Source organism: Trematomus bernacchii, unplaced genomic scaffold (genome assembly GCF_902827165.1).
Source record: "Trematomus bernacchii unplaced genomic scaffold, fTreBer1.1, whole genome shotgun sequence".
Classification (NCBI taxonomy): domain Eukaryota; kingdom Metazoa; phylum Chordata; class Actinopteri; order Perciformes; family Nototheniidae; genus Trematomus; species Trematomus bernacchii.
The window spans coordinates 13,442,994-13,731,351 of NW_022987973.1; the positions used below are offsets into that span (position 1 = coordinate 13,442,994).

General features: G+C 38.6%; 1 protein-coding gene across 3 annotated transcripts; it reads right to left on the reverse strand.

The window, feature by feature from the left end:
- Positions 1–7,514: 7,514 nt before the first annotated feature.
- On the reverse strand, positions 7,515–192,020 carry LOC117471237 (protocadherin-9). Of its 3 annotated transcripts, none has more exons than XM_034116095.1 (5): positions 191,840–192,020; positions 188,227–191,372; positions 137,811–137,912; positions 63,078–63,153; positions 7,515–9,610 (listed from the first exon to the last, which is right to left on the reverse strand). In XM_034116095.1, the coding sequence occupies exons 2-5, from the start codon at positions 191,260–191,262 to the stop codon at positions 9,240–9,242; spliced, it is 3,585 nt and encodes a 1,194-aa protein (XP_033971986.1). In that variant the 5' UTR covers positions 191,263–191,372; positions 191,840–192,020; the 3' UTR covers positions 7,515–9,239. The 3 variants fall into 3 exon arrangements, with proteins under 3 accessions (XP_033971986.1, XP_033971984.1, XP_033971985.1); XM_034116093.1 differs by having other exon boundaries at positions 63,078–63,279; XM_034116094.1 differs by lacking the exon at positions 137,811–137,912 and having other exon boundaries at positions 63,078–63,279.
- Positions 192,021–288,358: the final 96,338 nt, after the last annotated feature.

The following is a 288,358-nucleotide window of genomic DNA, read 5'->3' on the forward strand; positions in this document are numbered from 1 at the left end:
TTAGATTTAGATTTGTCCTCCAACACTGATCAAGCCAACACGCAACAGAAAGACATTGTTGTTTACTGCTTCAAAGTACTGAGAGTGGAAGTCTTGGTCATTACAAGGTACCACGAGAAAGCAATCACAGGTGAGAAACAAACTGGTCTACAACCTCTTCCAACTGACTGTATTTAGAGACAGCTGGTGTTGACAAGAATTCTTTAGAGATTGCCTTGGTGGACAGGTATGAGTCTTGTGCTGGCGCCTTGGTTTCTCTGTGCTTGTGTACAGATTTACAACCAACTACTGAGGTTAATCAACAATCCCTCTCTGCTCTCTGTCTTTCATCTCTCCAGATGGGACCCGGCCTCATCTGGAGGGAATATTGGTGGAGTGTTTGTTCCTTGATTGGCTTTCGGGGAGCAATCCATACAGATGTGTCTGTTGCGCTCATGTGGATCAGATTTCAGGATTGGCAAAGGCAGTGTGAAGCCATCAGATCTTTCTCTAAATGGCTTTTGGGTCCAGGGAGTGGCTGCTGGTCATCCAGTCCCACCAAAGCATTGACTCATAATGAAACAGTCAGGCTTTCTATCGACTGTTTCATGAACTGGCTTTCTACACTGTTAAAAGTCTTAACAGCAATTCATTCTGGAACAGATAATTAATTACATACTGTAATGTATACTGTTGATACAAATAAATAAATATATAAATAAATGACATTGCATTTCACAATCTCATAAAATACACAATGATTATTAATCATTTCAAATAAAACAAGTGTTTGTAATATAAATGTACTAATGCTCCTTCAAAAGCAGTGAGACATAGTCAAATATATAATATATTAACCATAGAAATCAGAAAAAATAATAACTCACACGGTCTAAGGCTACAAAGAAATATGTTGACATAAAGAAGGGCTTTCAGTATTTCAGTAATAATGAAATGAAAGCACAGTTCACCATTAGTCTCAGTCTGTATAAAGAGCAAAAAAATAGCTTTCTGGTGTTTGTGACTCAAGGCTCTTAACAGTATTCAATGGACACAATTTTGCCGACTCACAGTATAACCGGGATCATGACAAGTGAGTGTTAAATAACTCCAAAGGTGATGAATGACTTCACCAGTACTCAGTGAAAAGAGGCCAATGTCAAAAGTTGGAAGATACGTGTGGTGTTAAAAGATGAACAGCAGTGTGGATGAGCAGAACATTAGCCATTGAAACTTGGCTGTTGCCTTCAAACAAACAGTAGTCCAGGCATGATGATACAACAGCATGAATACTTTTCTCTGTATCTTTATTTATAGGCCACATTTATTTGCCAATAATTCTCACAAGAACAATCAAAACCATTATTTACAAGCATTTAGTGTTTTCAGAGTGACTCCTTTTAATAGGTGGACTGTATTATTGTAATGGTTTTTACCCGGGGAAAAAATGTATGAAGCCAAATCCAATCTAAAATCCAATGTACACAATACATGTTAACTAGTGGGCTAATGAGTAATCTTTTGACCAAAATAATAAGTCCAAATGGCCTGATGTTAAAATAAAAGTAATATATATGATATCAATATTTGAAAACCATTCTTGCTTTGGGAATCAATGATCTTAGAGCTAGGGAGATCCTAGCAGAGCCCCATCCTTCTACACTTTAGGCCAGGGGTCTCCAACCTTTGTTCATCTGAGAGCTACTTTGAAAAAATGAAAGTGGCCAAGAGCTACTTGCATCACATCGCTTACATTTATTCACATAACCCTCATCAGTTGAATTAAGCTATACTTTTGTAGAAGTGTGAAATTGCAATACCTACAGCTTATCAAACATCTTAACTTCACATCAAGGTCCGAGAAAACTAAAATGTCTCACATATTATTATGGCCCACATAGTAAGTACATCACTGAAAATTCACATAAATGTCCTTAATCACCACCTGACAAGCATCTCACTCTTTTGTACAGTTAGTGAGATGAATGGCGCTGCATGGAGTCCACCATGCAGTATGCTGGAGTGTACCCACTTAGGTTCACTCTAATAGAGTCATTTACATGTTCATCAGTCAGTCTTGTTCTGTATTTAGATTTCATGACATTCATGTCAGAAAAAGCCGCTTCACAAAGGTATGTAGAACAGAACCAAATAAAGCAGACATTTTCAGTGCTGCTTGGTGAATGTTCTTATAGTTTTCTGGGTCTACAAGGCTCCAGAAATGTTGTGAGTTTTGCTGAGACTTAAGCTGAACATTATTTTGGAGATCTCCACAGGATTGACACTGAACAGTTGTTCAGCCATCTTTTTCTTCTTCTTCTTCGTCTTGACATTAAATTATAAACCATAATAAATAAATTGTATAGGTCTAGCCTCCCTATATCTGTGTGTGAAATTGTTCCATCCTCAACAACTAAAAACTAATACTTCTGCAGTCTAGCTGCAGCTTCTAGCTACGGTCTACTGTTAAAAAAAAGACACTGAATGTCTTGAATGTGGCATCACACACATGACTTGAGTCTGAACACAGCAGGCAACAGGAGTATTTACAACAGCATTATAAAAACAAAAATAGTGCATGTGGGTGCACACTTACATTCTCTGTCTTACTGTTACATAAATCCCATGAATGTATGAGATTAAGTTAGCTTCATCATATCTCAATCAGTGATTAAGTGAATAATAAAGTTTCTATCGGGTCACTATCAGCCATTATTTTCAGGGAGGGGGCGGGGTTTGGAGGAACGGAGAGGAGACGGTGATCGCGGAAGCTTTCCTCCTGCCTTCACAAACTTTACACAAGTATTTATCAACTGAAAATAGCAAGAGGACATTCATACTCTGCAATCCAAGACTTGATTAAATCCACCAAAAACCTGACATGACGATAACGAGTGTTTTTCAAAAGACACAAATCCCTCCCTGTGTGTCTCTGAGCCGCAGCGACAGGGCCTGATTCAGAGCGGGTCATTCTGCTGTTGGTTCTGGACTGGTGTTGGTGGAGAAAGCAGACTGCTCCGTGTGTGGTGTCGCTGTGCCGCTGTCACGTCTGTTCCTTGATCTCTGCGTCACCGACCAATTTGATATTCGTTTGTCAGAAAAAATTATAAAATAAAAAAACGTTATTGTCCAGCCGCGGCCGAAAAATCAATTAGCAACCTTACTACGCTATAATCGATAATCGAGCGGCGAGCCACTGAAAAGCTGCCCGCGAGCTACCGGTAGCTCGCGATCGACGTGTTGGAGAGCCCTGCTTTAGGCTATCAATCTTCCATTTCTGGCGCAGAAGCCTTCTCTCCCAACCATGCCATTGGCCCATCACCACCTTCAGTGGGGCAGAGATTGGTTATGAAAAAACTGTTAAGGCTCATGTCCCACATGCAAATGGCAATATACAGTATAATCCATGTGAAAAATATACAAAAGAGGCCAAATTCAAGCACATATTAACATAGAGCAAGCAGCGAGCAGGTATACTTAGAGCAGATGAAAGAGTAGCTTTACGATCCATGACTGTTGTCAGTCAAAAGCAAAGGAGAAAGTATTATGATGCCATTACAGGGCTTCAATTTCCAAAGGCAAGGCATGTTTATATAGCACATTTCAACAGAAAGCATTTCAATGTTCAAAAGTTTAAAAAAGAGCATGCATCCAAATACAAAGAGGGTAAGAGAGGTAGGAGCGGGTAAAGAAAACCTTTGACTTTAAAAAGACATATGTAAATCTGCCTTTTTTCCTACTGGGCCATTTTGGATTTGAGTTCCTTAACCAAATATGTGTTTTAACCTAAACCAGAATCCTTTCATAAACTCAATTGTCATTGGGTGCCTTTACCAAACCAAATCTTTGCCATAGTAGTGTCAGATCTATTTGTTTTTGTAACAGTGATTATTTTGAAGGCACAGACAAATAAAGCTGTCCTACCACTGTGCACATCAGATCACAAAAATGCTCCTGCAATATGTATTATTGTCGTGAGGATTACAACAACATAGTATGACATTTCCTCTTGAGGATGTGAACACAGGCCCAACATGAACACTGGTGTTGGCAATTTTGTTTGACGCTTGTTTGTGTTTTTATTTTTCATTGAAGTAAAAATGTTTTAAATTGAATGAATGTCTTGTACAATCTGAAAGCTAATGTCAACATGCTAACATAATCAAACTGAAAACATGCTGTTATGTTTACCAGGGTCACTTAGTTGAGCCCATGTCATTGATCTATTTCACATATACAAATACAAGCCTTACAAAGCCACTTGAATTATAGAAGCCTCTAATTTGTGTTTTCTGATACAAACACTAGTTTCTTTGAGGCTTCTCAGTAAGAAGCTCTCAGTATTCACTCAACTGTTTTGACCTACAGTATTTCACAGTGACCTCTGGGAATGTAATAACTCAAATGATTCAAATTCATAGTATAAGGTCATAGTAAGAGGAGCTGGGCAAGGTACAATTTCTCCTGACAGACTCTTAATCTGTCATAGTTATTGCTGTGGGTATTGCATGACAGTTCATGTTCTCTCATCATCTTCTCTGCTGACCTTCATGTTTCATTTGGTCAGCCTCCTCTTCCTCAAGGCGTGTAATATTAATATATTGTGCTGCTGTTTATTTAAATAGAGAGCATTGAGTTCAGAGTTTTGGAGGAAGACACATAGTCCTAGGCTTCGTCTCTGACGGTGTCTTGGAGGCTCACTTTGTATGCACTCAGACATCTGTAAAGGTTGTGCTGTCAGATCTGTACAAGACAATGTACCCATATCTAAAGATAATCACTGAAACTATCATGTTCCATTTTTTAAACTGATTTCGATGGCACTGCACATTCATCTGGAGTTAAAGGCCAGAACAAACTATTCCTCTTTTGTGGACTTTGCGTGACAGCTGAAAATGCTCATTTGGTTCATCAAGATTATGTTTTCGGAAACTGTTCTGCGTGTTCTGTATGTGCTCTCCGTATTTAACGGAACAAAGCTGTTGGTTATATTTGATGTGGTCCAAATGTGTTAATAATATATTAAACTCTCTTTTCTCTCTTCTTACGGCGTTTGTGTTTTAGTATAGATGGCTCTTGATGTGTGGTACACTTTTGTACAATTCATTTCAAGACAGTTTGGTGTACTGTATATGGCTGTAAAATACTACATCTAAAACTAGAATGTTTCTATAAAAGTATATACATTTCTCAAGGTTTGATTCAACAATGATAATTTAGCTATTCTTGTGAAAATCAGCTTCTGCTTATATTTTGCAAACTGATAAATGTTTTTATCCTTGCCTTGGATCATTGCAATGTCCTCTGAATTTAGCTCAGTTGAGTCATAGTGTTAACAGTGCTGATATCTACTATGAGAGTAAAGCAGATAACTATCTGGTCAAGGAAGACAACTTGGATTATAAAGCTAGGCTGCACAACACTTACCTTCTGTTGACAGTGTTCTACAGAGAAACATTGTTGTTTAAAGCTCCACTGTAACCAGTGTTAGATCCGGGCCTCCCACCGAATTCCTTTTCCAGTGAAGTAAACAGGAATCCCTAATGGCTGAAGATACTTAGATTCACAAGGCCACAGGGTCTATAAGATTAGTTGAGATCCAGATGGAATTCTCCCAAAATCATGAGATGAAATGAAACTAACTGAAGTCTTGGAGCAGACAACATTCATTTGTGCTCTTATTATCTTCAAATATGGCCTTCAAAATATGTAGATGGTGCTGCTTCTGTCGACTGTATCTTTGTGGAGAGTTGGCTCTCCTTCTGTCTGAAGTGCATGCCTTCTCTGTGACTGATTCCCCGCTGAACATTCACTCTGTTCCACTTTGTGCAAGGAGGCTTCCTTGAGAAAAATATTCTCAAAGCCATATAAAAAGGAAATGCGATTGGGAACCTTTTTTCTTGGTTGTGGCGTGACACTAATTTACTTCCTCTCACACTTCCAAGGCAATTAGCTTTGAAGCTTCTCAGAAACTATTCTTGCCCAAGTCGATAGCTAGCATGGCAAATAAGAATTTAAGCAGGTCCATTGGGCGACAGCTGATAAATATATCAAATGAGGTTACAGCAAGTAAGAGAAACCGTAAAGAATAAGGAAAATATAATTACTTCACAAGTTCTGCTGGGTGCCTGGCCCTTCATTACTGGCCAGTGGTTTCAAGCAAATGTATTTCTGAGTCGTTGAGCACAACGCTGCAGTATTATTCTTACATCTGTGGAAAAAGTATGTTTAACTCTTGGCAGATGAAGTCATGTGATGATTGTTAACTTATCATCATCACTGGCACTTTGCCGTCTGAAGTATATATGTATTAGTGTCGGTGGGTTTGGAGTTACAGTACCAGACATGTTTTTGTTGCAGGAGAGATAATAAAACACATATATTTATACACACAGTATATCGTTGTTTCTCCTCAATCAGCCGCCTACTATAAGTAATGTGATGCGATATTGACAAAAAATATAAGTCACAAAATCTCCCTGTGCTTTCTCAGTCTTTTCTCAAGGAGTTTTGAATCATAACCTGATTACTGATAATGTGTTGTCTGGTCGCTGTCAATCAAATCTGAACAAACCCACACACACACAGTCCTGATATAGCTGGAGTAAAGCTGATTTTTTTTGAGAGCTACACTCAACCTTACATTGTTTTTAAAGTTGCTAGTCTGTGTCCAAAATTGCTATCACACTATAGTTACTGCAATTGTATTTGACCAGTCAATTCAAATGTATACATTATATAGTGCCATCGAAAATCCCTGATATCACCACCACAACATTATATTGAGAGATCCCTCCATGATTTATTGGGTATGGCAGTTCCTGTTACTCTAGCCTGGTTAAGGCACAGCGGGCATTGCTTTGCCATATCCAGGTTAGAGTGACAGTCTTGGCTCACCCTCATTGTCCCGATCTCTGACCTCTTCACCCTCCATTTGAAATCATATTGTATCAGCGACTAATCAAAGCTCATAACCTTATGATTAAACATGCAGTAAATTGAGAGATTTAATGGAAATTGCCCAAAACTGTGCTTTTCCATGGCAACCCCCATTCAGATATTGTACCTTCCCAAAATTGCTTCTTTCAGGCTTTGCAGCATTTCTAATGGAGGGCTTTCATGCCACAGTGACCCTGGAAGTAATGATTTAGGGGAGGTTTATACTTTTGGATAGGATACAATAAGTAAACTGAAGTAATGGTCAGAGCAAATATTTTTTCAAGCTGACACACTCTTATAAAATAGGTTTTTCGGACATTGTCTCATTTTGTCTCATTTATAAGAGCCCAATGCTTATTTTCAAAGAAAAACGATGTTATTAAAAGTAAATGCTGTGTCCATGGCTGTTATAAAATAAATACATTTACTCCAAACATTGGGAAAACTAAATTGCCCCTCATGAGCTTACTGTGGTTTAGAAATAAATTACTGGCTCATTTTACAACAACATTTTGTACCAGGTGATTTTGAAAACGTGTGCCGAAAACCGACACAAAACTCTTAAGGTGAACATCTTGAACACAAATAAGCATACAAATAGTTAAAACATTTATTGCAGTAGCTGTATACCTTTAGAGTAGCAACAAGGATTAACTGTTCCAGTATCTGTGATGTCAAACACCCTTACAACTGACGAACAAACTGCGATAAGCAAATCACTCCAACCCATTTAACTTCTTTATATTGTGACATAAATATGAAAGTGCTTTACAAACTGAATGTCTCCTTAATGCACAAATCAACTCTATTCCAGCAAAATAAAATGACACAAAAATGATCAAGTAAATGTTTAAAAGCTATATCTTTTAGCATGCTTTTCCATTGTGTAAGTTGCCTTCCATGCTGTGGAATAAAACAAACTTCTTCAGACAGTGGAATGACAGATGATCTTTCATGGTTGACCCATTATCTGCACATGTCTTTGTGTTTTTCTTAAGTGCCAAGGACTTAATTTCGTTCTTTAACACCTGTGTGAATGTGTCTCTAAATTTGGCAAACATTCAATGCATAAGGCATTTGATTTTAAGACAGGATAGTCTTTGAAGCCAACATGTTCTCATCATTTAAATAAGCACAATTCAGTGTTTGAAGAAACATCATGAAGGCACAGTGATTAAAGTGATTCATTCAATATTCAAGATTCAAAGGTTCAATGTCATAATTTTAGTTTAAGTGTTATCTAAACCTGTGTTTTCTTATGGATGGAAACAATAGTCCATGTGCAAATAATATATATACATATGTCAATAAATTGCAGGTACTACTGAGGGATTGCACCCAGTTAAATCACAATTTGAATAAAATCTATACAGTAATAAGATCAACGTTAGATAAAACATTTAGCCATTTACAAATATATTGCTATTTAATTGTACTGAACACTTTCAAAATCAGTTTATAGAGGAGCGCTTTCAAAGCTTTTCATCTTTATAATGCACATATTGAGCACTGACATCCTTTATACAAAATGTTTTTTTTAAAAAAGGTTTGCCTGTGGTTTTGCAGTACTTGAAGAAAATTATTATGAAATATGTTGGAACATTGAGTATATCACGGGATGGAAATTTGTTTCAAAATCAGCCATTGGATTTTTTAAAGAATTGGGTAAATGTTTTCTCGTTGTACATTATGACACATTATAGATATTTGTCCAGTTGAAATCCCAAATCCTCATGACAAGCCATTATGATGACAAGAGCCAAGAACTGTCCTAATCACTGTGGTTATTACGGGTATATGATAGTGGTTAATAAGTCTTATTTACAAACACACAGACAATGACAGAATAAACGAGTGTCCACTAACAGTGTTATTAGAACAACACTTTCTGAAATGTAATTCCATTTTCTTTGATTGTGTTGATTAATATAGTCCCGAACAACTCAATAACAACCACACCACAAATATTTGTATATACTTCAGCCATGGTAGTTTTTTTTTTTCTTGCAATTTGTTTTAATTTTCTCCATTTAACGCATGTCCTTCCCCCACTTGTCCAAATCACACATGAAGTGGACAGAAAATGTTACGTTGAAGAAATCCATGGATGTTCATAAAAAAAGAGGTTCCTCTAGAGCCATAGTAAAGTTGAATTGTAGAGAACACAGCATAAGCACTATAGTTGTGTGGCCTTCATAGTACATGTGGCTATCACACTGCAGAAGCATCAACTTAAGTGGGAAGAGATGAAACTAGAAAGAATACAATAAAAGAGAGAGGAGTCCATGTGGACATCTCACAGCACAGAAACAAAGTCTGTCTTATAGCTGCTGGTCCTTGGGGCTGTCGGGGCAGGACGCTGGCTGGCAGGACTTCAGACTCACCAGTGGAATATCAGCCATGCCACCGCTGGTGAAGTGTCCCTCTCCACTCCCAAACGGCTTCCTATCACCAAAAGGATCTGACCGCCCACTATCATTTTTCCAGGTTCTGGTCAGAGTATGTCCATTGAGAAGTTTTTCCTTGGGACCCCACTCCCTCTGAGACCCAAAGCTAGACACGGGTGATTTTGGCTGCTGGTATGTTCCCAACGTCGGAGGCATCCAGCAGTTGTCTGAATGTCCCAGGACGAGGCATTCTTGTGTGCACATCTCTGTAGCTTCCACTAGACCACGAGGTCCCAGGGGGCCATCTAAAGGAGAAGAAACAACAAACAACAATATGTTAAAATAAATTAAGACCAGGTACATAAAAGGATAATAATAATATAAAGATGGTGGTCTTGTTTCCACAAGCAGGATGTGTATACAACATGTTAATCATTGTATTAGATACACCTGTACACATGCTTGTTAATGCAAACACCATATCAGCCAATAATGTGACAGTTACTCAATGCATACAACATGCAGCATAGTCAGTTGTTGTTCAGAGCAAACACCTGAATGGGGAAGAAATGGGATCTAAGTGACTTTGACTGTGAAAAGATAGTTTGGGCCCAACGGGTGTTTTGAGTATCTTAGAAACTGCTGAGCCACAGGGAATTTCACAAACAACAATCTCTAGAGTTTACAAAGCATGGTGTGAAAAACAACATCCTGTGCACGGCAGTTATGTGGGGGAAAGCCTTGTTAATGAGCGAGTTCAGAGGAAAATGTTTAGACTGGTTTAGGCTGACAGAAGAAGTAACCTTAATAACCACGCTTTATAACTATGACTAGAGCTAGGTAGAGAAGCATCTCTGAACACAAACATGTTGAACCTTGAAGTAGATGGGCAACAGCACCAAAGGACCACAGGGGGTTCCATTCTTGATGGCCGAGAACAAGAAGATGAGGCTATGATTGGCACAGGCTCAACAGAAATATTTGAAAGGCTCGGGCTGATGAATATGATTTCTGCTGGGACATGCAGATGGTAGGGTCAGAATTTGTCCAAAAGAACATGGATCTAGGGATCTATCCTGCCTTGTGTCAGAGCATAATGTTCCTGGTGCTGAGACATATTTTCTTGGAACACATTAGGCCACTTCACACCAATTGAGCATCAAGATGCACCGTGTCAAAAAGCACATGTCATCGAAGCTGTTTCCACCAACATGACAATGAGTTCAGTGAACTCTGTAGGCTTCCACAGTCCGCAGATCACAGTTCAATACAGCACCTTTGGGATGTGGTGGAATGGGAAATTTCCACATTAATGTGCAGCCGATAAATCTTTAGCAACTGCGTGATGCTCTTGTCAACATGGCACAGTAACTCTAAGTGATATTTCTGGCATGAATAGTTGAGTCCGTTCTGAGTGCAAAGAAATCTTTGCGGTTGATGATAATTAAAGCAGAAATTATTCTACCTTAAAGGTTAAAATAAGAGTACTAAGGAGAGGTTGAAATAAGAGTACTCCCCGTCACATCAACATAAAACTATAGACTGTTGTGTTTGGTTATGGCAATGTTTCAAACACTATTAGAGATTTCATTTCAATAAAGAACAAAGCAACAATCTGAACTGGATTCAGCTGGTTTCCTCTACTAATTGAGTCTCTCAAGCTATGAGGAACATAGGTCATGTGAGTTCAGAGAGATGGATTCTGTGGACCCACCAGCAATCTGAAAAAAGAGTTCGCTGTGCTTTCGGGAGCTGGAGAGCGTGGAGGGGTATAGATCTTGAGGAGGATGAAAGGAAGCATGAGTTCTCTTTGAGCATTGTCATTTTAAATCCATAGAGACATTCAAATGGCTTATATACAATGCACTGTAAATAGATTTACAGCCTGAGAGATGGTACTGTACAGTAGTGATGTTGTCTGATATTCAATCAGTAATTAGGCTACACATACAAGCAAACTTTCTTATATCTCTTTGCTTTAATCTCACACTTTTAACTAAGTAAAGAGATAGTTTGAACTACATCCTGCATAGTTGTTCTTAAGTGTAAAAAAACACACAGTGAAAGCCCTTTCAGTATCAATAGATATTCAGACACTGTTTGGAAATCTATGATTTTGACCAACGTTATTGTCAATGGTAAAGCTGCACAACGGCACACTCTGTAACTATGTCTTGAGAAAACATGATTGATGTTACTCTCTTAAAAATAATCTTTTTCTCAGGAGAAATTATCCTCCACCTGTTCCCTAGAACCAGAGAAAAAATGAGAAAATGTTGAAGGTCATTTTGCAAAACAACAAATCATCAGTGGGACATTCCTCTCAAACGCATCGCTACCATCTGGCTCGTCTGATGAACATGCATCACCATTCAAACATAACAAATCAAACAAGTCAGTGTTTCAGGTGGTATTTGCTTGAATCTCATTTGATAGAAAAGCATGCATAATGCATTGAAAATAATGCAGCTCTGCCATTTGAGGGTTTGTTCTTCTTTGAGTTGGTTTCATCATCTGTTTTAAAGAATCAACCAATTCTGCTAGTGTTTGTAAATCAAACTTCAAAGGGTAATGAATCTGCTTTCGTCCTAAAAGATAAAATGATAACTATTTGTCCTAATTTGTCCCCTTGCTTTGCGTAAAAAGCGAATTGTTGGCAGCAAAGTCCTTGAATTTATCAGGGAGCTTTTTTTAAACACCTGCCTGGACCTGTTTTTCTCCTTGATGGTTCAAAAATACGCACTTGAGAGTCTGTTTTATGAACATCACTGATAATCAATTACTACTTTTGAAGAGTTACTGCATCTACACTGACCTAAATAGTTTTGGTGTTCAGATATTTATGGTCCAAAAGTTCAACCTGCTTCCTTCAAAAATGTGAAAAACGTACTTTGTTGCTCTACAAATAGAAAGATGTATGAAAAAAGCAACGTCAGTTCCAAATTGATTTGTAAGGCTAATCTACCTATACTACTCTGATGGAATCTAGACAAAATGCGAAATATATATTTGTAGTTTCTACTACAGTGTACAATTTATTTTTTTTTAAATTATTCTGTGGCAAATCCTTGCATATTTAATATCTTGGCCACAAAGTTCATGCAACTCAATTTGTGCTACAGATGCAATTAAAAGTTGTTTCTTTTTATGAGGAGAGGAAAACTTAACTGCTCTCATGATTCTGTATGTCTTCTGAAGCAAATGAAAAGACAATTATAAATGTGGGGGGGAGACCAACATTTTTTATTATACCTTTGGCTCAAATTCGTATGTATGACAAGGTCTTTGTGGGTTATTCCTCTGTAAGACAATGAAGACCATGTCCTCAATTTCCACTAAGTGGTGCAGCCTGTACACTGGGCTCTGGTTTTAACAGCACATTCAGTTATACAGTGTGAGGAAAGCTGGGACGAGAAAGTCAGTCACTCTTCTGCATGAATGTGGAGTCCATCACAATAACAGCCACTCGTAATTGGCGTTAGGAGTCTAACCAAGACACACATTATCATAGTTGCATGAAGAACCACGGAGAGCCATAATACATGGTACCCGGGAGACAGTAAGATGAATTCCTTAAATGTGATTGTAGACGAGTGAGTAAACATCTAGGGAGCTGTTACTGAAGAGAGATGGAAGAAAGGGAATGGACTGTGGATGGTAAGCAGAGGAACGATGTACAGACCTGCCATGTATAATAAGTGTTGATGTGTTTGTTTTGTAAGGAAAATCTTTTTAATGAAGGCATGATAAATCCACTTTATGTTAATTCTTAAAATGTTTTAAATAATGAAGTGCTTGAAAAATCATTATATTATAAAAAGGAAAACCCTAAGTATTTTGTGAATTATAGTATATATTTATTTTATGTATTGTCAATAATTAGTATTAGCAGTGTGTGTATGACTTACAGCAGAATCAGGTGACTGTATGTCTACATTTTGTTTTTTGAAACAAAAGCAGAGCCAGTTATTAATCAAGGGCACTTTGTGTTTTGCTATTCCCCTGGTGTAATAAACATGACCATTTGCATGTAGATTGGCACAATCAGTGGCCCAAGTGGGCAGCAGAGGATCATTTAAATCAGCAATTTTCTACTCTAATTTGCGCATACCTGCTGTTTCAGACAATGCAGAGACAAACCCCGATGGAGAGAACACTTGAGGCGTAGAGCTGATGGTTGAGAAAGAAAACCTATATATACTGTTAACCCCTGATATCTAACCATGGATACCTCAGGGTCTACTAAAGACAGTATCTAATTAAAATAAAGTAAGGGGTATTGTCAAGAAAACATTGTCCATGTACAATCTAAATCAATCAAAATGTAGTTCTTTCCTTGAATTTTTCTCAACTGAGTACAGAAAAGCACATTTACAATTCAACAATATCTCCAGGATAAGGACATATCTCCATTTTACCAACCAAGTGAAAACAGAAGACAATTATTTTGTTCCCAACGTTTTAGATTACTTTACTTTATCATTCTCCAGGCCTCCACGTTTTCCTATTCAAAACTACAACTCAGCAGTCAAAATATTTCAAACAAAACCAAACCACAGCACAACACATTACTTTTGCCTGAATGTCTCTTCACTGGCTCCCTGTTGAAGCACATGTAGATGTAGCCCTACCCTTAACAGCGTGCAGGAATATGATGGTCCTCTTAATTGAAAGGACACTTTCAACCAACTTCCCTCTGGAAGCGACTTTCTGACATTCTAAAAGGATGAGTTTCAGATTCAGTATTTGTTTATCAAGCACAGTCTGTGACCTTCCTAAACTCCCACCTTATTATCCATTGTCTTCTCTTTGTTTACTTCTATTGCAGTGTGTCATTGACTTAATTATCTTGTGGCCCAACCTACCATTGTCCAGCATTTTCATATGTATGTAATCAATACACGGATACTCACAAAGACAAATCCCTATTTTCATGGATACATGCCTGGATACGGTTCCAGGTTCCTGCTGTGTGGACTGAGGCTGGAAAAAGGAGTCTTTTTTATTATGGTCCTTGGTCTTGGAATGACCTTCAATCAAGCCGAAAACTGAGGGCACTTGTCTCAATAGTATGTTTTAAATTGAAGTTGTCTGAAGTCCGTGCACCAGCTGCTCTTGCAGTAATAAGTAGTGTACCTTTCTTACTGTCCTAATGTGCACAATGTAGTGACTGCTTTTTCGTCTTTTGTTTTCTTAGTTATGTTCTCTGTATTTTATATGTTTGTGTTATGTGTAACGTTGCTGCCTTCTTGGCCAGGTCAGCATTGAAAATTAGATTTTATCTCAATGCTTTTATCTGGTTAAATAAAGGTTAAATAAAAAATCATTCTTTCCCTGCATAGCTATTTCTGATGATCTTCACTGTGAACAGACCTCAGATTTCCTCTGACTTAACTTGACAGACATTGACCATCAAAACTTATTAGCAGCTAGCGTCTTCTGATTATCTGCAGTGCCAGAGCGTAAGCTAGTTTGCCCCATTGCATTCAACCCCCAACTCTGTAATCAGAGTGACATCTTGTGTCATGTATCAGCATTGTGAATGGGTTGGAGACTGAGCCAATTGTTAGTGACAAGAAATGTGTACTTTGATTACATACTGTATTCATACGCTTTTTCGTGCACAGTAACAAAGCTGTACATGCAAATACGTTAATCACAAATCTGTCACTGCTGAGAACCATGTGACTTGGAAAAGCCCAGAGGGTGTCAAGTGACACCCTGCTACTCCTGCTGAAACCTTGAAGAGCTGTGGACAGATGATAAGCTCCAGCACACCACGACACTACAGCAGCAGATAAGAAGCTACTGGGCATATAATCCATTGTGATGCAGCTCACCAAACAAGCTTGTAAATCTGAAATAGATTCCGTCCGGCCTAATGAAATATATAAATTGAATTATTTCATTACTAATGCATGTTGCCTATAATTATATATGCTAACAAAAAACGTTTTAAAAGGAAATATATCTGACTTTGAGCCAAGTCAGTAGCGCTACTGAACCTAAGATGTTATGTGAAAATCAATTTGAAAGTTAAAGTGATAAGCACCAAAGCAAAGTTAGCATTGTATTGATATTTTCAAACCTTAAACTTAATGAACATAAGTGTTTCGTTGCTATGTTAATCACTTATTTCTTATATTTCAAAATGTTGTACTGCTAAAAAACACATTTCAATTATTTTAGTGGAGGTGCCACAAAACATATTTGTTGTTGATATCTACTGATAATAAATAAACATTCCTGAGATACATTCCTCAGTATGCATATTCAAAGTCACATCTTTTCAACATAAAGCAGTTCTCTTCATCCACACAAAATGGCTTCTGCATAGTTTAGTCCTTCTTTGTCTGTACATAACTCGTGGTTCATGGTTTCTGTGCTCAAGAAGTCAAGCTTCTCCTTGCACATACACCACCACACAAACATACACACACACATACACACACAAGCAAATAGCCAATGGCTGATGTTTGTTGCAGAGCCCCTGAGTGCTTTAAATAACATTGAGGCACAGGTGTTAAGGAATGCAAGGGATTCAGAGCGGTGTCAGATGGTGCTTACTTTTGCTTACAGCTCTGTGCAAATGTTGCAGATGTCCACAAAGACAGATAACTTAGAGACAAAGAAACCATTAGATTGCCTCCTGATACGGAGTCATTAGGATGTGCTGGGGGCTGGTCTGTTTAATTCTGCAGAAGCTGTTGGATAAATGTGAGCCATGAGCAATTGCTGTTTAACGATGGACACTTTGACCAAACAGTATTCACATGCCTCTCTTTCAGTCCTCCTACTCAGCATCAACAGATCACAGAGGTTACGGAGCACGAGAGAATCATCCTCATGTTTGGCCAGCGGGTGTTTGGAACTATAAGGGAGTATACTTGTTTTTGTCTGCGGGCAATTTCTAATGAGATAACGTTTGGCTAATTAATTGGATGCACACTATCAGTGCTGATGTGCCATTCCCACACCGACAACCTACAGCCTTCAGAATGGCAAGGGGGAACGGGTGGAGAGGGAGTGAGAGTGATTGAGTGCGGGGGATTTAGTGTCCATAGGGCTTGTTTATTTATCCATGCTGTTAAACATGCCCAGATGTTGTTATTTGGGGATGAATGAGGCTTTGTTTTGGTCCAGCATTGAGGCTCAAAGTGCCATGGCGCTGCTTCCAGCTGCTGCCTGAAAACCCACAAGATGCATATGGCAAATTCATTCTCTATGCTTTAAAGCTGCTGTGACCCTTTCATCCTCCAATACCAAGCCCACATACATATACCACCAATCAATGTTTAGACCCAGGCATATGATGATATGGAGCATTGTAACCATAGCCTGTATTCATAAAGATGTCCCTCAACAAAAGTAAATATATGTTAAATTGCTGTGGAAAACATGTGAGGGGTATGGTGATTGGTATCCGACAAGCACAGAATAACTGCTGCAAATTTGAAAACAGTTCCTGTGATCTACAGTAAAGGCTATCTGGGGTTGGATATATACGAAAGTGCGCAGAGCAGAGCAACACGCTGGATGCATCCTCAAGAGAATACTAGTCTGGCTGATGGATCCTTTCTAACGCTTCCTTTGAGGCCAGGCAGCAGCTTCTCATGAGAGGAGATGAAGGGCACGAGACAGGCAAAATAGAGAAAGCAGATAAAGCTTTAGAATAGAAGAGAAGGATGGTCAGAAAGATAGAAGAGAGGATAGAGCATGATGGAAGAGAAAACAAGTTAAGTAAAAATGAATAATAGTTAAACAACAAAAACACAAAGCCTGTCAAAAAAGTGCAGTTATTTACATAATCTCCATGATTTCTGGTAAATATTTTTGGTTTAGACTTCACTTAAAACTATTCTCAGATTAATTTGTAATTCAAATATTCAACCCAAAGTACTATGTATCAGATCAACACATTTCTCCTGATAAAAATAGTCTATTGTTTCTTGCATGGTGCTTGTGTGCTGGAAATGAGGGTTGAGAAAAGTGATCAGGATTGTTTTCTCTTATAATTTGTCGTAAAGTAAGTACATAGCATTATTTAAGAAATGTACACTAGGCAATGCATTCTGTACCACAATACTGCATTTGTCAACTGATAATCCCTAAAAAGTTCCAGAATTGTACATGTTACACTTCTCAGTTTTTTTATACTTCGGGAAAAACCTTGTTAGCAGTTTAAAGTAAACATTTTTGGAAGTGCCTTTATCACCTTGTCATTTATTTAGGTTATTTTCTAATATTTTCCCTGCACTAATGGGCTTCATGGTTGGCATCATATTGTATTATTTGAAAATGGTAATTTAACAGCAGTGGTCTGTTCTCAAATACCCTAGGCTACAGCGCTTTAATATTGCCCTCTGACAGCACAGACTGCCAATTGACCATCACAGTTTTTCTTTTGATCAAAATATATCAGATCATTTGGTGAATAGTATTCACATGATACACAATGAATCCCTGTCCTTATTCTCTTCAACCATACGTCTTGATTCTAATTTGGAAATTAATATATATAGCCACTTTGTCACAAAAAGGAGTCATTCTGATAGGTATTTACATTTGTTGGGGATGGGAAAGCTTAAAAAATCCAAGAAGTAATCCAAGACATTTTTGCACTGTGTTCTTTCCCTTTACTCCCAATGCTCTCTTCACTCAGTGTTTCCCTCTAAACCCAATTGCACCACTCGAGGGTTTAACTTCACATCCACTATAAGCGGAATATTCTATCAAAGTTGTTGAATTTTAGCTAAGTACCATTAAAAATTAAACAGTTGTTTTATGGGTCAATATATTTAGCTCCAACCTTATTCAAAAGATACATTGATGTAGCCTCTAAAGGGACTATAGATGTTGTTTTGTATTTTGTAACTCCAATATACAGTATATAAGTCAATGACAACAAAGTAAAGATGCAAGTTAATATGAAATGAATCATATACTTTCTTACTACTACTCTCTACATTCTACAGAGTATTAAGAGCTTGCCTTTCATGCGTCGGGAAGAAGCTTAAGGTTGTCCTAAATCGGGTATTGTAGACAGGCCACAGAATCTGCAGAGAACAGCATCAGGCATGCTGCAGATTAACAGCACAGACAGTGACCTTTCCTGCTCATCTTCTACTGTACACCGCAAATTTCATTTGCAGTTCTGGGTCATGCCACCTCCAGAAGTTCTGAGGTGACTCTTGCCTTTTACGCTGCAGCAGCGCGTTGGAGTGGATAAGACTGATAGGGAGCTTTGTGAGTTGGAGCAAGTAGAACTATCAGTTTAACAGCCTAAAAATGAATCTATAGGTGCATTACCCATCACGTTTCTTTGGGCTCACATCTAGACCAAAGTCCCTGTAATATTGCATATTTGCCCAGATGGAACCTATTTGTATTTTTGTTAGATTTGTATGTTTTGTCGCATGATGTTTTGTTAAATCTTTCTGTAGAGATGAGTGTCAATCTGTATCAGAATGGTTTTGGACAGACTCTGACATGAACAAGGTAAATACTTTAATTCAAAAGCAGATTAAACAACAGCGGCACTTAAGAAGTGTGCTGCACCTAACAAAGGCTGCTAAATTGGAGCACTAACACACACTGACATACCACACTTACTCACAATGCTATGAATTATGAAATGGTCAAGTGTTTTAAATGGGCTCGATGAGTAGATTCTGACAGCTGGAGTAAACAAACAAAGGATCCACAATGTATTGGCTTTACTCGGCCCATACCAATCCAGAAGAAACTATTGAATCAATCCCAGGTACCCGCTACCGACATGCCTACTTTTTTATTAAAATGTTTTATGAGAGAACAATAAGCAACTTACACTGTGTGAATAATCACAATAAAATGTGGCAATGCTTCTGTTTTAATTATAACTACATGTTCATGAGAGAACAAACTGTACTGCACTGATAAGGCCGATAAGGTTAGATTAGATTGTTCCCATGTGGCTCTGGTGTAACAGACCAGATATTCACAACCAATTTAAGGAGCCCAGAACACTGTTCTTGGGGGTGGTGTGAAAAAAGGTGCCAAAAGTAAGCTTGATTAACACACTGGTGAAACAGTGCTGTCTGGCCTGGAGGCACAAGCAAAGGGGATGATGAGGACTAAATTAAACCCTATTGGAGAAAACACCTTCCGCCCCCTCTGTAATGAGAAGAAACTACATCTTCACACTTCTCAGCATCCAAACTTGGGCCTACAGCTATAAGATTCTGCAATGCTTACCAAGCAACTCAAGACAACTACGAAGAGAGTGAGGCAGGGCATATTCAACAGAATCCAAAGCATTTATATTGTACATATGTCTGAAACTATGCTATGCATACATTTGGATTAAACAGCACTATTGTGAACATAAAGCAAATGCATTTTAGCAAACTTCAATTTGTTGTAGGTTTATACATTTTATACACTGTATTTTTGTTACCCATCATATAGTACATAGGGTACCTTTTTGAGAGCTACACTGTACATGGCTGTCTGCCCACTTACTATACAAAAACCCTGGTTATTTAATTGAACTTAAGAATAAAAGAAGAATGAAGAGAATATTTTTAGTAGAGTTGTTTGAAAGACTGTTTTGACAGCGCTGCCATCCCTAATACAAGTACATACAGTATATGAAATTCAGAACTTCAGTTTGAAAAATAATCTATGCTGCCATGATCATGTCTATTCATCCATCCGTCCATACATTGTTATTGTCCATGCATTTAACCATCTGTGAATGACACAAATTCAATAACTATTTCTCTCCAACTCATAGAACAACTCAAGTGTGGATACCCAAGCAGTTTGCATTTTCCTTGTGCATTAAATGTACAAGGATGGTGATACCAAATATGTTGCGATCATTGCAGCTGTATAGGATCTAATATACCGTAGTTATTCTAAAAAAATTCTGAGACCTTTCTTTGAAAATCCAAATCCATCACATGAGGAGATAAATAAAGTCAGCACGATAACATGTTTTGTTTTTGAGAAGGGTAAATGTTTAAATGCAACTTATTGACAGAAGCATAATTCTGAAACAGCATTATTTCTATAACGAGTTGGATCAATAGCACAATTATACCAAACTGTATTTAAACACAACGCAAAACAAAGATATTATAATCAAATCGTTTTTATCTGTAAAAATAGATACTTGAAAAAAAGAAATAGTAATTTTCTTTCCTTTAAATGTAAGATTAGATGTTACTACCTAGCAACACAGCTTTTCAAATCACAATTTGAATTGAGGTTTTGCACAGCTCAGTGCAAGTGCTCAGTCCCCATGACAACAATAGCCATGTAAAAATGATTTCTTCTCCCTCTCTAATCTTCCACTGCATTAGACCCAGCCACCGACCTTGTAATCTAATTTCTGTTCTAAGTCAGTGAGTATGCCTGCTCATCTCAACAGTGGATCAAATACATTTCTGGTCAAAGACCTTCAGTAATACTGATGATAACAACCGGACAGATACTGCATGTGACAACTGATTCAGTTTATAAACTTGCCCCTTATTTATGGACATTTAGAGTGTACACTTTAATCTACATTTCGCCTTAATTCATCCTCTCGGAACAATGAACATCTATGCCAAGTTTCATGTTAAGCATGTTTCTGTTTTTATTTTAGAAAAAAAAAAGTCTACAACCCCTTTCCCAGAACACACATATATTTCCAGACGGCAATCACTAACAGCTGACATTTTAAATATGGGAATAGATTTAAAATTCAATACAAGGGTATAATCTTTTAATCATTGTGAGCATGCAGTGGCTGTGACGGTGAAAGTAATTTAACAGATACAGATAATCATCATGTTGACCTCATAATACAGTAACGTTGCACCATGACAACAATTCACTTTGCCTCATATGCACGAGACACTAGAAAAATCCAAACGTCTAGCTGCAAGAAAATAATGACTGCAAGCTTCAATGATGCTCAGTGGCTTGGTTAAATCCAATTGCTTTAGGTTTACCATATAACACTGTGCATGTATGCCATTTTTTTACATTACAGTACATTCTTTGTGGTATGCAGTGAGTATTGTATAATTATCTCAATGATAGAGGTGTATCAGTACTACATATATTATCCAAAGAAAATACATACAGTACATTTATTTCTGTTCAGCATCTGGTAAACTTATTTTATCATGTCCTTATTCAAAATAATCAATGTTTAAAATGACATGCGTTAAAACAATATATCAGTATGTTTATTACTTAACTAGCAGTCAGATTTAAGGATGAGTTGAGTTTTACATTTCAATATTTAGAGATACTCTGAAATGTAGAGCATGTGACACCTAATTAGGCATAATGAATAAATCCCTTGATTAAAGCCACGCAGTTGTCTCAAACTATTATAAAACCCTTTCAAGTAAAACTATTTGATAAGACACGAGCATTGTAGTGTGCTTTGCTTCATGTAAGGCTGATGAACATGAGCTTGGAAATGTGTTCAAAGCATCTTTTCTTTCTTCATTAACAAAGTACTTATGGGGATAATTAAATGGCAGCTATATTAAGATTTGTATAATTGAATATGGAGAAACGTATTATACTTTACATTACTAATGTATCCCTCGTGTCTCTGTCCAAAAGTTAAGGTCTAGGCAGCTTGATTGTTAGGGTGAAAGTTTGGATTAGAGATTAGAGAATATTGGGTTAAGTTTCCCTTACAGTAAGTAAAGCATGGTTAAGGAACTATAACCATAACAGTTGACTCATTATAAGACCATGAATCTGAGTTTGCAATGTCAGTCATCTGCCTCAACAGCCTTTACAGAATATGCCCTGGGTTATAGATACAAAAATGTATTTAAAAATGACATATGCCTTTTTGTTTTACTATACATTTATTTTTTCACAATTCGTTTCCTCCATTAGAAGTTAGCACTATCATTACAGAGGGTGTTATTAGCAGCTTGTGGCAAAAAAAGTGCAATATGAGATCATTTTATAATTTGTTGTATAACTTGTGGTGATGTGGATTCGTTTGAACTTTAAATAAACAGTCCTGCTGTCTTTACAGCCTTCTTCTGTAGTCACTTGACACAGATCAACAAAGACTTGCACAGTCAGAATGAGCATCAAGTACAGGTTAATGGCCTTCAGCACAAAGCACCAACAGTGGAATAGATATTGTGCAAGGTATTCAGAAATGTATTTAGAGTACGTTTAGGCATGTGCTCTTCTAGTAAAGCCAACGCACACAGTCACAGGCATGATAAATTAGTACAAACAGGTAAGGGATGCAGCTGGTATCGTACTGCTTACTTACAAAAGTACAGCAAAAGGTAAAAGAAAAAAAGGACAATGAGAGAGAAAAAGAGAGGAATAACAAAGAGGCCGATAAGTTGTACAGTGAAGTAGTGACAGAGAGACATGTTATGCTCCCTGTTGATCCTTACCTTGAGCCTGAAGGAATTTGATAATAAAACAGAACCTTGTTAATCCCCAGAGAGCTCTGTAATTGCAATGTTGAGGTACATCTCCTCTCTGTTAATAATTGTAATTTCAGAGCATGCTCTGCACACATATACATTTATTCGTAATTACCTGAGGGAAAGGATAGTGCCGTACTGTCTATTACAACTGCACTAAATTAAATGGATATGAGGTATGCTCATACAATTAAGGTCAGTAACTATTGATTTGGAACACAAATTGAGGTTTCTTTTCCTTCCTGTGTTCCAAGGTCATTGACATTATGTATAGATTTTCCATAAAATCCTATGCCATACTCTTTACTTAAGGTTCAATGAAAGTGTAAATTCTCTGTGAATTAATTGGACTTAGAAACTTACTGTAGGCGTATCATTTTGTCTCTAGCCGCTAAACATGAGCTCATAGCACAGCTTTATTGTATCATGTGCTTCAAAATCATACCCGTTAAGTAAATGTGTCAAAATGTGCAAGTGCAGTGAAGGGAAAAGTTAGCGCCTCCTCTTCAACACCGAGAACCGTCTGCCTCGGTTGCAGTGTTGTTAAGGTGTTGACAGAAAATGGCAATTACAAACATAAGGCCACAGGATCACATGGATTGGTGAGAAAACTGTGATTTCAGTATAGTACAGAGTGTTTACAGATTTGCAGAGTATAAAAAGGAAGACAAATCAATGTTAAATTAAAGCCATAGTTTTTTCTACTATTTATTGTCTTCAATAAATACATAAAAATGCCATTTACTCATTTTACCTACAGATAAGGGGATATCACTATTAATTCGATTGATGTATATTTAATGTCAGAAATCAGTGAGTAATAATGTATTTTACAGATTGACCACGTCCCTCAAAAATGTGTCAGTCACATAATCTGCTTTAAGTGTATCGGTTGGCTTTGAAAAAAAGAAAATAAACAGGAGCATAAAGGAAATGAAAAACCTGGTAATAATAACATGAAATATGAGTGATAGCCATATGCATAAATCTGCTCTGTGAGATGGTGGGTGCATTGGGAGGAAGCAGGGGTCAGGGCCTGGCAGAGACCCCTGTTGGGTGCAGGTGGCGAATAACTTCTGTCAGCCAAGTAATTAAGTGTCCATCACATCCTTGCAGGAGGCCTGTGCAACCCAGAAGCCCCTTCCAATCTCCATCTGTGAGGAGGACTGGAGCTACAATATGGCCCGACATATGACCAGCGTATCTAAACCAACACGTAGAAAATATGTTGGTAAAAACACACACGGAAAATATTTTATAATTTGCGAATATGTATATAAAAAAATGAATATGCGCTTCAATGTTACATATTTAAAACATTTAGCATTTTCAAGTAAATTACTGAAGGAATAAAGAGAGACAATTAGCAGTTATGTAAAAAAAACAATACATACGATTTGTTTTCATATTAGAAAACAGTTCTCTAATTAACAAAGCTTCAATTAATGACCCTAGGCCTCAAACTGTAAATAATTATTAATGAAAAACTAGTGAGCAGACACCTACCATCTGCTTTATTTTTCACAGACAATCATCCAACCGTCCACACAGCGGCGTGCGTTGAAGCTTGCCGGCGGGGGGGCTGAAACTCGACCAACAACCAATCACATGAATCTCCCGCCCCGGACACACAGGCCTCTTTCACAAGGGAACGTTTGCGTTTATGCACAGTATGCGTATTCAAAAAAGTCTTCCGTTCACATGCATTCGTTTCATTTAACGTGTCTGTTCAAACGAGACCGCTGGAAACGCTGGAGTACATATGCCGGGACTGTAAGTGGCGCTGTAACTTCCGCCAAAATACACCAAAAGCAGCGAAGAAGAGCAGCCCAGAGCAGCCCCGCAGCAATGTTGCCATGGCTACCCTTCTGTTTATGCCCCGCGGTGTATTTAGCAACATGTAGTTCATGTAATTCTCCATGTCCACTTGTTGCTGATGGTTGTGGTAGAGGAGCTGTAGATTTTGCACTAATATCTGTAGCATGGTCAGTAGCAGTAGCACTAGCAGTAGCTACTGACAGGAGGAAGTGTGTGTGGCGATTGCTGGTATTCAGCGGGATATAGTAATTTCCTCAGCATATGGATAAATGCAACGGGGAAGTTAACTGAAAGAAACCGAATCTGTGGATATTGCATCGACCGACCAAGAAGCACGTCTCCGTGGAGAGGACGCGCTCAGAAAGAGAGATATTCTCTACAAACACCGGGTGAGATCGCTCCTCTGGGACACGCCGGTCCTCGTGTTTCCTTTTTTTGTGTGGATTATAAACATTTCTCTTTTTGCCGCCGACGAACGCAGGAGCAATGAACAATAATGGCCTGGATTAGGCAGTAAAGACAAGTTTGGTGTATCGCAGAGCGGACTGTTTAATTTTGTTTGTGTTGTTTGGCTGGAAAATTGTCAATATAATGGATCAATGCATGAAATCTGACTCTGTTTATTTTGTTTAAGGAGTATATTGGGCGTTAACAATTCTGGTTTGCCTTTTATAATATTATTTCATTCAAGAACCCCTTGTGCGTTTAATTAACACAGCTATTTTTGATAGTTGCTACAGCAGTGAGCAGGAGAGGTGGGGCTATCGTTATTTTTTCAGGAAATATTCGTATAGAGGTGATTACACGGACTCGGTTGACCCCCCAGAGCGTTTCGTTTGCAAATCTATCCACCTTGGGACCCGTTATCGTTTGTGTGGTCAGTTTCTATCGGCCTCGTGTAAATAATATGGCTATACGCACGCGAAACTATGCAGATACAAGCAGTTTTCTCCTCGTGTAAACGGCGCCACAAGCACGCGGTTTGATTGGCTAGAGCTTGTACTGGCATATGATTCGATTGGCTGACGCTTCCGCCGAAGCTTCAAAAGTTGAACATTGCTCAACTTTTGCAGCGAGCAACGCGAGCAACGCGAGCAACGCGAGCAACGCGAGCAACGCGAGCAAAGCTACGCTTCGCTCCCACAATGCAGTTCGGCGAAGCGTGAATGGGCAGAAGCGTTGAAGCTTCAACGCACGCCGCTGTGTGGACGGGCTGTAAGTGTGAAAATTAGAAACATAGATTTAATTGCGATGGTTTTTTACCTTTGATTTCAAAAGGAAAATAAAACATATTACCACGTGAAGGTGATTTATTACAATTCAAACACTGGCTCGAGCCAAAACTGGGTGCAGGCGGCAAATTGTAATTTCTAATTCATGGAAAGCAAATGTGATTCTTGACTTGAACCACGTTCATCATGATTGCTTTGTAACAGTGACAAACTCATGTGCCATCCAGCTGTAATGTAATACAAGTTTATTTTTGACTGGCTAGGTGTTGATATGTGTGGTTACTCCCTCCGTCTTAATGTCGACACGTGTGAAACTAATTTGTTGTTTTTGAAGATGGCAGCAATTAATCTCTCAAATGACCTGGCTAGATTAAATGAGAAGAAAGAGTGGATGCTAGGAAAATAAATGCCAGCATTAGGGAAGAAATTACAAGATGACCTTACTGAACAATGATTTATGGATTCCCTCGTCAAGCAATTACAGCAGGTGATACCTTTGAAATTTCAAACCATGGAAATTAAATTTGCTCCTTTGCAAACTGTGCACTTGTCAAGGACATTTAAACTGTTACCTACATTGGAAGGCTCCTCTGCAGTCATCCCTCTTCCCTTGGCAAATCACTCAGCTTTCAGAGTGATAGAGCACATACGGGGATGGACAAAATAATAAAAACCTCTGACAATACATGAATATCAAATATCTAAAAAGCAGTAGCGCACAAGGACGTTGATTTCAGTGCTGCAAGCTTGTAATCATTTATATAATTTAAAGAGGTAAATGTATCTACCTTTACAGTAATACATTTTCTGGACAATTATTTGCGTTCAGCAAGCACAGCCAGCATAATACAAATTGTTCGTATTGTAGTTATGATGATCAACAAAAGAGTAATGGAAACTACGGGTTGCAGCCACTGTTTGCATAAAATAAAACCATCTGGATAAAGTTAAAAAAGGAGGAAATATTCATCAGAACTCCCACAAAGCCTTTTGTTTTTATTTCTCACCAGTCTGAGTTTCATGGTTATACCACATTATGTGTATTACGTTTCAGCCAAAAATAATACTGTCACTGATTCCAAAAGAAAGGTTTTAATGCAATGTCAGTGTTGTTTAGCCTTTGATGTTAAACTGTGCTGAATTACAGCACTACTTTTTCCATTGTCACAATCCACCATTTTATGAACTCATATTTGTGTACCTGCTTCAGTAAATAAGAAAAATGTAGGCCCATTATTATTATGCTTTTTTAAATGTCTGTTATTGAGACAGTTGCACAATAACAGAACTATTCATTTTGATTTCAGTGTATGCTCCCTTTTACATTTCACTTGATAAAAAAGAAAGATCATAACAACGTTGATATTTTGAATCATCCTGTTTGGAGGAAACAAATCAATCAAACTAATCTCAAGTATTATGTTCTCTCATTGGTTCTCTGAGGGAGGGATGATAAGAAGATTTGTTATTATTTTGCCTGGCGTAAATGCTTAGCATCGATGTGCTAGTAAATCCTTACATCTACGCTTGACACTCCCCTGCCAGTGCTGTTGTAATGACTCTTCCTAGCATGGGACTGAAGAACATGGAACATGGGGATGAAAGCAGAGTTGCAAACCACTCGGGTGCATTTGGAGCACATGCCTCTGCCCCTCGATATCTCCTCAGAACATGAAAGTACAAGGCAGATGAACATGGATTTCATTAGAAATGGGAGACACTAATATCGAGCTGAGAGGGGTCAAATAATCAGCATACTGGCATGATGGAAAGTAATTAGCATTTCACTTTTTTGTTATTGTATACTGGCATACATTTGCAATGCTGCCTACAATTATCTAAGACAGATGGTTGGCCGTTTCTTAAAATGGTTAGCTACCTAACATGTAATAAACACAAATTAAAGCACATATTATAATTGGAGCTTTTTTGGGTTAGGTGGGTAATTATATCAATGCTACTGTATAAAATGTCAACATCTGCCTCACATTTAATGCCTGGGTATATGTTTAGATAATGAGATACAAATGGTAGGAGGTAGTGTTTGCACTGGTCTTAGTTTCAAGGTTATGTACATCGCTATCCTTACAACACCATAGTATTGACATTAAAACATGTATATATATATATATTTGTGTATATATGTACAGAGATTAAATGGTTAAACTAGGTTCATGATATTTGATTGACTTTCCTGCATGTTTGCAATCAATAAAATAAAATGGATTAAGAGGAAAACCAATTAGTTTAAGGTGTACTTTGTAAAACTATAGAAAGATGTTGCCAACATTGTTATGTTAGCACAAATAAATAAAAAGCAGGAAAGCCTTTAGCAATTGAAGTAGCAAGGAATAGCTGGTAAATTGTAAATGGCACTCTGTCAAAACCCATTCCTCCTGCAGTCCTCTCAGTCATTGGACATTTGATGAGTAGCTTTGTCTGTTCCCCTCTCAATGTCAAAAAATCAGCAGGCACTCTGACTCTCTGATGGGGTCAGAGACCTCTGCCGCAGTGAGAGGGTGACCATGTTGAGTGGAGGACACGCTCTGTCATCACACAGAGACATACAGACACATTTCCAAAGACACAAGTGAAACAGTACAAGCCAGTGTCTAGCTTATTTAAAAATAAAATAAATGAAATGAAATGTACACAAGATGGTATTATAAAGCTAGAAGCTAGACATGAGGTGTCATAGCCATAGTGTTTGTCTGTCGTCGTTATTTTTATCCTACATGTGAATCTTGTGACAAATTATAAAAGCAAATCAGAGTTTACAGACAAAGGAGTGGATATGAAAGGAAATACATGTATGGGGCACGAAGAGAAACGGTGCCAGCGGCCTCATCATTTCATTTCCTTTAGCCCGTCTATAAATGGCATGCATTTTAATCCTTTTAATTATGGATCCTCGCTACAATTACCTCAAATTAAATTACTTTGCAAACCTCTGAAGGATACATACAGTAGCTAACTGAGAAGAAGAGGATCATTCTGCCAGGGATTTAACCTCAGTTCTCTGTGACACACTGAGCTATCACCCCCACCTCCTAAACCCAACTCCATATGGAACTGAAATATTGAGAATGCTTAAAAGCCCATACTGTACCAATTCTAGAACCCAATCAGCCCTCAAACTCCTCCAAATCCCCTCTTTCCCAGGCCTACTCTATTCATAGGGCTATGGAGATTACAGAGAAGAACCCTGCCTGGCAGGCATGCCACACTTAAATAATCTCTGGGTGAAATCCCAGTGTTAATGTGAGGTTTCTGGATCATGGCACTGCAGTGTGTTGCGGCGCTCTGTGGCAGGCTGGTCGCAGATGACGGGCATGCACCAGGAGGCAGAGGATGTACATAGCGAGGGGTGGAAGATTAGGATGAAAGCAAGGAGAGTAAGAAGAGTGATGAGAAGTGAAAGAAGGAAATGTAGAACAGGAAGAGAGTGAAGAAAGAGAATACAACAATATGGCGAGCAGCAATTGAGCAGATGAAAAGAGGAGGCAATAGGGAACGGAGAGGAAGAGAGAGAGATACCACTGTGGAGGCGAGCTACTCCCCTGAGTGGGCCACAAGAAGCTTGCCAAGGTCTAAATGACATTACTCTGCATTTTATATACTTCATGGCCTTGGGTGGGTGTCCCATGTGCCAAGAGATGCATAAAATCCTGACTGCTATTCTTACCCTTCACTACAGCTGACCCATAAACACACTCATCTCACACTTGAAGCATGGCATCAAACCAAGTATGCTCAACATGGAAAATGAATTAATTACTTGATGTTTCAATTGCAGCGCAATAATTGCTTTAGTCCACAGGATAACCAAGAAAGTGAGAAGATAACATATGCCAGTGAAGACGACAGCATAATTACAGGATTAGTGTAGGTCTTAAAGACTTCATCTTTCACAGATGGGGGGGGGGGGGGGGGGGGGGGGGGGTCAGGGAAGACAGAAAGAGAGAAAATCCGTCTAAAGGAAGACGATACTCATTTTTAGGGATTTTAATTATTTAACAACAACACACTTGCAAATGACTGAAGGTGAAGAGGTGCCCTTTTTGCATGCATGCCTTGAAAGATATCTGTGCATGGTCTTGAATCTGGCACATTAAAATAATAATCAAAGGAATAAAACACAAAAGCCCTTAAGCTCTTTTCTCTTCCTCCACAAACCACTCTCCATTCTTGGTACCCTTGTCATTACTTCATCAACTGGCCTTGATTCTATCCTCTTCTGCCTCTTACGTGGAATGAACTTCCCACTCAAGTCAGGACAGCAGGGTTACTCAACAAAAGCAAAAACTTCTCTTTTCAAAAGATACTTCACACCCCCTGGTTATCCCTGAATGACACATGACTAAATGATATCCACCTCCTCAACCTGCCTACAGGTGCTCTCAAAACCTTAAAGCAAAAATAAAAAAGCCATTTTCTTCAAACCTATAAGCACTGTAGTGGCACAGTGATAGTTCAATTCAAGTGTTGTCAGAGAATAAGGCCATGACATATGAACTGCTTGATGGTGCTTGATGGTTTGATCTGGGAGAAAAAATCTGTTTCACCACCCTAACAGCTTTCTGCATACAATAAAAAAAAGAAGAAACATATTTGTCCTGCCTATTGATTAAGTGGGGAAGTATTGAATTCAGTCCTAAATGCCTTTTATTATAGTGGGAGATGGGTCAAAGGAAGAACAGCTTAAGTCAGGATTAAGCATGTCACAGGAATAATGTCCTGACCAGTTAAAAGCAGAGGGTAATTAAGGGTAAATACTATAACATGAGGTTGTGCCAAGGCCTTTGACACTTCTAATTGCATTTATTTAAAGACTTGACCTCTCGCTCCCAAAACAATTCTTTGTAAGGTGAAGCAGCTTGAATATCCAACAATGAATGTCAAGAGTTTTAAAGAACACAAGGTTTTGTGTGTAAGAGGGTGGAGGGGTTGTTGTGGACTGTTGTGTGTGAGGAGGCAGTGGGGTGAGAGGAACAATCTGTAGCAGTTAATTAGCACACACAAGGGGGCATCAGGAGAGCCCTGTCTAAATCCTCCCCTTCATCTAATGGCACCACAACAAGGCCTGCTAGATTAACCTGCTCGCAGCATCATTTCAGCCATTCCATTCATCAATACACAACCGTGCTGGACAGATTCTATTAAAGCAGGATAACACACATTGTAAGCAGTATTAATAGCCCCTAACAACATCAGGGAATTCCATATCCTATTCCCATAATTCTATCGACATAACAAGATATACATGCCATGGTTTTGACACAGTTAAAACCCGCAGGTCCAGCGGTCAAAAGCGCAGAGCTTTATTGTGCCAGTGAATGTATATTGTTTGAAAATGATGTAGTAAACTGAAGAAGATGTAATAATATCAAACTCTTAAATATAGTGAAGAAAATGTTAAGTAGGATTAGGGGCTGACATTAGATCAAGCCATCTTGCGTCTATGTATTGTAGATCATGTGAGGGGTCTTAAAGAACATCAATTATTTTCGATTTCCCCCAATGCTTGATACATTCTTTCCACCAATTTCTTTTCCCCAGTTTTATCATGAGGGTATAACAATCTTAAAAGGTCCAGTCCTAATCCTCATGACTCGTGAACTCACAGCAGAATAAGGTCTTATGGTTTCCTTTCATAAGCTTGGCCGCATTTTCTTAATTACATTTTTACAAAGGGATTTGACTAATTATTCACAATATAATATCTACGCATGAGCGGAAAGTATTAATTTTTTATCCACCTTCATCTTTTCCCTCTGATCTATTGTCAAGATGGTCCTTATTTCAAGATTAAATATTTTCAGTTGATCCCAATATGTGCATGTTTTATTATTTATTTTAGTTTAAATTAACAAATATATTACATTCTGGGTTTTTTAGCCATTTAAAAATTTGTATTTGATCACGTTTTATTGTTTAGCTTTAAACCTTGTTCAGTTTAATAGGGCTTTTTTGTATTTCTTCAATTGAGATATTGTAATAAATCACTCCTTTAACAGTGGACATTGTTGTTCCTCGAACGAACGAAAAACATGAGTTTGCTTAAACTGTTTCCTTTCTTAGTGGGCACAGAAAGCAAATGCTTTATACAGCTTCTTTTTTATTTGAACCACATTCATGGTAGTCTACTCGATTGGGTTTACTCATGTTTGTTTTAGCAGAATACGAAATAGGTTATACAATTTAATCAGTAGCAGTTACCTAAAGTGAGTAGTTATCAATTTAATATAATCTAACTCAGAGTTTCTATCGTATATTATGCATCATATAATAATAGTGTCTAACATGTAATGTAATGTAAAGCGTCTTTGATCACCTGGAAAAGCGCTATAAAAATACCATGTAGTATTATTATTATTATTATTATTATTATTATACAAAGCACGTTTCTATCAAGACTTTCAGCTTTTACTGTCTTTGACTGATGTTTAACTTTCCAGTACATGCTGACAGAATTCCATTGGGTCCCATGACATGTCCAAACTGTGAGATACATTTAATTAACTTTTCCATAATTTTGGCAGCATGACAAATCATTCTAATGTGATAATTATCATAATTTCTTCCAATTAAAATTGGCAATGTTACCACATTAGCTCTGAGGGAGAAATTGTATCTTGCTGTTTTCATTTTAATCTGATTGCATGAAATGTCTTAAAATGAAGTAGGAGTTGATTACTTATCTTAAGCTGGTGATCCCCCTAACTCCCTTTGTGTTACCTTGCATTAAGTTTGGCTTTCTCTTGAAATATTCTTTGTATACACCCAATCCATATGTTTAGTGTGTTGGTCCAGCATGGTTTAACAGTAATACATTGCCAGTGTAGGAAGAGGCTCTGCAGATACATCAAAAGGGAGGGATGGAGACACTTTACATTATGCATTTATAGCTCATTACTCCTTTCAAAAGGCAGAGCTCTGACAGTGTAGAGCCACTGGCTGTGAGAACAGCTGCTGCTCTGCCTGGCTGTGGTTCTGAATCTCATCTACGATGCTATGGATATGGCTTCGGTAGCTGAACAGTGACTGCTCTTTACTGCCCCTCTTAACATTAGCCAAAAAAGCATTGTTAAGCTACTTCGAATTTGAACCCAAGATAATTATTCTGTGAGAGATGACAGTTGTGTGACTAAAACACCACAGGCGCTACAGTGGCTTTAATACAATGCTCAGGCAGCACAGCTACCGAAACTCATTGCACACACATAAAACATTGGCATGTTATCATTGTTTACAAACTATCTTAATAGCCAAAGTTTAGCCATGGCCAGGGGCGCCGGAAGCAGGGGGGCCAAGTGGCCATTGGTCCCCCCACTTTAGAGCCCTGCCCCACATTTTCGCAGTGGCGGATGCCGCGGAATACTGTACATCCCGTTTCAAGAATTCCCCTCTACTCTAAAGTTGCATCTAAAAAGAACGCGATCTGATCTAGCTGTGTATATTTTGTTATTTTTGCAAATTGAGGAGATGATAAGACAATCTCATTAGCTACAGGCAGCGACAGAGGCTACATATATTGCATTAGGTAAAATAAAGCAGGCACACATAACAGGAAGAATATGTACATTTTAATCCAATCAAAGAGGACATTGTCACACCATTAAAATGTATCCATGTACATTACAACCAATAAAAAAGCTTAGATTTGTTTATTTGTTACGTTGTGTGTCAGCCTTGATATCGCAAACATGTCAGAAGAACCAGCGCATAATTAAATAAAATACAGTCAAACAAAACTGAACTTCAACAACTTCAATGTCACATCCTTGACATCCACAACTCTGGAGCCTGGCCCTTCAACCCTCGATCCAGCGCAGCCAGATGAACCCCAAAGCAGCAGCTCTGCGACCACTGAGACTGTCAAAACCGCCGGCATCGTTGAACCGAAACAGGTTCCGACTGCGTGGAGGTTTGTTGTCGGGAAATTGAGACGGCTAAAGCTGCACAGCTAATTGTAGAAAAAAGGGAGACCGCAAAGAGAAAGGTACTTCAATGCAGAATGGTACAAAAACAGAGAGTGGTTAATTCTTTGAACCACTAAAACAAGCCTTCTGTGAAATATGCAGATTTGCTGCTGTCAAACGGCTTGTAACTTTCTCCAAATGTGGAGATAACAGCTTTGTAAATTCCGAAGTTAATAACTGGAAAAAGTGCCCAAGCCTCCTGGACAGCCAGGAAAAAGTCTCATTTTCACAGTGTGTTAAAAAAAAGTGCGTAAGTGCATAAATGAATGTCGTCTTCTTCTGTTTGCTTTAATACAGGCTACGTAGTTATACAGCACCCCCACTGCCAGTAAATGGAACTACTACAAGGAACCCTGTTAATTATGTGCAGTTATTTCACGACTTTTATTATATACACCTTGACAAAATTACCGAGGTCCGGACCTCGGTGACCTCAATGGTGGATACGGCCCTGCCTCTAGACAGAGGCGGAGTGATTACCACTACGCTAGTGCCTGTAGATTTAGCATTTCTTTGACCATCACATACACACACGCTTTTTGCCCCCCCCACACTTCTGAAATGAATCCGGCGCCGCTGGCCATGACCACAGCCACAATCACATCAATGGCAAAAGCTATGTCATGCCATGTCTATAGTCGTAATCACAGCGTATCTCAATACGCCTTTGAAGCAGTCGGTTAGCAAGTTAGTTAGCTATCTCGCTGCAATGACATAGACCTGCATCTGAGCCAGGCCCAGCTCACACTCTGTTCTCACAACCAGCAGCCTTTTACATGATAATACATAATACAACATAGTAATATAGCTCAGCCTTTCACTAAGAATCACAGGGAATGCAAGACATGCAAGGCAACGTAAAATAAAATAAATACAACTTTTGGGGTTCTGTATTAAGAAGGCACGTTTATTGGATGAGAATTAACTTGACGTAATAACTATTTTCTTTAGCTTTTGGGCTCGACCTGCATGAGAGAATACGTCTTTCTTTGATAATGTCATTTATGGTTCTCTCTACAGCCTCTTATGCTCCAACCCTGGAGGCAACCACAGTTCGGAATTAGTCATACATCATACACTTAACGCATGATCAAAAGTCACTTCCTTTCATGATATCTGTAGCTCTCCTCTCAGCTCCTTAGCCCAAAGTACTTCTCTTTAAAGCATACATCGTGCTGTGAAACGACTCCACTTTTTTCAATAGATGATAAAGACCATCTTATTACCTTCCCATTAAGAACATAACATTTTGTTAAATGGACTCCTATTTAAAACACTCCTTTGAGCTTGGAGCCAGATTCAATGAATCTCAGCTTCACTTTAATCAACTCAACTGGCTTCGCTGTTTCCACATAGCCTTTGCATGATTAAGAAGAATAAAAATTCATCGTATTTGATTATTCCGAGTCCTAACTCAAAGGAGCGCAAAAGTCCCCAAAGGGTAATCTTACATATATCTACATCCATAGTATGAAGTATCAATATAACTTCCATTCTAGGGCAAGTGGAAGTGACAAAGGTTTCACATTTAAAGAGATCTCTTTTTCTCCTTTTCTCTCTTTTTCCCTACTCTCTCTCTCTTTCTCTTTTGCTCTCTCTCTCTCTTTCTCTCTCTATCTCACCCTCTCTTTCTCTCTTTCGCTCATTCACTAACTCACACACACAAAATTGTAGCGAGGATGCAGAGAACCAATCGTATGCATAAAGTATAACACTCACACTGAGTAGTGTGGAAAGAATTCACTACACGTACAGTCACATAGCACATAGGGGTGTAAGGGAGGCCTTTGAAGAGTGTGAATAATTGAAAAGCCACCGTAAGATGCTGCATCAGTTTAACATCATCTAGATCCCATTTGTGTAAATGAATAACCGATTTGTGAAGTTTGATATCCAAGACAACAACACAAATGTCCTTGAAGTATAAAACTTGATTTGGCCCGAATTCTGGGAACACTAAAAATAAGGGATATTTTGGTTATTTGCACCTAAATGTCTGCTATGCTTAGCCTTTCAGCTCTGATCAAAAAAGACTGTGAATAACAGAGCTTTTGGCAGTAAAGGTTATGAATGTTGAAGACGTTGTGCAAATGGCAAAAGTGCTAAAGTACAAACAGCTGCATCAGCTGTTCTATTCCAGACAGCTTTTGTACCCAAGGGAAAGGTCACAGCGGCCCATTTTTAAGGGCCTCAGCTCCAAGTGAGTCATATCAGTGCCCATCATCACTGATCATGTGACACCCCAGGCAGTAACTGGCAGTTGTCAACATTAGTGGATGCCTGTCATTTATTCTGTCAATTTCAAGTCTGTCCTATCTCTGTCCTCTTAGCCTGTATCAACAACATATCTGTATGTGATACCAGGGATTCTAATGTTAAAATAACTTTAAATATTTAAAACCCTGTGACATCAGTACAGTTATGAAAAAAATAAAGCACAGTAATTTATAATAAAGGTGATAAAGAATACATCTGAAGTGCTAATTAAATGTGTTCCTTCTTATAGCTCTCAAACTGATCTGCAGATAAAATGGGAAGATGGCATCCTTTTGTTTCAATCATTCAGCTTTTAATTTTTGAAGGAATACAAATTACTTTTACGATTAGAATATGCTATCTGCTTTGCACCATACTGTATAACTTCTTCCACTTTATGGTTTATGTTGCTGTTTTTAAAGTGTGGCAATCTTAAGCAAACATCTGCAACATTTACGCACCAAGAGTTGGGATGCTATCCAAGGCACATATGGGCCCCCTGATAGGGTAGGTTTACTCTTTGTCTCTTCTTTAAACCCATCTGCTGCTGTTGTTGTTACATCATGTCTTTCTGTACACTTAGACTTCATTTCCTTTCAGCAGTCATTTTGTTGGAGCAAAGAGTCAGTATTTTAGATAATAAAAACAGGACATTTTTTAGCAAACAATTTCACATTTGAGCCAAAAAGCAGGACAGCTTCATTGATTATTAAAGAGAGGTCTTACAGTTTGGGATTTAATTCTAAATACAATTATGCAGTTTACTTAAAAACATAAAATTAAAACATAGCAGTTCTTTACATATTTGGGAATATTTGTTTATGATTTAAATACATTGCAGTGCTAGAGCATAACAAGCTTTCAAACTGTACAAGATCATATTTTTGTGAGGAAAATAGAGACGGAATCATTATTTAAGCTACCTTCTATGTCAAATTACCTAGCAAATGTTTAGCCTAAATCTGAACCACATATTGTTTAGCATGCATAACATAAACCATCCGATGCAGCAAATAATGGCAGGCATCTAACGGGAGAGATCATGTGCTTCAATTCATTATGTGATATTAGCATACTGTGTGACACTACATTACTTCCAAATTAGTTTCAAAATTAAAATATGCAAATTAGTAACCACATCATGTCTGACGACATCCCAACTATATGGTCATTAGTGCTATCAACTCTCCTAGCTTCATGGTTTCTGTTGTTACCAGTGCTGCTTGCTTTAGAGTAAAATTAACATTTAGATCTGAAACCCAAAAGTGTAAAAGACTAAAAAGTGAGGTTATAGTATCAGCTTGCATCTTCAATTCAGGTTTGTTATTAAAAACTTCAAGCATACTAATTTAGTTGAAACACCTTTAATAATTCCCTATTTATGAAGATATGTAGTCTTCACCTGGTCCAAATGAAAGTTGCAAAATAAATGAAATATATTTTACAAATTATTAGCTAAAGAAATACCCTCCATCATATACTGTATCATGCATATTTTATATTTTAGGACGGAAAAGAGTGTAGTGCAATGTGGATTGTTTTAGCAAGATTTAGATGCTTTTATCGACCATCAAAATGAAATGCAATTGTCGTCCAACAGTGACACTTTAGAGACATTAAATAGAGGAAAGCTTTCCAGCTTTGGTTTTCATTTGCATTGCATGAAAACAAACCATTAACTGAAACTGCTGTATGCCGTGTGCTCTGCAGGGTTTTGACAGCTGGAGGACCCCAGAGCAAACAAACAAAGGATTGGAAATGGATCTGGATGTTATAGTCGATGCAATCCATGAAGAAAAATCTAAAACCAAGTGGAGGTAAATATTTACATCCAATATGCTTACACCTCTGTGAGTTCTGTGGAAGCGTAGTATGAGGGGGACAGTGTACCTTACTCTAGGACCTAACATTCACACACATTCACACACCGTTGGCCATCGGGAGCAACTCAGGGTTAAGTATCTTGCCCAAGGATACATCGACATGTTGACTGCATGGGCTGGAATCGAACCCACAACCTTCTGGTTGAAAGACGACCACACTCCCTCGCAGCCACAGTCGCTCAAGGGCTCCCATTCTGTTTATTTTTAATTGTGTTATTAATATTTTATTTTTAACCTGTTGAGCCCGATTGTGTTGCATTAATTGTTTTTATAATGGAAGCACTATGGAGCCTTTTGAGCCCAGATGTTTGTGTAGCCCTCAGCTGTGATTAAGGACTTTCCAAATAAACCCTTTACTTTGTATGGGTCTGTGGACGTACGCCAGTGAGTGAGTGACATAGGAAGTTGTTTCGAGTAAACACAGAGTGCTTGGCTGTTGTCAAGGGGCTTTGCTGTTGCCTACTCTCTCTGAATCCTGCATTTGCTTTATGTGTGCACCCTAGGTTGGAAAAAGGAGTTGAACCAAAATAGAGTTTATTGTGTAAATACATTTCATACAGAAGATTTTTCGCTTCCCTTCTAAAGGTGAGGTCAAACTTAAACACACTAACTATTCATTCCAGTGAGGAAGGAGACGAGACGATCTGCCTCCTGGTCATTCATTGATCAAAATCAAATTCAGTTTGATTGAACTTCGACCTGCGTGATCCAGAGGCTCGTCTTTGTCCAGCTAATTTAAGAGAGGTATGGATTGACTCTTGCCGGGCCAATTCCGATTGCACCATTGGCATCCGGTGTTTTTTTTTTTTTTTGTGTTTTGCTTTTGTTACATCGTTTTTCTTTAAGATTCCCAGAGCTCATAGTTAAATTGTCATATTTTTTGGTAACGTCTGCCTCTCTAATTTGGAGCAAACAATCCTCTGTGTATAATATATAAGGCTATTTTGTCAGAAGACTAAGATCATCATAATAATCTAAATAAAAAAAGGATCTGGGACTCACTTCATTAAACAGTTTTGACTGCAAACGAAAGCAACTTTCTTCACCAGTCCAGACCCTGCAATTAAATGATGGCCTCTTTCATGCCTATAGTGACGCGTCCTAAAACCCGGAAGTAAACTCCTCCCGGTTCCTTCGTCAAAAACGCGATGCAATTTCTCCATAGGATTTTGGAAAATAGCTCGAAATAAGGTCTGTGGTTGACACACATTTAAGAGACGGATCACGTTTTGTTCAGCCGGATAATATCCACATGTCTACCCTACTTTTATAATTTTCTAATCATAAATCTAGTCGCCAGAAGCAAAATGCTAACGTTAGGCTATAAACGAACTACAGCAGGGTCGCTGCTTCAACGTCACGCGAACTTAAGGTCCATATTCAAACATATAGATTCTAAATGGTACAAGTTGAAGCGTTTGTTTGAACAGTTTGCAGGAGGCAGGTACTTGCTTTCAAGCAGAACAGGCCAAACAAACTTAGCGGGAGTGTTTTACGTGTTCGGTGTAATGACGTAAAACGGCCTGGACAACTTCTGTAGTCCTAGTCGTTTTTCAGACACGTAAACTCTTCAAAAATCCCCAGTGGGGTCACTGCTGATGTATTTAATGTCGTAGAACAAAGCGTGATCCGTCTCTTCAATTTGTGTCAAACACAGACCTTATTTCCAGCTATTTTCCAAAATTCTATGGAGAAATTGCATTGCTTTTTGTCGAAGGAACCGGACGTGGTAAAAATGCTAACTCACTTCTGGGTTTTAGGACGCGTCACTGCGGTTCTCTATTGTATTCGAATATAATATAATATACGTTAAACAAGTCTTACTTACAGTGATTTTAAAGCATAAATCATGATGGAAAAAAGGAAAAGAAAAAGTAGATATCTTTGCCACACCATTTCAAGGTGATTTCACAGTGAGGCGTAAGATGAGCCAAGCCGCTTAAGGTGTCATTTCTCCTCATAGTAGCTGCATACGATATGGCAATTAATACGAGTCATGTGGTCATGGCCTAAACTGGAGCAGTACAACCATAGTATAATCTTCTTGAGCACAAAGTAGCCCGTAGCTAGTGTGCATGGCAGATACATCTGATACACTGTATTGTGGATAGTAATTTGTAATTGTCTGAATACATACAATTACAATACAACATACATACTATACAATTGCACAGACATGTGTCCTGCAGGTTCTATTCCAACATGGGAACCAATATATATCTGTTCATTACAGGAAATACTGAGGGAAAGATATAAGCATAATAGATAGGAAGGTTTCAGTGTCTATATAGCCATAAAGGATGTCTTCCTGGACTTTGAACTTATTGTCATACTGTGACATATGTGCAATAAGTTAGTTATATAATGCGTAAATCATTTTCTTTACTGTATGTAACGTGTGGGCTTTTAATGTTTATTTATCTGAAACACGATCCCCCTCATTCGTAGAACCATGACATTTGCATCTAATCACTTGAGCTTTGTCACAGGGAGAATAAACACAGTGCAAACAAATATCATTATGCAGCTAAGCACACATTCCGTGCAGCCACTATTATGATCTCAAGTCAGGCTGCATGCCTGCGCAATGTTATCCACTTACTGCTTCTTTTTCTGACATACTTCAATTTTCAAAATCCATTCAAATATGTGCAAAAAAAGAAAAAATACAGCAAATAAGATCTGACATACTGCTAACATTACACTTTACAAAAAGAGAGAGAATTCACTAACACAGCTAAGAATGTAGCTATGGACAAATATATTTTTGTGTGTCAGGACTATACAACATACCAACCAGCAACACTGTCACTTCATCTTTTTTTGTTCCCTCCCTCCCAGCAGGTTAACTGTCCCCAGACAACGAGCCTCAGTGCTGCTTCAGGGTCTACAGAGTAGGGACACTAGACATACAGACAGGCCTTGTATTCAGGCAGAGCCGATAGGCCTGGCAAGTGTGTCCTGTTTGGCATTTAAAACACCTCCGCCCACTACTATGTCGTGGGAGAAGTGACGGACCTGACAGGCTCCGTCTCTCGGGAGCCACTGGGCCTCTTTCCAATCTCCCTGGGTCAGTGCGGGGGTGAGACGCCAGTGTGGAGCTCCTGGCTAGAAACACTAATTATCATTGCAGCCTTGCATTTAGTAGTACTGTGTTCAGCACTAGGTAGCGTGGACCTCCTGGTCACGCTGTCAGATACCTCACAGGACTGGCTCTAATTGTGGAGATTGTAAAGCTATGGGTGTTTAGGTTCAGACGGCCAAAGGCAAACTTTCTGCATCACTGACTTATGGAAATGAATGGGTAAACAAACAAGTGTTTTATGCCCCTTCTCCACTTTACTGCTGCTGTTGATAGTGTGTGTACGAGATGTCATTAATGCCCCCCTTTTTAATTTGTGTGGAATCTTTTGATTGGTGAATCACGGAGCGGTCGTGTCACAGATTGTGCACACACACTAACACAGCATCATAGTGCTCTCAGTAACACACACAGTAATGCCTCAGCCCAAACTCATGATAATTTAATAAATGCCTGAAGGCAGAGTTTGAGGCAGTGGACAAATATAAATATTAATTAACACACTGGGGACCCAAGCAGTGTGTGAAAACTTCTCTGCCTATTGGCTGCTGCCATATTAAAGGAAACTGGTCAGATTTTTAATGTGCTTTAGAATATGCATTAGAACTTCTAACATTAACTTTAAAGTGAACATATTTTCACTGATATTGAGGGTTTAAGTTGGAAATAAATGTAACTTGCTTTGATTGCACCAAACTATAAAATAACTGATGGCTCCCTTTGAGAAAGCAATGCATTTTCTGACATACCACATACTGTATATTGGCAACTTTGTAAAAAAGTTATTCCCCGACTTATTACATGTAATTATTGCTGAATAGGGTTACTTGTCAATGTCTCAGATCTCTAATTAAAGTACCAGATCGTTGCAAACAGAGCCATGAGGCCATTCGGAGGGTATCAATTGAAATGTTAAGGACATAATGATAACTAATTACCATTTTTAACAGTCTTCCACTACACAATACTCAATTTATTCTTACTATAGAGTCTCAGAGAGGGGATACTGGGCATCAATAATGTGCCTGTGTGACAGGTTTGAGGACCCTTTGCAGCTTTGCACTCCCACACCATCTGACTGAAAAGGAGTGGGCAGTGTGTGACAGGTAGCAAGGAAAGTTGGGCTGAATCTTGACATTGCCCATTTCCTCCCACCTGGACAACAATGTATTTACAACAAAACAACTGTCACTCTCTCAGTGTTATTACATACAATGGTTTACGAGTTAGTAATACTGCATGCTGCTTAGTATGTACTATTACATTTAGTAGGATCTGGTAATACTGAAACAGGAATTTAATGATGTGCAGATCAAGACAGAAAAACACAAAGTGGGATTTCTTCAGATGTAAACTGGACACAGTTTAGTTGACATGGCAGCATACTATTAACTTATATTTCAAAGAACATGAAAGTATTGCTGTCTTTCTCTCTTACTGCACACAACCACGCACACAGTTATGCACACACATGTCGTATGCAGCAGCAATATACTGTAAGCCCTTACTTAACAACTCAGAAGGATCAAAGTTTCGATCCCATATTACAACACGATACAGCCTTGTCAGTGGCGAACGGATTAGACAGACATTACATTCCTCCAGTGATTGAGCCCGCACTGAACAGGTGTACCAGCGGACATGTTCAGCTTAGCTCTTCCACGTGAGAATTAGAAAGTCAGAGACACACAGGTAGCTCTCTGATCTCTGGTAAGGAGAGGGCTAAAGTGTGAGGTAGGGGAAGACAGATGGGTATGAGTTTTCCTGCCAGCTGTCTATACTGACTTGCTCTGTAGCTTCACAGTTTGGCACAGAGGGAGAAGAAGGTTCATGTTTTTTAAGGAATGTCTTACACAATGAAAGTTATGGCTACAGTTTGGCACGGAGCACTCGTGGTATAAATCGTCCGACATACTTCTTAACCCTAGCAAATCTACTGTGTAGTGACTGAATGATGGGTCTATGATTACAAATTGTTCTCATCGTAGTCAGATATTAAGGAGGGCGATACATTTCAGGAAGGGATAGGAGAGTGGTAGTATGAGCAAGTAAGGAAAAAAAAAAAGAGATAGGAAAAAAGGGCATCAAATATTATTGTGTAATTTATTCATAATTGTGTAAAAAAAGTAAATCAGAAAGAAATTAGCCAACATGTATTTCGTACAATATTTCTACTACTGTTTTTAAGCATTTACAAGTGAAATGCTGACTTCTTTTAAGTAAAAAGTTTGAGCTGAGCCCCTTAAGGATTGCCCTCTGCAAATCATGGTGTAACTCTTTTAAACTGTTTATCTGGCTAATACTGTCTACCATGCAAAATTCCAGCTTGTAATGGGGGACAGATTAAATGGAATCACTCTCACCTAGTGGCAAATTCCACACCAGTAAGCAACAAACGACTTGCCAAGCTCTGGGTGACATTTCTGGGGATTAGCTCATGATGTTAACGGTTGAGGCAGGACCCAGTAGGAGGGACAGCTGAGTATCACAACACCCTACACCCTCTCAGACACACACACAGACACATTTGATATTTATTTATACTGCATGTAAAGTAGGCTACTTGCATTTTAATAAAGAAAATAAACTAAGAATATTAATACAACTGCGTTGCACTACACAGCACGTTTAAAGAAAGAAGAGTAACCTCTTACCACAGTAAACCTGGTTTACAGTCAGCTGGGCTATAAAATCCCTGCCAGATGCAAAAACAATGAACAGATGGGAATGTCAAAACCTTGCTTTTTCAAACGAGCACACAACCTAACTTATTGAGGTTGTCTGTATGCTGACTTTATTTTTAGTAAGTAACTCATTTCCTTGTACGCGTCTTTGTGTGTGCCTATATCTGAGAATGGCCTATGCCTTCTTTTTCTCTCTCTATTGTAAGGGAATTGAATGCAGATAAGACGTTTTATTTATTTCTCTTAGCTTTCTATTTTCATTTCCTCCTCCTCTAGTCAAGATCTGACTCGCACTTGATTGGAATCTAACTCATCTTTCTTCTGATTTTCATATCTTGCCTTAAATTCAGCAGCTTGAAGGGTAGAGAGGGAAAATATTCAGATGCAAAGCCACAATATCAGATACAGCACAGAATGTAGAGAGAAAAAAAGCAAACGGCTGAAGATGGAGATATGGTCTGGGGGGCGATGCCTGGAGAACACCGGGAGGTTATATGAGGCAGAGAGGAGGGCAAGTAAGTGAGAAAGAGTGGGAAAAGGTGGCAAAAGAAAATGAAAGGAGGCAGTAGATGTGCAGATGGAACAGAGAAGAAGGCCTGTAGGGGGGATGTTGCTGCTCATCTACAGAATACTTCAGCTGGGAGCGTCGGCGTAACGGCCGTGACACCAGCTGAGTCAGAATACTGTCAATCAACCTTCATTCCACTAGAAGTGAGTGACGACAGATGACATTTAAGCGTTGGCATGTAAATGTGGCTTGTAAACTGTAATTCCTTTTTTATACCTCTAATGTGCAAGAGCTCCACTTATATGTCGGTATTTGAATCTACGGCATGAAAACCTTGATCCCCACAGATGTTAAGCTCAACCACGTTTATAACAACATGCCTTGTTCTCTTTCCTTCAAGTTAAACAGCTTGAGTGTTTGCACCTAACCCCCAGTTTCAAAACATAATCTAGCAATCCTTCAAGTTCGATGCATTTAAAGTGTCATATAAAGATCAATACGGCTACTAAAGCTAAAGCACAGTTGAGCTTTCTTTTAAAGGTTTCATGAAATGAAGAATGTTTTTTCTGTGTGTTTACCTTGAGTGTGTTGTTCCTCCAAATACCAGCATAACTGTTTGTCTAAATGATACACTGTTCCATATTTTTTATAACAACTTTCTATCATCTCCTTTTTCATTGAAATGTCATTGTGTATACTCAGCAGTCAAGTGCATAGATAGAAATGTCACACAATAAATGTGATCATACTTTGGTGCAGTGAAGCACTCATAAAATGATATCTCTGTAAATAAAAGATCTGTATTCAACCCCGGATGGGCCTTATATATATTACATAATTAACAGGTATAGTTATATAATAACAATTGCCTTCTCTCAAGCCAATAACATCCAACATCAAACCTGTTGGAAACTCCATCCTCTTATTTTCAAAGCACTGCCGTCACCGCCAAGGAGGTACCGCATACGTGTTTGCCACCATTTCTCCTTTTCAAACTTGCTTTATTTTGTCGGTGACCCTATACCCTTCTATCCCTTGCAGGATTGGTTTGCATTCTACTCTCGGAGTGATTACTTCTCACCCTGTCAGCTCACCTTGACTCCACCTGTCATCCCTCCATCTATTTTCAATGTGCTATTTTCTTTCTCACCTCTTATTAGTTGTGCCCATCTGAAGTCTCTGATGAGTACCCGTCTTTCTGTCTCCTTTTCTGTCTCACACACACACATGCACACCAATTACGTGTGCAGGCACGCACGCACACACGCGCACACGCGTGCACACACACACACACACACAAACACACACACACACACACACACACACACACACACACACACACACACACACACACACACACACAAACACACACATGTGAAGGAACACACATCCTATACTGAAATATTATAATTCTCAATATAGAAAATTATTTAAATCAATGTCTATTTTTTACGCTGATTACTGCCTGAATTGTTTTTTGCATCATCTACCTTTCTATTCTGTTGATTTTTGGCCTTGAAAAAAGTAATTTGCTGAAAAAAAAAAGCATGAAAAGTTAAGGCAGTAGCATCCAGTAAACAACATCACCAAACATGTTGTCCTCTATGTCGGTTGAAGTCCCTGTCAGCCTGTCACTAACAAATATGTCCCCTTTGTTGACCCTTAATTGTTGATCCCCCTTCAGCTATTCAGTGTCATGTTAAATACTTGAATGCAGCAGTGAGATGCACCATTCGACCAAGCAGTGTCAAAATCAAATCAACAGTCTCTGAGATATTTTGTATGACACATTGATGAGTAAACGAATAACGTGGTGTTTTTTCTTGTGTGAGCAAGTTTTCTGCTATTAGTTTGGAACCGCACTGGGTTGTCAGTAGAGAGGAAATAATGTATTTCATCATAAATAATACATAATAAAGCAGTGTAGGTTGCTACTATGGTGTTGTCTAGTCTGGATGATTAGTGTTTTAGTGTTTAGGTTGTTTTCTTCGTTAAGCTTTAATCCTTATGTGTTCTCAGTGTTCATGATTTTTATGTATAACATTCAGTTCAAATGTTTTCCTATTCAGTCTTTAGTTGGAATTTGATCCATCCTCTCGCATCACATGTAGTCACAAATAAAAACCTCACCCTGACCCAAAAAACAAGATTGCAGGAGCCAAAATGCCATACTAAAATCTTTAAAACTTTGATCCACAAAACAACGTGTGCAACACAGTGATAATGTCGAATTTGTGTCTATGGTCCGGAAGAATATTATGTGGGACAATTCATTTCATTAAAAACATTCATATAACTAACCAGAATACCTCAGCCTATAAAAATAAGTATTCTGTCTACAGTACATATTGGCAATCAAGCCTTTGTTTGATTCACATGTTAACACTCTGTAGTCTCACGTGCAACCAGAAGGCACTCATTTTTTATTTAACTGAGACCTTCCAAACATCTGCTGGAGTTCTCAGTGTCTCACTCTGAGTTCTAAATTGGTAAATTTCTGCAATTAACCAGAAGGCATCAGCTTGGTTCCTTGTGGATTTTCACATGAGCTAAACGCCATATGCTTCACTCAGAAATTCACTGTGCGGACACACTCACACAAATACCATCTCCCTTTACACTCATGCACACATGCGCATTAAGATTCCATCCCATTTTGAGATGATGTCTGAAAGGATGCATCACGGTGACAACACCACTTCAACATATTTTTCAGTTTGTCAGAAGTCTCTTTCTTTGCGCTTGTTCCAGGCTTCTCCCTGGTTTCCTCTGGTGTATTGCTCTGAGTCCTGCTCAAAGCACACAGCAGGGGATTAGTCCCTATCACAGCGCTCACTACCCCCAGATCAGTTCACCAGGGTTAAGGTGCAGGTTTCTCTGAAGATACCATTTTCATTGTGAACATTCTCACAGTGACATGTTAAAGGAGACCAGTGAGAGTGGAACTTTAATGCTATGATTACCCATTTAAGTCGCTCTGTCAGGATAAATACTCCCTCTCTTGCACTCTTTTTGTCTCTCTCTCTCTTGTCGTGCCTTTGAGTTTCAGAGCCTGCAGGTTTGTATTGGTGCTTGACATTGAAACAGAGAATGATGATGTTTGTCATTTGCCAAAACACTCTGGGAGCGTGAGTATTAAACTAATGGCTAATGAAAAAAGGTGTGAAAAAAAGAGATGGATTATAAATGTAAAAAAGAAAATCAGATGTTCAACACTTAAATAGTATAATACATGTTTTACATGGATTGTTTTTAGATAAAAAATGCTCAATCGTGCAATGAAAATATAAATACCATTGTCATTGATGATTCAAGACTTGGGGAGATTAGCTTGACGATCAGTAGACTTGAGTTACGGAGAGGCAGCTTGCTTGGCTCAAAAGTTCATGTATTGACACATCTACAGTAAAACTACCTAATTAACACTTTGTGTCGTGTTTGGGTCAATGCATACTCCAGTTACGGTATGTGCTGTAAAACTGCTTTCACATGATCAGCAGTTAAACCGCTCTGTGCTGACTGTGCCATTCATTTTCTAAGCAGAGATTGGTGCCTCCCTATTTGGTAGTGGTGCTTCCCCTTGCATCGCACACAGATAGAAATTGCCACCAATAGCGATGAGCTCAAAGTTCCAATTATGTCAACTTTGATTTTGATTACCGCTGACCTTTTAAAGCGCAACCAAAAGAGACAAAGAGATAAATGTTGTATGAAACGGCTAAGGCAAGCAGGGGAAGTTACCAGAGAATGAAACTGTTTTGAGCGCAGAGCATGTTGCTTATCATGTGAAGGCAGCAAAACCGTGTTATTTATGGTTATTCTGCATTAAGAATGAGGGTTTGGTGAGGATTTCTTACCACAAGATTGAAAAAAATCACAGCCCTCCATTTTCCTCTTGCTGGTGATGCTTGTCACACACATCAGCAACACTGTCTCCTGTTAAAATGTGCCTTTCCCTTCCTGGACAGAAATAGATTTTCTTTTAAGCAGGGCAGTACGAGAGAATAAAATGCTTTCGATTTTTGTGGCTATTTCACTGACATTTGACGTTGTTCGCCATGGCAACAAATATGCCAGATGTGGATATAAGATGTTGGTCAAAAATCTGATGCTAGACTGATAGCAACAATTACTGAATGATTGTTCACTGATTAAATAGGATTTAAGATTCATGTTACCTGTTTAAAATGTCCTACATAAATATAAATGGAAATTATTTTCAAAGTGTTGATCAGCAGAAAGAAGACTTACGTATTCTTTATTTGGTTTAGGTGGTCAAAACATTTAACTCACATAGATCTTGTTGTGTAGCTTAAAGTGGACCTATCATGCTATATTTGAATAATATATTGTAGGGCCATACCTATATAAGGTATATTTATACGTTTTCTTATTCAAAATACCAAACAGATCATGCATTTTAGCCATGCCTCATTTCGCTCTATTTTGCTCTCCTCCACCCTGTCTTTGCATGAGCTGCAGCTGACCACGCCCCCCTGCAAAGGAGGGGGCCGAGTTACGAGTGTCGTGTTACCATGCTGTTACCATGCCACGGCAACCTCTCATTCCCCTGATAGGTGGAGAGTTGGCCATATAGGCGGAGCTCCTCGGTCCTCACGTCAGAGAAATGTTCAAATCTGTATCAGTCTGTATCAGATCCGTTGCAGCCCCTTTTTTAGAGATTTGGGTATGGAGGAAAAGAGAGAGGGTTGTGTTTTCTGACACTTGGTGAGTTCCCTGGAACACCGGGGACACATATTCATGTATAAAAGACGTACAAAAGTGCATTTTGCATGATAGGTCCCCTTTAATATGTTATACATGTAACGGAGTTGTCTGTGTCCAATGGGCAAACGTGATTAAATAATAATTAATCGTTTAATCTATTTCTCCCTTAAGGCAACAAATGATTTAGTTCTTCAAAATGCTGTAATATCCCTTTCAATTATGAAAATCCCAACCAAAATGCCCAGATTTATGAAAGTATCGTCAAAAGAATTTCAACATTTTCCCCATCATTTTCATCATACTCTGTTCAATTCTCTTACCATTATAACATATTAAAACTGAAGTTAATGTAGCCAATACTTCAGACAGAAACTAAGACAACTAAGACATGTTGCCCCAAACTAAAAGCATCACTTCACTTGCTTCCAGCGTTATGTCTGAAGCTTTATCCTTATGAATGTTAAACAGTTTTTTAAGAACTAACAAATTAATTACGGTAGTAAATGTTTCTCCATCATAGAGGAAAGCTGTATACTGCATTTGCCTATTTACAATCCATTATCACTCTATCCCCCTATTATCATAATAATAAAAATAATAATATGTATAATAATAATAATAATAGATTAGATTTGTATAGCGCCTTTCAAGGGACACATAGCAGAACATAGGATGGTATTCATCTCGAAAATCATTTCTCACCTTCTTTATTCGGAATGTCATGTTGTATCATCTTTTTTGTCTGAACAGAAACAATATGCTATAATCAAACAATAAATACTTTCCTCTATCAAGCATTAAGATGTTTATTTTGGTAATTTAACAGTCCTGAGCTTATAAATGTAAACCAATGTAGGATTATGTGACAAGTGAGATCAGTTCTTAGATTAGAGATAAGGTTATATGCATTTCTGTATATATAAATAAATAATGTTAGTTGAATGGTTCAAAGAAAAGAAGAAACTTGAAAGCTGCAATTGCTCAAATTGATGATGACATGCCCTTTGCAGATCTGCAAGCATTCTCCACAAGGGAATTTACCAGAAAAAAAGCTCTGCAGGTATATAACACTACAAACTGTTTGGAAGAAAAATACACTTTTTTTGAGTCCGCAAATCATTTGTTTAATATTGAATTGACAAATAATTGAAAACAAAAAAATTAATGGGGTTTTACTATATATGATTTCATGTTTGCTCCCATAGCCCACACAGTGTTGTTGTATTTATTTGGTATGTCCCCTGTGATCAGCCTGCCTCTTGCTCAGAGCATGCTGAGATTATGAGATAAACTCATATGAAACCCCTCACCGATCCTTAATAGGGATCAGCGGGTATGGTAAGTGGATGAAATAGATATATTATCTCATTAACCGTCTTTTACCTATTCCTGACCCCCTTAATTGCCAACATACTGTAGTGGTATAAGAGTTGGTTTAGGTTAGAAATAGAACAATGTCAGACCAAGTTATTTGACCGTAATAAAATACAAAAACATTGATAAAGATTTATTTGACAGAAGCAAATATTGTGCTAGTAACAAATATAATACCTGCTGAATAAAATAAAGTTTCTCCACTCTTGACATGTTTTCCATTAAATCAATAAAACATTTTAAGCCTAAGAAAAAAATAAAAAAATAATGATAATTTGGACAAGATTTAGTTAATTTGTTTGGCTATTCCTTTCCAAAACACCCCATAGCACAAAGTAAGTGGGATGTAATTGGAATGTTGTGTAATTAGCCAATACACTCATGTACAAATCATTTACATTCCCAACAGTGTAATCCAACGGTCCTCATACTTTTCTCCTCCCTAATGTGACTTATTATCTCATAGAAGATGCTCTCCATCAGCCCACCCGTCTGCTCACCCTGGCTGTTGGCACTGACTGCCACGATAATGACTGAGGCTACTCTGAGACGATGTTTACTAGCTGACAGCAGCACCCTGCTCTCTCTGTATGCTCCAGCAAGCATTTCCATTTAGCTCACTTCTGAAGCTCCTGCCTAATTTCTCTTTGGAGACAGAAATCCTTTAAACCCCATTCTATCCTGGGGCAACATATTTACTGAGGGCTGGCTTTCCAATACCTGAGAGAGATTAACACTGCTCCCTGATTTATGAATCCATGCCACCCACCCACAGGCTTGGTCAGGGGCCCAAGCTACTCTACCCTGCTACTTCCTCCTCACACAATGGGATTTAGGTATCAGAAGAAACATACAAAAACACACACTTCCCCACAGAGAGCAGAACTGGGTTTAAGGGGAGTTAAAACTGTGAATATGCTTGGATCATCCTTCAGAATGTTTCTCATGAAAAAAGTACACATAAATTAAAGGGTAAAGCAGTCTCATACAACTGTTGGAAAGTGAGAATGAATCAACACTAAACTTTATGATGGAAGATTTCTCCTGGACAAAAACAAACTTGACAATGTATAGTTCAAGGAACTCCATACTGATTTATCACTTTGATATACAGTTGAATCAAATGCAAACAGGTACTCTGGGTCTGACAGTGCAGCATACAAGTCTGTGACATCCATCTACTGTTTTGGCATCACACCATCTCACTGGCTGTCTGTGACTGAGGTGGTCGGATGGCTGCCAGACTGAGTGACAGCCTGGTATTTGTTTACCCTGAATAGTCAATTGCTGGGCATCTGTACTACAAAAACAACAAAGCTGCTGGCACAGAGTTCAGTGTTTCACTGGACGTGTCTGTTACTCTGATTCAGTGTAGGGAATGCTTTTAAATTCTCCTAATTTCTGCAATATAATACATCATGTCATGTATTTCTGTGGATGAATATGCCACAATAAAATGAGACAGTTATAATGCTGGCAACAACCTTGTGCAACATATGTTTTATGGTTGCAATCCAAACAAAGGCATGGTAGCCTAAGGATAGTTAAAGATGTGTCTGTGTGCAGGGCGTTAGCAGCAGCAGCAGCACAAGCTGTGACATCAGTCCGAACACATGGCCAAGATGTTCCTGTCTTTTTTTTTATGACCTTTTTTTTTGTATTTCATTACTTTTTTCTAGATTTTATGACAGTAGATTAAAGATATTGTGTTAATTAGACTGCTATTGTTTACCATGGCCCATTATGTTGCTGGGATAGCTACACTTAAATAGAAGTGCATGTGACATTTACATGCTTTATTTATTGCCCGCCTCCTAATTAGCTGCTTTTTGTTGATGTAAGCTCTCATATTCTTCTCTTATCATCTGCAATAATGACATTTTAACAAGCCATCAGTTCAGATAACAAAGTATTTGCAGTGTTTGCATGTCACTTTGCCGAGAGTGTTCCTGTCACACACATTTAGAGAATACTGGATTGCCGTAGGAAATGTATTGGCCATGTGCCTTAAGGGCCAGATTTGAAACTCGTTCATATGCCTTTTCCCCCTGTAGGTTAAGAAAATAATCTACAGTAAATATATAATTAATAAATAGAGATACAGATGTCAGCTCAAGTCAGTACACATTCAGCATTGCTAATGTGTTGATCTTTAAACACGATGAGTAAAAGGCTATACACATATCTCATGTGTACTTCCTACCAACCAGGGGTGCATGAGCATTTAAACTAGCTCTTGTTTGCTAAAGGCATCAAGATTCAACTTTGTTTCAGAAGGATCACATGGCAGCCACAACCTTATATCTGGATTACTGCACACGCTCTTGGCTGTGACCGTAAAGGGCTTACTTCTCCCGCTGCAGCTCATACAGGGTGCTGAGCTCTGCTTCTTCTCTAACCAAAGTGAAAAGTGTCCTAAGTCACTGCCTACATTCCAACCACTGTGCATACTGTACAAAGAAGGGCACTGCATTCAGAACAGTGATTTTGCCCAAGAGTGAATGTACATCCCTCTAGCACAACATCCAAGCCCACTCTCCTCACCAGCCTGTGCTCTGCGCTCTTTATTCCCTTTTCTGTGGCTTTTTCACGCTTCTCTATGGCAAACTGGTTATATCTCCAACCATCTCTCAACTCTCTCTCATTGTTGCCCAATCTAAAATGTGTGTCTGACTTGAAAATGTATATTTTTGCCGCTGCATTTGAGTGAGCTGTTCATATCCACACTGCAGTATGGCTTTTATTCATGTATTCTATACCTGTTGTGTTTATTTTATTATCTTTGCTTTTTAATGCCTGTTTTTAAATGTCATTTTATAATGTGTTTCTGCTGTATTTCTTCTTAAATGTATTTTATTTTTTAAAGCACTTTGAATTGCCGTGTGCTGAAAGGTGCTATATAAATAAACTTGCCTTGCCTTGTCTTGCCTTGACTGCGGTGAAAACGGAATGCCTATTATCTGTAGGTCAATTAAAACTTAATTTCATATTTGTCCCCCTTCTTTGTCAAAAAATAACATACAAACGGTTTAATACACTAGGCAGATCACTGTGCAAACACAATGTAAGTATTTTGGCATATTCTGAGCAGACTATTTTTCTGGAATATCAACCTAAAGTGGCCCTGTTGAGTTTTCTTGTGAACATACAAAAATGGATTGAATTTAAGTCATACTAACTTGTTGAGTGCATTCTCTTCCTAATAAAATACTTTGAAATTATTTCAAAATACATAACCAACACCCATGTATAATAGCTTGGAGTGATGTTTTTCCCTGCCTCTTTTTGGCGCACCACAGCGTATCTTGGCATGTTATTACTACCTGTAGATCAGTGCAACAGTGTGCAATCCGCCCACTGGTTGAAAAATAACTCCATAGTTCTATTTTTCAAGTGTTTGTGCTAAGCCCTGTAAAAGTAAGGGATAAGGTCATGTTGCCTGTTGTATGAACTTAATATAAGAAAAAAGGCCAAAACATAAGAAAATGGAGAATGTTTAAACTGTAAGACTACATCATACTCAAAAATAAGAAGCAGTAATATCCAAACTACAACCTAAAACAGTACTGAAACTAAACAAAAAGGATGTTTTTTTTCAGTTTGTATCATACATCTCTTCTACTCTAAATGCATTAAATACAATTATATAATCAAATATATAAGTGTTGCGATACATCTGAATAAGCCCATTCATACTTCAGTTTGATACATACCGAGTCTGTGGTATGCTTTGCCTCCTGCTGTGAGTGGCACAAACACTCTTTGCCAAATTCATGTTTTGAGAATATTAAAAACCATTTTCCGCCTGCCATGATTACAATGGACGGCGGACGCCATACAGTTTTTTTCACCTGAAGTCATAAAATAATCTACCTTGCTGAATTGTATTTATAACCTGTTTAGCGACAACTTGAGTCATTTTCGGGTAATAACAGATATTCTCTTAAAAAGTGGAAGTTGTAAACTTTACAGTGAGTTGCAAAATAAATAGGTTCCGGTTTTGTCTGGCACAGTAACCCAACTTTCCGAATGACAACAAGGTTGGTGGTACAAAGGTAAACACAGTGAGGAAGCTGCCAATCTTCTCTGCCACAAGAGACTATTGGCACGCCGGGAAATATAGCACTATCATTTTGGCATTAAAAACCATAAATACATGGCACTGTGACCATCTTGCTTGCCTGCGAGCATATTTTGAAAAATATTGTGAAGAAATGAATAGCCAACACTCAGAGACAGAGACAACATTATGACCTAGTCCTAATGGCCAGCCATGTGTTAGTGATTACCACCAGTGTGTGATTTCAGTGTGTGACTTTTTATATTAACTTGGCAGAGTTGGGACTTTAAAATATTATTTCATGTTTCAGACAAAGCACTGAAAAATGGCATAGAGAAGAAGACCTCAATAAAGGGGGAGTCATCCATCATATTGTGTATATCAATGATTAATGGCTAAAGTGCTTAGAATTTCATGGTAGAGAATATAACAATCTTGAATTTGAGCATTTGTCCCTCTCCTCCAAGCCCCTTAACAGCTACTCTTCCCCAGTCACATTGTGCTATTTCAACAAGCACCTGGTCCACTCACCCTTTCTCCCACGCTGTTCCTGTCAGCTGGTCATGTTCCTAAGCATAAATAGTGCAACCAACCATTTTGGTGAACCGTGTCCCTGTTAACATAACTCATCTTCAAACAGATATAGAGTTCAAGTAGTGCTCGACTTCCTGCCCAGAACCCTGCCACAGAGAAAGAGATGGAAATACTGAAGAAGAACCTTGAAATAACAAGAAAATAATCATTCTGAAAAGAAGGCGAAAGCTCTTGCAATTCTGTACTACTAATTCAATATTTAACACATTGCTCATAATTATCATATCCTTTATGGCCTCTGCCCTGAGAGGTTTCTCAGCAGTGTCTACTGTCTACAACTACTGTCTACAACTACTGTCAATGTATATCGTTTGAGCATGCAACCAATTATGTTCTGGAGAGGTTATCATACGGGTGACCGTATAGGAACATAACAAACATTTAAAATACATATAAGTAATCAAATGGCCAGAGCTGTTCTTTTGTTTGGACAGGACAATACTTTTTATATGCCAAAATGATGAACAATGTGCCAGGAAAATCACTGGTGCATTCTGAAGGATGAAAAAGGGGATCTGTAATGCCAGCTCATATATTAAATCCAAAAAAGAAAGAAAACTAAAACCCAACACATACAGTATGGCTATTGAAGGTATTTCAAATGAATGCGTTACATTCTTTTAAAAAAATAAAAAAATATGATTCATTGAGCCCTGCAAAATGGCTACAGGTGCATTTACAATACACTGACCCACAATAATGTTATTTTTAGGAGAAAAAAAACTGATAACATACAACAAAATAAAATATGAATCATTTCTTTCCTGTAAGTCTTGACTAAATGAGGTGTCGAGGTGCAGTGCGCTGACTCACCTCTTATTCACCTCAAATGTTATTTAATTATGAATGAGTAGGCGGGTTATTTGCCCCAGTGGATGAAACAAATCTGCATTATGTGCTTGCTGGAATCCCCGGCATAGTAACATATAAAACAATTGCTGACGTTGGTTTCCTATGATTATAGTTAATCATCAAAGACATTTATTGGTCTACACTATGTATTTTTAATGGATTGTGACCATGTAGTTAAACTACATCAATTTAACTTTTATATTACCATAATTACAATGTAACTGTTCTTGACACTTGGGGTATATCGAACATTATTGAGAAAATTATTTTAAGAATGTATTTATTTTTATTTATTTGACTGCACGATTGTTACATTTGCACAATGGGATCTGGCTGACAAGATGGCTGATTGGATTAGATATTTGACACAATTTTTAGACGGCAAAGGGGTCTGACTTGGCTCAACACACTATTGGACAAGGTTACTGTTGTTGATGCTACAACTCTTTACCATTGACATGCATCGTTATATGCTGTTACTCACATTTGCTCTGTCAAATAAACCCTTCAATTGAGTTTTTAAATAAATAAATAAAAAATCCCTGTTTTGCATTTAAGGGGGTTCAATCTTTTATGTGACTATCCTCTCCCACATTAACACTCATAGCCACACTACTGTATGTTTGTATAATCCCAGTTTGTTTATGAATTATGACATTACAGCTCATGACATTACATTTTAGAACTGACTAAAACAGCTAAGATGTATTAGGGGTTAATTTCTTTGGCTATCCTTTTTCTATCAAACTCTCCACAAAAAGAGTGCTAGAGTGAGCCAAATCAGCCACAGGAAAACCAGCTCTGATAGTTGGGACATTGCCAGATGCTTCAATCACAATGTATTTCTTCCTGTTCCCTCCTGTCCTCTCTTACCACCTGCACAGAGAACTTTTTCTGGGATTACAGCCACAAACGGGACACAACTCAGAAAGCTGTTTAGTAAACATGTTAACTAAAACAAACATTCTTAATTTCAAGTTCAACATCTTACTTAGCCTTGTTGTTTGATTATCTGTATTGCTTGTTGCAAATCCCTTTGTCTATTCACATCCGTGTCATGTCAAAAACATGAAACACAAATACTGCCATTTCCCAACTATTTAAAATCATTTCTCATCGTATTTATATATTGGATTGTTTTGGCTCTAACAATGCCACGACACTGCTCAAAAGTCAATGTATAAGATATTACTCACACTCACTGTGTAAGAACTAAGAAAAGCATGGGGTTAAAAAATAAACATCTTAGACAAATGTTCAGGTTTACAAAACAAATCAAACAATATTGGATGATATACTGTAATGTTTAAAAGTAAATGACTGATCTAATATCCAGAAGGTGAGCCTTTGCTGAGTGCATATTCCATAAAATTGTCTATTGTATGAAAAGAAAATCTGATTTGAAAATGGTCACACACCACAAAACCAAAAAATAAAACAAATCTCAAATGTCCATTGAAAAGCTCACAATCAGGCTACAATTGTTGAGGGTCAAGATATCCAACCGCATCATAGTTTAGATCTTGCCTTTAAAGGACATTCAAATGCACAGACACGACTTGTTGGTTGGCTTGTGTGTACAAAATGTATCCAAATCAGTTTGTTGTAGGAAAACACTCGTGAAAATCATGTAAATGTGGCCCAATTGGCATCCCATAGTAACCTCTTCACTCACGGTCGGCTCTCTTCATTTGTCTCCAAGGACAAAATACAAAAAATCATTTTAAGATTATGTTGCTGTCTATTAGGCTAATCTGTTATATTTCTTTTGTACCCATCTGACCCGTAAACTCTGAGGTCATCAGGCATGGGGCTCTTAGTATTGACAAGATGTGAAGCTTAAGGGTTGCTTCCTCATTATACCATTTCCAAACACTCCAACAACTCATTCAATTTCATCTCACAGTCCATTTCCATTGTCCTATGACTCTCTGCGCGTGTCTATGCATCTGCCTGCTTGTGCAAGGGATCCTTTTGTCTTACTGCCCAGTGTTGTCTTGTCAGCGATGTTTTTAAATCATTCATGCAGCACTTTAGACAGTAATGGTTGTTTTAAATGTTTTATAAATAAACATGATTTCCCTATCCCACCCACTCTCCTCTCTGTCTATCCTTGGCCTTCGCCTGTCATGTATTATTTCTGCTTCTTTGTAGTCTAGGGACTGTCATCCATGCACAACCAATCTGACAGACCTCAACAGCCCAGTAATCAATTGTAATATCTTTTTTTCAGGCTTGTATCTCACAACAGCATTATGTTTCATCCAAAATATGCATTTATTTGGTAAATATGTGACTTGGTTGTTTATTTGATTCAGTTATTTCTTTGAAAACTATCAGGAATAACTTCACACTATAATTGCAGTGGAGTTGTTTGACAATTTCTGTCCTCCTTTCCATTTAATTGATTTGTCTTTTAATAGTGGGACTTAATAAAGATAAAAGCGTCAATTTGAAGACATTTTTGTGTTCTCAGGAGAGTGCACACTGAAGTCATAGCAAATCATAAACAAGCACAAATATTAGAGATACCTCTCTCTTACCTGGTAGCTGGATTGACCCTAAAACTCAGTTAAAAAACACTGTACATTATTTTTCCTTTTATTCCGTAAAAGAACCCACAACTGCGATGCAATGTTTTGTATTTTAAGTCTTTGAGCACTATTTTCATTTCAACGCAGGGAGCAGAACACAGTACCACATCGGTCAATTTATATTTTCCTGGGACTCTGAGATTATTTTCCTGGCTATGCTGCTTTGGTGTATTGGTAACGTGTGCCATAGTTGGCGCGGTAGAGCGTGTGGCAATGCCAGCTATGTTTTTTTCGGCTTTCATTTTAGGTTTTTCAACCGGCTGACAGGTGATCACACAGACATTTATTTTTCAGCAATGGAATTCATTCCCTAAAAGTGAGAAACAGAGGCCCAATACTGATTCCTGCCTCTGTAATCTGAACCAGTATGTAGCCTATACTGAAGATCTTCTTTTAAAAACCACAGCACAGGCCGGTTGAACTGGACTGGCGTGTTTATGTTGTCTGGCTGTTTCTCTTGTCGAAAGAGACTACCAGTTGCAAAATGATGTAAAATACAACGTGTTGATTTTACAGATCAGCCTAATGTGTGTTTAAGGGCAATTGTGAACAATAGATAAATCATTCAACATATAATTTAACAAGTTTAGACAAAAAAAAAAATGTGCGAGGATGCAGGCTGCAACTGCTGAATGTAAATTAGGCTGCTTATTCATAAGATTCATTGTATCTACTGTGTAATTATTTTCATTTATGCTCTTTTATTCTACATCCTTTTCTAATACCTACCAACGTTAATGGGGGACTTCATGCAGCAAGTTACTTTAAATCCATTTAAGGTAAATAATCATTTTAAGAAAATTAATTCATGCATGCGTCTAGCACCGTGGACAGCGAATATTAAGAAGCTCTTAACGGTTTACACATGCACTTGCTAAAAGTACTGTTTTGGGAATTGTGTGTACAAATGAATAACTTTTGTGAAAATGCTCAGTGAACACTCAAGTAGTGAATTCAATCATTTTTGGGGAACAGGGAAAGGTGAAAGGTATTTGACTTATCAGCTCATATATTACTGTCAAGTTTAATTCTCTCTTTAAAAAACATATCATATTGTTGACTGAAACTGCTGTGTCCCTGATTACCATTCATCTATTATTGCATTTTCCTCTATCTCATGTTCAACAGGTTTTCTCTTGTTAGAAATATAAACAATCTCTTCATTCTCTACTCCATTGTAAAACAAATCAAAACACTGTTAGACATCAGACTTTCACAACTCCCACACCTTATATATTTCCTCAGTTCAGATGAAAGACACAACCTACGCATAAGTCTAACCCCTCTCCTGTATTACATAAAGGATCATTAGTAAGTAACTCTTTTTCTCAACATAAAACAGATAAGGAAAGTTCCAAAGGCAATTTTATTTTACTCCCACTATTAAATTATCAGTTTAAAGTGTTTCACATGCAGTAAGTGCAATGGACATCACAGGGGGTTGTCAGTATTTTGTTCATTATTCAACTCGGTAGTGTACAGTGTGCAGATCGCTGTCTGGATAACTTCAGATAACTTGCCATAAATATGATTCAATTATTAATATAAAGTTGCTGTTGCTGTAACATACTGATCACTCTCATCTAAGTCAACTATTCTTTGTATCATGTTCATTTCATTGCTGTTTGCAACCAAATAACACAAGTGAACACCTTTAAAATACATTAGTTTTTCAATATTTTTACAAAAAATTCGGATTGCAGACTTGAACTTGTTTATTAAATTAAAATAATATTTCAATTTAGATTTATTTTAGGGTCTATTTAACAGTCTCAATATGTCAGGCAAAACAGGCAACAGTGATATTATTTTCAACCTTGAACAAAGCGTTGCGGTACGAACACCCACTGTCAAGGTCCTCGTCTCAAATGTTTTTATTATCAACAGTGTTAGAAGAAGATTCTTTACACTTCAAATTTGAACATAATAGTGTCAAATATCTTCCAGATCCTGTTTGCCTCTGTCAACAGACTGAGTCATTTCATACGATTCGGAGGCTTTTCAAGTCTGACAGAGACTTACTCAAAACTAGTTACCACTGAGTTCACATATTTGACAAACCCACCGGCAGGTGACACATCCCTCATACACCAGACATAAAATCATTATCCTGCCAAGAAGCAGGTCAATGATCAAAAAACACTGTTAAGTGTTTGCTGACAGGCAAAACAATTTAACAAAACAGAATGCCATTGGTTAGTGAAAAATTAATTATGCCGTTTGTTGAAAAAAAATATGTAAGTCATGTAACATGCAGAGGGCTTTAAAATAATAATGTTACTGTTTAAATGTTCCATAAATTCTACCATTTACATAGTATACAAATACATACTGTAGGTTTATTTGCATTTCAAGAGAATAGCTGTTTTATACAATTTAAAACATGCTATTCATATCTAATGTAGGTTAAGTCTCTTAACAGGGTCAGGCGTCACTGTTCAATAGTTGAAATTTAACATTTTTCTCTCGGAAAACAGTGTTGCTGTTTTATTTAAGTTTTGTTGTCATTGGACTGTTCCAACACATTCAACACATCTAAATTCACAGTAAGTTAGCCAAGCTGTGCAATACTTAGATATGACATTTGTAGTGTCTGTAACATATTTGTTAATGCATTTTATTACCAATCACATTTAAAGCGTAGCTCTTTTCTGACATGTGTAGCAAATTTGCATATGTCAATTAAACATCTTGCATAAATACCAAGCCATGAACCGTAGCGTGATGATAAAGAGTACTGGGCGATCATTTCTGATGCTTTAATTACAGCTTACATATATATATACGTAACATTATTAATTCCTTTTGGCGTCAATCGCCTGTCTGTCACTTGCAAAGAAATTATGGACTGTGTCTCAAGAAAATAATGTTCGCATAATATGTAATTTCATGGCTGATTCCAATAAAAATAAATTCCATTTAAAGTATAACTCCCCGGATTATGTTTTATCACAACATATTTACCTAATGATTGGTGTCAATTAAAATTTTGTAAAATAAAATGATATGCCAAACATTAATTGTCAGTTATTTAATTAGCTGTCTCAGACATTTCTTCTTCTAATGACAAATTAAGAACGAAGTGGATTTTTTATTCCTAGCATTTTTCATCTATCCCAAAAACTGAAGCCTACAGTGCCCAAAACGCAATTAGACTTTCAACAATTGGGTCAGAGATTCGGGTTTGTTCTGCCAGTAGAATGTGATGTAGCCTCGAGTCTCTAGCCTCATACAGAGACGAGGAGCGGGCTACAGAGGTCTCACTTCTCTTTTACTCCACACCAACAGATTTTTTATGATTATCAATCTTGCCCGAAATAAAATCGAATCATTCCAGGAAATGTATTAGAATGCTGTGCAGCTACCTCTGTTGCCACAACAAGGCCTAAAACATTTTTTTCCATATATGCAGTAGTGTTCCTCAAGACCTAATTTCCCCTTAAATGTCAGGCAACTAAACTCATACTTGCAGCTGACACGTCGGTCTGCAGTGTCTACACATGCTTTGTACTTATCACCATCCATGAACCACTTTTACTGAAGAATTATAATCTTCCACTACATCCTGCATTCAAAAACATATTTTCCCTTTCAGATTTTAACTATTTTGTATAATTACATGTATTGTACATTATTACATTTATCACATCTATAGCATACAACTGTTGCCTGCATAGATAGGAACATGCAGAGACAGTCTACATTTAGTTTTCCATTCTTGTAAACTTCCTTTGTTCTAATTTTTTACTCAAAGCAATGCTTTTTCCACTGCTGTACAAACAAGGCACGTGGTTGGGCATGTGCAGATCCATTCATTTGTGAAGACTCTGAGTCAGTAGGCCTACACGGAGAACATCTGCCAACTGTGAGTACATCTGCTAAGTTAGGGTCTGTCTGAAATCATACACACTCTCAGTTTACTCACAGCACTTGTATGTCTGTGGTGCTGGCTGCTCCACCCTCAGCAGTCAAGCTGGCATCGACCTTGGGGCGATGCGCTTGATCTTGGCGCACGCCTCACCTCTTAATGATAAAATGAGAAAACTGGGTCGGAGATGTACATTCCCACCAGAAATAGTGGGAAGTTAACATCTTCAGCTGAGCACCAAGACTTCCAACTGGGAAATCATCTCTAAATAAATCAAATGAGTTTCACAAATAGGTGAGGAGCCTATGGGAGGCCCAGGTTTGCTCCTGGGAGAAATGAACAAGTCTGGATGATTAACTGAGAAATGAATGACCTGCTCTTGGATCCACTAGAAACCTACTTGGGCAATCAAATGACTCTAAATTAAATGGTATTTGGTACGTTGAGTTCTTTATAAAGACTGATGTTGTTTTTCATGACTATTTATTATCTCTGCTCAAGGAGTTTTAGTCATTCCCTAAAGCAAAATCTGAATTGATTTGCCTTAACCCACACCAACAGACTAAACATGTTCCGATTTCACTGCCTTTCCATACGATGAGCAGAACATTTTATAAAAAACAACTTGAACACAATCGAATTGAACACAATGTCCTCTGAGTGAACAAGTTGCCGTCGTTTAAAATGTCTGCAATGGTGCTTTAAAGTTTGTAAAAGAGGATAGAGACAACGAGAGATACCATGCAAGACCATGCAACAACAAGATCATTCTGTGCCATGAGATGCAGTCATTTACAACTCACCAGAGTTGGGATCGGAGTTGCCGTCAGCTTCAGTCCTCTTATCGGGGGAGGCCTGCTCGTAGAAGTCGTCCTGCGCCTGCACCAGAGGGAGAGGTTGTGTGAGGAGGGAGCCACTGCCAACAGGCTCGTGGTCCCCCAGACCGCTGTCACTGCAGCTCTCCTGAGAGCCATCCGGCAGGTGAAACGTGACGCGCCGCTGCGACTAGAACCAAGAGCACAAAACAGAGCCTACGATGTTAGTGCTCTGCTCTGCACCCTCAAATCCTTCTCACACTAATATTTAACACTGAGCTGAGGGGCTCATGCATGCTGCTTCATACACTGATCAATACTGCAGTGTGAAATAAGCAGCCTCGAGAGATTGTTTGAACAATGTGAAATGTATTAAACATTTACGAGTACGGAAGTCATCGATGAATAGAAGGGGTTCATTTTGAGTTCCAAAAGAGGGATTGTAGATTAAAAAAAGTCTATTTTGACTTGGGCCGCGTTATTGGTGGGAAGGAGAGTAAACACATGGTACATACAGTCACGTTTCACTGCACAATGACAACCAATAACAGCATGCATATTAAACACCACGCACTGTTACAACAATTCAGCACGGTGAAAAGTGCAATACTTTTGAGCTTTTTATAAATGCATCGTGTAATTAACGTCAGGCATAATAAATCAAGGCCGTACAATTTCTTGTTATTGGTGGAAGCATATTATCATGTTTGTGAGGACTGCTGCAGGGACATTTATAGTCTGATAATTTAGTTTGTGTTGTCAGTTTGTTTGCATGTTGGCAAAGTCAAAGTGGCCTGCAGAGTTAACAGAAGTCGCCACCGGGGTCCCCCTCTTTCCATATTCCACACTCTCACTGACGAGAGGAATCTCTTAAAGTGTTGCTAGGGCAAGCTGTATAGCCCGTCTGTTGATATGCAAGCACACACACTCGCACGCACCCCCGCACACACACCATCCTTAAAGCCATCCTGATTGAATTTCCATTTGTTAATTCCGAGTGTCTTTTCCCCCTGCTCTAATGACATTTTCCTCAGGCTTTTTCATAAGTCCAGACACAAGCCTCAAGCTAACCTTTCGTGAGCACAGAGAGGTTCCTGCCACATCCTTGGTGCTTGGTGATGACAGACAGAGACGGGTTTTACAGTAATTATTGGCAAAAGCAAAGGTCACCCAATCTGCAGTCTAATGCAAATTACCTCATTATATATCTTAGAACTGCTCCAAAAATGCAACATTCAATTAACCAAAAAAGAGGAAATAAAGGAGGACAGAGGGGAGAGGGGGTAGGAGGGAAGGGAGGGGGTGGTCTTGATTCAGATTTAGATGCATGGTGTTGAATTTGTATAAGGTAGTTCATGATGATAATGCTGAAAGACAGACAGACAGACAGACAGACAGACAGACAGACACACAGACAGACAGACAGACAGACAGACAGACAGACACACAGACAGACACACAGACAGACAGACAAACACACAGACAGACAGACAGACAGACACACAGGCACACAGACAGACACACAGACAGACAGACACACAGACAGACACACAGACAGACACACAGACAGACACACAGACAGACACACAGACACACAGACAGACACACAGACAGACACACAGACAGACAGACTGCAATCTGCATCTCTAGTTTTACAAAACCTGTCAGCTATAACAACATTTGAGGAAGATGTCAATCTTCACATGCCCAGCAGTGTTGCAATGACAAACTCAGCTGACAAACGGATGAATGAATCGACAGGAAAGAATGTTTTATGAAATTTAGGGTCTGACAGAATTGTATTCAAGTAATTAATGAAAAAACAGTTTTAGTATTATTAGTTTTAGTATTATACATGATGTAGATTTGCATGCCCTTTAAAACAAATGATATGTTATTTTGAAGGAAAATGAATCCAATTTAATTCCTAAAATCAGGATTTTCCGTCTCCAAGGAAAACTGAAAGTGTAGGAATCTGGATAAATGTCACAGGTAGTAATTATAAAGAGGAAGATTATCAGATGTGGCATTTCAAATGAAGATGACATGATGTGAGGATAGAAACCTCTCTAACATGGTTCCTTCCTTTTTTTGTTTGTGTGAGCAAAAGTATTTCAAATTAAGTGCAACGCGACAGTTTTGACGGGAGGCATGGATTATGAGTTTATGTTTGACATGTTTTGTGTATCCGCAGTTAATTAACAGTGGCTTCATATGTGTTTCCTCCTGCTGACGCCAAAGAAGTTGGCCTTTGGCAAGCTAGTGATCTATTGTGTTGACTATCCTGAAAGTGTGATACTGGCTGCTATTTATACAACCTTTTTCCAGAGTTTAGAAGACAACTGTATATTTGTACATGCAAGTAGTAAGTCTTAGTATAGTATAGTAGGAGACCTCAAATATACATGGATTATGGAAGGACATGTGCTAAAATGTGTCATGACAATGGTGACAATGGTAAGGTATAGGATTGGCAGTGATGTATAATTCACCTCTGCATGTGTAAAGCTTTTCTAAAAAGGTTCATGATCAGTACATGACAGTATCAGTACATGCCCTTCAGTATAATACTAAGACATTCATGAGAATACTCTGATTAATACATGAAGTGAGTGAATACAAAAGGAAATGCAGTCGACAGTGTGACAGTGGGAAAATAATTGCTACTGCTTTAAGCCCTTGGAAAAGAACAGCAATCTTAATTCTCAATTAATCACAAAATATGACCTGACAAACGTGATATAACAAAATGTTCTTCTCATATACATGACAAGTACGGGCAATAATTGAGGCAATAATATCCAAGTATATGTCATATTTTTAGATTTTTACTTCCACTAGAGAAAATAAAAAGGGCTCATTATTGATTGGGTTAAGGGTTTCGGGCTGTGCTGTCAAACACTGCAGGACTGGTGGGACTCGAATATGAAATCTTGCTCAGTGCCCTGTCAGACTTTATTATAGCGCCTGGATCAGCAAAGCTTTTTGCAAGAATATACTCTATACAAATAAGCCAACATGATTCAAACTTCTTTGATAAATACAAACTGGATTGTTCCAAGCTAAATAATGTATGGTTTAACAATTAAAATGTCCTGGAATACTAAATAAAAATGTTCAGTTTTAAATAACATCTGCTGTCCTCATTACTAAGTGTTCTTTGTGTGCTGTCTAAATGCACATGTGTTGTTTTGTGGGTTTAGGCATGTTTGAAGATATTTGAATTTCTCTGTTGCTGACAGTCACTTGTAGGAACATTAGCATAAGACCGGCTTAAACTATCCCTGCTGCCAGTTTACAAGATATTATGGATTAGCGCGCCTGCTAACCCTTATTATCCGCTTGTTTTTATAATTTGCCTGACCAAACACACTCACTTTAACAAACACAAAGCAAATAACAGCACTTCGGTGCTGGAAGGTTTAAATTCCAGCAAGCCGGCAAATTATCCAGAAAGCATTTGCCATTGGGTCCAGAACAGAAACAATATGAAGCAAACTTTAGAATATAAAATCTGACAGGTGAGAGTAATGTCAAATATTGTAGGGCTTTGCTTTACAACAGCTCCATACAAATACAATTGCTCTAAACACCGTTTGAGTATAAGTAAGAATTAGTGGAAAGGTAAAACGTAGTATTACAATTTATTTCAACTAGTCATATTAGCCGCGTTTACACCGGAGTACTTTTCCCCGTACTTTTCCCCTTTAGTTCCGTTAGTACCCCTTATGTTGCGTTCACACCAAAAAGAGTACTTAGTGCCGGGAACTTTTACCCCCATTTTTAGTGCCTGCTAGAGAGGTGGTACTATCCTGGGGAGAAAAAGTTCCCCAGTTCTGATTGGCTGGGCGAATTGCAAACCACGCCCCGTAAAAAAGTTTTGTGAAGCCGCCATTGTATTTGTGGCATTAGCATTATTAGCATTATCATTAGCCCCGCGCACCAACGGACAGAGACTAACTTATGGCAACACAAAATAAAACATGGGAGCAGTGGAGATGAGGAGGTGTCGGCATTCTGGCGATTTACTCGGAAGGCTTCAGTAGAAGCTGCTGGGAGTCCCAGCAGCTTCTACTGAAGCCAGTCCCCAACTCCGGGGACTTCCGGCCGGGGACTCCGGGTGGCAGTATACGCCGTGAAGTTGTTTGCGGCCTGCCAGTAAACCCAAAGCAGAAGAAGACGAAGTGACGTCAGCGGCTCATTTGCGTAATCTTCCCTCAGGGAAAAGTACTCCGGTGAACGCGATTGGTACTTAGTGCCCTGGGGTAATAAGTGCCGGGGCACTAAGTGCCGGCACTAAGTACTGCAAAGTACGCGGTGTGAAGGCGGCTATTGATCTAGGCTCACATCCCATTTTAAGGACTAACCAATACCTTATTCAAACTCATTATTGATAGTGTTTACTATCTGCAAAGAATTTAACCAGATGGCAAAATAAACTAATACATGAAGCATCAAGTAACATATTGCACTATATACAAATTGCCTGTTTAGATGTTCACTGCGTATTTTGAAGTGTTTCAGCAAAGCACTGTGCTGTAGCACTTCAGGTCAACCTCTTTGTGGAAAATCACAATCAGTAGGTGAAATAAATAGAATCACTGCACAATACAGACTCAATCCCATAGAACACGAAACTGATATGACTTTGGTTTTATGTGACAGAAAACAAATAGGTATAGGGCTTATGACTGCACAAGCTCTTTCTCGGCTTCCCTGTCTTTCTCCTTGTGAGTGTGACCATATGGAGCACAGTGTGCAAGTCAAAAACAACTTATTGTGTTGTGTTGTTTCCCACATGAACTCAATATAACAAAACATTTCTATCAGGCAGACATTTAATGAGAGGAAGTACACACTGAGCAGACGTGCACAGAAACAAACAGACAGACCCACACACAAACACTTACACACAAATAATGCAACCCCCTCACCTCCACAAATAATCTTATCTAACAGCAGTCTGACACCTGCGGTGAGAGAACACTTCCCACGAGTCCGTTCTCACAATCAGACCACTGAGGGAGATCAGTCAACCAAGAAAACAAAACTCACAAAAATATATCTCTCTCTTTCTCCCTCTGACACGTTCTCTTTCCCTTAGAGACCAAAGGTGCTGTGCCATCTGCTGGCCACCTTGGAAAATACATTATTTTTTTTATAAAAGGCTACAAACGTGATTGTTTGGTCATGATGATTGATTTTTTTCTTTCTCGCCATTGTCTCGATGTCTTGCACCTTTCACTGCTATTGCTCTACTTCAATACTTGTGTTAGTCGATGCTGTTAACCCTTAAATAGAAAAACTCATGTCATTTGCTTGATCTTTTATTACGTTTTTTGAGAAAGCACATTTTAGTGTCGTACTCTATTCCCCTCAGTGTTCATCCGCAACCCTGACAAGCTGTAACATTCCACAAAACATCAAATCAATTGAAACATTAGCAGATGATAGATACTGTCTCCTGTCAACATAACATCCTGATATCCTTTGGGATAGAACACATCACAATCTCAGTCAGGCAAGGCTCTATTTTGATGACATAAACACAGTCAAAAACAAGCTTTTCAAACTTCTTAAAAAAGATGAAAGATGCAGGGATGAAAAGAGTTCCCAAACTTGTTTCTGCAAGCAACACTTAAATAAAGAGTGACAAATAAATCTCCCCCGTCTTTGATTCTGACTCTAATATTGACGTAGTCTACTCCTGCTGCCTCTCCCGAGTCTAAGTCTGCTTTTCATCATTAAATCATACAGTAGCTAGACTCTTTTGAGAAACATCTGCATTCTGCCACATCCTCAATGAAGCTCCATCAGTCACTCCCTGGCGCTGTGGTTCACCAGAAACACACACACACACACACAAAGACAAAGATACATAAATCTAAGTCCCATTTGACCCATTTCCCAAATTGCAAGCTTTGAAGAGTGGACATGTAGTTTGTCTGTGTTTGTTTGTGTTTGGTTCATGCGTTATGTCTAGCAGCCGTGTGCGTTGTGTTAGTCATTTACAGAACACTTGCTTAGCATGTGATTATCAACACGGTCCATCATTTTGACTCTTTCTGGGCTAGAAGATCTTCCGCAGATTTATGGATGCAGTATACAGCATGCATGCTTATTTATTTATCCTTCAACCATTTATTGTCTAACCCACATAGAAGGCACATAAACATTTATTCTCATCAAAAAAACATAACACAGCATGTAGTCATACAGTATGTTCGTCACCAGACTCACCTATCATCTTTCACGGATGACATGGTGTGACACGTGCTGACAAATTCCCACTTGTCCAATTTGTGTTCTTTTCATCTGTCTACACCCCTCTAATTAAATCTCATCCTACTTTCATACATGAGCGTGAGCACCAGTACCCACTGCTTTTTGCTTGATAAATGGAATTTGTGCCAATTTTGTGTGCTAGTCATGTAATTAAATGACAAAGGAAAAGACGAGACACAGTAAAATAAAAGTGCAATTTCTTCTAAAATGTATTCATAAAACAGACAAGAGCCTCATTAAAAATCATTTGCTGTTGCGTTTCTGACCAAAACGTGAGTGTAAGACCAGATTGCACTGCCCCTTAGCGCATGCACTTCTGCTCTCCAGATGCTCAGTCCTTTAATTTCCCTACATTACATTGCTAAATGTATTTGTCGTCCATTGGATGTGTTAGTGGAGCGCTGAGACAGCAGGCAGTCAAACCAAAACAATGTCCTGAAAGATACTAAAATTCTCTGTGGAGCTGAGGGTAACTGCAGAGTCGGGTGGTAACTATTTACGGGTTAGCCACTTCAAAGGAGAAAATGTTTTCCATTTTTAAGACATTGTAAATTGACATCTCTAATTCCTTGTGCTTACAGCAAATGCATTTTAATACAGGTCAACTATATTTCCATTAATGGGGGAAAGAAGTTGCCTTGGCAAACTGCACTGTAAAAATAAAATACAACAAAAAAAGAGAAATGTCTGTATGAGCTAAAACACAAACACAGAAACACACTGTGGGTGTCTCAGAGGACTCAACTGGTCACATGATTTCAACAAAGAAGAATAAAGAAGACAGTCAACAAAATCATCTGACTACGTGATTACATGATGTTGAATCATTTCCTGTGGCGATTGCTGACAACAACAGCCATTAATAGTTTCCAAAATGGGGTTGATTAAAATCTCATAGATTATAACTTGAAAGTTATGCAAGAATATTATTAAACATTGTGTACTGGCAGAAGATTGCTGAAATCCAAGATTTATGTTAAGAGCTTATGATTCCAGCATGATTATTTGAGCTTTTGTCGCCTGCTAAAATTGCAGTCTCTACTTGAAAGGCCACAAAGCTTTAAGGAACAAACCTTCTAGGATTATCTCTGTTGACTTCAGAGTAGTTCTTGTAGTATCTCGAGTCAGGCTTGAACTGCAGCTTACAGGCTTGGTGATGGTTGAGCTAACCTAGTCTGACACCACAGGCTGCCTACAGCTGGAAACATGAAATAAATATATAACTTGTACATACAGTAGTTAGACAAACAGATGGGAACATCTTCCCAACTACTGGTTTTCTCCACAGTGGGTAAAATGTGTCTCTTTTTACATTTTTGTATTTAGAAATGGGAGCAGAAATCCCTAAACTATCAGAAAACAGTCGATCTCAGAGGGATGAAATTGCATTTATGATTGATGCCTTCTAACAGCACCTGGGGCTACATCTGGACATGCACTACCCTATCTTTTTTTCCTCTCCACCCTGCAGTGAACTCTTATCTTCTCTGATGGAATCCACGCCCCCTTCTCTACTGTACATCTTCCTTCGTGCTTCGTCCTAACGTTAGATGCTGTTAAATAACCTGACTTTGCTGAGTGAGAACTCTGAGACAGGAGTAGTCCAACCAGCTCCCCACTGTGCCTTAAGCAGAGCTGAAGAAACCTGTGCAACTGCCACAGAGCATTAGCTACAAACTTAACCGCTACTGACTCACTCATCGGTTCTTGCCTGCGCCGACATCCACAGCCATAAAATGAGACACAGGAATTCTTCTCCATGTGTGTCTCTGGCATCAGGATGAAGGATTTGACACTCAGAGACAGTTAACTACAGAGCACAGCGGACTAGGCCCTGAGCACTGAATGGGGAAGCTTGATGTGTTTATGAGTTACAGTCCATGTGATCTTGGTGCTGCACTAAGCTGTAGACAGTGTACACTGAAGTCACTGTTGTGTGGCTCTATGGGGGATGTTGGAATATTTTGTACTCTCTACAAATGCTTGAGAGATTGTGAGATAAACATTTGTGTTATACAACTGAATGAGAAGCATTACAAGATAATACAACTAAAATAAAACACATTGCTGACTTAAGTCTACCTGTTTATTTGTACTCCAATGCAAAACCAAAGCATAATCACAGTGTAATCTGCGATTGATATAACCTACAACCCTATTAGCTGCTATTAAATCCTATTTGTGATTTCATTACACCAGGTACAGAAGCACACATTTGTTTAGTTTGATCCATGTTTATCCTGTGGAAATAATGGCTATTTACACAGCCATGATTATTCAGCTTTGAGAGATCCAATGTAAATCGATGCAGCAGGGAAGTCTGGTTGACTTTGACAACTGATTGTCTAGTTCATGATTTTTTTTATGGCATTTAAGAATTGTGAGATTGTTTATGAGGGTTTCTAGAACAGACAACAAAACATATATTTTGTGTATCTTATTATTGAAAACAGCTGAAGGATTACTCAAAACCATTGTCAGACACAAAGCAAGTCCAGTCTATATACTGGATATAATGTCCATAAAACTGAGCTGAACTCAAATTGGGGGCTTGAAAGAACAATGATAAATCTGGAAAAGCAACTTCAATTTCTGAATACTGTAAATAATCATCACAATAAATACATACATACATACTTACATACATTCCTTGACCGAATGTGTCTGTATTGTCACAAAACAAAGCACAATGTGAGTGGGGAATAATCTCTACTAAATTCCGACCAATGCATTTATTAAACTTTAAATCTAAAAAAGAAAGTAGTTTCTACTTATTATATCTCCTGGCACTTTACTTTATCGTTTCTTATCCCTGGATTTTATTTACCCATCTGTTAAAGGAAATAAGGTATGATACGAGTGTTAATCTAATACATTTAGGTTAGAATTATGCAACTAATCCATGCGTATATTTGCAAGCATCTACATTATCACAATCTCTTTTTAAAAGCTGAATCCAACTGTGTGGAAAATGTGTGATGTGCTTTAAAGTGCTAAAACCTAATGACATGGGCAACATCTGATTAGTCTTACACTGCATCTTAAAAGGTAATCTGTATTCATAGTAGCTGCTGTTTAAAGACAATGAAACAATAAAAGGCACTGTACAGCAATATCTTTCACAACTCTAACCAGCGTTTTTTAAATGATGCCCTGAAATTAGATTAAAATGCTTTATTGAATTGTAGGCCACACTAAAAAGAAAGTTACTCCATTACAAAATCTAATTGTCAATTAAATAGTAAAAAGAGGAAGACATTTTGCATATCCCCTTGTGCTTTATCACTTGACAAGGCAACAGGTATTCTCTTGCAAAAGCAGCAGATGTTCACGACAATTGGAGATGGGGAAAAAAAAGTGATAACAGAAGTGATGTCTGATGCTCAATCCCCGTGGCAATGTGCTGACAGTGCCATCAAACATAGCATATTGATTCCCTGCGCTTATATATACCAGCCATCATGGATTTACATGAGTTCTATGGTATTGCACATCTTTAAGATCTGCACATGCACTCGCATAATTGCATACATTCAGATGACTAACAAACAACCATCCCGCAATGCAAACTATTGAATGCCTTGTAAATTATAGTATATGGTAAAAAGAACCGGTGTGACTCGTATTCAGCACACACTGATGTTCATGAACTGTATATAGTACTTTCAAAATGTAAGTGGACAATTATGTACCGACGAGTGAAATATTCGACTCTAATTTTATATACATTTACATAAAATGTTTGTGGTGCTGTGCTTGAACCTGTAAGTAAGTACACTCTTGGTGTGTTTAATGTATGCAAGAACAGGATATGACAAAGGATGTGGTATGAGTGGGTGTTCAGAACTGGGCATAATTAGTGAGTAGGTTAGCATTATTAATTGAATGACTGTACAATAAAATGTGTGGGCTTGACGCTTGTGCCGGGTTTATATATAATACTACAGTGGTTTTTATTCTGGCTTTAGGAAAAGACTGCCAAAGGAATGAATGCCTTGATTCCCTGTCAAGCTTCAAGTATAAAAAAACATATTGCACCCTTGGATAAAATGCGTTACTGACACATTTTCTACTTTAAATGCAGGTATAGGAAAACAAAAACTGTACATGACTGTTGCATGACTGTTTTTTGATTACAAGCATCAGGACATTTAAAAGCACACTTTTTCTAAAAGAACAGTCACAATGAAGGGAGCTCTAGATTTAATAATTAAATGTATGGTCAAAGATCTTACGAACAATTATTTCTGATGCAACTAATCATCTGGAAAATAAGAATCACCCAGACATTTTTCCATTTGTTTTGTTGCCAAGCAGCCAGCAATTTCCCTCCAACGGTTTCTAGTGAAAGCAAGGCAGCAGCGTAATGCATAGTGGGGGATAGGGTGTCGCAGTGCATACTTTGTTTTTGTTTGTATGTGATCGCCTGCCTGTTTGCATTTTGGGAGACTGGGGCAGAAAAGGAACACTTCTCTCTCTGTGTTTTTGGTTGTTTTCGCTGATGGAAAACCATTCAACCCAAATGTAGACCCAAAGAAGCATTATATGTTTATGTACGGCAGCAGGGTGGCAATTTTCAGGATTGTTGTATTTCTAGAAATAAAGTATTTTATTTTGACCTTTATTGTAAACATGCAGCTAGATTGAGACTAGATCTGCATGATAAACAGAGTGAGAAAAAACACGAGGAACTAAGAGATTCAAGAGGTACTGAATATAAAAGACCAGAAGACACAATTTATTTTGAAGGGGTCAAAACATGTTCTGTTTCGTGAGTTTGACAGCTCCCATAAATATAATTGTTTGTCTTTTCTTTGGGCATAAAACAGCATTACAATATATCTTTACTGAAGATCAATTTGATACAACAATGGCGCTGAATAAACTAAACTGAATTTGTGGAAGTATAAGGATGTATTTTAAACTAATAAATACTTATACTACTATAGTATGTACTTATATACTGTATGTTTGTAATTCAATAAAAAAATAACTGTCTCACTGGCTCTGAATAAATGCAGTAGAACTAAATCAGCAGCAATCATGAACAGTGTAGTGTAATCTTATCATTGCTAATCTCAGCTGTTTCAAAACATATAATGTCTCAGTATGGATTGCATTAATGGGATAAAAACATTTAATGTATCCGACATTCCCTCTGATCATAATTTATACACATTAATATCTTATGTTCTATCTTATAGCTGTATGTAGAATAACTCTATAAGCCCATGATCTTCACCTGACACACAACTTTGCTGCCAACACAGGGAGAGTCCCTGAGAAATTGTCTTATCCATGTCCAACTCGGAGACAAGCAAGCAACGCTAAGCTGATAACAGTGCTTTCTCAGTTGGGTTTTTTTAATTTCATGAGACCAGAGATTGCAGTCACGTCCCACCTCGACATGTCTAAAAACCTTTTAGCTATACATATCCGTGAGCCTCACTCTTTTCTGCAGGACAGGCCTCTCGGTTGACATCAATGGTTCTGTCATTAAACTGTGATGTTGGCATCCTGTTTTGACAGTTGCCTTTAAATATACACCATTGTCCATGCTGCAGGCATTCTTAAAATCTCCTGAAGAGAAATACGGTGTCTTTTGTCAGCTCAACTGAAGCATTCCCCACCTTTTCCGGCTGAGCTGCACAGGAGGGTCCCCTTAACATTTTTACAATTGCAGCAATGTCGGACTCTTATATGTTCCAGGAAAATATAGACAACTCTTCGAAAGCCTCAACAAAACAGATCTGTAACTGTAGTGTCTCAATAACTCAATCCTTTCACACAACTTTGCCCACGACACTGGTGTTCCTCAGAATCACTCATGGAAGGAATAAAGCATGCACTGCATCCTAACTATCAGCACCAAACTCACTTTGATCCTCCTGCCCGTGTTCCATCTTTCCATTTTGTTTTCTTCTTTGGTCAGTTTTCTCTTTCTCTTTGCACTTCTTTTGTGACCCGCTCAGCCACAGCTTCTGTAGTCTAACTACTTAGACCAACAGCCCGAGGCAGGATGCCCTGATTTCCCACAGCGGGAGAAAGGCTTATTTTTGCCTTTTAAACCTGTGGTCAGGTTGTGCAGATGGATTGATGTACTCCACTCCTGATCTTCTATCACCATCATCCCGAATGGCATACTAATCTCTATTCCTTTTTTTTTTAGGTTTCAGGTTATCTTCAGTCAAAAATCCACCTTTGATTGATTTAATTGTAATCTTTTAAAATGAGTCATAGAAGGTGGCTTGCTTGATTAAGGCTTTGATGGTGGAAGTCATATGTGATAGTTACAGTGTGGGTTAGACAAGCCAGCAGGGACAAACGCAGAATTTCAGTAAAATGCAGTGTCAGTGAAGCTTTGTGAACGAGAATGACAGATTATTGGAGTTCAGCCTTGCTCCATATCTGTAGCCGTCAACCAAACAGCCTACGGCCCATTTTGGCCCGGTGGTCAACATGTCAGATAAACAGGAAATGATTGTCTCCCTGGAAGGTTATTCATTATCAAAATAAATATTTGAATACATGCCAAATGGTTCCCTACTAAAAAACATTTAATACAAAATATATTTATATATTTTTAAAAAGATTGTTTAACAATAATAGTCGATATGTGTTTCTTGGAAAAAGATTGTAGTTTAACAAACTATCAATAAGACTTTGATCTTCAAATAATTACAAGTTACAATGTACATACAAATACATTTTAGTGTAGATATTCCTCAAGCTTAGTTTATGATGTTTCTTCAGGTTTAGTACTATTACGCGACAGGATGTAGTCTATGTCTGGGTATTTTTTCCTCTATTAGGACAGGTCTAGAGAAAACAATACGTTACACACTGGAATATCACCTTAATCTGAATACACCATTGCTAAAAACAACTACTGCCAATATTAAAGGTTAACATGAAGTTATCTAGAAAACCTAAAAATGTTATACTTGCAATGTATCCAAACTGTGGACCTTCCCAGGACCAACATTTCAAAATAGCATGGTTTCCCCCATTGCAACTGAAATAACCGGCCTAGTTAATTAATATTCCCCAATTTCGGAAGTTGTAATGGAACAGGTATAATATCCTATCTCAGGCAAGGCAGCTTCGAGCACTTATATGTCAGAAATGAGATTGCTAGCATGGCAGAAAAAAAATCATCTTTTGTGTTAGAGTTTCAAAATACATCAAATTCATACATTTAACTGTGTTACAAAGTAAAGGGACCCATTTAAAAACATATCACTTAATGCTTAAAAATCCCACAATCAGAGCAAGTCAGATGCAACATTCCTGGTTAAGGCTGCAGGCTTGTCACGCACCCCCTTTAATATGAAGGTGTCATTGAAGTCATATTTTCAGTTTGGCACAGATATGTGCTTTCCAAGTCATGGATATACACTCAAAATAATAAAAAATATCCTAGAGCAATAACTTATTACGCATCCATCTAGTAATAAAACCCCTAGAGAGAGAACAACAAGGATGTCTGCCAGTTACATAAGCTGTATCACAATCTCAGCTGTTTTTGTAAATATGGGTACCTCTTCCACATCCATATAAAAGAATACTAAATGGCATACACTAAGAAGAACAACTGGTATATAAGTGTTTGTAAATTTGAATGAGCACCCTTGGGACTTACAACCCCCAAAATACTATTCAAACTGGGACAACGATATCAAAAAGTGATATGTATTCTCACCATAACTTGTTAACAATTTAAGACGGAGCAGCAATGGGAAAAAGACAATATTGGTTTGAGAAAAATGGGGATGACAGACAGGACCAGGAGACAAAAAGAAGCATAAGATGAAAGTCACAATATTAGTTTAAAGGGACAGCTGCAATATTCAAACAATCATTCACAAGTGCTGACTTCAACGGCTCACTGGCAGCGTGTAAACAAACGTAATGTCTGCAGACTGTACAACCATGAATCTCATAACCAGCCTTGGCCCTGAGCCTTTTCTCACCCTCAACCACAAGTCCAGTGGCTTATCAGATAAACGATTATTGACTGCTTTGCAAGCCCTCAATACCATCAGTGCAGTTTTACATATAGTAAGCCCAGCAACTTCATCATAGTAAGCCAGTAGAGGCAGGAAGCTGTGAGGCTAGAGATACACCAGGTTCTACAATGAGAATAAAAGAGTCTGGAGTGGCATTTTTTGAAGAGCTGTGGAGTCCTTAAATGTGGATGTGGGTTACTGGGGATTATCGTAAATGTTAATTATTTGACTGTGGAAAGGGTACGAATTGAACTCATTGTAGGCTCCTGGATATGTCTGTTAAGCCTCTTTGAAGGTAAAAGAAAGGGCAAAGCATTCTTGTCTCAACAGTGAATTGCTACAAAACAAAAGCTCACGTAACATGGATATGTGATGGTGCAATGTATTGGTATATAAAATAGTGCCTCAGGTCTCGCAGCTGAGCCAAAACAACTTAATGGATTAATTGGGAACCAACAGAGATAATTAGGCCTTTGGGGTTGTATGATCCCACCCCTCGTCAAATGTTGCATCAGAACTGTGATCTAGTGTGTTCCTGCTGTGTAATCGAGATAATTAGCAAGAATGTTGTGTCACTGTCCAAAGATTAGCAAAAGGGAAAGGCCAAACAAGGCTCATTAAAATGTGGTTCTAACCTTGATAGGATTTATTTTATCTTGTTTTCGTTAACGTATTGGTGTCTTTAGAGAGGCGAGGGATACAAAGATTTTACTTTTTCATCTTGTGACAAGCATTGTTCTCTTCAATGATACCCTGGACAGAAACAACAGTTAAAGGAATTGGTCCAGCCTTTAACTTGGCAGCCATTAACCCGTGTCCGCATAAACACACTGTATACATTTTGTTCAGATCATATGAGAACAATGCACACTACTGTCATATATTTGTTTCCCCTGAGGAAAAATGACTATGGATAGCTAGCTGTTAGCTGAGACTCACTGAGCCAGTGCTTCAGTTGTTTACTGTGCTCTTATTATTGGATGCCAAGGTGTCCTTCTGTGAGGCTGACAGGCACTGAGTAGTAGGCCAAATTGATTGGTCTGCTCCTGCCCACCAAAAGGACCTGAACTCAATTTGCTTGTGATGGCTTCAATTTCCTGGCTGGACAAAATCCCCCCACTCCTCTCTCTTGCTCGCGCTCTCTCAGCATCCCTTCCTCGCTCAAGAGCTGTCATTTAATTTCATTACTCAACAGGGGAGGTTCATGCCCTGTCACATTTGTCTGTCTTCCGTCCCCCGCTCTGTTCTCGTGAACCTTACCAAGAGCTACAGAAAAGGATAATTTGTTTTTTAAGACACTGGTCGTTTTTGCATTTCCTGGAATAGTATCACGCGTAGTTTTTGGTTTGCCTGGTGACAGCCAAACCAAAGCTTGGTTTACAACATTTTCTTAATAGAAAAGCGTGTTCCTCTTTCAACATCCAGATGAGAGATGCAAGTGGGTCAATACTGAGATAAAATCATTTTTTTAGTGTTGAAAGATGAAAGCAAAGACGCAATCTACAAACTCTGTCCACATACAAATGCTGCCTTTTCCTTCATTTTGTTGTGGTGTGTAGAATAACTATGAGTTTGTGGTGGACAGATATGTTGAATTTATCCCCATGTCATTACTCCTGCCAGTATTCAGCAGGCTATTCAAGGGAAGGTCATCAAAGGTTGGACTAATTTATGGTTTGCTTTACAAAGCTTATTTTCATCCACAACATTTCTCAGGAGCAGAGACCCAATTTGCTTCTCCCACCATACTGTAGCAACATCTTGTCAACTCATTTCACATGCACGTAATGCCCACACGGTCAACGGCTGATTAGAAAGAAAACAGATCTAACGCTGGAGTCAAGCGTAGAGGTCTTTGAAGTGATTACGTTACATGTTTTGGCCTGCTTTTGTTGTCTTAAGATAAACATGTGCCACTCAGCATACACCAGCTTATGTCAAGACGAAAGATTTTACAAGCCATTATCAGAAACCCACAGATTGTACAGTGGGTATTAGCTGGCCGCAGAAATGTGCTACAACTGCAAAGATCTTGCTCTGATTTCAGACACTGCGGATGGAGGGGGGGTCAACCTCTCAGCACTTTTAGATGATCTAGATGTCAGGCAGGAGATTAAAGGCTGGCTGTGAGGTCCTAAAGATAGCTAATCACATACTGTCCAACGTAACAAGAAAAATATCCCAAACTGATACTTTGCTTTATTAATCTGCACTTATATGTTCAACTTGTCACCTTCTAACACAAGCTTTTCTAAATCCTTATAGTCATAAATGTGCATGCACAAACACACATACATTTCTATCAGGAATCAAAAAGGATAACAGGGATATACAAAAGGCTCCTAACAACCTCTCTATCATTTTCTCTTGCTTTTCCTCCTCTTTGTCTCAGAGGAAATGCTCTCTTCTGGGTGTATTTACCAGCGGTCTTACAAGCTTTTACCTCCAGGAAACAAGAGGCTGATCTGGCTCATATTTTACAATGATTCATCTCGCTTAGTATCAACCACGAGGCATAAATGCGATACAACCAAATTAAGGCCGCTCAGCCAGACAAACAAGCTGGGGAATTTCAAGCCTATGCCTGTTTTTTTTTTTTCTTTTGGCTTGGTGAGCCACTGAAATGTATTGCTATATTAAGATGGATTTCTTAAAGCTATTTTTCATGTTGTAGCTGTAGTTTCCCTTCTTTCATTTTTGTTTGATTTAAAACGCAGCACAATTGAGATACTGCACACTGATATATTGACTGCATATTTGCTGTATATGCCATCACAGTAGCTCTTAAACCAAAGTGTAGCTATAGTCTTTTTGTATAATCAAATCAGGCTTACATTGTCCAATAACTGAGAAAATATGTATACACATATTGTACCAAGTCAATAAAACACGTATGCCTCTAAACAGCATCACTTACCATTGTAATTACTATTTAAACACATAGAATGATCCATATATTGGACTTATATTATATTCATAAGCAGCCTTACATCCTTTGAGCTGTTTGATCAGTTAAAGCAAAGATGACTTCTGCAGAGAGTGTGTTTAGTCTGCGTAGACATTGTATGCCCTGCCATGGCTGGCAGTGTCTGTTCTGGCTCTCTTCAAGTGAATCAAAAAGCCCCAGAGGGACAAAGCCAGAAGCTTATCCATTGTGTATGGGGGAACAACGGAGAGAGCACCCTGTGAGTGCAATGAAGGGGGAGAGCAAGCTGGACACTGACAGGTCTACTAAGCTCCAGGGAAATTACACAGATACATGCTAAGAAATTGGACTGAAACACAGAAGAATCTTCTGTACTCAGATTCTCCATTTTCATCTGTTCCACATGGTGAAACTGTAATGTCCATTATCTTATCGATCCCATCATCAGCCACAGAGAAAGATACTGCAGGATTCTTTTTTTATGACTGCGAGATTAGGTGGGGTATTCCCTGTTCTGTAACAATGCTTCATTATTTATTTTTCATGAAACAATTTAGTAAACCCAGATCTTAAAGGGCAACATTTTTTGTACTGCAGTTCAAGATAATTCCAAAGGTTGTATAAATGAATGATTGCCGCTTGCAGATACATTTACATTTTTTGAAACGATCAAAGTAAAATTGGAGATGAAAGATGTAAACCACCTGTAGTATTTCATGACCACAATCTCCTTTGTCACAGATGTTTTACATTTTTAGACTTCAATGGATTTAGAAATTTGGTAGCACTCAGTAACATTAAGTATGCCATAAAAGAGATTTAAAGAGGGTATGTTATTCACAAATCTTGATTTATATTACAAACTTGGACTTGGGTTGGAGTAGTCAAAATATGTGCTATAAAATTAGCACTAGTCCTAGATCATTACATTGATTACGGTTAGAGCTCATAACAATATTTGCATTACAGAATTGCCAATCCAGGTTGGTGCTGTTATGTCTGCTTTATAGGTTTGTTACTTTTATGTTATTAAATATCTGAATACTTCTTCCACCACTTGTCAATAAAAGAGTCAGCAAGAGTTGCAAGCACGTTTATGAAGCAAGCAAGCAACTACCTTAAGTTTCTGAATCATTTATCCTAGGTATAAGTCATAGCTGATACTATGCTAAGAATTAGTGTCAGAACTATTCAGCCTTATACATATTCCCACGGTCACACATTGTATGAAAATAAGCAACAAAAAAAGGAAATCCATGTTCAGAAGAGTTCAGATGACTTTCTCCGGAGACAGAATAGGATTGTGTGAAAGCTCTGTCTCTCTACAGCACCAAGCCAGTTTCCTGCTCTGTGTTTGAAGGGTAGTGATGTGTATAATACTTCTCATCATCACAGGTTCAGTGTTAGATAGAAACGACTAAGGTAAAGGAAAATAAAAAGTAAAAGTGCTTGGTAGCAGAAGGGGGCTAATTCAGTTCAGAAAGATGGTCTGACATTGAGAAGGAAAGGACAAAAAAGGTTTGTGTGCAGGTCAGAGAGTAAAAGGAAAGAGCCCCATAAAAAAGACAGGTTACACTATCATAGAATGACAGGCTATGATCTTGAAATGAGTCAAGGTAAAGACGTATATCTATCTTTCCTTCGTTCCATCCATTCATCTGTCCATCAACATATACATCTAACTTTTTATCCATCCATCCATCCATCCATCCATCCATCCGTCAATCCATCTATCTATCTATCTATCTATCTATCTATCTATCTATCTATCTATCTATCTATCTATCTATCTATCTATCTATCTATCGTACTTACCTACCTAAGTATCAACCTACCTATCTACTTACCTATGCATAGATATATACTGCATGCTGTATATTGATTTAGTGTCTTGGAGCTATTGTAAAGCAGCCAGTCAAATTGCATTCTAAAACAAGATAGATTGTAGTGCGCACAAAGCTGTGCCAAGCAGATAAATCAATTAAAGTGACCTGATCTGACAAGTAGCCACGTCCTCAAACAGGCTTAATATGAGAACACACATTCATGAGAGTCATGCCTATCTCTATCTCACAATGGGGCCTTTTTTCCATAAACTCTGATTAAAAGGCAGGTTGACAACGGTTCAAAAGAACAAGCCGACCTTTAATTTCATGTGGGCAAATAGATGATAAAATCTATTCTTTGTCTTAAGTGGATGGATATTTTTCATCATAATTTGAATCAAAAGGCAGTCAGATTCATGACCTGCAAGTCATTCTGATAGCATTTAAAAATAGAATAAAAGAGAAATGATCCTATTGAGGGTTTCAATCCAATCAAGAATCTCAAATATTCGGGACGGTTACAACATATAACACTCATCTATCTATACATGCATCCATCCCTCCATCTATCCATCCACACGGACATGCACACCATCAGCCATGAATATAGTAAAACCTTCTTTCATGTCAAGCCCATGCATTTGTCTGTCATCTGAGCATCATCAGTGTCACTGCCACACCTCAGGCCATAGAGGGCTTGTCATCTCCCCCCTAAAGGTTGATTTTAATACTGAATATAATTCTTACACTGAATTTGTTTTACATAAGTTTGGATGCTGTGTGTCTTTGTTGTTGTATGTTTTTTCTATCTTACTGAATTTTTAAAAAACAGTAGCTCTTCTCTTCGTTGCACGTGTATAATGGCAATAAAGTATTCTATTATATTATACATCTTGAGCAGAGAAACAATTATTGTAACCCAACTCCTCAATTTACATTCTGGTTTGTTTATTATGAAATGACAGCCACATACAGCACTTTTAAAGATGATTGCACTTACAAAAAGGCAACCCTTTTCATTCACCATAGTTTATATTGTAAAACAATTGCTTCACTGCCTTTTGTTTATGTCCTAAATAGATGCATGCATTTTCAAGACAATGTAATACTATATATGGATTGTGTGAGTACATACGGTGCTGATACTCCTTTGTTGTATCTGTACAATGTGTGTTATGAAATCCAAAATATTTTGAAAAGGTCCACTTATCAATAGAGATCTAACATGAATGAAAAGGCAAAGCCTGACTAGACAATTTTGATACTAAAACCAATAATCAAAGATTCAGGAACGACCTCTAACCAAATCCTTTTTGGAGCTGAGGACAAAGTAATTTGTTAGCGGCGTAGAGGACAGCCCAGAGGATTTTTGTGCTTTACTCATCAGTGGCTTTCATCTTAAGGGTCACTTTCAAACCATCAATCATCTCAATGATCCAGCCTCCAAAAAGTCCTGCTAATCACAAGATCTAGTAAAAACACATCAAACGGATTTTTAGAAAAGCTGTCTTCAAGGCATGGCTCTTTCAAACTGTATTACCACTGAAGATACAAATGGATTTACATTGCACCTTAACATGACTCTACATCGCTGAACACTTACCCAAGGTGATCACAATCCAAAGCGAAATTGAAACGGCTAATTAATGCGCATCCAGAGAGGTCTCAGTCTTTAATCATCTCAAGTATGTGCGCTCTTTTATCAAACCACAGAGGGAGTTAAATAGTACGGCTCCTAAAATGATATTTGTCTCAAGTACATACAAATGTTTTAGTTTTTAATAATTTGTCTTGGGAAATAATGTTGTACGTAGCAGCTAGTGATCTCCTAAATATTAGTTTGATAGGCTTTGTTTCTGTTCTCATTATCCCATTGTATAATCAATTAAGGAATTAAGCAAACAAATATAATAAGGAGAGAAAAAGGGGTAAGTAACAGAAAGGAAGGGAAGGAAAGAGAGAGCGAGGTGGGCTACAGACAGTGAAGAAAGGAAAAACTGAAATTCCACATGTGTTTTGAGAGCATGGACCGAGAAAGGTAAGCCGTATAAGAGTTCAATCCTTTTGTTTTCCAAGGTGCGGAGCGCTTGGTTATCATGATAACACTTCACTGCAGCTGTCAGACGATGAAGATCAGCATGCAGAGAGAGAGAGAGAGAGAGAGAGAGAGAGAGAGAGAGAGAGAGAGAGAGAGAAAGAGAGAGAGAGAGAGAGAGACTTACTCTATCGGTCTATCAATATCTCCCTGTCTCTCTGTCTCTTTATATCTCTGTCTCTCTCAATTCAGATCACTTTAAATCTGCTACATTGGCATGACTGCTACTGCCAACGAGCATACAAAGGACCAATACAAAAAATGGGACAATACATTTGTAAATTATGAACACAAAATTAATAAATATACATCAACCAAAAACTGTCAATATCAATTGTATCTTTGCATTGCAATATATAAATCAATTAGATGTATTTATTCAAACTCATTGTAAAGCAACAGAGTAGCTGTATGGATTGGATGGCAACAGATAATATTCCAGTACATTTTCTCCTGTATTTGGTGCTATTTTGGAACATGCTATTCTTCTCTTATCTACTAACACCTTGAGCTCTATTAACACTTCAAAAGGTGAAATGTTGAAATGTTAGCCATTATGACACACTGACACATCAGACTCACATGTTTTATTTGTATTATTTTTTTTCAAAAGCCAGCAAGAAAATGAGAAAAACTGTTTTTGTATCAGCGATGTCTTTCTGCGCCTTCACCTTGCAATGGCAAGTCCATCTCTCTTTGTCTCCCCCACTCTATCTGTCTGCCTCTCTCACACTCAACAAGCCTTGTGGCCTTTTACAACAAATTAGCATCCTTGTTAGTAGTGTTTGATGTGAACAGGAACTTGACAGTTTCTGTTTCTTCAGAGAACTGAGGTTTGTTATGTTCATAAGGCCCGGCTCCGACGGACTGGCACGCAGCATGCGGTAAAGGTTCTGTTCTCACAGTAGCTTTTTCTTTCCGTCCAACTTTATAACCACACTATATTCCAACATTCAACCCTATGTTCTACACTATATGTTGATATAGCTTGGATCTTTCTTATTTCCTTTTTTTAAGAAATGTAATTGTTGCATGACAAATGTCAATTACGATCTAGGAGCAGCGACAAAGATTGCACACATGCTGTTAGGTTTAATGCTACATAAAACAACTAGAATGGATATTCACTCCTATAACAAAGCATGAAATGACTATGTGAAAACGATGTGATAATGAGAAACTAACACTTTTTTCAATGCCCAATCAAATTCGACAACCTTCACTGTGTGATTTCAACACACCTGTAATGTGGCTGTGAAGAGTTTGCAGATATTGTCAATATACACTATACTTGAAACATGTGTTGCTGATGCAAACTACTGGTTTTAAACTAAATGTTTGGGCGTCAGTGACTGATCTACATGTCATTTTTGTCCATGTCATCCATTCTCCTGTCCTAGGTTGAAACTGGAATCATACTGAAAATCCTCAACACATAAACAAATAGCAATATGTTTTCCTCAATAAGCTGCTTTTACAGAATAATTCGAGTCAAATCCTTGCTGTTTGGTATTCTCCACAAGCAGAGAAATCATAAAGCCTTGATTTTTATCTAGAGAGGATTCCTCTCTTGTCTCGCAACTCCTTTGTTAATTCCATTGTAAATGTTTTTTTTATGTTATATGTTTTTCTGAATGCATATCTGACAAATAAATACTTTTTCCACTCTCATATTGTCTGTTTCGCTTTTATGAACACACACAAATCTTAATATCACCAGAGAATAAATGTCATGTTCCCTACAAGAAAAACTCATTTAATGCATCTGAGATGAATAAGGATTATATTGGCTTCATCGAAAAATATCCCCTACACTCTTCAGCACACAGGCAAAAAACAAGTCCCTCCTGAAACCTATCAAAGCAATTTTATAGGATTTATCTGAGCATAGTTGTCACTTCTCAAAGAATAATTCATCTGTTTGTTAGAAAAAGCTGTGTTTGGATGCAGACTATTACCAACACAACGAGTGGCACAACAAAAACAATTCCATTCATCTGGGAGGTATGAGAGGGTAAATGGTCTCATTGATACTCACACACTGGGCATTTAGCTGGCTGTTAACCTAAGACACATGACACATCTCATGAGGGTTTGTGTGTCCCCCCCCCCCCCCCCCTCTCTTTTTTCTCTCTCTCTGTGAACCATTGGTTTCAGGTCAAGTTACTGCCTTTGCTTTGACCTCCCCAGGTAGGCTATCCACCAACATTTAGGCCTATCTATCTCTCGGTTTGTGTCTCCATCTTCATCTGTCTGTCTCTCTCTCTGTCTCTATCCTTGGATTCTCTTCCTGAACATCCACAAACACACACACACACACACACACACACACACACACACACACACACACACACACACACACACACACACACACAAACTCCCGAGCACTTACCCTTATGATCCGGTAATGCGAGTCTAGCACTTGTACTCCAATTATTCTCCTGTACTTGTTCTTGAAAGGGTTCTTGCCTCTCTCTTAGCTAAAGAATGTCATGCCCCTTGTGATTTCTGCTGGGACTCTCAGAGGCCTTCCACTGTTCCTCTTTTTAAACTAATCAATTTTCAAATGCACATTTCAATGCTATTTGTCCTGAAATTGATTGAATACAAACGGTTTATAACGGAGAAGATGTTCCAGTCGGAAAGTGTGAATCCTTACTGATTACAGAGTCACTATTGAATACTAAGAATACTTTGTAAATAGAGAGTCAATCCTTGCAAAAGCCAGTGTCTTGAATATTGATGTATTTGTTATTATTATAACATTAAGCGGTATTGTCATCAAAAGGAGCTAGACATTTGAAAGAGTGAGAAATAAGGCAAATATGAAGGGAGAATATGTTTTATACACCAGTAAAGATAAGAGTTTGGATGTCTGTTGGACACAGCCTTTCATGCTATCATACAGCTAATAGCTGCACTATAAACATAGATAACCCCATTTCAAAGCCTCTGTTAGTTGGTCTCAACTTGATTTTACTTAAATGTTTACAGTAAGAAGGACACTATAATGTCACCTATAATAAGCCGTTTTTCACCATCCAGCAATAGGGATAATCCTCATATAAGGTCAGCTCTCTGTATCTTTAATATCTGACCGAATAATGTTTGTGTTTATGTTAGCAGCATTAGCACTGCAGTTGTTTTGTTATGTAACTCCTTTTTAGAAAGCTTGCAGAAAAGTGCCACGTTCTGATATCATGAATAAACTAAAGCTTTTAGCTGCATGCAGTAGTACATTATTCTGCCAGGGAAACTGAGAGCATTGGTACTAAGTTACAGCAGTGTAGGGATATCTGTGCAGAGATAATCTGCCCTATCTCTGTTGCACATTTGAGGAATAATCTTCATCTTTCAGGGTAGAGTGTCATCAAGAGCTTAAAAACCAGTGGCATAATGGTGGAGACAGGCAGTGCCACCAAGGCATCGCAGAATGAAAGCCGCGCATAGTATAAGCTCCCAGGGCCGTGCAGCATTAATGGCTTCTCTACAGTCACAGGGTGACCATATGCTTGTACATTTGGTGAAGCTCCACGCACGCACTCAGGCACACACACATGCACTCAGGCACTCAAGCACACACACATTGCACCAGCAACCGTTAAGAGCCAACTCACACAAGGTTCAGCTCTAACGTGTCTCCCTTCCATCTGTTGGTCACTTCAGACGCATTTCCAACATAATCCAAGAACCATATACACGAGCAACTAAGAGAAAACATATTATAGTTACAATTCTACATTTTTCACTGTTTTCTTTCTATGCATTACAGCTTCACATATATAAAACAACTACTCAACCATAAGGCAGACTTTTAATGCCATAGGGCTTCGGTTCAATACTCAATGCTCTCCATCTCCTGCAGTTGCTTCTCCCTCTGTCTCTCTTCATCTCTTTGTCTGTCTTTCTCTGTCTTTCTCTTGTGCACTCTGAACAGCAGCGGTCAGCATTAGTGGGCTGACCTCCATTGTCCTGCAGAAGCAAGAAGATCCAGAGGATGTAGAAAGGAAATCTGTCCGGATATAACAGAGATGTGGGCTTTTCTCTGGTCACTTAAGCTGAAGAATAATCTCATTACTGAGTGAAGTCAACATATTGTACCAAGAGAAAAAGCATGGAAAGGCAGAGATATTCACTCAAGTGAAATTCAAAAAGCCATTTTCCCTTTTCACTGTACAACATCTGCCAGCGATGACTGATAAGATTTCCCAATTTGCTCAACTGAGAGGATAGGATAAATTAAATATCCGGCAGATTCACTTCACTTTTTTCTTGCTTGAGATAAAAGGTCATACTTTTAAGTTTTAACTTATTATGTTTTAAATGTGTTGGTAAAAAGGACCAATTCACATATCTAATGTATTTAAAGTTGAGCCATTGACATGGTGCAGCTGTGAGATAGATGTTAGTGTGTTCGAGCCATAGATGAGGCTTGCTCTGACAGGAAGCTTGTGGCTGGTGTGAATAACACCTGTAACACTGCTGTTTCTATTCCTGCTAATTCAAGATGTTCGGAGTTTTGTATGAGGATGAAGTCAGAGAGAGAAAGGTCAGAAGAGATAGCACGTTGGTTGGGGACAGAAAGAAACAGAGGGATTGAAGTTAAACACAGGGATTAATTTCCATGCCCTTTTTATTCCCAAGGGGTAACACAATCATTGAACTCATTACAAAACTCAAACCCACACTTCCTCTTATGCTCCGCTTGGGTTTTAAAGACACACTACAAATACACCCTACCTTCTTGCCAGCACCACAAGGGGGAAACATTGTCCATCAACTCCAAACTCTCTACAGGAGTTTTTCTTTTTCCCTCTCTTTTTTACTTTGTCATTTGTGTGATTTTATGTTTGTCTTTCGACCCAGCACTACTCTCTCGGTCTCCCAGTAACATAATCAATATGTTCCATCCCTGTCAATCTAAAACTTAAAACTCGGTTACATCAAAGACCCACATCCATCATACATCTCAAGGTCACGGATGGACCGAGGATGAAGGGCTGAGATAAATGTGCGTGAGTGTTTTCCAGTAAGTGTGCCCGGAGAGAGAGACAGGGACTGAAGATTGAATGTGTGTGCCTGTGTGTTCCAGAGAGACACAGTCAGACACAGAAACAGCCACAAAGGCAGAGACAGTGGTGGGGGGCGACTAATGGAGGAGTAGCACAGAGCTCAGCACCACCCTAAGAGCCTCTGTAAGCCAGACTGAGTCGTGGTCTGAAATTAGCTGATTTTTCACTGTGAGCACTGCACATTATCTGGGTGTGGAATGGGGAGAGGAGAAGAGCGGAGGAGCACGGAGAGAGGAGGTGGGGGTCGACGTTTAACTTAACAAGATTAATATGTTTGCCTCATCTCTCTGGGTTTTATTTCCTTCTCCTTGCAGGGCCCTTGTCAAATCTCTTTGGACAGGCTCACACATGATGCTGGAAGGAGACCTGAAGGACACTCTGCAGAGTCTTAAGAAAAAGGAAAAAGGCTCCATTTTGCGACTTTATGATTAACATGGGTGTAAATGTACGTCAAAGCATGACGGGCCTTCTCTGGTTGATTTCCATTGACTTCCTGCACTTGGCTTAGAAACCATCATTTCTGTAAATGGAGCTTTTATGTGAAATGGACAGTCAGCTGCATATCCCACACACTTTCAGATATCAGTTGGACATCTGTGCATTTGTGTGTGTGTGTGAGTGTGTGTGTGTGTCTGTGTGTGTGTGTGTGTGTGTGTGTGTGTGTTTGTTTTTATACCTGCACAGATGTTTGGTGGTTAGCCAGATTAGAGAGCAATAATTAAATTAAATCTGAAGCCCAAAAGAAAACGGAAACATGCACATTAAGACCATATATCCATAATGATTACGTTGAGAATAACTGTGTATGTAGACAGAGTATTTCTCTGAGGAGATTAAAGAATACGTATGATGAGATTAAGGAGAGGGATGAAGCGATTAAGACTGACTACTTTAAAATGATTATGAAAGGCTTAGAAGGGTAGGTCGCACACAGCATATTAGAGAAACACAGAGAGAGGCAGGACACAGAGCAATCTGGAGTTTTTGATCCATGGAAGCAACAAAGAAGAGCTAGCTGCGCTTGTTATTGTCTTATGTCAATAGCATTTTCAACAGTGTTGCTTGATATTACTGGGGAGAAAGCAAGAACAGAGGAGGGAAAACAAAAGAATAAAAAACAAGGCGTATGCACTCCCACATGACCTAGGAGAAACAATGACAATCAAATGGCCTGCAGCAGTCTTCCCCCTCCCTCTCTCTCCCTCTTCCTCCCTCACTGTCTCTCTCTCCTTTTCTGTGTACTTTGATGTACAAAATAGCCCCAATCCATAAACAGCACCATTACTTTCACTGCCTACCTACGGTGCTCTCTCTCTTTCTTCTCTTTTATTTCCCATCACCCCATCCGCTATCTCCAACACACACACACACTCACACACGCATACCAACACACATTTTCCATTCTCTCCAAAGCTAGTTTCAAGGTATATTTTGCCAGCGGCTTTTTTGTGGTCATGGGTAATATAGAAGGGAGTAGAAAATGGTGGGTCGTCTATAGCTTCAATGCTTGTCATCAGATACCAGAGGTTAAAATATAACGTATGACTGGCAGAGACATATAGCATTTCACACTTCCTCTTTCGTATCAGCACAACTCTCTTTATTGTTATATCATTCTGTCAAACCTTTCACACCTCAGAAGAAAGCAGTAGAGATATCAAGCTCTGACCAAACTGCCAAACATTGAACAATGGTACATTCCCCTTCCCTTCTATCTTTGAATTGAATTGGTTAATGTACAGTGTTCATCATATTGTGTGCGGGACTACGGATGGAAACTAGCTCAAAGCTAAAATCCGGCTCATTTACATTTAAAAACATTATTTTGTTTAAAATGTTCATTAATGTGCACTGTCCCGGTTAAAATAAACAATGAAATGAAAATACAATGTACTGTGCATCCTTTTTTCAGTTACTGAGTTCCAATAATGGATGGGTAGTTGACCTTTGAGACTGCAACAGCTAAAGATGACGCATGTTTACATTCAGTTATAGGGAAGAAAATAAGCTGACATTGTTATAGCAGAGCATGTGATTCACTGCTCGTTTCCTATAAACAGTCAATGATGGTTTCCAAACCATTCAAGCTAATACCACCTAACAGTTATGATAGTATGTTCTGTTGCACAAAAGGGGAACAATTATTTTTAAGATAATTGCTTATTAACATATATACATGTATTGGAAAACGTTTGTCACAATTGGCCTTCATATTGGACGTTTTGAGTCTTTGAAATGTGCGTATGAGTGATGGTCGTCATCAAATGTTGCAAGTTCAAGGGGAGGGGAAGGAACGGACAGTGGGGACATATTCTTTGTGCATATTCTTCACCAACAACTTAGAAACTGTTGACATAACCAGTGATAGAACAACATTGTTGAAACCCTTTCACTCCGACGAACACATTTAAAATCATATAAAAAAATATAAGCACTGGAAAATGGGACTTGTATCCAAACTAATTAAGACAAAAAAAGATGACACTTTATAACACAAAAAACAAAATGCAGAAAACTGTGAGTTTGCTTCAAGGAGTCTAAAATGTGTCTCTCTGTTCCCCCTTTTTAGCAAGAATCTTTCATGGCAACCAGTTTTTCTTATTTCACAGAGTACAAAGGGGCATCAAACGGCAAATTCAGGTCAGGCAGTCAGGTAGGCAGGCAGCCATCTGACATTTCATTAAAGCTGCTTGTCAATGAATGGAGCTGTTGTGTTGACTGGCATGTTAGAGAGATCTGTGTTATATCTGCTGCGGGCTGTTACTTAAGCTTACTGTAGCTGAACTTTTTTTTTGATTTGTTAAATGAAAGCCTCCCCACATTTCGGCAATAATGGTAAGGATATTGAGTACTATGCATATTTGATAGGCCAGGTGCCATCATTTCCTAACATCAAGATTAATAAAACATTCCATTACCTGGTCAGAATTTCCCAATCACGTTGAATTTTCAAACCAAAGTAAAACCCAGGGCAGATAAATGTATGTTTTCAATAGAATATGACCATCATTTACACTATGATATCAATTGTAATGATCTGTGTATCAGTTGATCTTGTGGTATTTAGTGGATCTTTACATTATGCCAATAGAGAAATATTTAATATTTTCAGCTAATGGAAATCCAGTGTGCATTTAGAAGACAACATGTCAGTTTAATCGTCCTCATTGCAATGATCCTTCTTGTCATGCATACAAAATGCATACGGGACGGCTTTTCTCCTACTCTAACCATGGCAACCTGCTGACCGTGAATCTTTCACATATTGTAAAAGGGTCCTTTTTATCTTGCTTAAATGGGTGGAATTGGAAATATGTGATGACCTTGAGCAGATATACTTCAATACTAATAACAACAGAGCAAAGAAAAAAACAAATGAACAATTTGACATAAAAATGAAGCAAAACATCTTCCTAAACTACCTGAACCTGTTGCATATCAGCATCAGGCAAACTGCCATATCGAAACATATAAATAGTCACTTCTTTAATATAAAACACAGCTTGAGAAATTCAGCCATTTTTACTATAACACCTTGGTGATCGTGAGTGGCTAATAACAGAACAACATGAGTCACCTGCAGGTTTCATTTAGCTGAATGGCCTTCATGTCACATATCTAAGGACATTGGTGCTGGCTTAGCAAAATGATATGGATGAGTAATGGGATGCCGCCCACATCCGGACACTATGGGAAGGTGAGGGGCTGCTGCCAAGTCCCAGTCCCTGTTGACCTCTCCTTCCTGTGCACTCAGCAAATTTGCAGATGACACCCCATGGGCCACTCTCCCCGGCAATGACACATGTCAGCCATTTTTGTTCTTTTGTAATTCTGTTAGGAGACTGCATGCTATGAATACGAGACTTGGATGCAAGAAATGGCCTCCAGGTGTCCGTATAGGAAAACAACTTTAACAGTTTGCCAACCGTTCCATTTCACCGATGAATAAATTATCAAACTGAAAATAGAGAAAACAAGCAGGTCACCTCACAGGGCCTACAAGCCAATTTATGTGCCTTTGCTTTTATTTTTCTCTTTTTTCATTTTTTGATGAGTAGAATTTGGATCTAACTGCGAGGCAGACCTACACAAATAGGCCCTCCCATAACACTGCTGATTCAAGGTTTTAGCCCAGCAAATCTTAAGCGGGGAGCTGAGAGCAAAGAGCTGGCCATTTTGCAGTTTGCTCTCATCTGCCAATTTCTTCCTGGGGCTTTCAGAGTCAATCAAAGAGCTACCAGAATGCTCACACCAGTCTTTTAATTATTCATGGTAATTCTATGCCACTACACACTCTCTCTGCAGCCCCTGTCGCCTCCCCCAAGCGAGGTGTGCTCTGATGTGTTTATGTGTACTGAATATATAAAGAAGAAATCCTCCATCCATTACAAAACAGACTCTGCTCTGCCCCTGTGCCCTGGCAGCTTTTTCAGGGGTCGTCTGGCTTCCACTTCTGTGGGAGGCTGAGCTTATACATGTCTGGTCCCATGAAACCCAATTTATTTTGCCCTTTTAATCTCTTCCCTGGACATGTTGCAAACTTGAACACGGCTTTTCCCATCTAGAGCATGTGTAATATCTTTTTTTTTCTGAATATTTAGCATTCCATTAAAATCTCATACATCTTTTAATTCAAGTAGCCTGACCTATTCATACCATATATGTGACTGTTCAAATGGCTCCAGTACCTGATAATTTGTTCTGACTACACGACCAGCCTGGTGTAAAAAAGCCTATCATCATGTTTTCGGGGGGATTGAATTTTTTGATAAGCACTAGTCTTGCTGAAATTGCATTAATTTCCTTCTATGAGCTAATTAGCTCGAGAAGGGGAAACCCTGCCATTCCTGGCTGTCTATCAACCTGCCAGCAACCATTGACATCACAAGGTGCATGTCAAGTTCAGCCTTTTGTGTCTGAGACAAGACTATTACCAGGAAGTGTGAGCAGGAGGTTTTAAGTGGGTAAAGGCAGCAGCATGATGTGATCAAAATCTCTCTGTGGAAATAATCTAAATTAGGATAACATTTCAGTCACACTTATTCTACAGCTTAAAATATAATTACTACAAAAGAAAAAGGGGGAAATTTGTAGTTTAGACACGGGAAATAAGTTGCTGCCTGAAAGATATTGCAGCTTGAGTAGGCAGAAAAGGATATGCTCTTGATGTCCCTTCACAACATTATTCCCGGAGTCTCACAGAAGGTGCTGCTGCCGTAGGAGCCTTTGAGGGAAAGGTGATCTCTCCAGTGCAGAGAAGCTGTTACATTTTGTTGGTTGGAGAAAAATGGCACACCTCCTCTCTCCAACTTCACAAGTCTTCACAAGCCTTGTCAAAGATAAAAAAGGGGGGAAATGTTTCATGTCTCCTGTCTTTTCCTGCCAAAAGCAAAAAAGGAAGGCAAAAGAACACTGAGATAGATACAGTGACATACCAAGGGAGGATGTGGCAGCGATGAAAGCATGTCATTTTGTAAGAGATGATCATGAAACTGCCCCCGTTTCTTTCTTTTTCTTCTCTTTTTTTTGAAGAGACTTTGTCAGAATTTGAAGGATATATATTGTTTCTGCTTTGCCCTACCACTCGAAACAGCAATGGGACTTTGAAATGGGGTGTTTACAAGCCAGTCAAATGTGTCCTTTTGATATATGTGACAAAAAGCTGAAGAACAAGACCAAAAGGTCTGCAATCAGCTCCAACACACAATGTTTATTGTCGTTTCATTTCAAAGAGGAATCACATGATTTTCTTTCAGGAGTCCAGACCAATCCTCATGATGAAGCTGCAACAACTAGCAACCGTATTGTGATTTATTAATGCTTCTATATATAAAAACTAGATCTCATATGAGCCTAGTTTGTGCATATTTAGGGCTTCAACATCATTCTTGATTTTCAGAATTGTTTGTTGGATTTGTGGTCCACTAACATATAACAAATGTTGAATCTATTCTCTGAAGAGGACACATTTGATAACAGCTCTCATTCTGCAGTACCCTCTTCATCTTCAGAGCATTGCAACATATGCTCTTTTAAACTCATTGCGATCTGCAATAGTACACATGTGAACAGTTGGTCACTCTTTGTTTTGGCTTCATCTTTTTATAATATTGCCTTGTTCTAATGCAGGGGTGCCCAACCTTTTTTTGAACCGAGAGCTACTTTTAAAGTTGCCTGTCTGCCGAGATCTACCAGTCCAAATAGAGAGGTGTAGCCCTTACTGACAGCCTACTACCAGGTAAATACACACTTCTACTTGTATAAAACTGACCTTTGTACGATTAATACTTCATAAAATACTGCAGATCCTTTATCTTACCTCTTTCTAATCTACACACATACAAGTATTTAACTGAAGTTACACAACAGTGTTGTTGATACAGAGTTGGAGTTTATTCACACGTTACATACTACAGTGGGTAATGTTTTCAAGAAACATTGAACAGTGCTGCCACATATGACACAGGAAAAAAGACACTGAACCCTTTCTTTGCCATTATATAAAAATAGTGTTGCTACAAAAGTATAAATTAGGCTTACTAATAAGACAACTCAGATCTGAAGCTACACAGGAATCTGCTGCCGAAGCGCAATAAAAAAGACAAAATTAATAGAATCAAACCCTTTTTATTTTTGCATTTTAGTAGAGAATAAAAATAAATGCCTTTAAAATAGGATGCAAGCAACACTAGTTTCTTAACCTGAATTGATAATAGACTATAATCAATTTAAACAGAACAGATCTTAATGTTTGCATTCTTATACCATTTTGTACAATAATTATAATGAATAAGTTCAAACAAACTAAAACTTACAGCTGATTAATAACGGTATCTAACTTGAGTTTTTATTATATCAAAAACCTGTTGAAATGCTACTGTTATTTTTACTGTCCCCAAAAAGCGTGTCGGGAGCCTCCAGGAATGCTTCTTTCACAACTTCGCCGTCTTTGAAAGACTTCATGTGTTTCGCAAAACGTGACTGACACGATAAGATGCAATGGTAGCAGCCTTGCTCTTGTTGTTGGGCCTGGTGAAAATGGACTGCTGTGCATTTAGCTGTCCTTTCAGGTCCCTCACCTTTTGGGAGCGTAGGGCAGAATTAGGAGGGAATTCCGTATCATAGCATTTGTGCACTGTTTTGAAATGCCGCTCCTAAATTACCCTTCTTCGATAAAGCCACGCTCGCATTGCAGATGAGACAGATGGACTTTGAATTGGAATAGATACAAAAATAATCATCCTCCCACTCGGAGTGAAAATTATATATTTTGGGCTTTTTTGCTTCTGCCATAATTGTGGTCTTGTGTGTGTGCGGACTGTCACTCCTGTTGCCACGGACAACGTCAGCGAACTAGTGCCCACTGCCCACCAGCCACGCCCCGACACATGGGGTCACGCCAATCACAAAGCTTTGATGCGTTCAAGTGCATTATTCTGGCACAGGAAGATTATGTTATAGGACATTAACGATAAAACAGAATATTGTTGTTCTATTTTTAGACACATCTCGCGATCGACACAAAAGGCTCAAACAATGCAACGCCAACTGGTAAAAACAACGGTTAAAAGGCTCAACATCACAATATTTTGAAACGTTTCAATATGAATAGATACATACAACTAAGCGCTATGGTTGACAAGATATCTCTATTCTTGAGAGTTAAACGGGTGTAGGTAAGGAAGGGAGGAAAGAAAAATTGTTCAATGGGTCTTTAGAGCATTTCTTCGAATTTTTTTAAAGAATACAAAATACTCATTAAGCCAGAGAGACCCCGGTACCGGGGCACTGCCGCAACATCTTGCAGGAAACAGTGTCTGAGGGCATGTTCATTTAATAAACTATGAATGTTTTATATCCATGTAACGGGAAGAAACTCATCTAACTGATCATCATTTTTTTTTTTTTTAAATAAAACCCACAATGCTAACGCTGAGCCTCTGAATTAGCAACGAGCAAAAAATGCTAACAGATTACTGCACCGAAATTCACTCACAAAACCTTATTATTTATCTTTTCTGCACATCCATGACATCGTTTCACATCGTGAGGTGACACAGAATCGAAAGGTACCCTCATTATCACTCAATTATACGAAATCACGACTTTATAAACAAAAATAGACATCAAAACATGTGGCGCTAGGTAGCTAAAAATGCTAACATGGTTACCTTGTCTCTGTAGTCTGCTCAAAAGTGGTCTTCAATGGCATTAAAACGATGAAAACGCTGCTGAAGTGAATCCATAGGTTAATCCAATGTGTATGTGTCCATTTGAAATGATTTCTGATAATCCATGAGCAATAAGACTGCTTTTCCGTTTCTAGATGTCAGAGTGAGAGATAGCTTCACTCTCATGCAAAACTACATGCGCAAAGCCCCCACCTTTTTGTGTTAACGTTGGAGTCTATGTGAAAAAACCCCTTCGATTCTATTGGCTCTAACGGTCAGAAAGAGATGTCAATCACCAAAATCGACCAATGGGTTCCAGAGAAACGGTAAAACCCCCATTTCCACCCAAATCACCTCAGAGGTGGAGTTTTTTTTGCTAAACCTCTCTAAAAAGGTCAAATGTCACTTGTTTTGCATCAATCTTGATACAGGGTACTTATTATATGTTGTACTTTGGATTCTTAAAGCTTTTAGTCTACCGTACCATCATCCAAGGGTAGTTTTCACTATAAGTACAAAATAATGTTTGGACAGACACTATAATTTACAGTTTTTTACTATGTAACATCTGAATTTTCTTTAAAATAAAAAACATCTATATTGTTCTGACTTTTCTACATCCAACTCACAGGTTTATCATTACTTTGAGAAAAAAGATTATTAATTTAACCCTTTTAGAAGGGAAGATATGGTCATTTGTTCTGGGAATGTCATTTTCGAGCCTGAGACCTGAAAAACAGGCTCAGGGCTAAACAGGTTAAAAGTTGTTATCATCATCATCATCAGCAGCTTTATTGAAGAGACTCTAGGTCCATTTTTTATGTTATGATGACTTATGTGTGTTTTATATAATACATTATGAAAAAGCATTAGTTTTTATAATCATAAAATATAATCATCTCTACAGAATAAATGGTTTTATAATATAGTATAGCGATTCTTTAATTAAGCAAACAACACATTGTTTAGAGAACGATAAATGGAACAGTATTCCTCATGTGCTTTATCTGTCCCATAAAAAAACACGAATGCTTGTTTGTAAACATCCCATTTACTAAGTAATCCCGGTCAGCCTACAGGGAAGGAATTCCAATTCAAAGTCCTCTAAATTATCGCGGAAGACGCACTTGGCCTCAAGCAAAATGTTTATCACTGGCAACATCAAGAGAGCAGGATCCCATAATACCACTCTGCATTCACAGCATGTTTCCTCCATCCCCACTGCGCTGGTGATAAATGGCTAACACTGGAACAGTGCTCACCTCTGAGAACCCTGGCCTTACCCTTGTGAGTGTCCTGTAAAGCATTCTGTCTGATTATAAACAGCAATGTGGGTTCACACTGGTGCCACAAAACACACAGAACATTAGATCATGTTTTTTTTTTTTTACACAGCTAAGCCATGTGTCAAATGATTTTACTCATTCATTGCTGTCAATGCGAGTGATATTGCAGTGTGAAAAAAAGATTTTATGTGGAAGTGATATCCTCTGAGAGTGTTTGTGTGTGTAGATGGGGTAGTTTGAGGTGGCGTTTTACTGGATTGGCTTCCAGGAAACACATGGGAGCAATGCCATCGGGAGAGCTGGTGAAAAATGTGGGAAGATGGTGGGCATGACCACAGCTTAGTGGGTGAGTCTGCAGGAGGATATCAGTGATGTATAACGCAACTTAAGCATGTAGCTGCATCTCATACACTAACTGGCCGGCCGAGACCATCGCCCTTTGGCTTCTACCATTTCAAGTCTCTCTTCCTCCTTTCCTCCCTACTACTGAATGTTGATTGAGATGTTAACAACCATAGGGACAGAAAGTGTTATTGCTCTTCCTAAAATATGCCCTAAACAAATCACAATGGTCACGCACACTTGCTGTATCAACGTTGACATGCTTTAACATGGGGCACGATACTGACAAATGCTTCCACTGAAGTGCCAGTTCTGAAAATGCTCAATTTGTCTTGCATTTAGTGAGAACCGTGTAGGCGGAGTAGAGAATAAACACTGAGAAGCATCAAGTAATCCCTGAATGGATATTTTATATTGAAAATAACAACAAAGTGTGTCTGGTGTGTTTGGGGGTCATACTGAGCCTTCAGAGGATAACAGGAGAGGAAGCACAGGCAGCAAGGGAAATAAAGTGAATTCTGTGATGTCTGTAGGATCCCTGATTTCCGCTTCTCAATGGAAGAAAAAGAAATACTGCTGGGCTGCCAAGTATTGGCTTCACATTTTTGACTCACTGTGATGTAGCTGTCATCCTTTCAAAGGAAGAGGATAGCAAGGGGGAATGGGTGCATGTACCATGTCTTTCACTGAGCCTTTCTGGAGTCCAGGGGAAGATGCAGGGCTTCTACTTCAATCTGCATGGAAAGAATGCTGAGCTGGTTGTTAATTCAACATGTCATTTCTGAAGCTTTTCTTTTGAGTAGTTTGACTGGTGATGGTAGATATTCATTTTTAGATAGACCCTTTGAAGGAGACATCTTAAGGCAAAAAAGAGCGATGAACATCAAGGTAACAAAACATTTATTTAGCCATTTTCCTGGCAGTAACATAGGTCCGAGTTGTTGCTTTATGCCTGTTTGATGGCCCTGCATGTGGGCCAAAGTTGGGATTAAAATGTTTCAACTTTAGTGGAATGAAACGTCATTATAAAGAAATGCTATGGGCCAGGTATAGGCTATTTTAAATGACTAATTAGTGTGAATATTTCTTCTTTATGCCAAATTCATTCAATTCCACCAGTAAAGGGGCGAATAGTAGTTTGAGCCTACAGCTTTCTGTATATTTGTGTCTGTATGAACAACATTGCATTTGATAAATGGCTGGCATGCGTTATTTAAGAAAGAGCAGAGTTCATTCCTGAATACAAATGCTCAGTACTTGCAGCTTTGGTACAGCAAGCAGGGTCACTGCAAACCTTTTGAGTCTGATCTTCTCTGGATTTTGTAGATTCACCCATCTTAGTGAAAGATTCTCGAAGAATCCAGAGTGAGCAGCAATCACACCATCAGTAACTGAAGCGTGTGCTGACAACCTGTCGGCCTGAAAGGCTTTTTATTGCCACAGTTTGCCTTCGGGCAGAACATCACCCTTATTCAGCACGCTCTGCGAGGGTAGGGTACTTCCGGGCCTAGACTGCTACATTATCTATTTAGTATTGAAAACATCGTGGAGAAAAGACAGTACAAAGAAGTAAAATCCTTCCCATAGCTCCAGTCACTACACTCTAACTGTCTATGTTGCACATCGATGTGCCTTTGGCAAATAAATCAAAGTACTTTGCACTGAAATGCTTTTATATCTGTTTGTGAGGGATTTGCTGGGAATGCGTAGTCATTCTTTTAGTTTCAGTTTTCAAGTATCGGTAATTATATAACAGCAGGTTATTTCTTTAAATTATTATTTTGTCAGCTGTATTTTTCAGTTCTGTTCATCTTGCTTCTTTGCTTTATACACTAACTGGGGAGTCTCCTTGTGGATCATATTGTTGTTAACTCCTGCAAATTAGAGAACTCCTTGGAGTATATGTTTTTCATCGCCATTATTAATCTGAGTGAATTAGAAAATAGAGCAATGAACCATTTTAATGACTTTGGATCCAGGTTTTCTTTGTGCCTGACATTATTGGAGCCATAGCCCACTTCACATAATTTAGGGTTGAACGCTTATGTACAGTAGATTTGCTATTAAACACTGACAGTGTATTTCCTTTTTTTGTATTGTATCTGTAACTTATGTTGTTTGTAATGTTTCATAAACATGTTTATGTTATCCTGTTATTCCACATTTTATTCTGGGAAGATTTGTTTTCAGTTTTCCTTCATCCAATTCACATTGCAGATTTTCTTTTCTTTTTTAATGATCATGGTCTGATGAAGTGCAAATTTAAACAGATTTTCTCATTTGAAGATTCTAAAGACCAAATATGTCAAGCAAGCCTACAATATTGGACATCCTGAAGTGAAAAAAACCCTGCCTGTCCCTCCCAGAAAAGGATCGAACTCGCTGCATTCCTTCTTCTTCCCCTCCATCTCCCACACTAATGTGTGCTCGTATGAAATGCAATAACAGATTTTGAACTCAGACAGCATAAAAGGTACATCAGAGGCAGATGTAGAAGCCATTACAATTGAATGTACTTCTTTTAATACACATGCAGCCTTCTCATGTTTAATGTACTTACCGTGCCAACCTGAAAACTTGATTTGTGAAAATCAATAGGATGTTTTTAAATGTAAAATTTGATCTCATACACACACCCACCCACACAGACACACACACTCTCAATCTCTCATTCTTTCTGTCTGCCTGTCCGTCTTTCTTCCCAAGCCAACATAGTGTCTCTACAGTCTCATATTTATCTAAATCAGCAGTATGGATCTTCTACTGTATGACTGAAAACCTTTGAACTACTCTCCATACAACTAAATTCTTCACTCCATTCCTTTCTCAAGACGGTGGTTATTTATTTTTTTTATTCTCCGGCGGTGAGCAGGATTAGTCAGGAGTGGCAGCCCCACTATCAGCCCAATATGTGCTCTTCCATCCTGCTGCTTTGCTCTGATAAAGGAACCGCTCGACGAGTGACTCAGGTGCACACAGAGCCTTGTAGAAAACAACATTTCTCTCACTGAAGCATAGGCCTGCATGCCAATGAGTGCCAATGGGCAATGGTAGAATCTCAGTCATGCTACATGCAAAACTTTCCTGGCATTCAAGGAGATAAACCTGCATAAACTTTCTCGAAAGAGAAAAGAGTATGCAACATTCGACAAAACTGATGCATTGGATTGTATAACAAATCTTACTCACGTGTGGCCAGATCCCATGATTATATGGTCAAAATGTATTTTATCTTGAAAACATTTTGATACATAGCTTTAAAAAAATCTAAATAATTCTGTGTTTATGTTTTGTCCTTCTCTGACTTCTAAGACCAGCTCCCCTCCACTCAGCCGCTCTGGAGAAAGCTGACATGGAGCTTTGCTAGCTTTATCGCTGTGTGTTACACTATGTGGCCATACAAACACCAGCGTTTCAACTGACTGGATACAAGGTGACAGAACAGACTGCTGACCTGAATTTGGCTCCTGATGAATACATACTGTGACGTGGAAAAAAATAACTCCACTTCTCGCACAAGTTTTTTCCAGGTCTACTGTATATCAATCAATTTGTATTATTGCAGTTCCCCATCCCGCTCCTCGGAACAGACATTTGTCTTCTTTTTGGCTAGTCAAATATGTGACAGTGATATACAAATGTACCACTATAGGACAGAAGGGGTCGGAGAAACCATCAAGTTTAAAATTGTACCTTAACATCAAAAGATCATCATCTGTAGTCTTACAACAACAAGGGGCTTTCATTAAATAATGTGTTAATGACTTATGTTTTAGTCATGTGAACCAGTTGATAATTTATATTTCCACAGTTGACAAGAAGATAAGCATACAAAGACATTACATTCAGCTGTTATATACATGGTATTATTTAGTACTGTAGTTTAAGGGCACAGCGCAGTCAAAACCAGTAACGGCTCCACCATCAGACAGGCGTGTTTGCTCAGCAGGTCTGTAAATGTGCATGCTAAGAAGCTTGGCCAAATGGTGCAGAAATAATACGTGTTATGTACCCTAACTTTCCGGGAAGCCGTCTTACAGAGTCTAATTTCAGTTAGGGCTTTGACTACACAGTCGTGGGCCTCTGAAGTACTCTGAATTACAAATAATTCAAAATGACTTTAACAGTGATCTCCCCTGACTTGTGGAGGGGTGGGTGCAGCAACCTACAGGAACAGCAAAAAAACGGATGCATGTATGTAACTTTAAAGTGGACCTATCATGCTATATTTAAATGATATATTGTAGGGCCATACGTATATAAGGTATATTTATACGTTTCTGTTTTCAAAATACCAAACAGATCATGCATTTTAGCCATGCCTCATTTCGCTCTATGTGCTGTTTGTTGTCTACGGGTCTGATTCTGCTGACCACGCCCCCCTGCAGGAGAGGGGAGACGTGCTCTGATCAGCTGCTGGGCTGTCAGAAGAGGGGGAGAAAAAGAGATCTCCATCCTCCGTGTTTTATTATATAGAGTCGTTATTCATTTGTTTTAAAGCTCAATAAATAACAAAGAAGACCTTTGACCGGCACTTTTCTAATTTTGTACGGAAGATTTAAACTTTAACGGACATCTTGACCGGCGAAAGAAAACCTAACTGAAACTCTGCCGCACGGTCCCCTCGTTCCTTGGAAGAGGCGGAGAGGTGGGTGTTTGTCATCTGCTGGTGGACTAACCAGAGAGAATTACAGTGCTTGCCTCGACGGGGAGGGATTGCATTGAATTAAAGCAGCAGGAGCAAACGCTTGCCTCGGGGAGGGAGAAAAAAAGCCACAGCGGAGAATAAACAGAAGGGTAACCATGGTAACTATGGGCGGGAAGTCTTCTTCGCTGCTTTTGTGGCAGACTACAGCACCACGTACAGGCCTGGCATATGTACTACAGCGTCTCCAGCGCTTTCGAGCGGCAATGGCCGGCCGTGGCCCAACCCCACATTCCCCTGATAGGTGGAGAGTTGGCCCAATAGCCGGAGCGCCACTTCTGTGACGACATAGAAGTGTTCAAATCTGGATCAGTCTGTATCAGATCCGTTGCAGCCCCTTTTTTAGAGATTTGGGTATGGAGGAAAATAGAGAGGGTTGTGTTTTCTGACACTTGGTGAGTTCCCTGGAACACCGGGGACACATATTCATGTATAAAAGACGTACAAAAGTGCATTTTGCATGATAGGTCCTCTTTAAGAGAAAAAAGGTGAAAGATGAGTCATAGTATGCTAGATTATACACTCTTCGCCTTCCTCATACTTTTCCTTCCACTGGCCTTTTGTTCTGTGCCTGTTTAAATCTGCCCAAGAAGCACCGAGGACCCACCTACCCACCCCAGCTTCCTCCCGTTCTCTCTGCATCCCTCGGCTTCTCTTTAACGGCTTAATCCAAAAAGTGGTAGCAATGCAAAAATGTATCCACATACTGTAAGTACAAAAAAAGACTCCTCGTGCCCTGAGAGACAAAAAGCCAAATAGACAACACTTGTATGTCCATGGGCAAAAATGCACAGAGTTATAAATATTTTAGTATGAGGCCGAGACACACGTACAAAGACAAACACACATTTATACTCTAACCTTATCCAAATCATCATTTTAGTCGTAATCCTTAAAATATATCAATTCAATCCAAACATGATAAAAAAATGTGTGCCTTTCACAATAAAACAGTGATTAACACCAAGTACACACGCACACAAACTGTCAGGCCAGTTCCCTCAACATGTAAAGATTGCGATAAAGTCCAGCTTTGTAGCTTAGTCTAGTATAAGTATAAAAGCCATTTAGTTGGATTGCTTGTGTGATGTGTGTACATTTATTCTGTCTACTGTCTATAATTTAATAGTATATGCATTTCAAATATTACCAAAAAACATGAAATAATAATAATAATCCACATGAAAAAAGCATTCTTATATTATCAGCACCATAAACATGTTTGAGGTTCCATTTGATCATCAGAACTAAAAATAATGTTGTCCAGACGCAACGTCACTTCTTCTTGCTGAATACAAGCTTTTAAAGAACTGTCAACATTTCATGCAAGGCCTGGATATGTCTCTTAGTCAGTGCCCTAAATGTCATGTGCAGTATGTCTGAGGTGAATCATTTTCTAAATAATGAAAATAGGAAAAGGGGGAAGAGATGTCCAACTGAGAAGATTCAAAACTAAACACGTGAAATGAGGAAAATATGAAATGACACAAGGATGGTAAACAGTCCATCTGTGTTTTCCCAAAGGATGCCTGCCATACTTCAAAATGCACTTAAAGAGGAAGTAAGGCAATTCAATATCAATCTAAGAGCATTCTAATGGCATCGCAGCTTTGCTTTTTTGACTGCAAAAAGGATCAAGAGAGGCTCCATAGAGTTGAAAATGACAGAACTAATGGATTATTGAAACATTACAATGGTAATTATTTCCTAAAAGCACAGGGTGTCATACTGTATGATGACATTCCGTTTTTTCTGAGAAAATTACTCTTTTCTTTGTGATATGTGTGTATGTATTTGTATCAATCTACATCTTACAATTACAGACATTTTAATGTTTTCAAAATAGTAATTTAGCCATTATTAAAAACCAACCTGGAGCAAAAACAAAGACTATCTAGAGATGGGCTTTTAATTTAAAACATTTGAAATTCCCCATCCATTTATTGTTTGACATTTCAATGTGGACTAAACTGTGATTTGATACTAATCATAGACAATTACCTAGTTGGAATCCGCTCACTTGATCTGACATTAGTGGGTAAACAAGCCAACTCTCTCTGTGTCTCCCTTTAGTTCTGTTTCCATCCACATTGATCAACATGCTGTCAGACATTTTTAGATGCTAATTTAGTTTCAGTACTGTGGCCAGTATTTTGTATTTGGATGGCACCATGGATTTTAAGGATGGGCAACAAAGCCATGGAGTTAGCATGTGTGATGTTGTTATCACTTTTGATGATGCCTATGTCTATAATGCATTATTACAAATATATATAATGTGAAATAATCATAATCTTGTTATGAAGCATGTATAAGTGTTAATGTATATAATAACACAGTGCTATAAGCAGATTACAATGCATTATAAATATGTTACAAAGAAAATGCATTAAAGACATGGGCGTCACAGAGTGTATTGTTGTTTTTCCCCCTAAAGCTGAGAATATTTAATACACAATTAATTTCAAAGCAAAAACAACCCTATTAACATGAAGAAAACACATATATAGTTTGCTAGAGAGTAAGGTATTAAACCTGTAAATGTTGTGTTTATAACATTTGAGTTCTGATTTCTGTCTAGATTGTGATCATGGGAACGTTTTCTTGAGTGAATTATTTTTCTCTGGATATAAATTACTTTTGTTCAACGGAATGATACTTAGATATATGTGCCATTTTTACCTATTTTAACATTTGATAGAAACAAGCTTTCAGATGATGTACTCAAAGTAACTTATGTGACAAACAGTCAAAACTGACTTGATACGACAAAAAAGATGTGCCAAAGCCAAAAAGGGCCTGCTGAGACAAAGCACTTTGTCTGTGTGTCACATGTCAAACTGTGAGAGTGAGCTTGATGTGGTGAGTTTTCATCATATCAAATTCATTTACTGCATCAATCTGATGGCAAATACTTCAACACTTGATGTACAACAATGCGCTGTATGTGACAAGGGATCAGCAGTGGGGGGTTTATCAGAGAGGGAACCAATCATTACTTATCGAGAGACACTTAAAGTAATTAATGACTTGTGCAAACTGTTGGAAGTGGAAAACATTAATGAATAATTTTCGATACATAATCAAGTAATTAGGAAATGAACTCAAGAGTAAATCCAGGAGCCACGATAATGAATACTGGTGATTATCAATTTGAAGCCATCTCCCTTATGCCCCCGAGGGACCTGTGCTAGTTTTAGAGGGAGAGAAAGGGGGAGGACGGATTTCTGTTCTGACACCACGATAATATGCCAGTGCCACTCAAAGAACCAGAGTGACACACAGAGTGGAGAGACTGAATTTATTCTATATTCCACAGTTTTCTCTATGAAGCACTCATGTCTGCTCCAGTTCAGTCCATTATTTCAAGTGGAATCATCTTTATGTCTACTAATCTGTAGCCTTGTATGCCAGGCTCCCTCCACTTCTAATGACAAACATGTTGAAAAATGTGCTAATTATTTATACCGGGTCCTCATTCTGTCAGCAATTCAAAGATAGTTTCAAGTATCTCATGAAGATGTCTGGTTTTTATGACATGCCAGGAATGGGTTGAGCCATGCCTTCCTAAAACACCAATTTATTTATTTTATAGTGTGACTTAATGGATCCGTTCTGACATCAAAAGCAGTATGTATCATTACTGCATTTGTGACTTTATACTTTTAACAGGTGCCATAATTCAAATGAATGCTTGATCTTCAATGAGTTACAGCTTTGACTTGAGTCTTAGACTAAAACAATCTTTTAACTGATTGTTCTTTTTAGACAAAAAGCTATGCCAGGATTAAACCTCTGAAACGAATTGGGTTTTCAGAGTTGGAAAGGCACTTATACAGTAGGCCTATCTATCTTTTCTACAAAGATAACCAGAAGAAAATCGAAACATGGTTTCCTAAGCATATGGCACAGGATTGGCCTGTATCTGTAGTTCCCTCAAGATGGAGTAGATGTAAATCTTACCTACATCAGCATATTAATTAAGAGTCTGATCTCATGGTAATTCAGGCGAATCTTTTGAAAAGATGGACTCCCTGGTAAGTCAAGTTAGATAGATTGATTGCAATGTTAGGCTGTTTAATTTAATGGCAGTGGCTCAGTCAGTAGGGGCTTGGACTGTGAGCCGTAGGGTCGCCGGTTCAAGTCCCCGACCAGACCTAAAATATGGAGTGTGGACTTCTACTTGGAGAGGTCCCAGTTCACCTCCTGCCCTGCCGTGGTGCCCTTGAGCAAGGCACCGGACATCCCCCTTCCCCCCCCCTCACTCCCATTGCTCCCCGGGCGCTGTACAATAGCTGCCCACTGCTCCTAGTACTAGACTCCTGGTACTAGGATGGGTTAAAAGCAGAGAACAAATTTCACTGTGTGTGTGCTGTGTGCTCTGCATGTGTGACCATTAAAGAGGGTTTCATCCCTCCCAATTCTATTCTATAATGCCCCAAACTAGAAATAATACTTTCCTATATTTCAATCAATAGACGTGGTGCATATTATATCCCAAACGTTCAGGAATGCTACTGTTAACCAATCATTTAGCTAGCCAATATAACTGCCCAATGTTTTCATATGATTGTGCGCTATGGATCTATATGAGTTGTAACTGTCAATAATTATGAAATAAATAGCAGGGCAGCAGAGAACAGTATTCACATCAGGTCTTTTACCAGCATTTAATAACACATATTCTTTAACTAATCCACCACACAAATGATAAGATGCCCATACAGGTCATTTAAAGATGAAATAAACGAATACCTGTTTTGCTATTTAAGTATGAGGAACATTTATTTTGATGGTGGCTACAGGCAGCTAATAAACTGGTGATATAGGCGATAGAGCAAAAATACGCACAAGCAGCTTTTGCCTTAAGCGGGTCATAATTTAAAACATCGTGTACACATAAACCCCCTCTACACTAAAAGTTGCTTCCTTAACCTTAAACCCTTAATCAGCCAGGTAAGTTTAGGAGTATTGGCTGGTAATGGTAAGAGCCATAAACCCGCACTAAAGAGAAATGGCCACAGATTGGCCATGCTCATCAAAGTACTTCCAGCACGTTATCCAAAGCCCCCATCTTAAATGGACAAAGGGAAATGAGTTCAACAATGAGCTGAACAAGATTGCCAAGGTGTTAGAAAGCCTATTCACTATGGAAGTGACATGCAGTAAGTAAGTAATTATAGTTCCAGTTGGTCTTTGTCATATTGTAATTGTGGCCTACCAACACCTTTGAGAAATAACGAGTGTGTTGGTGGACAGAAAACAGAGACAGCTTTAACACGCTCTGCCTGTACACACTCTGGCCTTTGGTCAGGAACAGAGAATGGACAAAGATATAGAATCACATGTTTTTTTCTCTCTGTCAAATACAATAACATTAAAACAAAACAGCTTGATATAAATAAAACTCAAAATAACGCGTTTCATCTGCAACTTCTCATTTAGTTGTAGTGCTTTGTTAGTCACTAACCTAAAGTTGCTTTGATTCTCTGTAACTTCACTGCCCACACTTCTCAACATTGTGGTCAAAAACCATAATTATATCTTATCTATAATCATTGAGCTGACCTCAAATTGATTGAACGTGTTTATCTACCGGTGGCCATAATGATGTCTGTGCCATCATATGTCCAGCCGGATATACTCTGGAATCAATTTCTTCATTTGGCTGTTTTTGTTTTCCTCTGTTTTACATCTGTATGGATTTTCTATTTAATTTGGGTCAGCATTGTGAAGAAAGATAGGGTATTGATTTCTGTCTAAGGGGGCTTACGGGAACCAGGATAAGCTTGTCTTCTTGAGGCTTCACAGCCGGTTGTGACAACGCTCAGAATATGCCTTTAAATCTCAGGGCAAATCAGGCTAAACTCAAAATGTACTGCCCCCCCCTAGCTCAGATGGACAGTCACGTAGAAACTTCTCCATAAAGAGGAGTGCAAAGGAAAAGTATGACATTCAGGTCTGACTGAGCATGGAAGCTGTAGGAGGATCTTTTCTAGGAACACTGGGCAGCAGCATCCAAGATACACACACAGGTCAGAATGCATTCAAGCTGAAGTTGTTTGTTGTTTCAAAAGTGGTGATAATTGTCCACTGCCTCACATCTCGAAAATGGCCTCCGCGGTCGACCTAGCTCTTCAAATTCTAACTCAGGAATACATATTGTATCCAATTGGATGAGAGAAAAACAAGTGGGACAGAACCCAAGTGGAGGCCAAATGTAGGAAGGAAGCAGAGAACTTGAGCATATTATGCAAAGCAGATAAACTTTTAAACAAGTGCTTCAAGTGAAGAGGCAAAATAGTGTTAATAGTAGTCGTGATCATGGGTGGTGAATTTATCTCAGTCACACAATGATGTTATCACATATGCATGCACACCTACTGTAACTAATCCTTCTCTGCTGACAATTTAGATTGTAGTTATATCTTGCAGTCCAGTGATAACTGACATCATAATTTGACGTGAGTGACCCAATTGTAATTTAGACAATTATCTGTTGGAGTTGTTATATAAATCAGACTCACACAATATGCTTTCCCACTCTCTGTGCAGATGGTATTTCCAGTGTCATACCATTTTATGACATTGAAATGACAATAGCATTACAAATAAAAGCATTTTGGCAAGGAGCAAACAACATGACATTTTTATTTAATAAATGCAGATCTATGTATTAATTTGTCAAGGAGAAAGAGTGGTGCTTCCAGTTTTAACCCTTAAAAATTACTTGGTGTTGGATTACTGAGCAAATACTGTACATAAAACACAATTCATTTTGGCAGAGCCAAAAGATAAGTGTGCAGTTACAGTAATGCTGGATGCACATCAACACAATGGCAAGTTGTAGCATTTGTACTAAAATAAATGCAAAGTTGTCAAACAGAACCATCACATGGGAAATGTTGTATAAAACTATTACCATATGTGGTTTGCTGATTTAAGAAAATACAAACACATATTTAATGATATTCTTGTTTGGCCAAGTGGGTCAACTCTCCCTGCATGGCTGAAAGGATTGAATGGGGCATGAGTTTATGAAAAAAGGCAATAAGGGCAGGAGGTCATTCGGACAGATCTAGGGAGGATGAAACAAAACACAAATGTAAAAAAAAGGCTAGAATACACACCCACGCCGCCTAATCCAGGGGCTGTGCAGAAAAAAGAGAACATCATGGGACCATCTCTTTGAAAATGGAGGCATTTTCATATTTTTAGAAGCTATAACTGACCAGGGGATTATTGCAATTGGGCACTGCCTGGGCAATCTTGATTCCATTCCCATTGATGAAACCACCACCAACCAAACACAAATGCACAAACGCCCACATCACATGCAAACAAAAGACCAAGAGGGATAATAAAAAGCATAGACAGATTGTATTTCAAGATAATGCCTACAGGGTCTTTATTTTGCAGTTTGTTGTCCACTTGAGACTCGCATACACTGCCCCTATACATCACAGTTTGGCTACAAGCTAACATAATAGCTGTATTATTTTATTCAGCACAAACAATAAACCATGACATCTTCTGTAGACATATTTTTATTCTGGAAGACTGACTGCAGGGATTTATTTTCCAAAATGTTGTGAAGCAAATATTCCTCTGTCCAGTGATAAACACTACTGACACATTGCTCTGTGAGCTTGGCAATCCAAAATTATTTGTTTGTGAGCATTCCAAGAATTACAGCCCAGAATCAAGCCAGCCAACTTAACATTTGCCAGAAAAAGGCAATGAGTGTCAGTGTGGCTCCTTTTGTCCTACTATTTCACTTTGGTGACATCCTTTATCTGAGGTTTCTCAGTGAACTAACAATTTGCCCTTTTCATTTGTAATTTTCTCTCTTATGTTTCACCTTTTTTGAAGAGTATTTTACACATACCAAACAAATATATACACAACCCTCAAGGTGTCAGGATCAACCCTTTGTCATCCTCTAAGAGGGATATCATGCTACATGTTTGGTGACATGTGCCATTAATTTCCCAAGCAAGGTCAGACTGTTGTTTGCCTTTCCTGTGTTAGCAACAGATTTGATATAAATGGCAACAATCTGCGGGACAGCTGTACAGAGTAGTTGTTTTTTGACACTGAGTCTGTGTTGTTTTCTCCTTTCTGCCACAATCACCTTCTGAAATCATTCATCATAGAGATGTTATTAACTTTTTGCCTTTAGATATTGCTCTCTGTTTGTGTCTCTTACCCAACACTTTGTGCTATTGATCCAGACTGTGGCACCCCTCTCTTAGTGTCAGGGCTGAACATGGGATCATCGGCCTCTCAGGTTTCTCTCTTGTGTTTACAAACACACCACCGCAGCTACTGGACACACACATGCACAATGTATACATGCGCAAATGAAAACACACAATGTCCTTCTCTGGCTTAGTACCACAAGAGGTTTAACTTTTATTGGCTTCTATGCCTTTTTTATTCTGGGAACAAGGTCAAGCCTCATCAAATGTAACCTCAACACCAGCCTCAGATTAAAGGTCGTGACTTCACCCTTCACATATTTCTTGACCTCTGAGATTACCATGTCATAATACATCAGGATTAATGCTTTACCTCTGGACCTTCTTATCTTATACCGCCCTGGCCCTATTTCATTTATAGGATCCCCACTCCCTGCTCTGCTCTTTACTGTGTGTGTGGAGTGTCCTGTATTCCTCGAATCACCTTGCACTTGGCGGCAAGCTCAATCTCAATATCATGTTATCGGACTCAGGGGCCAAGGATATAAATACTACGCACCATAACTCTCTCCTGTTCAATAACCATTATATGCTCTACTTTATACATTAGAAGCACCTGATGGGGCAGTAAATTCACAGCTGCAGCTAGACCATCTCAGAGTGCATCCAGAAGAAAAAATGGATGCTGAAACCAGGGAAAGAGTGAAATGGAAAGTGGAAATGGAAAAAAAAAGGAATCAAATGGAGGGAAAAAGTAAAGAATTACAGAGGAAAGCATGAGATGCTGAAGGTGAACCAGTGATCGGGCAGCTGTATACAAGATACAGCAAAAATGAGCTGTGGGGGGGAAACGGGGAAACAGCTAGAATGAACAGTTTTTTTATTTGCTTTGCTTTCTCACTGTTACAAATATCTATTGTATTTCTATAATAAGCTGTATACATCCAATGCATCATGCATTCCATCTCCTAAAGCTACTCTTAGTCCTGCCTAGCCCTGCAGTATGAGCTCTATGTTCACACAAAAGGTTCATGTTCCTCATGCTGAGACTATTTCAACAGCACCGCCAGCATCTTTTCACTTTCCAAGGACAACAATCAAAGGAAACGTATTTCCATCTAACTCTACAGACAAATTACAGCCTACACTGAACAGACCATGGAAATGGCAATAAATGTCCACCCTCAAAACCCGAAACACACTGCCTAAAAGTACACACGCATACACACAAACGCCATTGTTTACCACATAAGCATGACTGGATGCAGCATAGACTCTACGCATCAATGCACTTTTTCATTTGGAAAGCTAGGGTGGTTACCCACCGAGCGAGAGCTGATTAAGAAAACAGTCCCATTTAATTCCTTTCTCCTCAACAGCCAGCAAGAGAAATGTAATTAAAGCCACTAAATCTCCCATGGGCACTACTACCTGCGACACGACCAACATGACACGTTGTGTAATTTGCTCGACCTACAAAGGCAACGGCAGTTATTTGCCTTGGTTGCAGGGTGAGCACGGGCCTTTGAATGAGACAGCCAAAGAAAAAGAGAGAGAGAGATGAGGGAGGGAAACATAAGAAGATAAACCTGTGATACAGTGGCTCGGTAGCTGACCTTTGGTGGAGGCCCAAGGACACTGGACAGCCTTCACATGAAAAGAGGCAAACTGAACATCCGCACAGCCGCAAACACTCAAACATGATACATGGCACAGCCCATAGCCTTCAGACCTATAGCTGAATGTATCACAACATGTGTAATGCAACAACATTCATAAAATCCATTCACACAAGCATATCATAATTCTAGGGTAAAGCAAAAACAAATGTGATCAAACAACACAGTCTAGCATTTGATTATCAGCAGTCTTTTTCCCATAACTTCTAATGCAATAATCGGTGTCATTGATGCAACTGTAAAGCAGATGTTGATGGCCATTTTGAGACTGATTATTTAAACCATTTTATTATAGAAAACAACTGACAAAGAAGTTGTACAATGTGCCCAATGATTTCCTACATTATAATTAGATTAAAATAGCATTGCATAGGACGTTTTGTGTCAGCATTTTATCGATGTCTCAAAGGGAATAGAAATTGTCCTATTGACTTCGTGGAGACTATGTGAGTCTATGTGTGTACTACGTCTGAAGCCAAGCCTTTTACCAATAACATTCATGCAACTATGTTTTTCAGCAATTTTTTAGTGCCAATGCGGAAAATGTAGAGGTTCTGGTAATGTGCTGGGATGGTGTACTGGTTTTAACACCCAACTCATTATAGCAGCCAACATTTCATATCTATTTTCTTATCCTGACTGCAAGCTTTTCCAATTTATACCAAGTGATTTCAGAAGCCCAACCTTAACAATACTTTATTGCAATGGAAGAATATTCTAGGACAATCCACATTTTCCAGCAACATTACATTCCTTCCAAAAATGAATCGTTAATATGAAATTGTTTGCAGATTTAAACTTTAATAACTGGAGGTTGTCATTCTTAGAATCAACTAAGGTCACCGCTAAGGTCCAAAGTCACTCTGAAAACTGAAATATAAAAAAATGACCGTACATTAAAAAATATAAAGTACTGTATGTAACATATTAATTGCTAACTTATTTGCAGCAACTAAGTTGTTATGTATGTCCTTGTGTTTTTTTTGTTCAATTGTTAATGAATGATTTGAAGATTTTAAAAATTAATCTCCTGAAGGCATATAAACACACAAATGCTTTTAATGGTAATGTTCTTTTACTGAGCTGAACAACAGGAGGCATCATGAAATATTCAAAAACAAAATAAGGGAAATACAACGCAGAAAAAACTCAAATAATGCCATAATGATGTCAACTGCAAAACAGAGGATATATATGGCAGCTGGTACAACGAACACTTGCCCAAAACCCAATTTCTTCTCCAAAGTTGTGTCACAGTGTGTCTTAGAGGTCTCTGCTGTGCTCCATGGGAGAGCGTATTCTTGGAAAACAAGAACACCAACATGCTCACCAGCAAGCCAAAGAAGTCATACTTTATGTCTTTAAGAAACGGGTCATGTTGTCTTTATAAATTTAAAATGAACAGGACCTCACTGAACTCTCATGCAGTTTAAATCTTCAGAACACTTTTTGAGGGTATATTTCTGAGTTAAATTGTGCCGCGCCAAGACTTTTAACAATGGGAAGCTGAGAAATGAAAGATAGAGACATCTCTGGAGTCAATATAATAATGTAACAAAGCAATACACAAATACAAAATTGCTGGATTTAAATCCTGCTTTGAAAACGTATGATAGGATTTGCTTCTATAAAATACACCTGAGGTGAATTTGACCTGTGATTTACAGTGCTCTTGTCATGTCTGTTGATAACTTATAAAGTAGTTCACTTAGCACTATCATACAACAAACAGTTACAAATGCAATGTAGTTGTGCTCCCTCAGCCATTTAGAAGAACAGCAGTACTTGGGCCTGCTATGTGACAATCTCTTGCTGCACAGTGGCAAATTTGTGAAGGCAGCATGAAATATCTGTGGCAAGCGCTGCTTTGTTTGCTGGTTTCATTAATTCTTCAGGAGGGTATATCTCAAAAGTGCCAAAGAATACAGTGGAGAAACATGTGCTCTGGCACCAATCCATGCTTCTAATTGGGAACCTTGGGCTTCAGGAGTGCAGGATGCACCTTCGCTCTGAAAGTCTCCTCCATTATTCATAGAAATGCGAGAATTATAGAACAAAAACTAGCAGCCCTTCTGACTAAGCTGGGAGAGAAATATGAGGGCTGCACACATATAAAATGTTTAATAATCTATTTGACTTCAATTGCATAAAAGTAACATTTCCATAACACCAGCATTCTAAAACAATCAACATACTTTAGAAGCAATACATGCAATAACGTTTTCTCAATCTCACACTGATATCATGGAGGGACAGATGTCCCTTTATAGTTGTTTAGGTCAAAATACAAAGAGTAACTTTCTTAGATGTACATGACATTCCCACTTTATTTATATATATGGTGCCATCCATGTGAAATGTAATGTAGACATATAGACATGCCATTTATGGAACATATTTAACATGGTACTGTGATACATCTGAATCTATATGTGTGCCATAAGCTTCGCTTTCTCCCACTCACAGCTATTTTGATGGCTGACCTACAGATCAGCACATAAGAAAAGACACAGATTTTCAGTAAATGTTACAGGAAACAGACAAGCTTGTATAGCCACAAGCAGTGTTGCTCCTTTTGATACTGTTTAAAAAATACTTTAAGACCCTTTCCCATGACTGAACATCACACAGACTTGGAAGTGATCACATGAAACCGCACATCAGAAGGGAAAAAACATCTACAGTATAAATTCTCAAATGGCCAGTGTTCAAACAACAATACACTATATCAATGGCGGTTAACCAACTGATACTTCTGCTTCATTTAAATTCTTTAAAATCCATGCTAAAAAGCTGTTTGATGGCAAAATACAGAAATAGAAAAAACTCTAAAACTCCTAAAGTCTCCCGACATCCTCAAGCACTACAAGGGCAATTCTAACTGACTTTTTTCCCTACATACCTGCTCCTCTCCTGTTGGGAAATACAAAATCTGAGGATACTTTATTGCATTTGATCCCCCATTCATCTCTCATGTGGTAGGCCTAACCAGCTCCCAGAGGTAGAAACGAGTCAAGAAGAAAAGAGAAAACTGTGACCATCCTTCAACAGTTATTAGAGATTCAGCCGTCAGTGTGAATGAGATAAGTACAGCACAAGGCAGAAAGAAAAAGGTACAGGAACAAAGGAGAGGGACAGGAGTAGAATAATTGAGAGTAGAAAGGGAACACAAGAAAGATGAAGAGAATAAACAGAATATAAAAGAGGGATGGAATACAAAGAGAAAGAAAGAGTAGAAAGGACGGATATTTCAACGTGCTGGTTTTCGGATTGCGATGTGCAGGTGTGTCTCAATCCCAGTGTGAAATACATACGGTTGGGCAGCAGCTGTCTGCCTTTTTATTTGTAAACCTTGATCTTTTCTCTTGGCCTAACCAAATTAGTTAACCACGTGCAAACCCTCTGCTTCAAGACACTACAAAAAAACCTGCCCAAGCGGCTGTAGGGATGACATAACATAGGTCTTTGGGAGCAAATGTATCAAGTTTGCTTTATTTATGGAGCACATTCATAAACAAAGAGTTGACCTGCGCTGAACAGTGGTCGATCATTGAAATCAGACAGAAAATGCTTGGATTGAGATACCTTTGAGAAGGTTAAAAGTAAGCTGACAATTTTGATTAATTAATGGCAAAAATAAAATTAAAATACAAATATACAAGAATTGTATTACGCTTCCCACAGAATAGAGAGAACAAACACAAGCAAAGTGCATCGTTTTCTTAGATAAATATATTTCATTATACAGAACCAACATGTCTCAGAGATCAAGCTCCTTAAAGGCTACATTAGCAGCAGCATAATAACGCTCAGAGGAAAGACCAACGTACAGTATTATGGTACAACTAAACACGACCGACAGTTACGAAACAAACTTTGTAAGACACAATACAAAATCATCAGGAAATATATAAGATATATAAAAATACTAAAATAAAATCCTTTGTCAAGATTTTCCTCGAGACATGATTATCAAATGAGTTGCCATGGAACTCTATCATGAAGTGAAAACGATCATAACAACACACACACAGAGAAAACACTGCCCAAGGAAACACAGCGTTAAGAACATAATCCTTTTTAAGTCATAAATAACAAACTACACAATTCCAAAAAACATCCGTATACACCACACCACCAGTAACCTGATTATTGAAAATGTGTCAGTCGTATCCAGTGATTCATAACTTAATCAGGGCTATTTTCAGTTATACTTATTTATGGAGTTAGGCTGTCCTTACTTTACCATTTTCAGCCTATATAGTTGATGCATCATGACAAAGATCAAGTCTAGCTATATACAGTTATTATATAAAAGAGATGAAAAGGTTCCTTGGATTGATCATAACATAGGACATTAACACGGAGATCCATCATGTACTATCATCAGGTATACCAAGAGCAAGAGCATATTTCAGAAATGTGAGTTTTGAGGATTGAAGGCAAAACTAAATGCCATTGGTGCAGACTGTCACGTCACATGGTGCATGTATATCAAATGCCAATCAGCTAGTGCGAAAAAATATTAAAATATTTTGTTACCAGTGGTGGTGAGATAAGATTATTTGAATGTGAGATATCCATCTGACAAGAAAGTGTATTCATCCTTTTAGGGAGCATAAGCACATGTTTTTTTAAGAGGCCATAGTGCTATTTCTGATGGCGTCCTGGTGTTTTGCAATGTGAAATTGTAGAGAAGCAATATTGACTAATCTTCCATTTAGAGAATGCTTTTTGGCAAAAATGCTACAACACTGCATTATTAATTGCTTTTTCTCTGATGCATATCTTTTAGCTTGCACTCATAATAATTACCTTTTTAGCCTAATCTAGTTATTTGCAACAGTTCACTTACTCTACCATGATAGGGATTTGTTAGTGTTGGTTCATGTGCTGCTATATTTTCCTCTGCTGATGTGCCTACTGACCAACCACAGTCGCAAAAGCTCTGCAGCACCACCCTTTAACTAAAAAGTTTAGTTGTAGTTTGTGTGTGTTCATGTGGGGGTGTTAGTGTGTGTGTGTGAGTGTGTGTGTGTGACTGGCTTGGTGACACAGGGGGTAAGGAAGTGCATCTGTTATGGATATAATCGATACCGCAGGAAGTGACTTCTGGTACCATTTCAAATTTGTATGTGTAAACAATCTTTTTGACAAGTGATATCATGTTCAACTTTGTACTTCAGATATGAAATACTGAAGGGCCGTGTTGGTTTTCTCTATTCGGATTTTATGTCTGAATTGGAATTCCCATGACCCATCTGTTACAGATACATCTTGTATAACTGGGAAGCAGAGAGACAGGCTCTCGAATAGGTAGTACAATCAGCGAGGTTACAAACAGAAGTGAGAAAAATGTGTGATAAAAAGGCCTTAAGGATTTTGAAGGTCTTAATATGTTCTAAACTATGGTTCGACCCCCTCAAGACAAATATTACCAGATTGATTTATTGTCCACAGAGTGGTTTATACGGTTTCTATTTATTTTTATTTATTTATTTAATAAGGACTGCAAATAAAATGCCTTTGTGTTTAAGCTTTACAAATTGATTTCTCACCCCCTGGGTGGTACGTAATGAGAGTTACTAGGCATGGAAGAAAAAGCAATCTTTCAGTACTTAAAAAAGTTATCTAAGATAAGTACTTTTATTTGCTTTCTTTTTTGATTTTTTGCAACACCTGATTCCATTTTCTTCAAGGTTTAAAGGATGAATGCGTCAATATGAGTTGTGTTTGTTCAATTTTGTCATTTCACAGAAATAGTGGCCTCAGTGACTGAATTTGTAATAACCCCTTATACACCTAACACACAATGCTGTATTTAAGATACTCTTGAAGAGCAATTTTAAGAATTAGAGCATCATGTATAAAACCTTGAATAAAAGCAGGATTGAAACATGTCTTGCCTTGATGTACAATACACCAAAAGCAAAGGTTTGTCACAAGTGCTTTCCTGTGCAATTTCTTCTCTTCATCCCTTTGTGTTTTATGAATATCATAACTCCATAATGACTACCCAGTGTGTACCAGCTCGACAGAACATTCTGCCTTTCTTGAAAAAGAATGGTAGCTTGAGGCAATAAGTACTCTGAACTTCAAGCCTCTAAAGAGTTGGCAAATTAAACTAAATTCTTATTAGAAGTGGTGAGAGCTGGTAGATCTAATATCCTTATCAAAACAATCACGTTTGCAGTAGAAGAATATAATGATATGGAAAATATCTTGTGAACCGAATTCAAGCACAGCATCGCAGCCAGAGCTAATTCTAAAAGGCTCAAAAGTACTACAGTACAACATATACTGTATCCTAAAAAAATCTTTACATTTTCTGACACATTGAAATCATACAAACTGAGCCTACATGCCGTTAAAAACTAAAGACTTAACATATGCATCAAGACTGATGTCTAAAAGCTAGTTGTGAACACTGGGCTGTTTTTGTGACCGTCTTTGTGTTATGCAGACAATTACTTAACACTCCCTGTAAACCTTGTTTTTTCTGACCTCAGGTATTTAGCTTCTCACCTCCTGTTTGTAAGATGGCAGTATCAGGTTAGTGGTTTCAGATAAGCTCTCCTGAAGCACTGTTTTGCAGCTTTTCTACACCGAAACACTTTAACGCTGTTTTTGTTTTTACCATCTGGAAAAGATGAATATGAGTGGCAAAGAAGCCACATTCAGTCACCATAATATGGAAGGTGAGAAAAATATGGCTATTGCAATACACATTTTGATTCTCCGTGCATATAACGATATGATATTGTTTCCAATGGTAGGAGAAATAGGAGGCATGGGGCTTGTAAGTGGGGAAAAACATAATTGCCTTAAGGTCTTCAGCCTTGTCTTTAGAGTAGCAAGGACTATGCCTGAGGGTCTGAAGCCGTACACTGGGTCTCTGAGTATGTAATATGTTGTTGCTTGAGGCACTATCTAACAATGTTTCAAAGGTTATCACTAAAAATGTCATGTTTTGAGAACAGAGATTCAGAGTATTCAAATAAATACTCTTGTGAATAACAAGTTTAGTTCAGTATGTATATGTTCCACTGCGTGTCCTTCAACTCAAAGTAACATGCTAAATGCTGATGGCAATAAAACCTTTTGACAACAGTGTTGTTTAATAAACCTAAGTCCTTTCCCTTTTCTTGATCTGGTGCTTTTTGTGTTGATAAATATAATTATAATTTGAGTTATGTGTGTTTGAAGACAAAGATATGAGTCACAAAAACCTGCTCGACCCCATCTTTGTGGTTCTATTGTTTGAGTTGGAAAATCAAAAGCTGTCATGCTGGTAAATTGGAAACAGTTCATTATGTTGAAGCAGAAAGCCTTTCTGTACGGCCTGTGTGTTTAATCCAAACTATGCCCCATTTAACTGCAACAATTGAAACTCTGACAATTATTAATGCCTGCAGTCCCACAGAAAGACAGACACAATCAAATGTATCTCTTAACTACACATATGCTATTAACAATATGCAGAAATATGTAGCTCAAGAACTCCTTAAATAGACAAAGATTTCAATCTTACTGCTGGCGCAGATACAGACAGTGATGTCATCAGTGAAAAATAAATTGTAGTTATATGATTGTTTAAACATCTCATTACGGAAAATGTGAACAATTAAGGATGGATGACTGGATGAAAGTGATCAAGGTACATCACTAACTTTGGTCAATTATAAGCATGTCCTGTAAATCCTTTCACATCTGCACTAAAGATATACAATTGATCGCTGGGATTAAGGTGACATTTTCAATTTAATGAAAAATGTGATGCTAAATCAGCATCATTAAACTTTAAAAATCCTAATCTTCTATAATCTATTACATTTTAATCAGTTTTACACTTTTTGAAAAATCACACATCAGAAAATAATGTTTGGACAAAAGCCAATTTGTTAAGCTATGTATATAATAATAAGCAAATATGGTTGTCTCTGAAAATGAAAACAGCTGACAGTAAAACATGGAAACACTAAATTAGGATTCATTGTTAAAATAATTGTTAAAGCCAAGCATTGGGTAAAAATGTACCTACCCATGGTGGTTGTACCTACAACAGCAATCATGTTTATTGTGTTTATTTATTTATTTACTCAATAACCTTAACTGTCTCACTATAGGTCCCATTAAAGAGCATTTGACTCTTATTACAACAATCCAAAAATACATATTTAGATTTTTTTTCCAATCACACTTGATTGCCTTGGAAATATCATAGTACATATACGTAGGTCAAACCACGGAGCACTGAGGGATTTTGAAACACGTTCTGCTACAGTATCAGTATGCTAAAATTATGCCTGATGTTCTTAATTACCAGCCGTGGCAGCGTGTGGTTGCCAGCAGCGACAGCGTGTTGCTGGTTTTGTTTTCACCTTTTGAGTCTGTTTGACAGTGTGTGTCATCACAGCAACATGTGCTCCTGGAGACACTTACTGTAGCGGGAACTGAAACAGAAGGTGTTTTCAGAACTTTGCCAGGTTTTGTCTGTGGATCAATTCTGTCACAACTGTTCAAGATGCAGTCACAAAACGTTACAGGTGTGTTGTTGAGGTCAAAATGAAGGCAGTTAGGATATGGGTGTCAGCCAGGTAAGGGTGAAGAATAGGAAAAGAAGAGGGAGGGACCCCCCCAATGGCCCGATTTGGCCTTGCGTCTGGTTATACAGTATACTGAATAAAGTCAAGGTTATACATTTAATTAAGTGTCTACTATATATTCATCTTTCTCATCATCTTATACCTAGTGGGCCACAGAACTCATTACATTATGTGTATCCGAGCCACAGTGTTTACCATCAAGGAAAGCACATTCTTTGATTAAAATAAGCAGCAAACCTTTAAATAACTTAAACAACTGTCTTTTTCTGTAACTATAGTTTAATCACCCATCCTGTTATATATCAGTATGCAGTATGAGTACCTAACAACTGTAATCATTTTTCTCTTCAAATGAATATATTTTTTGTGTGAGTCTAAAAAGGTTAAGAGGTATTAATAACAACTCGACTACGACTTTTAATTTGAACACATCATGATAATCATTTAACATTAAGGACGTGTGATGTGCTTAATATTATGGCTGTATAATGTCAAAGAGTAAAATAATATTTATCTTAAACTTGCTTCAACACTGCAAGCTTTGCATCACCCTGTTTGTGAAAATGTTTCACTTGATCAAGTAATTTAATTTAATTTATGTACGCATTTACTTCTTAATGTTTGGTTTCCTCAAGACAGGTCATTAATAAAGCATTTTATCTCCAAATGTAAAGAGATGGATGATAAAATAAACTTATTTTTTTGTTTAGCAAAGTGTGCCAGAGATCTTGTTCTCAAACCAGTGTCACTGTTACACAAAGGTAAATATCGCTGTTTATGAAGTTTCTTCTGAACTAAAGGACATGCTTATGACATCTGCCCTTCAAACAGTAATATTGATTGAAAATCGGTGAAAAGTGTGAACATTGAACCACTAACACAAATGAATTAGACCCAACAGCCAGCTGGGATGATTTATCACAAACCTGAGAAATATATTTCCTAGCTTAAGGTAAGAAGTCCACATAAGTACTTGTCTTTTTTCAATGATAGTTCTTGATTTAAAGGATGGACCGAGCTGGATTGACTTCAATTAGACGATCGTCGTCAGACAAAGTCATTAGAATTGGCATCTTGGGAATGCATTTGTCACAAACTGCATTCAACAAAAAAGCACTCATGTAATCAATAGAAGACAATCTCTGTGAAGTTGAACAGCATAACCTTGCCTTGGAAAAAAGATTGAACAAACAACAGTTGGACACTCGACGACATGCAAAGCCCTGGATAAACTGTGTAATCCAAACATGTCTACCTAACACAGCCCTGAGATGTTCCACTATACAGTACATGGGTTAGTAGTGACTATTAAAGTATTTTTATTAAATTCCTCTCATTGGGATTTTAACAGTGCAATGAGTATGTATTGCATGTTGTATCTTTTCCTATTGGGCAGCGGAGAGTGGATGATAAAATGAAATGGCATGGTAATAGCATTTCAGTGTTTTGAATAACATTGAGTGGACAATCTTTATGAGATTTTGGAGTTGGCCTTGCAATTGGTTGTTCCAAAATCCAATCAAACAAGATTATAGTTGGATAGCAATCTTTCAAATACCCCATCAATTCATCAAGCAAATTGTATCATTCCCTATCCAGTTATTTTTGCTACATGACATTCTTTCTACTACCAAAATATGGTAAACTGGTATAACCACAAACTGGTATTTAAGTAATAAGAAGGAAAGGGTATATTCGGTTGCATTCAGAAAGACGATTTCCCAAAAAATAAGTATAACAAATCAAACCCTTTTTTATTACTCCTTTTTTTAAATCCATCTAAGGCAAATGAATCCAAAAAGCTATGAATTACCACCAGAGACAAGTATTCCAAGCCCTAATAGCTGCCATATCAGGGATCAAAACACTTTTTTTTAAGTGAACTTTCCAGACGTGAGTGGTGCAGAACAGCGGCATGTGTCAAAATGATATTGCAGAGAACCTTAATCAAACGTAAAAAAGCAGGGGTTGTCTGCTAGATCCGGCAGAACGGTAACAGAATTACATCAAACTAGCAATGTATTCCAAAATGAAAGACGCAGACACACTTGCACACATACAGTGCAGTATGTGTTCACATAATTAAACACTATGCACTTACTCAACATTAAAGTTAACACACCATAGATTGGTCCTGTTAAAAGTTAAATAAAGTCCATGTTATTTACTGTATGAGAACAACATGTTCCTATAATGTAATGCTACTAGAAGATACTTGTACTATACTAAAGCCCAAGCCAGCATTTGTTGATCGTGCCAAACATTTTCCTACTAAAGGTGTTAAATGTGCAAATCATGCTTTTATGCAATGTATTTCTGCACAGCTGCAATGATTACATTGATGTTGATAGAGAACAGGAAAGGATTTCAGAAGGGATTACAGCATAAAGGCAAGATTGCTCAAAGTTAACAAGAAAATAATCCTTGTTGTTTGATTCTGGTGTAAAATGTCAACATAATAAAACAATTAGCAAATCAAGTTAAATGTGTTCCCTTACTGTGTCCCTCCTCCTAGTATATCCTTATCTTGTTTGTATGTAGATAAATTGGCTTTATAACTTTAATTAAAACACTATCAACATTAAATGGAAGTCTTATCCCACTTGCTAATGTTGATATAAGTGGTGACCATTGTTGCTTTTAAAGTAATGAGTGCTGTTCATGTACAGTAGTCTTCGCCAAATTAGAGATGTTCAGTACTATGTCCCCACTAAAACTGGAAGTACCTTAAACTCTTCCTGGAGTTTCTGGAAATGTTGCTGTGGTGAAAAGGGCATTTGGGGACTCATGTAGGGAAGTCAGCTTTTTCTGTGATAAATTGGGTTATTGTTAGCTGTTGAATCAGTGCTCCATTAATATTGTTTGCCCCTGGTATCATCGCTATCTGCCAGCAAGTATTAGCATCCAGCTATTATTGCATTTACTCTGCCTTGCAAGTGGCATTTTTACTGCTTGCAGTTCCATGCATGTGTTACAGATTAAGCAGATAATCTAATCAGAATACAATCTGTAAGGATTTATCTGTTTTGACGGCTCAAGGTTAGAACTGCCATTCGAAGACTGTTCAAGGGTGGTAAAATATAAATTACATTTTATAAGTTCACCCCCCTCCCCTGAGATTGGTACTTGAACTAAACACACTCAAAGAGATTACTTCAAAGACAGTATTCCTGCAGGAAAAAAAACGAATTAACATATTGGAAACAATAACCCCTCTAAACCAAAACAATGAGCAACCATACAAAAGACCCTATTTTCATGGAAATTATTCTGGGGAAGTAAGGTGTTGCCGTATGAGAAAGACTATCTCCCCTCAAGCATTGGGGGCTACAATTCACAGTGTGTCAATATATTTGATTCAGTTTAGATTGTCTTTGTCTCTATATTCAGAGGTGCTGGGTGTTGTGAACTCTGCAATTTCTATTTTATAGTAAACCTTTAACATTGCAGTGGATTCTCTTTTTTCAGACCTTCTAGTCTCGATGGTATGGCTTAGAAGATTTTTTTCAAAACAAAACATTTATTTTCTTGAACAAGGCCATCAATGCTGAAAGGGTGCATACTAGGATTACCAAGTAAAGGGTATTCAGTCAATTTCAATGCTAAAGTAGGTCATGACAACATACACTAGGATTAGGAAAATCCATATGAAATGATTATGTTATGAGATTGTCATCTGTATTGAAGTAACCATCTTTTTTGTAAGGTATTTATACTTCCAATTTACTGTAAAATAAAAAAAAGGAAAACAAACCGGAATTATAAGACAATTGGTTTGGTTGAGAGGCTTTAGGGATTATAATAAAAGATCATTCATCAGCGCTTCAGGCATTCTTGTTATCTTGTGACCTAAACTCTTTGGTTTATTTGCGTAAAAGATTAAAGAAATCAATATTATAAACAAGTCTAGTGAGGAGTTAATCTCAGAAAGTCCCGTGCTAGTAGAGTTACATTGTTTGTTCTTAGTTCACTCCTAGCAACCGTTGTCATGAAAGTGGAAAAGGGATTCCAATGCACCAACTACCACTCTGTTTACTCATTAACTATATTGTTTTCGTAGAAAAATAAAAAAATACATTGAACATTTTTTTTGAACGATAACTCTTTCCACCCGCACATGTACATAGCCCCCAGGAAAGAAAAATGGGCATGAATCAAAATCCCTGATGCATAATCCTTCAAATAGAAAATCCACTTCAAAGTCTTATTTCATCCATCCAAGACTCGTATGTTCACGCCTGCATCACTACAGTCAGGCCCCTTAGGTACTAGTTTTAGGGTCAATGTGCTGATAAAACCAGCTAATGATGCCTTCAAAGACCACTAGGTCTATAGAGGCTGACCACAGGAGATTCAACTTTTTATTTCTATATTTATAAATATATATGAGCCCATTTATTTATTAATTTAACCTCACGCACCTTAGCTTAATTCTTTACCCTTTTCATTTAATATTCATCACAGAACTCTGTTCAAATTGTGAGTTGATTTTGTTTGGCAGGTCTCAGGGGCCTCTGTTCGGCTGAAGATTACTGATAGTTGAAGCTGATTTTTTTTATCTAGCTGCATATATTAATGTGAATGTTTATAAGAGAGAGGGCCCTGATTTATTGTACAGTATGTGATTAGGTATTGAAATGGCTTTATGCACAAAAAACATACAAACACAAGATGAATATAATTCCTCATTATATCCCCAAATAGATTCCTGCCCCTCAGGTAAAGCACTGATACAAAACACCACTGCTCTGAGACTCCATTTGTTAAGAGCTGCCTGTGTTAAATATACTGCTCCTGAGCTCTAAAATAACAATAACCCATGCAAGTCGGGGGAGTTCCTGACAGTTTCTATCAATGCATAGCATATTATCTACCTCAGATGTCTTTCAGGGGAATATTTAGGAATTGAAATGAACTTGTAGCTTGTCCCAAACTAATGTTCTAGTGAAATATTGGGGGGGAAAGAATGATGACTTTCAATCAATACCCTTTGCCTGGGTACACTTGGAAGCAGTACATTTACAGAAGATTCAAAATGACCAAATTAGCGTTACTCTATTGTTATTGCACCATGTTTATTAATTTCTTTATACAAACCAAATAAATGTTGTGTTGTTTTGCTCTGTGTGTCAGGATGCAGTATAGCTGACATGCACTTAGCAAAAATAAACTGCAACTACACCAGAGCATAATGGTTAAATTGGTGAACTGAACCCATATCTATAGGCTCATTATACTCAGTGTTTATTATTATTATTATTATTATTATTATTATTATTATTATTATTATTATTATTATTATTATTATTATTATTATTATTATTATATAGACAGCAGGAGAAGATATAGACAGCAGGAGAAGAGTACCAGACTGTGGTTAACTAATAATGCACCATCATTTATATGGTCGACTATTCAAATACATAAAATATTTACGTACATGTGGTCAAGGACAAGTCTCATATTCCAGCCTGATTATGCTGCTTAATATCTGATGGTAACAACAAGAACTCTGCAGAACAAATGCTTAATATGACCTTAACAATAAAACAAATTCCTGATTGATTCTGCTTAGCAATTGATGTTTCACTGTCAGAGAAATGTTTTACAAAAGTTGTACATGTCAAATTCCTGAAAAATCTCCCAACACACTCTGGACTATTTCCAACATGTTGCCTGCACGGTTACACATATCTATAAATGTTGTTATACCGAGAATTAAACTGCATGGGTTCTCAGCACTGGGCAACAGATCAAAAGCTCTGCAGCAACTCGTCACATGGACCTCATTAATAAAGATAAGATGACTTTCCACTACCAAAATTAAAAAGGCCTATAGATTTTTTTGAGAAAAGGCTGAATTACTGTTCAGAGTGTATAGTATAATTTATTATTTGTGGTATGTTTTATTTCAACATATTCCTATACATGTCAAGGTATCAGTGTTACAATATTATTTCCTATATTAAAATTACTAAATTATCTTCTATCTATCTATCTTCATTCTAAATTAACGATATCAACTTCAACAACTCTTACAAATGGCTGCAGTCTTTATCAAACCCTAACTTTATTAAACATTTGTAAATGTTCTGATCAATTGAAGGGTTTAAATTCTTCCCTATGGGGTTCAGGGAAATCTCCAACCTAGTAGCCTCGTGCTCCCTTTCAGAATCGAGTGGATCATCTCAAAAGTACAATTGTGATCAAGTGAAATATAAAAGGACTAGAATTACATCAAGTGACATTTTAGAGACACGTGTTTATTCTTCATCACCGAAAGCAGCAAAGTGTATGAAGAAAATTGTAATAATGTGGAGTGGTGATGTTGCTGCTGTTGGGGGTTAGATAGCTGACACAGACACACATGAGCACAAAGATAACATGCTTATGAAACAAAAATCACAAACTCTTCTAGTGAATGATTTATCCAACTCTGTTAATATTCTCTACCCATGTTGCGTCTTCTCAGAGGCTAAACAGTCATCCCCTCAAATGATGTTCCATTGTGAGCCACATTAGCAGCTTTAAACTCCCTGTCACTCTGCAGCAGCCTCATGCTGTGCACCTTGGGAAATACAGTACGTGCCATTTATCATGGGAAATCATCATCAAAAACATAAAAAAGCATCAACAGGGAATGGGAAGAACATCCCTTTCTCACTACTGCAGCAGTTGTTGTTATTCGTTGGTGTTTGAGTTGCTCACTGTAACCCATGTTGTAACACTAACAACCAAATAACATTTTTATTTATTGATTTATTTTGTAATGGGAATTGGTTTCTGAGAGACACCGCAAACGTGCACATACTGTACAATACCACTGCTTGGTGAAAACTGTATTTTCACATAAAGGCACTAGTTGTTTCTATAAATTGTGGTGTTGACTTCAGCGGAACAAAATATACCTAACTCTAATTACATACAGTTTTGTGTGTAATATGTTTGTTTTTCAAATTGTAATTCCCAACTGGGCATTTTGTTGTGACAACACACTGATGTTCTCTCTGCAGTTAGTTAACAAAACAATGAGTAAAGGTGGAAAATGAGGTTGAACGCACATATTTCCCAAAAGAGTACCCTCCAATTCTCCGTTTCTTGTTTCCACAGCTCCAATTAACAGTTTTTGAACCAATTAGTAAAATCAAGCCTTGCCTGACACAAAACCCATGGGGTTATATGTGTCAAGAACCAGTGCTTGAGGTGAAGTTAGCAAAATAAGCATGGATATCAGATGGGAATAATTGGGGCGATGCAGTTAAATGTCTTTGTTGAATGTGTTTTTATTCCCTTTTGACTGTTATTATACACAACTAATTCTAAACACCCAGAGGCAAAACAAGATTTCCAAATCATTTCCAGTCAATGTTTTCTTGAAATGATACCATATATCCTATGTGCATATAGTTTGAAATGCATTCCTGAGTGTTTCCTATAAAAGAAAAAACACTAGTATGTGGAGCAGTTTACCTCTCGTGCTTTGTCCTCCACACTCTCTCCCAGATTCGTCTCCTCTTAAGCATCCTCTTAGGATAATGAGGTGTATAGCTCTAGATATGGCAGGAGTATCAATCTGAGTTGCACAGACAACCTACAGGCCTTGCCGTAAGCCAACATGTTTATTAGAATGCCAGGGATAACAAATGACTTAACATGCTTCCCTCTTTAATAACCCTGTACACCTACAAGATAACAATAACAGTGATGCCACACTGAGTGCTTCTTAATTAAATTAAAAAAGCATAGACGATGAGCATGCCGTGTAAAAAGAGGTCCTTGAGGCAGAGATAAAAATTCATAGCCGAACATTTCTGTAAGAGATGCCAGATGGACATTTTATGCGACTCTTGTGCTTAAAGGGGAGTCTAATTCAGAACCAGTAGTGTTTCATTTCAGTACAAAAAAATGTTTTCACAGGACTCTAGTGATTTGTGCATTAGTACACATGTTTTACTTGTTGTCATGTAAAACCAAATGTATCGCTAAGAGTCTTTGGTCCGTTCTCTAAGTGGCTTGCTCAATTCTCTCCTTTATATGTTGCTGAATGCATACTTAATGAGTTATAATCATTCAGATGACATGTTACTGTGCTGTTAATGACTTGTGTTCTTTGTTGTATTTGACCTAGTATAATTATCTATGGATGTTGAATTACTGTACATAATTGCTTGTTATTTATATTGTCCTTGGAACCATAAACATATAAACAGTACAATGGTGCAAATTATCATGTTCTTAAAAGGACTTAGATTTCAATGTTTGTGCTGTTTCTAAGGTTTACCTCAAACAACAATATTGTTAACTATTTGCTTTTTTTGATTACTTAACTAATAGAAGGACACAATCAGAGAGCTTCAATTGAAAATAACATGGGTTTTTCACAGGCTGTGCTTTGTGTGCCCATCCATCCCCCCTGACTCCCTGCAGTGTACCACCATCACACTACATTGCAAATGTAAGAAACTTTTTGAAGAAGTATTAGGGATTCAACCAATGCTGGTATTTATGGAGATTTTATTTGGCGATACTGACCCCGAACATGACATGCAATGTTTTGAACCCTTAATAAATCACTTGATTTATAAACAAAATTCATCCTACTCAAATTGCTGTCTGCACTATAAAGAGAGAGTGCACGCTGCAAAGCAAATAAGGAGAGCCTTCTGGCAAAGAGCGGGTGACAAGGAGCATGACTTCCCCTTTTCAATTATAAGACAGTGCTGGTGATGAAAATACAGGAAATAATGGATTAAATATAGTAATTTAGCATTCAGCAGAATTGTCAGCTAAAGCGCTATTCCTCATGCTGTCTAAGTAGTTCAGTCAAATGGAATGCTTTGGGTCATTCCTCTTCATCTTCTTTGTCCATGTGTTCACTGAAGTCTATGGCTGTACTTAATGAAAAACGTATGTCTCACCAATGTGTTTCCAAAACTTTACTGAGAAAGGCTATGAGGTACACAAGGTAGCACTGTTGTTATTTCTCATTATACTGTATCTATGAAGAAAACAGCCACACTGCCAAATCATTAAAATGTTTAAAAGCACAGACATGTTCTGAAAACTCAACAGCTGTTTCTCAAAGCTTACTTTAGGATGCCTGATCTAATGACACCTTTCAGCTGCAGTTGCAGGCTATATATTCCTAAATGAATTGGCTGAGACACAGAGGGTAAAACAAGTCTGCAACTATTATGCAGTAAAGGTCACTGATAATTAGGACACTAATTCATATGTGACCCTGCTGTCTGGCGGGCCGGCTGTCTACCTGCACCATGTTAATCATTTTAATGTATACAAAGTATTCTCTCCTCCTCTCTCTCTTTGTCATACACATGTCACACCCATATGGGGAGAGAGGGAGGAAAGAGAGAGAAATACAATACAGTGGCTACGCACAGCAAAAGAAGATTTTCATACACGATTGTGTGACTTAAAGAGACACAAAGACATCATGCTATTTCTAGATTATTTTCCTCACATGTTCTCTTCTGCTCCCGCCTCACTCTCTCCATGTTGTATTCACAGAAGCGTATCCCTATCCAAGAACCTGGCCCTCTCACTAATGTTCCTCCTTGTCAGAGACAAAGGGGTTTTAAGACTCGAGGATTTGGCAGGCTCTACCACTTGCAGGCAATATTTCAACCCATCCATCCAGCTAGGATAATAGAGTGTCCTTGCCTTTCAACGCCTGGAGGAGTGACCAGTTATCACAAGCCACCAGCTCCGTTTGTTAATAAAACAGGGGATGGGAGGATTGGGTTGAAGAGGAGGATAAAAAGAAAGATGGAAGCAAGGCTAGAGGAGAAATGGGTGCAGCTTTTCTGACCGACACATTGCGAAGGTGAAGTTGATCACGGTCAGCGGTCAGTTAGCAAGCTGGCAGGTGTTCTCTTTTAACATCTTAGCTGTGGGTTGTGTGAAGATAAATGTAGCCCCATCAAATCTCTCTTCCGACCACGGAGAGGGGAGGAGAAGTGAGGAGATGAGAAGAATTGGAGTGGAGAGGTGGGGCACAGAGTGTTAGGCTGATCTAGCTAATGGCCAAACTGACCTTCAGAGAAAGTCGAACAGTAAGAAGAGTAAGTAGTGTGTCATACAAAGCCACTGCGGCTAAATCCAGGTCGTTGCCATTACTCTTGACTTCACTCCTGCCCTATGATTTTAGTCAGGGAGCTTGGTTTCCTCTCTTTGATGAAAAGGTATCCTTAATAATAAAATGTATAATTGTGTTTAAGTACCACCAGTTTAAAATATATGATATTAATGTTATAATAATGCTTGCACTACTAAGTCCTGACATGTTAGCAAGCTTTCATTTTAATCACCACATTATCTGCTGTCTTATTGGCCCCTGGTGCAATATCATTTCATAAAAAGGTCTTTAGCGCCCAGTCAGTCCGAACACAGGTTTACAATAAAGCAGTATTATTAAAAAAAACGTATCACATGTATTTGTGGCCTACCCAGCTGCTGATAGAGAACAGTGAAAGCATTGAAGGATCAAACACTACATCTGTCTGTCTCCAGTAACTACCACAATACATAAATCTGTCGGAGCACGAGTGTGTGAGTCCGCCTTCATGGATTGCATTGATTGCTCAGTGTGTGTTCGTCAACTTGAATCATCCATGTAATATAAGAGGCAACGTAGATCATGAGGGGAAGGGCGAGAGGAGGAGGGAGGCTGTGGCTCAGTGGAATAGTGCGTTGATCTTCGGATCAGGGGGGCACTGGTTCCATTCCCGTTGCAGTCAGCATGTCGTTTTGTCCCTGGGCAAGACACTTCACCCCAAATTGCTGCTGTGGGGATTGCCGAAAGTATTGAATGTATGTAAGTCGCTTTGGATAAAACATAATAGCGTATAACAAGTGACATGTAATGTAAGGTAATGAGTATAACACATAACAAAAAGGAAATTGTGTGTGGTTTTTGTGTTTGAGCAGCACAGGGGAAAATTAAAGGACAAAAAATATATAGTGCGATGCTATATAGCTTGTATAATTTAGAAAGTGATTAATGTAAACACATGTAGCTTTCCCTAGGCAAAGACTATTGGAATAATTACAAATATTTTAGCAAGCTTGTGCCTTACCATAACAGGAAATTACTGTAATGTTTCTCATTACAAATAGAGCATCAGTGTTTAAAAAGCATGAAAGCTGACTCAAGCATAGTGTATAGTGACAGTATGATTGTGAGTTTTAGGATAGAGCAGAACTGGTTTCATATCAAATAATATCACCCCCAGCCTTTACTCTGCTATCTGGTTTTATCATATGTTTTACTCTGCGACATAGTCTCGGGAAAACACACACACACACAATGACAACTGCACTTTTCTTTGGATCGCTGTTGAATCTCAACGTTAAAGTTTTCCCGTCAACAAAGCCTGTAAAACATGCAGCAGCTTACAAATCTGGACAAAAAAGCTTTGTTGCAGAAAATCACATTCCTGTACAAAGGCTGCCGGGTCTGGAATGGCGATTTATTTTACTTCATTCACAGAAGGCTATTCAAAATGTTAAAAAAAGGCGTGTTGCATACTGTGCTGCAAGGCACCAATCTGAGTAAGGGACATGTCTTGGTATAAAGAAACACAAAAAAACATTTTCTGAAAGATCCACTGTTGGTAAATAAAAGATATCATGTGACAATCTGTTTTCTTTCATTTATTGTTAATCATTTTATTATAGGACTTCAAACTGGTTTTAATTATAACTTGTATTTGTCTAAATAGTAACAGTTATTGGTAAAGATCAAAATGATTAGCTGGGAAAAAAACATCACAAAAACTAAATGCTGCAACTACTTCTGGTTCCAAAGCTTCATATCCGAATCCCAATGGACATGAACATTATTTTTAAAAATCACAACACAAGGAAGCCTGTCAAACCAAACCCTATGACTAATACAGGCCCTATGTGCCAATCACTAGCAAGATGCTAAATTTAGATGTGATGAAGCAAATATGGCCTTTTAGCATTTGACACATTGACCTTTAATTATGTTAAACACTAGAAAACATGTCAATAATGCATAAGATGTTCCTTTTCAAACTGACAACATCATACTGGTTTCCCATTTAGTTGCATTGTATTGCATGATAATGCCCACACTTGGCCAAACTTTTGAAACACCATAGTTGCACTTCTTTATGTTGCTTATTTTGTTAAAAATAAAACAGCAGAATGGTTTGACACACAAATCTAAATCTGACACAAATCTAAATCTGAAATTCCTGTAAGAAAATATTTTTTTTTTAATGTGGCTTATTCACTGCGGTGAAAATAGAATAGAGCGTTGTTAAAGTGCATCTGTGCCCCTTGAAACCAAAAGCCTTACTTTTTTTTAACACAAAATAGATGAGAGTATGTTAAATGTATGTCTTCCTGAATTGTCATGTAATTGTATTTGACATTGCGAATAAAAAACCGGAATGTCATGTATCACAGTTTATTTTATTGGCATACAGAAAATCCTCGTGGGCATAGAGCTTTGATTGTTTTGGATCCGCCGCACGCCAATAATTTAATACATTTGGAAACTCCAGTGTTCCAGACACTGGTAATAAATATACATGGCAGTACATATATTGATCTCTGCAAGTCTGAGGACCACAGAGTGAAAAACTCCCAATAAATCAGTGGGTCATATGCAGTCAACAAGGTGACTTTTTCCAGTTTCTTAATGTATTCGTCCTGACGCAAAACAAATACTCTGGGGGATGCAATCTGTTGTGTTTACATGGTAAACTTCTGTTCCAATTCACACGATTTTGCATAAGATAAAACAATTAATGAAAGGAAGGTGTGGACTCAGAATCATTTCAGCCAGCTGTGCCTTTTCACGTAAGATCTTGCTACTTGAACACCCCCTCCCTCACCATACAACAACTCCCTGATGCAATTTGAATGACAGAGGAAAGGACAATTATCGAACACCAATACAATGAAGCTGTCTGGTAACTTAATAGGGCTGCTGAGTGGGGGCACTGTGGCCATCTTGCTTTGAGGCGATAATGAGAGTCATCATTCCCTCTTGGGGTAGAAGAAAGGGGCCTCCTCTGTGGTGTTGGTGTGTGAGCATGTTCGTGTATGTGTGTGAGTGCTCACATGCATGTGTTTGTCTTTGAGCTTCTTTAGTCCAGGGAGGCCCAATAAGCAAACAGCAAAGAGCTTTAACGAAGCCGGGGAGATCTATCGTTGAATGCAGCTTGGGAAAGATCTCTGTGTAATGGTGCTCATTAAAGCAGTCTAAAGTCTAAATATTGACTTTGTAAGCTTGCTGGAGACACAAAACATAGACTGTCCCATATATCATATTACAACCCCCTTAACCATTTATATTGGGGAATATGTGTCAGATTTATAAAATAAAGTTGTCTCAGTAAAGCTAAAGAAAAGAAAGGAACTTTCTGATATCAAGCGGTGTTACCAACGCACTGCAAAAATACACTTTATATGTTTATTTAAATTACAAGTGGGGTTTACATTTTTAGGAAATCGCACAAATTCAGGAACAATGTCTACAAGCAGCTTTGTGGACATTAAAGGAGTTCCTATGGGACACCTGGGAATTGTACATGTTGTGCTGCTGCATCTCTAGGCCTTCAATAAACATTCTGATATATTGTCTAGGACTGGAGGGATAAATAAAGCAGAGATCAGAGTAGAGAAAGAAAGAGAGGCTTAGGACATCAGTTTCCCAACACTGTAGAAGAGGCTTGCAGAGTAACAATACGGCATGATTGTGCAGTCCTGGCATTCACTTTGTGCCCAATATACTGAAAGTTGTAAGTTTAACATAGTTAAACATGGCCTGAGGACAGTATATGTGATTGTGTGGAGGGGCAGGAGAATATGGCAGACAGAGGTCAAAAGGCATTGAGTGCTCACAGCCATGGGCTGATTAAACAAGGGATGGGGTATTCAAACATGGCAGTCGATTCATTTCAAAGAAAGCTGCTCAGCAAGCACGTACACAAGAAGAAGTTTTGCCATTCTACACATGCACATTAGAGTCTTTCTCTAGGTCTGTGTGGACCAGCAAGGGAGTTTGGGGAGGAAGGACCTCACTTCCCTGTTTACATTGGGTCTATACCTCTGTATTGTTAGCATTTCCATTCTGCTCATGGTGGACCCACGGGAGCACAACAGGTGATGAATGATTAATGCGGTGAAATCTGAGACTACAACTAATGAGAATATAACTACAAGACAATGATTTGGAAAGGCGGTCGTTATTAAACAGTTTTCTGTTTATGCCATTATTAAACAACACAACTATATCAAATCTAAAATACCCTCACTCTGTTAAATGTGTCAATCAATATACAGTACACATATTAATAGTTTTTACATCTTTAAGCTAAAATAATATGAGAGGTTAAGGATATTAGCCCTTATTTATTCTATATGTCACAATCCCTCAGCTGTAGTTTACACAACAAAAACGTGAGGGCGGCAGAAATATAAAAAAATACTTTATATGCAGAGACAAACATGGCTGAAACAGAAAGGCTCTATTGACAACACCCTAATACTGTCAATACCGCTATGGATTTACAAATGTCTGAGCAAAAACATTAAACTCGGACAGATAAATCTCCAAATTGAAGTTTTTTAGATGCAAATGCACACAATGCAGAGATATTTGAGAATAGATGATATATGGATATATAGATATATGGATATATGGATATATGGATAGATGGATAGATGAATAGATGGATAGATGGATAGATGGATAGATGGAAAGATGGATAGATGGATAGATGGATATATGGATATATGGATAGATGGATAGATGGATAGATGGATAGATGGATATATGGATATATGGATAGATGGATAGATGGAAAGATGGATAGATGGATTGCAATAGATTAAACACTGTCGTTCCATCAAAATGAAAGGGCAAACAAAAATACAACTGGGTATTGTTTACAAATGAAGCACAATATGGTGAGACTGCTAGTTTACAAGAAACCCTCCCAGTGTTGATATAGTGGATAACAGAGAGTAAGAAGAACTGACATCATTAAGATTCATCAGTGTGCAAGCAAAGCAACACAGGCAAACCTCCTTCAAACCCCAGATGACTATCAAGCAGTGTGTTTTCTAAGCATGAAGGTAATGAGACAAATATGCATTACTCAAGTAAAAATGGCATGAATATTAGCGTCACATTAGGCCTCGTATTTAATGATGTTGTAAGTACAATACGTCACAGTAACTAAGAGCCAGAATATACTTAAACATTGTACAGGGAAGAAGGAATACATATGGAGAAAGCAGAGCATGTTTCAGTGCAGTGTACAGAAACATGCCTTAGCATAGATGGAGTCATAAATAAGTCAATTATACTGAATCTAACAAATTATAATTGAGCTTAACATGCCATTGCGTGGGGTGGTGAAATAAAATGACTGTAAAACATAATTGAGTTTAAGTAAAGACTTGTGTTAAGTGAACTATGGTGATATTTTGGTGAAAATGGGACGATTTGTACTCACTAAAGGGGTGCAAGGGGTCCAATATTCAGGGTTCAGCTCGGCTCGCGGACGGAGGTCCAGATACTCAGGGTTCAGTTCAGTTCGGGCACGAGTTAATGTTCCCTTTATAGAAGATTGAAAAAAAGTCTGTTAGAATTGCTTGTTTAGCTTTGGTTTGTTAAAAAAGGCTCATCAGTTTTAAGAGCTCACAAACCAAATATATGTCACTCCGTAGCAAAGGAAAGTAAATATATTACAATGTAAAATGCTTTTTATTTGAAGTCATCATTTGTTTTACTGCCCTCAAATAAGGTTGACTCTACTGTCTTTACTGTCTTTTCAATGACTAAAGATAAACCATTAGCAAAAAATCATTATCTATAATGACTATTCACAGCAGAGCAATAAAAACAAGCCCATTCAACATTCCCCAACACATTTCCAAGGAGAATTCCTGTAAAGTGAAAAAGCAAATTATATTTCAAATGAGGTAAGAATCCACTTTTCCATTGCTGAGGCCCCATGGCCTAAGTGACAGGCCAGTAGACTGAATCTGCTGGGCCCCATGAGGTCTATGATGTATACTGTAATTATCTGCTGATTCTCAAAATGGCTGTGTGTAATGAGGCTATGCTGCATGAAGCCCCAGGCATAAATCACTGTCTTTAACTGACTTCCGGATGACCAACAACAACACAGAGCAGAAAGAAGAGAAGGAAGGGGTTATCTTGGCAGCAGCACTATATAGCATCCAACGTGTGCTTATCAGCAAAGGCCACATTGTTAGCCAAACTTGCTTACTCAAGACACTTTTCTGTCTCCTAAATATAGTCGACTCACTTGCACTTTCACTTAGCTATTTATCTGTTTACAGCTTGACTTCCAATATATTAACTGCTAGCAGCTTTATTTAGATATGCAACACAGGTGGAGACTTTTTATTGATGCTGTGTTAGGGTCAGCTATGTTGAATGGCAATGTGCCAATCACTCTGTCAGACTGTCTGCTGTCATTGGCATGAAACTGTTTCCATCGTCTGACTCACAAACATAAACAAATAAACAGCTAACAGTCCCACCACAGCACTCACACATTTTGAATATGAACGATATAAAAAATACTTCTATGTTCACAGGCTCAGTTTACTTTTACTTATTAGGATTATACTGTACTATACAGTATTGAAAGGATGGTCGACAGTTGTGTACAATCTAACAAGATACAACAGTATAATCAAGGTAAAATTGTTCATTCTTTGGTTTAACATTATTGTCAACCAAGGAGGAGTTTATTGCTTTGTATCTTACTGTACCTTACATCTTTGTTTAATGAAATAATAGAGGTAAGTTCTGGATCTTTGATTAGGAAATCCAAACAGCCCTGTAGTGAACAGTTTTTAATTGTAATAAAAACAATTGAGCACCAACACCATGACAAAATCGTGTGAATGCAATTTAATCCTTGTTTCTTCGTTTAAGTTGCTATTATTCTGGTGGGAAACGGAGTTGTGTTGATTTAAAGCTGGTGTTACTTTAACTTCAAGTGTTAAATTATAACATTTATATAATATGTGCTAAGACAACTTTTCTCACAACAGTTTCCCCACACAAATCCTTCCAATTATTGGTGAAGGATGAGTAAAATAGGTAAAGGAAAAGGTGTAGAGCAATTCTCAGAACCCTTATCTCATTATACATGTACATCTTCGTAATATATTCTACTTGTCTGTCACTCTAATTAATGGCAGTCCTTCTCCGTAAATTGCTCAGAATGCAAGATTATTTATTACTACCCGCCATTTATCACCAGCGGGATAAGTGACAGAAAGTGGGGAAGTGAGAGTTTGTAACATTATAATTGATCATTTTTCAGTCTACAACGTCAGAGTGATCCTGTTAAATCCTTGGTCGCAGTATGTGAAACCGTCAAGCTGATAACAAAAATAAGTTGCATTATAAAACTTAGATTGACTTAGTGCTGACAGTGACATGAGAGCTTACTATACTCTCCATTAGCTGAAATGGCAAAAGTAGAACGTTTGGATTGAAATGCTGCCGCAAAGATAAACACATAAATAAAGTAATTGTAGCCCAAACAAATACGTTTATATTTGATATATACTGCTTCCCATGCTGCCTCCTCATTTACCTGAAATCAACATTTGAATTGATATTTCATTTGAAATGTCACCAAGATATTAGCCTGACACAGATATAATGTAAAGTTCTATCCAAGACAAACTGATAAATTGTTGCGTAGGTGATTTGGTCGTTTGGGGGTCAAATTGATTTAGTTTCCAATTTAATTGAAGCAATAGAGAGGCTGAAGGGACTGCTTATGGTGGCATGACTGATGGAGAGTCACACATTGAAAGTACTCTAGAAATGTACTGTGCCTTTGAGGGGACAGTTGCATTACAAATGGAAAGCAAAATGAGAACAAAATTAAACCAGAAACTCATCATAATGCAGTCTCAGCAGCCTGCGGCAACTGACTTTTGTTGTTTTATAGCTCTAGGCTTGTTGCTCATCCATGCAAGAGTGGAATAGGGTTGAGAAATTCATTTTCAGATGGTGTGGGGGGGACTGGCATCCATCATGACCAGTTGCAACACAACAGCCGGACAAAACCCCACTCCCAAAAATAAACTGATTCTGTTCTGAAGATGCAGCTTCATGACTGTGAATATGGCACCCTATACTTGTGTGGGAGGATAGAAAGTAACACATTTGCCTACTATGTTGTTCATGTCCCAGAAAAACAGTAGCTCAATTCAACAACAGGTCAAATTATAATAGAAAAAGACCCGGTGGTGGACCCGTGGTGGAGGGCAGAGATAGGAGGCATCCACCAGCCATTTCCTGACATCTTCATAGGGTGCTGACACTTCCACGTTTCTCATTTCACACCTGCTAGTGCACAATCTTTGCTGGATGACAGTGCCTCAAACACATTTATGAATACATACAAAAAGACATTTCACATTTTTTGGACAAGACCTGTTACAAGAAAATCTTTTATACAGGGTTCATACACTTTTTCACCAATGATTTTCAATTACTTTTCCATGGCCTTTACCTAATTTTCCATGTCCAAAAAAATTACTCTTTCTCAGCGGTACCACTGAAAATGGTTTATTTTAACATGGAACAGGAAAATAAGGTCTGAAACATGTTGTGCCTATCTAAAACAAATCAAATAGTAGGCTTACTAGCTTCTACACGCTAAAGCAACTAAAATCTCTCACCAGCAAAATACCTTGTCAGTTAAATGCCATTTTACGTTTCATTACTACACGATACAGTATTTATTATCATTATAGTATTACTATTTCGGCGATTAGATAAAGTATAAATTATATTTGATGCAACTTTGGTTACATTTCCATGACTTTTCCAAAACTTTGGGAAAAATATTGTTTTCCATAACTTTTCCAGGGCCTGGAATTAGCATTTTCAATTTCCATGACTTTTCCAGGTTTTTAATGACCGTAAGAACCCTGTTTATACCTGCCTCACATGTGCAAGGTTAGCATTAAATAAGCAATAGACTATTCTTTTACAGGGATAGCACACATGGATAGACAATGTTTTTCATGTCTAAGGGCAATTTAGCATTTGCAGTTAAGCTAAACTGCTAGACATTAAAGTGTGGTAGGAAAGTGGAGCATGTGAAATGTACACTAATTCAAACACAGAATCACAGTGCTGTGAATTTACAGTTCTAATTATCATGCCACCTTCCTACGTACTGCGCCCTCCTTTGAAATCGAACATAGTACATTTCATAGTGATTCATCAAATACAAAATGGACAAGACAAAGAAAACTCTTCACAGCCATATGGCTTTGTCAGCAAAAAGCTCAGTCATGTGCCATCGTGAAATTAGAGCCCTGGGTGTTTTTGCAAAATGCAGTCTAGTTTGTACCTCTGTGTGTAAAACATGTTTTCATGAGATCTACATGTTGTTCGTATAGAGCGCAAATGCACTCACTGTCAGCTGCTTTGGACAACCCGTCTTGTGAATTAAAGTATACGTTAAGTATAGTAATGGTTCTATTGATAAGCCTAAGTAAATTAACTTCTACGATGAACGTAAAAAGCTAAGTATAACAGCATAGTCCAGAAAGTCTCCATGGGACATTAAAGCTACTCTGTTGAACTTGTCTGTATTCTAGGGGCTGAGAAGATGAGTTTCATTAGGGGGATAAAACACACTTTAATCAGCTTTACCATTAGTGTAGCCCTGCCAAGCCCTCCCAGACACAGCAGACCTTTAGTTCTGTTTAATTACCTTAGAGATACCACTATGCACTCTTCCTTGACATCACAGGACAACATCCGTTTCTCTACAAGTGTTGTGTATGTAACGAAAGAACATGATGTTTATCTTGTGACTGGTGGTTAGACTCCGGAGGGAAAAACAATGCAGTGTTATGTGGATGACTCATCTCAGCTCTTTGATCATTATCTATTTACTTAGCTATTCATTTATTTGTTAAGCAACTAATCACATCAATATATTAACACAATTAGTAAGTTGTGATGTAAAATCTTAATTACTTTATTTTTCATTAAATTCATTTCAGGTTTGCAATTATAAAACGGTAGTACGGAGAGAATACTGAGTAGAGTCTTCTGACAAAGTGATGTACACCAATGACCATATTCCACTTATAGTAGTGTTAATAGTTAACACTTAAAGCACAGTAAAATCAATCACAGCATCATCTGACTTGTCTCTGAAAATTGCCCAACATGGGTTAATATATTAAGGCAATAACTGCCTAGTGCTGGCGGGCTGTCTCCTTCACAGCAGTCAGCTGACTTACAGCAGAGCCTTGGTAATACCAAATGAGCCCATAAAGAGGTCCTGTGTGGGGGGATCTTCGTCTGGACATCTGATGGATATCAGCTGAGGAGCATTTTCTCTTATTATAGAATTAAATAACTACTTGATCCGAAATAATTAGATTTTGCTGTTCTGTTTGGTGTTTTTACATTTTGACCTAAAAAAGAAATGAAAAGAATGTACAACAGATGTTCAGTGGAGGATTGTGTAGCTCGAATGGAAGCAAAGGAAAAGTGCTCAATGCAAACTAAAATGAAATGCAGGGGAAGGAAATTGGTGATGATTAGAAAATAAGAGTGCACAAGAGGGTGCTACTAACTTATTTATATTAAGCTGTTGAGATGGCTGGGTGAGAAAATCTCTGATTATTATTCTTTGATTTGCAAAGCTATGCTGCGCTTGGCCTTTCCTTTGGTGGCAGCATTAAACTTTATGTTTATGGGTCCCAGTGTTAAGCCCATTTCCACGCTCCCCATTCCACACACTAAGTATTGACATTTCATTTAAGTTGACGACAGTGAGGAGGGTATTTTATGACAGAAATGTAATGGAAATGCAGCGCGTACAGCTGTAAAAAATATCACCCAATTACGAGGACATCTTTGCATAGTTGCAGAGTTAAGAGAGTATGCATGATGCACCTCTGCTTTGTTGAGAAAGAACAAAGAGAGAGGAATTAATCTCAGCTCTCCGCCCCTCCACTCCCTCTGCTGCATTAAAACACATACAATGAGAATATTCTCTAATGAAAAGCCTACACAGTGGATGTGTGCGTGCCTTCAAAAAAATTATATTATGTTTGATATGATAATTAATAACACAAGTTTAAAAGTGCCCCTGCTACATGTAAATTAGCACAGACAGAATGTCTAAAGTGTGTTTGGAGACGGGGAAAAAATAAATGTAATACTGTGGAATGTTAACATGGTTATTCAATGAAGGTGCTTTGTGAGCGAATGGAAAACAAATTAGGTTAAAGTCTTGTGACAAGATAAATAAAGCCGTGATCAATTAAGTGGTTGAAAAAGACGGCCATCCAGCACTCAATAGGGGCAGTCTTGCTGTTACAGTTCCATTCTTGAGCCACAGAGAAGCATTGATTCCCCCTGGCACCCTGTCCTTGTCATTACAGTCGATGCCGAGGCCAGCCCAAACCATTCTCAACCACCGCTAATGGCTTCAAGGAATTCAGCCGGGCTTGTGGGAGAATTCTAATAAGCAGATTTTATGAATTTGGAGGGCAGGGACGTGAAGTCAGAATGCTGCAGGTCGTCCAGAGAACACCGCAGATGCATTAACAAACCAATTCCCCGTCATTACTGCACAGCCGGATGTTCTTCTGTTCTAAGATGCTGAGATGAGATTGAGGTAACAGAGATGTCAGATATGCTGAGGAAACAGGTTGCAATAGTTATAATTGGACAACAATTGAACAAACATTTCATCTGTTTTAAGCTGTTTTCTACCTATTAAAAACCATGTGACTTGACCGTGTCAAGTTCAGTGAGAAAAGTTTTTTGTTTCTCTTTTTTTTTTTCCTTGTCCTTCATTTATTCTGTAAGAGACCCTTTCAACCTCATAGTGCAGGAATGCATCTCACTGGGGTCTTGTCTGTGCTTCTGGCCTCAGAATACTGCTACCAAGGGAGTTTTCCCAAAGGAGTCATGTACAAAAGGAGAAGAAAGTTGTTGCAGAGCAGCACTTTTCCCTGTGATCAGCATGGTTTTTAGTGGTCAGTCTGTTGTGTACTTTCCTGACCTTCATTTTTCTTAACAGACAGTACTTCTTGCTCTCTCCTCCTGGGAGAACCGTATCTTAATCAATAAACTCTCCAGGTGCAGTATAAAATGTTAAATGTTTTGACTGGAATTGTATTGTCTAGTTGTGAGTGCAATAGCAATGCTTTAGTTATCTTAATCAACTGGTCTATTGCCATGGAAGTTATTTATTAAATGGATTAAATAAACCTTTAATAGTATATGTCCTTGTCGTGCTGTCGCACTAACATTGCCAGTGTTGTTGTTAGTGAAAAAATGCCCAGATTTTATTTATTGGCTCCTTTTGTCTGTATCAGATAGGACAGCTATAGATAGATAGAAGAGACAGAGAGATGGGAGGACATTTACTATAGCAACGGGCCGAGGGATGGATTTAAAAACTAAAATATGTAAAAAATATGATTTCATAATACGTAAAAAAATGATATCATATGTTCAAAAAGATCAATATAAACAAGAAGGCAAGATGAAGAGAGAGAGGGATTTAAACATAACACTGTCTTTCTTTGTAAGAGAAGCAAGTGACATCTGTTTTAAACAGCTCCACGAACATCCTTACACAACACAGACATGTTCTGTCTGTCTCCCGTATGTCTCTATCTGTCTGCGTCTGTCTTTGTTTCTCCATCTAGTCACAAGTTCTTTGTTCATTCTGGAACTGCTGCTCTGCTTCAAAAGAGCTTGGCGAATTGAAGAAGCAGTTGCAGCAAAAGTGCTGCGTTTAAGTCAACTGAGCATTCCCCCTTGAGGCCAAGCAATGCTTTCACCCATATAAGTCCAATTTACAAGGAATATGCCCACCTTCAGAACCACTCTACCCCACCCTATTAAATATAACACTGGACAATGAAGGGTAGCGTAGCTGTAAGAATGTAAAGTAGCCTAAATCCATGGTATCCAATTTGTGATTGTAGGTTACAAAGCAAATGGCTTTTGCCTGCCATTCTGCGTGAGCTATATAGAATGAGAGACATTATTCTCTAACCTCCTGCACTGAGTGAATTCCATTGCTTCCTCCCTGGATTCTTACATTTTAGGAAAATACTGACTCACAATATTGAATACCGTACAGCCTTCAGGTAGGCCACAGTGTACATGGAAACTGCATGGCATCTTCTCTTTTGCTGAGCCAACTTTTGGAATTTATAGCAACACAAGCAAGAGAGCAGGGCTCCAAGGATGGCATTGTAGGTTCAAACCATTTTAATCCAGTTGGAAGTAAGGAGCAGCAGAGCCTTCACTGTGTGTGCAGCTAAAGGGCTTTAAAACCCTCAACTTAGTGCTAAAAAGATAAGCTAACTAAACTGATAAAACATAAAAAGAGTCCACTGTTAATCTCGTGCAACTTTTTGAAAATGTCTTTACGTAATGTGTCTTGAACTACTTATTCATTACACATATCATAATGTCTAGCAAGAACATGCATTGAACCGAACAGACTGTAATCTGTGAGCGAAATGTTCCACAATGCTCCGAAGGTTGTTCTTTCGACAGCTAACAGTAAACAGCTGAAGCCTGGAGAAAGCAGCTGAAGTCTTTGTACTTATCAGTAGCCAGCTGTGCCTGTGAACATCTCTGTGAAATAATGTGTGCATTACTGGATGTATAAAACGTTGCACATGTACGTAACAGTCTTATATCCCTTACAAACAGAAGTAGCCACTATGCAGTCCCTGAACTCCAGCCGTGTGAGCTCCCCCCTGACTTTCTGCCAAGGCTTGTCACTCCTATTAATGTTCTCCTCTGTCTCCCTCTCCAATAATAACTGTACTAAATCATGAAATGTTAAAAATATCACTGTGAAATTCGCTACTGGAAGCAGTTGTTTTGTTCACAGTTTTTTTTTTTGTTCTGTTTCCAGATACTAGCAGTCACAGTTGGGTGCCAAAAAGTAAAGCGAGTAACCACATGGCTCAAACAAAAGCCTTACGATAAGACAATGATAGTCGATTAAAAAATCATCAAGTGGTTACAAAGATGCGTAGATGTCAGTGAGTATGTCAAATGCTGTTTGAGAATGTTTATGTTTCAGAGTGTAAGCTGACACAGTGAGAAAAGTCCCATATCTGTCAGCACTTTATTTTAGTCTTTTGAAACGTGTTTGTTGGGTGTGGGACTCTTCTGTTCTTTAATGGCTAAGTCCTTAAGACTTTTTCAGTGAATTTAACAGAGAAACCAAAAGTCTTGATGGTCACATACAGTATGAGGTTGTTTCTGCTCTAATGAGAAAGCCCATGGCGGTGAAATACTGTACGCACTGAACATTTTACTCAAAAAAGGTATTAATTCACAATCACTGATCAAAACATCCTATTTCTGTATATTTGCCAACAAAATCTACATTTCTATAGGGTTTATTAAATGAAAATAAGTTTTCAAGATGTTTAATTTGCCTAGAGATGTGTCATCTGATTATAATTATTGCCAGCAGTGTTTCACTTCATCAAGCTGAAGCTGCAAACCCCTTTTCAATCAGTACTACAATTATTCTGAGAACACAAAACCTGCAGCTCCTTTCTCTCCAAGGGTCAGGTGAAATGTTTATCTGTGCAGAGGATTGTATTTATTATTTTTTAATATCGTGAAACAAAACAAAGCTTCACGCCTCGGTGAAAATGATTGGAGAGTATAGCTTTTAGTTGGTCTTCATAAAATATATTGTCTGTATGTTCACCAGGAAGCCTGATTGTCAACCGGTGAGAAATAATTATTGGATGCCATAGGAACATTTGCAAAAGTTATCCAGATTGGACCATTACTCTCATTTTGGGTTTGTAATGTGTTTGTTGTTTTGCTTCAAGGTACATTTAGAGGAATACGGAGGTGATGTAACATTTCTTTTGAGCTGCAATTTAGAATTTTGGACTGAAATGATTCACGTTGCTTGGATTGGTCTTGTATACAACACATTTCTAAACAACAGTGTGTTTGCTGTTGTATTCAACTGAGACACTTCACTTGAAGTTCACTTGAAGTGTCTCACATTATCTTTGCTGATGTAACTGTCTCTCTGTTAAGCCCCATCCCCCCGCGGGCGGGGGGGAAATCGCAACATCTGCAAGAAACAGCGTCTGAGGGCTTCTTAACATTTAAAAACCTATTAATGTGTCATACCCACTTAACGGGAAGAAACTCAGCTATCAGACAATATTAACCATTTTTAGCAAAACGAAACATAAGGGTAATAACAAAGGCTCTGAATTAGCCCTGAGCGAAAAAATGCTAACACCCTTAGCACAGAACTCACGTTAAAATACCCTTATTACTTATCGTATCTGCAAAAACAAGATATCAATTAGCAAGCTGAGATTGCACAGATTCGACAGGATTTGGTACCTGTCCATACTGACCGATCCGAACTCGCGACATGAGAAGCTAACAAAGACATCACACCACGTAGCATTAGGTAGCCAACACGGCAATATGTCTTACCTTTGTTGTTTTCTGATCAAAAGTTGTCTTCAATGGCATTAAAACGATAAAAACACTGCTCAAGGTTAATCCATAGGTTAATCCAATGTGTCTGTGTCACTTTGAAATGATTTCTGATAATCCATCAGCAATAAAACTAGTTTTCAGGTTTCAGATGTCAAAGCGTAAAATAGGTTTCGCTTTGGGCAAACTGCGTGCGCATAACTCTGACTTCTCAATGGTAACGTGTGTGTGTATGTGGAACTTCTCCTTTGATTCTATTGGCTTTAACGGTTCAAAAGAGATGTCAATCATCAAAATTGACCAATGGGTTCCAGAGAAACGGCAAATACACCCATTTCCACCCAAATGACCTCAGAGGTGTTTTTTTTTTTTGCTAAACCTCTCTAAAAAGGTCAAATGTCACTTGTTTTGCATCAATCTTGATACAGGGTACTTGAAAAACAGGCTTGGGGCTTAACAGGCTAAAGACTGCTCCAGTAACTGAACATAGGGTTTTATAGTTACAGTAAATAATTGTCTGTAACTTTATACAGTGCACCTCAAGTTAATGGGAAAATATCTATTAACTTTATTGTTCTTAATATTTGATGCATCTTTAATGTAGTTTGCACAAGTGGAAGAGCCTTACAACATATTTTAAAGATGGTTGCATTAGATACAGACTAATGACACAGAAAACCGTCTCTTAATGTGAACTGTATATTAAGGTGATTTTTATTAAACACAATTGATGTTGTTTTCTATCTCTGAGCTGAATTAGACCTCACATTTGACCTGAGTTGTAATAAAATATTTTATTCCAAAGACTTATTAACCCTATTTTATTATCATGAAATGCATTTCCTTTCACACAGTGTGTTTGTGTCTGAATATGATGCAATTCCGAAACAGTTAATCAAGTACTTGCACAGGAAACAGGCAACAGCTAGCTAGACATCAGACAATGCAAACAATAGAGTCACGCTGAGGTGACGGTATTTCTCATAGCCATAGTAGCTTTCACACGCTTTCAGTACTTTGCCGTACTTAGTTCCCAGCACTTAGTTCCCAGCACCTAGTTCCCCCATGGAACTAAAGAGCAGATCACGTTCACACCGGAATAAGTCCCTGAGGGAAGATTACGCAAATGAAGCCGCTGACGTCACTTCTTCTTCTTCTGCTTTGGGTTTACTGGCAGGCCGCGAACAACTTCACGTGGCCGTGGGTGTTTCTCAATGTCGAGGACGCTTGCTTGGTAGCACATGTCTTCCGAGTCAAGAATTGTGGAACAGGCTAACAGGTGTGCAGGTGTGCGTCATATGCGAGGCCCAGCCTTAAATGGAGCGCTATTTCCGCCAAAGATTTGGAAATTGGTCCGTGCGCAATGCATTGTGGGGATTTTAAGACCGCAGAGTCTACACATGTGCAGCCTCGAAATGTCTCGCTACGAAGTACGCCGGCCTCGGTAGAATTCCAAGTATGCTGGACATTGGAACAGTCCTTCGGCAGCACTCGATGACGTAGTATGCTTGAAATAGTGGCTCTGGAGCAGCCTTCCTCGACATTGAGAAACACCCTGTGTCTCAATTCAGGGGCTGCACCCTTCGGAGTACGCAGCCTACGCGGTCCACGGAGGATCCAGCCCACGTAGACCGGGGAGGCTGGACCGAGCGGCCTAGGAAATGAGACGGTCTAGCCTACGGAGAGCTTCGTATTTACGTCACGTGATACGCGCTGTTCGGTTGCGCTGCTCCAGCAGCCTGCTAGCAAATTAGCTTACAAGCTAACTCAGCTGAAAAGGATCCAGAAACTTTACTTTTACTTTTACCATTTTTTGGAGATCACCGACGGCGAAGAAATAAAGAGGACCATGGCCAGGTAATTAAGATTAAGCTGTTCCTTTAGCCCCCAGTAATGTTACATTAGTAAGTTAACAAGTAAATTATATATAGCTGATGTAATTTAATCATATTATTTCATATTTAAAATAAGTCTTAATTTTTCTGTACTAATAAAACAATATGTTTTTTTAAATGAACAAAAGCATGTTGTATAGATTGATTCTTAACAATATTAGTGTTCTAATCATAGCTGTGGTTTATAACAGTTTTGTATTCTCCTTCTTCCCCTAAACCAGCCCAGATGATGTCCCACTGACACCAGGTCAGCACCTCCAGGTCCAGCACCGTGACCCCCCGGTCTGCTGAAATACACAATTAAACATTTTCTATGACCTGTTTTTTGTATTAATAAAATTAAACTGAACTTAAGACAGTTTAATGACCTAGAGATATCCTATTATTCCACTGCTTATGTACACATGTTGTAAATAATGGTTAAAACCTCAGGAAATGAAATAAACAATGTGTTTAACAATTACTATTTTAATTTAATTTAGTATTTTCACCTTATCACAAAGTAGAGGTAAGAATATATCCATCCTCTCTCTACAGCTTCATGTCTTCTATTATTATAACTTTCATCATTGAGACAGAGGAAATCAATCATGTTATTTAACATCATCAGCAGTAAAACAAATATCAGCAAAAGTATGTTTATCGAGTTGTTTATTTGTATTATATGTGCAGCAAGTATATAGAAGCAGCTGTTTGGGGAATCAGACAGACTCAAGCTATAATCGTTAAATATCTATTAAAAGAAAGGACACATACAAAATCAAATTCTGAAACTAAGACACAAGTCTGTAGGACGGCAGTAAGCAGAGGTCTGGTTGGAGGATGTTCCTGATCGCCGTTTTGCTTTCTCCAGCACCTCAGGGGGTCCAGGTGGATGGCAGCTCTGTCCTGATGATCCGCTGTGCACTTTTCAGATTAGGGGTCCTTCTCCAGCAGATCCATTTCTCCAGAATTGTCCTAATTACAGAGAAAAACAAGAGAAAAAGAAAAAAGTGAATTAATCATATTAAACACAGGGTTGCAAAAGTATTATTGCAAAATGTAACTCTAAGCATTTCAGACAAACAATCCCTAAAGGATTATTTAAAATTATGTACTGTTTTGGTTTTTAAAAAACTAAAGAGATGAAATGACAGTCACACTTGTATCCCTTTGACAGAGAAATAAATAAAGCAAACAGCAGCTACACGTCAGGGTAGCATTTTATAAATCCCACCGTACTGTAGGCTATACCGGTCTAAATGTTTTCACTTTGTGTAATATAAAGTATAACTTATCTATAACAGAGCCAAGATCTCTGTATGACTTTAGTAAACTTCTGAATTGAATTAAAAGTAAGTGTGAACCAACAGTGCAGTACGTCCAGCTAGCTAGTTAGCGTCACTAACGTCACGTATGTATCCGTATTATTTAACGAAAATGTACGTTTTAATGCCCCTTGGGTTTGACGTGTGTGACGTTAGTTAATTTAAAGCAAGTTAAAACCCAATACTCACATTTATTAGTGATTCCTCCGCTTGCCGCTGCTTTTAAATCCACTCTGCTGGGGAGACCGGACCGCCATTTCATTTGAAAAAAACTCACTCTTCCCTGCGCGCATTGCATCCTGGGATATGGTAGACCGCGAAGGATACATAAGATGTATCCTTCAAATCCGGGAAAAGAAGGCTGCATTCGTGGGCCGCATTGGGAGGAGTCTCGTCTTTTTTTTAAATTGGGACAGCCTTCTTTCGGCGGAAGTGACGTATGCGGTCTACAAATGCAGCCTCCGAAGGGTGCAGCCCCTGAATTGAGACACGGCCGGCGTATACTGCCACCCAAATACCCCGGCCGGAAGTCCCCGGAGTTGGGGACTGGCTTCAGTAGAAGCTGCTGGGACTCCCAGCAGCTTCTACTGAAGCCTTCCGAGTAAATCGCCAGAACGCCGACACCTCCTCATCACTCCACCGCTCCCATGTTTTTTTTTGTGTTGCCATAAGTTAGTCTCTCTCCGTTGGTGCGCTGGGCTAATGCTAATGCTAATAATGCTAATGCCAGCAAATACAATGGCGGCTTCACAAAACTTTTCAGAGTTATATGGGGCGTGGTTTGCAATTCGCCCAGCCAATCAGAAATTGGAACTGTTTTCTCCCCAGGAAAGTACCTGCTCTCTAGCAGGGACTGAAATGGGGGGAAAAGTTCTCATGAACTAAGTTCTCTTTTTGGTGTGAACGCAAAATCCCAGGAACTATCGGAACTAAAAGGGAAAAGTACGGGAAAAGTACTCCGGTGTGAAAGCGCCTATTGTTACCTTATACAGTGGGTTGAGATTCAATTAGATTGTACCTTCATCATCATAAAATGAAAATTGTGATTGTATGACATTCTGTGCAATGAAATGTTTATAAGTTGCAAGGTTCCATGAATCACAACGTTTATATAACTAAAAAAATCAGCACAAGATTATGTACTAATTTTACAGTTACTGTATAGTGTGAAATGTGTTTTAAGAGTATTTTCTGGATGTGAATGTACTAAATGTGTTCTTCTTCCACGATCTACAGTAGTTTATTTATGATGCACAGTAGAGAACAGTGGAATGAACAAATGTCATCATAACACAAATGTTGTAGCTGAAATTAAACAATGACAGAGCAGAAGATGAAAAACGGTGCAACGAGAAAAGTCATTTTCTAACCTTTGAAGAGTCTTTAGGATATTGAAGGATTTTATATAACACGGATAAGTATCTTGTTAACCATCCTCCAAGGTTTGAATGTCAAAAATACCTAATTTACTGTAATTAAAACACTTGCTTTTATCAAAGGAGCATCTGCCAGCTTCATCTGTGGGTTGCAGTGAACCTTCTCCTCATGAATATGTAAATCAACAGTGAACCTGAAAAAGAATCAACCTAAGCCGAGGGCCAAAACCAGCCAGTAATAAATCACAAAGCGATAAGAAATAACATTAGAGTGGATTTAAATGAGTCAACAGTAGTTCCACTGGAAAGTAATCTACAATTAATAACACAAAGACACCAGGCGTTATCTGCCGTGGTCAATCTTTAATATCAGTGAATCAAATAAAGTCAAGTGTGACAGCGCAGCTAATGGTCCAGATAGATTATCTCCAGACTGATTCGGCTCACAGACAAGCTAAAGTCAGCTACTTTATCCCAATGGTTCAGGTCAGTGTCACCAAGGTACAGTTAATGGAAACATGCAGGATTGTGTGCATCTAAGGGTGTACAGGGAAAGATGGAAGCGAGAGAAAAGATTTAGTAGGTCAGCAGTGCCGTAGATGACTGCCTTGAGCAAAGTTTTAGTATTGTAAGGGTGAAAGGGTTGATTTTGCAGTAAAAAGAAAGATGCAAAACATGTTTTTGATTGAGTTAGAACTACAAAAGCTATTTGATACTGTATTTCTAAAGAAGTTTTGGAAGGCGGAATATTGGCAACTACCAACCAGTTGTACGACCAACACTTTCGAAATATACTGTCATAAATTCACGCTCTAATAATTGTCGACACAAGTACACATGTAAATGGGGTTCACAACATCTTTCAAACGCTTGATCTCTTTTCAACTCTTCACAGTGAATGCCAGAATTGCTGGTCAGGGAAAATACAGTCAGATGTTTAACAGAGGTTCACTTGATATTGCAGTATTGATTCTGCTTCACACTTTAGACAAATGCCTTATGCCCTAAAGGTAACAAGAGAAAATAAAAGTGAAAGAAATCTCAGATCCAAGTTTTTGAGGCCTTTGGGAAGGAATTAAGTTCAGTTGGACTTTAAAGAGCCTGTTAGATGGAGGGTTGGCTGTGATTTTGCTATCAACCTTTCACTTGTTCCACAATCTGCTTTTGCCATAAATTCTGAAAGCTGCAGGTCTCTGGCGCTCTTTCTGTTCTGAGCCATAAAGCAGTTTTCTTAGTGCGATCCGACATATTATCCATGAAATCCAATCCAGGAGCAAAGTTGTATGAAATGTAGTGTAAAAAGCTTCAAGGGCTGCCAATCGTCTAATTGCACGACTTTCAACTATACCAAAGTCTTTGCAACATGTCAGTAAAGGGAAGTGGAACACGAAGAACTTCTGAACCCTCAGAAATGACTTGAGTATTTCAATGTGGAAGTATAGGGAAGATACACTGTGGCAGGGCTCTCCAACACGTCGATCGCGAGCTACCGGTAGCTCGCGGGCAGCTTTTCAGTAGCTCGCCGCTCGATTATCGATTATAGCGTAGTAAGGTTGCTTATTGATTTTTCGGCCGCGGCTGGACAATAACGTTTTTTTATTTTAGAATTTTTTCTGTCACACGAATATCAAATGGTCGGTGACGCAGAGATCTAGGAACAGACGTGACAGCAGCACAGCGACAACACACACGGAGCAGTCTGCTTTCTCCACCAGCACCAGTCCAGAACTAACAGCAGAATGACCCGCTCTGAATCAGGCCCTGTCGCTGCGGCTCAGAGACACACAGGGAGGGATTTGTGTTTTTTGAAAAACACTCGTTATCGTCATGTCAGGTTTTTGGTGGATTTAATCAAGTCTTGGATTGCAGAGTATGAATGTCCTCTTGCTATTTTCAGTTGATATATACTTGTGTAAAGTTTGTGAAGGCAGGAGGAAAGCTTCCGCGATCACCGTCTCCTCTCCGTTCCTCCAAACCCCGCCCCCTCCCTGAAAATAATGAGTGACAGGCTGATAGTGACCCGAGAGAAACTTTATTATTCACTTAATCACTGATTGAGATATGATGAAGCTAACTTAATCTCATACATTCATGGGATTTATGTAACAGTAAGACAGAGAATGTAAGTGTGCACCCACATGCACTATTTTTGTTTTTATAATGCTGTTGTAAATACTCCTGTTGTCTGCTGTGTTCAGACTCAAGTCATGTGTGTGATGCCACATTCAGGACATTCAGTGTCTTTTTTTTAACAGAAGACCGTAGCTAGAAGCTGCAGTTAGACTGCAGAAGTTTTAGTTTTTGAGGATGGAACCATTTTCACACACAGATATAGGGAGGCTAGACCTATACAATTGATTTATTATGGTTTATAATTTAATGTCAAGACGAAGAAGAAGAAAAAGATGGCTGAACAACTGTTCAGTGTCAATCCTGTGGAGATCTCCAAAATCATGTTCAGCTTAAGTCTCAGCAAAACTCACAACATTTCTGGAGCCTTGTAGACCCAGAAAACTATAGAACATTCACCAAGCAGCACAGAAAATGTCTGCTTTATTTGGTTCTGTTCTACATACCTTTGTGAAGCAGCTTTTTCTGAATGAAATCTAAATACAGAACAATACTGACTGAAGAACATTTAAATTACTCTATTAGAGTGAACCTAAGTGGGTACACTCCAGCAGACCCCTGTATGGTGGACTGCCAGTGCCATTCATCTCACTAACAAAAGAGTGAAATGCTTGTAAGGTGGTGATTAAGGACACTTATGTGAATGTTAAGTGATGTACTTATTATGTGGGCCATAATAATATGTGAGAAATTTTCGTTTTCTTGGAACTTGATGTGAAGTTAAGATTTTTTATAAGCTTTAGGTATTGCAATTTCACACGTGTACAAAAGTAGCTTAATTCAACTGATGAGGGCTATGTGAATAAGGCGCCGTTTACACGAGGAGAAAACTGCTTGTATCTGCATAGTTTCGCGTGCGTATAGCCCTATTATTTACACGAGGCCGATAGAAACTGACCCCACAAACGATAACGGGTCCCAAGGTGGATAGATTTGCAAACAAAACGCTCTGGGGGGTCAACCGAGTCCGTGTAATCACCTCTATACGAATATTTCCTGAAAAAATAACGATAGCCCCACCTTTCCCCACCTCTCCTGCTCACTGCTGTAGCATGGCTGTGTTAATTAAACGCACAAGGGGTTCTTGAATGAAATAATATTATAAAAGGCAAACCAGAATTGTTAACGCCCAATATACTCCTTAAACAAAATAAACAGAGTCAGATTTCATGCATTGATCCATTATATTGACAAAGGAGGATCTCACCCGGTGTTTGTAGAGAATATCTCTCTGAGCGAGTCCTCTCCACGGAGACATGCTCCTCCTCCTGTCAGTAGCTACTGCTAGTGCTACTGCTACTGACCATGCTACAGATATTAGTGCAAAAATATACAGCTCCTCTACCACAACCATCAGCAACAAGTGGACATGGAGAATTACATGAACTACATGTTGCTAAATCCACGGCGGGGCGTAAACAGAAGGGTAGCCATGGCAACATTGCTGCGGGGCTGCTGCGGAGTCTTCTTCACTGCTTTTGGTGTATTTTGTGGCGGAAGTTACAGCGCCACTTACAGTCCCGGCATATGTACTACAGCGTTTCCAGCGGTCTCGTTTGAACAGACACGTTAAATGAAACAAATGCATATGAACGGAAGACTTTTTTGAATACGCATACTGTGCATAAACGCAAACGGTCCCGTGTGAGCGGGGCCTAAATGTAAGCGATGTGATGCAAGTAGCTCTTGGCCACTTTCATTTTTTCAAAGTAGCTCTCAGATGAAGAAAGGTTGGAGACCCCTGCACTGTGGCAACAAGATTTAACAAATCTTAGGAGGACCCATAGATTCCTAAAAATGGTATGCATTCTAAAAATGACTTTCCTTATCCTAACATTTGATATACTGTACCAGTCCTGTGCATAAAAAACAGGTTTTAACCAAAACTGACACATCAGCAGTTGGACCTTTTCGAACAATAAATTCATCTAAAATATTGTTTTCAATAATCTGCTTTTCAAATGTTTATAAGGAAGGAAATGCACTAAAGGAAACACCTAACAATGATACAAACATAACCTCTGTTTATTTGTTTACAAAAGACTTTACAGGTGCCCCTATACATTTGGGGACAGAGAGATATTTGATAAAGAAAGGTTTAAATCTATTCCAGAGAGCCTGAAATATGCTCACTTTTAGTCCCTGGTTTGGGTCAAGTTCCAAAACACTGCATACCTTATTTCCTATTATATAATTGGACAGTTTCCTCATTATACTCTTAAACACCCAAGCCCAAACTCAACATCCTAAATGTGTGAATCAGGCTTTCTGTTTAGATGGCTAAGGTCCAATCAGAGATAATGGGGCTATTTTCTCCTTATAGCCATAGAGGACATTATACAATTCTAATGATAGAGTAGGTATTCCTTCTGATGAAAAGTAATAGATTTTATTTCAAACCCTAACCCTAAGCCTAAACCATAGTGGTCAATGGGCTCAAAATCAAATAGAGAAAACTCAGTGCAGCAAACAAACAGGGCAGCTCGGTAAATGTTGTTTTATCAGACTGTTCTTCTCTGAAACATCTAACAATTTCAGCTGTGCCAACCCTGGAACTCAGACTTAGACCAAGACTGATTGTATTTTCTTTTCAGGGGGTCGGACCAGCGCACAGGCCTCTAATTTAGTCTTTTGCCTGTCTTATCAAATTGGAGAATCTAACACTGCAAAAAGAGAGCATTTTTCTTTAGCAGAGATACAAACAGAAACCACTTGCTGGCTCAAACTACATTTAAAATGTTAAGATAACTTCTCAGGTGTAATGACTGTATCACAACTCTACCCTTCAGAGTTACCAATATATACACTTATGTATTTGTAGTACTTCATTTTTACTTTGTAAATTGTTCTTTGTCAGTGATTTCTCAGGCAGTTTTTATGTTTCATCACTCCTGTTGAGTGTGTGCTAGAGTCGACCTTCATCATACTCCACATATTGCAGGTACTTCTAGCGAGGGACACACACACACACGTGCACATACTTCCAAACCCTATAATAATGTGCAGATCTGCTGTAGTGATCACTGTCTCCCTCCTCAGAGATACTTAAAGCCTAAATCTCTTTCTAACTGGCAGGGAATCACATAATTGGCTGTGGTCCATTTGTTCACCCGCGTGTGTGTCCGCTCACTAACAGCAGATCTTAATGAATCGGTTTTACAGTGATTAGAGCTCCTGGCTACAAGGAGGTCAGGGAGGGAGTGAGGGACTGACCACTGAGAGACCGCCTAGCTTAGATGTCTGTAGTCCGCGTGGTCTGAGCATAAGGTGATTGGCTTAATCAAAATGCTGCACTTTTCTCTCTCCCTTGATAACTCTGTGTGCTGTGTCAGTGCACCTTGTTATCTCCTCCGAAGAATGTGCGTTACTGCTGTATCTTTTTCCCCCTGTCTGCTCATTCACACACATATACACGTACCCTACAGGACTGTATATCTATATTTCTTCCTAGCAATAATGCTATTAGTCTCCACACACAGCATCCATGCTACCTGAATCATATCTCGAGGGGACTGGACCACAGGTTACTGAGGCAATTTAAAAGGACGCTCCCTCATGGCTGCCTTCTTTCACAGCTTATCTTGTGCAACAGTTGATAATAATGAAAAAAAAAGAACAAAATATCTTATTTTATTTCAACCATGCACGTGTTATATCAACCTTTTGAAATGATGCACTCACAATGTATTTTGAAAATTCTATACAATATTTCAATTATTTTACCAATTTACATTTGAGTCTTTTTAATAATGTGTATTGTATAACATACAGTTGTCTACCTCAGTCGTTCCCTTGGGAATATCACATCTACAGCAGCTAAATGGCACCTTGTTTTTTATGTTTTATAAGTGGAAGTGTTGTCTACATTTGCACAAGTACTTTGTTTGAGGTAATTGTATCTTACTTAACTATTTCCATATTATGCTTTTTTATAGTCCATTTCAGAGGTAAATATTGTTTCTTTCACTACATTGTCTTTAAAATGAGGTTTTTTTTCAATCTGAAACCTCTTAAGGGTAAAAAGATCAAATACATCTAGCGTGTCACAGAGCTGATACTTTTACTTCTGATAAATGTGACAAAATGACAACATAAGTAAAAAGTTTAACAACTAAATATAACTATGCTACTTTCTGCAATGTATCCCAATTTCAGTGCCCACACTTTAACATACCAAAATATTGCTATAAATTTAGAATCATGGCAGTTCTAGATTAGTTTTGGCTGATGATTCATAATATTTTTGCCCAGTTTATACTTTTGATGTTTGAGAACACTCAACAGGAAACCTGGAATACTAAAAACACCAATATGCAAACACACAAATACCTTCACTGGCATGAGCTGGTTGATAAGCACGACTCATAGCCTGAAACCAGTCATGGTGGTGATACAAAGCATGCTCACTGAAGCGCACTGCGCAGCCAACTCCACTGATTTACCATGTCAACTTCTCTAATTCACCATGTTCTCCATGTTGGCCAGACAATCCATGTAGACGGCTTCAAACCAGCCACACTGACAGGAGAGGCAGCGGCAGTTGGGGGTCTGCCAAATGCGTCTCTGGCTATGACACACCTGTCAATCAAATGAAAAGACGAGAATATGCAAGCCAGAGAGCTGTTGTGCTGCTGCTCCTGCCAAAAAGCAGCCTCAGATGTAATTTCTTTGTCAGCATTGCAACCGTAATCCCAAATTACTCATTCAACTGGTTTTTACTTTCTAATATTGACAATAATATAATTCAGCGGCATGATATTTTCGACGTTACCTATAAATCATTGTTAATTATTAAAAACCCATTATTGCAAGTTTTTTTAATGTCTATGTGTTATGTCTAGTCTTTCCTTGCAAAATGTATAAACACATTTTTTATTTTTTGATGAAGTAAATGAAATATAATCTATCCATGATTTATGTTTTCTTAAAAAAAAAAGACAGGTCTAGAATGTTTAAGTGTGAAATTGATTATTAGTGGGGTTTTTTGTTGTATGCAGCCTATTTACTGCAGTAAGAACACTCTTTGTGTGTGAGTGTGTGAGTGTGTGCATGTGTTAAGATGCTGCTCTCATACACGCTCACTCATGCACAACATTGCTTCCGCTTGCTTAATCTCATTTATTTTTTCTATTTGTCTTTGTTTTGGACACTATGCCTATAATATTCCCTCTGCTCAACCGTTAAAGAAACCTGTTCAGGGGAGGCCAAAAGCAAACAATCTAACATTTCCACTTATAAATATATCATGTTCCTGTTTTTCGACATAATACTGTTCTGAACCGTCCGAACACTATACATTATATACACATTATATCTTCAAGCATGTAAATGTAAAATTGGACCGAAATTAAAATGCCTCATTGTTAGATAATCGCCTTAAACTGGGATACAATTCAATTTACCATCTTTAATAGGAAAACCAAAGGATTCCCACCCTCTTGGATTTAAATGATAAAAGGCTGAAGCCTCTCCAAGATTTAAAAGATTAATCATAATTCCCTGGTTCATCCTTTTCCATATGCTGCTTTTTTACAGGTAGCGCCTGTGAACCTCTTTGAAGGCATTGGCTTACAGAAACCATTTATTCCTGTAGGTATTTTTATTTTCACTAATCCATCTTAGTCATGTTCACAAAAGACACTCATTACCTGTATTCATAGTATTCATATGTCCAGAAGTATGATGTCTGGTTATACATCGGCCCTATACATTATTAACACCATCACATAGTGTTATATACTACTGAATGATTCATTTTCTTTAAAACTGTCAAAGTATCAAACACTTTTTCCCATTGTGGTCTTACAGCTGCAATGGAAGATGTGGTGCTGAGATGGTAACCACCTCGTGTCCTTAAATTAGATCAGTGGTTATCTTCATTCCTATATCAACCTTTTATAGAACTGCCAGTAACACATGCTAATGATGCAATAAGACAAACAGAAGAAATCTATATACAAGTAGCAAACTTCTAAAAGTGTGCGCTTCTCAGTGAATGTAGAATGGTGTGCTGTATTATATTGGATCCATTCATGCATACCTTAAGAATTGTTAATACAGGTCGAATGTAACACTATCATTTCCATGGATATCAAGTCCCTAAAATGCCATATATGTTTGATATCTAACTATTTGTTCAGTATTGACCGTATTTGTTATGTACATGAATTATGGTATCCAGCCATATATTAAAAAGAAAACTAATCGCCCCTGCCACTTAAAAACTGACAATAGGGCAACGCATAATAGTGGATATGGCTGTATAGATATGTCATTTCAATGAAAGCAGTCTAAATTATTGCTATGATTATTATTCATTATCTACCCTGCTTTTTATTCAGATGTTTTCCCTTCAAAGTATACATATCTCATTTGAAACAAGTGAATTAAAACAAACTGTCTCTATCTGTGTATTCATGTTTGTATTTTAGTATTTGATGAGCCTTGTCAGTCATGGATAATAGGCTTTGCTTAATGGACCACACTGAGTTTTTGGGAGATTAGCTTGTTGGTCAACCTACCGTTACATGATGACAAAAAAACATTTATTCATGTGTCCCTGGCATCGTTTGCTCTAGCACTCATGCTTACGCTCAGCATGCACTAGCATTGTTTAGCTGACTGAGGCCCTGAATGCACTACGGCTTAATTTACACATACTATAAAAGTGTAATGTGCCTCTGTATATGCTGTAAGGACAAAGAACGATCTGATCATGCCCTTGCATTTACAAGTAGCTCTTAATGGCTGCATCTGTCAGCTTAGTTATTGGATCTCATTTTTTATTACCAATTTTTTAAATAAGGACTGTGTAGGATTGTTGAAGACTTGCCAATTCTGTGTATTTTATTGTCACATACAGTAAAAGCGCAGGTGCAGAATCACAGGTGTTATTACTGCAGAGCCTAAGACAGGGGCAAGTATTTGTAGAGGTTTATTTGAAGTGTTTTTTCATATTGGCCAAAATGTCACTATTAAAAAGTGCTATGATACATGATCACAGGATTATAAACCAAGAGTCTAATGCCAAAAAAGATGAGATGTGAGCTACTTGTAAGCTACAAAAATCAAACATTAAACAATAATTTTGCAGGAATTATATAACCATTTCTCAATTGTTAGGGTCAGCTGGTCATCATCCATCATCCAGAAAGCCGCTCTTATTTCAAGAAGATTTAAACTTTGACGACTGCTGTGCTTCCCTGTCCTTTATCTTCTTCTATCACAGTGCACTGTAAGTGGAGATAAAGAGTGGTTCATATCGATCTTAAAGGTTGACAGTTTACCGGGATAAAAGCTGCTTCTTAAGTCAAAGGGATGGCCAGTTTCCCAGTATGCTACATTTACAAGACGCTATGGTTCTCTCAATGAGAACACATTAGCTATAAAAAACTAATTTTAGAATAGATATAAATCTACTTTTTAACATATATTTGGTAAACCATCAAAGAAAAGTCATCAATAAATCACAGACTGATGACATGAATCCCTTTGGCACTATCATCAGAATGAGAGTTTGACATTAAAACCAATTACATTAAATATATTGCTTAAACTTTACTCTGACAGTCTGCAAGAAAATAACCACCACCACCACAGTTTAGCAGGAAAAGGTCAAAATGGAAATGACTGATCACTCATTATTGAGCTCCTGGGGCAACTTTTTACTTACTCTTTTCTTCTCGTCAAGGCTGATGGCTGTTACTTTTGACTGCTATGGAAACATACTTCTCTTAACAGTTTTTTCTCACGGTGGGAACTAATGAGACACAGTTACTGTAAGTGAGGACCCTTTTATGTTCCTGTCTCTTATCAAATACCTAACAGAGAAGGCTAACAACATGTGACTTCTTAAGTGTTTTTTTGTACGTTGTTCCACTCAAGTCACATACTTTATTCAACACGTAAAACTTTTAAAAGTAAATTGAGCTTTGAATGCTGGATGGTACAAGGCAGGCACTGCTGGTAAGAGAGAGTGTGTGTGTGTGTGTGTGTGTGTGTGTGTGTGTGTGTGTGTGTGTGTGTGTGTGTGTGTGTGTGTGTGTGTGTGTGTGTGTGTGTGTGCGCATGCATGTGTGTGTGTGCGCATGCATGTGTGTGTGTGCGCGTGCGTGTGTGGGCATGTGTGTGTGTGTGTGTGAGCCATAGTACATAGGTGCCCGCTTTTTAAGGAAACATAATATAATTCTTCTTAATAATATTGTCCTGAATATAATAATTGAGTTGAACGTTTGGATGTTTTAAAAATTTGAAAAAAAGGAGATGGAATAATAAAAACAAGATGGAAGAGAGGGTTGTTGTGAATGCATAAAGAAGTACAAATGCTTGTAAAATGGTGAAAAAGTAGAAAAACAAGATACAATCTAGTGTTTAGCCCTTGGCTAACTTAAATGGGGATACAATAAGTCAATTGTGCGTCCTTTGTTGAAAGAACACTTTTCAGATGTTATTAGAAAGAATAAAATAAATTCTTAAAGGGAAAAAAGTCATTTCACGGCGTTGTGATGCTCAAAACAATGAATCTACCGTCTTCCATTAGAAACCAAGTAGGCTACTGCGCAGTCCTTCATGTGAGCAAGTAATTTGTAAGTTAAACTAACTCGGTTGTGATTGGCGGGGAAACCCCTTTATTTTACTTTACCTCAAGTAGAAAAAGTGAAATTTAAGAAAATTGTCCCTGCCAGCTGCTACACAAAAAATATTATCTATGATCCATCTTCGTTTGTTCAGAACAACAAACCAAGCTGGGACCAGCTGGTGTAATGAGCATATGTTAGACTTGATCAATACAAATCCTGAGAAATTAAAAGCATGTAAGTCACTTGCATTTCCTGCCACTCTCGCCTTCTCAACTTAAACTTGAATGTTTAGAGATACCAAGGCGACATCTTGAAGCTCTGCGCCAAATCTGTAGCATCTGTTGTATCACAAGCCAGATAAGTGATTTTTTTTTAAATGTTTTGTCACCCCTCCCTCTCCCCGCTCCTCTTTCTCCCTGTGCACACACTCCATCCTCAGTGTTGACTGGCCAAGATAAGACATCAGCTGCGAGTCATCAGGCACAGAAAGGGCCTGCGGCGTGCAGCCTTGCCTCGTCTTGACTCGCCTCACAGCGAGGGACACGTCTCTCCATCCCTGTAGCAATCGATGACACCCTGGTCACCTCTTCTCCCAGCTCCCCTCCTTCTCACTGATCTCTTCCGCATGTACCCTTTGCGTGTGTGTTACAACCTGTGACTCACTCGTGTCTGTACTACGCCGTGCATTCACAGAGACAAACAAAATTAACTAAAGTGCAAACATTGAGTCACACAGAAAGACACAATCTCATACACAACTACCAAAGATAGTCAATTATATGCTTGCTTGGGAATCTAATAAATATGAAAGCCTCCTGGGTTTTCATGTTTACATTAGCGCTTGTAATGTTGCCATATCAACTGAAATCACTCAAGACACGTTTGAATGTTAACAGAGCGCTCGCATTAGTATGGATCTTCAATTCTCTTTTTCTCACAAGACTTCTGTGATGTTGAGAAATACAACGAGAATCTTGTTGGTAGACAAATAACTAGCAGTACAAATCCCATATTGATATAAATATAGATATTTATGAAGTATAAAGTTATTTCTTAGAATGAATAATACAATATTTGTCCTTGGTAGTATGGAGGATCGTTTCATTCAACTACAATCAAGACCTAATAAATCAATAGGAAACAATTATAGTGTGGTGGTGTTACACAAAAAGTGATATAGGAATGTTAGATGGACATTACTTAATGAAAATACTCTTGAACATTGGAAGTGAGAATTCTGAAGATAAGAAACAATATGATTGAGGAAGTTTATCTATACAAGTTTAAATGAATAGTTTAAAATTCAACTGTTGAAGAAAGACATTTCCGTTCCCTTTGCACATTTTCAAGAAGCCATTTCATAATTACTTTATATAGCTTGACGTTTTTCTAATTTGCTGTATTTGGTATTTAATTTTGGTCAATCTACTAGTAGATAATTTAAAATAATATTATAGATGTTCTGCTCAAATTATAAATGTTCTTTTATAATCTGCTTCTTGCTGAGATCATTCTCTATAAAATCACAGCAGACGGACTCACTTGTAAAATCACAACAACTAGATACCTTTATATGCAGCCTTTAAAATCTGTTTGGTGAGTAGCAGAGAGGTTGCTTTGAAAAGTAGAGGCTCAGAGGATGAGCGGCTGTGTGAATAATAGGACTTGTCAAACTCTTACAATTCACAAGAAGGATCACAAGCGTACCGAGCTAAAAATAACCCCCACAGTGGTAATGAAATTAAAACGACTCTGCCTCTACCCTCTGATTAGAACCAAACAGACTGTTACGAATAGCAATTTAAAACTTCCGTGGTGAAAAAACATTTAAAGTACTGTGTGGGGTAGGTGGGGGTGTGAATGCATCTCTTTATGTGTATTAGAAACGACCGGATCTGCAAGAAATTATCCTCGTCTAATGGTTGTTTTCCAATTAAATTTGTAAGGAAAACATGCAGAACTTTGGCACTTTCTGTATCACAGTTTCTGCTTGTGAATACGTTAAATGTTTTAAAATTAAGTTCACTTTTATACATGATGATATACTTTATTATTTAAAGGTCCCCTATAATACTGTTTTTCATCAATATATTATAGGTCTCAGATATGTACAAAACATGTCTCTGAAGTGTTTGGCTCGAAATACCAAACAGATCATGCATTGTAGCATCCCATAATCCCCTCTGTTTCAGCCCTGTTTCAAAAGTGCTGATTCTCTGTCTTTTACTTTAGATGAAAATAAGGAGCCACTCCCCACGCCCCTCTGAGAGATATTTGGTTAAAAAGAACACAATGGTGCTCTAGGAGGAGATTCAGGTGATGAGGTGGGCGGGTGGTCGGGTGTTACCTTGGTTGGTTATTGGCTAATGGTTACACAAGCCAAAACATCGTAATGACATCATAAAGTGGCCAAAATCTGATCAGCTCATTTTCAGACAGGTTTTTATATAAATGGATCAGGACAAAAAGTGAGCGAATCTTTTTTCCTGAAACCTTCAGAATCTCTTTACACAGAGGGGACACATGTTTATGTATAAAAGACATGAAAAAGTGCATTTTGCATAATAGGTGACCTTTAACAATTTTTGCAGTAAAGAAAAAAAACATGTTCTTTCTTGTTGTCTGCTTTATGCTTGTTTTAGTTTTTTACTTGAGGAATAACTCTGACTAAAACAAGGGACATAAAACACTTGTTTATCTTATACTCCAGTAAATACCTTGTCAGTTAATTGATGTTAGATACTAAACCATGAAATTATTCTCCCACAGTGAGTTCTTTACTGCATCAATATGCTGTTTATGGAGCTTAGTCACATGTGCTATAATTCCAGTATGCCATCATTTAAATAATGCACACTTTTTTAAATTATGCATAATTTGCAACGTAAATGGACAGAATTTCTTTATGAATCGTTATTTCTTACAAATTTGGAACTAGTTCCAATTCAAAACTGTTTTGTTTTATATTCCCAACTCTACTTTGAATGCACCTGAGTAGTATTGGAGCAAACATACAGCACGTTACCGGCACTGAGCCTGTATCAGTCTGATCCAACAGAGGTGGCTCATGGACAGGCTTTGAGTGAATGTTTGAGCTTGAATAAAGGAGAATAACAAATTCAGGATGTCAGCCTGACTGCCAGTGCTGTGATTGGACTAATACTCTGTCTGTGCTCATCGGCTGCAGCACGTCAAACCACATCAGAAATACCACTCTATACAGAAAAGCACAGCTCAGCACTATACAGCACCACAGCACAAACAACAAAGATCAAGAGCCACACTTCCTCAGTGTGACACTCCTAAAGACTGTCGAAGACGCCCATTTTCTTTCTCTGAAACACGCACACACACAAAGTCAGATCCAACTCATGCATGAGCAGATGTACACTCATGAACACCCACTCACATACATGTATATATATGTAGGGATGTATTCAGGTCTTGTTATAATCAAAAGCTCTAAGGGTCTGATGAACAAAGTCTTTGTTTTCTTTTCCATCAACTTTAAGTGAATGCGTCAGTCATATTTCTGAGGGTGTTCAATAATAAACAATGCTGCCTGCAACACAATAAGAGGTTACTCCCTGTTGTTAACACAGCCTCACACACCTGCTCTCAATTGGAGCAACTGGAAAGTCAGATCATTTCCGTTGTTTTTATCATCTAATGGCACAATTGTGTGCCACAGTGCAGTGCTCCCCAGAGCCTCGGTAATGGTGGGGAGATGCCACGCTCTTTCCAAAGCAAGCCGTGTTTACTCTTATGCAGAATGACAAGCACATGCAGGGAAACTGACGATGTGCAAGTGTAAATTAGGTCCCCAGTCTGCTCTGCATTAATTATGAATTAAGTATAATTGCGGTGGGATTTTCTGAAGTCAATTCATTTGGACTGACTGTAATATGAATATATTCAGAGCAAACAGGCTGTACGTTTTAAATGGCTTAAAAAGGAGAACTCAGACATAGTAGTGTTTATTTCACAGCTATTTAAAAACACAATAACAAGGTATACATCAATTTACAGAAAGGTGAACAACAAAAATCCAAGTGTTTTTGAATGTACTGAATAGTTATAATGATGTCGTGCTTTAAGATAGAACTGTAATCTTCTGGTCTCCTAATCAACTGTATTTGTAAACCCAAATGTAAATTGTATGCATAGTGTCCCTCCCACATCATATTGCTAACTCTCTGAAGGCTCTCTGCAGCACATAAGCAAACCAAATGGATTCCCCTGATAAACAGCAGCTGCTGCATAACAATACAAAGAGACTTCCCCTAATTTCTCAGCTGTTGTCTCGACAATACCCCTGAACAAACTACAGGTGATGTAATTATAATTGCAACTATATGTAGGTAAGTAAGTACACTTTGGTATGCACATACTGTACATGGTTGCAACTAAAGGTACGTAACTAAAGAATCTCCTGTATAGAGTAAGTGCAAGTTATTCACAGATATAGAAATGGCACACAAACAAGCACAGAAACTCCAAACTTGCAAACACAATGTCAGCCAAAATAACTCTCAGAGTTTTGGTAGTGCGGGTGGATTCTATGGTTTCTATTTTAGTGGTAGTGCAAAGAGTAGTGACGCTATAATACATTGGACATTATAATGCACACCGTCTGACTAACTGGTATTTTGGGGACCATTGCAGATATTGATATTTCGTCAAAGGTGTCCCTTTCATGGAGCACTAAAACTGACTAAACCAAACGTTGCACTCCCCTGCCTCAACAAACATAACAGCACCACTGCTATGTAAGTGGGTGAGGACAGAATGATAAATCACCACACCCTTCCAACTTACGCTCCACAACCCCTCCATGTTGTGCGCTGTGCCTATTTTTAGCAAAATAGTCACTCTCATTGACCTTGCGCACATGACCTAGCAGCATTTTGCACTAGTCTTTTTGATTGCACCATTAAAATAGAGATCTAGATCTGTGAAGAAGAACAAACAGTATTAGACCCAATGAGGTGTAAGATTGTGTTGAGATTGGATTGAGCTTTTTGGTGCAAATTTCTCAAAATGGAAATGAAGGATTTTTGCAATCAACACATTTTGACTCCAAATTGGCGAATATTTAAATGCGTTTGAAATCTTCTTTAAAGCTGAATCTGCAGGGCATTGCTTTGAAACATCTATTTCATAAAAATGACTGATGCTCTTATGAGTGTGTATTCCCTGTACACTGTGTTCATAGATCACTGACTAGAATATCTGTGTTTCTGCTATTTTGGAACATTTGGGGATTTTGAAATGAAGAATAATGTGTGCCTTTTATCATTGAGCTACTCTCTCAAAAACTGCTCAAAGGTGAGTACAGAAAAAAGCAAATGTAATGAAAAGGTACAATAACCAAATTGACAATTAGAGTAATGAAGGGAAGCAACTGTGTAGTTATGTATTGAGTAAATGATATATATTTAATGCTTTCAGGTACAGTTCACTACAAAATTCTGAGTGAAAAATAATCACAGCTAAGAAAGAGCAGTAAGCATGTCAGGACAAATTGACGTACTAAAAGGATCAGCATCGAGTAACCTTTGTACAAGGACGACAAGAAACAAGCAGTGAATAATAATAAAAGCCATTTTAGAAGATGGATGTCTCATGCAAAAACTGACATTCAGTGTTTTACTTTAATGTCAAATTGACCAGAAGACAGCAACAAAGAAGAATGTGTTGTGGAGACTATCGAACAAAGTATATCAATTTGCCCTTAGCAAGGCTAAATTGAACCGTGAGATCTTTAAATGCAGTTCAGTGACTCTCTGTCTGTGCAATGACGTACATTACTTGCCTCCAGTCAGTCTACAAGTGAACTTTATTCTTAATTCCAAGCCTCTCAGTCATCAGCAGGCCTGAATGTCTTTATAAAGTTATGTAAAGATGTGGAAACATTTATATTAAAAAAACTATTAAGATATTATTTTGCAGGGAATTACAAGATTCCATCATTCCAATAATAAAAAAAAAAGAAACACTGAGAACTGATCAATAGCTCATACTAAGGTGGGATTTAAAATGCAGTCTTTAACCAATACTTCGTCACATCAATGAGAGTGCTTAAGAGTGAGTTCAACTGGGTTTCTATTGAACCCTATTCCAACACTCAACTGGGGAGGCTTGCTCTTTCACGAGTTTGTCAGCCACAGAAAATAACATATAATACACCCTTTCTTCACACTCCATACCGTACATCAACACAATATGGCCCCATCTTACACAACAAAACCATCACAAAAGATGTTCAGTTTGAGAAAGGTGAAGGTCATATTGCAAAGAGGATGCCAATGATGTTTAGCATACTAACAGCAGGGTATGAGGGATCATCCCATAATTCCCCAGCCACAGTTAGCTTTGCATTTTAATAACGCACAAGTTAAATCATGCTTTAGCATTAAAGAAGCACCCGGATACATACGCAGGAAGTGAAATGAACCCACACACACTCGCATACACACTGCACACTCTTGAATACTGAGCATTGTCAGCCTGAATAAGACCTATAGAGAGTGAAAATGACCCCCTCCCTACTCACAGAGAAGAGGTCTATTATAATGACAACAGATATGTAGGACTGCCCAGTGAAGAAAAGGCTAGTGCACTATTGCGAGTGAGAGGGGCTAATTTTCACTCAGTGGGGTTATAATGAGCCTTTCATCCTCTTATCCTGCCCGGTTACCATTGGAAACCATACAAGCTCTGACATGAGCAGCAAAGTACAGCAGAGCTACTGTAGCATTTATAATAAGGCAGTAAATAAGTACTGCATGGTTCTAAAATAGTTTTTATTTTACCATATGCTCACCAGGGTGTTAATTGACTCATGTTTTATTGAAGAGAAGAAATCTTTAGAACAAATTGCTTATAGACCTTCAAATACGGTATGTTTTTCACTGTTTGATAAACTAAATAATATCTCAGAATTTGTCATCTCGCATTTAGAGTGTATAAAAAAGTATATATTTCTCACCTCATGCTGTGAATGTTTTGCATGATGAAAGTGTACCACTTTAACACAGCAGCTACATCAGGAATATTAGCAACTGTGTGCAAACCAATTGTTCTTTGTGATTTACTGTACATTACCTTAATATGTGTTCGGTGCAATAACACTGAAACATTTAAAGTTCACATATATATAAAACACCTGCTGATGTTAAAGCACCAAAATACTGCAGTTGGCTTATGGAGATAAATTCACATAATTAGAAACAGTAAGAAGTTAATAAGAAAAAGCAGATTCTAGAGAGTGGCTGTGTGTGTTTGGTGTACAATAAAGAGGGTTCCTTGCTGGGTCATATGCAATTGAAATAGAAGATATAAATCATTTCTTTAATCAGCACAAAGGTATCAGTAGGGGTCACTCCACTAAATCTTTCCATGAAGCAAGAGTGCAGGTTATCTTCTCTGAATTAAACACTTTTATAAAGGCATCCTCCTACTGAGGCAGAGCAACGAAAGCTATTGTGCAATTGTAAGACTGCTTGAAAGGTTTTATTGTTCCAGTATTACACCTCAAGGAGCTGTGAAAGCCTTGAGTTTGTAAAGAAGTCCTGCCGCATTTGTGATAGAATGAATCACCAAGGCAACGCGGATTATACAAAAGATAGCAGGAAATACACTCAGTGACACGTGGACACGAAGTTGTTCGGCTGAGATGGTCTCAATACGAGGACGGTTGGCCAAACAAACAGATTGCACATGAATGACAATGAGGTGGAAAATTGGTGAGAGCGGCAACAGACAACGGCAGAAGACTGAGAAGCAATATTGCATGAGGGCTCTGAAATATGCAGGCAGGTTGTGAAGTAGGTTCAGTGCGCACAGGCTGCTGCTGCCACCCTGCAAACACACCCAAATATCCCCCATGCTCTCCTCCCTCTCTCCCTCTCTCTCACCCATACACCCACAGAAATAAAGAGAGAAAGCGGACAGAATGACAGAGTGGGCAATAGAGGTTAAAGGAAGAATTTCCCGGCATCTTTTGCCTTCGCCTCTGACCATCTGCCTCTCTGGCACAAGCCTTCCTCTCCTGGGGTTAAACTCTAAATTGGCAGTCAGCTAAGCAGCCACTTAGAAAGGGAGGTTCAGGTGGGTAAAATCAAATAGTTATATACTATGTCGTACACTTTGGGAGAGTGCATATTGAAAACAAAAAGAGAATAAAATGTGGAACACTGCTAAATTGGAATGCTGAGACGTTGCCTTCCAACAATAGGATGGAGTGAGGGGTGACGTGAAAGCAAATTGACAGGCAGATGGCGAATGATGAAAATTGAGAAATAAATTAGAGAACAAAATGAGAAACACATAGGAAGGAATGAAATGCAGAAGGTCAGAAGATTGTGAAATGCAAAAGGAGAATAGAATGAATGGAGCAGCAGGGAAGAAATGGACAAAAATGCAGGCATGAAAATTGGAAATCAAGGAAGAGGAAAACGAACAGAGAGACAGTATGCAAGGGCAAGGAGAAATATTTGAAATCAAATAAGGTGAAACAACCTATTCTTCGTCATCAGATTGCAACAAAAAAACATATATGTAGAGAAGAGCTTGTCTCGGAGGTAGCCTGTGGACTTGTCCCTGCACTCAAGCTGAGAGGGAAAATGAATACTGACAGAGAGAGAAGAACAGGGGAAGAGGGAAAAAAACTAAAACAAATGTCAGGCTGGTATTAAGTCAGAATCTTAAGCCAACCCTCTCATCTCACACCACACAGACAGGCACTCCCTGGAAAACCTAATAACTAGGATAGGGGGTCTACAATAGCCTATTTTAATTAGATTTCTCAGTGCTGATTTTTCTTATGCTAAACAGGGAGGTAAGGCTAAGATGTAGTGACACTTCTGGGGTGCTGTTTAGTTTCATTAGCAATGTGTGGCAACAACAGGCAGATTTACTACTGGACCGCCACACAGGGATTGGGCACTGTTCCCACATTCTCTTGGTTACCCCACATTCAGCCTGGCATCCCAAATGCCACCCTCTCATTTTCTCTCTCTGTCTCACTTGCACAAACACTTTCAGCCACACTGAGGATGATAATAAGCATTACTGATGCGCTTGTGTTTGTCACAGAAGGCCAAGATTAATACCAAAACACAAAAGAATGATACCCTTGGTGTCAACAGTCAGAATTTTATTATTGAAATGCTACTGGCTGAACACTGATTGGTTTGCTGCAGAGAAAAGCCTGTTCAGGGAGCACATATTTGCATGTATGTGTGTGTGTGTGTGTGTGTGTGTGTGTGTGTGTGTGTGTGTGTGTGTGTGTGTGTGTGTGTGGTGTGTGTGTGTGTGTGTGTGTGTGTGTGTGTGTGTGTGTGTGTGTGTGTGTGTGTGTGAGCTTGTTGGCCTGGCAGCAGCTCCTCAGAAAGTGGGACTGAGAGCCGGTTACAGCAGTCCCAGTGTGTGGCCTCCCTTGGCACACAAACACAAATTAGCTGAGGGATGACTGCTGTGGCAAAAACCTTCTCTACAGACAAAACCTCTTAATATTCTTTCCAAGTCCATTAAGGCCTCAAGAGATTGGCCGGTATTGATTGTTTGTGCTTGATATTACCAGGGCCTTCAAGGCCAGATCCTTGTCAAAAATTAGAGATGGCATTTGGTGAAGCCCAAGGAATTGAAAAACAAACAAAAAAAACGTGTGCGTTTCTACCATCTGCACAATGAGGAATGTTGGAGCAAACCTAGATCTAATTAGCAAATACTTGTTGCCTTTTCTTTTTAGCTGCAGGGTTTATTGTCAGTTTGACAGGTTTTTCAATTCATGGATTTCATTTTGTTTCTTTATGTCTCTATGTATTCTGGCAAGATAGAATCGTCCAGTCAATTATTCAATTAAGGCAATGACCTCTACACACACACCCCGCACGCAGAAACGCAGAGACACACACGTGCAGACATACACACACACAGAGACACAGAGTGAAGAAGAAAGGATTCCTTCTTATGAAGCCCTGATGCAGGCAGCCAGGTGCAGAACAGGAAGCTGGGACATCAAATGATTCTTTATATTTGTTATTTTAAGCTAACAAGGTCTTAAAGATTCAGATATTAATTTGTTTTATTATGTGGATGCTTCAGAAATAATTCTGTAGATATCAAAAAGCGATAAATATACTGAGTGGATAACAAATGTAATAGAGTAAATATGTTCTTTGTGTCAAAAACTAAATGGTAACTCTTTTATATTTGATCCAAGGAAGATTATTTTACAAACAAGACTTAGAATGCACTGCCATGCCAGCAGCTCTGTGACGGTGTCCTTAGTCAGAGCGACGCTTTGAGCTGAAAGCTTACATCAGCATGTCAACATACTCACAAAGGCATGCTATCCTGCTAAAATGTCCCCGTCATAAAGCTCAAAGCATAAAGCATACAGCCATAAAGCAAACCACATCAAATTTAGCATTATCATACTAACATTTCGTAAATAGCACTTTAAACATAAAGTACAGAAAAAATAGAAATTAGACCTGATGGTGGCGCTGAAACATCAGGGGATCATCAAAGTGATTAAAATGTAATTCTGAAGGGATCATAAAAGCCAAACCGAAATGTCATGGCAATCCATCCAATACTTGTTAAGACACTGGACGTCAAACCACAAATGTCAACGGAATTGTGGCACGAGCAGAAAAGTCACAGGATCACCAAAGTAATTCATATTCACCCTGCTGTGAACCCAACCAATGGCCGTAAAGGTATAAAACTACATTACAAGCAAACATTTCAGCCTGCTAGTGCCATTGGAAAAGTCCGGGAACCAAAGTACGAAGGATTCATCCGCTGGGGAGTTTAAAAGTCGGTATGCAATTTTATAGCAGACTAATGTCTAATACTCTGGACCAATGTGGTGGACAGCTCGACCATCCCATCTCAGCACACAAGACATCAAATACTTACTATTCCCAAATCAAAAATGTCACACATGGACAGCAACGTTTTACACGTACCATGTCCATGTGACAACCTTTAATGTGATATACTGTTTCCCATAAGAAAAGGAAAATATGCTGCATTGGAAATACTTGTATTTTGATGTTTTTCTTTTAGAAAGGACTTACTGTTAAAGTTGGCACTGAGTTTAGACACAATGGTATGAATGGCAGCCTATAGATATTCTGGTCTGCACTGTATGTTGGAAATCAGGTCAGTTTAGGGTCACTTGAGCTCCAGAAATACAGCTGATAACTGGCGCATAGAATAAACCAGAGAACAACAGCCTGTCTGATAACTGGAGGGGGACCAACTTAAGAAAGACACATTAATAATAGAAGTGTGTGTGTGTGTGTGTGTGTGTGTGTGTGTGTGCGTGTGTGCGTGTGTGCGTGCGTGCATGCGTGCGTGTGTGTTCATGCATAAAACGGCAGGTGACAAACTGACCCCTGCTTGCAGTGCGAACGACACCTGTCTCAATTTTTCTTTTGGTCTCACACTGAGCCGTCAACATTCTATAGGCCTTCATGACGTTTGTAAAATAAGAAACCTGTGTTGTCAGTATGGCGAGTTAATTACCGTAACAGTTCTCTTTTGTTTCAAGCAGAGTTATTTGCGTCTTTATCCTGAAATAACAGCCAAACAGATCAGTGTGATGGCAACAAGATATTTAATATTGATTCTATGAAAGTAAAATACATTTAAAAATATATATATGTATATACAGGTAAAATATATAACAATGGACTGGTGGCTTGGCTTTTTTAAATACAATTCTGGATGTATTATGTAGTATGTTTTCCTACTAAAATATAGCTACCATCATGACAGAATAATAGATGCATTACAGCCCACATAATGATTACTAATCAATACTGTCCTTCATTGCCTATAGGACAGAGATATATCCAGAGTGTGTTCCCAATCACAAAACAAACACAAGATCAAACGACATGCTCCTCTAAGATATGAATCAGTCCAATCTGCCCAGTGTGTTACTTTAAATCCCCTCTGTCCTGCTCTGGTTATGAATATCATTCCAGAGGCTGGGCTATTAATAAGTGGACACATACACACACTCACATACACACACACAAACACACAAACTTCCTACTGTGGAGATATGGACCAGATCAAGCCAGCCACTGATCTCTATGGGTGAACAGCTTAGAGCAGTGTTGAATAAGTGTTCAGGGAATACAGTTCTATCATCACCACATGACGACACACATACACATATCAAATACACACAAACACACACAATCAGACACATGTGCACCATTCACGAGGGATTTCATGTGATGTATGGCCTGGGGCAACCACAGCCCTGAGTGTGTGGCGGTGAAGGAACCTCATTGTTCCCCGGACAGAGGCAGGACTGGTTTCTGGGACACTGAGACACCCTACCAAGCATGAAGTGGGGTCACATGTCACATGACAGACGGAGCCATGGCTTTTTAAAGATTAGAGGGAAAGGGGGGGAAAAGGGGCAAATGAGAGGCTGCCGTGTTACATCAAGTCATGTCTATGAGTCACTCACTGTCTCAAACGCTTCCGCAGACTTGAACTTTCATTTCAAGTTTTGATGTACAACTGAATGACTCATTTTAATTCCAAAACTGCATTAATAATCTTATGACAAGGTCCACTTCACCAACGGGGAAACTGTAATTGTGTGTTATATATTAGTTTCCTGCAATAGATGGGATTAAAAGTCAGTGGGCAAAGATTTGGGGCAGACCAATCATCAGAGTGGATAAACTTTCCTTTCCAGCTTGCATTCCCGCCTTCATGTATATCTTACGGTAAAAGTTGCAGGTCTGAAAGAGCATTCTTCTCTATGTTTTGCATAGCAAATGCTTCCCTTCTTGCTCTGGTACTGGAGCTCTGCTTTCCTGAATGTCAAAGCTGAAAGCAGCCATAAAGCACATACATTAAGAAAAAGAAGTTCCCTGGAAAAGCAGTTGTGGCAGGAAATAGAAAATAAATCTGGGTGCATATATCCATTATCAGGGCACGTTATCTTCAGAGGGGAGTCTGAGAGAGAGAGGAAACCAAGCCGGGTCTCTATGTGCAGCGTAAGATAGGGAAAACCAATGTTCACCTCCTCCCTGTTCATCCCCAACACACTACTTGATTCAGCCCTCGCTAACTCTGCACAACCAGGACTAAATCATTTCATCTAAATAAGCTAGCCAAATGTTAACACCTCTGCATATTACTGAGTTGCGATAAGACGCCGGTTCACCATTCCGCGCAAAGCATCTATTTTTTTCCCTTTTTTTGTCCGCTCCATGGCCCTTACAAAGGCGAGCAGGACTGTAGGCTGCTGTGCATGCCAGGGCTGTAGAGATAGAAAAGTGCAAAAATAAGGAGGTGAGAGTATTTTAAAACCCTGCCATTTCTTATACCCTCGACGATAAAACAACAGACAAGCTATATTTTATGTTTGCGTTAAATATTCCCAGGTGCGGCACCTCTATGACAGCTTATTCTCGGGCAGATTTATCACAACCCTTATCTTCTCAACTCACCAGACAAAGGCAAGGCTCACGGCTTACACTGTAGCGTGCTGATGCCTGAGGCACAAGACAAAGCATACGATCAATACAAATCTGCAGTCTATACATTGAACAGGAGTGGGTTGACACACATCCTTTGAGTAGCCATACATCACTTCTTATCTAATTAGATCCCTGAAGAGCATTATATGTCTAGTTGTCTACCAATTCACTCATATCTCTCATTGTACTCTCCGCCAGAGAAAATCAAATGCCATCCACGGTAAGTGCTGTTGCTCTTTGTTGTTGTGATGAAGGGAATCTATTAATGATGTAGTACAGATTTAAGGAAGTATATAATTAGTCTTAACACCAATTAATCAATGCTTTTCATCAAGTTCACCATGGGAACCATTTGTTTTCTTTCTGCTACATTTCAGAGAGATCAAACCTCTCCCTATAACTAGGGCTGCTCAATTAACCGTATTTTAATCGCAATTACGATTTTGGCTTGAAACGATTATGAAAACAACATAATCGAAATAAAACGATATTTATTTTTTTTTATTTTTATTTTTTATTGGTTTTTCAGTTGAATTATAATTAAAGTTCAGGGTAATCAACTGTTAAAAACATACTGTTCACATTTTTCTTTTCAATAAATGGATGTTTTCAAAGTAAATGGATAATCGTTTTTAATAATCGTGATATCAATTATTGACCAAAATAATCGAGATTATGATTTTTGCCATAACGAGCAGGCCCTACCTATAACCAAAGCTTAGAATATGATTTAAGAATATACTTGTGGCAGCAAGCTCTTTATGTTCATATAGACAACAATGATGTATGTTGAAATATCTCTTTTATGTCCATGTGCTTCAATGAAAATCCTTCAAAATTCCCATACAATCTAATTTATGATTTTATTCCTAAGTCTAATGTGCTTCCTGTAAGAATCCATTTAAAACCAACTACCAAGTGCTAAGAGGACTGTGTCTACTTATCACATTTATCTGCCTAACAGGGAAGTAGCTGTTACATTTCAAACGTCTGTCAAAAGAGAACGACAGAGGAGACGCATAAAGATATCTGTCTCTTGGTATGAGTCATACAGGTTGGATTCTCCGAGTACAAATGCTGGTTCACAGCAAAATCCTGCTCCACACTAACACAAGTTCATGCATCTACACCTGGAAGCTGCCCAGTACAACTGAGTGTTATCTACTGAGCGACCCCTCTGGAGCAAGTGGGGGTTAAGTGCCTTGCTTAAGGGCACCCCAGTAGAGGTTTCTCATCCCCAGTCTAATTTATCCTGCCTGTCCAAGGATCGACCCAGCATCCCTCCGGGTCAAAAGTTCACTTTTGCAACCTTTAGGCCGCATACTATTTTTTTGTGTGTGCAGTCGCATGCATATGTCAGTCTTTCTATGGAAACAAGGGGGAAATAGAAAACTAACATTTGCCTCAGACTCCCGGTGGTGTGACCACTGCACCTTCCTTCAATAAAGATGTTATACATACATAACAGTAGAAGGGCTCTACCCTCCCTGCGACATCACTGCAACAACTCACTTCTGTCCTGAAGGGACTTTCTGGGCGGTTAAGATTGAAAATGAAAAAAAAGCTTATCTCATGTAGGGACTAAAGCTGAGGCATACTCTCACCTTCCTTAATTTTCTTCGCCACAAGAAAACATATGAGTGAGTTTTGGTTAAGTAAAGATTACTCTAGAGGAATATATAAGCAGGACTAGACCACGCTGTCACTGGAGGGAAATATAAAAAACATATGCAACAGCAGCAGAAAGGGAAAGAGAATTACAAGGCTCGGCCCTCTTCAAGTGTCTGACTGATCCTGATTTTATTTCAGTGCAAGTGTGTCGGGCAGATGACTCATTTACTGAAGCTCCAGGCCAACGCTTTATGTTCAAAAAAGCATCTGTCAATTCATGGAAAGATATGAGAATGTAGCATGTGTAAGCATATTCTGTGGTGATATGTGCACATTTACAATTATGTGGGGAAACAAATGTTATTCCATTGCAAATTAATATTTGAAGCATACATAGTGGACCCACAAAACGCACAGTAACGTGGGTATACTTCCAAGTGTACATGTACTTCACTCATTTACCTGAGAACTGTTTTAAAGTACTTTTACTTCAATAGTATGCTACTCTAGTTTATGCTTCACTATATTTCAAATAAATATATCTTACATTTGTTTGACCCCAAGTTACGTCTACAAATTCTAACAAAGTCCTATATAACAAAATGTGATGTGTTGCCTTGAAATAAACTACCTATGTAAAATATTTGATATTAGCTTCACCTCCAACCACATGCATATCAATGCATCCATAATAATAGTCCAAATGTGTAACCATATAATCATCTTCGGGTTTACTTCTTCCAGAATAATAATTACTCTTTTGATACTTTAGTATAAAATAATGTGTCATGTTTGTCTAACATTTAGCTGGACTTTTAGTTGCAATGGACTATTTTTTATCTCAAGTTGAGGATCTGAATACTTTCGTAAAACACTGCATTGAGTCAGATGTTTGTCCACCTGTGGGTCATCAATCACTTTTATTGGCTTACTAAACATAGCAATGCGTAATGGCTATGCATAATGAATCAAGGACTTGCTTTGAGGACACTGCTGGTGGACGACCAAGGACAGAATTAATCTGGTTTCTGTCCAAACAGGTTAAAAAGGCATCTGACATCATTCCTGTGATGATATGTTAGAGTGGATGTTATGCACTGTCATGTGCGCTCAATTTCAGGATGACAATGATGTATAGCAATGCATACACATAGATTTATAAATGAAAAGCCCTGTATATTATGTGCACTAAAAGGGCTTTCTGGACTGACTATTCATACTTCTTCACTAAGCAGAATTATGCATATACAAGTTCACGTCTGAGTCCATCCCTAACTTTGTATGCCTGCAAATATATTCTGTGCAAGAGCAGAACAAACTGCCATATTAAAATTCAGCAAATTCAATGATAGCATAGCATTGTTAATATCCATGTTATCTACAGTCTTACCATCCCACATGGATTCCACAACATTTGGAAATCTGGCCACATGAGATTGGGAGACACTGACCACCAATTCTGATAAAATGTTTAAAGATGCAATACTAGCATTGCCTTTTGTACCCTCTCACTGGAAAGGAAATACAATATGATTATACTTTAGGTCAGAAGTTAGGTTTCAAATACCAGCCAGTAAGTGCACACAGCTTTTTGAAAGTGACCGTATATATGAGGTCAACTTTAAAGCCTATATTTATTTATTTATCCTCACTCAAATGAAGACTAAGCTCTGCCTCTGGCTTTCAAACAGAGTGGACAGATTAAGCTGAGTTAGGTCTACTTCCCATAGATGTGTTGGCGAGGCACTTCCATGCACACCCCCCTTTCATTTTCTGCAAAGATCAGTGAAGAGTTGACACGTCTTTACTTCTGAAACTGGAAAGTACCCGGAGATTGCAAAATATGAAGATGTCAAAAAAGACAGCTCTTGCAAGAAAAAATAAGCAACATTTTTACAACCGTGTTTATTTTTCCTTAATAATCTATAGATAACTATAAGAAACAATACATATTAGTTTTGTTATGATGTTGCCGGTGGAGATGATGATGGGAGATTAGGGTGCAGGTTAGGATATTTAGTAATATTTACTATATACTGTAATACAGGATATTACTGTATACACCAGACAGAGATGTGTGCCTTTTTTGCACAACTGATACAATAAGGAGCTGTTCAGTTACAGCTGCCTCTGCTGCTCCACTAATAAGAAGGGAGTCCTAATTGGATCGAGTGAGACGCAACAAAAAATGTGCAGAAAAGGAGTTCTTAAGGACTGACCCTAAAGAGAAATGTGGGGGTAATTATTCTGTTTAGCTTACTTCTTCTTTTATGTTTTTGAAGTTATGTTAGACAATTATCCTCACTTGGCTCACAGCAATGTCAGAACAGTATAAACATTAACTCATTTAGTACAACTTAGATTTAGGGGATGGAAAACAAAGAGAGGCTATAGCAGAGGGAAACTGTAACTTTGGATGATACCAACGGGAAAGTCTCATTTTTTATTGAAGCCTTCATATAAGCTTCCGCTGAAATTGAAGTTGGGCAATGAAGTGATCCCTTCACAACCAATCACGAGTGGCCAATACATCTGTAAAAGAACATATGAGCATGTCAGTTTTGTTTGATGACAGACTTGAAAAACCTGAAACTATCATTTAATGCTACAGGCTAACCAGCGCAGACTTTAAAGCTTGAGCATCAGATGTGAGAGCAGCTGCTTACTTGATCCCATTGACATTCATGTATTTAGGTCAGCAAGGCTGTACTCAGCATTCAGCATGCCTTCAAGCTGCACACCGAGACATACAGATATCGATGTGCTCTTGTGACTTGTCAAGAGGGGATGTACCCCAAACAAAACTACCTCTTTAGATTAACTTGAATTACAATTCCACTGTAAGGGTTTTATTACATTGGCTCTGTGTCAGTGACTTTGTGTGCCTCATTTTAAATATTGGATTCAGTCAAAGCAGAAAATCTGTTTGCTTCTTAAAATACACAACTTGGCATTATAATCAGCTGAGGCACTTGTTTACGGAGAAATACTGATTAGAACTGCTTCACACGTAGTAGATTGACTGAAACATATCCCAGTTTATACATAATGTCTTATCACAACATCACAAAAGCAGAACAAACGGACAAATTAAAAACAAGAAAGAAATGATCTCTTTGAAACATTTATTATGAAATTATAAAGGTAGAATAGCACTGTTCAAATAAAGCTTTTTAAAACAGAATAGGCGTTGCAATGTACTTAATACCCAGCAGAGTTTATTTCAGCTTTAATAAATGTATACCCAGCAAATAAAAAAAAGGATCAAATAAATTAAATTAAATTAAATTAAACAAGTCCATTATTGTTTAACACAGCACATTAGGCAAGATTACCAGGAGTTCAATTTACATGTAACATCTTATATATACAAGAAAGATTTACATTGATGAGGGTTACAGAGTCTTTGTGAGCTATGGGGCCCAGTGGCAAAGCAGTCAATGGCAGTCACATTTCAAGTCAAGTGTGGCTTTTAGCTTACGGGGGGGGGGGGGGGGGGGGGGGGGGGGCTGGCAATGCCATTATCACAACTATTAGTCTAGACACTGGCACAGGCTAGTGACAGAGCATCGGACTGTGTGTCAAATGACACAACAAACCAATGACAAGGACACGTCTCCCTGTGGGTTTGTCATGTCAGGACACACAGCACCTCCTTGCCCATCTTTTACACACACACACCCATCTCTCTCATGATAAAAGGAGAGGGGATTGTAACAGAAAGAAAGTGGGGCTATGTACACAAAGCACCCTCATGTGTCACAAATGATCAGAACACAAAGGTGAACAAACCCTTGGTGATTTAGCATTGCTTGTAACTGCATTGACCCCGATAAAACATGTGTGAAAGGCGTGGGCTGGAGACGGGGAAGATAAGGAGTGGGTGGAGGGGCCAAGTGAGGAGTGGAAAGGAGAGATGGGTTGTTTGGGTGGGGGTGGGGGCATTCAAACAATGAATTAGCATCATAACTTCATCTTTTTGTATCATTTTTCTTCTTTTTTTTTAGACAAGCAAGTAGTCAAGAAACATTTTCTTCCACCGTCTACTCTTGTATTTAAGGTAAATTTGAGAGAATTCAGATGAGGTGTTGATACTGTAAGTGTGTTAGGCTGCTGTTTGTTTTTCTCATCATGCAGTGTTAGAAAAAAATATGAAGCTATATGTCAACTTGATTGATTGCCTTAGAGAAATGGGAAATGTGTTTTGTGGATTAGTGAGAAAATGGAGATGAATTAAGTAATGGCAGTCCCACAAAAGCCAGAATGACTTTGTTTTTTGTGCATGCAAAACATTAATTTAACAAAGCAAACCCCCTGAAGATTGATCATCAATCAATTTGCTTTGAAAGTTGCAGAAATGGATGAGGAATCTGAGATAAATGGGTTGCCAGCCAAATGTGATGGACAAACAACAAACCAAGAAAGAAAGAAAAATCACATACGCACACACACACGTAAGACCTTTTGATAAATGACAGGGTTTGTCATCATCAAAATTGTTTTTTTGACACGTTTAAAATAATAAAACAAATGTGTGTAAAATTGTACATGTATGAAAATGGCTTAGACAGAAATGAAATTTGATGGATGTTCACGAAAAATCAAATGCAATTCCTGGTAATTTGCCATCATCTGTGTTTTGGCACTACTATCCCTGGCAGTTATAGACAAAACAACTAAAAGGCTATAAATAAATAAATAAATAAATATATTAAAAATCAGAAGCACTTCATTTTTCTCAACAGAAGAAAATAAAAACATATAAATGATCTCCACAGTTCAGCCAATGTACCAACGGGGAGCTTTGATTTATTTTGTTGTTTTGTGCAGACAAAACTGGATCCCCCTCGGGGCAATAATCTACTCTGGTAGCACTCACACCCACTACTTTAGTATAGCCCGCAATCCATTTCATTTCCTTTTACCCACCTAGACAGAGAAGACATGACAAGTTTTTTAAAGAAATATAATGTTCTCTGCAGTAAAGAGCCCTGCAAATCGAGCACTGATGATTTAAAGCGTTGATAGAAACTTCACTCACAGACTTATTGGCTTACGATCTCCTGATAGCTACATTTGTTTTGAGGATGTGATACATTTTACTCCAAGAGCGAATGGGTTTTTGTCCTTGCATATATCGGTAGTTTGAATAATCATTAAACTGATGATTGCAAAAGACCCAACTGAAGAAAACTCAGTATTTTCTCAAAGATTTGGTGTATTCACATCCTTAAGTCATTTTTTTGTTTAAGCATGTGTTTATATCTACAGAAAGGGTGCGATATAACAAGTTGGTGTTGCTATTTTCAAGAAAATGTCAAATCAACTGGAACATCTTCAGTCAAAGTATCATGGACATGTACAGTATAAAGGATCACAAACACAGCATCCTGAAAAAGTGACAGGAAAGCTGAGGAGAAGGATGTATGATCGCAGTCGGCAACAATCACTAGCCACTCTCCATCTTCCTCTTTCATACTGCCAAAGTCTGTGTCAGCACAACCCAGAAGATATTGCAACAGACTTTTCCCCTCAGGTGCAACATTGTCATAGTTCATTAATCTTCTCAAACTTCTCCTGCTGCCATCAGCCCCCGTTCATACTACTAATCCCCTTATTAATGTGGCAAATGAACCTGCACAAGAAGGACGACTCCCCCAAGGCTCCATAATTACAATGGTCTGTACAAACTCGTGTTTGCATAGAATGTCCATTCATTAAACGTACTGACAGGGAAACTTTAGGATTACCCTGCAAAAGATTCCTAGTTCTTCCTCACTGGGATTTCTGCACTGGAAATGTATATCACTGCACTTGTACCTTATATCAACCAAACATCTTATTGCCTGCTAATTCTATTTTCATTGTAGTTGACACAATAATTACATAAAATAAACGTTGGATAAACTTTTGGAAAAAAGCACCCAGAAATTATTTTGATTAAGTAATTTAATGTGCATATGTTGTATGTCAGACGTTCTATGTGTTCAAAAGGGAGCTGCTGTATAGTGTCCCCAGAGCTAAAGCATGGTTTGTGCTGCAGAAGAAAGAAGTATTTACACACTTTCTTTCAGTGCTTGCATCTTTTCTGCCATGCATAAAAACACTAATAACCCACAGCAATTAAGCCTTTTTGCACATGGTGTGTTCAGGCCACATGGTTACACACAACTGAAAGCCCTATATGAGGCCCATAATTGTGCATCCAAGCATATAATGTATATTACCATAACAAAGCAGGGGAAAGAGGACACATCTTGTGTATCAGCAAGAATATGTACATGTAGATGTCCATATATGCTTGCTAACTCAACAGAGTTAACAGCCTTAAACTCACAAACATCATGGGATTAATTTAAGGTTAATAAAGTGACGACTTAACATGTGGATAGTAATCGATTTAGCACGTTTCATACATCATCTCAGTGACTACTCTCAAACCACGCAACCTCAGTGAAACCACGCTGATGTGTCCACAACATGGGCCTTGGGATCTGATGCGCAGTACATGGCTAATGCGTAGCCGCTGGGCTCATGTTATGTAGTGAGCCACATCTATGTCTCCCCGTAAGACTACTGGAAGGAAGAGAGTAAGACTGATGGTGAAACGGCTATGATTATACTTGGTTTCTTAGATGCTTGTGTTGCCTTGAGAAACTAGGACAGTGTTTTCATGCTTTTTTCCTCAGTGTTGTTTACACTAATGTAGGTCCCTGGAGGGTAAATAATAAGTGGGGGGAAAAAGAAAGGAAAGGCAAAGATTTTTTCTTTTGCTATCAGCCGAGTTAGGGGTTTCTATAAAGCTGATTGCATTCGTCTGTTATGACACTGTAGTAGATATCTGCTATTTCTATACCCTATGTTCTATATTCTCTGGGAGGAGGACACTGCTGAAACGTGCAGGCGTTGCTGTTGTTGTCAACCTTTCTCCCCACCTTCTTGTTCATCAATTTCCTTTCAGTTTCCTGATTTATTTATTGATTGGTGCTGATGTTGCATTGGTGTGACTCTTAAGAATTGGAACAAAATGGCGTTTGAAGTTCTAAGAGAGAAGGTCAATTATAAAAGCTATTCCCTACAGCTTTACACGTTTGTTTCTCTTGAACACCCTCTTTCAAGTAATTGCTTATTTCGTGTCAATTTCAGGCAACAATGGGTGATTGATGATGGTTTGTTACTCATAAGGCAACAACGTTAATGTAAACTCCATCATTCTATCATAGATATTTTTGAAGCTTTATTTGGTGTAATAATTCAACACCCTATTCATTTTGGATGCAGTGCATCAGACCACATTTTAAACTGAATAATAACATTGATATTGACATTTTTCTTTATCATCTTTATATATATAAGAAATCTTTTAATAATGCAGTTCTTATCTTTTTCCAAAGCGCTCCTACTCTCCGGGGAATATGATATGATAATCCTATGATATTACTTTTTGGATTTACTGTCTGTTTAAAGATACACTCAAAAAGGTAATTGCTATTTTTTGGCTTTTACGTTTTCTTTTTTTGTTTCAAATTGCAGATAATCTCTTCTCTGTTTTCAATACACAGGCAGAATCCACAAAGCAATTGGACTGGCTGAGCGTCTTCTTATCAATACTCATGAAACAGAGATGACATATGCATGTCATTACAAATAGTTGCATTGTGCAAAACAATACAAATATGGATGTATCAATAGCATTGTGAAATCACTCTGCTTTATCCAGTAAGACACAACAGTGCAATCATTTCACCACAATCAATAACTGCCATTTAACCTCAAATCTGAAGTGGGATTCTTATCATTGAGATATTGTAGAATAATAATCATCAAGAACCAGATAGTCTTCATTACAAATCTCCAAAGAAAGACATTAGCAAATAGTTGAAAGGTAGAAAATTACCTTTTCGTTCTAATAATAAGGAAGGAGATAAGAAAGTGTACCCTTGTGTGCAGTCAAGTATATTAGTGCATATTAATTTGAGTAATTTAAAAGGTATTACGAAATGATATCTTACTTCCCCCTTGACTTTTTATGGTACTGGTGCTGCGGATCTAAATATTATAGTTTAACCAATAAATAAATACTGATTTAATTATGAATTTGATATGACATGATATGATTACAAAATGAAATGCTTATATTTCATTTTCAAGTTCTAAAAATAAAGGATGGTCAATTTGAACCGCTTTTTGTGAAAAGGACAGATTTAAACTGAGGCACACGTTGAGGTCCATTTCAACTGTTTTCTATAAGGATTAAATGCTCTACACAAATAAAAAAATATGAATCAAATGTACACAGCATTTCAGAGGAACGCTTGTGAGAAAAAGTATCTGCAACAGTAAATCATTTATATTATCAATGGCGCTGTTTACAACATGCTGGCTCTGTTTGTGTGCTTCTTTGAATCATTTGTCAGAATTATTGATTCCAATAAATCGTGTGTGGTATTGTGGGATGACGGAGTGAATCAATGAAGTTGTGCTTACAGTATAGTGTCATATCTCATGTTTCCTCCTCTAGGGTTGAATTCACCCCTACTGCCACTAACACCGTCACCCATTTCATCGCCTCGTCTCGTCTCTCACACACATCACCGACCACACACACCAACAGCGCCTGGCAAATGACGCCAAACTGAATGCCTCTTTTGACTGCCACCTCTCACACAGAAACACATTAAATGCAACCCCAGATGCAGTGACCCGGAGGTATGCATCGATAAGAGTCGCACAGTGTCACCCCTGTAATTCCACTCTCTCTTCCGGATAGATCTTATCACTCTCATCTTTAACTGCCATTATCAATCTTCCCTGTGCATCATTAGGCAAGAGTATTTCACTTAGAAACCAACGTAGGTTTTACTTCGTTCTTCTCCTCCCTTGCATTTACAAGTCCACTGCAGGTTGGCGTAGTGCCAGGCTGTGCCATGCAGCTCAACACTGCCACCTAAAGGTTCAGTACCACCACCCGTCAAGCCTGACCCACTGACAACTGTCTCACTCTGCCTCCCTTTCTCCCTCTTCTCTGCTGCACCCTGTGTTTATCCACGTGTGTTCCGGATCTGTGTGTTGTGTAGTGGTGCTTTATTAGCAGAAAAATTAATAAGGCTTTGATAAAAAGCAGCATGGATTACGTTGAAATTTGAGGCTCATTATTGGCTAATCCTTTTTGAATTGGATGTGTATCAAGTTCCAGACAAGCTTCAGTCAGTTTGCCTGTGTGCTTTGAGAAGAGGCATTTAATTCGAGTTTAGATGATGTAGCAAAGCCTACTGTGACATTCACAATACTACCGCAACAGACTAATTATTGACTGTTGTTATTGCTGCAGGTGTTGAAAGGTTACAAAATCGTTTGTGATTTAACAATACACATCAAAACAAATAAACAAACAAAAAAAAACATGAATACACTCAGTTTTATGAGGAGAGAGGTGAACAATTTGCTCTTTTTTTTTGAATAATGTGTGCAGCATTTATCTAGGATGATAATCTGAGTAGATAGGCAAGAAAAAAATGTTTCTTTCACAGAGAACATTGAGTCACAATTAATGTAATGTTGGTACATTTTACCAGTGATCTAACCTGGGTGCTGAATAGACAAAATAAGGCAAGGCAATCACTCACCCAGGTGCATTTTGCATTTAATATGAATTAAATATATAGTAATGACAAAACATCAGTCTATAATTATTCCCCAAGAATTATCCATGTGATTGTTGAGTCCATAATCAACTCCATTAAATAGCAGTTGTTCAAGTTACTTTTTTCTCTTTTTTTTCTTTTTTAAGTTTGAGAAATAGTGGAACTTGCTGAAGCAGTATGTCTCCTGTAATCTTTTCTGTTGCTTCACAGTAAGCAAGTCTCTAATCTAGACTGGCACTTTAGCACTGTGGAACAGGGCAGTTATAGGCAGTACTTATAGACCAGTAAAAGTGCTCTTTTACCTGCTGTCTGGTGTGCATGGGCGCCTTCGTCTTGAACCCTCCTTGGGAGCTGCACTCCGAGGCACTGAAGTGGTCAGAGCTCGTGGAGGACCTCTTGGAAAGGGTGTCACAGCCCCCAACAAATGTGTTATCCAATGGGAGCTCCTGAATCACGTGATGCTTCTTCACTGAGACTGGCGTGTCGGCCTTGAGATGGAAGGCCGATTGCGGCGAGGCGGACTTGTAGTGCCGGGCCAGGTCTGGGCTGCTGGGTTTGAAGGTTGTTGTGGGTGTGGCATTCCATTCAAAGCGTCCAATCCCTTGCTCTTCCAGCTCGGTGGGCAGGCTGATGGTTCCGTTGATTGGCTCGTGAGCAGGATCGTCAGGCTTGTTCCCCTCAATGGTGACAAAGTTGAGCAGAGAGCTTTTTGGGGACTTCCTTTTCTTGCGCTTTTTCTTTTTGTTCTGCTTGTTCTCAGTGTTGGGTGACATCCACTCAGCCCCCTGTTTTTTCCGCTGTGCAGCTTTGAACCGGGAAGCATGGCGGCAGCGCAGAAGCACAGTGACAAAGATGACAATAATCACTACCAATGCCCCAGTTACAAAGGCTATCATTATGGTTAAATAGTCACCGCTTTGATACGTTTCACTGCTTTCACCAATGTTACGGTCAATTGGGGTCTCCATGGTGCGTCGGATGAGATCATAGATGAGAGTCGAGTTGCCCACAGTGTCATTGACATACAGAAATACCAGCACAAGCGTATGGAGAGATTTAGGATATCCCAGGTCACTGATATTGACCACTAATCTGTGTAAGCCTATGTCAGTCAAAGCTGGTTTTTCCTCCAGAGTAATATTGCCTGTGACAGGGTCAATTCTGAAAAGTCCTTTGTTGTTTCCACTCACAATGGTGTATTTCAGTTCTGCATTCATTCCTGTATCACCGTCTACAGCAAACACTTCTGCTACCACAGATCCTGGGATAGAGGAGAGAGGTACGAGCTTGAAAGATGTGTTGGAGGGGGGATAGATGACAATGGGGGTGTTGTCGTTCACATCGATTACATTTATGGTCACCTTGGCGGCTGAGGAGCAAGGAGGCCTGCCACTGTCCACAGCCCTGACATCAAAAGTGTAGGAGCTCTGTTGCTCCCTATCGAATGACACATTAGATTTAATCACTCCAGAGTAAGGATCCAGGATAAAGTTCTCATTGTCATTCAGTATGGAAAGAGAAACCGCAGCATTTTCTCCGGCATCTGAATCTGTGACAGTTATCACCCCAACTGTGCTGTATTTTGGAAGATTCTCAGACACAAAGAACTGAAAGTGGTTATGTGTGAACTTTGGGTTGTTATCATTTTCATCCAGCACAGTTACAATAACCGCCGCCTGCGTCTGCAAAGGGGGTGTCCCGTTATCTCTTGCCGTTATAGTGAAGAGGAACCTATCCTGATCCTCCCGGTCAAAGACCCTGGATGCAGTCAGGACCCCAGTTTTTCGGTCGAGATCAAAGAAGGATGCATTTGGTCCCAGCTGATAAACTATCTCTGCGTTTTTCCCACTGTCCTCATCTGTGGCACTGAGAGTCGTGAGGAACAGGTCGCGCTTGTTGTTTTCCATAACAGCTAGCTCAATAACTGGCTGAGTAAAAATAGGCGGGTTGTCGTTCTCATCCTCCAGCCTCACTCTTACCAAGGCAGTCTGATTCAAGCTGGGTTTTCCAGAGTCAGAAGCCACGATTTTAAAGTTATACTCCTTAGTGCCTTCGTAGTCAAGCAGAGCAGATGTCTCTAACAGATACTGGTTGTCGTACACAGCCTTTAGATGGAAGGGCACATCTTTCTCAATGAAACAAATGACCTTGCCATTGATGTCAGTGTCTTTGTCTGACACTGTGATGAGAGCTATCTTGGTATTGATGGGATCCTTCTCAGAGAGGAAAACAGTGCCGTTAATGGGACTGATTATGTATCTCAGGTCTATATTAGGTGGATTGTCATTCACATCAGTCACATTTATAGTAACAGTAGCTCTTGCGGGACTAGAGCTGCCATCACTGGCTAAAACAGAGAGCTTATGAATAGCCGTCTCCTCTCTGTCGAGAAGTCTCTGCACTGTAATTAGGCCAGATGTTGTATTTAATGCAAAGAGTCTTTTCGTAGCAGCTGACACCTGAGTCCCAAATACATAACGTATTTCTGCATTCGCCCCTATGTCTGCATCTGATGCCTGGAGCTGCACAACAGATGTGCCAATAGCAGAGTTTTCTGGTATGTGCACATCTATCTGACCCTCTCTAAACACCGGTCTGTTATCATTGACATCCGTTACAGTAACTTGGAGAATTGCAGTGCTGGATTTCTGTGGGCTGCCACCATCCTCCACTTTGATCTTCATCACATATGTATCCTTCTGCTCTCTGTCCAGATTCTGCTGCACAATGAGCTGGGGCCACTTCTCCCCCTCAGGCGTTTCCACTATGTCTAAGCCAAAGGCACTTTGCCCGTTGATGAGCTCGTATTTGTGGACACTGTTAGGGCCAGTGTCTGGGTCAGTGGCAGAAGGAATGGCAAATCGGCTGTTAATGAGCGTGTTCTCGGGGATGGAGATGTTGATCACAGGGGACGGGAACATGGGGGCATTATCATTTGTGTCTTTGACAATTATTTTGATCTTAATCAGCCTGAAATAATCATTAGGGAGGATGACCACTTCAATTTCAAAGGAGCACTCGCTGTCCTCAAACGAGGGACCAGGGCACAACTTCTCCCTGTCGATTCGGTTTGATGTTGTGAATATCTCGCCAGTGCTGCTCAGAACACGCACCAGAGGGTTATCTCCTGCTTTGGAGACAAGCCGGTACACAAGATTAGCACTTGCTCCAGTGGCAGCATTTGTATGGGAAATGTTTAGGTCCTTTGGTATGTTTCCAATGAGGACATTTTCTTGCAACTCCTCTCTGATGGGGTATATTAGCTCTTGGGCTATTGAAGGATCTAGCCATAAGCAGGCGAACAGGGCACCCAACAGGTAATAGTCTTTTAGATCCATGACAGCGTAAATGTGTTTCCAGTCTTTACAAATCAAAGGGTTTTTTCTATGCAATGTTGTTACAGGCAGTTCCTCCTTGCATGTGATGGCAGGAATCTTCCAGCGACAACCTATGAATACATGAAAGAGTTTCTCTTTAGTGAAAATAACTTTCCCATGCACAGTAATTCAATTTAATTAACAACCCCCAACCTCAAAGTCAGCTGTTTTGTTCACTTTCTTTTCTTTCTTTTTTTACAGTCCCTATTAAACTATACCCAAAGGTGTTTATCACCAATTCACAGAAAAAAATCTAAAGCAACACTTAACCCACCATTTATGTTTGCTCCCTTTCTAAAAATCCTCCACATTTTATAGTCACCAATAATTTGTTCAGCGACACAAACCCCCATTGCCAAAAACTTCACTACACATGACACACTCTTATTAATATTAAACTACATTGCTGAAATTAAAGAGCTTTAGCTTTGTGCGGGCTTATAAACGAATGAATGCGCATGAATGAAGCCTACAAAATGAGCTCAGACAGATTTTGAATTCTTAGTGGGCAACTGAGACCTATTCTTATCGTACATACCCAAATCCGTTACAGCGCAGGAGAAAAGCTGGAGTGTGTCAGCTCATAGTCTTCTCCTCCGGTGTACCTGCGAGATTATTCGAGCAAAGATATCCTTCTCAGTCAGATCAAGCTTTGGATCCAGGAATAAGAAGACAAAAATATTCGACCCGCTGGAGTAATCAGACTCAAGAAGAAATGTTGGGTAAAATCAGCTGGTCGCAAAAACTGGAATAAAATAGATGCTGCAAATGTCGCAGTTCCGTTTCCCCCATTTAACTTCAGGAATGGACAGGATCTAATTGTGCGCCCTGCAGTGATTGCGGTGATCAGCGCCGCTCTCCAGCAGTCACAGCCAGGTGATCACTGTTTGGTGCTGTCTTCCATTTGAACCGGTCCCAAAAAAATAGTGCTCATCGGCCGTACACGTACCGAGAAAAACCGGCGTTTTTTTCCCCCCGGCTACCTGTTAAGGTGAAGATGCCGAAGAGGTGAACACAGGAGGAGACACTGCTGTCCCGTCATGTTTCAAGTTCATGAAGCACCATCAATAATCAGCCGAGAAAACCACAAGGTTAAAAAGAGATCATGAAGAAAAAGCGAAATCTCAGAGTCGATCCCACTTGGAAATGCCAACCTAGATATAAATGCTGTTCAGTGTGGCACCGATGTGCAGCGTGTATGTGCCGTTTATCCTTGCACTCTCACTCCCGGAGCAGAATATCTTGCACTAACTCTGTGTAAACCCATAGGAGGGGTGGTGAAGTACACCACACCGACGCCCCCCACCCCGCCGACCCTCGTCATTGGACACCGCCCCTTTCTCTCAGTGGCGTCGACAACCCGAGCGCCCACAGGATTGGCCCAAAGTCACGTCACTTAATGCAGACCGGAGGGTAGTCCGCGGTGAGATGCTCTGTGAAGATGCTGCAGGCTGCAGAGACGCTTAACCAAAAAGCCCGAGGCTGGAGGGGGATGATGATGACGACGATGAGGATGATGAAGCCGCTAGTGCTGCTGCTGATAATATGGAGAACAAGAGTGTCTGTTCCCTTGCTTATGCACTGTTGATGATTATATAAAAGGCAGATACCCGTCATTGGCTCTAAAAGGGACACATCGAAAGGCATAAGCCAACCTGTTAGGCTGTTGTCAGGTAGGTTGCACTTATTGCAGTGGACACAAAAACCCAACATTTTGAAGCCGTTAAAATCACAAACTGAAACGGTTTATAATGGAAAGGACTTGCCAAGAATAAACACAGGCATATAGGCGACAATAGAAGCCTTGTGTAGGAGTCACTAATTGCACTCTAGACAGAGAAGCCGTTGTGTACGCATGTTTGCACGGGGTGCATATTCACGCTCTGTCCGCCACACTCAGCACCCTGCAGCCACTCATCAGCATTTGTCCGTAAGAAATAACCTTGACAGTTATCCCAGTCATCAAAGCTATACACAGCATGTGGTGCGAGCTCAGTGCGTAATGGTTGAATTGCATTTCCTTTTAAGTTTAGTGCCTCGTGCTAGGGCTGTGACGATCTGAGGCAGCTGTGGCGCGACTTTGGAATTGCCTATAACTGCAGATGATCTTAGTTGACAAGTTTTAAAAGAAAAAAGGGGAAGACTGAACTGTGTAACGGAACTGACTAACACCAAACAAATTACACTTCCGATGTGGCACAATGCAATTAGAAAACTGCAGATTTAAGAGACTGCAAATCAGAGTCAACCATACAACCACGCTTTAATGCATACTGCCATCCAATCATTACTTAATTTCAATGCAGTAGATAACCCTCAATTTCCTCCAAGACTCTCTGGTTGTGCTGCTGCTGAGAAAGGCAAGCTGTTGAGCAAAGGCTGAGCAGCCTGCCATGGTCAACACTGCCATCTTGAGGTGCTCTTATACAAATGCCTGAACTGTGCTGTGAGCTCTACAGCTCTTGGAAACCACAAACTACACCATTTTTAACCAAGACAAGTACATCCTCTTCAGTCGCAGCTAGAAGTGAGAACAGAATTAATGACCCAATGAGTGGCTCAGTAAGATGCAAAGTGTGAACAAAGAGGCAGCATGATGTGAGAATAAGCCCTTTTGTTGGCAAATGGTTAATGAGAGCGATGTAAAGACATGGAACCCACACTGAAGAGGTGAGAACTAGGCTGCCAATGTCTCCTGAGAGGCTGGCGTAGTGCCTGGTCAGCAGACCATTAGCACAACCAACCTGATGGCCTGACCTTTTTGCCTCTGGATGCAGCCGTCAGTGTCCTTCCGCTGAGAGTGAGCAGCTAAAGGAGTGATCTGTCACTTCAGTTTAAGATCTGACACCCTGACGTGGAGGGAAAAGTGACAACATAACTGTCTACAGTGGTGAAACACCTTCTTGCTCTACTCGCCAGATGGAGTCATTAGGAACTCATCGCTCGCCTTTACTTTTCACTGGGAGTAAGTGTGAGTGTGTGTATGTCTATGTGTGTGTGTATTGCTGCAAATGTAGGATTATGTTTCAAAATAATATGAATGTCCAAGGTCTAAGGTGTTTGTGTAGGTTAGCACATGAGGTATTGCAGATATTTTGATTATTGGACAGAGTCCACTTTAAAAGCCAGACATCCCCACATGATGTGCAGTAATTGTAAGACACTTGTATTGATCACTATATGTATCAAACCTTCACATTGCGGTCATTTTCGGTCATGGGTTAGTGAAATCTTATTTATGTCAGTTTAAAAAGAAGTTAAACACAGCACTCTTATTATTACTATAAATATTTGACCCATGATCTTGACTCAGACAACAGAAGGGGCTAAAATAAGCATCTTCACAATGTATAGTAAATCCATAATTTCCCCCAACTTTCAAGTTTGTTATCATCTCATTTTGACTATTTTGAACTGGCTACGGCATATATTGCTGTCAGTCAATTTACTAACAAGTGAGGAAAAAAATGTAGTATGCTAAAATAGTTTCTAGGTCTTCTGCTGTACCTCCTACATCTCATATCGAAGAGAGAGCCCAAGGGAAAGATCTAAACTAAGGCTTTATGATTCCCCATATACCCGGTGCAGTCAATCACACCATTCACCTTGGTTTGATTCTCACACCGACTTATTGACTGGTTCATGCTGTTGATTCGGCTTCATGAATAATACAAGGAACAAATATGTTTATCTTCCCTGTCCATTAAAGAGCAAGGTCAAACAGGTAATTTATGTATTTTCTTACTTGAACAAGGTCTTAGGAGCTGGTGCTGGAAGATTGAAACGGTGTGTGTCACAATGTTATATGTAGTCAAGAAGCAGCAAATGTGTCTTCAGTTGCTGTTTGTTTTAGTACTGATAAATACAGAGTTACAATAACTAACTTTTTTAAATAAGATTTCATTTCTAGATTTTCTTTTTTTTGCATATGAAACATTGGATCACATTTCCAAACAATCAAAGAGAGAATATTTTCATTACTGCAAAAATGATGATTCAATAACAACATAAATGAGGGAGTTGTCTTGTTTACAGCTCTAATGGGGTTAGCGGGTAGAGCCTTGGTATGGGGATCAGATGGTCACAGGTTCAAACCCCACTGCAGTCAGCATGTCGTTGTGTCCCTGGGCAAGACACTTCTCCCCAAATTGCTCCTGTGGAGATTGCCCACAGTATTGAGTATGTAAGTCGCTTTGGATAAAAGCGTCTAACAAGTAACATGTAATGTTATTTTATGTAACACATTGTGTGAAGGAGTAAGAACAAGTTTCACAAATTCCATTTTTAAAAGTTTGTGTCATACAATGCACATGTTATGCTTGAACAAAATTACAAAGCAGAGGCCATATTACAGTACAGAGAAGTGTTTGAATTCCAGTACTGCTTCTTTTGCTGGTGTACGTTCGATATAATGCAAAGTAAATCAGCCAGAAGACCTCTAATTATCCAAATACTTTATTTAATTAAATAACGTTGAGTATTTCCTTTTTAAATAAACAATAGGCATAATTAATACTTATTTATTATGTTTACTTTCTACCTCTGTTCTCTATCAGCGTTCTCACAGAGAGAAACATCAGTGGGGCTATAATCGCATGAGCTGAATCCTGTTGCCTGTGATATTGTACCACCTGCCAGCAAAGCAAGTGTTAGCACTTAAAATTGGACAATAATAAAATATTTTGTAGTTGTTTTACTCATAACAAAAGCTTCCCTAAAAGGAATATAGTTTAGCTATATTGCTATATATATATTTCAGTTGGGTAAAATGCTGACAATGACACTCACTTTCTTTCATCACATTCCTTTAATGTTTTGGCAATGTGCAAATAGAAAACTAGCTTAGCATTGGTCTCATTTGTTTCTCGTCAATACCAACAAAGAGCCACTGCAATTGCTGATGAAAATGTAGGCCTTTTCCCTTAAAAACCTTTTGCCTCCGCAACTTCGCTCAAGAGTGGTAATGACCCAGCGGATAATTGACATCACACATGCTGTGGACCCTGAATACTAATCAGAGCTTTTAATCAGGCATCTCAAATGTTTAAGTTTAGATGCATTGGAGTAAATATGTGCAAAATGATTCTCATTTGCTATGAAAGGAATTTCAGTTAAATCCAAACTTTTAATTCCTTTGAGAAACATATTTGATATCACATGAAAAGGTTTAAGGAAGATACTTTGATATCTTAAGGAGACAGAGCTATACAGCTGTGGGCTTACTGTACGAGCTGAAATGTAAATGTTTGCTCGAGTCTGTAATGTATAGATTTATCATGGCAACAGCATAGACATCCCATGGTTGCTGCTGGGCTTTCCTAATTATTAAAAACCATTGTAGAGACCATTTTCATGCAGCCAGCACATCCTTTACAGTCTGATGGTTGGCATTTGAGAAGTATAATGCCATTCATGGTAATCCTTTGAAAATTGATTGACACGCTGTTTGATTACAGAAGATATCCTGGGTGGATTAGAGTTCCAAGGTGTCAAAAGTGCAAGATATCCCTTATAAGAGACCCTGTCTTCATTCCTTACCACTGACTACAATTTGCTCTCTCCCTTTGCTTTCCGTCTCTCCTCATTTTTTATTACTCCCCGACACATTTTAATCACATATCACTTTCCAGGCTATTCACTGAAAAAGGTCAAACATTCCCTCCCATTTTCTTTTCTTACTTAACGCCAGAAGCCTTCCTGTAAAGTTGGATATGAATCCTGGTGAAAGACTGCTGCGAACCAGGGAAAGAAAGTTGAGCAAGATCCTATTGCTGCTCAATGCTCAGGCTGATCTGACCTTGTGCAGTATGATTGAAGCATTAGCAAGTTATAAGATACTTGACATGCACTTCAACACCAATACTTTTCATATCTTGTTAAACTGAGTTGTATATTTTTAACTCTGAATACATGTACTCGAAGGTTATCTTCAAAGCAGCTCAATGTATGTGATGTAAATCTCAGGTACTTCTGATTCGTTCATCATCATTTCTTTTCACAGCATCTCTCTTCTCCTTCCCTTTTCTCTCAATGTTCTGAGTTTGCACTTGTTGACAAATGCAAGACCCAACAAGTCACAGAGTTTGTTTTGCAGTGCCCTAATGATTACCATTTTAATAACCGACAAGCAATTAGTTAACATTTCCTCAGGTGTGTCACACAGCTTTTATACTCTAATACTTATAAGGTAGGCTCCAGTCAACTGAGAGGTGTTTAATCAATCGATACAGTGCTCGGCGTCACTACAAGTCTGTAGCAGCACAAAGTCTTTGTTCAAATGCTTGGATGGTCCTGTGAATGCAATGAACATTTAACTCATGTGTTTCTGGAAATAGTTCTAATTCAGCCTGTCCTCCTCCAAAAAACGACAAAATAGGTCGATTGTTCAGCAGCTTATTACGACCTATAGTCACCTTTTAAAGTTTAGCACCTCTAGTGGTCGTGTAAGAAACAACAATTTGCGGCATATGCTCCCGTTGATTGCAAACGCTCCAGAGGGTCGTATATTTAAGCAATAGCTCACGACAGGCCGTGGTATATGGCCATTATATCACAGTTAAGGGGCGTGGTTCGACAACCCCCTTAACTGTGATATAATGAGCATATATCATGGCCTGAAGTGAGCTATTGCTTTTATAAAACGGTTACCAAGTGTGGCAATATGAAAGAAAAATACACACTCTAATTTAAATAGTTGTTATTATTAAATAATGATGTTCAAAATAAAATAGTCCCTCCGTTGCCTTCTGCACAAAACATAGTGCGAGGTGGTTGCTATGCAACAACACTAACAGCTAGCGAACATATTAGACAGACAGCGTTGATCGGTTATTTGGCTATTTATTTACATTAATTTGTATGTTGCCGTTTATTGTGCACCCACTGAAAAACTGTGCAGCATCAGTAGAATGGCTTACGTGGTTACTTGTATAGGTTGAGGTTGTTCTAGGCTGTTGCTTGGCGTGGCGAGAATATTGCTCCACTTTCTCCGGTCCCCGAGATTCGGCTTCACGTAGCTCTGCATGTCGTCGTTTAGGTGCTTTTTTTTTTTCTGGAGATAGGCACTCCTCAATCCACTCCTCCATAGTAAGGCCACCCCGGAGGTCGAAGTTAATCTTAAATGTTTCCATGTTATGCTTTGTAAGTTTGTTTCGTAACGGAAGAAATGTAAATATATTTATAAAACGGACAAGTCAAATCAAGCAATCTGATTGGTCGATAGCGTTTTTGCGGACCTTTTTGATTACAGATTTGAAAACATCGTTGCTTTCTTTAAATTAAAAGTAGCACAATTCATTATGTCAAACCTTGGAAAGTATCTAGATATCCCTGCCCTAATGCCAAAGGAACTGCACACTGAATATGTTTTGCCGTTTGATGTCTATGTCTGGACCGCTGCGTAAAAAGGAGGGTTTCTGCCCCGTTACTTCTCCGCTGCTTTCTTGTCCCAGTTTGAAAAGCAAACTGCAGGCAGTTTGCTTTTCTGCCCAACTGTATACAGTTTTTCTCAGACGCGGAGGGATACTGACTTGTTGTGAAAAGTAACTACAATTCTACCCGTGATATACGCTCATTATATCACGGCTAAGAACCAATGAGATTGCTTGATTTGACTTGTCCGTTTTATAATCACTAATAACCCTCTCTGGAAAATCCTAAATTGTAGGATAGTTTGGCCATTAAAATGCTTTTTGATTTGATTTCTAGCGAGAAGTGTATATTGTACTTTTAGAATCCACGTCCAATGGATGTGTAGGATCTATAGTTTGATAGATATTACAAAGATGATTTGAGGTCTCGCCAGGAGAACGTGTATATACTACGTCTTTCCGCAGCGTCCATGTAAAGTTGGCGTCAACCCTCACGGGGTGAAAACAGTATTTCCGGTCTTGAAGTTTTCATAATAAAACCGTAAGTATTCCCCTCACTGTCAAATGATTAGACAGTGATATCTGCATTACTCATTCACTAAAAAACATCAGTTTATCCTTGTTAATTACACAATATTGATTGGTTTAAATTGTGTACAATGCTTTTGTGTTTTTAACCGTCGATTCGGAGAAACAAATAGTTTTTTCGGAGTTCAGGATGGCAGAAGACACTGCACTACCCATAATCCTCAGCTATCGTTTGGGACTACAACATCCGCTTTGCTTGACAAACCCCGTGATTAGTCCTGAAGCTCTGTGATTGGATGTTGGAGTGGCAGTGCGCCAAGGTTACGCCGAGCTCTTTGAGATGGAATGAATCCACGGCAGACTATCCAAAACTGGACTCGAACAGGTCCAGCCCAGTCCCCGAACTACACATGCTGGCTATTGTGTTTCGCAACATGGTCTATGGCACGTCTCTACTGGGAATTGTAGTTTTAAAAGACGTTTTCGTATTTCCCATAATTAGAAGTTGCCAGTATTAAACTGTGTACATCTGTCACAGTGGCGAGCCGTGAGCTTTATACCTAGGCCCTCTGACCCCCACCCCTTCCCTCGAAAAAAAGAAAAAAAAAGAGTTATTACGTCACAGCGTATACTTCAGCGGAATATCAAAACAACGGCCCAGGGTGCAAAACGCATCAATGACAGCGACCCTCTACCACACAAAACAACACCTGTGAACCCAATTTGTGTTCTTTGACATTGAAAATGATATTGCATTGTGTTTGTTACTTTCGTTGCAGTTGTATGTCTTAAGTGTAATTTGGCATGCTTTTATTTTGAAGGCGAGTTCACGCTGTTGACAGGAAGTTGTTGTTGCAATGGAAACAAGAAAAGTTTCACAGCGGGCGGAACTTGTCATCTAGTCCGCGATAATAAAACCCACCCATTTAGAGGGAAGATATGATTGGTCAATTGTACTGTCATTTGACATTACTCTCTCGTTCAGTTACTATAGTGGGCCCTCTGTGAATCGCAGAGAGGGCCGGATGAGCTTCTTTCATGTAACCCACATTCAAACAGAGACTGAACAGGCAGATTCGAAGGATTTATTTATTTGGAAATGTTATTTTATTAAATCAAGTTTTTTTTCGGTAAAACTAATGAAAAATATAACAAAAATAATATTAAAAAAATATATATTTTAAAAAATATATATTTTTTTTTAATGTTTTTAAATATTATTTTTTGGAATATCTTAGGCCCTCACAGAGGGCCTAGAGGGCCCTGACGGCTCGCCACTGATCTGTCACGATCTGTCTGTGTTGTGTTGTGTCTTGTCTTTTTCTGTCTCTGGTTTCCTGTTTTGTTTTGAAATGTTTTCCTCCTTGTGTCTTGTCTGATCCTACTCCCTGGGTGTTTCTCAATCGCGAGTACGCTTGCTTGGTAGCACATGTCTGCCGAGCATCTTGCTTCAGAAGCGAGTCAAGAATACTTCCTGGCATTCAGAAAACGAAGTGTGGAACACGCTAGCAAGTGTGCAGGTGTGCGTCATATGAGAGGCCCCGCCTTACATCTTCCGCCACAGATTTGGGGAAATTGGTCCGTGCGCAAAGCATTGTGGGGAAGACCGCGAAGTCTACTCATGTGCAGACTCGATATTTCTCCAAACGGAGTACGCCGGGCTCGGTAGATTTCCAAGTATACTGGAGATTGGAACAGTACTTCGGCGGCACTCGATGACGTAGTATGCTTGAAATAGTGGCTCTGAAGCAGCTTTACTCGCGATTGAGAAACACCCCCTGTGTTTGCCTTCCCGTCGTTAGTTTCCCTGGTGTGTCTGATTGTGCCTCATTGTGTTCACCTGTTGCCCTTGTGTTTCTGCCTCCCCTGTCCAGCTGTGTCTTGTCCTGTGATTACCCTTCTGTGTATTTAGTCTTGTCTTCCCCTGTGCTCCATGTCTGTTCGTCGTCATTTCATGTCCCTGCTACCTGTCGTCTATGCTTGTCCATGTCTCCTGCCTGTTCCCGTCTGTAAGTTTGTTCCTGTCTGTCGTGTTCCCCGGTTTTGTTTCTGTTTATTAGTTTCTTGTTTTTTCATGCCTTCAGCTTTTGATAATAAAGCCCGCTTTTTGTTAACAAACCTTTTTGTATTTTTTAACTGCACTTGGGTCCTATTTCCCCAAACCTGACAACATCCCTAGAGGTTTAGGGGATACGAAACACATTGGTGTTATCAAATTTAAAACATATAATTAATAAATGGGTGAAAATTGCTTGTGTCCATAATGGGCAGCATTAATATACCCACATGACAGCTAAGGTCAGAAGAGCTTTATTTAACAGCTGGGGTGTTTCTCAATCGCGAGTAAAGCTGCTTCAGAGCCACTATTTCAAGCATACTACGTCATCGAGTGCCGCCGAAGTACTGTTCCAATCTCCAGTATACTTGGAAATCTACCGAGCCCGGCGTACTCCGTTTGGAGAAATATCGAGTCTGCACATGAGTAGACTTCGCGGTCTTAAAATCCCCACAATGCTTTGCGCACGGACCAATTTCCCCAAATCTGTGGCGGAAGATGTAAGGCAGGGCCTCTCATATGATGCACACCTGCACACTTGCTAGCGTGTTCCACACTTCGTTTTCCGAATGCCAGGAAGTATTCTTGACTCGCTTCTGAAGCAAGATGCTCGGCAGACATGTGCTACCAAGCAAGCGTACTCGCGATTGAGAAACACCCCTGGTCTTATGTCTGTGACCCCTCCTGTTGTTCATTGATAAGCCTGAAACATGCACTTGTCAAGGTTCAGAGGCAAATTTTGCAAATATGGCAGTAGCCATCGATCATCTTAAAGTGGACCTATCATGCTATATTTGAATAATATATTGTAAGGCCATACCTATATAAGGTATATTTATACGTTTTCTTTTTCAAAATACCAAACAGATCATGCATTTTTGCCATGCCTCATTTCGCTCTATTTTGCTCTCCTCCACCCCTGTCTTTGCATGCGCTGCAGCTGACCACGTCCCCCTGCAAAGGAGGGGGCCGAGTTATGAGCGTCATGTTAAGGCCCTGACACACCAGGCAGTCACCAGAGAACTCGCCGACACCCGACACCGACTCAACATGTTGAATCGGCCGGGTGTCGACCGTGAAAGGCCAAATAAGGCATGTCACGGCCGAGGGTTCGGGACACACCAAATTGACTTTGGGCGACAAGGAACCCGTTTTCGCCCAACAACGCAAGACGGCCGATATCGGCCTGGTGTGTAGGGGCCTTTACCATGCCACGGCAACCTCTCATTCCCCTGATAGGTGGAGAGTTGAGTAGGCGGAACTCCTCTGTCCTGACGTCAGAGAAATGTTCAAATCTGTATCAGCCTGTATCAGATCCGTTGCAGCCCCGTTTTTAGAGATTTGGGTATGGAGGAAAAGAGAGAGGGTTGTGTTTTCTGACACTTGGTGAGTTCCCTGGAACACCGGGGACACATATTCATGTATAAAAGACGTACAAAAGTGCATTTTGCATGATAGGATAAGATAAGATAAGATATACTTTATTGATCCCAAGTTGGGAAATGTTTTTGTTACAGCAGCATGTACTACTTTGTTCTACTCCACTACAATTCAGAGGTTAACCTGGTATTTGTACTCCACTACATTTATTTTAGTTACTTTGCAGATTCTGATTAATGTGAAATATAAACAACCCTTAAAGCAGACTTTTGTTACACCTGAGTCAAATTCAGGGAAGGTGATTGTCAAGTGCCAAAATGAACTATCCAATATATTAGACGTTAAGTACTTTGTCAGACTTAATATGTATCTGTTGATACCCCCAAAGTTTTGTTCTTATTCAAAAGAAGACCTTAAAGTATTCTTTAATGTTTAAATGTCTGTTTTGCACATCCTCCTATTAATTAATATCTTTGGACGTCCTGCACTAAACTGTTTTATTGTAGAGATCGCTACAGTATCTTCTTGATATTTTATATTTTATATTTCTATCATTGACCTTCTACTTTCCCCCTATTTTGTATGTAGGCTACTCTTAATATTTTAATTTTTTTCATCAAATACAACATATTGAACAAAAAATGTAATAACGTGCTTTAACCACTAGGTGGTTCGGGTTAAAAAAAACTGTCAAGTTTACAGTGTTAACACAATAAATTATACTTTCCAGTATAATTTCCAGTTTAGTTTATGACGGATTTATTTTGTTATCCACACATATATTGTTTTGATATTTGTAACACCAAACATGACACCAACATTGATTGGTTTAAATTGTGTGCAATGCTTTTGTATTCGGAGAAACAAATATTTTTTCGGAGTTTAGGATGGCAGAAGACACTACACTACCCAGAATCCTCAGCCATCGTTTAGGACTACACCATGTGCTTTGTTTGACGAACCCCGTGATTAGTTCTCAAGCTCTGTGATTGGTTGACCTCCAACTGCATTCCATATGAAAAAAAAAACGTTTCGTAAAAAATAAAATCATACTTTATTCAGCAGTGCTTGCTTTACTCTTTGAAAGCCATCACATGAATGCATTGTAATAAATAGTTCGGCTGCATTAAATATTACACATCTGTTGTAGTTCTTTATTTATCTACAGAGATCGGGCCTCAGAATAGACCGGAAACTATTCTTTTACCGTTCTCTTTTAATTTCACAATAAAGTTAGTAGTAATATTTTGTTTTGATATTATTGTTTTTTATTAACCTGTTAAGCACCAAGCCTGTTTTTCATGTTTCAGGCTCGAAAATGACATGCCCAAAACAAATGACTACAACTTAACTTCTAAAAGGGTTATATGAATAATTTATTTTATCAAAGCAAGGTTACATCTGTGAGTTGGATGTAGAAGTGTCAGAATCAATATAAATGTTTTTTATTTTAAAGAAAATTCAGATTTTACATAGTAAAAAAACTGTAAATTATAGTATCTGTCCAAACATTATTTTTTACAGATAGTGAAAACTACCCTTGCATGATGGGTTAGTAGACTAAAAGCTTTAGGAATCCAAAGTACAACATATAATAAGTACCCTGTATCAAGATTGATGCAAAACAAGTGACATTTGACCTTTTAAGAGAGGTTTAGCCAAAACCACCCCACTTCTGAGGTGATTTGGGTGAAAATGTTTTTTTTTTCTATATCTCTGGCCCCCCTTGCTCAATTTTGATGGTTGACACCTCTTTCTGACCGTTAGAGCCAATAGAATCGAAGGGGGAGGCTCACACACACACACACACACATTGTGAAGAGAAAAGGTGGGGGCTGTGCGCATGTAAATGTAAAGCAGAGTGGAGCTACATTCTAGCTCTGGCATTTGGAAACAAAAAAGCAGTTTTATTGCTTATGGATTATCAGAAATAATTTCAAAGAGGGCACAGATACATTGGATGAACCTATGGATTAACTGCAGCATCGTTTTTTTATCGTTTTAATGCCATTGAAGACCAGTTTTGACCAAGGTAAGCCATGTTAGCGTTTCTAGCTACTTAGCTCCACATGTTATGATGTACGCTTTCGTTTATAGCGTCGCAAATGTTTATCACTGAGTGTTGAGGTGGGCACCACTAGATTCAGTGTCTCCAGGACACCAAAAACGAGTGGTTGGCTGTGCATCTAGGATAAGTAATAAGGGAGTTATTGTGAGTTTAAGTGCCGTTTTAGGTTACATATTTTCGCTCATGGCTAATTCAGAGGCTGAGTGCTAGCATTGTGGGGTTTTTTTGGAAAAAAAAATTAAAAAGATCAGTTAGCTGAGTTTCTTCCCGTTACATGGATATAAAACATTCATAGTTTTATTAAATATTAAGATTCCTTAGACGTTGTTTCCTGCAAATGACGCGTTTATCCGCCCGGTACCGGGGGGGCCGTGCGTAACAGGTTAACTACTAGACCGCTGGGTCATGTTAAGACCATATTTTCTGTGTTGCTGTGGGTTTTTTCCATCGCTTTTGTGTTACAAATATCAAAACAATAACAAAATATATCCGTCGTAAACTAAACCGGAAACAGCAGTATATTTTATTTTGTTAACACTGTAAACTTGACAGCTTTTTAACCCAAACCACCTACTGGTTAAAGCACGTTATTACACGTTTAGAGTAATTGCAATGCAGGTAGATTGTGTTGCTTTTTAATGACTGTTTAAAATGCCTTTTTCCTAATGTCTTTCATTTTTGTAAACCACTTTTGAATGTGTTATATTTTATGAAAACATTTAAATATTAAGAGTATATGTGACCTGCTCTATCGAAATCAGTCGCATTGACCCGAAGACACATTTTGAGTTGTATACACTGTTGGAAAGAGGAGATTCCTAGCATTCTAATGATATCAAGATTTTTGTTGTACTCCAAATATTAAGCAAAATATGTCACATTATATAATGACTGTCATCATGTCATCATTTTGAGAAAAAGGCCTTCAAAGTTTCCTCTTCTCTGGAATCCATCGATCTGATTGATTATTAGCGGAGCAAATGATCAAAATAGTCCGGAGGGAAAATATTTCCGTTTGGATTACTGGTCTGGGGGAAGCTCGCGAGTGTGTGAGTGTATGTGTGTGTGTGTGTTTGTGTATTTTTGCGTTAGTGTATATTGTGTTTGTTTCCCGGGGAAAACACTCACGAGAAACACCGGCTGTTGTTATGCTTGCTGTGACGTTAAGTTACTCCGTTCTCCGCTTGTAAATATGCCGTTACAAGCTTCATAGTTGTATTTATCATCTAAATTTGCCGAAACAAGTTTAATATTCTGAAAGCCAAGACTTTGTTTAATTGAAATCAGATGAAAACAAACTGTAACGGACCCTGCCGTGTTATCTATGATTACTTATGCCTTACATTCATAATTTCAGCCGGAGGGAGGGGGAACTGCGCTACGGAACAGCAGATTGCGATTGAGAGGTGCCTGTCATCTCCCTTTACAAGCTTCACAAATGTATTTATCGTGTGATTTTGGAAATAAAAGTTTCATATTCTGAAAGCCAAGACTTTGTTTATTTAAAATCAAACAAAACACCCGAACCCCGAAAAAATAGTTTTTTCCGCAAATCCACGTTTATTTTTAAATGAGCCGTTGCGACATCCGACTGATTTCGATAGAGCGGGTCACATATACAAAATAGGAGGAAAGTAGAAGGTCAATGATAGAAATATAGAATAGAAAATATCAAGAAGATACTGTAAATGGTATCTAGAATAAAACAGTTTAGTGCCGGATGTACAAAGATATTAATAGGAGGATGTGCAAAACAGACAAACTAATTAGGCTTTATTTAAACATTAAATAATACTTTAGGTTAAGGTCTTCTTTTAAATACATGTAAGCAAAAAGCTTTGGGGGTATCTATATTAAGCCTGACAAAGTACTTAACGTTTAATATATTGCATGGTTTGTTTTGGGACTTGACAATCAACTTTCCTGCAATTTTAACTATGTTGAAGCACTTATTTTAACCGATATTATACATATTTATTATACTCTTATAAGATGTATGTAGATAGAATAAGAAATGTGCAGAATATGACAGTTTAATGGTGGAGGTACACACATATTGATAGATCTCTTGTTGAGGAACCTATGACCCAAGTTTGTCATCATTGCATAACTACACAGTTGTGTATATGATATTTCAATAAACCTTTGAAAATCTTGAAATCTTGAAAGGGATGTGCAAAATAGCCATTATATACAGTTTTTGATGAACAATTAGAGAATAATGAGTAATGAATATGCTAAGCACCAACTATCAAATATCTCGCCTGATTGTTTGCACTTGACAATCACCTTCACTGAATTTTACTCAGGTGTAACTAAAGTCTGATTTAAGGGTTGTTTATATTTCACATCATTAATCCAAATCTGTAAAGTAACTAAAATAAATGTAGTAAAAATACCAGGTTAACCTTAACCTGTTACGCACGGCCCCCCCGGTACCGGGCGGATAAACGTGTCATTTGCAGGAAACAACGTCTAAGGAATCTTAATATTTAATAAAACTATGAATGTTTTATATCCATGTAACGGGAAGAAACTCAGCTAACTGATCTTTTTAATTTTTTTTTCCAAAGAAAACCCACAATGCTAGCACTCAGCCTCTGAATTCCCCACGTGCGAAAAAATTTGACCTAAAACGGCACTTAAACTCACTCTAACTCCCTTATTACTTATCCTAGATGCACAGCCAACCACTCGTTTTTGGTGTCCTGGAGACACTGAATCTAGTGGTGCCCTCCTCAACACTCAGTGATAAACATTTGCGACGCTATAAACGAAAGCGTACATCATAACATGTGGAGCTAAGTAGCTAGAAATGCTAACATGGCTTACCTTGGTCAAAACTGGTCTTTAATGGCATTAAAACGATAAAAAAACGATGCTGCAGTTAATCCATAGGTTCATCCAATGTATCTGTGCCCTCTTTGAAATTATTTCTGATAATCCATAAGCAATAACACTGCTTTTCCGTTTCCAGATGTCAGAGCTAGAGTACAGGCTCGCTCTGATGCAAAACTGCATGCGCGAAGCCCCCACCTTTTTTTTTTTACCATGTGTGTGAGAGGGAGCCTCCCCCTTCGATTATATTGGCTCTAACGGTCAGAAAGGTGTGTCAACCATCAAAATCGAGCAAGGGGGGCCAGAGATATAGAAAAAAAAACATTTTCACCCAAATCACCTCAGAGGTGGGGTGGTTTTGGCTAAACCTCTCTAAAAAGGTCAAATGTCACTTGTTTTGCATCAATCTTGATACAGGGTACTTATTATATGTTGGACTTTGGATTCCTAAAGCTTTTAGTCTACTAACCCATCATCCAAGGGTAGTTTTCACTATCTGTAAAAAATTATTTTTGGACAGACACTATAATTTACAGTTTTTTACTATGTAAAATCTGAATTTTCTTTCAAATAAAAAACATTTATATTGATTTTGACACTTCTACATCCAACTCACAGATGTAACCTTGCTTTGATAAAAGAAATTATTCATATAACCCTTTTAGAAGTTAAGTTGTAGTCATTTGTTTTGGGCATGTCATTTTCGAGCCTGAAACATGAAAAATAGGCTAGGTGCTTAACAGGTTAAAGAAAGCCCTCAGGATTATAAAAGACCCCCATCACCCCAGCCACAAACTGTTCTGTCTGCTGCCGTCTGGCAGTCGGTACCGCAGCATCCGGACTAAAACCACCAGACTCAGGGACAGTTTCATCCCACAGGCCAGAAGACTATTAAACACCTGAACTTTGAAACAACATCCATAACATTCATCTGGCTGCTACTTAGAAATTATTTGTCTAATATATCATATTCCAATCACTTGTATATAGACTCTTATTGCACTATTTAACTTTTTACTATTTTACAATTTTTCTTTTTGTATTTACTTGCACTATTTTTTCTGTGTATCTGTTGTATTGTGTTGCACTGTTGGAGGAGCCTGTGACCAAAGGGGGGGGGGGGGGGGGGGTAGGACACGTTCAAGTCTTGATTTGGATACTAGTGTGCCATCGATGGGTTTCATTCCATTTCAAAGTGCTGTTTGACGCGGTGTAAACTTTGCGCACTGCCACTCCAACATCCAATCACAGAGCTTGAGAACTAATCACGGGGTTTGTCAAACAAAGCACATGGTGTAGTCCCAAACGATAGCTGAGGATTCTGGGTAGTGTAGTGTCTTCTGCCATCCTAAACTCCGAAAACATATTTGTTTCTCCGAATCGAAGGGGAAAAACACAAAAGCATTGCACACAATTTAAACCAATCAATGTTGTGTAATTAACAAGGATAATCTGGTGTTTTTGAGTTGATGAGTAGTGCAGATATCACTGTAAAATCAATCGACAGTAAGGAGAATAGTTACTTCCGGGTGTAAAATCCTCCGTTATCCAATGGGAATGGACGCTCACATTGCCTTTAAATGCCGCCGACATGGACCGATGCGGTGCTTCCCTGAGCGTCAAATACCACCGCCGATGGGAATACATTGCAATCAGTTAAAAGCTCTTTGCGTCCGTTTATGAAGCTGAAGGAGACTCGGTGCGCCACAACTGCACGCCACGGGACCCTGACCAAGCGTCGCTCCTGGACGTTTAGGGAGTGAGAGTGTGTTGTCTCGGCAGCAGAATAATGTACAAAAAATATATGAATACAAGAAAGTCTACCTCCTTTCCCATAATTTAGTTCTGATATACTTTTTTTGCAGCAGAAGCAAATTAAATCAATGAGAATGAAATTCACTGAACAACATTTAAAAAGTGAAAAAGTCCATCAGAATTTTTTTTTTTAATGCTTTAAATATTACTCATATGGTCAGGCTTCCTGTTGGAGATCCTTGTGAAATGCTATCACCAGCCACTGAGCCACCAAATCAAACATATCTTATTTCAGTGTTTTATTGCTGGATTGACTCCTCTTAGGCAGTGCATGTGAAGTATATACATACAGTATTTAACAGGAGCTTAGTACCTTTGGGAAATGCACTTATTGTGCCATATTTAATCATATTACTTTCAAACACAAAAATGCAAATCTTGACGAATTAAAAACAGATATGTCGCTTTTGTCCTGCGCATCCCCCATCTTGACTGTGGCTTTATATTACACGTCTATTCAGGAAGAATTGATGTATACAGTAACATTGATTTTTCCAATGAATGCAAAAACCTTTTTTTGACATCTTTGTTGAGGACTGAAACTGAGAATTACCCCACAGGCTACAAAAAAGCCTAAGATAAAAAAAAGCCGCATATGGGTAACAACAACATGAGATTACTACCAAATGTTTTTTTTAATTTCATTTAACAAAAATACCAAGAGGAGGAAAACAAAGATGCTTCTGCTGAATTACACCATCACAAAACTAAGTTCACTCCGTAGGTGTGCAATCTCTGTTTCAGCTTTATTTTTATGTTAAATACACCCACATATCAGTTTTAATCATTGGTCTACAACAGTGACTCAGTCCCTCAGAATAAGGTGCCATAGATGTGTCCTGTAATTACAAAAAGCGAGTCTGATTTTGAGTACAGATGCTGTTGGGAAGCCAGAGGAAGAATTTCCTTTCAAAGACACTCTCTCATTTTCATTGAAGTGCATGAACCTCCTCATGAACGTCCCCGACCCTGAGTCTCCCATTGTTCGGAGTAATGAATCCACATCATGTGGAAGTCATTTGCTAGATTCTAGCTGGTAAATACTTTAAAAGTGGTAATTACAACAGGTAATTTTGTCTTTTCTGAATGTGCTGATTTATCCGACTTGGGGCTAAATAATAAGTGTGGCAACTACTCCTTAATTTAATGGTACTGTACCATGCTCATTATTCCAACCTATTCCAATTGTCTTTTATTTGTTTGCTGATGTAGTACCTCACTTATAAAATGAAGCTAAATGTTTTACATTAAAAACTAACTATTAAACAATCTATAGGACCAGAAATCAACACCACTTGTTGAATATTTCAGTTAAAGATGCAGATAATCTCTCTGTTTTGCTGTTTTCTTATGCATAGCGGTAATTTACAATTTTTGAGGAAATGCCAGGGTAACTCAACACATCATTTTACAGACAATACTTGCTTTCAGCATTCAAACCACTGCCCAGGATGATAAGGTATTATCAGATGACAACGTACAATTTATGTTAGGCAAATGAATAGCAGGATGGAAAATGTCACTCTCTCCATCTAAGCACAGACTGAGCTAAGGAAAATGTGTTGTGTGTTGTTCTCATTTATTTTGTATGGTATGAGGTCCAACACGATGTAGGGACTGCAAATGATGTTGTTTGTATGGTGAATACAGCGAAGGCTACGTTAGCGACCACTTCAAGGGCACTTAAAGGCTTATTCATATGTTCCAACATAAACACTTTTGGCGCTTTGACCTGAGAGTTGTTTGTGATTCATGAATCATCTCTAACATCTCATTCAGCCATAAGTATTAGTCAGGTGTAAGGGAAATGGGAGTGAAAAGCTGATGACAGACAGGCATGTTTTGCGAGCAGCCCTGAAATTAAGTTATTGGATTGATTTAAATTGAGATGCTGCCGAAACATTGTATGGAGCAAAGACTTTATATTAAATTGAGTAGACGTTGGCACCCAATGGTTTGTGGACAACATTTTTTTTGCTTTACCAGCTTGTTTTTTGCGATGAGAAGTGACACGTATGGTTGAGCATAGTACAACTGATCACTGAACCAATCCGAAGTCATTGCTTCTGGACATAATGAGCATCATGCTGTGTAATAATTCATTTGAAACAAGCAGTTGAGGAAATGTTTACTAATTTAATAAATCAAGCGAGAAGTAGAGTATCATCTTTCTCATATACTTCTATACAACTAGACTTCTTTGTGCAACCAGTGCAGTGGCCCCCTGCTTGATATTCAGAAGAATGCAGGTTAAAGACACCAAGCCTCTGTTTCACTTTTCAGACCCGGAGGTTCACTGTACAGAATTCTGTAGTGCTACATCTTAATGTCTGTTTTATCTTAAAACCTAGATTGTCATGTACTGCACCTTGGACTCATCATCCATTGTGTATAAATATATACAACAGCTGAGCCATAAAACCATGTTGCAGGCAAGTGACAAAAGCCCACATTTTCATTGCTGGTGAAAACATTGAACATGGCCCTTTGTAAACAGAAAAAAAGCACTGAATATCCCATACATCCATGCATCCATTTTTTGCCATTTGCAGTGGCAACAGGTTAAACACTGTAAACCCCTTTGTTATTTTAACCATAATAGAAACTTAAATGCAACTATTACCTCCGGCCTTTAAGGGTTTGCAGCTGCTGGAGACATCTGGAAGAGGAATCACAGGTGTGGGAAGGATGCATTTCACGTTGTTGCCTTCCAGGTTTTCATGCTGCAGCCTGGGACGACCGGTGAGACTGCTCTGTAAGGAAACACAGGAATGTGGGACTGTAATTGTTTGCTAATTAGTTTCCTCTTCTCACTAATTGAAGATCACATTGTTTATTACGATGTATGATTTACACATACCAACATCAGCAAAAATGTACCCACAAGTGTTGACTAATGAATTGTGTTCTCTCCATAAAACATGACCTGTTCTTTCACTTTGATGTCAGTCTGCTGGTTTTCTGCCAGTCTGCAGCCTACAGTTCTTTATGAGGTATAAATACTTCTAGGCATGTGTAAACAACCACAATAATAATACTCTAGCAATTAATTCAGGCAAAAAACAACAACAGATTCCTTAAACCTCAAAGTTAATACTTCAGAAGCTCTACAGAACATGAACAGTTTGTTTCTGATTGTTCAATTATTTTGGAGAGGACGTCAAGAAAAGCATTAAGGATGCCAATTTGAAAAAAACAAGAGAATCTGATCATGTGAAATAATCTTAAAATAAAACAAGCTATCATAAAACATGCAGTGCAAAGAAAACTCCAGCTTTTTGATACATTGGTTTTAAAATGTGTTGTTTTACAACCATCTGGTATCTGCCTGTTCATGATTTCCCCATGATATTTATATACGAAATGTATGTACTGTGCGCTACAGTATCTTAGTTTCCACCAGGAGACAGCTATTGCATCATGTTCTTATTATTTTCCTTGATGCCAAAGTTCCTTGTCCTGTCAGAGTGGTGTTTGGCCTCTTAGATTTATTGTCCATTTGCTAAATTTAGTCAGACGCTCAGTGCTAGAAGAAAACTGGAGACAGCATGCTTTCCATTTCCTGTTAACCCATTTTGCAAACTCCCACTTTTTAATAAATGTAATAAAATAAAAGTGTCACTGACTTCATTGTTGTAATCAATTGTATACTTTCTTTAAAATAAAATACACTTACTAAACAGTATGTACATTTTAAACATCTAGCATGTGATTCATGCTAAATATTGTCAAATCAATTATATTACCAAAGTTGTTGGACTGATCCACACATGTGCACATTAATGACATGCCCAGTTACATCACATCAGAGTGTTTTACACCATAACATGTACAAGTCATTACCTCTGGGATTATTACTGTATTACTTTGAAATTGGGATAAACAAGTGATGCATTACAAACACTGAATTCTTCCAAACCACACATCTGTCACCCTCTGACCAATAAACAACATGTATTCTTATCCACCCTCTCCTTTTACTTATATATGGAGAACATTTTGCAAGAACAACGCAGTAATCATGTAATCATTCACCATTTACATTTTACTTAACATGCCTTATTGCATGTTTAATCAAGCCAATAATCCCAACTATACATGACCACTTATCATGTTCTCTGCAGTATGATTGTACACTAATCATATCATCTTGAGAAAGCTGCAATGATTTGTGTCATAATCAAGCACACAGCTATACAATGTTCAAGGACAGTAACGATATACAGTATGACTGACATACTGTACGGGCAAACAGCCACTCTTTGGCAGAGGCAATCCATATGTTGTTGAGTATTTCATGTTAGGTACAAATGAGTGTTACATTCGATGTATTACTAGTAAAATTAGTAATACTCTAGTGAAATCATGTACCAGAATAATATACACTGACAATTAAAAGTGATAAACGGAAGAAGAGATGGAGGATGGAGTAGGTGGGTGTGCACTCTTTTTCCTCATCCCTGCTGTAGTGTGTAGCACTCACTGTGAATAAATGTTTCTCAGAGGGCGTTTGTTTCCATCCCACTCCTTTAAAGATGCTTTGCATAATTGAATTGGTAATTACTATGTTCTGTTGGTTTAATCAGTAGCTATCCCAGTTTGCTCCAATTTCTACCAAGTGTAGGGACTTAACCACACCAAGTTAGGACATGTGCTAATTCTGCCAAGCTGTACATTATCCAACACGTGTCCCTTTATAATGCCATCACATTAGGGAAGGAAGTTATTTTATTACTGCTCTGGAACACACTTCACAGCTGCTCTTCAAAAACAAGTAATATGAAACCCGAATATTGAGGGTTAGCCTGCTCACATCAAATCTATAAACATATATTTGGATACAATCTGTGATTTCTCTTTTGAAGAAAAATAACAACAGCAAAATATCAAAACTGTATCCAGACACAAGAGTGTAAAGTCTGTTTCAATTGACCTGCTTGCACCCAGTCTCTCTGACACATTAAACAGGAGATATTGAGGAAAGCAGCATTTGCAGGGGGAATGCAGGAGCCCATCAAGCGGAGTGCATGGCAAACAGGTACAATGAGGACCTGTCTACTTGTCTACTGAGCAATTCTGATCATGATTGGAGCTTTGCAGCATTGATATGGCTGACTTCCTGTTTGTGTCTTTGCTGCCAACTTTGTCACAGCTAAATGATCCGCAAAAAAACAATAAGAGTGTTCCTGACTGAGCCGTTCAAAACATTCCCTCACCTTGATAAGGAACTGATTACTGTGGCTTGTTCAGCTGTCTGGCAATTCGACTCGTCGGATAGTCAATTATTGTAAATAATGCATGCATCCTCAATTCAGAATAGCTCTGTGTATGGTTTGTTTTTATCTTTAGAAAAGTTCTTCTACTGCTATTACTCTGTTGACCTAGCCTTAATGTGCTCCATACAGTACATCACATTTCAGTCTAGAGCAGGGGTGTCCAAAGATTTTTCACTGAGGGCCACATACAGAAACATATACAAAGGGCTGGGCGCCTCACTAGAGGTATATTGCCTCATAAGTTATGTTATAATTCAACAAAATCTATCAAATGTAGGTCAATTATGCTTTCTACTTGAATATGATTTAAGAAACATCACAGCTCTCCAGAGGGTTTCAGTTATCCTGTTGCAGCTCATCCCTTAAAACAGAAGCCTCAGATTGCTTATAATAAGGGGAAATATGAAGGGTCTGCTTAAAGCTTGTAATGGAAATAAAAGTAAGATTTGTTCGAACATGTTCTCAGCTCTAATTGACTGAATGTATTTGAAAAGAGGGCTCATTAACACATGAATACTACTGTGTAATATAGGCTCTACTTTAAGAATTTGCTGAGGGCCAATTAGAAATGGACAATGGGCCACATTCGGCCCCCGGGCCGTAGTTTGGACAACCCTGGTCTAGAGTATATGAATGCTGTAATGTCCTTTATAAAAATAGTGGATAACTATGCAATTCCGCCTCGAGATCAGAAATCATGTAAGACAGCTAAAGATATTCTGAAGGAGTGGCTCATGATATATGTTGTTCCAAAGACTCTTTCGGGCAGGAGCTTTAAACCTGGTATTTATTTCCAACAGAGTGAATGTTTGTAGAGCACAGGGCATCTACATACATCTATGTATAATAATAAAAGGATAAACACAATAGAAGACAGTAATTTAAACAATGACAGTTTAGTAGAGCATGAGTTAGAGTGAAAGTGGCACACAACACTGAGTTCCACTACAGTGCATTTTCCTGTTACTTCAGTTGTAGTATAAGATAGAGAAAAAACAAAAGAAAACACAGAATCGTTTTTTATTCCCTTGTTTTGTCATTCCAAACAGGACGATATTCAAAAGCAGCAAATCCTTGCATTAATAAAGCTTTACATTGGATTGACTCATTGATAAAAGCATTGACGATTTCACCTTTACATCTGGTAAACAAATCGGATCAAATCACTGGTTGTCCATTGTAAAGTCCATTTCTTTGTGCGTGGGTCGAATGTAGATTCAATTCTATTGTCATTTTTATGCTTTTTCCTGTATAAGATTGCATCATAATGAACTTCCAGAATGTGCTTAGGTAGACAGGTCTTAATGCCTCCTGGAAGCATTTCCTTCTGGCTTTTATGCGTTTTGCACTATCCAATCACAATGTAATCACCTAGGAAATGTTAATGACAGTTGCTATACAGCATAAAGGGGTCAAAGAGATAACACTTATTGCTGACAATATTGAGGACCAAAACCTCCCCAAGATTCCCACTCAGGTTTGAGACTACAGAGAGAAAACACCTTACTTTAAGAATCATTTTCGTACAGGTTTGGTTTATTTTATTGTACACTAAAATACACTAATACAGGGTCTAACCACTGAAACCCAGCTTGATTGATAATACCAGTGCTGGTATTATGAGACGTACAGCCTAAGGGTCAGCTTTAAATCTCTGATATAAGTGTATTTATGGAACATCTGTGAAAACCCTGGCCAATGCCTCCCACAGCTGTGTTTAAACTGTTGATAGTGTAACTTTAATCAAGTGTTAATGCCTCATTGTGGAATACGCAAGCGTGCATAATGATCAAATACAAAACATATTTCACTACTGTAAAGCCAAGTTGTTCTTATGAATTTCCATTAAATACTGTATACAACTAGGGGACACAATACTGTAATTAAAAACACATTATTGTACTAAGGTCTATGATAGGATAACAGCCTCTCTATTGTTGGTGTTTATGTGCAGATCAGCACAAATCCCCTTTTAAATAAACGTATTTTCCAACAAATCACACCACTGTGCCCCCACAGCTATATTTTCCATGTATGGAAGGCTTAACTCAGTGACTCTGTCTGTGCTGTTTTGGATCTTTCTGCCACAAATTAGATTTGAATTGTTCCATAAGGGGTCAAACATCTTGGGGAAATAAACACGACACGCCATGAAATTAGACTGTTGTTCGAAAAGGCCGAGGTATACTTAGATACAAATTTCTTATTAAAGAATTGTTTGCACACAGATCTCTGTTGTGTCTGAGTAGACTGCTGCAATATTGAGCAGACAAACACCCCCCCCCCCCCCTCACCCCCCTCTCATCTCCTTGGTACACAGCAGGTTTCAGACTGCAGCGATATCCTGCCTTACAATGCTGGATTGGGTTTTGTTTGTGGTGATCGGATGAAGAGGTGAATTTCAAGTATAATTTAATATTAGGGAACAAGAATATTTCCATAGGTGTTGGATTGAAAAATCATCACAATCATAGGGACAATGTTAGTTTGTATATAAACCATAATAGCACTTTTGGGAGAGTTAGATTTTTATTTAAGATAAGTGAAACAAAATTAAGCAATACCGTCACCTAATTACATTTAGATATTACTGAATGGTTGTAATTGGGTTTTATGGGAAACCTTATTTCTGCATTGATTATGTTCTCCTGCAACCTGTTTTTTTACAGCCCATTAAATGCTATGTTTTGTGGCATGTAGTTTCTAAGTATGTGGACTGGAAGGATGAAAAAGTAGGTGATCTTTCCCTAACCTTGACCAAGTTGTTTAAGATTCTTAAACCTAACATTGAAAACATGAATCATGATTTAGTAGCTAAAGAGTTGATAGTATGGACTACGTACTGCAATACATGGTTGGTGTAGCAAATTAAACCAACAAATGGAGGAGAAATGATTGAATATATAAAGTAAAATCATTTGGAATTAAGATGTTGTCTTATTTGTGGTACATTAATAACATAGTATAAGAAGTGGCTTTACATGGTTACTCGATAGGTATGCACTTAGTGGTAAAAACCTTCTTTTGTTGTGTTTGGAGGACATTTGGATGAGGCTTTCACTGCAGCAGAGATAAGGTGTGAAGGGCGAGTTTGCGAGGAGCCTTGGAAACTGCCCAAACAGATTGTGTATGCCAGATCAGTTTTTCCAATACATAGGCCCCACCTGGGCAACTAGCCCAGGCAAACCTGCAAGTTTGTTTTTAAATAAAACTCTAATTTAATCCCAGTGGTCGAAACTAACTAGTACTAGTTACTTTCCACCACTGGTATTACATTGGAGTTATATTTACCCAAGCACTGCAAGTATGATTTAGAGTTATCCTTACTTTACTTGAGTAAAGTCAGAGGCAGAAATTGTACTTTACTCAACAAGAGGAATTTGCATTTATCCAGTATTATAAATTCCCAGTTGTTTGTTAATATAAATGCTATAAACATTATACTGAGATTATAAGCATGTTTACTTTTGGTGCTAAAAGTATATTTTGCTGGTTAAAACTTTACTTAGGCATTTTTGGTGAAGGATATTTGATTCTATCAGTATATTTGCGCTGCAGTATCGGCTATTTTAAGATTGAAGTACTTATTTCTGGCAGTGAAACAATATCAAACCTCCAGTGCAACATGAGAGTAATGCGTGGAGTGCATATTGTCCTAGTTTAACATTGGACTCCAATCACTTAGCCTAGGGCAAGTAACTACTTCATAATTCATGAGAAGCAATGATATATTAAAGTCTCATCTATTCAATCATTACAACATACAGTATTTGTGGCCTTTATTTATATCTCAGAGTCATTTCATTCTGAGGTCCTTTCATGTCAGGACTGGGAAACATGCCATCATTGCCTAATTACTGTATGTAATAGCAGATGTCAGCCAAAGCATCCGTGGTGCAGACATGTAGACAGCAATCACCGCACATGTACGTGGTGGCATCCTTTGAAATAATAACCAACGCTTGTGTGCAGACTTGTCAAATGACACCATGAGATTCGTTAAATGTTAGAACATGAAAGGGAAATTCTCAAATGTGCATCTGCGTAAACAAACGGCATGATCTGGTCTAATATTATATCACATGTGCTGTGCAGTGCGCTTCACTGGGGGCTAAACAGCCAATGCTCCCGTCAGCTACAGGATGTTGAAATGTCTGTGAGTTACAAGCAAACCTTAGTCACTCTATGCATAATGTAAGTGCAAGGTAGATGTTAGGAAAATATCACTCGTCTTCACTGGCTTGGTCTTCAATATCAGGATACATGTATTTATTATCCTTGCAAGAATGGAAGTAGTCATCACACACAGGGCTGCGTGGGACAAATAGTTCCCCGAATAGTGTCCTTGACATGCTTATATACAAGAGAGTGTTACAGTCACAAGATGGAGGCACACCGGTTCAAAGCAGTATTCAATGTTTAGTTCAGATTAGCTAAGGCCTGCGTCAGCTATAAACATGACAGTCATATGTCTATCTCCATAGAGGCTGAATCATCATGTTAATCGTTGTCACATCTGCCTAAAACAATATGTCCTGACGCTCTTCTAGGTAATCATACATCCTGTTACGTACACAGCTACGTGGGGCCTTTGTTAGCATGTGCTACTCTGATATTAGAAGAGGACATTCAGTATTTTCCCAATAGTAGATAATATATTTGAAGGATTATCCCTCAATATTTTTGATGGAATTAAAGTTTACTATTGCTATTATTCCAATCCAATAATTCTTATACAGTACAGGATGGGTTACAATGTATTGTAGTAAATCTAGTTTGCTCCCTTGATTTTGATTGTGTTATTTTGTTCTACGATACAAAGCCATACAATCTCTTTAAATCAGCGGTGCGTGTTTCCACAGATTGTTGTTCTCTCAGTTGCACATTTGTTCACTCTATATCACCAGGGAAGGACTTGATGTCACACACATAACGGCTATTGGACAGGGCTACTGATAATTCACCCTTATAAACCTCTAATGGGCAGCTCATGCTGTGGTTGACAATCATCTCTGTGTCCACTTCCCCTGCCTGCAGTCAGTCATGCCTGCAGAGATGGAGCAAAGACAATTAACATTTTGTTGGTTGGATCACAGGATTCATCGTGAAAAAAGTCTGCAACTTAGATATGGTAAAACTTGGGGAAAATAAGCAAATACTTGAGCCAAGTAAAAAAGTGTGCACATCACCTTCGGCTAGCGACTTGAAGAGTGGGCAGGCCCAGTTTTGGCGGCCCTCCAGTCATCACAGACACGACACAGGAGTCCGTTGTACATAAAATGCAAACATTACAATTAACAACCTCATTGTGTGGGAGGATGCTGCCAAAATGACAGTAAGTGTTTCAGTGATTTACCCAAATAAATTGCAACTGTTCCTTCTGCCCTTTAATGTGTTTGTTCTAAAATATTTTCACAAGTTGGAAAAATGGGTTTAACACATTTAGGAAACACTTATTCTCAACAGCAGCACTAAACTTTTAGAAGTTTGGTGATTGTGGTCCACTACTATGTGGTACATGATGTTCTTGTTTTTATACAAACATTGCGTAATGACTTCTACAATATGCAAATGAGCTAATGACATTTGCAATTTTATCACATTTTGGAGATAGTGCTACATGGACATTGACTGTCTGCAGTTAAAACATAATCCCAGTCTTGGAAAGGTAAAGTAAACCTCGACCATCCTCTAGGCCCAATTCCTGATCTTCCGGCTTCAAAACTACTCCCTTCAGAGCAGTTGTCAATCACAACTATCAATCAAAACTGTCACACCGTCACACTTTATAACACCTACAGTTTTAGATGGTTCTTACTTTCAGCTTTGGGAAAGAAAGCAAAAATATACAAATTTGACCTTTTTCCATCGTTATCATTTTTAACTTGTTATAGGAGTACAATCAGAGATATTACAGATCATGACCATGTCTAGAAATACATACTGTTCAGTAACAGCTCAAAGTTGTGGATGCATCTGAAAAAAATGATATTTGCCATAACAATGCATCTTACAAAGTCATCGGTTCACAAATAATTACTTTTTCTTGTTGGCGAGTTGTTTCTTTGTTTACTTAAAATGTCTCAGTTTGCAGTGCATTAGTCTCTGTATTATACAGACAACGTAGAATTTGCTTTGACAACATGTGATACGTTTCAGTCTTTCCCTGCGGAATAATTAAGGATCCTTAAGCCCTCAAGAGAAAATAAATAATCACCATGTCTTCATATACAATGTAAATGAATTAAAATTATGAAGGCAATGATGGAAATAAAATGAAAGTTATTTTTGATCTATTAAAAGCATTCCACATGTGAAAAACTTAAAGGCCTAGCATGTTAAATAAACACATTTTCTTTGTTCTTGCTTTTTCTTACAGGGGTGTCAGACACCAGTGGCTGTTCACTTTAAATGTCCAGGGAGATATTCTACATGTTTTTCCTTTTGTGTTTTTAAGATAACATTTAGTTATTTAATTAATCCTCTGCTGGCATAAAGAAATAACTATATTTAAATTCACTAGAGGTTAAATTGTGTGATTTCCAACAGATTGGTCGGCTTGCATTCACAATTCAAACTGTAGCTTTACAAACCGCCCTCTGATGTTAATGTCATTGTGAGTCTAATGGAAGGATGCTGAGTAAAATCTGTAATAACGGCATGAGGGTGGGACGTAAATGGAAATCGTGGCTCTCTTATAGCTCGAGTGTGTTTGTGAAACCGAGACATGACCTCTACATCTGTAGGCCTGTTAAGCTCTTGAAGCTGATATCACCTGTCGCTCTGCTGTTTGCCTGTTTGCGCTGTGTACATAAACACAACTGGCTCAAGATCCCGCTGAATTCTGATTACAGCCCTCTTTCATTTCTCTGGGACTTATTTACCACTTCTCCTGACATTGTGTTAACAGGCTGTAGAGAAATAAAGCCGTCTTCCTCCTTCTACTTTTTAATAGCCCACAATCTCCTCCCGTCTCCCCACTGTTGTCACTTTTGTGTTGACCAATTTAGATAGCCTTCGTTTCTTTTTTATTTCTTGCAGTCATTCTCTTTTGTCTCTCTCAAAGCTGGCAGAAGGATGCCATCGATCTTCATGAGGTTTTGATACACATCGTTTCACCTCCTGCAGTACCTGCTTTATCAGGAGATTGGAGGAGAACGGATGACTGATCAGACTGATATAGCTTCTCTCGCATTTCAGTGAACCCCCCCCACTTCCATTTTCTCATTCCTCTTCATTCTTCTTTCCTCTCCTCTTACCTCCTACAGGGTAATTGAAATTTGAACAGCTTTAGCCTTGGGTTTGACTCATTTTTGACACTAACGTACTTACGTATTTGTGCTATGCTTGGTAAAGCCACTCGCAGCAGACAAATATATTTCATAAAGCTTTGATATTTATTTTCTGAGGTTCACATCTTTCAATTTTAATGCATGTTTAAGCTGTTCAAATGATCCAACATCTCGAGTGAAATTAAATTCAGCGCATCATGTGAATGCTGAACAAACAAACCAACCAAATAAGCAAATTTGCTCAACCTTCAAAAAAGGGAAACAGCCAAGCCCTTGAGCAGGGAATCAAGAGTCCCATCAGTTCCCTATAATATTTCACCGGGAAACAGGTCAACTTGATAAAGGAATTTATATGACGATGACTGATTTACTTAAATGACTTATTTCCTTTGTGCAGCTGGTATCAGTGAGTTGATATTACAGTGGATATAATTGAGTACTTGAGAAGAGTAAGATGCAGGGAAAGGTCACATGGCAGGTTAACTTGTCAGGAATCCTAAGCAAGGGGTAACCTTGACTACATGATCGTAAAAAATAAGGATATATGTTGACAAGCAGGCAGTATCTGATGCAAAAACCCTGCCTGACCAACGAGGAAAGAAATGTACCTTGCCATGCATATGACTAATCTGATCTATATAGCTGAATACTCCTTACGCTGCTGATGGCTCTGAGATGAAAATATTCAGTTGTATGACTGATAAACCTCCACCAAGGCCAGGCAACAAGACATTAAATTACTCTAGGACAAGTCAAGTGTCTCTCTGTCTTTCCTCTCTTAGAGAAAGAGCAGTTTACTGTCTGTCTGTCTCCTTAAATGATTCGCATTATTGCTCCTACATTTCATAATAAAGGGTTGTAACATGTTTCCAGGTAACAATGTGAAATACTGTTGAGACAGTTATACGATGATGAAGGCAACAACATGGAACTTGAAGTTCAATATCATCGTCTAAATTCAATTTCAAGATTCAAGACTCACAGGTTTTATTGTCATATGCACATAAGCTACATTGTAGAAATGGCAATGAAAATCTTATGACCCGAGCTCCTCCAACATTGCAACATACCGGTATATAATAAAACAGCACATGTTGGTTGGCTTTAAAGATCTCCCATCATGCTATTTTTCCGCATATATTATGGGTATCAGATATATAAAAATATATATAAAACATATCTATGATGCTCAAAATACCAAACAGATCATGCATTTTAGACATCCCTCATATCCCTCTATTTCAGCCCCATAGAGAATGGCTGAGGACCCATTTACACGGGAACGCAAACGCAAACGAAACGCAAACAAACCAAATTCGATATCAAAAAAGTCTTCCGTTCACATGGATACAGCTCAATAAACGTGTCCCTTCACACGAGACCGCTCGACCCGCTGTAGTACATATGCCGGGCCTGTAAGTGGCGCTGTACTTCCGCCACAAAATACACCAAAAGCAGTGAAGAAGACCCCCGAGCATGGTTGCCATGGTTGCCTGGTTGCCCTTCCGTTTATTCTCCGCTGTGGATTTAGCAACATGTAGTTCATGTAGTTCTCCATGTCCACTTGTTGCTAATGGTTGTGGTAGAGGAGCTGTAGATTTTGCACTAACATCTGTAGCATGGTCAGTAGCAGTAGCAGTAGCTACTGACAATAGCTACTGACCATGCTACAGCAGTGAGCAGCAGACGTGGGGAGAGGCGGGGCTATGGCTTCATCGTTATCAGGAAAATGATCGAATAGGACTTACACACGGAGCCGTTTGGCCCCCCAGAGCGTTCCGTCCGCAGATCTATCCACCTTGGGACCCGTTATCGTTTTAGGGGTCCATTTCCGAGGTTCCGTTACGGCCTTGTGTGAACGAACAGGCTATACGAAAGAGAAAAGTAGCAGATACAACCCGTTTCGTTCCCGTGTAAACAGCACCTGATTCTGTGACTGTAGCTGCTGGCACCGCCCCCTTTTGAGCACTAGGCACACTGTGAGTTCTGTGAGAGCAGGCTATCTGCTCTGCTCAGATACTCAGCTAAATGCTGCCGTGATTAAACGCCATATCATGTTCCAAACCACTTCAAGGATTATTTTTGAAACAGTATGGAGCTCAAATGCTTATTTTCTTGCGGGTTTACTACAAGGCGAGTTCCTTTTATTTATTTCCTGCTTTTTTACACATACTCTCTCCAGTACGGGTTGGCTCTGAGTGTTAGCGATGCTTGCTAATGTAAATAAAGACCATATTACATCCAAAACACGTTGCACATTGTTTCTGATAGCGACGTTTCTGATAGGGACGTGGGTGTAAAGCCAGCCCACATTTCCGATATTACGTCATATCGGACGCAAATCTGGATCAGTTCCGTTGTACCCCCCGTTTTTAGAGATGTGGTTATGGGGGAAAAGAGAGAGGGTTTTATTTTCTGACACTTTGTGAGTTCCCTGACACACCGGGGACACATTTATGTATAAAAGACATCAAAAAGTGCATTTCGCATGATAGGACACCTTTAAAGTAACTTGGTGGTTCATGGATTTTACAGCATGTCCTCCTACAAAAAACGACCATATAGGCCGATTGTTCAAGCCCTTATTACGATCCAGAAACATGTTTTAAAGTGTATGTTGTATGTTGAAACAACATGCTCCCGTTGATTGCAAACGCTCCGGAGGGACGTTTATTCACAGATAACCCTCTCTGGAAAATCCTAAATTGTGGAATAGTTTGGCCATTAAAATGCTTTTTGATTCGATTTCTAGCGAGAAGTGTATATTGTACTCTTATAATCCACGTCCAGTCGATGTGTAGGATCTATAGTTTGATAGATATTACGAAGATGATTTGAGGTCTCGCCAGGATAACGTGTATATGCGGCAGCTTCCATGTAAAGTTAGCGTCAACCCTCACAGGGTGAAAACAGTTTTTCCGGTCTCGAAGTTTTCATAATAAAACCGGATGTATTCCCCTCACTGTCAAATGATTACACAGTGATATCTGCATTTCTCATCCACTAAAAAACATCAGTTTATCCTTGTTAATTACACAATATTGATTGGTTTAAATTGTGTACAATGCTTTTGTGTTTTTAACCTTCGATTCGGAGAAACAAATAGTTTTTTCGGAGTTTAGACACTACAGTTTCCGAAGACACTACACTACCCATAATCCCCAGCTATCGTTTGGGACTACAACATCTGCCTTGCTTTACAAACCCTGTGATTAGTCCTCAAGCCCTGTGATTGGATGTTGGAGTGGCAGTGCGACAAGGTTACACCGAGCGTCAAACAGCTCTTTGAAATGGAATGGAACCACGGCAGACTATCCAAAACTGGACTTGGACGGGTCCAGCCCGGCTATTAATATCTTTGGACGTCCTGCACTAAACTGTTTTATTGTAGAGATCACTACAGTATCTTCTTGATATTTTTTATTCTATATTTCTATCATTGACCTTCTACTTTCCCCCTATGAAAGTATGTACTCTTAATATTCTTTTCATCAAATATAACATAATTTCAACAAAATATAACATAATTTCAACAAAATATAACATAATTTCAACAACAAAATTCAATAACGTTTTTTAACCACTAGGTGTCCCTTTCTATCAGCTGTGCACCGTTATGGTGTAAATATAGCCTATCTACCAATTGGATCAAATACAAAAGTCAGCCGAATTAATGTTGATACTGCAAGGAGACGTATTTTGTGAAAATAAATGTAAGATGTTCTGTCATTGCTGATATATTTATGATTCACGTCACATATTCAGTTTCGGCGGCACTTCTTCCTGTTTGTCCAGAAGTCTTCTCATCAGGGCTCTATAAATAAAGAACTACGGCAGATGTGTAATATTTAATGCAGCCGAACAGTGTATTACAATGCCGTTATGTGATGACTTCCAAAGAGAAAAGCAAGAACACTCGGAATAAAGTATTATTATTATTATTTTTAATGTTTTCGGATTTCACATCGCATAAACACCATATCCCAACGTGGATTGCGGCTAAACAATCCAATCACCGAGCTGAGGATCTTTCCTACGTCTGTTTCCGGTATTGTTCCTGTAAAAACATTCCCAGTTAAACATGCAAAAACAAATCACTAAATAAAAAGATAAAACACTGGCATGTAATTTACGTTAGAATAAATAGAATGGTTTTGAATAATAGATGAGAGTAAAATCTACGTCACTTTACAGCCCCGCCCACTTTTGGGGAAACGAACGCTGTCATTTGAACGGCGATCAAGCCTGAAGCCACAGAGCTCTTCTTTTACTGTCCTTTTTTCTTAGAAGAAGTACAGAAAAACGTAACTCTGGATTTGTTTTAATGTTTGAGGTGCAATAAACGACACAGCAGCTTTTTGGCATGATACAACTATTATTTTCTGCCTCGCTCATGAGAGTAACAGCTGGCGAAATTACAGCCTCGCCTACTGATTTTAATTTAACCATATATCGAGCCCGATTGTCGATTTCAAATGTGTGCTCTAAAATTATATTTGTTCAATTACTATTATCATTATTATAAGCAAGACAATAAATGGCAAAGATATGTAGAAAATAACCGTATTTAAGATACGTTCATAACAAAATTAATGTGGGAGAAAATATGTTTCTAGCTAAACGTAATTGAGAATGCAGTTTAGTTCTGTGGGATTGAAAACGCTCCTGTGGGTCGTATTATGGGTCGGAACAATCGGCCTATTTGGTCGTATTAGTTGGAGGACTTGTTGGGATTTTATTAACCAAAGGAATCATTTAGCTTTCTTGTGGAAAATTGGATGAGAAGAAGTATACCTCTCCCCCACATCTGTATGATAAATATAAATCTATACTGCCAGCAGCCAGTACTCACAGATTAGTTTAGTTAAAATTAGCATAAAGACAGGAAACAGGAGGTAACAGCTAGCTTGGTTGTGTCCAAAGGGAACAGTCTGCCTACCTCTAAAGCTCATTAACACTTTTGTTTAATCCGTACACGTTAACAAGCACATTTTCCAAATGTCAAACAATTTGTAATCATAAATATATTTTTGCCGTGTTCATGTCTAATCTTTTACTCACCATTTTTCAGACAAGGATTTCCTTTAAAAAAATGAAATAAATAAGGATTAAAATTGGTTTGTGTGTTGATTTCTCAGGAAAGGCAGACTGCTTTGATAATTATATTTTATTTGACATAAGAATAACTCAGATCCAACCAAGACGACTTCAGAAAAGCTCTTGAAACCTTTATTGAATTGGCCATTGAATCCTGCAAGGTTATTGCAGCAGTGTGTTGAAGCATGCAGCCTTCATCAGGATGCACTGTACCCTATGACTGTACAGAACACTTCTTTATTTTTCAAGACAAAGCTGACTTTATTTTTTAAACAATTTCATTTTTTCTCTTCATACCACCTTTGGCTGCAGCTTGTCTGTGTAATTTCCACCTACATCTCACGGTCGCCCCCCAACATAGGTTTAGATTCAAGTCTTTCTGTGCGGCATTTGCATCTTCTCACATTGATATGCGTGCCCTCCAAATGCTCTGGTTTTGCCGCTGCACACATATCTGCTCTGTACTGTATGCTCTGCTACATACTAGGGCTGAACGATTAATCGATTTTATATCGAAATCGCGATTTGAAATGATGCAATTATCAAATCGCAAAGCGAGTTTTTTCTTTTTAATTTTAGTTTGTTTTTGTTCTTCTTGTGTGTCAGTCATTCACACCAATCAGAAGTGCTGTGGTCCACATGTACCAGTCATTGTTAACCAATCAGAAGTGGCCCATGATAGTAAGTGATAGACAGATTGATCCAATCACCTGCCAAGTATCTTTGAAATACTTTTCCAAATGGCTTCCAATGGAGCTTTCCTAGATGGTTTGGTGAAACAAACCATCTGAGTCAGGTTAGTAATGCTCCATCACATGTTTTACATCTATTACAGGGTGAATCTTAAACTGAAGCTTGACTTTAAAGCAACCCAACGGAAGTTTCATGTAAGTTTAGTTCTTTCACTCGTAGCTCTGACTGCGGGGGTGCTAGAGACGGGAGCACGTTGATACGACCTTCCTAGCCGGAGATATGGCCGCATTTTTCAATAAACTTTCGTTGGGTCGCTTAAAAACAAATACCGCAAATCGAATCGCAATCGCAATATCTGTCAGAAAAATCGCAATTAGATTATTTCCCCAAATCGTGCAGCCCTACTACATACTCTTACTGGGAGGGTGAATGTGTTTATCTGTGTTGACAAATATAAACATTCTGGGGTGATTCAGACTGTGTGCTCTTTAGAACTTAAATTGTGAAACAACTAAATTAGTTTTCTCGTTAATCACGAGAACTGCCAGTTTTGACATTGACCTCAAACATATAGCTCCAAACCCATCCAATCTCACTCCTGATAGGAAATGAAAATATCACCTTATCAGACTTACATTTACTCCCTCATCACTCCCCCATCAGCACCACCATCATCCTCCTTCCCCATAACTGTGGAGTGCCTGAAGATATTTTAATATTACATGCCATCCTTTTGCTTTTAATAATTAAAGGCTGAACCATTGATGTTGATTAGAAGCTTTCAGATGGCATATGAGGGAAGGGAAAACAGCTGCATTACTTTAAATGTGATTAAATCAGAGAAATATTCTGCTCTTCAGAACGAAGCATCCTTTTGAGTAACCACGGTGTACCTAAGCAAGCTATTCATGTTCACAGTAAAACAAGGACAAAATAACTTGGCCTGGTCTAAGGGCTGCAGACCCAACAGCTCAAAACTGTGTGCCTATCAGAAATGTTGCTTGTGGTTGCCTTGTTAACTCTGTGTTAATGTGTGTTTGTTGTCCAATTGGAGCCTCGATGACAGCATTTACATTATATGAAGATCCAGGACTGAAATTGCCATAGTAATTTACCTCCCAAGGAAACCATAGAAGAATTAAGTAATGCCGCTGGACTGAATTTAGAAGTTTAATCAAGTTAAATATACAACAAATGCATTTTATCCATGGGACACTTTAGTGGGAAACTATGGGATGGATTGTCTTAATCAGGAACAGACACTAACCTGATAGACTACACATTAACACAACATGAGCATTTTTCCCTAGGTGGAATTAAGTAAAGGACGTGGAAAGGTGACAATAATGGCCAACAAAATATTAGGGGAAAAGGGGATTTTCTCTGGTTAAATGACCTCATTAATTTCAGGCAGCAGGGTCTAGTAAATCTGTGTGAGCACAACGGGAGGAGATACTGTGTTAAATTAGGAGGATGCCAAATGAAGGATAAGGTCAGAAATGGGAAACCAAAGTGTTGGGAACAGATAAAGGGCTCGGGGAGGAAAGAGAGCAAGGGGAGGTGGGGAAGCCGAGCCTTTGCAGGTGGCCCCATCACCGCCCAAACGTGCTGGTAATAGCTGCCATTCATTATCGAATCTGCGACTGCCTGGTGAACGACCAAGTACCCCATCCATCCCTGTCAGCTAGTGGCATGTCAATGACAAAACCTTAATTACACCATTAATTAATAGAACGATTTTTTTCCAGCATGAGCTCTGTGCCTGATGTTCGGTAAGCCTCCTCGTGAGCGATTGCTCATGCCACAATACCATTTAGCTGACAGAAGTACACCGAGAAAAAACAAGTCAATGAAATGGCATTCTGAGGAAGGAAGGCCATGAAAATCACCACGGAGTTCTATTGATTGACAAGATAAGGAGAGAAAATGGTTGACCTCGTTAGATACATCATCAATTGGAGTAATTCACATCCTTTCAAAACCCCCTATTGTTTATTTGACATGCTAAGAGAATGTCAAACAATGCTTAAGGTCATGAAGGTCTCTGTGCTTTCTTCCTGTATGTTCCTGTGTACATACATAAGCTGCTCATAACCAATTGCCCCTTGCGGGATTAATAAAGTTGTTGATTGATTGATTGACGTTACAGAAATAGGATAGTTGGCCAGAGCAGGAACATTAAAATACACAGAAAAAGTCTTGCATGTGAAGGAGAACATCAAGGCCACTATACCACTCTCAATGTTATACAAGTCCAGCCCATGAACTAACCGGTTTCAAAACCACTTATAATATAGCAAATATTCATCCTGTGCTTTCATCTAAACTGTAACGAGGTCCATTATAAATGTGTCCATCTTCAGAATCTTTTCATGTCCACTGATAGCTGTTCAGTGCAGGAGTACCTGTGGTTGAACAAGAAGTGGAGTGTTGGAAGAAATACAAGACATCTCTGAAAAGCACTTACACAACAAGCTTTTCATTCTAAATCCAGTTTTCTGTAAATCTTGAATACAAAAGTGTTTAAATGTCTAGAATGAGACACATCTCAACTCCAATCTCAACAAATCTAATTTTTCTGTGCCGTGACGAAGACTGACTGAACAGATAATCATACGCCATTAATCACTGTGCACATTACATAGCACACAATCACTGAGATATTATTAAGGTCACAATAACAATGATGATAAATGCGAGGCAACCCAGTGTGACTGCACGGCACTTAGTCTGTCTCACACTATCACTGCAAAAACAATGAAAAACACTGTTAATACTTAATCTGTTTAAAAAAGTTTATGAAGACATCTCACCATTAGTCGAATTAAACATAAAGAAAGGAACACCATCAAATTAGAAGACGGGAGAAGAAAGCAAACAAAAACAGAGAAAAGGTTGGAATGCTTGAAATTGACAGTGCAGTGTAGAAAAGCTGTGTACAGAGCTGTGACCAGTGTCAAGGCCTCATCAGTCGCAAAAGGAATGGCAGGCAAGATGCTGAATAAACCATCAAACCAGCTGACTGTAGCCGAGAGAAACAGAAAATGGCCATGGCTGGTGCTGATGACCAGTTAAGGCGAGAGCAGTGGAATAAAGGCAAGTTGTACACAACCTGTTTCCAACAGGGGACGCTTGGTCAACAATACAAATTAAGAAATTACACAAAGACCCAAATGAGAGCCACAAACATTTGTAACACAACCCTGATACTGTATGAACATGACAACATAGACTTGAAATAGGTACCCAGATAGGTAACACAAGATTTAGAACCACGTTAGAGCAGGGAGGCTGAGCCAAGTCTGATAACACATGGCAATCCATTTACACCAAAGATATAGTGCCACAGGCAGAGAACTAGACAAAAAGGAAAAAATAGAAAAACATGTTATTAATGTGCACTTACATGTGGAGAGCTGCCGTCTAAATGATTAGACTTTAATTACACTCGGATGCAGCTATTTGTACTGCACGATCCTTATTGCAGATAATGGAGACTGTGTCATGTTTATGTTAGGTGGATAGATAAGTCTCATCATTATCATAAAGCATTGCTAAGTCTGTGCTGCACTCTCCAGTGGGAGCTATTTTCTTGGTAGATGTTCCTCAGCGCTACAGTTGATTTACTGCTTTATGGAAGTTATAAATGCTCACAGGTATTGAAATAGAATCAAACTAAGAAAGACACTATGGGCCAAAAGCAAGCCAAGCCTTCCCGCTTAGTGTGTGATCCGTGATCATTATCACAATAAGCGCACAGGATAATCACACCTCATTAGTAATGTTTGATATTAATGGGGGCAATATAAATACATTCCCCTTGTGTTTCAATTGGCTAAGCAAGAAAACACATAGCCCTTTATCTCGCTACTAATGCAGTCTGGGTAAATGATGGGGCTTTGTGCTGCTAGAGCCCGGGAGAGTGAATACGCAAACACTTCTTATTGATCCTCCGAGTGGTTCTGAGGCGAGAGTCTGCATATATGACTTTGACAGAACAAACCCAGTCTGACCCTGAAAGACCCGATCTAGGTTCAGGGTTCTCAATAACTTTTTCTAAAAAAATACTAGAGAAATGTTCTATTGATAAAAACAAGCTGAGATGCGTCTGTGTTTGTACACAGATGTGGATGTTTGGGGATGTGGGTGAGGAGAACAGGGGAGCCAAGCTGAGAAAAAGAAGGTCATGGTAGTACATATCCACAATCAGTAATAGAATATGGCAGACTGTGTGTGATGCTGGAATCTGTCAGATCTCTCTGCCCGGCCTTACTCTCTGTGTGTCCTGCTTGAAATTTCTGTTTGATTCTTCGCTGGGGAGAAGAGTCATTAATACACCGCAATATCTTCCATGTCCTTTGGTGCTGAGGGAATCCTTTACCGCATCCCTCCTCCGAAGTTATGTAAATCGAAATGTGCATCAAAAGCCATTTGCCACATTAAGCACAGCCTGCAAATATATGTGTACATGCAAGCAACCTTGACAAGGCAGAGACTCCCTCTTGTATTTCAAATTCCCTCTCCTCATTTAAAAATCAACCATGCTTAAAAAATGAAGACATAATCAAGCAGCTTGCTTTGAAAATCAATGGATTCGACTTGTTTACTTGTGAATAAGAGAAATGTGCTATTTGCGTCCATCAGAAATGTTCCATTTGATTTTTTCCATCCTGAGATATACAGCAGAAAAGAAACATAAATTATTAAACGACAAACATTTTCACAGATGCTGTACTGTATATTCTTAATATCAATCCTCTGATTGTGTCAAATAAGTAGTAAAATAACAAGATGTTTTGTGATGCCATCATGTGAAATCTGTGTTGTCGCTGCCGTGCAGCTGCTCAAAAAGTAACTAGTGAGGGCTGTGGAGGAAAAGTTCAATTGGTAAATCATGGGCTGCTTAAGTTTCTCAAACTTGATGGCAATACTGGTCAAGACTGTTGCTCATGAAAACAAAAGAGAGACATTTCAGGTAATGGTAGACAAGTTTATGCATAAGATCGTAACACAGCAAACTTTTTCAAAGGCGAACATCTACAGGTACATGTACATTCTTTTTTTACATCTTCAGAATATTGTATCTATTGTATGTTGCAATGTTGAAGAAGCCTGGGACATAACATTTTCATTGCCAACAACTACGCTGTAGCTATTGGGCATTTGACAATAAAACCTTTGAATCTTGAATGGTTGAAACAGATGCAACAAAGTTATTGTTTTGAAAGTCATAAGTAAGTCTTGGCTATGAAGTGCGAGTCAAGTCCCTAATAAGTCTTTACCGTATGCTGTTTTTACCACATTTTATGACATCTTAAAGAGTAAAATAAACTATAGTATAACTCAATAACATTAAAAAGAAAAATGAGTATGTGTGCCTCGGTAAGTTCCTGCCATAACACCTTGTCATTTCAGAGGATGTGTGCTATATAAAATGTATAAATAATTTCTTGATTCTACAGAGCATTTAGCGAGGAAGGCTGGAGTGTACATGTAAAGTTAAGTCATTACGAGGCAATACAAAAGGCATTTCGGTAAAAAGGATTTCTGCCAGAGGCTATTTTAATGTTCAAATGGATTCCTGTGGTGGAGCAGATTGAAGTGGAGGTGGTCTGACCGCAAGGATTAATATATACAAAGGGGGCTAAACAGGAGAATAGATTGCTGTCACAGTTGGTAATTTCATGGCTTGATTGATGGCTGGCATATTGTATTGCTCATACAGAAGTGATTAATCCGTCTTTGCATAGTTCAAAACCTCAGTTGCTCTCCCTTGTTTGCCTTGCCAGCAACGCTGTCGACCACGATTGTATGTCACTTTCCTTTTGATTCCATTATTCTTTTCTTAATTCATCTCTAAATACCCTCGTCTTTCCTGATGTGTGAGGTGGGATGTGAGTGAAGGAGATGTCTGAGTGAGTGTTATTAACCTTGCAATGTTTACTCAGCCTTACATATATGCATGAGCTGGCAGTCCTTAATTCCACACTGATACAACAAAAAAAAGCGTTTAAAATTTCAGACAGAAAATGAAACCTGTCAAATATGTACACAATTGATATTTGTTAAATTAATGAGATGAAAAGAACATGAAAGGGTGGCAGCAGGTAGACCAGATGACGGGGTCAATGGGAGACACTATAAAACTCATTATGATTGATGATGACGGATCAGAACATTTGTGCATGCAGGGGAGAATTAATTGGAAAATTTGTAACCACGGTGAAATATTTTGTAGCCCACAAACAATATGCATACCTATTTTAGAAGAACCTTAATCCATTAAGTGGACAACTATTTTATACCACAACAGCGGGCTTCTACTTTTAATATAAATTGTGGTCGTTTTATTCCCACATTCTTCTCTAAAAATGATAATACTGTCATACATGTATACGAATGGAAAAGCAGCCCAGTCAAACGGGAAAGCCTGCACGATACACTGTGTAATTACATTCCCTCATATCCTGGGAGGCATGTTTAAGATGCAGATTGAGTGTTCAACAGATGACTTCCATGGCTGTCGATTTCATTTTCTCACAGGATGCCATGCAATAATCTGCAGGTCAGAGCACAATTTCATAAATAACTCGTTCAAGATATTGTAACAGCTAGGCATGATATTGCAAATTCCTCCCTGAGATTGAGGGTTCAAAAAATTAATGGACACCAAGGCAGTCATTTAACTTAATCGGTTTCCCTTCTGAAATTCTGTCACGCTGCATGTTGGCATTTCTCTACACAGCTGCCATTCCTAGAAAAAGGGCTGGAAATTGGAAACATGGCTTTTTGAATCACACCCTTCAATTCCTCGTAATAATTATATAACTTTAATAATGAGAATACGTTTCCGAAAATACAAAGATCAAAACTCTGATCATTTTTACTTATTATAAGAAATGACTAATGGACAAAGGAACAGAAGACAGGACTCTAAAAATAGACTAGAGTGAATTAATTTCTGTCTTCAGCCATGCAGCCACAGGGTCATTAACACGGACATGGCTTCATTTCTAGATAATTTGTTATTCCCAAATTGCAACACATGGTTTACTGTCTTGGTGGGACTTTGATGCCCTGAGCATGTCCTCTCAGTGTCTGGCAGAATGTCACGATCAGAGCCACGGACAACAACGGGAGGCTATGCAAATATTAATTCAAAAGGCTTTTAAAACCCCCAAAACAACACAGACCATCCTAAAATCAGCTACAAATCTGCCTCTCTAAATATTCATCACATGAGTGGGCCACAAGATATACCAAAACAAATACAAAACAGTTATATATCTAATTGTGATCAAATAGACCTCCAATATAACACACGCTACTTTTATTTAGTTATTGAAGTCAACACGTACCATGCTTTGGCTATAGCCTGTCACCAACATAAAAACCACCCTCACCTCTGTATGCTTTATATGATTATGCAGCCAGTCGCAGTTTCCTGTTTGTGCTAAGCTAAGCCGGTACTAGCTGTAGCTTCACATAAATTGATCTTCTCATCTACCTTTGGAAAAGAAAGTAAATATTTACAAAAATGTCGAACAGTTCCTTCAAGGCCAAACGATTCCACACGTGTCAAAAACCCTGATACAATTTTCAAAATAAAATAAGACCTTTTGTTTTGGTCGCCTCCAGCTTTGGGCCCATAGAAATGTTGCTGTCCCTTTTATATCATGAGCAATGACACTGCTTCCTACTTGTGAACAAAACAAACAAGTAATTGGGGCTAAAGACAGGTAGTGACCCTCACTTCATGTACAGCAACCAATCAAGGCAGTGGCGCAGGCTGCTTGTCTAATCAGCCAAACAAACTGAAGTAGAAACCATTGCACTGGGATGAAAACAAATAATTGAAAATGAAGCACTGCAGTTATTAAATATCCTTTAGGTTTTACAGTAGATAATATAAAAGCTACTGTGGGTTATTTGGAAAGTCTCTCCTCCTCCTGAAGTGATAATACTGCTTTGAAGGCAATTTTCTGTAAAAATGCAGCAGTGTCAAAGTGGGCATGATGTGATGCTGCAAGACTTGACCACATGCATAGGGAGAAATCTGCCACTCCTGCACTTTTCTCCTTGTTACTTACCCCTGACCTGCTCTTTAAAAACATATAGTCAGCAGCATTGCACCCCCTATAATGATGTGTAATCACAGTGGTTTCCTGCATAATACCTTCAATGTTGGGAGAAACCATCAAGCATTACTGATATCCAGGGACATCTTAGGCAGATGGTAATACTCTACTTCACTTAGTAGAGAAAGTGAGAGAAGACATATTTTCACACCTCAACTAATAGAGCATTCACTATTTAAATAGGAAGTCATGAATTAGCTTAATTTCTTAATGATTTGATGCTATACTGTGTGTTGAAAATGGCATGAATAGCTATGATTGATATTTCTCCTTATGTGCTGTGTGTATTCCATAATTTTTCAGAGAGCATGGAGAGAAAACCATTAAAATTATTCATGTCAATCTTTAAGCTCTTTTGAAAAAAAGATTGGTGAGCAAGGCTGTTTGAAAACTCATATCCATGTTTGCGTATGCTGATTTCATCCCGCCTTGTATCCTATTCTATTTCAAAGCAACTCAAAGCGTAGTACTGCCACAGATGAATTCAAATGTAGATGCAATTAAATGAAAAACAGACTTGGGGAGAATATGACTATGTGGATGTTTATGCATTACAGACTTCCCTTATTGCAAAGACACTCTAAAAGTGAAAAATAGTTAAATTGTATCAAATGTGATCTAGAATTTGCTGAATGCACAGGATCATGCGGCAGTGGCTCAGTCAGTAGGGGCTTGGACTGTGAGCTGTAGGGTCGCCGAACAGACCTACATATGGAGTGTGGACTGCTACTTGGAGAGTACTACTGCTACTCCCAGTTCACCTCCTTGGCGCTGCCGTGGTGCCCTTGAGCAAGGCACCGGACATCCCCCTTCCCCCCCACTCCCATTGCTCCCTGGGCGCTGTACAATAGCTGCCCACTGCTCTTAGTACTAGACTCCTGGTACTAGGATGGGTTAAATGCAGAGAACACATTTCACTGTGTGTGCTGTGTGCTCTGCATGTGTGACCATTACAGAGGGTTTCATCCCTCCGATTATATTATATCTATCTATTCTATAATAGGATAATAGGATCGTACAAAAAGTGTGTAATTATCCTCAGAGCGGCTGTTCACCAATAGGCCTAATAGAAGAGAAAAAATAAAATATTCTCCCCACGATTTCACTATCTTCATTATGTGACCAAGATAACACCATATTTATATACAAATATACTGGATTTATATTTAAAGCAGTCTTTGATGCATTTAAGTCCACAAAGTTAATATATGGTTGGGTGCAGGATAGACTGGTGTAGGTGAGAATGCGGTTTCAGTTTTGCATTGTATTAATATGACTTACAAGAAGCCAGTGTTTGTTGCTAGCAGCTGTCTGGGGCCCCAAGTGCAATCCCAAGAAGCACCTTGGTCCCCCAAAAGTGCTAGCTGCAATGAGGTATAGTGACTTTTAATTTCCCTCTTCGCCATATCATTTTTGCAGCAGGCCAGGGAGGGGAGGAGAGGAGAGGAAATAGATCCCCAGATTATTTCCATCCATAATTTCTTATCTGGTGGTGTGGGTTCTCTCCTCATCTCCTCTATTGCTACCCCCCTGCAGGCAAAGCATTTGACTCCCTGGGTGTACCACCAATCTAGAAATTGAATTTGAAGGGAGGAAATTAGAAATGAGGGCATTTTCATTTCAATTTATCTTTCCAATGAGACCATTTTGATTTACGGTCTTCCGTGGCTACAATACAGAACTCCCACTCACTTGATACCCTTCACCTCATGACCTTGTCACCCATACCCCACTGCCACTCTTTAAACCCCTACCAGCCGCTCCCCGTCTGCTTTCCCCACCCCTTTAAAGAGCTCTACATCTTAAAAACAGGCAATTTCCAAGCCAAAGTGTGCCACCTGCTTTTGGCAGCTGGAAGCCCTGGCAAATGTAGATAAATGAACAGAGCCACCAGAGGGATTTTATGAATCTGCTGCTGCTTGGCAGATTTATTTGCTCCCCGCCACAGAGGGCTGCACTGGTAAGCACAGATTACGGTCTACAGCACAACTGCCCCTGTCCGTTCTCCTGTTCTACCCTCTGTTTGTCCACACATACAATCACTGAGGGGTGGTTGACCTGTAATTCATCAGTATTTTAAATTGTAAACTGCAGCCTTGTGTTTCTTTGTGTCCGCCCCCCCACATCACGATTACTGCACAGTTTTGGAAGAGATCCTGTATTGCCCTTGGGAAGCTGTGAATGTTTGTTTTAGTGCCTGATCTCATTATGCAGAAGGATATTTGAATAAGTCTTTTAGAATTGTAATTACATTTTTTATCAAATCCAATGGCGTTCTGTACTTCAGTATATTTGTCGCCATACAGCCTGCCTCAGTCAAACACATTTTCAAAGCTCCAATCTGTATTTGATTTCATTTGCTTTATAATTTATACAAATATGGGAAAAATAAATATATCAAGAATAAAGATCTTCTATTGTGTTGTCTTACGATGAAATATACCAAATATCAACCATGTTTTTCACCTTTCTTTGTGGTTATAATTGTATTGATTAATCTATGTAATTATAAAAGGTTTTTTTTGCCAATTCATGTGTACTAAAATGAAAAAGAAATGTTGACCAGCAAAATTTAAAGTAATTTAGAAATAAAACAATTAAAATGAGAAGAAGCAGGCTTAAAGGTGGGGTAGGTAAGTTTGAGAAACCGGCTCGAGATACACTTTTTGTTATATTCCATGGAATGCTCTTAACATCCCGATAGCAATGAATATCTTAAGTGCTTTGACAAAAAATCCATAAAAAATGTTAATCTGTGGAAGCCGTAATACTGTAAAAAGCACAACCAATCATTTTAGCCGGCCCGGCTAACATAACTGGATGGCCTACCTGCCTGTCAGCCTTCCATCTGTGCACAAACTTATCTCGTGCCCTCATTGGTCATGTGCGCGTTCGTGTGTGTTGGAGGAGGGGCTCTATAAGGAAGTGGCAGATTTTCTCCGGTTGTGTATTTTCAAATTCTAGCGATCTCGAGCCGGTTTCTCAAACTTACCTACCCTACCTTTAAGGTTACTAACCATCTTCAACTTTCCTCTAAAAGGATACTTTATTTGATAATATCAAATGAAATTAAAAAACAGAGATATGTCAAGAAAGTTGTGCCCATGTGCCTTTGCCTACATAAAACACAATACTTATGATGACACTTTGTGATCTGTCAATTAAATCAACGGATGGATCAGTTGACAAAACTTTATGAGTGTTAATTGACTTATTGCCTATTGAAGAAATACTAAGAATCTCAACAGCGCTCTGCTAATGTCTGATCAAAAAATAAACTGAGAACGTGTTCAAGTTGGGATCGGAGATCAACATGCTGCAGCACTGAAACTATTCCGTTTCCCATTGAGCCCTTAAGTACCTCTAATTCTCAACATCATAATACTCACAGTGATCAAATCAAACACTGCGTGTTTGCGTGTGCTCGTCAGTGTGTGCGCAGCTTTAAACGGAGATGTGTGTATGAGTGGATATTACAGTGCTAGGCAACACCAGGGAGTATGCAGGCAAAACAATTAAATTACAAGGCTGCAGGGAACGACAGGAGAGAAAAGAGAAAATGTAGGAAAAAAACAATGTTGTTCTGGACTGAAGACATTTTTCCATTTAAGATCATCTACAGCATCGTTAAAACAATGTGCAATACACTCTCAATCTACAATGTAGAAGATCATGTCGGGGTACAGAGGGAAAAAAAAGCTGTATCCACACATGCACATACTGTATACTGTGAAGCACAATGTGCCATGATCCTCAACAAAGTTATATAGTTATTTTAATATATATTTAATTGTCATGAATCAGGTTTTTTTCTAAATGCACATTGTGTAGTTTAGAACAATTCCGTGTTTGTGGCCCAGTCACTGTAAACAAGAATAAAGTGAAGATCATACGTTTCATTACATCTAGGATTATGTGATGACTGTTAAACAATGATAGATAAACTAACAAATCTAAATGTGACATCCAAGCCGCTTTAAACTATTTTGTTTGCAGTTTGGTTCATGTGTTTATAACCAAACCTTGGTAAAAGCTATGTTTGGCCAAACTACAATGTTTCCTAAGTTCATTTAGTTTCCCTGCATGAGTTTGATTTGCGTCTTCATTATTTGACATTATTGGGGTACCACAGGCCAGGCCCTTTCATAAAAGTGAGTGAATTATTATTTTCCCTACAAGAGGATGGCAAAATGACATGCAAAACTCATGAATTAATCTGTCAAACAGTATAGTTTGATAGTAAAATAAAGAAGTGAGAGAGGTAAGAGCTTGAAACAATGGCAGTAAACCCAGCAGTCTGGAGATGGATGCTCTTCTTATTGCATGCATTATCTAAAAGACACTGGGCAATCCCTTTTTGATGAAGGTTGGTTTTTGTATGTTATTACAATTGTGTTTTTTCTACCCACTCCCCAGTTGATTTTGTAAAGAATATTCTGCCCTATACTGTCAACGTCACAACACAAATGCATCATGACATTGCAGTTAACTGATGTCCTTAATATGAACAAACTCTGGGGTGTGAATCATTAGCTTGGCCACAGATAAACCAATATCCTTATTTCCTCTTTTCTCCTGAATCCATAGAAAAAAGGAAGTTCAGCTCATTCCCTTATTGACCGAGTGCACCCATGGGTGCATTTAATACCCTTATTAATTAACTGTATGTGGGGAGCAGTTTAACTAATATTGAAGCAGACACTGGCTGAAGGCAGGCCAGACACAACGTGTGCATTAAAGCTTCTATTTAACATTTAACCACCCCTTTTGTTGCCAAGGTGATGCTACGAGTGTGCAGATGTATTAAGGTAGAAAACATAATTGTTCATGTGAACCTTCAGACTTTTTTCGTCAATGATGTAAAAGGATTTTCAACAGGCCAGTGATGAATACAAAAAATAAAAATATGTATTGCCGTTGCTCCACAGAGGAATGTTATTTTAGATTTAGATGAATTGGCCGTGGCCTCGAAAAAATTACAGTGGTGCGATGGTGATGTGGGGTTTAAATGAATTAATTTACATAATATTCCCAACATTTTTTACAAGTCCTCAGTTAGCCTAGAGAATGGGTATACAACCTAAGTATGAAAGTTTATTTCAAGATTAAGCAAATCTAATTTTTACTTATCTATAATGTCACTTTCGTAAATGTATTGACTGACTTCTTTCTTTCCATTTCGCATACACTGATAGAAATGCTGAAAAAGGGTATTTACTCCCACGTAACCTTGAAGGAAAAATTCCTCCCATGCCTTCACAGTAAATAAAGGCAAATTAATCTCAACATAAAAGTCCCAAAGTGATAGTATGATGGTCTCACCATATGATTTCATAAAATGAACATTATTGGAGAAAGTTTGTTTGAATATTATGTTGGCAATGTATTGAGAAATAAGTCATGGCCAGACGGTTGCACCATATGATATTTTAACAGAACAATGAAAATAACTAATGGTTTTTGAAAAGTTTCAAGTGAGAACATATAGCTGAACTCAGAGCGAGTAAGTGCCATCTAAGAAGGTAATAAATAGCACATGGTATGTTCTCATGTGAGAGTCCTGTTGGCTCTGAAACACCTCGACCATTAGTGGAGCTATTAACTCTGTGGCAGACAGGGAGGTGCAGAGCGGGGGCCTGCCAACAGCCTGAGCCCGAGCCTTACTGCCATCCAATAACTTTTTATGTAATGGCAATTACTAGTTAATCAGCCTACATTTAGAAAGCAGCACTGGCATTTCCTTTACAAAGTATCACCTGTGAATACAGTACATTGAGAAGGTTACAGCTAGTGTTCCATTCTGCAGTAAATGACCACTTTTATTACATTACAATAGATATATTTTTTATTTTTAAAAAGGACATATGGTGCTCATTTTCAGGTTCATATTTGTATTTTGTTGTTCAACTGGGACATGTTTACATGCTTTAATGTTATTAAAGTGCCTTATTTTTTTCACACTGCCTGAGCTGGAAGACTTATTTTCACCGTTCGTCTAAAACGAGAGTCAAGTCTGCTCTGATTGGTTACATGGTTGGCTCTGAAGTGATTGGTCATCAGCTTAGAGATGTCCCGCCCTTTAGCCAATGTTTTTTAAGCGCTAGCCAATAGTTGCGAAACTGTTACATATTGACGTCACTATGTTATGCAGGTAATGGGAGTGGCTCTCTCTCTGGCGTGAACTTTTGGATGTTAGCCTTTGCAGACCTTGCACCATCAACAAACTACAGAAAATGGAAAATCCCTCAAAGCATAATAGCGCCTCTTACAAGTCACCTGACACTCAATGAGTGTATTCTCTTTGTGAAAGGTTTGAGCTGATGTTGCTACAATGCAGAAGCCCCTTTCATTTGTTGTTATTTTTATTCTATTGTTTGCTTCTTGTCTCAAACTACAAGGCATTTAGAAGTTTTCTATAACAACTCAATTATCGGGAGGATCATTTATGACAAATCTGGCATTATCTACTTTTAACTGTCTTCTGCTTCCCACAATGTTAACATACCCAAACAGTAACTTAGTAGTCTACTGACAGAATTCGTGCCCCGCACTATGCCACTCTGTTTCTCAGAATCGATGAAGTGCACAGACTGTCATAAATTGTTACAGAAGATTGGATATTCGTGCTGGAGAAGTCATCTGAACTTCAGGACACTCCATCAATGTCTTCTGCCGGTGAGCCAGTTCATCAGAATTCAACCCGACAAGATTTAAATGGACAGCTATCTATAAATGACACTATAACTTTCCAAAGACCCACTGAAACGAAACTAGCAAAGTCATGTGATGTGAATGGGATTTCTACCTGCTGGGAAAATCATGATGCTAAACCTATACTGACTAGGCTAAACGATGAATTCAGTTCAACCCCCTTGGACTGCAGACATCTGGCAGACAGCCAAAGGTGCATAAACACAGACCTCAATCAACCCCGACATTACACCTGGAAAACAGGTTTCAACCATTAATAAATCTCAAGGAGACAGAAGTGGAGATGAATACTCGTAAATTCTGAAAATGGGAGTATAATGAAGAGTGCCAGCCGACAGAAAAAAAGGCAAAAAAGTCCCCTGTTGAGTAAAAGGTGGGGGGGGGGTCTACCTCAATCCGTGACTGTTGAGGGAGACACCACAATCGGAAACCTAAGGTGCTAGATATTAAAACATACAATTACAAAATACAAATTGTAGTGTTAAACCTACATGCTATGTATGTAGTATTTATTGTATTGTACGCTATCATGTCCTGAGGCCTTGGGTTGAATTTGTCAACAAATCAGAGATAGTGTTCCTGACTATGTAGCAGCTCTGGTCTGAAACATTATAAAAGAATAACATTCAATAAAATGTTTTTGTTTAGTACATTCTGTGCTTCAGATGCAACACAAACTACATTTTAGGAAAAGTAATAGGGTAGGGTAGCCTTGTAGCTTAATATCAACATAGTCATTTGCATTATAAAAACCTGAACGCTCTGTCACACTGTCTTTGGGCTCCTGGTAATGCATTTGAGACGCACGAAACCTACCTATAAACGTCACTGGAGTAATCCCAACAAAGTGAATCAAATCCTTCTACATGTGGGTGCCAATGATGTTCGCAGAAAGCCATTGGAAGTAAACCGTTAAACTGTTTAGTTGTCTACAAACTGGAAGCCCAGTTGTTTATTAGTGGATCAGTGCAGTTTAAAGAGGGATCAACAGGTTCAACACATGCTTAGGAACTCAACACATGGCTAAGCAATGCCTGTGGTCTGAGAGGGATAAACTCCATTAAAAACCTAAATCTCTTTTGGGGACACAGGCATCTCTTCAGGGCAGATGGCCTACACCCAAACAGATCCGGAGTTTCAAGTACTGATGGTACAATTTGGGGTTGGTCAGACTGCGACACCCATCGAACAGGCTAACTATGATACACCCTGACAAAAAGCATCCTCTGATACAAGGAGAACAAAAACATCACAGTCTTAAATGTCAGCATGTTGACAACCAGCTCATGGATCCGGAGCCTAATTCCTCTCTCTCCTCTCTCTCCTCTCTCCCCTCTCTCCCCTCTCTCCTCTCTCTCCCCTCTCTCCCCTCTCTCTTCCCGGCCTCATCCCTCTTGGAATTGGCTGATCAAATTGAAATGCTGGTTACAGCTGGCATTCAATTCATTCCCCGGTCACTGCCACCCAAACCAAGCACATTCTGTAACACCAACATGGTTGATAACAAAGACGACAAACGAGAGGACAGCTCCCTAGTGCAAAAGTAGACCAGATTGATAAGGCCAGCAATGTCAGAATAAAATTGACTCATCAGTCTTTCCCTACATCCGGTTATAAGGATATATCTAACCAACTGAGATAAGAGATTGTGGCACTGAATGAGAGTGCAAACTCAGCAACCATGCAAAAAGCCTGTTGAAATTGCTCCTGCAAGTTTGCTTATTATATTCAACATTTAGCTTTCTTTTAATATTGCCCAATTTACCCGCAGGCATCAATAACTTATTTGTGATTTTGATTTTGATAATGGATTACGCAAAGCTGGCGCATCGTGAATAAGGTGCTTTTAAATCAACAACAAGCAGATCTGCCTGGCACCCACTACATTATGAGATATGACGTCTAGGACAGACAGGGTCCTTGCCAGACATTTCTGATCTGCTGGTGTGTTATAAAGTGCTCACACGTCTTGAACACACGGAGAAGCAGCCTGTATGCAACGCATTTAGCACTTTATTGAGTTAGGGATGGTATATTATGTTGCCCATGATGTTTATACTAATTTAGCTTACAGTATTTGTATATTCTGTTTTATTTTGTACTTTGTTCTTTAAATTGCCTTTTTAAATATATGTTATTAAAATCTTACTGTCTTATTTAAAGCACTATGAACAGTTTATCCAGGTTTACCTTTAATCTAAGTTTTATAAATGTTACTACAAATAGGATTTTGTGACAAATTATTTTGGAAGTCAATCATGGCACCAGTATGCAATTAAGTACGTGACATGGAGACATTGTTTTGTAATCTGATCCATCATAGATGAGTGACTGGTGCCATGTATCTGAACAACCACATGGAGTAAAAATGGGTTTCTGGCTTCAGTGTGTTAACTTACCCAGTGTGATGGACAGTACATTACAACATATGAACTGGTGGGATCAGAGTAATATTGACATTTGTAACGCATCTAGGTGCCGTACAGTAGCCAAATGGTTTCTATGGCAACACATGTAGTACTCATACAGTCTATGGTAGTACTCCTATCTATTTATCAGGAAAGAGGATGAAATGCAACAAGTCCATGTGCCAGAGATAAAGTCAAGTTTATGAAAAGTTCCTTCCTCTGAATGTTTTAAATCTGTAGATACCTTCAGATCGCACTCTAAGCAATCGGCTAGAGCTTGAGAGCATTTGCTAGGAAAAATGGAAAACACTGCCCAAATATAATGGCCAAAAACAATGAGAAATTCAGTTCATAATGCAACAAAATGTGTACAAATACTACTGGAAGCCACTGCAGAGAATAGTCATTGTTATCTTCAAGGAATGCTCTTAAACCTTAATTCAAAAGATAACTTTGGCTCATTCAAACACCACCAACACACACACACACACACACACACACACACACACACACACACACACACACACACACACACACACACACACACACACACACACACACACACACACACACACACACACACACACACACACACACACACACACACACACACACCCCTTTTGATTGTTGCCTTCCCTGATGGCTTATTGAACTTCTGCATCTTTTCAAATGTCACATCTCATGGGGCTTTCTATAGAACTGCGAGCTCCACAAAATATACAGTAGGCTACACAGGCCAAAGACTGGCATTATCATAACATTACCTAGTTCAGCATTGTATTGCAGCATTATGGATAGATATTAAGTTCCTGTTCAGCCGGAAACCATGACGACAAGTAATGAGGACAAGAACCAATAACAACAACAGCAGATATTGCCTTTCTGGAACAAGCTGTAGTTAGCAATATAGGCCTACACGTTTCAGCCTCGGGCTATGTCCACACAGACCAGCGGTTTACATATTAGTGTTGCTTCTTCAATAAATGCTCCCCGGAGTGGACAAATCAGAAAAATATTTTGTTGTCAGTCGTAGATATGACCCCACTCGAAGTAGCCACTACTACATTATTACAACAAATACTCACATATCCCTGGCACTCACAGTAGTTCAGTTAGAATGTATCTTAAAAATAGTAAACGTGTCTGGCGATAAAGAACACATTTATGGTACCAAACAAAGTGCAGTAGCCTACTAAAACCTTTTAAAGTAGGCTTTTTGCGTCAGAGCCCGACTGCATGTTTTTTCCTGAATGTGTATTTGCTGCACACCGGCACACACAATAGGTTGTTGAGGTTTTCCTTTTTAGAGATTCAAACCATCATAAGTTTTGCTCACCTGTCAGAATTGTGCCTCGTGTTGGTCTTGCAGCGCGACCTCCTCCAAAATCTGCTGCAGGTTAAACTATTCTGCAGGTCCATTATATTGTAATATTCCCTGTCCACTCAGGATGTCCTACTGCTGCTTAAACAGTTTTCAAACTGCAGAAAGTCCTCAAACCCCGCCTCAGATTGCACAGAAATCACCAGCAGGAGGGTTGTGGGCATTTTACCCATAGACATAGCATTTAGCATGTTGCCAGTCATACCCAGCATGTCTGGTGTTGGGTGTGTTTGATTTGGATCACTTAGCATGCCGGGATGGTCAATGCACCCCTACATTAAATATACACCAGCCCAATCAGCTGAAAAGAAAAGATTATAGCTACGAATAGGCAAGCACCATGAGAAAGCATTTCTCTGCATGTCCTCCGAATCCTAAAGCAATTGTAATGTATTGTATTTACATCCTCTTAATGTGATCTTGATTACAGTCAGAGTACTTATCCTGTTAAGCCCTGAGCCTGTTTTTCAGGTCTCAGGCTCGAAAATGACATTCCCAGAACAAATGACCATATCTTCCCTTCTAAAAGGGTTAAATTAATAATCTTTTTTCTCAAAGTAATGAAAACCTGTGAGTTGGATGTAGAAAAGTCAGAATCAATATAGATGTTTTTTATTTTAAAGAAAATCCAGATTTTACATAGTAAAAAACTGTAAATTATAGTGTCCGTCCAAAAATTATTTTGTACTTATAGTGAAAACTACCCTTGGATGATGGGTTAGTAGACTAAAAGCTTCAGGAATCCAAAGTACAACATATAATAAGTACCCTGTATCAAGATTGATGCAAAACAAGTGACATTTGACCTTTTTAGAGAGATTTAGCAAAAAGAAACCACTTCTTTTTGCTTATAACGTCGCCATTTCGTATAATTCAGTGATAATGTGGGTGTCCAACGATTCTGTGTCACCTCACGATGTGAAACGATGTCATGGATGTAGAGAAGAGATAAATAATAAGGTTTTGTGAGTGATTTTCGGTGCAGTAAGGTGTTAGCATTTTTCGCTCGTTGCTAATTCAGAGGCTCAGTGTTAGCATTGTGGGTTTTATTTTGAAAAAAAAATTAAAATGATCAGTTAGATGAGTTTCTTCCCGTTACATATAAAACATTCATAGTTTATTAAATGAACATGCCCTCAGACACTGTTTCCTGCAAGATGTTGCGGCAGTGCCCCGGTACCGGGGTCTCTCGGGCTTAACAGGTTAAATGAATAAGAAGAAGTTGGACTTTCTGATAAACAACTTGATTTTGTTGTAAATAGCATACTATTCATAAATGCAAGTATTTAAAGGTTAGGCCTAATAGCAACAGAATACATGACAGACAATTTAACATACTTATTTTTGCTTTAACAGAACTTCACTCTTTGTTAAAGCAAGAATGTATCAGTTGTTTTTTTGTTAGATAAGCCCTTTATTTTAATTGCACTTTTTCAACACCATTTGACTAAAATGAACCTTAAAGACAAGAGGCCTTTTTTAACCAAATAATAGGATGAAATGACTAGCCTATAGCTTCAAATTGGTGATAGGAGCAGTTGGTGTTGTAATGTTTTGATGTCTTGTTCTAAATTGTTTGTGTAACCCAAAATCTATTTTAATTTACATGTGTTTTTATTAATATACAATATACCTTTACAAGCGGATACAAGCGGCCGAGATGGGTTTTCTCCGCAGGGTGGCTGGCGTCTCCCTTAGGGATAAGGTGAGAAGTTCAGTCATCCGGGAGGGACTCGGGGTTGAACCGCTCCTCCTTCGCGTCAAAAGGAGCCAGTTGAGGTGGTTCGGGCACCTAGTAAGGATGCCACCTGGGCGCCTCCCTAGGGAGGTGTTCCAGGCACGTCCAGCTGGGAAGAGACCAAGGGGTAGACCTAGGACCAGGTGGAGGGATTATATCTCTTCTCTGGCCTGGGAGCGCCTTGGGATCCCCCAGTCAGAGCTGGTTGATGTGGCCAGGGAAAGGAAAGTTTGGGGCTCTCTGCTGGAACTGCTGGAACTGCTACCCCCGCGACCCGACCACGGATAAGTGGGAGAAGATGGATGGATGGATGGATAGATGCCCTTTAACCCCCATGTTGTGGGTGTATTTAGGTCTTGCGTCCAAGTCATGGACATTATTGTATTCAAAGTTTTATTTATACCACAATACACAATTATTCATATGGTTCATTGAAATGTGAGGAGGAAAGTTATCTAAAGGCAAAACACGACCCTGAAAATTCAGATGCATGAATCCTAGCTTGGTAATTAGATGCTAAATTAGTCCACATGGACCAATTAGGCAAGACAAGACATGGGGGCTCGGTAATGCTTTGTCAACAGGAATGAAACCAGTACAAGGAGACAGACGGGCGGAGGAGAAACAAGTCTGAATGAGAGACTGAAAAAGAGAGGGGCATGAGAGCATGTACCCTGATTAAAGGGGAGAAGAGGATCAAAGAGATTCTTTTGGCATGTGTGTGAAGATTAAACAAACCTTTAGAAGAGAAAAGGGTCCCATCATTTCCTGTATTAAGTTTGAATACATTTTTAATGCAGAAACATTGCTTGATCTCTTTTACAAATGATGATGCTTTGATTTGAATGCTTAAAATGTAAGTGAGTCCCTTGGCCGAGTGCTTGCTCACTAGAAGTTTTTTACATTTCTTTTTACTCTTTTATAAACTTGCCTGACCTTACTTTTCTTTCCAATTAGACTGATATTTGGAAATACTATAAATAATACAGCTGAAAATATCTGGTTCATCCAAATAACAAAACATTTTAGGACGAATAGAATTTGGTTTGTGGTGCTAACAACATTCACACAACAACATACTACATGATCAACAGCAAGCACAATGATTTTCCCACACAATGTGAACACTGTCCACAGACTGCACTATCTCAGCAACTATCTCAGCAACTACTGGATGGATTTCTTTGAAATGTTGTGCAAACATTCATGGTCCCCCAAGGACGGATCCTGTAATGACTTTGAGATCCCTTGAATTTCCCTTTAGTGCTCCCAGCAGTTCAAAGTTTTCACTTATATAGTGAAATATTTCAACTTCTGCTGACAATTTTGGACCAACATTCATTTCCCAGACGTGTATGAGGTGGTTTTGTGTGAAACTATTGGGGGGAAAAAAACATTTCTCCAGTCATGAGCAAATAATAGGTTTTACTCCCTGCTAAAATGTCACCATTGACATACCATTCAAACCAGTTCTATACCACTTGTGTCCTACCACTACCATGCTGTCCCATTTGTAAAGAGAAAAACGGTTAGTATGTTTTAATTTAGCATGGAATATGCTAGATGTTACTATTTTATGAGTGTGAAGTTGATCACCTGATAGAATAACATGTCTGCTGCAGTAGCCATAACACCTTGGCTGTCGGGATGTGCAGGCTGTTTTTTCTGTGATGGTGCACCTGCAAGGAAAAGATAAGGGCACTGATGATAATAACCTGTCGGCATTCTGACATTTCTCTGGACACTCGGCAATGAGCTGTTGGTCACAGCCTTGCAGAAAGAAAGGGGAACCGCAATTTGAAGGGGAAAAACAGGGCTTTGTAACCTATGTATTCACATAAGAGAAAGCAAACCTTTTAAAGATTATTTTCAATTGTACAACCATTGTTGATTTCCACAACAAGACAATTCTACACAGAAAAACTGATTATACTTTTTTATCATCAATATGAAAAACACTGTGCTGCATATTATGTATTAACATTACACAATACATCACATTTACGTTGAATAAAAACAAATATACAAAGATATTGCTATCGCATTTAATGTATAAAATGATTTTACACCCAATTGATCATTCTGGATAAATGATTCTGCCAAGATTGTTATTATTATAAAAGAAAATCAATATTTGTCAAGTGACAAATGATCAAGTACTGTATGTGACAGCTGTCAATATGGATATATCGACTCTGTCAAAAGAAATCACAATTTAGTCAAAAATAATAATAATTACATGGCTAAACCAAATCCATGCTGCAAGACAGATTTGGGTCTTTGGTCACTGGTCTTTTACATATTGCACTAATCCCACATGCCTCATGAAATATGCTCAACAAGGCCCTCTGGGGAAATACGTTGTGTCCTGGTGGCTCCTTGGAGTGGGAAAAAAACCATATACTGCCTTTTTAGTGTTCATCACTCTTGAATTGGAATACATTTCTCAATAACTAACTTGTAGTCGATCTTGTCTCTTGGAGGTGCAGCATGACTTAATTAAACTCCAAAGATAAATACGGTTGCAATACATAGAGTCGAGTTTGTGATACAGTTTTGTTATATTAATCCTTGCCTGTGACACCAGCATGCAGCGTGCCAGTACTGTTGAAATATGTGGGCTGAAGGTGTTTACATAAATTGAAGGTTTATAGGTCTTGACATTTACAAGGTGAGAATAGCCCAGAAGTAGTTTTAGTAGCGTTGTGCAACATTTGCAAAGGTGTTTTATGATCTCATGTATTCTTTTCTAATACAGATGTATTATTGCCTCATGTAAGTGCCAACTTAGATTATTGAGAAAGGTGATAACTGTATTCAGTGTACTCACAAGCAGAAAAAGAAAAAAAGTAAAGAAAGACATTACATTTACACGTACACGACTTACATTCAGTACTGTGGACAATCCCCACAGTCACTTGCTATCCCCTGATTTAAAGTTTAGCGCACTAAGTTCAGCGCACTATCCACTGAGCCACAGCCCCCAACAAAGACAAATGTATATTTATTTTTAAATAAAGAAAATACATTTGCCTAAACAGTAGCTTTTGGTTTTCATTGTCATTGTATTTGATCACTATAATACATAAAGAAGAATTGCCAAAACGACAACCAACAAATTAAACCTTTTCTTTTGCCATACAGTATAGCTCAGCATCTGCACAGTCAAGTTGATCTCCACTTTTCCATGACTATGTTCAAATCGTTGAAACAGCATTGCCTCTGGACAGTAAATGTATCCAACATTAGATGGTTTAAAATGTGAACGCACCGCCACGGAGGGAACGGTTTACAAATTGGAAGCATAGACTGTAGATTGTGGGAAGGCATTTGACATTTAAATGTCTGAACTCTAGCCGAATAAAGTGTTACACCAAAATCAAGGAAGAAGATTTCAGATGCTTTACTTGAGTAAACATACTAATACATTGTTGTCAAAATACTTAAGTGAAAGTCCTGCATTCAAAATATTTCTTAAGTAAAAGTACAAAAGTATTATCAGATAAATGTAATATAAGTATAAAAAGTTAAGTAATACTTTTGTGGAAAAATTGCCTTTATATAATTATATTTACACATGTGATCTGTCTAGATAATATTGTTGCATCTAGTCATATTGTAGACAATCAAAGTTCTGATTTACTTTTTGTAAAATAGTTAAATAATTTGACTTTTTTGTGACATAAAGAGATAGTCCACTAGCTTAAGTTTTAGAGATGCATTTTGTTAATTAAGCTAACGTTTTTTTAATAAATGTAGTGAAGTAAAAGTACATTATTTCCTTTTTAAATGTAGTGGATTAGAAGTAACTAAGTACATGTACTCAAGTACTGAACTTAAGTACAATGTTGAGATACTTGTACTTTGCTTGAGTATTTCCATTGTATGTTACTTTGTACTTCTACTACAATTCCGAGGTAAATCGTGTACTTTTACTCCACGTATTTAATATCTTTAGTTACTTTGCAGATTTGGATTAATTATGTGAAATATAATCAACACTTAAATCAGACTTTAGTTACACCTCGAGTAAATTCACAATCCTCCCTGCAGTATAACATAATTAAAACTAGCTCCACCTTTACCAGCTTTGATAACACTTTAATGCATCAATAATTATAATCAAAACTCATAATATATATTATTCACAAATGGACCAATCTGCAGAATGAGTACTTTTACTTTTAGTACTTTAAGTATATTTTGATGCTAATACTTTTGTACTTTTACTTGAGCAACATTTTGAATGCAGGACTTTTACTTGTTACAGAGTATTCCTTCACTCTGGTACTTCTACTTTTACTGAAGATATGAGTACTTCTCCCACCTCTGGTTCTTAGTTACTTCCCACCACTTGCTACCAGTTACCTTTCGTCACCTTGCGCGTTACTAAGATTATCGCGATATCACACAAGATCGCGCGAGAACGTGTAGACCAACATCTGGCGCATAAAGTAAAGCTCGCTGCGGTGGAAGCCGGAAAGTAAACTTTACCTGCACACGGTAGAGCAGTGGTTCCCAAACGGTGTGCCGCGGCACACTGGTGTGCCGTGAGGCAAGTCCGGGTGTGCCGTGGGATTTTGTGACAACCATACGTTATTATTGCAATATACAACTACACAAAAATAATAATTTTTTTATTTACTATATCAGTACTTTGTATGCACTCATTTCATAATACAGAGGCAAACTCTATACCTAAAAACAATTCTTTAAAAAAAAAATCCTCACAGAACCCCATATTTCGCTGTTAACGCAGTTGCAGGTGGGAATTATAAGACCGTGACACATCGAAGGCTGAAGGACAACATTAAAACAGAGAAACACGCAAGAGGGAAAATGGAGCGCTTTCTTGTGCGGAGCAAATCACCAACCACCAGTGCAGACTGCCGACAACCCACCACCGAAAGAAAAGAGGAAAAAAACTGTCAGCAGACAGTATCATGAAAGTTACCTGTCTTATGGCACTGCAGGCGAGCAGCAGATTTTCCCTACAAATAGACGAATCTACTGACATAAGTGGGGCTGCCCAACTTCTGGCAAACGTCAGATATGTTGATGCTGACTCTATCTAGACGTTTTTCTTCTGCAAAGAAATGGAAAGCCATACTACGGGAGAAGATGGTGAATTACATCAAATCAAGGCCCCTGAAATCTCGCCTCTTCTCCCAGCTGTGCGCCGAGATGGGAGCCGACCACCAAAGCCTGATCCTCCACACAGAGGTACGTTGGCTGTCACGGGGGAAAGTCCTATCCCGTCTTTATGAGCTTCGGGAAGAGCTTTTGGAGTTTTCACGTGAACACGCTGTCCCACATAAAGACAAGCTCGCGGATGAGAGGTGGTGCGCCAGGCTGGCTTACCTCGCAGACATATTTGGGCATCTCAACAAGTTAAACGCCAAGCTTCAGGGCAGGAATGAAAACATTTTATCATCCACAGACAAGATTCGGGGGTTTATGGGCAAACTTATCCTGTGGCGCGAGGCTTTGGAACAGGGCTCCATGGACATGTTCCCGCTGGCATCAGCTGCGCCGCAGGCAGCTAGGGAGCGCGCTGTATATGCCGAACACCTTCAGACCTTAAAAGAGAGGTTTGACCGCTATTTTCCACGTGTGGCTGACATCGAGGACTATGACTGGATCCGAGACCCATTCCACCAGGAATTCCCAACAGAAAAGCTCACTATGAAAGAGAGAGAGGAGTGAGCAGAGCTCTGTGTGGACCGCACACTGAAACTCAAATTTAGTGAGCTCCCACTGGATCAGTTTTGGTTGGCTTCTGCATCGGAGTACCCAAGCATCTCCCACCACGCGATTGAGCAACTTCTTCTTTTTCCCACTACCTACCTGTGTGAGTTGGCGTTCTCTACTCTGGTTTACATGAAGAACAACAGGAGGTCACGGCTCTCTGTTGAACAGGACTTGCGAGTGGCCCTCTCCTCAGTGCCACCAAGGAGTAAAAAAATCTGCGCGCCCCGACAGGCACATGTATCTCACTCATTTGTAAGTCGGCAAAATATTTACAATAGCACATGTTTCAATGCTGATTGCTGAAATGTTACATTTATAATTTGTAGTTCAGGCCCATGGACAGTGCAGCTTCCTTGCATTGACAGTTCTCTGTGCTGAATTTCTGCTGAGTCTTTGCCTCATTTTTAATTTTGTGACCTGTCTGGTTTAAATGAGTGTGTTGCTGCTTTGATGAAGCCTAATTTGATAAAGTTTCAAATTAATTTCTGAAATATTTCGTTAATAAATATTTCATGAGTAATATAGTTGTCTTTGTCACATTTTATTTGGCATTAGTAAATAATTATGCACATTTACAGATATTTTACATGATATGAGTGATAACACGTGTTATAAGGGCTATTTTGCACAATAGGTGTGCCTTGAGATTTTTACTTGTCCTTTGCTGTGCCTTGGGCACAAAAAGTTTGGGAACCACTGCGGTAGAGGACACATGAGCAGTGGGGATATCATGAGTATTACAAAATGTACCACTGTACATTTACAGCAAACTCCTCTGTGGAATACCTCAAGTCCAGCGGGAAATGATATGTCTTTTGAACACTTTGCCACCATGAAGTCTTCTTAAAACACAGGTAGGAGACGCATCAAGCCCTCTCTTCCCTGTCCACTGATCTGTGGCTTTACTGTTAGTTAAATGGCCTGCTATGAATGTATACACGTTGCGTTTCCTTACCGGTGTTGAAGTGGTTATTTAGCTTTTACTGGGTAAAGTTATGCGCCCTCTTTTCCTGCATTGAGTTGTATCTGAAAGCTACTGTGGTTTGTTATTGTGTGGTACTCAGCACCATGGACAGGGCCTGCCATGCTTTGAAGCAAGTTTAAATGCCCACATTTCACATGTAGCCTATTGTAAACAAATGACTGTGGAATGGCGATGGTTTGCAGCCTGAAAGGACCATTGGTAGTTGATTGCATTTTCCTTTAATTTAGTACGTATGTGTTTAGAAACGCTGATAAAGAAAATACATTTCATTTGTATAGAATATTTGTACATTCAAGTGACTTAGCGCTTTGCAGGGACAAATAACACAAGGGCATAGAGTCATTCGTTTTCATTAGAAACTTGATAAGCAGCATGTTGTGCATCTGTGTACAAAAGATGGTAGTAGTGTGTAAGTCATGTATTTGTTATGCATTGTGAAATATGAGTGTTTTTTTATATTCTGCTCCTATTCTGTTTGCTGTATATTTGAAGATTATTAGAAGCGCAAACATGTCAGTGAGGGTGAACAACATATTACAAACATTTGTCAGTACCAATCATCCAACTGCATTGGTGTAAGCTAGTTGTACATTATAAACTGTCAACTGGCTATAAATGGTCTGGGCTATCTGTGCCAAGATGCCATAGAGAGATTAAATGAATTCATTTTATTCACAATATGATTGACTGATAAATATTGATAACATACTTAGCAGCGAACGAAAAGTATCACAATGCAATCCTTTTTTGTAGATTGCAACAATTACATATAATACCAACGTACAGAGACAATGAGCCAATATTTTACAGCCAGAGAACAATGCTGTTGATGATTTGAGTTGCAATTTTCCCACTGAGTAGCCTTCAGGGTGGTATTGTTTTACAGCCTCTTCCACATCTGATAGAAACTGCAGCAGCCATTCACAAGATACAAGAGGCCATGCTAATCATGATTAGCGTAGGAACTTAGCAAATCCATTCATTTTGCCAACCTCAGTGTCTGAACTCAATGCAGAGCCCTGCTGTCATATAAGAAGAAAACAAAGACCACAGCAAAGAGAAATGTTTTTTGATCAGCAACACCAATCTATTGAAATGTTCCCCCGAATGGGACCTGAAAGCTATACATAGGAACACCCCGGGTACATGTCTACTCTCTAGTCTCAAATCTCGCTGTCTAATACTTATTTTTCAAATGTTGGAAGAATCTGCAGACTCTGTCTAAGCCCTGTTTGCACTGGCTTGCATTTTGCATTGTAAGAGGGACTGTTGCAACATTTCATTATGATTGATCAGCATATACAGAGAGCAGCTGTCCTTTTGTGTTTCTGCAACTACCTTGGGGGCTGTAGGCATGTGTGAAGAATAAAAGACATTTATTGCAACATCTTAAAGCACCATTTCACAGGGGCATACCTAGTCAAACTACCAAGGCCAAGACATATAATTGCTATGGTTCTGTGGAGCTTCTTTACTTTGCAGGCTATGTGAGAGATGTGCACTTCATTCTTGCAAATTTCAAGCCACCTCAGACAGTGTTATTCTTATTGGAAACCAATTAAAAATGAACGCATGAAATAATAATCATATCTATCTATCTATCTATCTATCTATCTATCTATCTATCTATCTATCTATCTATCTATCTATCTATCTATCTATCTATCTATCTATCTATCTATCTATCTATCTATCTATCTATCTATCTATCTATCTATCTATCTATCTATCTATCTATCTATCTATCTATCTATCTATCTATCTATCTATCTATCTATCTATCTATCTAGCTATCTATCTAGCTATCTATTTAGCTCTCTCTCTAAAGGCACATCCAAAGGCATTAAGATTGCATGCATATACTTACATACTTCACTGTCTACGTAAAATTAAATGTAAATTGTAATTTTCATGTGCCATGATTTCAAACTAAATGACTGAGTAGCATGCTGTTCCATAGCACTGGGCATTTTCAGGATGAAATCAGCCCAGTAGCAGTTAATTATTTTACACAGCATGGAGTAGACATTTTTATTTATTTATTTTTTGTTCAACCATCAAGGTGACCTTCCTGTTTCACTGGTGTGCCCTCCAGCCTACATAATATCAGTGCAGTTATCTAACGGACGTTGGATGTCAGGAACAAAAAGGACTATCTGGGATAATCATCTGTGTTTTTCCCCATGCAGTGGGATATGATGAGAGACGAATGGTGGGAAGTCCGGGACGACTCAGTGTGACAGCGGAGGACTCAGGTTTCACTGCGCCCACACAAATTATACTGATTATTCAGAGGACACTCTGATTTTGTTTACATTTGGTAACTCCAATAGATAATAAGAGACTGGTCTAATAAGTGTAGAAAACGATTGTGCATCCATCAGAGGTTTCTTTTGTGTGTTTTTGACATATAGAATTGATAGAATAGAATTGACATACATCTATTTAAAATGTAATTGTATTTTTGGAATGTATTTATTCTCATTGTACATTGCATGCATTCATCTGAGTAGTCATGGGTCTTAACATACACATTGTCAAGGCTTTTTCAAATTGATACAAGTTATATTAGAATCAAATAAAGCTAGAACATTAATCAAAAATACATAATTAAACATTATCTACATGATTTCTTATCTTTGCTTATATTCTGGCTAATAAAAGCAAGCAGTGGGTGGTATTGAGGTGTTTGTAGAAGAAGTGTAATACAGATTACAAGTGAGAGAGAGGAGGATAGAGAAATGAGACAAAGAGAATGAACAGAGTAGCTCAAAGTCTGGCTCCTAAAGAAAAGGCTGCTTAAAGACCAGTTTTTCAACATGCAACTACATAACTGTAGATCAACCACATTACAGAGAAAGAATAGCCATCGGTATATTAAGGTCCTTTTTCTAATTATTTAATAAGTAAACAGAGCAACAGGAAAACAATTCAAACCCTATTTTTAGGACTTACAGATAGCAGCAGATAATAACGTGCCACTAACCGAATGCTTTTTTTAATCATCCTGCCACTACCACTCAGAGGTAGAAAAGGTCCCTCTTCACAAGTTGCAGAACATCCAAACTAAAATAATAATAATATTTTTAAATTGCCACTGGTGAATGACTATTCTCTAAATGGAAGAAAAAAGTTTAGATTTGGCCAAAGGGTGCACTTTATTCTGAAAGTTCCACTTCACTCTTGAGAGCATTCCCTACTGTGTGCACAATTTATTTCATTAAGAGATAGAAATCCATGCAGGTCAGGGGTTCTATTAGTGCCTCCACTTCCCCGAAGACTAACAGCCATATATGGCTTACTTGGAAAAAAACAGCCCACCCACACCGAAAGAAGGAGGAATTAGAGGCCTATTAATGTAATGCACAAAAGCCCAGCATGCTACAGCGTTACTTCTCTTTCCTTTCTCTGCCCTCTTTCCTCTCGTTCAAGCTTCATGTAAAGCTATGGGGAGCGCTGCATGTCATGCACTTTACATGTACAAATATGCTCATTATCAGCAGGCAGGGCATACAGGGCTCTTACTCACTTCCACAATTAACTGAATATGTGAACTTGGTATTTTTCAATTCTAATGTTTAAAAGAAAATGTTTTTGATCCTCAACCCGATAACAATGAGTTCAAACATGTTGGGATTCATTAGAGTTCATCATAGCCGTGTTGTTTCAAGCCTTATTTGTTCTTAGGAAGCCCAGACTCAACCCCACTACCCACATCTTTTTTCTAGCTGTGATATTAATTTTTTTGTGCAAGAAAATAGAAACGTTTAATAGTAATAGTAAATAATATTTGGAAATGAATACAACAAATGATAGCAACAATCCAACTGACATCCGTCTCCTTGCAGCAGATGATGGTGATGGTAAGTTGCTCTTTTTCTTTGACCTCACTGCACCATTAGCTAGAATGTTGAATATTGCTTCTAGGCAATTTCACAGTTTCTTCTGGCATCTCCCAAAAAGGTTTCACAATCTCTGTAGGTAACTGATAACCTGTCTCAGTGGCCATCCGTGTTAAATGTTTAGTGCGTTACAGATATGAAGAACGCAGAAATATTATTGGCAATACCAGAATCAGTTTTCACCCTGCAATTGACACCCAAGTTAGTGCCTTTATACAATGTGTTTCCTTTACAATTGATCACAAGGTTTGTGCTACAAATCTATAAATGCTACAAATTCACTCCCAAAAATTCTGATTTGGCGAAAACATTACTGCAGATAAATGGTAATTATACAAGTTATATCAACAGAGGTTATAATAGTCGAGTATGTCTTCATGTATCAGCCCATATGCTAGGAACCTGTTAATGATAACAGATAGTGCTCAAACCTTTAAAGTGATATTAAGTTTTAATGTAGAATTATATTTAAAATTCGACACATCCTTGCCCCATTTGATCTGGAGTCATGGTTCATGCACCAATATCCTCCAGACTAAGACTTTCATTTCATTATATTCTGAATTTGCCCAAGGGATGTTCTCAGCCTCCAATATTTGCTGCTGGTAGATTATTGTAGCCATAAAAACAGAACATGAAACCACAATCCTTGCCCTTGCCCTGGCAATGGCTCCTTTTTAAATATTGAATTAATTTTGAAGTTTTATTATTTGTTTTTAGTGCCCTTTGTGGTCCTGCATCTCTTAACAATACAGCTCTACCTACACCCTATAGTACCATTTGGCCCTTTCGGTCCTCCAGCCAAGATATCCTAACTACCCCACAGTCTCATCTAAAAAGTGCTGATAGCTGGGCAAACACATCACATTGGCTTCATATGTTGATGTTTATCAAAGTTGTCTTAAACCATCAAGTACAATCATTTTTTTATGTACTTTTAAATTGGACTCTCTATAACCATGACACTTTATGAATCAGTATGAGGGTTTTAAAAATAAGTATTTTTGGGTGTTTATCAGAGAGCTGAAGAGAGGACAGGAGGGGTAGAGATGGAGAATGAAATGCAAAGGTCCCTGCTATGACCCAAGGTGCATTTAAGGTCTGCACATTTAACCCTTTAGGCCACACGGGTGCCTGGTGACGAGGTTTCACTTGGGTTTTTGGGGTGAATCATTATAAAATGAAGCTGCTGTGTTAGTTTTCTTTTTCTTTTAGGGCATTATCAAACCTTACTTGGGCCTGGGTCCAAACAGTTCAGGGTATTTGTACGCCTTCTCCCAATTGTTTGATAGACAGAAATGACCTAATTGAATAAGGAGGTAGTACAGATACTGTATATAAAAACATGAATGAATGGAGTGAATGTATTATTTGTCAGTAGTAAACACATAACAGATCAAATATATTTACATATATATAGGCAAGGCAAGGCAAGGCAAGTTTATTTATATAGCACCTTTCAACACAAGGTAATTCAAAGTGCTTTACAAAAATGGAAGACATTTTAAAAATGGCATTTAAAATCAGTCATTAAAAAGGAAAGATAATAAAATAAACATTAAAAGAAAAAATACATGGATAAAAGTTAACAGTTACAGTGCAGTTTAAGATTTGAATAGTTCAATTAAAAGCAGCGGCAAAAAGAAAAGTCTTCAGCCTGGATTTAAAAGTAGTAAGAGTTGCAGCGGACCTGCAGGTTTCTGGGAGTTTGTTCCAGATGTTTGGAGCATAATAACTGAATGCTGCTTTACCATGTTTAGTTCTGACTCTGGGGACAGAAAGCTGACCAGTCCCTGAAGACCTGAGGGTTCTGGATGGTTCATAATTTAGCAGTAGGTCAGACATGTATTTTGGGCCTAAACCATTCAAAGCTTTATAAACCAGCAACAATATTTTGAAATCTATTCTTTGACACACAGGAAGCCAGTGTAAGGACTTCAGAACAGGAGTGATGTGATCCACTTTCTTAGTGTTAGTGAGGACTCGAGCAGCGGCGTTCTGAATTAGCTGCAGCTTTCTAATAGATTTTTTAGTGAGGCCTGTAAAGACACCATTGCAGTAGTCGAGTCTACTGAAGATAAAAGCATGGACAAGTTTTTCCAAATCCTGCTGTGACATTAGTCCTTTAATCCTAGATATGTTCTTTAGGTGATAGTAGGCTGATTTAGTAACTGTTTTAATGTGACTGTTGAAACTCAGGTCAGAGTCCATGACTACACCTAGATTTCTGGCTTTATCTGTTGTTTTGAACATTGCAGACTGAAGCTCAGCGCTAACTTTTATACGTTCTGCCTTGGCTCCAAAAACCATTACCTCAGTTTTATCTTTGTTTAATTGGAGAAAGTTCTGACACATCCAGTCATTGATTTGTTCAATGCACTTACTCAGTGTTTGAATTGGAGCATAATCTCCTGGTGAAATTGTTACGTAAATGTGTGTGTCATCCGCATAGCTATGGTAACTTATTTTGTTGTTTTTCATTATCTGAGCCCGTGGTAGCATGTAGATGTTAAAGAGAAGAGGCCCCAAGATGGAGCCTTGAGGTACCCCACATGTCATATTTGTCAACTCAGATGTGTATTTACCTATAGAAATAAAGTTTTTTCTGTCCTTTAAGTAGGACTCAAACCAATTTAGAACTGTTGCCGAAAGTCCCACCCAGTTTTCTAGTCGGTCTAGTAATATGTTGTGGTCAACAGTGTCAAATGCAGCACTGAGATCTAATAATACTAACACTGAAGTTCTGCCACTGTCTGTGTTTAAGTGGATGTCATTGAAGACCTTTACAAGAGCAGTCTCAGTGCTGTGGTTTGGACGAAATCCTGACTGGAACACATCCAAACAGTTATTTTAATGCAAGAAGTTACTCAACTGTTGAAATACTACTTTTTCAATGATTTTACCTAGAAATGGCAGGTTTGATATTGGCCTGTAATTGTTCATTACTGAGGCATCTAGATTATTCTTTTTTAAGAGCGGTTTAATGACTGCAGTTTTCAGGGCCTCTGGAAAAATACCTGAGTGAAGAGATGTGTTTACTATATGAAGTAGATCTGAGGCCATGCAAGGAAAAACATCTTTGAAAAATCCTGTTGGAATAATATCAAGGCAGCAGGAGGAGGATTTCAGAAGTTGAATAATGTCCTCTAAGTTTTTACCATTAATCTGATGGAATTGTGTCATGGTGTTTGAATTGATATTAGGTGGACATAGGGACAAAACATTTGCTGTACCTGATGTAGAGGCACTGACTGCTTGTCTAATTTTCTGAATTTTGTCAGTGAAGAAGGAGGCAAAATCATATAACGTATTTTACCTGATTACCCCACCTTCATATAACTACATTTTACAAATAGTTAAAACTGTCCTGTACAACAAATGGTTACTATAATATACTTTTGCAGACTTTGGTAGTAAAAACTAATTTAAAGGTGATATTGCAAACCTTTAAAAGTTGTATTATGTGGTCTCGATTGCAATAGTGCATGATGTCATGCACAGGACATCAGGACATTTCCTTCATTTCAGTGCAACTGGATCACAGTTTACTCGTATTCATGAAAGAGAGCCTGCAGTGTATAAGCACTCCATCCCAATCAACTACATTATGTTTACTATTTATGTGGGAATTACAAGGAACAAGAAATGCAGACAAGAATCCTCTGAAGTACCAATTGAAAAGAATCAGTGGCACGTACCTGTTCTCTACTGACACAATACAAAAACGAGACAGTAAGAAAACAAACATTTATACCTTGAAGCTTAGGAAGCAAGCTGTCAAGCCACACACTATTCTCTCTTCAGAGTATTACAAGAGGTTGCATGACATGGAGAGGACTCATTTAATACATTTCTGAAATGCAGAGTAACATTTGTCCCGTATTGCCACATATGTTGCTATTCAGACAAGAACAAAAAAACAAGCAATTATAATAAATCTGTCTGTGATCCTGTCGGTTCACAGTTTTGACACATCTTCTAAGCTGTCTAAGCATTGGAGTGTTTTACTTTATGTGTCCTGGTTAGGTTGTCTTTACTGAGTTGGATAATGTTTGTGAATGTGTCGTAACTGCAGTGTTTGAGATATTCACTGTATTTACAGTATGTGGGATGATTCACGCCTCCAATTATTGAGTGGGTATATATCAGGGTTCATGGCCCTACTTAATAGAGCTTTGCATTTAATAGACTCCTAGTACTCTTGGCTGAGATGCTGCCAGTTTCTCATAGATTGTAGTTTGTCTCTGTAGACAAGGGAGGACAGTCACAATTCAGCTTGTTATAAGTATTTTATATTACATCTAAAGATTACAGTAGAGGATGCTCAATGAAAGATTTCTATGGCCAGTTTAGTAAAGATATTTCTCTCTCTGAATCACACACACACACACACACACACACACACACACACACACACACACACACACACACACCCACGCACACACACACACACACACCCACGCACACACACACACACACACACACACACACACACACACACACACACACACACGCACACACACACACACACACAAGTATGCATGTTTTTTTAGAAATTAGATCAATTCAGGCCTCAATCAGACCATAACTCACCCTTGCTTTGTAAGTATGTCATCATGGTCCGTCCGTCCGTCCGTCCCCCCCCCAAACACTGGGATACTTTGGAGCTCCAGCAAGTAGCCTTCAAGAATTATGGATGAGGTCACGTTTACATTTGTACTGATTGAAATGGGGTCTGACATCATGGAAATGGATATATTGTTGAAAATGAAGTTATTTTAGAGACACAGACATAATTACACTATTTCAGCTACTCAATTATGTCTCATGCTGCTCCGGACTTCATCACCAAGACCTAAAATGCTGCCCCTAATGTATCTCTAAAGCAATTACAGTGTGCTCCAAGGACTAATGAATATAACTTGCTTTTTGTTTCAGTGTTTTTCTTTTTCATTAGATTAACCAAGCTATTAGTCATAATGTCTCAGATTGATGCAGTGTGACATGCACGTGAATACATCGCTTTCAAAGGATACAAATAATAACAAGAATAAACGCCCAGAATGTCTTGTTTTGTACAGTAACAGTTCATTTGAGCAGGTCTCCCTGAGATCAATGATCTCAATGGGATACACCTGGATAAATAAAGGTTTGAAATGAAATTTGAGGATAGAATGGGGTTTTTCATTTGATACGAACATGATACGACAATGACTTACTCTCAGTGTTTCCTCTATATACAAATAGCGGGTATGCCCCCCCGGGGGTATGCCCGGACCCCCCTAGAGGATGTGACGTCCACCCCCCAATTCAAACATGTTCATACAATACTGAATACATTTGAAGCCATTTTGACGTATATTACCTATGTCAATAAGTTTCTGTTTTTGTAGTGTATTTGTCTTTTGTAGAGATTTTTCATTTATTCTTTATATATAAAATCTCGCCTAGGGCAGCAAATTGGCTAGAACCGGCCCTGGTACTAGGCCTCAAGCCTTTCTTGTGCTGGCAGACACATAGAAACAAATTGGCGGGGCGCACTTCGCACGTGCACAAAAAATTCCACGCGCTCCGCGCTCACATTATGCTGGGCCCACGTGCCTTAGCACCGCTGCTATGACTCCATCCTAGGGGAAACACTGACTCTGATAATAAAGGCTGGCTCTTTCAGGGTTTTTTGTGATTATTTGAGTTAATTAACTTCAATTAACTTGATGTTATTCACTGCCACATGTATGAATGACCCAATTGTGCTCTAAACGCTGTGACCCTGTGATCAATACAAATGATTTTGTTGTTATCTAGCTAAGTGGGCCTATACACCTTATTATTCTTCAGTATAAGTCATTTGGCACTCAATGTGTATCTTGAGGTGCAGGTTTGTGCTACATTTGATTACCCATCATTTTTGTTGGAAGGGAGTTCAGTTAATTCACCATGGGAGTGAACAGAGAGCTGACTCCAGTGTTTGAAACTTCACACATCTTTGTGGCAAGCTCCATCAGCTTCAGCTACTAATGTGTGAAAAGAGGACTTTTTTTCATATATCTTTGCTTCTGGGAAATGATCCAAAATCAATTGTTTTCACTACATAACATACAGCATTTCTTTTTTGGTAACTTTATTTGTATTTTCCGGTTTTACTGAAAAAAGAACACCGTATTGCAGCAAGTACATCAGATAAAAGTATAACATACACCATGTCTTGATTTCAAAACTTAAATTGAGCATTTAGCATTTCAACTAGCCTGGTAAAAAGGAAGCAAACTCTCAGCAGTACATTATTTGATCTAACCTGGTCTTTGTTATTGATTATTGCGCGGATTGATTGATTAATCACCTTTGGCGATCACATTTCCAGAGTTAACCGATGGGCTGAATTTACACAGTGCTCAGAGTGACAGTTTATGAACAAAAAGTAAATAAATCACAAAACATTCTATAAATACTCTGCTGCATCAGCGTTCTGTTATCTTTTGTCATTTCATTGTTTGACTGAATTTGAACACATATTCCCTTTAAACCCTACATCCACTCAGGGAGCTGTGTATCAGGCGGGGATAAAGGAGCATCAATTATTTGTGGATCCACAGATTTTTACATCAAACACTTTTTGACACCATGTTCATGGCTAATGCATTTTCTACATGCAAACTAAAAGCTGCAAACTAACCCTTGTTAAACGTCTACATGTTTTATTTTCCTAATTCTTGTTTTAATAAAGACAGATGTATCATGACTGCAGTTCCTGTGTCTCTTGTTGTGGTTTCAGCAGATACACAAGCAGGGATGTGGGGGAAAGATATCAAGAGTGTGGAAGAGAAATAACTTTAGAGACAACAAGGGAGACACAGTCGGACAGAGACTGATGGAGGAAAGGTGAATTTACGATAAGTGCCTCTCTGAACTGAGGATGTAAATTGTGATCGGCAATGATACTCCCTTAGTGTTCTATTGCTTTAGACCACAGGGTCAAACAAACAAAGTCAAGAGAATGGATATCACTGAGAGGCAGAGAAGGCACTTTTTTTTCAACAACACATAAATCCAAAAGAGAAGACTTAAAAATGCCTGTCAGATTTCATAAACAAGCAGAGGTAACTGTAAGAATCCCCCGACGCAAACAAATACTCCTCATCTTGTGTTACGTCAGCCTTCATCTGAATAACGGTCGAGCAATTTGTCTTTTAAAGGAAAGAATCCAGCCATGAATGGTCTAACACCATTTCATGGCACCAATTTGTGATAGTCAGGGTATTCAATCAAGGAGTTGTCTTTGTGGCGAACACAGTCTAGTAAGCAATGCATTCCTTTTCAGCATCCAGACGATTTCAACTGCGGCATTGCTTATTTCCTACAGAGTGTGTATGTTTGATGCTAAGCGAAGCAGAATTCATCAAAAACAATTACACCTTATCCCTCCAGACAGGGCTGCTTTCTCAGAGAAATGCTTGACCCTCAAATGGAACAGTATATGCTAACAATTCATGCAAACATGACTATTTCCATGTGTTAGTTTCCTGCATGAAACAAGAAATGTCTTCCTGAGAGTTACTGATGTTCTATCATGCCTTCTAACATTACATTGCAGATGTAAATAGTCCTTAGTTTTTTGTTAAAGTTAAAATATGTAAAATTAACTGCAGGGTAAAGTGCTTCAACAAAAGAAAGAACCATGAAGTCTGTGGCTGCAAGTTAGAGAATAATAATGAGACAGCATGAAATGGACTTACCATTTACACCTGTCTATCAGCTGAAAGGCTATTATTAAAGTGTATGCTTATAAAGACACTTTGTTAATGTCGCTGAACTCAAATAAATGTGACGGCTCCCTGCCAAGAAGAAGTTGGACTGATAACCTGTACAGATGTTCTGTGAAGATAAACACATGAGATATAACATGTTATTTAGTGAGTGGGTAGACTTGTTATTTTTGGACAGTTAGGCTGAATTCACCATTTTGGGTATGTATGCCAAGCTAAGCAGCTGCTGGCAGTAGCTTCCTAATTTACAGACAAACATGAGAGTGGTATCAATCTGTTCATCTATTTCTCAGCAAGGGAGCTAAATGACCCAAGTTTCTAACTCTAAATATGTAATGTTCTGCCAATAGAGGTCTCTCAATCAAATCAATAACAAAAGACCAGTTTAGTGACGTTTAAAGGAGAGTGAGATGAGTTGTTGTCTACCCAACGACTGCTGTTATTGCCGTCGACTTCTCCTGCCTCTTCATCTTTCGTCGGTTTTATTAGACTGAGAGCCAACTTATCAGTAGAGGTCTCTTTCTCTCCAAAACAAAATTAAAACCAGTGAAAACACTAAATGAGGAATTCTCATGTTCAAAATGTGTCTTTCCCCTGAATTCAGCAGCAGCAAACATTTGTTCATCTTGTTTTTCTCATAACTCAAGTTCCAGATGTCAGTTAATTACATTATTGATCCGTTTAGAGTTAAAAAGAACCAATAACTAAAAGTGTTAAATGTGGCTTAAAACTGGATACATGTATGACAACGTACTGCACACAACCATAATGATGAAGCATGCATAAAGGGGACATTTCAACGTTATAGGTGACCAAATGAAACAGAACGCTATCTTGGTTCAGATAACCCCATAACTTGATTCAGTTTGTAAAATTGTTGGAAAGATTATACTAATCTAAGTCTGGACGTTTTTAGACATTACCACATGTTTCATTGTATATCTTTAAGAGTTAAACGGACTGTCAGAGCTCTTAAAGTAGTGTGAAAGATATCATCGTTGTTGCTGTCACAGAGTCCATCTTTTTGAAAACTGGAACAAATACATCTGCAAACTTTATAGAATTGATATCTTATCTTAAACTGTTTTTGCCATGGCACCTTGCCACTAGGCAGTGACCTGTGGCCACAATACTTTCTCAAAATCTGATATGGGCCCCCGCACACTAAATCCTCTTTGCTGCTGTAAATGGAAGGAAGAATTTCAACAAATGCTCCATTGGATCTTTTAGTGAAAAAGTAGACAACAGGTGTGTTTTGCCAGGGTAGAAAACATTGGATTATAAGAGTTAAGTGATATATTTGACTCACTGACAAACCCAGTTACACATCATACTTAAGTCCATAGTGAGTGCACAAGTGGTTGAAAATGGCCACCATTTGGTGAGGAGACAGTTATGGGGGCAGACATCAGAGTGAAGTGAGAGGAAAGTGTTCAGGTGATATTTCCTGCTGTAGAAATGTGTGTTTGTTTTATGGTTTTGTTCATTCGCAAGATTAGTTATTACTCAGCTGCTAGCTTGATAGAAACAACTACATTTAATGAGGTTGATACTCGTGGGGGAATAAGAACCACCTACCAAGGAAAGCTAATATGAGGTATGTTTCCCGAATGTGTCATTACACTTCAACTTTATAGATTGTTTTGGTTTTGTAGCTATTATTTCCTCCATTGTATGCCTATATCTGACACTTTGACATGCTATAAATAGAAGGGCTGCAACCAGCAATAATTGTCCTTATCGATTAGACTGCTGATCAGTTAATCAATGTATCGATAATCAATTCATCTATGACACGTCAAACAATTCACGAAGCCAAATATGATGTTTTGAATTGTCAGAAAAGCCTCTCATTTGACAGGCTTGAATTGTGGAATAATTTTTGAATTGAACTTTGTCTTGTTTGAATAATTCCTGAAAATATTATTCGGTCATCAGATACTTGATCATTATTTTAAAAGGTATAGCATTAAATGAAATAAGAGGACCCGCTTTCTAAGCTCTAATTTCCCTCTACATACTGTGGAGAGTGGGCAAGATTCTGAAATAAATGATCTGATATTGAATACATTTTTAAAACTCTTCCCTTTGGCTATTGCCATGATGTTACACAGTCAAGGCACGGTGTATACCACTCTGACTGACCCGAAGCATTATTTGACAGAATACATTTCAAAGTAAACATGAGGAAATCGAGTAATTGAAATGGGCTTCATGTTTACTGAGGAACTCATTCAAGTGTATCTGCAGGTAATATCCTGGCTCAATAGCTACTGAGGCTGTATAAATAAGCCCTATTTTAAAACCTAATGTTTATTTCATGTGTAACATTACTGTATGTTCTTTTTGCATTCAATTAAGTATTGTGTCTTCTACATCCTAAACTGAGGAGCTTCTCTATACTCCTTTCTGCTTTACTGACTTGAGAGCAGTGTCATTGTAGATGTTCCCTTTCAACATGAATGCATCTGTTAGAGTGTACACGTCATTTCAGTGTTTCTTTTACTCGTCATTTCATTTTCCAGGTGGTTTTAAATGTTATATTCTGAGATATTTGTTGTGAGTGAAAATAAATGAACATGTGTCCAGACATCTGTTCGTCAAACCTTATTTTAGGCTCAACTTCCTTTCTGAGTTGTAACAATAGTCAGACATCTGTTTAGAAATTGCAATGGCTGATATGAGAGGGTTCAGAAGCCTATTATAGGTTTAGTAGAAAAATGTTTTATGAATTGAACGTGTGATAAAAACGTGAACAATCTTTTAATCAATTATGCTTATTAGGTGTAATTCCTCATGGCAAAGAAACAAAGTGAGTTACTTTATGTTCAATTCTCAATAGGAACAATGTAGTGGCACTTTCCTGTGCTCAGTGTCTCTTCAAATACTTAATCAAAAGATTCAGGGAATTTCTAGCAATGCTGAACCGATCTGTTCGTCAGTCTATCACTGACGCTCTGGTCGAAGGAGCACAAAAGCTTTTAACCTTGCAAAAAATGGTAATATAAGATGTGAGCTGTGGATAGCAGAGCAGCCAGGCAGGCAGATCCTAAACTTTGGGCCAACACTTGTCCCTGAGTTGAAAGTAAACTGCCTAAAATCCTTTTCAGTACCCTTCCCAGTGATGTGCTGACTTTGAGCATGAAAAAGTGATTTCTAAACAGAAAAACATATTCTCAGATTCAAAGGGGAGAACTCTCTCGGTAGTGTAGGAAGAACATCTGCTTCGACCTTGTGGGGCATCAAAAAGCCTATAAATATTAAAAATGTCTGTGTCGGATCCTTTGCCCTCAACAGTGTTGGGAAAGGTCACAGCCCAATCGTTTTGTAACGCCAAAAATGACACTTTGTGTATAGAGTGTAATGTGTCTGCTTGAGCAATGTTATCATCATCATTTTGTGCCAGAAAACCACACTGCATTATGAAACCAGCCAGAGTTTAAATCGTAAAATGAGATGAAATAAATATTGTGAAATATTGATTTTAAAGTTTTCATAGAAAATCCATGTTGCACATTCTGCATAATGTATTAGTATGTATAGTATCAAGATGGAGGGAAAGAAAGAGGGGAGTCCCTTGCAGAGAGTGTGTAGCAATGGAAATGTTTATTGCAACTCTGGCACATCTATCACAAATGTATGCCATCCGTTGTCATGACACATATACATCAATCCTCTTCTATAATACATTAAAGTGTATTTTTCTGTTAGGAGTTGTGTGTATTCTAATCTAACACTGGCATGGGGTACTCAGGGAAATGCAGGGGGAGAGAAGAGAGGAAACAAATATTACAAAATGCAGAAGAATCTAAGTACATTGTCAACACCAGTAGGAGCTAATCAGAATTGATCCCCCCGTAGCACCAACACTCAGGAAATCCATCCATTGATAAACACTTTCTGGAGAAAGTCACGCTGTGGCTCCAGCACTGGTTTCTCTTTTCCATTTGTGGAAATGAGCCGGCAATTTATTTCTAATCCAAAAATGGGCTAAACACAATAGTGTCTGCATTGCTCTCTCACTGTGATTTATGGGACAGAATGTTCCTATATTTCTTTGGCGATAATAAGAAAATACAGCAATAAATCTGGAAATGTCAGGCAATTTTGTTATCACCTTGTTGGAATATCTGAATACATTATCTGCTGAGAGGAGAGGAAAGGAGAGGAGGACACATGTTAGACATAGGAGTGTTGGTGTTCAGTCATCATTGCTGCTGAACTGCAGCTCCAAACTAAAGGAACCTGATACACTTTTAATTCTAGGAAATGTTGCTGCTTTTCTCTATTTTATATTATAGGTTATTATATTGAATGCTTTATGACTGTTGAATGGAAACAAGTATTTACCTTGAGCTTGTGATTGGCCTTTTCAGAATGTTTCTATCATTTATTTACACTGACTAAGTAATTAATTAATCCTACTTGATAGTACATTCCTGTGTTGTTGTTGTTGTTGTTGTTGTTGGTTTTCAGAATACAAACAGCAGAGGAACGTTTTTTGTCACAATGACATCTGTTGTAGAGTGCAATATACCATCATGTAATTACGTATAATCATGTGTAATTATATAATTATGGTTCTTGCCGCAGTAACCCGGGGTAGATGCGGCATTTCTTGAGAAGCTACAACTATTTATGGCTCGGCTTTCCATACAGCAGAGATCAGTAATCACTTAGGATAAATAAAGCCCACATGCACCGTCTTGTTCCTGGACTTGCTTGTCATCATTGCAAAGGTCATTGAAGCCCCCACCCTGCCATCCCCACACCGCCCCCTCTGTCCCTCACACACACACACACACACACACACACACACACACACACACACACACACACACACACACACACACACACACACACACACACACACACACACACACACACACACACACACACACACACACACACACACACACACACACACACACACACACACACACACACACACACACACACACACACACACACGGAGAACAGAGCGCACAGGGAAGGAGGCTGGTATGAAGATCACTAGCTCATTTGTCTCTTTATCAGACTGTGTCTCCCTCTCTCCAGAAGAGGTGTCTGTTTGAAGAATGTGCCACGGTTGGGAGGATGAATTTGCATGATGAACTTGGAATTTATTTATTTATTTCCCATCAGGCAGCAGCCCACCATCATCCCCGTTGCTAAAACTGATTTCTATTATACGCAGGGCAGCTACAGATTCTTTGTCAGTTAAAGGCAATGTCTTGGATAATGATTGTGCTCCTTAAGCTGTCACACATGAAAAAGCAAAGATTTGTTACACTTCTACCCAACATTCAAACATAAATTCTCAGCGTAGCATTGCAAAGCGCTGTAGCTTTAGATGCTGTGCACATTAGGTTCGCTATCCACTGGCAATATCCATAAAATGCCCGGAGAACATCTGAAGAATATAAAATAATGGAGGTGTATGTGAGTGACAGACAATCTGATTATGGCGATCACTCTCAGTTTCACTTTGCATATGATACATTTGTCCAGCATTGACTTGCAGGCTAAGCATCTCTTACTTGGTTCATTGAAAATGGATACTATAAAGCACTTCTTGCAGAGAATTCATTTTCACAGATGTTGCGTCGTTTGAAGAATTCTTTAGACCCTTTCAAACCAAGGATGATAGCAATAAGATAATCTTAAGGCAGGGCATTACTTTGTCATCACAGCCATTATACTAGCACTATAAATTCCGTCAGAACCATAACTACTGCTGAATCTCTAGAGGCTCTCTCAGACTGGCTTTTCCAGCAGTAAATATTACCGCCACTCAAAGTGTGTTTAGTTGACAGCATGTCCATGCGCGTGTCCTACACAGGATGAACGAGGGAGCAGCAGTAAGACTTTTTATAAGATTGTGGGGCCCATTTGATGAGAACATTGATCTGTGCCTTGTTACACAGACGTGCTGGAAGAAGTGACAACTGCCTGTCTCTTTTTACCGTTGTTGTTTTATAGCAGTAGTAGACATGGTGGCAGCAGGACAAAAAGAAAGGTGGCTGTCTCCTTTTTTTTATTTCCGTAATACCCTATAAATTACTACCAGTTACTGCAAGACGAGTGTTGGTCATAAATCAGAGGGTAGCATCAGCAGTTATGTGATCATAGTACTTGTTGTTCTAATCTCAGCTAAAAACTCACCTCTTTGCACTGGCTTTTAATACTAGTTGAACATTACATTTTTACATTTGTATGTGTTTTTATCATGTTTTTAATTATTGTTTTATTATTTTACTCCCATTGTGTTATTTTATATTGTATTTATTGCCTGTACAGCACTTTGATCAACAGAGGTTGTTTTAAATGTGCTATATAAATAAATAAAGATTGAGATTGAGATTGTTCAACTTCACTTCGTCTCGTGTGCTTGCTTACAAGTTTTGAACCACTTGGGAAAAGTAGCTTCAGGATTTTAAACGTCATTGACATTTGGTTTTCCTGACAGCAATGTGGAAGTTTAAAAAATGTCATGAGAGCTGGAAACAGACTTTCTACTGCTGGACCGCTCAAAAAAAAATGTGAGCGCTGGTTAATACAGCGCATTGACTCCTGCAAAACTTTGAATCCTCAAACTAAGGGTGCAGGCACATAAGTAAATGTGACACCATGACAGTCAGGCAGAAAGTGTCAACATTAACTTTCATCTATTCATCTGAGCATTGGGTTTGTTTTCCCTGCAATCAGCAGTCAGCAGCTGAATATTGATTCCAGAAGATTATGGGTTTGCCAAAACACAGTTCCATACAAATGTGAGGGAAAATACTGTCATTGCATCATTAATGATTAATCATCTTACATGTGCATTTGCATGTGTACATTTCCATGAGCATGTGTGTCTTTTACTCGTCTAAAGATTGTTGGTGTCTCATGAGACCTAATTTAAAAAGCTTGTGTATGCATACAAAAAAAAAAACATTCAGATGGCTATTTCCATGCATAAGTATGGATTTGATGTTGTAATGTGAACATGAGAACATTGTACATGTATGAAGTGTATGAGTGCATGTGCATGTGCATCTATATCTAAGTCAGTGTTATTCTAGTTTGTGGCATAGTAGGAGAAAAATGAGATAAAAGGAAGCACAGTGCTCAAAAGCATTAGAATGTGCAATAAACTTAATTGAACATGAAATTAATTGAGTCCATCTCTCTTGCCGTAATCGCAGGATAGTCACATGAATCTTTTATGAGATATGACTTTTAGTATCTATGTCTTCTCATTTGGCAGCTCCAGAGATGGATATTGTTGTGCTTTACCGTTGTTTAGATCTCCACTGGACACCAAATTAATTTACGTAATTTCATTACAAAACCTTTAAGTGAAAACTATAGTTTCTTTCAATTATTGATAGCAGTCTGGTCTCCAAAGTAATTAATAATACCTTCCAAGGCAGCAGTTTCAGGAAGAAAATAAAACACATGCAGTCAAACGCTTGTGATGAAACAGCCATCAGGTTAGTGAAATGGATTTTGAACATTACAGGCGCGTTAAAGTGTTGTTTGCAACATGAATGATCATTTAACGGATCATGCTTGTCGTCTTAATGTTCCTATTTTTTATTCATAACACCGCACTTTAGTTCTCAGCAACTAAATTGTTAAATACAATGTTACAACTAACAGAACCAATGAGCCGATGTGTGGAAGTAATACCCAAGTTGTAGTGGTTTTCCTTTAAAGGACAGGTGTCATGCTTTTCCGGTTATTACCCGTCCCCTTGTGTGTTATGAAGGTTTTTATGCATGTAAACGGTGTGCAGAGTCAAAACCCTCAAAGTACACCCTGTAGCGAGTAAAACTCTAACACAGAAAATACCTCCCCAAAACGCCTCGTTGGAGATACGTCATTGTCCATTGTTTACTTCCTGGGTATCGCTACGTAGGGATACCCAGTAGCCACGCCCAGAGCTATGACGTGATATGGTCATGCGGTACCCGGAACCAAATGGACCAATCCGTGGAGCCGTTACGTTACGTCCGCGGAGCCGTTACGTTAAGCCCCCGCTGATTGGTCCAAATTGACCAATCCACGGACTTCCTCACACACACATCTGTGTGCAGGGAGCAGGCAGCTCAGCTGATTTCTCCTCCCTGGCTGCAGGCTGATAACAGACAGTTGGGATCGCGGCGAAATTCTCTCTGCAGACCCATTCTCACAGCGTTTATCAACCTTTTTCTTACTCAATATCAAGCCACACTTATTGTTTTTACTTCGGCTGTGACTTTGTGTGTGCTCAGGATGAGTTTGGCTGTGTTTGGCTGTGTATCCTAAACAAGGAAACAACACCTCCACGGAGCTCAGCGCGATTCACAACATCCCGACCAATCAGAGCACACTGTGCTCACAGGGAGGGTGGGGGCTGGAGCTTTTGGAGCTACAACGAGCCGTTAAAGTCAGAGAGTGAAATTCAGTGAATACAAGTAGTTTACAGAGATGCTGTATGAGAAACCAATGTGAGTTTGGAAAAATGCACAGTATAAATCTATTTTAGTATACCTCAACAATGGAATTATGATCAGTGGAAATGGCCATGACACCTTCCCTTTAATATTTGAAATCATCATGTCAATATTATCAAACTCTTTCCATACATTATTTTTCAGAGGCAGAAGTACCATGTATGTTCTTAGTGAGGTGCCATACATATAGATGAAGGGACATGGGGACTTGTTTGTCCAGACTCTTTAAAGTAAACAACCCTGAAATGTGGACCAGCCAAGTGGAAAAGCGCAATAAGAAATGTGGAAGTGACTGTTTCAATATGAGCTTATAAAAACAGTTATTTTGTTTTGTTTTCCCTTTCCCTAATTCTAGTTTTATAAGTATGATGTATCTCTAAAGTAGCTCAACTGCTGAAAGTGTTATACTGCCCAATTAGAGTTTGTTTAATGGCACTGGTGTATTTTTGTTGTCATAGCTTTTCTAATGTGCCTGCAATTTAGAATAAACAAAACAAAACAAACTTGTGGGTAAATGAGTGTAAGTAGGTTAGATTTAACTTCAAATAAATGGTTAGTGCAATGGCTCATGTAAATATGTATTTTATGCCAATATTTCTGTACATTTTACAGTGGGCAAGAGTGAAAGTTAATCTTTGCAGATACATTCTTTTGTTTTTTTTGCATATAGGCTGACCCATTTATTATATTCTCTTGAAACATCTCTATAAATCATTGTGTATACCCCTGCTGACATTTGAATGTACTGTGCAAAGTCTAGTAAATGCTTGTTCATAGAAATCTATCATTGTATTGATCGTTCAGCTCCATGGCCGTACACCAAAGAACATCATGTAACTGCTGCCTATTGTTACCGGGACCGCTCCCCTCTGTGCGACGCGGCCGTCCCTTCTTCAGTCGAAACGCCTTGTTATCTTGATTGTGTGAACCTGCCCCTAGCTGAAGTCAGCTGAAACATTAATTGGACACAGGGAAAAGTTCACATTTCTTCCAGCCATTCGTTGCACACCTTTCCATTATTTATGTTCCCTGATGTGAGGAATTCCCTTTGATACGTCCAATCAATGGGCACTTTGAACACGTTCTACCCAAAGAAAGATGGCAAACACAGTATTGAAAGAGCAAGAGAATAGGCGATCCCAAATGCTTCATGGACGACGATGCCTGTGCAAACTCTCAGTGTATTCAGTGAGAAACAGTATACGTGAGGGCTTTGATATTTTCTGATGTACCTGGCTGCAAGATGGACATTGTCATGAGGTGTGAGGTGAACAAATATTTTACTCACAGCGGGCCTATCCTGCATTAACTTTTTAAACCAGTAACATTTAGTCAATGAGATGATTATATATCTGTATACAGTATATACTGAGTTATACACAGTTATATATATATGTATACAGTATACTGTAAATCTCACTGAAGGATGTTTATTCAGTTGTATCACATACTGCTACAGTACACACCCCATAACAAAAACATGCTGCATTAAATTTGAACCGCGGTGAAACGGCTGTCCTGTCTTTCTCCTCCGTATTCCAGCTAATGATGGAAAAAATGCAGTAAAAGTAATCTGAGAAATAAAAACAATTCCCAATCCACAGTCAGCATCATTATTTGGAAGAAGTCCTCTGTTTTGATGAAATCGTGGGCCTGATTTACTTGAAAGCAAAACCGTCAGCCCTCGATACCCTGTTATGTGGACTGTAGTAACTGAGGATTCCGACTCTCAGTAGGCTGTTGTGTGCGTGCAGCCATCAAAAATTCTCTTTTAATATCCTTTGCAAATAAAACATTGTGTTCGGTTAGTTTTTGAAGATCTCAAAGTTTCTGTACATGTATCTCTCTTTCTAGTGCTCTCCAGCAGATGCAGCCTACACTTATTGATCATCTCACTAAAGCATTCCCTCTTGTAGCACAGCAAGGACAAGAGCTCATGATTTAAGAATAAGAACTTCGGTTTAGTCACAACACGTTTCTTTTCACTGCTTTTTATTTTCCCAGTGCTCAGCAAAGTACTGCCACTGATTGATTCGGTGAGATTTCTGGGTGATGGCTGCCCGTGAACACATACTAAACAGGTAACAGATCGTCAGGACAGGCTGCATCGTGAATAGAAGAGTAGATAAGGACGAAGAACAGGTCAAGCACTGAGTCTTCGGGAACAGGGTAGTATTCTAGATGTGCAGTGCAGAAGCATTTCATTGCTTTAAATAGATTGTTCTTCTTTATTACAACAGTTCATAGATTTTGATAACACTGTGTTTATCGAAATGATGGTAGAAATCTGGCTCAATTGTGACTTTACCAAAGCCTGTTCAATGGGACAAGGGAAGAGCAGAAAAAAAGCTATTTTATTTAAGTAGTCGCCAGATATAAAACTGATGTGCATTAAAACAAATACTTTCTCTTATATAAACTTGTATGCGGGCGATATAATGAGGAGATTGAATATAAATTCAGATGGAAACCATTTATTTTTCTGGTTTGCCAATTTCACTGATTGTGTCAATTTTGCGGGGGAACACAGCGCCCTGTAAACTGTCAATCAAAGGTGCATTTATAAATCTCATTTAAAGTTATTTATGAGTGAAGACTTTCATCACTCTTTTTATTTACATTTGAGCTGTCATCTCCCTGTTATTGATCGTTTAATGTTGTCCTGAAATGTGAAGCACTTTGTAGTCTGTTCCAACCTGGTTGCCATGAGTGAATCATTGATCATCCTTCTGACGTTTCATAATGCTGATGACTGAGATCTTACTGCCGCGATGCTTTGCACAAACATGTGATGAATTAGCGGTATGCAAGCTACAAATAGCCACAGCCGTGCGTAATGACAGCTGCTGTGGTGTCGTTGGAGAACCTCGGCAAGGTGACACTGTCGGTGAAATTGGAGTTTCTTTGCCATATTTCTCATTGACAGGTCTAATGAGATGTGGAGCAGACACAAGTGTCAATAAGCAAACGGCTGTGTGAGGCAATTCGACATCCATTCAGGTCTAAATGTGGGTGTGGAAATGAGGCTTGTGCATGTGCGTTGAGTTCCACAATGATTGAGATGTAACAAACAGCCTCAGGTGTATGTGTGGCTTAATACATATGACAAAAAGAGTTGTATATCCCGCAGAGACCTGGGTTCTGCTCTCTTCAGAGCAGCCTCTGGTTTTAAACTAACATCACTGGTAGTATTATACCTGGTTTTACATTCAGCCTCAGTGTCAGTATACAGTATATATATTTTTGAATTCATGGATTGAAAAGAAGAATGAACCTGTGACTACAGTTATAGTGCCCATTGCTCAAACCAAGAGATCACCCCTTCAACTTTTCTGGAAAGGTTAACATCTGGTAGCTTCACAGTAACAGAACTATACAACCTACATTTGTTTTGTTTTTACCTTCATATACATATTGAAATGCGTATCAAGAGTGAATATGCCAAATAAATAATACATTGGAGCATTTATCATGATTTATAGCCTAACATCATAATGAAATATTAGAGCAAATAGTATTTAATAACAGAAAGTCATTATATTTTACACTGTGTTTCTATAATATCACAGAAAGGTTATGCCTATTTCGAGTTTTGGTTATATTTGTATTTCATTATCTGAAGTAATGGCTTTGCATACAGTTATTACATATAAATAGCTGATATAATATATAGAAACAAACAGGAATCAAATGTAATCTCTCCAAAATATAAAAGTGTTGTGAATGTTGTCCTCACGTCCCTCACCACCACGTTCTCTGCCTCATGTTTAGAAGCAGATCCGGTAGGACTTCAGGTGGCTTTGCTGTTGTAATCCTCATATTAGTGACACTTCATTTGAGCCCTTCTCGCTAATCTCAGGTAGCGGTTACACTTAATGATTCTCCGCTGCCCTCATTCTACTTAAGTAAATGGGAAAAGGGAAATGAGACAGACAAAGAGGCAGAGACACAGAGAGGAGAAAGCAGAGAGAGAGAGAGAGAGAGAGAGAGAGAGAGTGGTTTCTCTGAGCAGGGAAACAGTGCCATCTGTTGACACTGGTGAGGGGAGATACAATGGAGCAAAGACAACAATTTAAGGACATTTCTTATGCTCGTGCATACCTAGCACACATGTATCATTTTTTTAAACTAAATCACAACAGTGCTCATTTATTCTCAGGCCTCTTTTCTGAAAACAAATGGGAGAGAAATACATAAAAATCACATTCGTCAAAGAAAAAGAGCTGCATATGGCAGAATGAAAATGAGTCACCAGTGAATCTTTTGTAATTGATCAGTCTCTTAGCAAAGCAAAGGCAGTGGGGGGGGGGGAGGGGAGAAGGGGAGGAAAACAAACACTCCAGAAATGTTGATTTGGAACAGACACTTCAGAGAACAGATTAGACTATCTAATTATCATCTTTGCCTTCGGATGACGCCTTTGATGTGAATGTGACTGCGGAGTATTTCCCTTCACTCTGTAAATAATGAGAATTCTAATTAAGGGATGGAATAATCGCGGGGCTCACGGCCTTGGTTCGCTTGTTATTAGGGCCGCCTAAATCCTGGGGGATGGACGGCGGGCATTCAGAAGGGCAATGTGCGGGATGTTTGATTGTTGTTGTGTGGACGTTAGGAGTGTTGGCCGGTTTACTGGCAGGCTTGCTTTTATGTTGTCAGTAGCGATGGACAGGGTTGTCAATCATTGAGTTATTGAATAGAAAGGACGTTGCTGTAGATTTTCAAATAGTAGATTATGGCTGTGTAGGAGCTGAAAACCAGAGTGATGGACATTTTGTAGAAGAGTTTAATATTCTCCCTAACCCCACCTCTTTTCTGTGTGATTAGTACATCTCATTAATATGTGCTTAGGGATTATGAATGCAGAGAAATGCAAGAACTGAAATGTCAGAGTTAAAAAGCACTTTTATGGATAAGAGTAATTTGTTGTACATTCAGCAGGAGATTAGTCTTTATTTAATCCAAAAAGAGTTGTATGCATTGTTAGCGTTCTTCCAAACAAGCAATTTTCAGATGATGGATTGGAAGACTGCCAAGTTGAAAATAAACTATCCGCTGTTCTGTTTTTTGGATATTTCACCACTTATCCAAGCTTCATTAGAGTGGCTTTTGGCATGGTCTCAGGTATTTAAACCTCTGAGGGTGATTGAGTATCACAGCACTGAGGAAATACTTTTGATTCCACTACAATAATTGGACAGTTACTTTGTCAGAAAGGGTTTGACATTTAAAACACATCACCAATATATAAAGTATGGTTTATCCATTATATAAATGTTAATTTAAATATGAGTATTTTCATAAATGTAACAATCCAACAGTAGATCAAGTATTTATATAACTTCACCTTGTACAGCTTCTATTTAATTGCATCTTCTGCATGTATGCATCACTAGAAGAGGGGATATGAATAAAATCGTCTTTGAATATAAATTCAAGGTACTTCTTCGTATCAAATGTAGTCTTGTTTAGCCACAAAGCTGTTTTAGTGAATAATGCAGTCATTTTTGCAATGGTCAAATACAATGAATCAGTAATGATGCACTGTCAGGGACCATTCTGAATAATAAGTACACTTTCTCGTTTGATACTTTGAGCACATTATTTTTTATATAGTTTTGTGACTTTACCTTGTGCTGAAGTATTTGAATTTTTCTTGAGAAAACAATCTTAGTACTTCTTCCACCTCAGCATGGTTGTGATGGTTCTTAAAGTCACATGAACTACGTGACTGAATTAATGACTACATGTTTTAACCTTAAATCAATTACCCTTAAGACCTCATCGACCCCTAACGCAACATGGTGTGTGTGAGCGACCTGCAGATGTTAAAATACCTGGGACTCTTTGAAAGCAAGATGATGATAAAGTATCTTAAATCATCCAAGAAAACGACATTCTGGCCGTTTGATTCACCTTGATCATGTCGTAATGTCACTACTCTGAATAGAAAGACATGAATACTATAGTGCAGATTGAAAGAGTTACTTAAATGGGCAAACTAATAGATCACAACATGTTTACAGTTTAATGAGCGAGTACAGAAATCATTAGTTTTCTTCCCCCGTGTTTTTTACAGCTCATTCTGTAATTGTTAGTCCGGATGTTTCCACAATCCAGAAAGCAGAGATCTGAAGACCGAACCTGTGTACCATCAGCATCTACAGCCTGCAGCGGCTCATTTGCATCTCTTTGCATAGTAGGAAGATGCCAGGAATTCTGCAGAGCTACCAAATGTTTGACTTTGAACTAACATAAGCGTAATTATATAGCGCTAAGAAATACACCGTTGCCCATAAAGTTGGAATGCTTTAGTTTTCAGACACATTACGCTTTTTATTCCTATTTAATCTTCACTGTGATATGTTTGGAAGAGATTGATCAATAACGTTTCCAGAAGATATATCAAGAATAAATCACATTCTCACAATCATTTCATGATTTTCATATTGTATTCCAACTTTATGGGCAACAGTGTATAATGTTTTTTAAATGATATCAGCTTGGGTGTTTTTAACAATCACAACCAGTTTTTCAGAAAAATGTTTGTTGAGAAATAGACCAAATAACAGAAAATAAGTTATAATTGTTTTATTATAACTGCTTTCATTCACAATCATAATCCTCCAGCCTTGGAAATGACTATCTTTTATAATTAAATAATATTATCCCTCTGTAAAATGACTTGATCAAAGATATAAGAAAGCAGAAGTCTGGATTAATGAGAATTAATTGTATTTAAATTCTGCCTATAATTGTATTTAAACAAAGCTGGTGTTACCGTTTCTGTCATGTTAATCTTGGCATGTCAAATGAAATGAATGAATTAGGATTCCTCATACGGGAAACAGATGGGTTTCTCTTATCAACACATATAATTAATGTACAATATTCACGTCAGCTCTGCAATAAGGAAACATAATCTGTATGCGAATAGCAGCATATTGCAGTGTGCTGTACTGTTTGATAGTTTGTTCTAACTCCCTCAGACACGCCAATGTGTTTTATTCATGAACTCTCATTGGTCATCGCTCATTACACAAGCGGTCTGCGCTCCCTGTTGTTCTGCTGTACAAGTTGGCTTTTCTGTGAGTCCAAAGCCTTAAATCCTGTTGTTTTAAGAGACACTCCTGAATGCAGGGGGATACTCTCATGCCTCTAGTAGTGTTATGTAATGTACATATCCTTTTTTAAATAAATTATGCCACAATTAAACAGGTGAAGGAATTGAAACTATAGTTCTGCCACTAAATAATTATTAATGTGCACAATACAGCATTTGCATTTTAATATTTCCATACTGTATAATGAATCCAAAAATAGTTCCATGTAACAGCACTTTCTTGTTAAAGTTTTGATGATTAATACATAAGTCGTCGGTGATAAAAGAATGAAAATAGCTACACGTATTTTAGAATTAAATAAATGGTTATAAACTACACAGAAAACACCCTTTAAATAAATTATATTATGCTTTTTGTGTTTATTAGCAGCATGTTAGATGTGGTTTCAGTATAATTACTCACACATAGCATAAGTATCAACAAAGCTGCTGTCACAGAGAGCTGCTGTTATTTCCCTCTGTATAATGTGCGCTGTACAGGGCATATTATATCTGCCGCTGTCATACTGCAGCACTACCTGTTCCTGTCTATCCTGTTAACAATAGGTCACATGATTTGATTGGAGACAAACCCAAATAATCATGACTCGAGTCGTTAGCATCTTTAAACTTGTTTTGCTCAAGTGTTTTGGTACTCTCTCATTGCTTTCACCTGCATAATTCTAGTTTTCTGTATAAACGTCTGATTAATTGACTTTACACCACCTTCCCAGCACAAAATGGCAGATAAACAAGGTCATTGATTCGTTGTTGACCATGGTGAAGCATTTCAGAAACTAAAGAGTCAGATATTTCTCTGAGGAGTTGGTTTAGACCAAAACAGCTTAAAGGTTATGAATACTGGATTTACGCCTGAAGCATGCCTCCACATCTTTGCTATTGTTTCAATATCAACTTTATTTGGTGATTAAATGTCATCACCCTCAAGTAGCCTTAAAGCTATTGCAGGCGTTAGTTGGAAAGCTAAATGAGGGCTGCTTCACTGTTAAATGTATTATTACATTCTGTTACTTCCTGAACACAATCCTCATCTGTTCAGGATGTTCCCTGCTTTAATTAAACCCGATGTCAGTCTGCATCATCAAAGTTCAACTGACTGTTTAAACAAACCACACAATTGTCAGCGATCACTGGAATTTGCTTCATTCGATTCAAAGAAGCAAGATACACAAATACGTTTTTGTCACTAAACCGCACCAAAAGATGTCAAGCTTTAATTAAAGGTTTAATTTGGATGTATCTGATTTTGTCCTTGATGCTGCCAGTGCAAAATATATATAAATGAACAATTTTCTTTACTTTTAATGATTGTTTTGTATATTTGATGAGATCAAAAATAGAAGCAACATTAATATTAGAAATTACATTACCAATGCAGCCAAGCTTTTACCAACCACCGGAGCAGTTTTAATGTGTCTCTCTTTGACCAAATGTCTGGATCTCTTCCTGGTGGATGTAGCACCAGTTTCCCACAAGCTATTATTATATTTGGTGGTGAAAAGCAATTGACAAATCCACAGCCAAGTGTTCATTTGGACTGAGATGCCAAATGAAACCGCCGCCACACATGGGCTGTCACTCTTGTTTTCCAGAAACGATCCGGTGACAAGTCATTCTCTCGGGCAGTGTTCACCTCTGATGTGGCCTCTCATCAAGAGAGAATCTGTCCTTATGGAATGAAGGTTGTCATTTACAATGGCCGTACTGCTTATTACTGAGCGGGAAGTCAGCGACACCTGTCAAAATACAGGCTGAGGAGGTGGACATGGTGCAATTCTACAAGTACCTGGGGGGTGCATATCAACAACAGGCTAGACAGGACTAATAAACCAAGAGGTGGCAGGATACTGTTCCTTAAAGCTATACCTTCTATCAGTGGTGGCCAGCAAACAGTGCAGCTGTGTTGAATACCAATATCTTGTTATAGCTTGGTATTAAAGTTGACGCTTGACGCCACATGTGCTTATCAACGATATTGAAAAAACTGACATATGAGAGTGTGTGAGTTAAAGGTAAAGGCTGGAGAAGCTGATAGTGTTTTTCATTAGTAGTTTAATTGACATGCTCTGTGACAATTGTGACAATGATTAAAATACCACATATAAGAACACAATCCTGATACCGTGTAACTGTGTTACTTTCTGAGACATTTACCTTGCAATGAATATCTCGTACTGCTACAACCTTAATCTCCAGGGAAATTCAGCGACAAAAAAGTTATTTTATCTGAACTCAGACGACCTGGAGAATGCAGACCAAGACAAAAACAACAAAATCTAATTCCATCCTTGATAATATTTCCCCCCTGCTTCTATGTTGATATTCAGCATCTGCTTAAACACCCCACAGTGGCAGCATGAAGGTCTCTTGGTTCTCGTGTTTTACACCCACCACCATACATTTTCATTTCTAAATGGCCCTTTTGTCTCAGCAAACGGGGAAGGTGTAGAAGCAGGTTGTCTCTCCTGACCTGCACAGGCTCTGGACTCATCACTATGTTAATGATCATTTACGGCTGCATTTATTTCTTAGATATATTTCTGCATAAGAGTAATGATCCATCATATTAATGTTACAATGAACAGTTAAGGGACCAGTGTGTATTTAGTGACATCTAGCAGTGAGGTTGCATATCCGATACTCCTTTCCAAGCATATCAGAGACCCTGCAGTGGTCTAGAAGTAATGTACATGCTCAGAACGCCCTCTCTAGAGCCAGTGATTGTTTTCTTCCGTAGAAAGCAGGGATGCCACTGTGAGGACCATTTCGCACAGTTTAATACACCTATGACAACATTTGCATTACTGAACATTTTGCAAGAAGCTGGCTGGGTCCGCTCTGTTCTACCGTATTGCTTCATATCAAATTTGACTGACTGCCATTATTTAATTAGACTTGAGAGTTTCATATGTTAGCTTTTACATGTTCCATAGCTCTATCCGAGTGAGTGGTTTTGCGAAGGATAACAAATGGCATTACTTGAATACAAAAAGGCACAACCTGCAGACGATATCTATCAGCATGTGTGGTAGTGGGTTTACTGCAGTACTGGTATCCATTTGGTTTCTGGCCTAACCCTAACCACACTTTTCTTTTTCTAAAATGTAAATGTTCTCTATTGGTGCATTATTCTAGTCTCAATTATAATCCTACATAGCAGTTGTAATTCTCTCATAACGTGTGTGCTGTATGTGTGTGCCTATATCTGTTCTGTTTCCTGATAAATCACTTTTGCTGCTGCCAGTTTCCAAACTCCCCATGGGGATCAGTAAAGTGTAATCTCAAACAAGGATAATAGACCCTTTCAACCCTTTTCAGTACATTTGAAAAACCCTCCATTGTAGTGTTTCTCTCGTATTTGTAATGGTCTTTTAAATCATAATTCCTTTTATTACTAAGGGATAAGGGATAAAAGAACATTTGAGAAAATTAAACATTTGTCTGTATCAATTTAAACTCTTCTAATCACTGGTGCATGCCTGAATGGTGATATATGATGTCTTTCAGCACCAATTAAATACAACTCCATTCATTTTGGAAGAATAGTCACTTTGTTTAAACATTTTGGAGACAAGTGCTAGCCTCACTTGCACTGCATTTTAGATTGTTTGCCCCCAGGTCAGATCTTTGTTTCTTGAAGTTGGAAGATTGGGAACTAAACGGCCTTTTAGAGACGTCTTTAAACAGCGATTTTTCTTCTAAGCAACAACTGTGCTGCTGCTGTGAGGAGCTTTTAGCACCGTGCTGTTATTAACAAGCTGTTAAATGTCTTCCCGTTTATGTCACTGAATCAGACTTGTGTCAAGAGTCATAAATTAAACGTGTCTTTAAAAGTGTTTTTCTGTTGGCTCTAAACTTTACTTCCTGTTTCAGAGTAAGTTTCATCGACGCTTAAAACAAATATTCACACAGAAGTCTGAAAGTTGTAGCCGAGCTGAATATAACGTCAGTCTGAATGTTCTACCAGGCACACAGCTCTAAATGTGGCTCACCGCCGTGAACTGAGGTTTATCGCAAATCCATTAATTTTACAGGAGAGTGAATTCAAATTGGAGACACTAATTTAGTCAAAGTGCAATACACCTCATATACGTTCCTCAATATTTAAGTACATGTGCTGGAAATGTGACACAAATGGTTATATAAAAAGATATTTGAGATATTTCTCAGAAGCTCTCCTGGGATGGGAGGGTCAGGGTTTTCAGTTTGTGGTGGATTGTGTCATGCCATGTTATTTGCGAAATCAAAATGCCGCCTCAGTCGTAACAGATACTTGCAGGATGGAACCTTAAACTGAAGCAAATCATGAAAATCCATTGAAAAAAGTCATTTCCTAACGAGGAATTGAGGTTTAAATGATCATCAAGGTGTGTCTGAAAATACTGTGTGAGGGGCCAAGCCACAATAAGTAATTTTAGCTGGAATTTTTAATTGCATTTTGAAGACGGTGACTACATCCTTGATGGAATTAGCCATCTAACCCTCAAAAGAATCATCCATCTTCATGTCAGCCGTCCTCCAGGACATCAGGAGCATGATTGGATAAAAGGGGGGAAAAAGTTACCCGCCCTGTTGTCATTACCAATCCAACACTGGCAGATCTATTTTTACTTCAAGTAATGAGGAAGGAAGTTGGTTAATTCTGCCTTGATCCTTCTTGAAAGCCTAGTGGGGGTTTCAGCCTGTGCAAAGAGGAAGAGGGCCGTCTAATGGTTTCTTTAATGTGTAGTTTAAATATATCTTTCAGTATATCAGTGAGACCTTTTAAGAACAAATATACAGATGAACAAGTGTGAATATCATCCTGTCATACTTTTCAAAGCATCAACTCTTACTTTAGTTTGCTTAAGAGTGTGTGTGCTTGCTTGATGAAATTGTTCTGGTTTAGAAAGGTTGTTAAGTCCGCTTCAGAAAGCTGTTGATAGGAAAAGACACGACTGTGGCAACATAGATACAAATGATGTCTCACAGTATATATTTAGTTTTGTATATCACACGACACAGTGCAACAGCGGAGTGTCTTTTACAATCCCTTTTATTTAATCCAGCAAATTAAACAAATGAAGGTACTTCATCACACTAACGCATACATCCAAATAAACAGATGCCTTTTTACATCTGCACACAATGGCCCAAACAAATCATGGAGTTTTTTCTTGCTAAATGTACATTGTCTCACTGTACATGTAGTGATATCATACAACAATATCCCCAATGGCTTGTCTATCATTGATTGTTGTTGTTTTGTTCACCACTGATATCTTCTGTATTGGTTAAAATAACTAATACAGTACTCTAGTAGTTTAGTCTACTAGGCTAGCAGCTCTGATTGGCTAATACAATAATGACAATGCTAATGTTTAGTGGGAAATATTTAGGATGTTTATTATCTTACCTTAGTATGGTAAACTATGCTAATTGGCAATAATCACAACATGCAGCTGAGGCTAAAAAGAGTGTTACTCATTCTGCAAATATTTGGTTATTATATACAAATTAACATTCAGCCCTGATGGTGGATCCAAAGAAAAAGCTGTCGGGACACGTAAGATGTTACATGTCATTATAATTCATTGGATAGTTGTTTAAAAATGTCGCTTTGAACCAGCAATGTCATTGAGGTTAAACAGGGGGTCACCAAAGTCATTAGGATTAACACTGAGGACAACAAGTGTGTTCACAACATATTTCAGAAATGATTTTAGTCCCGTCCAACGTGGTGGCTAAGTAACTGACATTGCCGAGCCATACCACATTGTACATTTCCCTGTGATAAATGTTCAGTAGGCCCTGAACACAACCATAATTACACACTTCAGTTTTTATGTTTTTTTTGTATGATGTGTGGGAAAAGGAAGAGGAAACTCTGTAGAGAGGGAGGCTGAGAGACAAACGGAGTGAGGCAGAGATAATGCGTGGTGTCACACCCTGCAGGCTGGTAAAGCATATCGAGGGTTGGCTCCACTGCACTGGGCAGCTGCTGTGGCGTAAAGATGTGCCGCCCTGCCAGACACACAGATGCAGAGTAATGAGTCATTGTGGACTGGAACTTTTTCAAAAGCCGGCATCTCTCTTCTGCTCACTCGGTGTCTCCCTCCCTCTCACCTTCTCCCTCTTTTAGTTTTGTTGTGCCTCTTTTTTCTCTTTGTATTGTGTCTTCTTTCTATTTTAATTGGACTTGCATTTCACTTTAATGAGCATCTTTCGCTCCCATGCTCCTTTTCATTTGAAGAATGGCACCAACCGTGTGTTCAGATGAGG

Bases quoted from the DNA above. Each gene is read 5' to 3' on its own strand.
- LOC117471237 (XM_034116093.1), bottom strand. From the start codon at position 191,262: ATGGATCTAAAAGACTATTACCTGTTGGGTGCCCTGTTCGCCTGCTTA. The intron at 137,913-188,226 runs GTAAAAGAGCAC...TCTTCTATAAAG, and splicing joins CCATGCACACCAGACAGCAG to GGAACATTAACTCGTGCCCG. The intron at 9,611-63,077 runs GTGAGTTGTAAA...CTTCTCCTTTAG, and splicing joins CAACTCCGATCCCAACTCTG to ATGGCCCCCTGGGACCTCGT.